General features: G+C 45.1%; 2 protein-coding genes, 3 long non-coding RNA genes and 2 pseudogenes across 10 annotated transcripts; 1 reads left to right on the top strand and 6 right to left on the bottom strand.

The window, feature by feature from the left end:
* The first annotated feature begins 9,329 nt into the window (after nt 1-9,329).
* On the top strand, nt 9,330-11,911 carry LOC118981953 (uncharacterized). Its single transcript, XR_005065441.1, has 2 exons — nt 9,330-10,431; nt 11,085-11,911. It is a non-coding gene; the product is annotated as an uncharacterized LOC118981953 (long non-coding RNA).
* Nucleotides 11,912-37,205: 25,294 nt separating this feature from the next.
* Nucleotides 37,206-54,627, bottom strand: TENT5C (terminal nucleotidyltransferase 5C). Of its 4 annotated transcripts, XM_037038703.1 has the most exons (3): nt 54,508-54,595; nt 52,794-52,917; nt 37,206-39,067 (listed from the first exon to the last, which is right to left on the bottom strand). In XM_037038703.1, the coding sequence occupies exon 3, from the start codon at nt 39,040-39,042 to the stop codon at nt 37,867-37,869; it is 1,176 nt and encodes a 391-aa protein (XP_036894598.1). In that variant the 5' UTR covers nt 39,043-39,067; nt 52,794-52,917; nt 54,508-54,595; the 3' UTR covers nt 37,206-37,866. The 4 variants fall into 4 exon arrangements, with proteins under 4 accessions (XP_036894598.1, XP_036894601.1, XP_036894599.1 ...); XM_037038706.1 differs by lacking the exon at nt 52,794-52,917 and having other exon boundaries at nt 54,508-54,627; XM_037038704.1 differs by lacking the exons at nt 52,794-52,917; nt 54,508-54,595 and adding an exon at nt 53,621-53,981.
* A 37,377-nt stretch (nt 54,628-92,004) lies between these two features.
* Nucleotides 92,005-92,960, bottom strand: LOC118981987 (chromobox protein homolog 3-like; annotated as a pseudogene).
* Nucleotides 92,961-109,614: 16,654 nt separating this feature from the next.
* On the bottom strand, nt 109,615-238,533 carry MAN1A2 (mannosidase alpha class 1A member 2). Of its 3 annotated transcripts, none has more exons than XM_037038929.1 (13): nt 237,358-237,431; nt 213,937-214,192; nt 207,862-207,958; nt 196,504-196,622; nt 189,906-189,986; nt 171,029-171,123; nt 161,551-161,674; nt 159,716-159,809; nt 142,598-142,713; nt 139,706-139,922; nt 133,838-134,010; nt 130,296-130,411; nt 109,615-115,374 (listed from the first exon to the last, which is right to left on the bottom strand). In XM_037038929.1, the coding sequence occupies exons 1-13, from the start codon at nt 237,426-237,428 to the stop codon at nt 115,242-115,244; spliced, it is 1,692 nt and encodes a 563-aa protein (XP_036894824.1). In that variant the 5' UTR covers nt 237,429-237,431; the 3' UTR covers nt 109,615-115,241. The 3 variants fall into 3 exon arrangements, with proteins under 3 accessions (XP_036894824.1, XP_036894822.1, XP_036894823.1); XM_037038927.1 differs by having other exon boundaries at nt 110,351-115,374; nt 237,404-238,533; XM_037038928.1 differs by having other exon boundaries at nt 110,351-115,374; nt 214,066-214,192; nt 237,404-238,533.
* Nucleotides 238,534-254,619: 16,086 nt separating this feature from the next.
* On the bottom strand, nt 254,620-257,168 carry LOC118982022 (uncharacterized). The gene is made up of 2 exons (XR_005065455.1): nt 257,072-257,168; nt 254,620-255,640 (listed from the first exon to the last, which is right to left on the bottom strand). It is a non-coding gene; the product is annotated as an uncharacterized LOC118982022 (long non-coding RNA).
* Nucleotides 257,169-259,574: 2,406 nt separating this feature from the next.
* Nucleotides 259,575-261,726, bottom strand: LOC118981926 (10 kDa heat shock protein, mitochondrial-like; annotated as a pseudogene).
* A 358-nt stretch (nt 261,727-262,084) lies between these two features.
* On the bottom strand, nt 262,085-278,459 carry LOC118982021 (uncharacterized). Its single transcript, XR_005065454.1, has 3 exons — nt 278,330-278,459; nt 263,575-263,579; nt 262,085-262,094 (listed from the first exon to the last, which is right to left on the bottom strand). It is a non-coding gene; the product is annotated as an uncharacterized LOC118982021 (long non-coding RNA).
* Nucleotides 278,460-288,358: the final 9,899 nt, after the last annotated feature.

Genomic DNA, 288,358 nt, shown 5'->3' with positions numbered 1-288,358 from the left:
TACAAGCTGATTATGTCAAAATAACCACAGCGCGTGAAATGGATGAAAATTGGGTAAGTCCCATGGACGCGAGCCCACGTGCACTTCCCGGCTTTGACCTTGCACTAGACACTGGGAGACACTGCCGTTGGGGGAACCGGTGGAAGAGAACATGGGACCGCTCCGTTCTACCTTTCTGCCTCCTGTTAATTTATAATTGCTTCAAAACAAGAAGTTTTTTAAAGCCCCCAAACTTACTCAGAAACAAAAAGCCAGACAAATTGAAATGGCCACATTATGTGATAAAAATGGGAGTGATTTTCTTCTCTTTTTTCCCCTGAAGTTTTCACTTTTTAAGGTCAGTAAGTCAAAATGCAAGGGAAATTCCCACAATATTTTTAAGAAAAAACAGCCTAGATTCCCTCAATTGGGTCTCGCTCCCCTCAACCCCAGTGCCTCAGTGGCCTCCCATAGAGGATCTTTCTAGCACTTTCCTGAGCCATCTGCCTGCCAGACAGTACACTCCCTGAGACATCTCCTCTGCCCCCCTAGTGCCCAACCAGGGCTCCATACACATTTAGCCATCTATTAACAGCTGTGTCTGCAGGACTCTGGGCATCTGGGACCGATCACGTCCAGGTGTGTGGAAGAACACCTACCTCCAAAGGGCTCCCAGGCCCCGGACAGGTGTGTGTTTAATCCAGCACAGCGAAGCCCCCTGCAGGCACGCACAGAGGGCGGCAGGAGTCACCTGTACGTCAGGTTACAAGATGGCCTCACCGAGACGCTGACACCTGGGCTGGGCCGGGGGTTAGAAGGAGGAGGTGGCCGACTCAGGGGGGTATTTTCCAGGAGAAGGACAACGCTGGACAAGGACATGGAGAAGCAGAAGAGCGTGGTGGCGCACAGAGCATTTCAAACCTGTCCTTGTCATCCTGCAGATGTTTAAAATACAAATATTGCAATGAATTTTGGTTAAGAAAATATTTTCCAGCAGGAAATCTGTTGAGTCCATTTATTTCACTTGTCAATTTTTCTGTGCAATGCAGTTAAATCATTTCTTTTTTTCCCCTTACTTTGGTGTGACCAGAATTATTCTTGCCATCTATTTCTTTTTATTTCACAGTGCACCGCGAAGGTTTCATTCATCGACCTGCTTATTCAGTTCACATCCAGTCGTGCTGATTCAAGCTCTGCTGACTGGAGGCACATGCCCTTATTTTCCCACCTTGACTTTCCTAGGTCAAATTTTATGTAAATTAACATGCTCTAGGAGATCTTATTATTTTGTTAATTTGGGGATTAAGAAACAACTTTCCCAAAGAGGATTTTTGCCCTGGTCACTTTTATTCTGCTTTGATTTTTTTTCTACCAGGAATATAAATGGAGTCAACCACTGAGTACTTTTGTTTCTTAGAGTACCTTAGATTTTTTTCCTTTTTTTTTTGCTCCTTAGAGAATACTGAGTGAATTTGTGAGATACTCAGAGAGACAGATGGAGAGGAAAGACGCCCAAGAGGTGGCACTCAGAGAGACGTGCCTGCCAAGCCCACGTCCAAGTCTGTCTCCTCCTGTATGGAGAAGAAAACTCGCGGAGATTTAGAGGAAGACAAGACAATCCCGGATCCCTGTAAAGTATCACTCACAAAGTCCAATGCACAGCAGAAAATTACCAGACATGTGAAGAAGCAGAAAATTGCAAACTGTAGCCAAGAGGAAAAGCAGTTAAGTTTCCAATGGAAACTTTTAAACAGGCGGTGGGGGGTGGTATCCGCTGTGCACTTCAGAAGGACCACTCAGGTAGCCAGTGACCTGAGGACCCCTGACTAAGGCCTAAGAAGGGATAATGTATCCCGTTAGCAGAATCTTCGGCTCCAAGGGAAGGTAATAAAGAAAAACCCCAAGATCTGCAGATGTGTAGGTTTTGTGGTTAGACCAAGATCACAAAATGTCAGAGCTGAAAAAAATCTTAGCGAGCACCCTATCCACCTCCTCTCACCATGTAGGAAGGCACTAGGACCCCGAGAGGACACGTACATCTCCTAAGATCCCACAGACATTTCCAAGATGAGCCAGGAGCAGAGGCCAGGCCTCCTAACTGTCCTGTATCACATGGCTCCCTACGACTGCCTCGTGCTATGACAGGTTCTCTGGTATAACTAGCCATAAGCGTTGTTACAGGGGGAAATCCCAACCATCGTTTCCAAGACAACACCGAAGTATCATTTCTTCTTTCCTGACTCACGTATAACGAGGAGGTTTCCAGGAAGCTGTCACAGGGTGACAGACAGTTGTCACACACCAGGCTCTAATGCCCACATACATGGGAGGCTTCTGAGACTGGATTTCTAGAAATGTGTTTGAAATTCGCATCTGAAACTCTTTAGCTCTGGCCCGGAAGCAACACGCCAAGGTTGTGGCTTCGGGTCCATGGTAGTGCTTCGTGAACGTCATGCAGGGGATGAGGAAACTGCATTCCATGACCTCACTTAGCACGTGGGAATGAGGTTGTCGGCACCACACGACACCAAGTGAAGGATTGCTGTGGGTGGACCATGCCCTCTTCCTGATCCTGGGACAAACACAAGGGGCCAACAGTGGTTCTGCAGGACTGTCCCTCCCGAGACAGCCGCCACCCCCACCCTCAACCCATTCCTGGTGGCCCTGGCCCAGTCTCTCAGGAAGTTTCAAAGGGCTTAACATGTCTGACAACAAAATGGACTCTTTCCTACAAAAGTCAGTCCCTTCTGAGTCCTTACCACTGCTCAAGCCTGGTGTCTCCAGGGCCAGATGACCAGGGGATTAAATCCCATTGGGTCTCACGACCCTTCCCTGAGGGCCTGCCACTGGCTGGGACTTGGTCCTGGTGCTCCGGGCAGGCTGCTTAAGGGGGCCAGACGGAGCCGGGAGGGGGTCGTCCGTGACCCCTCAGGCTCCTCCGCACTCAACCACGGATGGCATTCCCCTATTGGTTGCAGAGGGAACGATGCTCACCTTTACTAAGCAGCCCCCATGGGCCAGGGAGGTAGAATTGGTTTCACACACGTCTCAGTATTTAATCCCAAACACAGCCCCGTGAAGCAACCTTCCTCCTGTCCCCTGTTTTTGCTAATCAGGAGCCTCCAGATGTTAGTGTAGGCAGCTAGTCAGGTATTAACAAAAGAGAAGGGAGAAAGCTGGCTAAGCCTGATTAAGCCTGGAAGTTTCCAGGCACCCCGGGGGACAGCTGCATCCCCTGCCAAAGCAAGCAGGAAGAAGTGGCTTTCTAATCTCCCTGAGGGACAACCAGTCCAGGTCCCCAGATTACCAGCGGGAAGGTGGACCAGTGGAGAGGGGGAAACCCCTCTGCTGACTCATGCGCAGTGGATGCCAAGGGGGGGGGGGGGGTGGTAGGAAAGGGCGGAGTCTAGTCTGGGAAAATCGGGGGAAGGATCAGCCAGGAGAGGGGTATGGAAGGGGAAGATCCAAGAAAGGGACTGGATAGAGGGAGGGCCTGGCCCAAGCTGGAAGGATTAGAAGAAAGGACATGTAGGGAAAGCTTGATCAAGGCCCAAGGTCCGGTTTTGTTCGTTCGTGTGTCATGTCCTCCATCAGCATCTTGGGGCCTGCAGCGCAGCGCGAGTCCTGGCCGCTGCACCGTCGAGCCTGGCGGTGGATGTGCAGATGCGGAGACGAGACACGGAGAAGTCCTGCCTCTCGGGGTCCTGGGCTTCCTGGGCTTGGCGAGGGCAAGCGCAGGTCTGAGGCCCCAGGGGATGGGCTTCTTCGGCAGCCAGACAGAGCTGAGCCACCTTAGTCGTGGATGAGACGTGGGGCTCGGGGGGCAGTCCTTTGTTTTCGCTTCAGTAAACCTTGCCCCAGTTGCTCACGTGGTTCTATGCTCGCGCCCCCAAGATGCTCTCCTTGTGGCTCCATGGAAGAATCCCGTTTCCACGGGCAACATGGAGATCGAGTGTTGGCCTAAGGTCTTGTGTCTCAAGACCAGATCCCTCGACTTCAAAGGCCTGCTCCTGCTGCCACATCACGGAAGTACAAGGGGGACAAGACCCTGGGGAAGCTTCCAGGCCCTTGTGAATTTGTAATTGAATGTATTCCTGGCCTGTACCTGGTGCGGGCATAGTGGGGGAAGACTTGAAAAACAAAAACGTGTCAATAAGAAGTAGCAGCTACTTGTGTGTTTCCCACCCACATGTTGTGGGTGATTGAAATGTTTACAAACCAACCATGGCAGAAGGTCAGAAATCAGGACGGCAGCCTAGAGTATGTGCGTGTGAGTGTGTGTGTGTGAGTGTGCAAGTGTGTCCACTCAGATATGGACAGGAGCCTGTGTGAGGATGGTCTCTCCACATACAAGGGGTGTGAGTGTGTGTGTGTGTGTTCAGGCAAGCATGCTTGACAGGTCAACAATTTATTTCACTTGCCAGAGCACAAAAAAACCAAAACAAAAACTCCTGTTTTTAGTCACAAAGATCTGTGTGTCTGGCAGTGTTAACTTTTCCTGGGGTCTCAAACCATTGATCTAACCCTGTAGAAGAGCCCACATGCAGTGGCAGACTTGGAACTTCACGAATCAAGCTCAAGGAAGCACGCATCATGACTTACCTAAATGAGTAGAAATGCTTGCTAGTTCGCCTCTCTGGAAATTCTTATCTAGGGATTGCACGTGTTGGGGCCACGACACCCAGGCCTGCCCAGTGGGCTCGGGGCGGGGCTGGCGGAGCAGGGAGGCAGACCAGCGGGTGGATTTCAAGCCAGAGCGTCTTCTGCTTTCTTTATCTGCTCCTTCTGGAATGGCCAGAATTTAGTAAGACCCAGAGGGCAACCGGCTCATTTTAGAAAGTGCTGCAAGTCCTCCACCGGAGTACACAGGAGTGAAGAGAAGGGCTTATTGGCCCATCCAAGTTGCCGGTATCCCCAGAGGGAACCAAGTGGCCCGAGGTACAGTGCAGAGAAGGGTCCCTTGTCAGGACTCACGGCCTGGAGTAAGGGTTTTTGCAAAGGGCTAAGCAAGAAGGCCCTGGCTGAGGGTTTCCTTAGCTGACCCCTGGAAGCATGCTGGTGACCTGTGGCAGGACTTCTCTGGCTCCCCTGAGTAGGGAGGCACCTTGGTGGCCCTCAACCTGGACAGAGAACAGGCCTCCATGTGTCCTCAGGACACAGCACACTGCTCAGCCCACAGAACAGGCCCAACAAACAGTTCAATGAATGAAGGCATCTCAACCCCCTACTCCTTGCTTTGCTCTACAGTAAGATTTCCTGGGGTAACTCAACAGACAATTGTCCCTTTTGACCTGCCAAGCCATCAAAGGAAGTGTGGGTTCTACTGGACAGTCAAGAGGAGAGAAGTTGTAGGTGGATTACACTGAACTTCACAAACATTTATTGAGCACCCACAGCACTGCGTGTGGGGAGCCGCGTAGCAGGGAAACACCAGTGAGTGTAGAGATTGTGAGTCGGTGGCACGTCCAGGACAGTCACCCATAATTGATTGCAGCCTCTTTCAAGTGGGACCAGAGGAGGCCTGAGGACCGTCCCAGCAAAGCCACCCAAGCCACCAGTACCGGGGACCGAGACTGGCACTCAGACGGAAGCTGCTCACTGTGCTGGTGGTGGCTGTGTGCCCAGGCCATGTTTCTGTACCAAGGTCAGTAAATAAAGTGCACACAGAAAGCTCCTGAACTGGGAAACCTGTAACTGGGCTGAAAGCAAACACCTGGGAGGATGAGGGGCCCCTTCCTTCCTGCCCCCCTGTCCTGGGCCACCTGTCGCATGGTGTGGAGAGCAAGGTGCTTTTCAGCTCAGGAAACCCCAGTCCTGCCCACAGAACCACAAGAAACACCGAGGTTCTAATCTAGCAACACCCCCACCCGCCCCCCCCCCACACACTGCACAGTAAGATTCAGCTCCTTCAAGGCCAGCTTCCCTCTTCCTCCTGTCAGGGCCCTGAGTCTCCTCTCCCAAGCCTTCCATTCTAGACTGAAGCCCATGCACCTCCCCATTCCCCTACGCCTCCAGCAGCCCCCCACCAGCCCACCCTCTCCAGCCTCACTCTACAGGCGGCCCAGCTCCAGTGACCATCCTGAAAGCTGCTGGGTGTGAGATGGGGAAACTCCACACCAAGCCGCCCCGGGGACTCATTTCCAGCCATTCTTCTCCTGGCAAAGCTCCGCGTCCCCAGAGACAGTCTGGTTGGGAACACAAGCCCTGGGCAGTGAGTGTCTTCAGTTCCTGGAGTGTGCGTGGCAGGGCTCCGGGGAGCCCGGGACGCTCACCAAGAGCATCCTCCTAGGGGGTCTGGCATTACCAACAGGGAGCCCGGAGGAAGCACCAGTGCATCACCACCACCCCAAACACTCACTGTATCTTCCCCAAATGTGCAGTGAGCCCCTGCCTGGGGCCCACGGCTCATGTTTTGCAGCAGGGACAGTCCTGCCGGGGAAGGAGGCTGTCCACATAAAGGGATAAATCCAGGCCAACAGCTCCCGTGCTCCGAGCTGAACCAACAGCACGCGCACTCCCCAGTTGACCCAAGTTCTGGAAGCCCGTGAAAAAATAAAAGTTAAATTAGTGTCTGAATCGAGTCTCAGTTCAATTGACTCATACAGTTGGTACGTGTTATGCTCTCCTTGAGAAGCTAAATTGAGGAAAGGTTTTTCAATTTTGTCTTTTAAAAGGCAGTAAAACCTTCTATGTTCTAAATGAAGGTTCCATTCCACGGGTCACATGTTCGAGCGTTCGCCTGAACAGTAACACTCGGACCACCGGCATGTGAGACCCGGATTCTTTGGAATGATGTCAGACTCAGCAGAGGCAGCACTGCAGAAACGTGTGGGGATTTTGCACAGTTTCGTCCACGCCTGAGCCAAGGTGCCAACTCACACGAGCTTCAGCTGCTCCCCTCCGGCTCCCAGCACGGACACTGGGCCGCTGGGATGACGGGACAGGATGGACAAACAGCCAGGTCCATATGCCCGTGGGGAAACCAGACGTTCCTGTCATCTGAAAGCGCTCCATCCCCCCAGGGGTCGGTCCAGCAGGGCACTTAGGCTGTACGACTGGCCCGAAAAGCCTGTCGCTGGAGGTTTGTCTCCCTGTGTTGACAGGGTCCTGCTGCGCTCCTGCCATCGCTCGGATAATCCCAGCCATATTTCTGGTCTGAGGTTAAAGTCGCTTCTTCCGGGTGGTCCTCCTGGGCCCCATCACTCATCACATTGGGAAGCCCAGGCTCACATGAGAGCAGGGACTCGTCTGTCTACCTTGCCAAGGCTCAGCACAGGGTCTGCCACATGGCAGGGGCTGAAAACACATCCTGTGAGTGAGTGAGTGAGTGAGTGAGTGAATGAACAAATGAGCAAGCGAACAGCTCAGTCCCCGAGCACAAGGCACTCTCCTGAGTTTTCAGGCATAAGATTCCCAGGGGCCGGACAGTGGGGGCTCCTCGTGAACACAGGACTTCCCGCACACGTCTTCTCTCCCATGCAGAGCAAACACGAATGAAAATCTGCTCAGAGAGGCAGGCCCCGGGTTCTTCTAGAACAGAGGTGGGCCAGCTACAGCCGACAAAATGCAGCCTTATGGAGCCCCGCTCAGCCATTCACATGCGTCTGGCTCCTTCCGCACCCTATCAGCAGAGTTAAGTCTGGCCGGCACAACCTTAAATATTGACTATCCGGCCCTTCACAGAAAGGGTGCGAGCCCCACCTTAGAGCCTCGGAGCAGGTGAGCACCAGAAGATGCCTCAGGGACACGCAGAAGTGGAGGAGCAGGGTCACTGGGGTGGCGGAGGGGCGGTGGCACGGAGACACTGGGGACGGGGGGTGGTGAAAGGGCCGCAGGGCAGTGGGGCTGGGAGGTCAGAAGAGGGGCTCTGAGCCCAGGAGGGGCCCCTGAAGCCCCACCTGGGCCAGGAAGTGTGGGGGCTTTGGTCTAAGACACACCTGGCTGTGCCCTGCCCCCAGGGGATAGACAGGGGGCCTCAAGGCCCCGAGCTTTGGCCTCTTCACCTTTCAAAGAGAAACTGCCCACAGCATGAGGGTTTTGTGAGAATTAGATGCAACGACAGGCGAAGCAGCCCTCAGCGCTCATTCGGTACACAGTTGTCAAGCTGATTTTTCCCGGATCCATGTTCAAACCCACACTCTGCCTCTTACTGCCCCTGGGGCCTTGGAGCCTCGGTACTCAGCCCCATGAGCCTGTGTCCTCGCCTCTTCCCGAAGGAAGGACAATCCCAGTGATCGGCTCTGTTGTAAGTAGCTACGTGCCCAGCACAGAACCTGGCACCCCGGAGGTTCGCTTTGCTGTCACTGGGAGAGGGGGGACACAGACCCCCACCTGTGGCAGGTGCTCAGCAACCAATTCCTTCCCTCTTTCCTCCCGCCCGTGCTCAGGACCTGGCACCGGGAGCTCCCACGCTGGCCCTGCCAACAGCTGGCTGTGTGGTGCTGGGCTGCCCAAAGGGCCTCTCAATGCCCACTACAATTGGCTGATCCATTGAAGGGGGGGCGTCGAGGTGGAGTATTTCCAAACCCTCCCGGCGAGAAAAGTGTCTTGGGAGCCTCCTCACCCACCCAGCCTCCCCGGCCTCTCCCTCGGGGACTCTGGCCCTGGAGGACTGCAGTGGGGCCCAGGCTGGACTTTGTTACTTAAGTAAGTGTCCCAGGTCATTCAGGTCATTCTTGACATGCAGCTGGTTTGGGCCATTGGGCTCTGTTAGATTGTGAGAGTCCTGCACACTTCGGTCCCACAACCCATGATGTGTGTGTGTGTGTGTGTGTGTGAGAGAGAGAGAGAACGCATATCTTCAGGGCTCATGGCACTATCAGCGGGGCATTCCACTTCAAAAAAATATCAGGTTCCTCAGCTTTTGAGAATTAGTTGCCATGTGATCATTTTGACGCCCAGGCAGCCAGCGCACAGATGTGACCTGTTTGTCACTGTCCTGGGCTCACGTTTGCTTTCCTCCAGTCCTCTGCCCCTTCTGAGAGGCTCCTTCTGCCCCTTCTGAGAGGGGCAGTAGGCCCGTGCCTGCCGCTGGGGCGGGGCCCCGTCAGCCACCCTCCAAAGGTGCACTTTCATGAGTTTCTAGAAAACTTGCCCGCCATTCCCCCAGCCCCCTCCTCACAGGCCAGGGCTCCAGAAGGCCAAGTTTGAGGGTGGCGAGTAGGCAGCCTCCAGTGACCCAGAGGCAGAACTGAGGGGGCGGCGAAGAGAACGTGCCTTTGACGTCAGACTGCCTGCAGCCTGCACCTGAGTCCAGATCTGTCCCTGACGGTCTCATGCCTTGGCGAGAGTCACTTTGCATGGCTGTGTCTCAGCTGCCTCATCTGCAAATCCCTCCCGCACACGGCTGTAGTGAGGGTCAAATGAGACCATGAGTGAGCTATTTGGTAAGCGACAAAACTGTCCCCCCCACCCCGGGCCACCTCCACACGTCACTATTTTCCAGTTCCCCTGAAACCTGCACCTGCAGACCCCACGTTTGTAGTGACTGGATCTAGGTTTTCTCAGCCCCTTGGGCTGTGCGGATGCAAATAGCGGCACACCTGGAGAGCTATTTGCGTTATTTTCATTTTCCAGCCCCGCGTTCAACCTCAGCAGGAAGGCATCGATTTCCCAGGCCCAAGTGCACAGCCCATGGGGCTGCCGAGACAGGGGAGGCCCAGAGGGTGACGGAGCCCCCGGGACCAGGGAGACGGGAGTGCATGGCCCGGGCTGTGCTCTGTGTGCTGATAGAAGTCTGTATGCATTTGTGTTTGTTTGTGAGTGTGAACCTGAATCTGCACTCGGCGGGGGGGGGTGGGGGGGTGCCTGTACGTGTGTGTGTGTTGTGCCCACGGTGTCTGTGTCCATGTGGGAGCTCCTGCAGGGCAGGGAAAAGAGGTCAGGTGTTGCAGGTTTTAAAGATCCTCGCGGCACACCCGTTGAAAATGCTGCTGAGGAGTATTCATGCTCCAGAAGCAGACTCCCCATGGCTGTAACCATGGGGTTGGACTCACCGCTCATTGCACTGAAGCCCAAGCACTGAAAATGCAAGGCTGTGGTTTTCATTCCGACTGTCCCCCCCCCACCCAGCTCCTGCCTATTAGGTCACAAGTGGGGGCTGTGGGTCCTCTGGGCGTGTGGGCCTCCCTGTGGGTGCTCCCTTCCTCCACAGCCCCCACCTCCTCCAAGTCCCCTTCACTGTCCCAAGGCTTCCCACGAGCACCATCCAGTGAATCCTTCCCATGAACTTGGACAAACCCTGGAGTAGGCGTGAAAATTGCCAGAACTGGAGGAGATCTTAGATGTGAGGTTCGCCTTCCACACTGCAGATGAGACAACTCTGAAACCCAGAGAGGTCAAGGGACCAATCCCAGGTCACACAGCCAGTTGTAGGTCCTTATTTCTCACTTATTCGTGGATACACCATTCATCAAGTTTCTACTATGTGCCTAGAGCTGGATGACTAGGGAGGTAAGGCCAAGGGGTCACTGGAGACTTCAGGAAGTAACGTTTAAGCTGGGGGGTGTTGGGGGGATGAGGGGGACTCAGCCAGATGATGGGTCAGTGGGCAGAGCGTCCCAAGGAGGGGAAACGCCATATGGACCAGCCCTGTGGTTGGAAGGGGCTTCGCATGTTCAGGGGCATGAGAGGCACTCAGCGAGGGTGGACCGGGAAGGGGAAGCCTGTGCCCCCTCATCACGGGCTGCAGCCTAGCTTACAGGCATCAGGCCTCTTCCCAGAGACAGGATGTCACCGTGGTGCAGGGGTGGACAAGAGAAGGCCAGCCTCTCTGACCTGCATGTGAGACAGAGCGGGGCACGTGCAGGCCTCTCCCGGGGAGGGCTTCCCACCCTCTCTCTCCCCTGATAGGTACTTCCTTCTTCTGCAAAGGGAGGGAACTCCACAGCCTCTGTACCACCCCGCTACCCCACCAACCAGTACACACAGGGTTTCCCATGACCCTGCCTCATGGCCTTCCTGCCCTTGTTTCATCCTCTTCTCTGAGTGCGGGTGGGACACACAATTTCCTTCTAACCAACAGAACACTGCAACGGTGATGGGAAGCCATCACTACGATTAGATCGCATAAACTCACTTTGTCCTTGCTACAGGATTCCTTCTAGTGTCTCCCTGGCTTTCATGCTTCTGTGAAGCGAGTGGCAATGGCAGGGGGTTCCACGTTCAAGGAACTGAGGGTGGTCTCCAGCTGACCGGCCGTGAGAAGCCAAGGTCCTCTGTCCCCCGACCCGCAAGGAACTGAATTCTACCAGCAACCAGAAAGTGAACTCGGAAACGGGTCCCTCTCCAGTCGGGCCTCAGATGAGACCGCAGTCCCAGTCAAAGGCTTCACTGCCGCCCGGGAAGGGACCCTGAAGCACAGGCCCTGGCTGTGCTGTGCTCTGACCCCTGAGCCCCAGAAGCTGTGAGGTAACCTGTGTTGTGTTCAGGTGCCAAATTTGCGCTAATTTATTCCACGGCAGTGGGAAAGGAGTACATCTACATTCTCTTCTCCCACGTGAGCAAATGGAGGAGAGCACCCCTTGCTGTAAGCGGGGCGCACAACAAACAGGGGTGCACCCACCCCCACCGGACCGCCTGTCTTACCCACCTCTCCTGCATATCTTCCCTCAAACCACCTATTCCGTCATTCCCTGAACCTACGTGTTCCCTGCCTAGAATATCACCCCCTCCTCTCGACCCATGAACTCCCCTTTTAGCCATTTTCTCACTGTAGAAACTTATTCTGGACTAGCTAAATGACACCTCCTCCATGAAACCCTCCGAGATTGGTCCCTGTCATGGGATTTCACATCTCACTATCTGTCCCTCCACCCTGCACCACCTACCACACCCTGTGGTTGCCTGCCCACAGCCACCCACACCTCACCTTCTCATTTTACACCCAGGGCATATTAAGCCACAGGGATGCAATAAATGTGTGCTGGATTTAGGAATAGGAACTATTTTCAGCCTTGCACATGTCTGCCACCAGGAGCAGCATGGCCAGTGAGGGGGGCTCTGGGACCATCCTGATCAGAGGACAAGGCTTTGCTGTCACCATGGCGGCCCACTTGAAAAGGGTTATCGTGTGGCATTTATGGCTGTGGGGACAACTACCTCACGGGAGAGCAGGTCTGGGTGAACAAAAGGCTCTTTTGTTGTGTCAGAGCCAGGATGCTTTGGGATACGCCAGTCGGCCTGCAGGAGAGCAAAGGGTGGGGGCAGGGATGGTGGGGAGCAGGGGCCACAGAGGAGGCAGGCACCGCACTGTGAGAAACCCCAGTGGGGCGAAGGCCAGGGACAGAATGTCTGGTGTTCAGTCTGAAGTTGTTGGCATCGCTGTTAGAGCTGCTAGGCTTGTTTTTCTTTAATTGGGGGACATAACATGAAAAAAACAATTGTTCATTTGGAATTAACATTGAATGGGGTGTTCTGGATACGTGTCTGCTATGATAGAACTCTCTCCTCCCATAGACTCCCAGCTGAGGTGACAACTCACATTGCTCTGTGCAGCTTGGGTGTTTTGTGGAATCGTGTGAGAGGCCAGATTTGGGCTCTGGGACCGGCCGGGGGACATAGGACAGGGACAGCACCGGATGCGGGGCGATCCACGTACCAAATGCGTTCATTGGAATCAGGGTCTGACAGTCAGAGGTGACCCCAAAGGGCCTTCTTGGGGAATCCTAAGAGGGGCTTACAGCTTGTCTCAGGCAGAGAGAGCCCTGTCCAGGAGACCCTTAGGACTCAAGGGAGGGCGTGACCCCCTGACACCTGTGTGTTTGGGGGTCCCTGGAGAGCCCTGAGTGGAGTCAGAGGAGATTCATTGTCTTCCCATCCATCCCTCTCTTCCACTGGGAGAATTTCAGATTCNACAGCTTTGGGGCGATCCACGTACCAAATGCGTTCATTGGAATCAGGGTCTGACAGTCAGAGGTGACCCCAAAGGGCCTTCCTGGGGAATCCTAAGAGGGGCTTACAGCTTGTCTCAGGCAGAGAGAGCCCTGTCCAGGAGACCCTTAGGACTCAAGGGAGGGCGTGACCCCCTGACACCTACGTGTTTGGGGGTCCCTGGAGAGCCCTGAGTGGAGTCAGAGGAGATTCATTGTCTTCCCATCCATCCCTCTCTTCCACTGGGAGAATTTCAGATTCCAGACCCACAACAAAGCAGCAATATTTTTATTTTTTGAGATGTTATTTATTTAATTTTAGACAGAGGGGAATGGATGGAGAAAGAGAGGAAGAGAAATATCTGTGTGTGGTTACCTTTCACGCACCCCTCACTGGGGACCCAGCTGGCAGCCCAGGCACGAGAGGTGGGGAAGTGCAGAAGTGTGTGTGGGGGTCACTGGAGGTGGGGGAGGTGGGAGGGGTTGGGGAGGAGGTATTGACAGCTTCAAAGGCCTTCCGAAAGCCCCAACAGGCTTTAACACAGGAGCAAGAGTGGCTTGGGTTTCACCAGGTTCATGAGATTCCCTGATGTGAAGGAGGGGGGAGGGGCTCAGCTCAGCACTCCCCTCTGGCTGTAAGTAGGCGTGGCCAGGGCCGCAGGACCCCAGAGCCCCAGAGCCCCTCCACACCCCAGCGCCCGACTGGAGACCTCTCCCAGGGTGGAACCCATCGGGAAGCCGCTGCGTGGCACCCTCACTATGATCTGTGGTCAATATGTCCAGTCTTGGCTCTGGGCTCCCAGAGAAGTACCAAGGGCACCCAGCAAGAGGCCTGGCATCCCCGGCCCTGGGGCCCTGTGAAGCTGAGGGCTCTGGGGAGAGAGACAAGCTATAGCCCCAACTCTGCAGCCTGGAGTGTGAGGTCCAGCTCTGAGTTCAAGCCTCACCTCCAGGCACCCACTTACTCCCCCTACCCCACCCCTACTCACAATGGCCATCTCACTCTCCTCCCACAACCAGCACTAGCCTCACCTCACGGTTTCTGCAGCGCAGTAGAGTTGGGACGAGGCGGTGCACTTTCCAGTGCTCCTCTCTTCAAGAGGTGGAGCCTGAGACCCCGTCCCTTCCACGCAGGCTGGACTGACACAGGTGACTCCAGAGACTAGGTCCTAAAATGCACTGTGGCTTTCTGTGTGTTCTCGTTGTCATCACTCACTGTCAAAGATGCCCGATAGGTCCCGGAAACAGTCAAGATGCTGATGGAGAGGCCCATGGGCGAGGACCTGAGCCCTCCAGCCAACAGCCCTGGAGATGTGAAGGCTCCCGCCTGCCGCCCGGTGGGACCACGTGGAAGCAGTTGTCTGGCCTTGGTGAAGCCTCCAGATGACCGCAGACCCAGAGGGCGTCCTGACAGGGGTCTCAGGAGAGACTCCAGGCCAGACCCACCCAGCTAATCCATCCGGCCAAGGCACTTCCGAATTCCCATCCCACAGACTGTGTAAGATGGTGAACGTTGTTCTGAGCTGTTAAGTTCAGTGCGTTACGTGGCAATAGGTAACGTGTGTACCTGCTTTTTCTGGGACTTAGCTATAGCTCCCTTCTCCACCTGGCAAGTGTTTCCTCCTTCTTCCAAACGCTGTGTAAATGCCCCTCTCTCTGCACGAGGCCCCGGGCACCGCTGATTCTCCTGGACTCACGTGCGTGTCCATTTCAGCCCTTACTGTATTGAATTACAATGATCTGCTTATTGTCTCTCTCTCCTTGGAATCAGAGTTCCTTGAGGGATTACGTTTTGTTCATATTTAGTTCACTAATGCCTACTAAAATAGTAACACTCATTATCCAATGGCTTAATTTAAGCAATTAATGCAAGCACAAGCTGCATAGCACTGCACCCTCTTCTTTTTCTAAATGTATGAAAAAAATTAATCTGAGAAACAGAATGGATTTGCTATACTATTTACTAATTGATGGTGTTGCTAATGTCTCTACATGGCTTTCAGATTTTACGTGTCATTCCTAGCTTAGTCAACAGGGATCTGTTGGTTGTCTCTTTGGTCCGGGGACCAGGAGGAGGGACACTGTGACAGGGAGGTCATGTAGACCTGAGCTGTCCACTCACTACATGGGTCACTAGCCTCGTGTGACTGTTAAACTGAAATCAGTTTCTAAGTCGCACCAGCCCCATGTTAAGGCTCAGGAGGCACAGGTGACTAGTGGTTACCACATCGGGCAGTGCAGGCACCGAAGTGTCTGTGACTTTGTAAGTGCTACGGGTGGGGCCACTGTGGAAGGCTGCAGAGGTGAGTTGCCGATGGCGGAAGTGAGGAGGGTCGGAGCTGAAGCGATGGCAGTGAGATGGGGGGGCCACGTCTCTCTGAGACACAGTGGGACTCGACATGATCAGAGGGGGCGCGTTTAGGAGGCTTCGGCTTTCTCCTCCAAATGGGCGCGTGGTAAACCCACTCACCATTATAGTACATATGGGAAAGAGGCAGGATTTGGGGGAAATGGAATACATCGGGTTTGGACCCAGTTAAAGAGAGAGGGAGGTGAAACCGGACAGGCCAGCGGCACCTAGAAGGCCTCTGGGTGTTGAACTGTGCCCTGGGCGTCCGTGTGGAGAGAGCTCCCAGAAGGAGTGGGTGGTAGCCCCGAGCGGGGCCAGAGCTGGGCACGGGGTGAGGGCACTCGGGAGAGCAGGCAGCAGGAGACGCCACGGGCAGCATCGGAGCCCGGGGAGCCCCGGCATCAGAGCAGGGTTGTCAAACTGTGGATGAGTCAGACACAGAGTACGTGCCCACCAGCATGGAAAGTGGTCCTGGAAATACGAGTGAGCTGTGCATCAGTAAGCGTCTTTCCCCGCAGCTTCGTTGTGAACGTGTTCCTCTGTGCGCATGCGTACAAAGTTTCGAGGTAAACTGTGTATCCGGGCTGTGGTCCAACTAGTTTGAATGTCACCGCTTTCTGACAATGAGCCCCACAGACCGTCACACGGCACATCGGACCTGGGACAGTGTCTTTTTGCTAACTGTCACCCCAAATCCTGGCCTATAGGCGTCACTCCGTCAGATACTTTGCAGAGGAATGATGCTAAAGGGTAGAAGATGGGAGGGGAATAACCTGGCGTCAGATGTCAGTGGTTTGGCGACACCGAGATCACGTGTGGCCCCCGCTCAGCGATCCCTGTGCGCTGGCGAAGGGGAGGCCAGGCTGCACGAGTAAATGGGGGCGGGGAAGTGAGATGGGACGAAGGACAGAAGAGACTGAGGGGCGTTTGTTCTGTTGGTTTTGCACTGAAGACAGAAAAGTCTAATCCGCACAAAGGAGTTATACAGGAAAGGCACCCTCTAGGACTGCGTTGTCCAGGAACAGCATCACTAGCCACAGGTAGCTGGTTAATGAGTTACTTACATTAAAATGCCACCCCTGGATCACAGTAGCTAAGTGACTGCTGCAGTAAGTGGTGACCAGGTGCCTGACGGCTACTATATTGCACACAGAACACACCCATCATTGCAAAAGTGCCCATGGGCCAGTGCTGGGCTGGAGAGAAGTTTTAATCCTTCATGTCTGCGGGGGGCTCAGTGAGACGAGCGTAGGTTAAGCCAGTGCCCTGCGCCCCTCACCTCCTACCCAGACTTGCTCCAGATCTAGCAGAAAAAAACCTGTGGGGGACGCTGTCACCATCTACACAATAGGGTCACACGCGGTCTCAGTGAGGGGTAGATAGCCCTGGGAGAGGTCGGCGGGGGCTTCAGGGAGGCTGCTGGCCCTCAGGATGTGGTCAAGGGCTGGCTGGGCCTCCTGTGTTTTCGTGGTGCTTACTTGCCAAGTCCTACAGAGGTCTGTGACAAGTAGAAGCTCTCAGGACCGCCTGCTTGACCTCACAAGTGGACGGAGCTGTGGGCCTGGGGGCGGTGACTGAGGGTGTTGGTGTGTCATCTGAACCTGAAAGGCTGGGGCGTCCGGGCTGGGGGAGACAGAAGACCGTGAGCAAAATTCCAGTTCTGCCAGATGCAAGTGACTGGTAAAGGGCCAGTAAATGATGTTTGTGATTTCGGTATGTAAGTTTCATGGGTTTGATAGGGCTCCCTAATAATAAAAAGGAATGTGGTAGAAGCCAGAGATGTTGTCATCCATCAGAGCCATCCCCTCAGTGAAGTGAGTCAGACACCGAGAGGCAAATGCTGTGTGATCTCACTTATATGTGGAATCTGAAAAACAAAATACTGAATACGGGAACAAACAAAACAGAAACAAAGTCACAGATAAAGAGAAGTTGGTGTTCGCCCAGACGGGAGGGGACTTGAGGGTGTGGGGGAAAAGGTGAAGGGGTTAAGAAGGACAAGCTGCCAGTTATAAAAGCAGTCACAGGACTGCAGAGTACGGCACAGGGAAGACAGTCAATAATACTGGAAGGGCTACGCGTGCTGTCAGACTGGTACTAGACTTACCAGGGAATCACTTCGTAAGGTACAGAAAGGTCTTATCACTATGCTGTACACCTGAAACTAATAATATGGAATGGCAACTGTAACTGAAAAATACATTTAAAAATATGTTAATGCCTGAAAAAAAAAAAGAGAGTGTCCACTTAGGCTCTGTTACTAAAGGTCCTGCTAACTCCCTGAAGCGAGAAAGTCACTTCTGGAATTTTAAAAATAAAATGTCCAAACTTATGAAAAAATCTCTTTCTTTTCTCAATCACCTTGTTCCCAAAGGTATGTTTATTCCTCTCTTCCATGAAAAGTAGTTATTCCTCATGAAAACTCATTGACTCCTCTTTTCTCCTGTCCCCACTCGTGATCCGTGACCCTGTGTCATATTTGTCTTGTCCATACTCCAATGAGACGGGACTTTGGAGCCGGCTCCGGACCCATTTCTACCTAAACCAGTTCCTGATGAGGCGACTGAGGCGAAATGACTTGCCCAAACACAGGAAAACGACGCCTCCAAAATCCATTGCAAAGGAAAATATTCCATTCACCCTCACAGTTGGACCTCGCAAACATGCTGAATGAAAGAAGCATGAATTCATGTCTGATGAGTTCGAAAACAGGCAGAACGAAACCAGGGCAGAACGAAAGGTGCACACAGGTGCCCAGACCACAGAGGAAAGGGGCAAAAGGAGAGAACCCCAGAGGTTAAGAGGCAAAGCCAGGCTCTGGGGAAGAGTGAAGTGCCAATCTCCTCATTCCATGGATTCCAAAATGACTTTAAAAAGCTCCACCCTGTGGACCCACCAGTCCCGCATCAGGGGCACCCATAGATGGAGCCTGTGATTTTTCTGAGTATTGACTCCTCGGGCTGTGGGCTGGGAGGCGCTCCTGCCCACGGGGCGCGGTGGGCCGTGGGCCGTCCTGTGGCTCTGCTCCTGGGGTCGCCGCCTTGGTTTAGCTTTCTCTTAGTTTGCAGGGGTTTCAGAGCACAGTCCCTGGGGCTCCGTGGCCGTGGGTCAAGAGCTCCCTGAGCTCCCTGAGGGGCAGGAAGCCACCGAGCAGGACCTGCAGCCCCACCTCCGGCAGCACGGCCACTCGGCTTCCAGCTGCTGTACACACTGGGCACCCGCAGGGCTTCCTTCGGCCTTGATGCTAAAAGAAAAATGTAGAAAGCCCCAGTGGTATCAATTCTCCCCATTACTAAGTGCTAGACATAGCCTTTAGAAATACTAGAGGTACTTTTCTCTAGTGTTTATCTAGAATACTTTTAAATCTCTATCCCAGAGACTGTTCCTTAAGACAACTGCCTCTGGACCCTGGGCCCTGAGGCCTTGGGTTTTGCTCCCCAACTCCCCTGCCTCACCCCTTCCAACGACACCACCCCCGCTTCTGTGCCAAGGAACCAGCTGCTTTCTAGGGGCGCGTGAACCAACCCCAGCCACAGCTGGCTCACCCAGGGCTCTGCTTCTGGGAGGCGTGGCTTCTGAAAGACGGAGTCCTCCAGTCGGTGCAGGGCAGGGTGCACAGCTGGGCGGTGGGAGAAAGGAGTTGGGGACCCACGCAGCCACTACAGTCTGGGTCCCACAGGGCTGCCAGACCTGGTGTCCTCCTCATTCCAGACTTGTCTGCCACTGGGCGCCCCAGCGCTCCGGACCTCTGGCGGCCTGTCTGACCTGCCGCCTTCTAGAGCTGCTGACACAGGAGCCCTTGGCTGTGCAGGCTGCCTGATCCCTGCTCCAGAGAGCCGGGCACAGGGAGAAGCAGTCGCCTAGCAGCCGGGAGCCAAGTGGCCGGGAGCTGAGGTCAAGGCCACCCGAGTGCGGTGCAAGGGACACGCTCACTGCCCAGGACAGTGGGAATGTGCTTCCGGCAGCATGCTGGACCCCAGCGCTCGAGCTTGAGAGAACAAGCAGCCTCCAGAGAAGTTCGCCCATGGCGTCTCTGGGACTAAGTTCAAAGTCGTAGCCAGCATGTAGTATTAACCAAAGGCAACTGTGCCTCTCGGCCTCAGTCCAGAACTTTGTTATTAAAAACAGCTAAGACCATTTACTGACTTCTTACCACATTCCAGACATTCTGCTGAGTGCTTTATGTACATATCCGGGTCAATCCGAGTCAAAACCCTACCTACATTTTAACTATTTTTCCCATTTTATTGAAGAGGAAACATACACAGAGAGCTTCGGTAGCCGCCAGCATTACTGTATGAGTACAGTAATGGGAACAGTACAAGGGAACTCAGATCCAAAGGTCCCATCCAGCCCACCGACTTACCACAGGAGCTGTGCTGCTTCACACTCAGGGCAAGTCCCCCAGACGCCCCCTGTGCCCGTCAACACCCCCCACAGCCCACCATGCTCCCCTGCAACCCACCATTCCCTGCTCTCTGAGCTCCCCACCCTCACCAACCTCCCCAGGTTTCCTTCTCCAGGGCACGCCCGTGGCTTGTCCCTTTGTAGACTCTTGTGTAGAGCAAACGCTAGAACCCAGGGTCCTCCATGAGTCCCCAAGCAGAGTTCTAGTCTGGGGGGACCCCAGGACCGTTCTCACACTTCAAGGACCTTCTACACGTGCATCTAAATTCATGGCTACAGTCCAATATTTGATGATCCGAGAGATACCCCTGAGTTATCAAGAACTGGTAGAATTATGCTCAGGGGTCTGTGTGCCTTGGGCAAACACTTCCTCTCCCTGTAGGTTCTCATCTGTGAAACGCTGGCGTTGCTTGTGCACACCTTTCACAGGGCTGCTGTGGGGATTAGATTAATTAATCCGTGCAAAGCGCTTAAAACTGGGCCAAATTCATTGCATTGTTACTCTGATTGGTGTTGTCACTTTATTGCTCTTACTAAGGCAGGAAAATATGCAATGCATTTTAGAAGTAAGTCTATCAAGAAGGCGAACCTTTGGAAGTGCTGGCATTTGAGGGCTAATCTGGTCTGTGAGAAGCAGGCTGGCCCAGGACCTCTGCGCCTGAGCCGCCCGGATAACCCGAGGGCGCAGCACCGTGAGGCCGCCAGAGATAAGAGATAAAGGACCCAGGAGTCACTCCAGTCAGCCTCTTTCTTGATTTGCCAAACATCTCCCTCAATTAGCAATACCCTCCGCCCCCCACCTCCAGGGTCTTAAAGAGACTGAGTAAAGAACCGGCGAAGTTTTTTAGTTAGAAAAACAGCATTGGTATTATACTCTTTTCATCTAATAACTTCTTTGCCCCCCAACCCCACTCCTGCTCTGGCTTCAGATGCAGCCTCCATCCCAGGCGTTGTCACTGCAGGTCCCGTTCTGGGGAGCAAGTGGGGGGAGGCCAGGGACCCCTGGGCGGCTGCATCACAACCAGAGACCACAGAGTCTCACTCTGTAGATTTTCTTTCTTTCCCAACCCTGAGTGTTGTGAGCTCTACCCATTCTGAACACGGCATGAGTAGAGATGTGTCTTTATTAATTTGGTTTAAGTCAAAAGAAACCTTTGAACCCACGCAATGGGATGGGGAGCACTGGAAATGACCATCGTGTGGCTAAATAAAGATGTTCTCTTATTATTTAAATCTCTTCAAAATAAATCTTTGGGGTCTATACCAAAGGGAGGTTGGACATGGCAGACAAAACAGGACCATGCTTCTCTGCCTTCAGGTCCATCCCAATGGAAATGGCAGGAAAAGAATAAGAAAGGCAAATATTCATAATGTCAGTGAGAACAGAAGAAGAACGGACAGCTGGTGAGAGGGATCCACACACTGTTGGAAGTCAGGAAGCCATTAGGTGAGTAGTGACTGAGCTAGCAGACTTGAGAAAGTTAAAATCAAAGCCTCAGAAAGGCTTAAAATCAGAGGCACCCGATGTCTTTGAAAGTCAGAGTGAGGGCTGGACCGAAAGCCAGGGGGTCTGTGAAAAGTCTCCATGAAGAACTGTTATCCCCCCTAACTCCTTCCCAAGCCCATGCTGGCTGGCAATGGCTCCTGCCTCTCCCGCTGGGAGATGGGAGGCGACCCTGCAAGGCTCTGGATTTGGGGCTATCGACCACGGCCGAGGGGATGCCTGAGACACCCTTCTGAAAGTGGAGATTAAGTGCAAATCCACCCACTTTACTGTGATCCAGGCTGGTACCTCCAGACACACGTGTGGCTGAAAGATTCCTTTTGGGAAAACCGACCAGCCCAAGAGAAAATACCTGCAGATATCCACAGGGCGGGGGGTCTGCCAGCAAAGCAGAGCTGAGGATCTTCTCTGCCTAATCCCCCGGAGAGGAGGCTGGGAGGCTGGGAGTGAGCCTGCCCCGACTAGAGATTCTCAAGAATATTTAAGTGTCTCCTTCCAAAATGAGGGTGGCAGCCAAGAGCCGAGTACCTTCTGCAGAAAGCCTCTGACCTCTAGAATGAAAGATGGGGCGAATTGCGTGACCAGAGATAAGGGACCGGGAGAAAGAGTGTACAAGGAGCATGAGAAAAGGTCAGCAAAACGGCGAAACCACATTCTGGAGTGGTAGAAGAGATCGCATCGGAGATAGGAAGGGGGAGCCGAGAAACGGGTCTTTTAAAAAGAACTTTTAAAAGTTAAAAGAACTTGACAGCAAAAGTTAAAAACTCAATGGAAAGTTTAAAGAGTATGTTCAGGATGTCATTCAGAAAGTTAAAGAAACAGAGACATGGAGGGCCGGGAAGAGGAAAAGGAGGCAGGGAGGCAGGGAGGCAGGGAGGGAGATTTTGACATTGATTTTGACTAAAAACCAGAGAGAAACAATAACGTTAGAGGCCCTGAAGGTCCGATATCTGAGTAGTAAACATCTAGGGAGAGAAAAGGCAGAAAACATTTTAAAGGAACAATAAAGGAAAGGACCTAAGGAAGGACATGGTTTGTAGATGAAAATGACCCACACATGCCCAGCACAGTGAGTGTAAACACACACACACACACACACACACACACACACAGAGGCAGAGAATTGCAGAAACCCAGAAGCAAAGAGAGGACCTAAAGGGGTCAGGAAGGGGAGCACACAAAGGACAAGCAGCTAGTGTGGCATCAGCCTTCTCAACAGCAACACTGGAAGTTAAGGAACGATGAAAAGTACCTCATCACCATAAAGGAAGTTGACTGCCAGCCCAGAAGTTTATGTCCAGGTAACCCAACTGCATGAGGGGGCAGCAGAGCTGCCACAGGCGTACACGCACCCTATTCTCTTAGCCCACCCAGATTTGCGGGGCCGGCGTGGCTGGCGGCATGTCTCTGGATGCTGGTCTTCCAGGTGACGGCAGACATCCTTGAGAAACACGGGGTTAGACATTGGCATTGGCTCCAAGGGAGCTTGCACGTGAAGCGGGGCTGCGAGTGTGTGGAGCACTTTGGGGGTGCGTCTGGTGAGGGAGCGAGGAGAGCTGAACCGGAAGGGATGGAGGAGACAGAATGTTCCAGGGCGCATGCCACAGCCTCAGGAGTCTACTAACCAATCTGTAAAGTGATTCTGGGCGAGGCTCACATTTGCAAAGGGCTCTGCGATGCTTCTGTGCCCAAGTTCAGGTCTACACCCCGTCACCGCGTGTCGTCCGGGCCACTGCGGCAGCCTCCCCGTGGGTCTCCCTGATGCCAGGCTCACCCCTTCCCCCCACCCACACACAGTGACTACAGGGATCTTTCTCCAACCCAAACCTGGGGCTGTCACTCACCTGCTCAGGAGTCTTCAATGGTTCCCCGTTGCCCTCCCCCACTCCCAAGAGCTCAGGCAGCCAAACTGACTCACCCCACTCCAAGGTACCTCTGTTGTGGGCTCTTCCCAGTCACTCTCTCCTAGTGGGACCCTAATACTGTCCTCCTCTGTTTCAGTATCATCCACAGTGTGACATTCGTGTGTTTATACAGCATTTCCTAGGGGTTCATGAGCCCCTCACGGGCAGGGATGGCTTCTGGTCCGTCGCNAGGCTCACATTTGCAAAGGGCTCTGCGATGCTTCTGTGCCCAAGTTCAGGTCTACACCCCGTCACCGCGTGTCGTCCGGGCCACTGCGGCAGCCTCCCCGTGGGTCTCCCTGATGCCAGGCTCACCCTTCCCCCCCACCCACACACAGTGACTACAGGGATCTTTCTCCAACCCAAACCTGGGGCTGTCACTCACCTGCTCAGGAGTCTTCAATGGCTCCCTGTTGCCCTTCCCCACTCCCGAGAGCTCAGGCAGCCAAGCTGACTCACCCCACTCCAAGGTACCTCTGTTGTGGGCTCTTCCCAGTCACTCTCTCCTAGTGGGACCCTAATACTGTCCTCCTCTGTTTCAGTATCATCCGCAGTGTGACATTCGTGTGTTTATACAGCATTTCCTAGGGGTTCACGAGCCCCTCACGGGCAGGGATGGCTTCTGGTCCGTCGCTGACTCTTGAGGCCCCAGCACAGAGCCTGGCCCTCGGCAGGCCCCCCTCCTCCTGCCCTTCCTGCAGAGCGTTCCCTGTTTCTCCCTCGTGAGCGGGCTGAGCTCAGAGGAAGGCCCCAGGCGCCCTCCCGTGACCCACCTGAGCAAGGGTCCCACGTCTCGGCTGGGTACCGAGTCCTTCACAGCTTTTCTGCACCAGAGAGGTCATTGTGGCATCAGGCTCTGCATGGAGCTCTGGGCTAAGACCCCTCCAGATGGGCTAGGCCAGCGCCTGCACTTTGCAGATGAGGAGACTGAGCTGAGCAAGTGCCAGGGTCTTGCCTAGAGCTACATCGCAGAGCAGAATACGGTCTCCTTGGCCTCCGGGCCCAGGCCCCACTGGCCCTCACCCCGAGTGTAATGGGACCAGTGGGAAAGGGCTGACGGCTCTACAGATAAGGGGGGTGCTTCACCCCTCTGTCTTCCCCACTCACCACCGTGGAAATTTTAGCGGGGGCTGCGGGGGTAGGGGCAGGGGAAGCAGGCGGGCACGGTGACTCAGGGCTGAAGGCGAGGGCCTGAGAGGGATTCTGAGAAAAGACTGGTTCGACTGGAGCAGGGCTCAGACTGCAGAGGGGAGACACAGGCCGCGGGGACCTCAGGGAGCAGTGTCCCTGCCGCCACAGGGGTCTGTCCTGGGCTTATGAGCGCCTGAGCCGGTGGTGTTCGGGTGTGTCTCATCTACATGGGGAACTGTCTCAGAAGATGTAAAAATAAAAGGGGAAGGTCCTGGATAACGGGCAGCAGGGAATCGGTCCTTGAACTCTGTGATCTGCCCCCAGGAAGGGTCAAGAGGTCAGGGAGGGAGCCTTGGAGTAGTGGTGGCAGTAACCACAAGTCCCACGAGTGGAGGTTGAGGTGTGGAGCCAGGCTGGCGTGCACTGGACCCCCTGGGCCCAGGCCACCTAGCGGGGGCGTCAGGAGCCAGGGCTCTGGACATTGTTCTTGGTCACAACTCTCGTTCTTTCTGTAGTTATTTTCCTTTTGTTCTCCTTTAACATTTACTAAATTGTCTTTTTAAAAATCCACCTTGTCTCAGATGGCTCCGGGGAACCGGAGGTGTGCCATGATGCCCCTTCGGGGGGTTCTGGGGGCCATCAGCAAAGGAGGGGCAGCCCCGGGCCAGTGGCGTAGCTGGGTCCCAGAGTGAGGGCCCAGAGGCACAGGGACAGCTGCTGGGCCACTTACCCTCCCCACTGGAAGGGTCTCCTTTCATGATCAGTCCCCTCCAGGGCAGGGGACTTTACTGTGGGGGTGGGGAATGTCCTACCAGCGCCGCTGAGCCAACTCCGACTCTTGGACTTGGTTTTGCTCTGCAAACCACAAACCCCCTTGGTTTTAGGGCCATTCAGTACACAGTCCCTCCCAGGCATAAGGATTTCTTTTTTCAAAATCTGAAGTAAAAATGCAATGGTTTAACAAGTTAAACCACAAAAACCAACGTAGCCAAGTTAAACCACAAAAACCAAAGCATCCTTCTGCCCTCTGATCTCATAGTCTAAGAAAACGACAGGCAGGTGGACTTCTTTCATTGAATCTGTCTGGGCAACCTTTAAAAATTCAAGTCTGTTCTAAGTGGACACATTCAGCTGATTGGTCTGATGCTTCTGGTCACCTTTTCTTCTTGCTGAAAACTGTGACACGTGACCCCAGATTCCAGTACTTCCAAGTTTTCTGACACCCCCTGGGGTGTCGTCTTCTGAGACTGGGCCCCCATTTTCCGGCTCAAGGGCCCTCCGTGGGCCCTTACTCCCGTGGGACATCTCCTTAACTCAATGGCTGTGGTGTCCAGAGTCTAGGCAATGATTTGGGAATGAGTCCCTGGCCCTACCCCAGATACGAGGATGAGAATGTTAGGGTGAGATCCTGCGACTCTGGGTGTTTAACTAGCACCGCTGGTGATTTCCATCAGGCAACCGAAGGCCCAAAGGAAGGATCACTGTTTACTGGTCTGTTCTCTCTCTCTCTCTCTCTCTCTCTCACACACACACACACACACACACACACACCTATACCCCTACACACAGGCCATCATTTATTAGCCATCCACTCAGGACGAGGGTCTTAACTACTGTTTTCTCCGTCAATCCTTACCCCAGCCAGAGCAGACAGCATCCCCATTTTCATGGCCCAGGGAACAGGAGAGGTTAGATTGCTTACCCCAGGCCACGGAGTCAGGACGTGGCGGTGCAGTCCACCGGACTCCTCCGCCCTCACCCACTTCCCTTCCCACCACCCGTCCCTCCCACAAGGAAGCTCAGTGCCCTCCACACACTTTCTTCATGGCTCGGGCCTTCTTGGCTGATGCTTGCTACGGTTGGACCTCTCTCATTAGGGCCCCCCGTCGCCTTGTCCCCTGAAGGCCTGAATGGCCGGCAGAGGTACACTGGTTTTGTTGGCGCCTGCCTATCCCCTTCTAGACTCATGAGGGAGAACATCCACAGTTTTCATATTTAGAGCCTCCATCGGGCTGGAACGTCTGCTAGGTCAGGCCATTGTTTCTCCAAACCTCTGCCGGCCTGCGTGCCTGCTATATGGGACAGACACTGAGCTCTGGGCAAGGAGGGGTGGGCCAGGTGGGCAGACCCTGCTGGACAGGCCCAGCCAGGGGGAACAGTCACTGACTTTCAAACAGCCCCAGGCCCCCTACAAGAAGTGGTAGAGGCCTCTGGCGTCTGGGAGTCAGCCCCCAGGACACCCATGTAGGCAGCAGGCTTGCTTGGGCCACAGTGGAGGGCTAGGTGTCGAGGGCTGGAGGAGGGGTGCATTGGACACAATGCTGAGGATCCCGACTTGCAAGTCCCAAGCAGAGTGTCCCAAGTTCTTTGGGAAGAGCCTTAAAGGGCAGAGCCAACCTGCCTAGGAGGAGGTGTAATATTTGGAGGCACTATAAAGAACAGGGACCGGGAGTCTGCCCTTGCTGGGGACATAGCAGAAATGGTGATGGGAAGAGGAGCTTCCCCAGGTGCCAAGAGGAATGGTGGGAGGTAGATGGAGAGGACTGTCCAGGCCGAGGGCTGTGATGCCCAGGCTGGAGCCTCCAGGCCCGGATCCAGAGTCCTGCTGGTGGGTGCAACAAACAGCCACACCCAGACCCTGCAGACTCAGGGCGGAGGCACTAGGACGGGCAGTCAGTCCCGCTGGCTGAGGGACAGGGTGGGGGAGGGGCAGGCAAGAAAGAGGAAGGCCTCTCCGTGAAATGACTGTCTCCCAGATGAGGACTGGCAGACCTGTCCCGTGCCTTTTCATGTGCTCCTGGCAAGTGGCATTAGATTGTCTTTCAATGGTTGGAAAAGTCAAAATAATCTATTTTACAATACCTGAAAATGACAACGTTTAAATTTTAGTATCTCTAAATAAAGTTTGTTGGGACACAACCGTGCCAATTTACAGACGTATCGTAGTACCTACGGCTGTTTTTGTGAGAGCAGCCAGGTCCCAGCCAGGACACAGACCGCACAGCCAGTGCAGCCTGAACCACTGGCTCTTTGGTCCTCCCAAAAAGAGATCGCTGACTCTTGAGCTAGAAGAACCCCTAACGTGTCCCCAGTAAGCTATGTATCAGATTGGCCTCTGCGGTGACTGGATCTGAAACTCGCCCAAGCTGACCCTGCGTGGCTGCGCAGCGTCCGCCTGCCTTGGCTGCAGGTCCTGGTGCTGACGCTGCTGGAAGTCACTTGAATACTCTTCGGGCCAGGGAGGCACTTCTCTGGCCCAGAAACACGGTCGTGGGGCAATGTGAACGAATGTGTCAACCCCCAGGCAGGCAAAGCCTCGGCTCCAGGGACTCTAGGTCCCCCTGGGTGAGGTGTGGGTGGGGGGGGGCCCTGGTGAGGGACTGGGTGGGGGCTGGCCCCGGGCCTCAGGCTGGGGAAGAACGTCTGAAACAGCAGCTTTGGAGAGAGAAATGCCCCTTCCCTGCAAAGCCCTCTCTGTTTATCAACACTGTGGTGAGAAATGTGCACATCCCAGCAAAACCCGCAGGTCACACATTCGCAAAGAGCCCGCTGCACTGGTGCAGGAGGGTTCTGGGCCTTTTCAGCCCAGAGGTTCTGATTCCGGGGACAGGGAAGTTGTTTGGTGAGAGAACAGAGTGACTTCATTGCACAGTGAGTGTCCTGTCGCCCTCCAGAATGGTGTCTGTCCGTCTCGGCTTCCCCGCCCCCAGCACCACGTGGGGGAGGGGAGTCGTCTCAGTTTCGGGGGAGGCTAATTGGTTTCGGTGGGAATTGTGAAGACATTGCAACCCATAGGCCAACGGGCAATGGGGTGGGCCGCCAGCACAGAGTGCTGGCCAGAGCCGCAGCCAGCCACCTGGCGTGGTCCACAGCATCTCGACTCCAGGTAGGGCATTGTGCAGCCCAGGCTGTGTGGGCCACAGCATGTCGCTTAACCTCTCTGAGCCTCCAATCCTTGCCTGTTACGTGGGAGGGGATGGGGGAGAAACTGCTCCCTCGTAACCTGGCAATGCTGTCGGGAGCACTGGCGATAGTTCAGGTGACACCCTCAACTGACCTCGCGGGTTCCGATAAACTATAGCCAGGGCTACTGGGAGCTTCCCGATGTGTAACAGAGCAGAACCACCCGAGGCCCACGTGTGTTAGTGCTTTTAGCACCGCTGAGTCCCCTTAGCTTCCCAAGCAGGTTGTAAACTCCTGGAGGGCAGAGGACATCCAGGTTAGATACCATCTATGAGCACCTGGTTTGGGGCTTGGAGACAAATACCTCATCTCTTGGATCCTCAGCAGCCCAGAGCTGATGGACAATGGGCACGCAGGGAGTGCGGCGGGGGGGGGGGGGGGGNCTCCAGGTAGGGCATTGTGCAGCCCAGGCTGTGTGGGCCACAGCATGTCGCTTAACCTCTCTGAGCCTCCAATCCTTGCCTGTTACGTGGGAGGGGATGGGGGAGAAACTGCTCCCTCGTAACCTGGCAATGCTGTCGGGAGCACTGGCGATAGTTCAGGTGACACCCTCAACTGACCTCGCGGGTTCCGATAAACTATAGCCAGGGCTACTGGGAGCTTCCCGATGTGTAACAGAGCAGAACCACCCGAGGCCCACGTGTGTTAGTGCTTTTAGCACCGCTGAGTCCCCTTAGCTTCCCAAGCAGGTTGTAAACTCCTGGAGGGCAGAGGACATCCAGGTTAGATGTCATCTATGAGCACCTGGTTTGGGGCTTGGAGACAAATACCTCATCTCTTGGATCCTCAGCAGCCCAGAGCTGATGGACAATGGGCACGCAGGGAGTGGTGGCGGGGGGCTGCATTTGGATGTCTGGCTCCAAAGCGCCTGCTGCCCTCGCTGTCTCAGGCACTCTGCCCCCTGGAGCCCTCCTCCCCTCCGACCCTCGTGCCCTGCTGGGTACCAAACTGGCACTCAGGCAACAGGCTGGAAGCATAACCCATGGGGCCTCAGAGCCCAGAAATGCAGCATCCAGTTGAACTCTGGCTTGCCACTTCCCAAAACAGGGGCTTTGCCTGACTCAGCAGCAGCCACACGTCAAGAGGCAAAGACTCATTTTTCTTCTCATAGTATCTAAAGCAGGATGGAAAATACGCCTGCTGCAACGCTGCCTCTGCTACCAGGGCTGGAGAGAGGGGCTTTCCCCTGCCCCCCTGATCCTGGGAAGGCCAAGGAAACGGAGCCCTCAAGGCGGGGGAGGGGCAAAAGGCACGGGAGGGGCACGGCTCGGACCTGAGAGGAGGGCAGAACCGGGGACCACAGGCCGAAGTTTGCACGGATCCTGAAATAGCTGGGCGGCCCAGGACAGAGGCTGCCAGGAGGCACTGCTGGGCACCCAAACGTGCCTCCTCCCAGCCTCCGCTCGCAAGGGCCAATATAAAGATAATTTTTTTAAAAGCCTTTGCCTGGCCGTTGTGTTTATTTAAGGATAAGATGACCCAACTTTCACTATATTTAGCGCATGAAAACCTGCAGGTGTTTGACTCTAGGAATGGCTTCGGGTTTTGCTATTAGTTTTGGCTCCCTCCCTTCTGGGTTTCGTTGTCCCGTGGCTGGGGCAGCTGGCCCGACCCCCCACAGGCCTCCCCAACTCTCTTGGCCTGCAGGGAGGGTCAGCACCCCCCTGTTACACACCTCTGGTTTTAGCGGGGTGGAGAGGGGGGAAGGAAGGCTGTTCCCATTTCTATCCTAATTTAAAATTGCATGCCAACCTCAGTCCGGTAGAGGCGCCCTATGTGAGCTTAGTCAGTTGACTAAAGCTTTCTCTTCAACTAACTGGTCGACTCAGTCCCCTTGGCCTCCATTTCAACCCCTGTTTCCTAACCAGAGATCGGGAATTGTGACCATTCCCCTTCAGAGACTCCTGTCGGACGCTGCAGGGTTGTCCTTCAGTGCCCCACCCACGTGCCACCCTGTAAAATGCATGTGGAAGGGAGGAGAACACGTGTGGCTGAGGAGCTGAAGGCCTGAGCCCCAGGGTCAGACACCCTCAGCCGGTCCTGGTTCGGCAGCGGCAGGACGTTTGGGTTTCCTCTGGACCCTGGAGGGCCCCGCCTGCACATTGCTGTGAGATTAAAGGCTGGTGCCCGGCACAGGACCTGGAGCTGGGCGACACTCCCCAGTCACAGCAGCAGGCCTGCAGAAGGGGCCCCACCCGCAGCCCCCACCCACAGGCCCCACCTGAGTCACAAAGGGAAGGTTGTCCGAGAAAAGCTGCTGGCCTGTCCAAGGAATTCCTTTCCTGTATAAGGGCAGCGGATCTATTACCAGGCAACTCAACACCCCTCCGGCCCTTGAGAGGGGCTGGCGCAACAATGGACGTTTATTTGTGGGAGTTAGGGTTGCCGTAGTGGGAGGAACAGACCTTGAGTCAGGTCATTGTGCACAGGTCTGCCTCTCAAAAGATACATGACCTTGGGAGGCTCCAGAGGAGTGCTCAGAGCTTCTGGCCCCTCGTCTGTGAAGAGGGGTACCGCCACCCTCCACCCAGGTTTCTGAGGCCCACGAGCTACACACACGTAGCGTGCAGTTGTTAAACCCGAAAGCCTCAGTCAAATGTGAGCGATTGTCCTTCCACTTTCTCACGGCTCAGCTTCCACAGGCCCCTGAGCAAACGCTCGCACACACCCGTGTTGGATGCATTAAAACTGGTCAGGGGAGTCTGGCCCAAGTCTCTGCCGTTCTCTCCCTCCCTCCCGCTCACGCACACCGCAGCTCCGGATCCCTTTCCCTGGTGAGCACCTGAGAGGAGGAGACTTGCTTCTCACGCCTTCTCCCAGGACCACTTTTAAGGAACTGCCGACAGTACACGGCAGCCTGAGTGGGGACCTGCTTTGATGAAAAGCCCTGGAGCTGATAGGCCTGAGAGGCAGTCGCGGCGAGAACAGGCAGGCCGAGTGGCTGGGACCTGGGCGAGGAATGGCCCACCTGGGCGTGACTCTGGGCCTCCCGACATGCCCCGCCTCCCTGGCCCTCTGACAGCACTCACAGAAATCTGCTCTATGAGAGAAGATGCCACTCAAGTGTCGGAGAGACCTCTGGTTCATCTGCCAAACCGGCACATTCTTCCAGATGGCCTTTTCCCCGGAAGAGGGACACAGGCCTGTGGTGGAGAAGAGAGCACGGGACCGGGAGGCTGGAAGCCAGGACAGTGGCCCCAGCTCTGCTGTTGCCACCTGGGGCAGGCGGTCACTTGATCTCGCCAATGTCCCCTTCAGCTTTTGAGCAGGTGTGGCAGGTGAACCAGACATTGATTGTGATGCCATCCAACTTCTTACTCTACGGCAGACTGGGCTGCACCCTTGGCTTATTTCTCCTTGGCCTTGCTCCCCGCCCCCCCCCCACTCCCCCTCTGTGGGTTGCTTGGTAAACCCTCTGAGGGCCTGTCAATACTCTTAGCATCTTCCAGCAGATAAGAATCCCAAATAACAACCAAGTACATTACTATCCTACCCGAGTTGCTACTTGAACAGTGAAGAAGAAAAAATGGCCTAGTAATTGAAAAAAATCGATCCTTCCAGAATTCTGGAGATACTAGTGCTGATGGGCATACTGCTCCAATGCCGAGGCATTAATAATTGAAGGTGACTTGGGAGAAGTTCCACTAAACACCCAACGAGAAAGTCTACTGTGGGTATTAGGTGGGTGGGGAATTAGGAGGGTGAGGGCCACAGCTGTGATGACCTTGTTCCGGAGGCCAAGGGTGCTCGTGGCCAACAGTGTCAGTGCCCAGGTGGTGATGCCTCATTCTGGGGAACTGGGAAGTTACACGCACATTGATCTGCACGTGAATATTGGCCTGGACAAGCCTGGACTAAAATGATCGCTGGCACGGTGATGGGCATAGAGCACATCCAGGTTACTCTCCAGGATCCGGCCTTCTAGTTGCCAGTGGCCCTGGTCCAAGTCCTCCATGGACAAAAACACCGAGTTCAGCATCTGAAGCGCCAGATCGCTCCAGCTGGGTCGGGGAGGGCAGGCAGGGGAAAACGAAACACACAGGTGTGCCCAACCTAAGTTGAGAACTGATACTGCCCAGCGAGTGCGCTGACGGAAATGGCTGGAGGTGTGGCAGCTCAGCTGGGTCTGGGGTGGCTCTCTGCGGGGCGGGGTGCATGGACGGAGCGGTGCGCTCCGGAATGGGAGGGAAGCCCGCTTAGAAAAGGAGGTGGACGGCTGGGAAGGTAGATGGGAGGCGTCTGGGAAGGACCCCTCACACTTCTGAGTCCGACACCTGCCCTTGCAGAGTAAGGTATGTACGAGTGCACACAGGCACACCTGTTTCAGAAAGAGCCCTTGATGAATCAAGGAAAACGAGGGGAGGTGAGCGAGGAGACTCAGGACACGGCCCACGGAAGCACTGAAGGCCACACCCAAGAGGCGGAGTCGAGGATCACAGCGGCAGGAACCTGCAGCTGGCTCCTGGGCAAACATAACAGCATCGTAAAATCCCTCTTCGATTGGGGCCCAATTGTGTGATGGAAGGAAGTCACTCCAACCTCCGCGAGCTGTTCCGGATCCCAAGCAGAGCCAGTGTGAGGAGATGCTGACACCGGAGGCGGCCGGAGGGGCCGGCTGCGGGAAGGGCCTGGGGGAGGCAGGAAGGGTCAGTGAACACACTACAGGGTGGTCTGGAAGAGGGCTCCACGCCCACCGCGTTCCGGAGACGTCCTCCTCACACGGACACGTTTGAGGAGCAGCAGCAGGCAGGGTGAAGACAAAGGGGTGAAGAGTTTCTATGCAAAGACACACGCTTTTTGATGACCGCTACAGAAAATACCACAGGAGCAAAAGCGCAGAACTGAGGCCCTGCACAGGGCAGGGCTGGGGGAGGGGGGGGGAGGGGGTGCGAATTGGACCAAAGGAATCAGGAAGCAAGCTGGTCACCAGGCAGGATCTACAGTCTCTCTTTATGCCCCCCAAATGTCATCTACCAACTACTCAAATGTCACCTGTTCACGTCTAGCCTAGTTTAAAATGTGAAGAAACCACAGTAGCAATTCTCTTATGGAAGGGGTTTGGGGCCAAGGTCAAGCTGATGAGAACCTTGCTTTTAGCACTGAATCACACAAGACTACCCCCCTGAACGTGGGCATTAGCTGGAGGCTGCGGTCAGTAACAAAGCTCGGTTTAAATTAACGGGGCCCCTTGGGGAGGAGTCCAGATAGTACGGGAATGATGAGCCCCGAGGTGACCCCACCCCCCCCCAGAGAAAGCACCGGCTTCGGGGGCGTGTCCAAGTGTGGTTTTGATAACTACCCACCACCGTGGAGCATTTTCCCTGAAATATAAAGTAACTTCACCATGGAAGCCACACACAAAGAAATGAACACAGTAAGGTCTCATAACGGACAAGGTGTTTTTTTTTTAAATATATCTTTATTTGTCAAACTCAAAGCTCTATTTCATCAAGTTCTAATACATTTTGCATTGATAAATGATTTTACCTGCTTCACGTAGGAAGGTCAGTGACCGTCACACCAAAGAGGAACCCTCATGCATCCTAGTAAATTACTATTTCAAAGGCTATGTGCACCTAGCATAACAAAAGCTTCCAATTTAGTTTAACCTAACAAGTATCTTATTTTTGAACTGTATTAATTTGGAAGTTAATGGATAAAAAAATCTTAATTTTCCTAAAGCAGCTATTTTTTTCATTCATTTAAAAAAAAAAAAACAACAAAACCAGATGGCTTGAGCTTTCAAACACCCACAGATCCGCGTTATTGAATGACTTCCTCTTTAGTGGACGGTCTTCTCACCTTCCTGGGCAAACACACACAGCAGTTTGCACCGACTCGCACTAACCCAGGCAAAACTCCAAGCATTTTCTTTTGCTGACACTTAGCCGTTTTTTTTTTAATTTTATTTTTATAAAGTGATAGGTCAATAAGATTTAGAACTTGAACTCACAAAAAAAGCATTTTCTTTCCTGATCCTCACCTTGAAGTCTCCACAAATAATCCTGAAAATTTGTCAGGTCTTTTTAAATATACCACCTTCCTCCAAAACACACACACACACACACACACACACACCACCCCCCCACCCCCACCCCGGTCCTCTGAACGTAACTGGCGGTAGGTATTGGAGTATGTTCCAAGGTCAGCTGTGAGATTCTGGTCTCTGCCAGATTAAGGGTATGAATTGAACCTTGGCCACTGAAGTTCTCTCACCTTACAGAATCCCCCCCAAAGGCTTCTCTTTCATGGGGAGCCCCAGACAGACAACCCACGAGTCACAGCCCTGGTGGGCATTGGGGTCTCTTCTCACAACTGGGTAACTATCATTTAGTCTCTAGAAGAGGACATTTGAGCTCGAATCCAGCTGTACCCTAAAACAAGGCAGTGGCCCCAAAAAGTTAACAAGAAGGGAGGTATTCTGAAAGTTAGGAAGTTGCTTTTGAGTGGCACCACTTCCCAAAGTTAAGAAAGCAGCACTAGCTCCAATCCTCACCTACCAGGAAGGTAAGGGGCCAGTGCTGGAGGGGAGGCTGAAGAACAAGCAGATTTGGGCTTCAGCCATTCGCTTACTAATGCATCACCCAAAAACACACACAAAGAACTCCACAGGTTCACACACAGCTCACCATCTCCAGAGAAAAATCAAACTCGGGGGAGCGGGGGGACTTAAATGTCAAACCACGATAGTTGCCAAAAAGCAGAAACCCAGCGGCTTTCCTCCCAGACTCCCCCACCCGCCAGTCCTCCAGGGTGTGGCTCATGCCGTATCCCACAAGTGGTCAGCAGGAACCCTGATTTGAAGGTGTTGGTGACACGGAGTTTGGTTTCAGAGTTGCAGTTACTGAGTGAGGAATAGCGTCTCACTGCCAAGGTGAGGTTTAAGGCTGAGACTGGAGCTCAGGGCCAGGAACTGAGTGCGCACCCTCTGCCAAGACAAGGGAAAAGGTACTGTTTGAATCTCACTGCTGTTGCCCTGGTTCCAAGACGCAGGCTGGGGTAACGAGCTGCACACTCGCAGAAAGCATCAGAAAACTGTTCAGAGCCCCGAAGCAAATGAGACTGCTTACATGTATGCGAGAACTTGCACTTGAACTTTAGTGCCCTTGGCCACTGCCAAGTTTCATGTTACTCAACACACAGAAAAGAACCATCACAGGACTCAGCACAGCTTCGGAGTACCTGGTGCTTGTGAGCTGCATGAAAGGCAGGTTTCAGCTAGAATTTCCAGACACCTGAAATTCAAGGTTACCTGGTCTAGTCTGAGGCAGGCAAAAAGCTCACAGAGCAGGTGGAGACGCCACTAGCCCTGGGTGATATTCCACAAGTACAGCTTTGGTCAGTGTGGCTTTGTACCCTGATGGTTCTAGAACCATGCCTGCTCTCAGGCTCCAGAACAGCTGGGCTGCCTAAGGGCTTTAGGTGAAGAGACCGCCAAGCTGGTCATCTTGCAATGGTGGGAAAGGACTGGAGGCTGGGGACTCCTAGCATTTTCCATGCTTCCCTCCACTCTTGAAGGACTAGTTCCAGCTAGGGGGGTGGGAAGAAAACAAGCAGAAAGAACTCCAAGGAGAAACTGACATTTAATGGCCTGATGCGGTTCTGGTCCCTTCTTCGTTGGAGCCTCGCTGCCCAGTCCCCCACGCCTCCCGGTGGGTGCAGTCCCGACGGCCGGTGGCGAGAGCTTTTGTTGGAGGCTCCATCACATTTCAAAGCTTTGGTTACACAGATCTGTCATTTTTGAGCAAACATGTGGCCATCTGACCACAATGGCAGTCTATTCAGGTCATGGATGGTCATGTCGTTTTCGAAGTTGGGATTCATTCTTCTTTCACTGCCCCCCTTCTAACACCCAAGCACCCCGCCCCTCCCCTCCCCCGTCAAACTGGCCTTGACTCAAAGCCAGTGCATTCAGACATGACTGGCTCCCAGAGGAACAGGAGCTGGTTACACTCAGAAGTGGCTTCTCTTCACCCCATACAGCACAACCTGGAAACCAGCTAAGCCTCGGGGTCCGGCCAGGCCCCATCTGCTTTTTAAGAGGACCAAGACACCACATTCTAGAAAAAAACCTGAAAATATAATCTTCAAATAAGGTAAAGCACTCGCTTCCTATTCAGCATTTCTGTAAGAAGGCAACTTCATGGCTTTATTAGGGCAGGAGGAAGCACTCACTCGGGGCCGGGGTTTGCGCGGCCGTGGGACAGATCTAAACTCAGGAGCCGCGCGATGGCACCACCGCCCAAACCAGGCTGGCTGGCAAGATGGGGTTTCTTCGCCCTGGACACCCTGCAGTGATGCTCGCCAAGAGATCACACAAAAAGTCTCAAAACACAACATCCCTTAACTCAATCTACTGGGAAAGCAGCAGCCTAGAGCGCTCCGGTTTGCTAAGCTTGCTTTCGACTAGAGGTTAGTTAATACTGTTCTCCTTCTAAAGTGCAGAATATAAACAGGTGTGGCCAAATCTACCGGCATCAGGAGGATTATTCTCCGTTCACACCACTGACCCCCAAACACGCCAGGACTGATCGCCGCAAGGCGGCCGTCACACGCAGGCCCACCTGGACGCCAGCCCTGGACGCGCGGGGGCAGCGGGTCCCATTCTAAAGCAAAGTGAAGCCAAAGATATCTGCCCACCAGGGCAGATCACTCCACAGGCTGCCCAGTTTTATTGAAATTCCTGAATTCATTTGCTGTCAAAAAACAAAAAACAAACAAAAAAAAACAGAGAAGGAAATGACTACTTTTGAACAAAAAAAAACCAAAAAAATCAGCCCAAGTACTCCAGAAAAACAGCTTGTCATACTTGGAATGCGACCAGAACGGGTTTCCAGTGAACACACACGAGACCCTCACGCGTCAGTTCCTCAAGTGACCCCAGACTGGGCACAACCCTTAGTCTGAGGAAGAGCAAGACAAAAGTGACCAGCCGCTGAGGGAAAAAGAAATGTCAGTCGTAAAAACTCCTTAAAGAAAAAGTGGACATCCAGGTTTCCTATGCACACCCACTCCTACCCCCACAATTCTGGTTTAACATTGTGTTCCACGCTTTATTTTTTTCAAGTGACGTTTCACGCAGAGGTCTTTTTTCTTTTTTCCTCTCGGCAATCTCACACAGTTCCTCACAGGAGCACGGCATCTAAACCGTGGGGCACCCCGGCCAGACCGGCTTCGGTTCACCGGTGAGAGGAGTCCTTGGCTCCGCAGACACGGAGCAGCAGCACACGCAGCGCCGTCCTGGGGACGCACCTGAAGTCACACGGGAGACCCTCACGGTTGCCATTTTCTGCCTGACTACAACTGATGCAGGGAAACAGACCATCGGCACAACTTTCACGTAACGGAGAGTCCCCTGCGGGCGCCCACGGAGCCTTCTCCAGGCCCCAGTGAGAAGGCAGGCGGCTCCATACTTCTCACACCCCGCCCGGGCGGGTCCCCAACCTGGGTCACCGCACAGAGCTCGGACCTCCCCGCGCTCACGCGGGGGGGTCAGGATGGGGTAGTGTCTGTCTCGGAAAGATGTGGATAAGGCCGTACTTCCTACAGCTTTTTCCAAAGTGGCACCGGAACAGTGGGTCCCTTTAGGGTTGGCTCATGACACACGGCAGACCCATTCCAATGGGCAAAGAAAACAAAGAAGAATCAGAGCTGAGTTCCCCTTTAAGAGGCAAACACCTACATCTAGAAGGAGGCTCCCCTACCTGAGAGCCCCTGCCCTACGGGGGTCCCCGCTGCAGGAACCCTCAGGTCTCAGCGTTAGTTACAAGGCAGCCAGGTGGGGTAGGGCTGGCTGTAGGTCACTGGAGGCTGGGCGATGTAGTAGTTGTTGAAGTTGCCATCACTGACGTAGGGAGCCGGCTGGTAGTAGCAGGTGACGTTGGTGGCGCTGGGGATGATGTTCTGCTCGGCCAGCACGCGCAAGGCCAGGAGGGAGATGAGGTTCAGGGTCTGCCTCCGCTCGTGCCCCATGAGGCACACGGTGCTCTCGTTCACGACCCTGCGCAGGATCATGAGGTAGTCGTACTTGCTCCTCTCTCCTTCGGCGAAGTGGTTCTGCAGGTAGGTCTCCAGCTTCCTCTGCTGCTCCAGGATGTCCGGGAAGTCGATGAAGAACCTGGAGCACATGTAACGCTCCAGGGTTTTGATTTCCTCCTGGTCTGCGGGCTTGAAGTCCCGCACGAGGAGGTTGCTGTACTTGAGGAGCCCCCCGCCCCGGATCTCCTCGGGGTTCTTGGTGGCGATCAGTCTGTTCTGCAGGTGGTGGAAGGCCTCCTCGAAGTCCCCGTACATACTCTCCCCGATCACCGTGGGGTGGAGCTGCTCGGAGATGGGGTGGCTGGAGCAGTCGTAGAAAAAGAGCAGAGAGTCCAGGGTGATCTGGAAGGAGTCCACGCTGAACTCGAACTGGCGCCGGATGGAGTCGACGAACTTCAGCTCCACGTTCCTGCCGTTCTTGTTGGAGAGGGAGATGAGGCTCCAGCGGTCGGGGTCTGCGCACACCTTCACCAGCTTCTGCACGTAGGCCTCCTTCAGGGTCATCGGGCTGATCTTGAGCTTGTTCACGCCCTCCGGCAGGAAGTTCAGGAGGGAGCACAGCACCACATCCTTGACCAGCTGGAACTCGACCTCGGTGGGAAGGGCCACGTGGAAGATGAGGTCCAGGTCTTTGCACCCCAAGCCGTTGTCTTTGACCAAGACGTGGCCTGCGGCGGAGCCGTTCAGCCGGACGTCCTGCACTCTGATGCCTGCCTCTTCCAGCTGGCTGCGGACGGTCTGGACGATGTCCCTCAGGGTCATCTCCAAGGTTGGAAAGTTGCCTCGCCCGTGGATGGGTACGACCTCGGTCAGGACTTCATGCAGCCGGCTAACCTGGTCCCAGTTGAGCACGCTGAAGGACACGCAGTCCCTGGTGCTGCTGCTGTCCTCTGCCATCTTGGGGGAGTTCTGGCCAGGGAAACTGAAAGTGAGGGGTGAGAAACAGAGTTAGGGTTCACTGCCACTGGCAAAGCAGCTCGGGGGACTCAGGGACGATGCTGATTTTTCTTTGAACCTGTTCCCGTAAACAGTGGTGAGCGGATCTACCGCTGGGTGTTGCTGTGAGGGTTAAGTGAGTCAAATACGTAAACACCAGTGCCTTCGTGAAGTAAGGCCAAGATCCACACTTTTCTATACCAAATTGGGCAACTTCATCATCTTGTTTTATGTGCTTGTTTTGTTTCCCTTGTTTGGCCCATGGCGGGGGTGGGGTCAGGTTGGGCCAGTTTGTGCGAAGGGAAGGAGACAAACTCATTACACCAAGTAACCTGGACACAGCCTTAGCCAACAGAAGGCCTATGGGCTTTGCTAAGTTTCCTTGGTTTCTGTGAAAACCACCTCTCTTGCCCTTGGCTCCCTCCCTGCATCTTGAACTGGCTGACACCTAGGCCACATGCAGAACATAGGAGCCCCAAGAAGGGACTTCCCTCACTCTGTGACGAGATGAGTTCACAGCTCTGGGCCACAGCCACCGAGAAGAGGGAGTCGGGTCAGCACTGCGCACACAGACATCCTGTTAGCAAGAACCCACGTCCTTCTCCGGTATGGGAGTGGCCCGCCCTCTGAGAGGCACTCCCGTTACCCAGGGCGGGACCCAGGAGCTGCGTGAATGACGAGATTCCTGGGTTCCGAGGGGTCAGGTCGGCTCTGCAATGGAAGGACTCTGCCCAGCAAGGAGGCCTGCACAGCACGCAGGAAACTTCCTCAGGGGAGTCAACTTTCAACTGCATTTTGAAAACTACCTAGTCCCTTGAAACTACCCAAGGAGCCAAAAGCCGGCACTCAGGAGTAAGAGAAAAACATCACTGCTCACACTTGACCTATCAGAGCCACAAAGTCACCAAAGTCATTTTCAACTAAGGTATGCTTTGCAGAAAATGAAATGCAACAGATTCCCAGATGTCGAAATAGCATGTTAAAAAACGCTGATGTGGTAAGGGCAAGGTGCCTGTGGACCCACGGGGGTCAAACATTAGCTAGGGATGGAGGGGCTACAACACAAGGTCAAGGTGCTGTCCTCAGATGGCACGATGAAAGGTTCTCCCTCCCCCTTCACCCTTCTGGCTTCCTAGACAAATGCCAAGTCCGCCCAATGACCTCTGCCATTGCCCATCTGGAAGCTGCTGCTTCTGAATGAGCATCCAGCACAGGCTGACCTGAGGTTCAACCTGGAGTGTCAGTCTTACCCTGGGGCTGGGGATCCCTGCTTCCCCTACCCGCTCCCATCGATGGGTGGTTGTCAGGGTCAGGGTCCCCTGGATGCAGTGAGCTGAGCTTTCCCGGAGCTGCCCACTGAGGAGGTAGGTAAGAACACACCCAGGCGGTGTGTGGCAGAGAGAACATGTGACGTGAAGGTGGACTCCAGAAGTGTCCTCTGACTGGGGTGAAGGGGAAGCCCTCTTATGAGGACGGGACACTGCAAGGCAACATGAGCTCATGGCTGGAACTGAGGGGCCAAGGCAGCTCACGGCCAAGACCTGGCAGTGTCCAGTCTGGCCCTCGGCGCCCTCCTCAGGCCGATCACAGGCTCCCACCCAGGTTAAGGGACTGAATTGGCTTGGTCGGAGCTGGGAAGGTTGAGCTCCAGGAGGACCAGTCTGAAGGTGATGCTCCTCTGGTTTCATGGCAGAAAAGTCATGCCAATGGGGGGGGGGGGGTAAAGTTTCCCCTCAAACCTGTTTGGATGGCATTAAAAAGCTCTCAGCTATCTGGACCGTCTTCCCACAGCACTAAGCTCAGGAGACCAGGCAGAATTTGTGAGGAAATACTTAATGCTCATTGTAGCTGGCGTTAAGGGTCAGATTGGAGGCGGCGGTTTTCCTTCCTAATGTGCTTTGTGGGCACCGTTCTCTCCGCCCTTTTCGTGATGAGCATCCCGTGCACTCGCGCCTGTTATGTAGGGCACGACCCAACCCAGTGCGAAGAACCACAGAAAGGTGTGGCGGGGGCTGTGCTTGGAGCCACTGCTAAGCTAGCCGTGATTTGGTGACACAGGTGTCAGTCAGGTGTGCTGATCTACCTGTAAAAATATAAGTGGGGAGCCGCAATCCAACCTAACACTTGGAGTAGAAGGAACAATTAATTTTAAGAAGATCACCATGAAGAACCTTAGTCACGGTCCAGAGAATAACTGTGGGAATGGCTCTTGACTCATGCCTTTCTTTCTGAGTCATTAAAAAAAGGAGTCGTGGAGAGCTAAAGGCAGGAACACCCCACATCTGGAACAGGGGTTCTTAACTTCAGAGGAGGGGCGCTGAGACCAGGGAGCGCCTGAAGAAAGCTATCACGCCTCCTCCCAGGGGAGAGAAAGGCACAGACAGGAGAGGTTTCGTGTATTTTTAAACCTCTGAACTTGCAGTAGGTTCAATGTTAGAAGCTGTTTTAGGCTGAGTGTTAGTAAGGTTCTCCTGGGAGGAGGGGCGGGAACAGCCAGAAAGGTCACGGGAAACAGAAATGATGTGCGTGAGCCCCATTGGAGGGATCGCAAAGCCACCCCCACTGGGATACTGCATGAAAAGCAGACAAATCGGTGGGAGAGAGTTTTTAAATCGAGGAATAGAATCTATTAATAAGGGGAGTCAGTATATAATAAAGTAGCCACTTACGAATAATAAAGAGAAAAAATCGTGGGACATCTGGATAGTTAATTAAATTTTAAAAAATAAGTTGGCTCCTTACTGTGTGCCAAACTAAGATCTAGATGGATGAATCAAAAACTTCAGTATAAAATATGAAACCCTATGAGTATTAGGAAAAAACCATGGAATTTATAGATTTACATAGAGTAGGTATTCCTCCTACCTAAAAGTCCCCCCAAATTGATACATTTGCCTATAGCAAAATTAAAATGTCTGCATGGTAAAAATGCTATGAAGAAGTTAGAAGACAAAGAAAAATATTTGTAACATGAGGCAAAGTATTCGTTTCTTCCATGAATAGTGAGCTCCCACAGATCAGAAACACTAGAACCCTAATAGAAGAAGGGGCCCTGGCTGGTGTAGCTGAGTGGATTGAGCGCAGGCCTGAGAACCACACGACCATGGTTCGATTCCCAGTCAGGGCACATGCCTGGGTTGCAGGCCAGTTCCCAACAGGGGACTCTTGAGAGGCAACCATACATTGATGTTTCTCTCCTTCCCTCCTCCCCTTCCCCTCTAAAGATAAATAAATAAAAACTTTAAAAAAAAAAAGAAGGGTCATAGGACACGAACAGAGGCTCAGGTGTGTAACACACCCAACCTCACCCTAAAGGGACAGGCAAGTTAAAACTTCAGTGTGGCCTTGTCACCCATCGGACTGGCAGACAACCAGCAGCAGTCACTTTGGGTACAGTGCCCGGGGGGTTCTCTCTGGAGAACAATGTGGCACCCTCGGTTTTCAGCGGCTGTACCCGTGGACAGGGCAACGCTACTTCTGGGCTGTCTGCAGCGGGTTTTACCCCACGGGCACCCTTGCAGCTGTGCACAAGACTATTCATCACAGACATATTCATAAAGCCCCAGGCACACATTTGTCCAAAAGAAGGGTGATGGCTCTGTGTGAGTGAGTGTGAAATGCTCATCAAGATTGGGTAATGGAAAAGCAAGTGCAAAGATGTGTGCAAAAGTACAAGCCTGCACTTACACACCCACACTGTCTCTGGAAGGACACACAGCAGTCCGGCCTGCACCAAGGAGCACTTCTCCGTCAGGAGATGGGGGACAAAGGACGATTTATTTTATCCCTTTTGAACTTAGAGCCGACACACGTTGAGAAAAGTGTGTCGGAAAAGTTGAGAAAAGTTGAAATCATATTCTCTGTGTTCTGAAGTCTTTCCCTGTGAGCCTCCAACTTAATTCTTTCTGTTCCTTTCTTAGCCCTCCCTGCCACCCCCATAACCACGGGATGCAACCACACACACTTAGAAGCTTCCCCTCCAAGCCTTACCTACTGACTTCCCGAGGGGCCAGCAGGGGAGGCGGGACTAGTTTCCTATAGAATGGCTTTCGGTCAAGTTTCTACTTATGTGCTGTATAAAAGATGTCTACTGTTTACACCCCCAAAAAATAAATATATAAAAAAACCCCAAACTTTAAAAATAATGGATAAGCCATGCCATCTAGTCCCACTCCATGTTTGTTATCTGAAAATCAGTGGTTTTGTAAGAATTGCTATTTCTCATTTCAGACGTAGTACAGCCACCCTCAAAGGACACTGTTATGCTGGTGATTAGCTACAGCTGCAAGAATCTTAATAAATGCAGTAAGACACCTGTGGTTGGCTTCCTCCCTGTCACCTTCTGACACGTGCACCCCAATGGAGTTAACGTAATCTTCAGAAAAGAGCAGTGTGTGTACCAGCACAGTGCAGGGCTTGGCCAAGCCCACGGTGGGGTTTTCCCCCATTCACCACGATTGAGACACGACAGAGCTCAAGCTCCTGAAGGCGTGCATTCAGGCTGAGCTCCTGTTTGGTCCTTAGCTCGTTAGGAGAACCCAAAACGAGTTATGGAAGCCTAGTATGAAGGAATCCTGTTTTCCCCCACCCACCCAGTTTCAAACATCAGAAGCACATCTTCCAGTTCCTCAGACACACACACTGGCATTGCCAGTGAATCCAAGTTACAGGCCTTCTGCGCTCAGAGAACACACCAGAGAGCTGAGTGGCACAAGCTGAGTTTAATTAGCCGCTCAAAGTCCACATTGACTTAATCCTCACTCATTCCCAGCTCATGAAAGGCCCTGGTTAGAGGCAAATTCTAGATAAAAAATTCACAAACTAGTGACTAGGAAAAAAATCAGTGTGATGCCTGGTAAATTCAAACTAAAGTGTTTGATTTTCCCTCTTGCTGCCTGAGAAACAGAGTCATTCTATTTTGCACAGAGAACACTGGGAAGGGTAAGGACAGTAATTTCCCATTGACCTGAACATCCGGGCACCTTTTTACGAGGGAGGATGACCAGCTTCCCACCCAGTTCGAGCTGTTTAATCTTCTAAAACATTCGACTCATGATGAATGACTGTACCTTGGGTAGTCCCAACTTCCTCTTCTTCTATTACCTGACCGTCCCAGAAGGGTGGGACACACTCATGAAAAGAACACAGGTTTGCAGAGATAGCCACCAAAGCAAGAAAGCAAGCCAAGGGAGGCTGGGAGATTAAACCAAGCTCCCGGAAGATGAGCTGATGCCTAACTTATCTCCGTCCCCCACTCCCCACCTGGGACAGAACCGCTCAGTGCAGAATGGTCTGCAAACCTGTCTGTGTGGGAGCCCATCTAGGGGAGGAGAAGTCATTTCTGGTCCTGCTTCACTGTTTGTCTAGATCCCAGAAACAGGAGTGACAGTGGCCAGGGAAGCACGAGGGGACGCCAGTCTGGCGAGCAGGGCAGGCAGAGGCGATGAGAGTGCCGAGAGTATTAGAACCACACCCAGGTCTCATGGGCAGATCAACACCGGTCCCTCCTGGTGTCTGGTATGAGACCAGAGGCCGCCCAGAGTTGCTGGTGTATGTGCGGCTGGACCTCCGAGAAGTAAAAGATGGCAGGTACATATTTAAATCCAGGTGTGGGATCTTTAGCATGAAAGCTCTGGAAGCTCTCCATGCAGAGGTTTCATGGAAGCACTGCAGTTCTCTCTGCTACGGCAGCCCCCCATCCCGCCCAGAGACCTGTGGGCAGTATCCTTGTCCTCCCACCCGCTGTGGGTTTAAGACTACAGAGAAAACTCAAACCCATGTCGGCATTCCTTTGATGGTAAACTTCCCTTTCGCGCTTATTAGATGTTTACCCCAACAGCCTGGACCTTCCTGTTGGCACTTTCAAGCTCAGGGTGAAACACCCAGTCGTGGGCAACAGACCGAGCCTGGTGACAGACCCCAAGGAAGGCGTGGATGCAGAGCAAAGACACCTGCTGTCCCTGGCTCCTGGCTGAGAGGCGACCAGTGCACTTGTAGCTGGCATCTCCCACATAAACTCTGCTCCTCTGTCTACAACACAGGACACTTTGAGAAAAAGCTCCCTTGCATAGAAAAGCAGATGGCAATACCCATCACTAAAGCCCACCCCGCCTCCTCCCTTAGCTGGCTGAGTGAATGAGAGCCTCAGTCGGGGTCTGTTTCTTTGCTTCCTGGAAAAGGAAGGTGTAGAAAGGCGCATGGAAAAGCAAAGGAGAGGGCACTTAGCGTGAGCTACTGCACATCAGTTCCCATCTCACTCGCGCTCCAGCCATCCTCTTCCCTCCACTAAGCCATTAGGACCAGGAATGATTAAGTGAACTGTCTCCAGATCCCCAGTGTCTTGGAATTGGACCACTTCCACCAGTTCTTGCTGCTAATAAAGTGATCTTTCCTAAAACAGAGGTTTGATCGGTCCTGTCCAAAAAAAAAAAAAGAACCAAAAGGAGAACCGTCTGTTAACCACGCAGCTGTGCAAAGCTCGAGCAGCTGCCCTTCGGTGCCTGTGCAGTGCAGACGCCGGCTGGGCCAAGGGCAGTGGTCATCCTCAAGGACGCCGAGGTGGCTCTGAGGGCAGAGAGGCCCGGAAGAAGATAACTCATTGCCCACCGTGTGGTGCGGGAAATCCCATTTCTCAGTGGGGATGCACATCAGTTGTTTCATCACTGAACGTCTTACCAACAATCCTACCCACATCCCTTCCCCACAGGCTGACTGTACCACTTCCTCAGACTACAGCCTTCCCACCAGATGCAGAGCCCCCCAGGGGCTCTCTGTGCGGACAGAGCCATGGCCAGGGGACGGCCAATGGGACGGATATTTAGCCAGGTGTTCAGATAGGAGCCACCAAATTCTACTCGACAACATCCCAAATGCAAAGGGGCCTTGTGCGGATTAATGCGCTGACCCCCCTCAGCATCCCTGGCACGAGATGCCGCCGTGTCTCCTTTATAGAGAAGAAAGCGCAGAACTAGAAGAGACCTGCCAAACGACTGCTCAGGGACTTGCCACGGGGAAGGGGCGGAAATGGAGGTTCAAAGACCCCCTGGAGGTGGATACGTGAGTGTGTGTGGAGGAGTGGGGGGCAGGTAGGGCTTTGAAGACAAGCTAGTCGCTCAGGTCATTGTAGGAAAAAGACGGTAGCAAGAGGAAGGAAAGGCTTAGAAGGTGTAAAGGTTTTTATAAGATGGAGGAAAGATGTGCTGAGTCCACCCGAGAAAGGTCAGATGACAAGTGCTGAGTGCAAGGCAGAAGCATTTAGAATGGAAGTGACAAGTTCAGAAGCTCTCACCCTCAAACCCATTCTGGATTTGGGGGTGTCTGCAGTTTAGCGAGCCACTAGAACGGAAGGTAATTAAGTCTAGAGATTCTAGTGCTTAGGTTAATGTTTGCATTAAAGGCGTAGTGGCCGGGCGATGAAGGTCTAGGGCCCTCTCCTGAGGGCCCTCCACGGTGCCGGCAAGGCGGCAAGGCAGTGGTGATTTCGGAGAAAGCAAGTCCAGGAGGGGGACCCAGGAGTGGAAGGAGCTGGGACAGTCGGCTTGCTAGGCAAGCATTAAGAAGAAAAAATGAAGGCACAAGAGGAAGATTTTAGGGATGGCTGACCCTTACTTATCTGGGCAACTGAGGCATACTGATCCGCTCCCAGAACAATGCCAGCCAGGACTGGTGCCGGTGGCTGGATGGTCGGGAGAGTCCATCGGCTGACACAGCACCAGAACAGGACACTCCCGCAGACAAGAGGGTCACTACCAGATCCAGGAAACAGATAACCCAACAGAGCTGCAGAGACAAGGTAATTCTGTCTGCAAGGAGTGACCAGGACCCCACGGGTGAGCGCACACAGGGGAGCTGGAGCAGCAGCGAGAGCAGGAGCGGCCTGCCACGGGCCAGCCCACAAGTGCACGGTGACCCTGGGGCTAGACACCTGCTGCTTTTCCACCTGCGTATGGTTCAGCCCTTGAGAATCCCTCATCCTCGAGAAAAGAGCTTTGAATGGCCATGGCTTGATATATGCAGCCCCAGACAATGGGATGGGAAGGAGAAACACCAGGGTCAAGGAAGCTTTGGCTTTCTAAAGAGAAAACCTCCCTTACTCCCTGAATTCCTAGAGGGGTGAAGGCCAGAAGTTATCCAGGACCAGGGGGAAGCCTGAGCAAGCCCTTTGTCCGCGGGCTGCCAGCCCTGCCACCAGGGAGGAGGGGATGTTCCAGAGACTTCTCCACTGCCCTCAAATAGGTGAAAAAGTCACAGATAGCTGAGACACACACCTGTACATGGAATGAAGAAGTTTATGTTGAATGACAGTCCAAAGCAGCAGAACCAGATAAAATAATGCCTTGTTTAAGAAAAGGACAATGAAATACATTGTGTGCATTTCCCCGAAAGCTACGTTTACAGTTGCCCACACAAACACTCACAGACACATTCTACCTCGGCTCAAATAACCGCCCCGTGCTGTAAAGCTGTGCCCTGAGAAAACATTCCTCAGTCAGCGACACAACAACCCACAGATGGTCTTTTCTCTCTCTCAGCTCCTGATCTTGTCCAGGTCTCCTCAATCTGTTTTCTCAGGGTTATCAGCATCCTCCCAGCCACTCGGCACTGCTGTTTACCAGAGCTGAAAGAGTCGGTCTGCCTCCCACGGCAACAGGGGTGCTGCCTGAGCTACCTGAACGGAGAGGTAGCTCCGTTCAGAACCTGGGGCCCCTTTGCTGTGCACAGGCTTTCTGAGTCTGAGGGGCCCTCAAGAGTGCTTCCTCCCCACGGTGGACAACATACAGTCTTCATGGTTATCAGCAACCCGGCTCTGTCCACAGACACCGCCCTGAGCAGGTTCCAAACAGAAAGCTCGCCCCGTCCGTCAAAATAGGATGCTTCAGCAAGTGTGGCTGGAGAGATAAGGACGCTACAAAACGGCGTGAGCAGGACGAAAACACTGGCCCCCACAGACCAGGGACAGTGCAGATGCTGCCGAGCCTAACGGGATATGCTGAAAAGGGCGCCAATGTAGCCGCTCACAAGGTCAGAACACAGACATCTTTAGGTGGGAGCCAAGCAGAGAAGCCTTGATTTTCCCAAGGTGTCAGCATTAATTGCAAACTGCTCAACTTGAATCAGAAATAATCTTTGTTGCTACTGGGTAGTTCACTCCCTCCTACCAAACGCCTCTTTCTTAAAACCAGAGATGTTACTGGTCTGAATTCATTTAGAGAGATCCCCAGAGCTGGTCTTGCTGTTTTACAGATTGACTAGACTGGGAAAATAAGATGATTTCTAGAAGGGCATCGTTTACTATAAGGATGACCAAGGTTACACGCAATCCAGTGCTTAAGGGCTGACAGCCTCCCGGTTTCCCCAAGGGCGGCTTTACCACCGAACTCGCCAGCTTAGAGTTTGGGACAGGTGTCGGCTGTCCAAACCAGGTCCTCTGTCCTGACCGTCTACTCACTAACAGCACTCCTGGGCCTCTCGGAAAGGCACGAGCCACTCTCAGGTGCTCGAATGCCCTTCGCACACATCAGACACACATACACACCCCCACTCACATATGCCGAAGCCTGAGTGGTCCCTGCTTCAGTGAGGATGCCGGTCATGCACGTGGTTCCACCCTGGTCTTCATCCTGCACCGACCCCTCCCCGTGGAGTTGACACTCACATGGCAGGGAGCTGGCCTCTAGGTCTGAGCATGACAGCGGGCCCAGCAGGCCCTCTGATGACAGTACAAATGCTGCTAAGAGCGGAAATTTGGGCAAGCAGGCAGAGTCGGGGGTGAAGGGGTGGGATCAAAGTGAAAGGGCAAAACCACGGGGTGGCACCTATTTCTGCACCCACGCCCCCTCAGGAGGCCAAGCTGCCTTGTCTTTGAAGGTGTTCCCATAGGCGGGGAGCCACACGAGGCACACCTGCAGCTCACAGGGCCATCACCATTAAGTTGGTACTTGCTGAGTCATGCGTTCTTGCCATTAGGCATTGCAAAGATGCCTTTTACTTATTTCCTGTTACAGTTTCAAATTTTAATTGTTGGAGTTCCAGCCCCCTGCCCCTCTCATATTTTCTCTGCAGTTCTTTGATTACAATTATTCTCAACTACAAAAATAATAATAATAACGTGCATTGGACGAGGAATCAAAAATGCCCTGTGTTCTAAGACGAGGGCTGACTCCCAAGGTGAGTGATTATCAATGAGCTGGCCATGGCGACTGAAGTTCCTTTCATTCTTTCAGCTATGTGGGGGCCTGTGATGTTCCTAGTGCTGTTCTAGAAGCTTCTGAGACAAAGCAAGACACACGGATCTCTGCCCTCATAGGGATTACGTCCTAGCTGATGTTTTTCTGCCACCACTTCATGTTAACTCTTGCCTCCCATAGAGGTAGAGTCGGAACTTGAGATGCAAGCATTTTTGTAGACCGTAGAGCCCTACACGGCCCCCTCAGCTATCCACAACCTCATGTGGCTGCTGAGCACCAGAAATGGGACAAATCCAAATTCAGATGTTCTGTGCATGTAAAATACACACCAGATTTCAGGGACTCAGCACAAGAAACAAAAAGTAAAACACCTCACTAATATTTTTATATTGATCACAAATTGAAATGATTTGTGATGTGATGAATTAAAATACTTAAAATTATCTTCATCTGTTTATTTTTACTTTTTAATGTGACTACTGGAAACCTGGTCGAGGCTCTCACATTTCTATTGGACAGCGCTGGTCTATTGTCCTTCTGATGAAGAAACCGAAGCCTGAAGTGCTCAAGGTGCTGCCGGGACCAGAACCCAGGTGTCCTCACAGCTAAGGCAGCGGCAGACAGGGAGCAGAGCAGGATCAGGACCACAAAGGGCCTGGGCATGGGGAAGCCCAGGTGCTCGGTGAGTGTCCACCGACATCTCTGCTCTGGACCTGCGCCTCTGCTGTGACTACCTTACAGTCCCCCACGTGAGTGAGAGGACTGGCCACAGCCATGCAGAGTCAGCTGGCCGGGGGGTCCTCACGCCCACCTCTCCACCATCACAAGCACAGGTGGGGGATAAATAAACAGAATGTGTTCGGGTGAAGGGCTGCCCCTTCTCTGACCCTCCCGAGGGCTAAGCAAGGTGACAGCAGCTATGTCAACACGAGGGGGTAGGAGCAGTTCATGATTCATGAATAATGCTCTTCTCACAGGTGTTTCCAGGGAGCTAATAGAGAGAGAGAGAGATGGGACTTTCTGCGTTCACCCAGCTGAAGATCTGAAAGAAGTAGAAACTAAGGTATAAAGCAGAACTCCAAAGACACCCTGAAGGGGAAAGTCACAGGCAAGGGCATCCTCAGACAGGGCAGCTCGGAAGCCACTGGGAAGGGTCCAAGGCTGGACTGAAGGATGGTAAAGAAGGAGCAGCATTAATTCGATCACCAATTTGAGTACATGTTCTGCGAGGCGAGGCAGGGCAGCTGGGAAGCCTCCTTCCAGGGGAGGCTGAGAATAAGCAGAAGTCCTCAAGCAAGGCTGGGGTCCTGACACAATACTCAGCCCCTTCCAGCAGGACGGGCAGAGCCTGAAGGTGCTGTTCCAGGAGCCTGGGGCGTAGAACTGGCCCGGGCAAGGAGAGGAGCTGACTACAGCTCCCATCAAGCGGCTCTCTGTAGGGCCCTAAACCAGGGCAGGGATGGCAATGGAAAACAAAAAATCAGAAAGACAAAGACTCAGCAGAACTGGCCACCGAGTGCACGTGGAGCGGGAAAGGCTGATCAAGCCGAGTGAGGCCGGTGCTGGGTGGATGGGCAGGGTGGGAGGGGCTGGGAGGCGGCCGGGTAACAGCCTGAGGGGTTTCAGCTGGGGGCCAATTACAGCTCCCTGTCCCTGGGCTCCAAGGCCTCCACTTAGAAAAAGGCCCAGAACCCACCCTGCATTTTTGGCTAGGAGTTTTTGATCCCCAAAGCTCTGGCACTGGCGCGGTGGCCCACCAGGACCACACCTATTTAAAGGAGCCCTGCCCCCCAGAGGAAGGGCAGCAGGCCACGTCCACTTAACCTCTGTGTGACAGGCCCTGCTCTAGGCACTGGGGAGGTGGCAGTGAGTGCACCCCCCTGCTTGCGGGGCTCACATGCTGGTCGCTTAGACAAGCAGACTGTGCCCGGAAGACCCTCGGAAGCTGCCCCAGCCCCGCCTGCATCAGAGCCCTTCCCTGGGCCTCCTCAGCACCTGGCACACAAGGCTGCCTAGGAATCACTTAACCCCTCACTGACTCCATCCCTAGTATCCCAGAAAGAAACACATAAAGCAGGTCGGTGACCAAGACCCCAAAGGCTACGAACACCCTACAGGGAGTGTTAGCACCAGCAACTGCTTCTTCACACTCGTTCTTAGCATTGTCCCAGGAAGTGCTGCCGGCACTTCTACAGCAGGCCACAGGGGGCGGCTGTCCAAAACTCGATGAATGCTGAACGGTTCATCGGGCAATTTCTTACAGAGTAGGATTAGACAAAGATGCTTCCTCTAAACCATTGAAACTACAACTCGGAGCTTCCTTATAATGATGTAGGGACGGAATAAAGGAGTCTGAGTCCAGAAGTCCCAGAAGCAGCCCAAACGGTCACCCCCACTGCTCTTCCCAGGTGACCAGAAACACATGCACACATCTCTGCCCACAGGCGTCTGCTTCATCAGAATACAGTGTATGCCAATTTAACACACCACAGGCAAAGCTCCCAGATGGCAGGACACGTTCTCCTACCTGGCCTTGTTTCTTCAGTGACAACCCACAAAGAAGCAATGGCCCTTCCTAACCAGAGTAATGTTTTATCCCAACTAACAACTCAGACTCTGCATTGCTTCCCTTATTCCCTGCCCCCACCCAGCCCCCCCCCCCAACACACCTAAAAAATAACAGGCACAGCCCAGAGTCTGGTGTAAAACCAAGAAACCCAAACACAAGCTGAACTCCCCAAACCAGCCCTGGGCTTCCACAACTTCTCCCAGTAACACCCAAAAAAGGTTTTCGCGAATCCATTCAGAGCTCATGGTTGTCTTCTTTAGTGACTGGCCCCGTGCACACAACACATGGAAGAGGAAGACCAGGTACTACTTACTTGAGCAGTTAAGCAAATGTCATTTTCTAATTCAGGATGGAATGAGTCTGATCACTGGCACTGGCAGAAAGAACAAGGGCGTGACAGTCCTCTCTAAGTTATCTTTACTGCCGGGCAGTTCCTTGGACTTTCAGAAGGACGAGGACTTCTGTTCTCTGGTGGGTAGTGCAGAATGTCCACAATCTGCTCCAGCCTTGAACGCTGGGAATGCGGGCGATGGGGAGGGCTGTTGGGAGAGGGGCTGTGGGAGGAGCTTCTGTGCCTGGGGATGGGATTTCGGGAGCTACTGCTCCTCAGGCCGGAGCCGAGGAACTGAGCCGGGGGAGCCACTGGCGCTGGGCTAAATCACGTTCATCTGAAAGTTACCCCAGCGTGATCTTGCAATGCCAGGTGGGTAGGGTGGGAGAAAAGCCACACAAAGTGCGTTGATGTGAGCTCTACATTCACACACTAACGTTCCTTATGAACTTAGGGAACTTTGCTTCAGGTAACAATTTAGAAGCCTCCTGACAAAAGTTGTTGTTTTTTTTAATGGTGTGGGACTCTCCCTACAGCTACCCAAGCAATTGTATACAGTATCGTCAAAACTCCTTTCCAAAAGCCCCTTATTGAGAGTAAGTGAACTCCAAAGACACAGGTGTACCTTAAAACATAAGGTTTCAGTTATCTCAAGTAAAAGGTTGACTCCAGAGATACTAAGTTTTCCATCTTCACAAACAACAATGGCAAAGGACAGAATTCCTGCTGGTCCAGCCCAGACCGCTGCCCTGAAAGCGAAGAGAACAGTCAGCACTCTCCAGTCCCCGTCCCAGCCCGTTCAACAGCAGGGTCTCCAGGCCCGGTCTCACCGCCCCCCTCCCCCCTCCCCCAATAATCTCTGGGGATTTCAGACTCGGCACAGTCCTTGGTAAGCGCTCCTACCCCTCCCACCTCGCTTCCTTGCTCTGATCCTTGCCAAGTTACACATGTTGAAAGGTTAGTGAAGCCAGCAACGGCCACCCTTATCCCCTTGAAGGACAGCTGGGCCAAGCCCAGAGTCAGCTTCAGGAGGATTTAATCATCTTAACTTCATTTTCTGAGGAGGTTCAGGTTCCTGACCCACCTATCCTGATACCAATTGTCACAATACAAATGATTACACAGTCTCCCCAAAGCTTACAGTAGTCGGTGCACTTTAAGCACTGCGTTGTTTGCCTGTTATAATTGCCTTAAAATCAAACAAATAAAAGTTAAAAAGCAGCAGGACTCTACTTAAAAGGACGCGGGTGGCCCTGCAGAAGCCTTCCTGGAACCAGCAGCAAGCCGGCAGGCTGAGCCGATTCCTCCCGCGGCGGCCAGCCCTAACAGCCAGTCCTAGTGAGGATGGGTGAAGTTCCCCCTCGCTTCGAGGTGGCGCCGTCTAGTTTTGCCGCCCGCCGGCGTTGTGTGGAGGCCTGCAGGCTACCACCTATAGTCTGGTTTGTCACCCACCTTCGACTCCCGTCCAAACCTTCGGGATCAGAACTGCGACACCTCCTGGGGCAGCGGCGCCTCTGAGCCACCCGTGGCACCGCTAGCCGAGTCAACTGACTGTCAGGCTTTCAGTCTACTCTGTAAGCAAGTTTCATTTCTGAAAGGGGCGGAACCAGGTCGCAGACACCACAATCCCGAGAAGTTTCCGAGAGAAGCACACAAGTCACTCGCTTAGGTCACTTTGCTGCTTATGGTGTCCACAGTATGATGTGAGTCCAAGAAAAGTGAGTGATCTCCGCCCGAGCCCTGGCACGCAGCCTGAGAAGCGCCCTTCCCCTGCCCGGCCCGATATCAGCCGCGGACCGCTGCGTCTCCAACTGCGCCTCCCCGAACCGCCACATTCGAATTCGCGCTGCGCGGGCCGATGGGATGTACTTGCGGGTGGGAGCGCAGGTGCAAGCCCGAGAGGGTGCAAGCCCGAGGGGCCGCAAGCGAGGAGGGGGTGGCGGACCCCGGGAAGCAGCCGAAGACCCCCTTCGCGTACGTCTCGGCCTCCCCGCGGTGCCCGGCCAGCGCGCAGCCCGCGGGACGCGCGCATCAGGAACTTGCCGAAGTTTGCCAAGTCTGGCCGAAGTCTCTGGAAAGTTGCAGCTCCCTCTAGGAGCGTCTCGCCTGGCCCACAGGGGAAAGGAGAGTGAAGGGAGGGTGCCACTGAGGGAGCTGCTGGGAAAGGAAGCACCTGGTCCCGTCACCTGTCCGCACCACCCCTCACGCCCCCGCGCCCCCACTGGGCTCGGCTAGAACTCGAGCTGCGCTCGGCTCGGACAGACCCCCGAGGGCAGAGCGCGCGGCTCTCTGGATCCGCCGCATCCTCGGGTCTTTGAAGGAGGAGACCCTGGACTCACCTGGGCGGTGGAAGAGGAGATGACAGAGTGCGGTCCTTGGCGTGGGCAGCCCCCAGCAGGAGCGGCACAGTCACTGCAGCCCCCAAGCAGCGGCACCAAGTGAGCCGCAAGGCCACCGCCCCCCTCGTTCTTATACGGCCTGACCACGCCCCCGTCCTCCGCCCCCGCCCCCGCCCCCGCCCCTAAGCCTGCCTCTCCCGGGAGCGAGGGGCAGGGCAGGGCGGAGCCAGCGCCCGCGGGATCCTTCCGCCTGGAAGCTGACGGTGAGGGCACTGTGGAAGGTGCCCTCTGATTGGCTCCTTAGGTGAATGGTTGCCGAGAGACGGGTAAACCTTCGCGGGAGGGAAGGGGCGGGGGGTACTAAAGGAGGTAGCATTACGCAGGCGCAATAGAGAGGGGCTGTGTCGAAACCCCGTAACTTTGGAGTTACTGGGACCCCCTCGTTTTCCGCTTTTCACTACACTCTTTTCTGCCTTTCCTATCGCACAACTTACCCCCAAGCTTTCCCCATCTCTATTCCGCTCCTTCGCAGGCTTACTTTTTTTTTCCCTATTTCTCTGGAAGTTTCGCGTTGGTTCTCTACGGCAGTAAGGAGTGAAACCCCCACTCCTACCTCTGGGGTGTGTTTTGAACTCGGAAAAGTTTATGGTTTCTGAGCCGTGGGAACCTTCCTAATTCCCCAAACTGGCTGGAGGTCATTGGGAAAGGAGTCAGCCACCTGTGTGCAGTTAGTGGGACCAAGGGCCTCGAGGAATCCATCGCCAATGCTGACACCCGGGACACCTTCAGCCCTCTGTGGCACGTCACGGGGTCAACCGTGCCTGTTATATAACGTGGGGGCGGGGCTTGGACACCACCCAGTCATTCCGTAGCAAGTGGTTTAGAGTACTGTTTCTAAATTCAGATAACCTGGGCTGGGATTTCCATTCATCACCTGCCTGTCTGTAAGGCTTTGGGCGACTAACTTAACCAACCCTCCATAAATCTCCATCTCCTCACCTGTACGGTGGGACTAGAAACGGAACAGCTTTGTAGGGTTATATAAGTATTAACTAAGAAAAGGGAAAGCTATTAGGGCAGTGGCTAATATAAGGTGGGTGGTAAATGTGTCAAACAGTAACTTATTTATCAATAAACATTTATTGAGCTTGTACTGATCCTCTACTGGGTGGTGGGAGAAAAGATTACTTCCCACATGCGGTATTTCCATGCCCTGCCCCTTCCATTCTGCCTGAAATAAATGTGGCTCGGTGTCTGCCAGGATAAAAAGAGTTCTCACATGCCTTCACTGGAGAGGGGGAAGTTCCTGGAACATCACGGAGATGAAAGATGGGTAGGAGTGCTTGCAGGGAAAGCCTCAGTGATATCCTATTGTTGGACATGCGGTCAGGATATATGGTCTGATTTCTTTTGTTTTACTTTTTTTTGAGGTATAAATTCAGTAAAGTGCACAAATGTAATGTGTACAGAACAATGAATTTCTACATATGTGTACACCCATGTAACTGCCACCCAGATGGAGACATTGACAATCTCCAGCTTCCTCATGCCCCTTCCCATTCAATGTCCCAAAGGCTAACTGCTGTTCTGGCCTCTATCACCAGAGATTAGTTTTACCGATATTTGAACTTGATACGGATACATTACATAATGCGTGTATTTTTTGTGTCTGGCTTCTCTCACTCAATAGTGTGTCTATGAAGATCATCCATGTTGTTACATGAAACAGTGGTTCATTCTTTCCCTGTACTGTGTATTATTTCATTCTATAAATATTCAATAATTTATGTACTCATTCTACTGGTGGGTGTTTGGGTTGCATCAAGTGTTGGCTTATCCCAAAAGAAGCTGCTTACAAATTATCTTTTTTCCAGTTTCATTGAGGTATATTTGACAAATAAAAATCGTGTATTTTGAAAGTGTACTACAAGATGTTCTGCTACACAGAGTGAAATGATCACCACAACCTAATTCACATATGTCACTGCACAGTTACCTTTTGGGTGTCTATGTGATGAGAATGCTTAAGACCAACCCTCTCCACAGTGTACAGGGTCCGCCAGGAGCAAGGCCTGATTGCATGTAGTTGGCAGGGTAATAACACGGGTGTAATAATTTATAGTTTTAATTTGAACATGGTCCCTAAAATGTCATATGGTGTGCTTGAGTGTGATGTTGTTATGTTACAGAATCACATGGTTATGATTTTGTAATAAAAAGGGTCATTCTTTTTGCTGGGCTCTATATAACAGTGTTTTTAGCTATAACCACCATGCTCATGGTGTACTAGGTCTCCAGAACTTACTCATCCCGTGTTTATACCCAGAGTTGGAATTGCAGGATTGTAGAGCACACACATATTAAGGTCTAAAGAGACTGGCAAACAGTCTTCCAAAGTGGTATAAAAATGTATATTCTAGCCAGTGCTATGAGATTTCCAGTTGCTCCACACCTTCGCCTGTGTTGGTATTGTCAGTCTGTTTACTTTAAAAAGGGACGAGCATGGGGCGGTGGGGTGGGGGGTGCGGTATATCCCTGGCTGGTGTGGCTCAGTTGAATGGAGCATGGTCCCATAACAAAAAGGTCATGGGTTCAATCCCCAGTCAGGCACATACCAAAGGCAATCAATTGGTGTTTCTTTCTCGTATCCATCTCTCTCTCTCTCTCTAAAAAAAATTAAAAGATGTCTTTAGTGAGGACAAATAAAAATAAAAAGGGAAGTGCATATTTCATTGTGAAGTACTTACATGTACATTTCTCTAATAATCGATACTGTTAAGCAACTTTTCGTATGCTTATTGGCCACTTTGATATGTCCTTTTGGTGAAGTGGCTGTTTAAGTTGTTTGCCCATTTTCAGGGAGTTGTCTGATCTACGAGTTCTTTACACATTCTGTGCGTGAGTCCTTTACATGTATTACAAATATCTTCTCCCAGCCTGTGGCTTTCTTTTCATTCTCTTAATGTTATCTTTTGATGAACAGAAATTCTGAATTTTAAAGAAATCTAATTTATTAATCTTATTTTTATGAGCAGTGTTTTTTGTGTCCTCTTTAAGAAATCTTCGCCCAGCCTAAGGCCCTGGAGGTCATCTCCTTAGTTTTGTTCTAGCAACTCGTTTTAGCCTTTACATATAGGTCTATGAGTCATCTCAAATTAATTTTTTTGTGCAGTTTGGGGTCAAAATTTATTTTTGCCACATGGATGTACAATTAGCTCAGTACCATTAGCAAGCAGTTTTGTTGAATAAATTGCTGAAAAATTCAGTTAAGAGAGCAAAGTGACTGGTTACTTAAAACCCAGATTGTCGATAAAAATCCAACATACATGATCACATTCAAATGAATGCAAATTTTTATATTACATTGGCCCTTGAACTATTTCTACTTTTTCAGTACCTCATGGACACCATTAGTGCAGGTAGCCTCAGGCTAGAATACAGGTCAGAAATTCTTACCTAATAACTGGTCTAGCATGGTCTGGTTCTACTTTTCTTAGGTGAAATTTTGTCCAGCTTCCTGACCTGGAGATTCTGCAGTAGGTAGGAGGAGCTAGCCAAGAGCTAGACAAGAAATTCATTATTCATATGTGTGTATACCTTTTTCTTTGGGCCTCTTTTTCATTCCTGGGACCTGACTTTTCTAGAATTTCGTTGCCATTTTAAAAAATACACAATGTTCTTTCTACCTTGTAAAACTGCGGCAGCCTGGAGCCGGAAGGAGCCTCGAGAAGTCACCGTGCACTGCCCATAGGTCACAGAACCACGTATTGAAACCACCCTCCTGAGGTCAGCAGAGCCTGATGCTTGCCAAACTCCAGCCTCTGCGGGAGCACCTCCAATCAAAATGGCCTCAAGCCCATTGCATTCCGAGTGATTCTCTGCTCTGTACCTAGGGTTGCTGAAGAAGAAAAGCTGAACCAAAGGCAGGAAATAGTCTTTAAAATATAGCGTGTGCCTCGCTGTGGCCATGACCCTGAAAAAGTTCTACATCTCAATCGAATCTTATTTTGAATGGTCAGGGAAGAAAAGAAATTCTATCACTAACCATTTTTGTAAGGCAAGAAAAAAAAATCTTTTGCCTAGTGCCCATTTATCCTCCCTGACCAGTTTCTTTACATCTAGAGTTTTTGTAATAGTCTGTCTCAAGGTGGATCACCATGATTAAGCATTTATTAACATACCCTGTTCCAAATAGCTTATCTTTCTTAAAATGGCTTTTAAGCAAAGTTTTTATTGCTGCCTATTGACATACAGAGAAGGGCACACACTTCAAAAGAGCACACGGCTCAATGAGCGCTCACAAACTGAACAAACCCGTATCGCTAGCATCCAGATCCAAAAACAGAGAGGCAGCTGCGGGCCTGTTTACAGCCACCACGCTGGCACTGTCTTCGTTCTAGTGAGTCTCTGGTGGGGCCGAGGCGGGACCTGGCTTTCTGCTTCCCAGCTGGAACTCCCGCCAGTAAATCCCCGTCTCTTGTTGGGCTTCCTTCCGCCACTGGTTTTGGAGTGAAAATGTGTAAGTTTTACTTGGAGCAAAGCACAGGAAAAAAGAACCGAGGACTCAGACCTGATGGGGTGGGGAGGGGGAAGTGGGCTGCCTCTCTGGGGACAGTTTTATGGCAGCAGAGTCGCTGGGGCGCCAGGGCATGAGGAGGGGAGGGAGACTGGGGCCCAGACGGGGGATGGGGAGACGGTGCACTGCCAGAGAAAAGAGGACAGGTGCCAAAGATGGGCGTGCTGACTTCATGAGTGATGCCACTCGACCCCCTTCCTGTCTACCTCCTCCAGGGAGTTCCTGGAGGAAGCAGGTTGGGTCAGATGCCTTGTGTCCCCATCCAATGATTTCCCCAATCTGAGTCTCAGCTTCCTTATCCCGAAATGGGAATTGTCATCAGCCTTGTAGAGGTGCATGCTGGTCGAACGAGGTAGTACATTCATGAGCACGCACTGGCCCCGTGCACAAAATATCCCCCTTTGCCAACCTTGGGCCCTTTCTCACGTTACTGTCAGGACACCTTGCCAAGCCAGTCGGAGGAGAACAGAGAAGGGTGAGTTTTCCACACCTTGCTGCGGCCGCCCTCGCTTCTAGGGCCCCAGATCTCTTATCTGAGGATTAATCTTTTCAAATCTCCCTTCAGGAAAAGGGGATTCTGTGAAAGTGTAAATGTGTTAACTGATCACTTCATATCTTGTGGCCCACCCCTGAGTCTACTCTGAACCTGCCTTGCGTTCAGGCCCCAGCACGTCTCTGCCAAAATGCCGGAACCTCCCAGTACTGGAGTGCGTGCCTGCTGGAGGAGAGAGCAGCCTCCCCCCAGCTTGCCAGCGGAAGGGCTAGCTCACCCACCAGATGGGCTTCTCAGTACTCAGACGTTATCTTCCCGTCCTCCCATCAGTCCAGATAGTCAGTGGCAATCAATCAAAGATGACTCTGGATGATTTAAACGAAATGGAACTTCTTTAAAAGATAGTGGGGAGCCCACAAAATCAGCAGGATGGCTGGAGAACTTGGCCACCACCACCACCACTGCCGCCACCCATTAATAACTGACTCCTTTGTATCTCTGCTTATTCCCATCATTAGCTTCTGATGCAAAGCCTAGGTCGGGGCGGGGGAGGGGTCTGATCGGCAGAGCCCAGATTGTGCGCCCAAGCCCGAGGCCCAAAGGCGGCTCAGAAACAGATTACCCGATACTTCCAGCTCTCACTCCGGGAAGGGGGCTCTACCTCTTAAGGCAGGGGGTTCTCCAAGCAGCAGAACAGGTTCAGACCTGGCTGGCTGGAACACATACCTCCTCCTTGCAGCCTTCCCATCCACCCCCGGACAGCACTGCTTCGATGGCACCAGCATCCTTTGGTCCATCTACCTCTGGGTCACAGAGGCAGAGAGTTTCTGAGGCCTACAAATTGGAGGACAAGGAAATAAACCCCTTTAAGAAGTTTTTTGTTCATTGATTTGAGAGAGAAAGGAAGAGAAAGAGAAGGAAACATCGATTTGTTGTTCCACTTATTGATACATTCATTGTTTGCCTCTTGTATGTGCCCTCCCTGACTGGGGATCGAACCTGCATCCTTGGCCTAAGGGGATGACACTTGAGGAGCGTTGAGCCCCACCCTGCCAATACTTTCTGCTCTTGGCCAGGTGATACTTTCCCTCCAAATTCCTTAGAATAGGCACTANGGAAGAGAAAGAGAAGGAAACATCGATTTGTTGTTCCACTTATTGATACATTCATTGTTTGCCTCTTGTATGTGCCCTCCCTGACTGGGGATCGAACCTGCATCCTTGGCCTAAGGGGATGACACTTGAGGAGCGTTGAGACTCTCCAGCTGGCCCCACCCTGCCAATACTTTCTGCTCTTGGCCAGGTGATACTTTCCCTCCAAATTCCTTAGAATAGGCACTAAGTGGACGTATGGTGAAAGAAAGAGAAAAAAGAAAATAGAAAGAGGCTTTGAATAACGTCACCACTCCCTCAACCCCCTGTCTCAGGTTTCATTTCAGGCTCTGTTCTATCAGCCACTACACTGAGCCTCAGTTTCCCATCGGTTTAAAAAACAAAGGACCTGGCCTGCCCACCTCTGGCACCTACGAGCCCAGCAGTGACGTGAAGGGGGCGGAGGGTGCGTGGCTGTACAACGGGCACATTACGCGGCTGGCTGCTTGTGATGACAATGTCCCCACACTGGCACTTGTGCAACAGGCGGATATACTGAGAGGGAACGACTGTTTGCTCAGCAGTGAGAAGTCTATAATTAGACTGTCACAACATCAGCAAAAGTACAGGATCAATGTAATCAGAGAAGAAATGGAAAAGAACACAGCATCCATCAAAGCCTCCTGCGGGTCCCCGTGGTTTCCGGAGCACTAATCGCCCAGGCGGGGTCAAAGTCCCACTCGTGGGTTTCATCCTGGCGATGGCCAGGCCGGTTCAGGCCTGTTCTGGTGCCTCTCTCAGCCACCAGCTCTCCTCCTCCCCATATCTCCCCTCCTCGGCTCCTGGAGTCTCCAGGATGAGAGTCCAAAGGAGGCTGGCCTGCACCAAAACTCCGTGGCGAGGCACCTCCATCCCTCTTCTGCGCCGGCTTCCTGAGAAAGCAGATTCCAGGTTCCCACCATGGCCCTCTGGGGTAGATGCCCTGGAATCTGCGTTTCGCACACCCTCGGATGCTTCCGTGCCTGTCGAAGCTCGAGGACCACCGGGCTGAGGCGCCCCCAGTGCTGTGGAGGACTGCCCGTCCTCCACACGGCACCTGGTGTGGCCAGAACACGGGACGGCAGCACATATCGGGGCAGCCAAGGTTAGAGGGCCTTTCCAAAGCCAAGGGATGATAATGGGCCTCTTATTTTCTTTTTAATCATGTTAAGAATTCCAAGCTGCAGACATGTTTATCTCATTAATCCTCACGACACCTGATCTAGCGGGGAATGGCCAGTATCTTTAGTTTCTTTCCACTGCAGCGGGTCAGGGCCCAGCTCTGCCCCTGAAGGATCTGGCTCCCAGGGGTTCTCACCACCCCTGACCCCTGTAGATAGAAACGAATGGATTGCCCAAGTCTGTGAGCCCTCGTTTCTCATGCAGTTTTTAAACATAAATCATCCATGTGGCATTACATAAAAATCAGAGGAGCGGAAGGAAGAACTAAATCATCCCTGATCCCACAGTGTTCCGGTGCTCATCCGTCCGCACTGTGGACACGCAAACGCACACCTGTGTTCTGCTCCCACTTCGGTCCGGGGCCCAGAGCAGCCAGACGGCCCACTCCCCTGGCTAAGGGAGGAGAGCTCGAGAGGGACCATTCATCTAGTTGTGGGCAAGGTTAAGGGAAACCTTCACAAGGGACGGGGCAGCCCCGAGGGATGGACAGCAAGCAGAAGCTGTTCCCACGCCACCCCTGGAAGGGCGAGAAGAGGGAGGTCTCCAGAGCCTGGGGAGGCGGCCGCCTCACAGCAGCTGCAGCCTCTGGTTGAACAGCGAACTGCTCCGGGCAGGGAGGCAGGCAGAGGAAAACACCTGCCTGCTTGTCCCCGGACCCTCGGGTCCCTGCCTGTGCCCCGCTGTGGCCGACCACAGGCTGGCCAGTGCAACGGGAAGGCAAGTTGGTGCAGGTTCTGGAAGTCAGCTTCCCCGAGGCACAGAGCCGGGGTTAGGTGAGTGGAGAGGGTCTGGATGGGAAAATGGAGGTGGTCCAGCTCACTTTCCTGTGTGTGTTTGTGAGTGTGGCAACTGGTTTAGAATTTCCAGAATTCCAGCGGGAGAAAATGCGGTGTTCTGTCCTAATTCCTTCCTTGACGACGGCCAATGAGTGCAGGGTCGTTTCCTGGTGTTGCCTTCAGTGCAGTGAGTTAGGAGCCCCGGCTGCTAGCTCGGACCTCTGCACGTGCTCACTGGAGGCAGCGTCGGCCCTCCAGCCCTTCAATCAACCTGGCCTCCTCCCAACTCAAGATGCGGTGCTGGGCACCCAGGAGAGGCAGACAGGACGGGCCGCCAGGGCTCGCAGCCCGGAGGGGCGGGGGCAAAGCACCGATATTCCGAGGAAGGCACAGGATCTGCACGAATAATGGTGAGTGATTAATAAAAGCTCATCTTTTAGGCCAAGAGTAATTGATAATTATCAAGAGTAGGTAATGTTTAGATACTGGGGTTGCTCTAAGAGCTACGTAGGTGTTTATATTATTAATTATTTATATTATTAACTTTTTTCCCCAACTCAGCCACTGTCCGGCGGAGAAAAGGCCTGTGAGCCGCGTGTCACATCTGCACTGAAGCATGTCACCTGCACTCAAGCCGACCTTCCAAACGACGCCTTCATTGTCTCAAGGTCGCCTGCTGCACTTTACACAGGAGTGTGTTCTCTACTAGTTTGTTATTTTTTCCCCAATAAAACCTCCTTTTGCTGTTTTATTGTGCTGTGACAAGCATCAGAAACTTTAGCTTCAGCCATCGCAAGGGCCAAGGAAAAGGGAGGCCCGGAGGGCGGCACCACGCGCCTCCCGAGGGCCCAGGTCCCCGCGGCAGAGCCAGAGTGACTGGGCGAGGGGCATGGTCCGCATGATGGCTGCACGGCGGGCTCCCAGGTCAGACGTATTGGGTTCGAGTCCCAGCTCTGCCTTTCCCTCTCGGAGAATTATTTAACCTTGCTACGTCCCTCACGCCAAGGTAATAAGATGCTGGTAACAGAGAACCTCTGTCTGGTACTAGACTCACTGGGGGAATCACTTTGTCTGGTGTCCACCCTGTGCATGCCTGGCACTCACATAATGTTGTCTGTGAACAATATTATTTTAGAAAATGAATAAACTCCAATAATCTTTTTTAAAAAGAGAGGACCTCTCTCCTCTGGATGCTGTGAAGATTCACTGAGCTAATTCATGTACCGTGTGTGTAGGGCAGACAGGAAGTTTTCAAAAACTGTCAGCTAGAGACGGTCTGAGAGACCTCCCCTCCTGGGCCTCAGCCTCCTCCCCTGACAAAGGAGGGGGTGCTCCAGAGGAACTCCAGGGTCCCCCCGGGCTGGCCCGCTGCCCCGGCAGAGAGTGGGGTGGAGGGACCCTGTGCTGTAAGGTATTCTTGTTAGGGCAAGGGGCCCCGACCAGAGCTCACCTGTGCTCCGTGCCAGGTGGCCCTTCCCCCAGAAACATCACGGGGGCCGCATGTCAGCTTGTCTCCAGAGCCCTCTGGAAGGACATCAGCATTTGTTTTCTTCTTGTTTTAGTTTTCAGTGTAGCGACTGTGGCAGAGACCCACAGGCCAGGTCCATGCTGAGCCTCCTGTACATGGGGCACCGAGAGCAGGGTCAGCCACACGAAGACCGTGGGCATGCACGTGAGGTCCTGCGTGGTTCTCTGGACCCTCAGGCGACTCATCCGTAGGGAGGCACCGCCCTCTCTGGCTCTCAGAGGAACCGTGAGGATCACGTAAAATGACCCGTGTGACGTCTGAGAGGGCCTGTCACATCGTGGTGCCTCGTCAGTACCTGTTTCCTTCCTCTTTCCGGGGCCCCCAGCCGCAGTGCGGTGAGGAGCAGAGCTGAAAGGAGCCCCACCTGAGGCTGTCGCCTAATCAGCTCCGTCACGGGGCTTGCATAACGAGGTCCCTCGGCAGTCGCCGGGGAAGTGAGGAGACAGGCATCTCAGAGCGCCCGGGACCTCATCTGGAGACTGAGAGATCAGGGCAGATGTAGGGGCTGTTCTCCTCACTGTCCTCCCGGCACCATAGTGACGATCTCTGCTAATTTGTGACAATTTGTATATTCCAGCGTCTCCCCCAGCAAATCCACGACTCCTCTGCTACCTGAAATCCCAGCTCCCCAGGGGAGGGCTCACACCAGCGACTCTCTGGGGGCACGTGCTCTCTCTCAGGTGGCGTTTAGGTTGGGGTGACAGAGCACAGGCACTCACGGGACAGGACAGCAGAGGGGGCCACAAGCCTGAGGCCTCCCAGCCGCCAGGCCGCAGCTGTGCAATGATGCAGCTGTAACCGCTCGGCTCCCCCTCCCTCCTTCCTCCCCGACTTGTTTCACGCAGACGGGTCCCAGGCCCAAGACGCCTTCCTCTCGAGCTGGTGCCATCCCAGAGCACGAGGGAGGAGTGTGCCACGGGAGAGCCTAGGACACCTCAGGCCTGTCTCCCAAGGGCTTGTTTCGTGTGGGAAAGCCTAGAATAGCGACAGGCCTGTGCTTGCAGACTTCCCAGGGTTCTGTGACCACGCTGGGCCCTGTCTGTGCAGACCAGGCGCAGGGCAGGGTGCCTGCAGAGCCACGGCCTCTGGGGTACATGCAGGTCTCCTGCTGCAGGGTTTAGAAACCTGTCTCTGAGCAGTGCTGGTCACGACCACCTGGGTGAGGGGACAGGAGACACCACCCCTGGTTCTTGCTGGTGAGGGCTGGGGTATGGGTAACTGAAAGTCCCAGCAGTTGGGGGGTGACCCAACGCAACTGCGTGCCAGAGATGCTGCGGTCCTCGAACTGAATCAGCACCCAGGACTTGCACTGGGCACAAGGCTGCCCTGTGAGGATGGGGACGAGCATGTCACTGGGACCTGCAATCCTGGGGTCCGTGACCTGGGGAAGAGGTGTGTCTCTCAGGTGGAAACAGCTGAGTCCCTGGGAGGAAGCCCTGCTCTGGGGTCTTGCCCTGAAGTGCCAAGAGAGGGCTTCCCACCTGTGGGCGGTACGCTTGTTCCGTCACTGAGGACACTGTCCATGGACCTTCAAGACTGTGGGACCACCTGGGGTACTTGTTAAAAAGGTGCACCCCCGTGCCCCAACCCCAGGGCCGTATGCCAGAGCTCAGGAGAGGGAGCCGGGGGCCTTTGATTTCGACAAGCACCCCAGAAGGGACCTGGATGACCAAAGGCCACACCTAAAGACACCTTGGTCCAAGGGGAAGGTTGTGGTGTCAGGCTGGCCTGGATTCACAGCCCAGCTCTGCGACTTGCTGGCTGTGTGGCCTTTGGCAACCTCTTTAATCTCCCTGTGCCTCAGTTTCCTCTCCTGAGAAATGGGAATGATAGTATCAGCCTCATCAGGCCATTAGGAAGAATAAAGGATAGAAGGTGCTGCTCTCAATGCACGGGTGACGGAGTGTGACCAAACGCCCCCTTGCAGACCCAGGCCCGTCGAGGGGCACTTTTTGCAGGGAGGAGCATTAATTCCAACGCCCTGAAGGAACGCTAGCTCAGTCCCTCCCATTCGGAATCTGCACTGATAGACAGGTCGACCCCAAGACGCCCCCACCCCAGCCATGCACCCCTCCTCCTTCCCCTGTCAAGTGGCCAAGCCCTCTGCCTGGAAGCCCCCTGTGCTGGGTAGGCCTGTTCCACCCCCACCTCAGCCCCACCCCCAGAGAGAACACTGTCAGCAGAGCTGAGGTCACGGCTGTGCAAAGGCCTTGTGAGCCCTCTTAAATCTTAGACTTCTGGCTTGGCCGGGGGTGTCCCGAGGAGTGGTGTCCAGCGTGGGAGAACTGCAGGAGACCGTGGGGTCAGGCATCCAGGCTCACTTTGGGTGGTAACATCAGCTGGTTGGCTGGTTCTACACACACTGATATCTGAGGACGGCTACTTCCCACAAAGCATCTGGCAATGCCCACGCTCCGCTAAACATGATTTAATCTTTGAGGATTAGAAAGTTACTTCAAAATCTTATAAAGCTCTGTCGTCCTTCTCAGGAATTAATGATTAGCATTGTATCCGAGAATCCCTAAACATGGCCTTTCTACTAATTAGGATTCAGGGTAAGTAAGTCAGCTTCTACCTCGTTAAGCTTCAAGCCCTGGCAAACACCCAAGAATCAGGTCCATCCCACACACCAGCTGGGGACCTGGGCGGGAAGGGCTCAGACACCTGGGGCCAGGCGTGGCTCTCCCGGGCTTGCTGTGTGACTTTGGGTAAATCACTTCTGAGCTTCAGGGTGCCCACCACGCCTCAGGCCACTGTCCCTTGGTTCCTAGCCCTCCCACCTGTAGTCTGCTGTCTGTATGTCTGGTGCAGGGACTGGCCTGTGCGTTTCCGTAGAATGGTGCTGGGTCTCGGCTCTAGTTTACAAGCCCAAGAGCAGTCAGAGCCCGCCCTGGCTGCCAGTGATCCAATATAAAATACATTTCTATTTGTTTTGCTGAACAAATTCCTCAGGGCGGCCATCCAAGCGGAGTGGAGCTGGTGGTCATGGAGAGAGCCCAAGATGAGGACATAGCTTCCAGCGCCGAGAACATTCGCCGAGTCTTCCTGACTCCAGGACAGCGAGAGGAAGAGTGGACAGTGCCTCTGGGTGCCCCCTCGTTTGGCCCGACCTGTGCCTTCTGTCACTGCACTGACAGAGTCCCTACTTCTCTGGCATTGTGCAAGGGGACAGAGCAGCCATGTGCCCGGGGTGCGTATCTGGGACAGCAAAGTTAGCTCCTGAGTGGCTGTCCTTTCCCAGGTGGCACCTGGCCGTGTCACCCAGAGGGTGGGTCTCTGCCTGGCTGTCCCTTCATCTGGCCAGCATTCCGTGGACCCCTGGTCACCCTGCTGTGAGGAAAGGCTCCAAGGCGGGGGGAGGGTGACGGAGCTTTGCAACAAAGCTGACCAGACCTCCGCCGGGTTTGTCTCATCTCCACACGCCTCCTTGAGCCTGTCTTCCCCGCTGGGGCTGGCCCCGAGCTGCAGAGAAAGGGGCCGAGCAGGAGGAGAGGCTGCCTGAGTCAAAGGTAACCACGGTCGGAGCAGACGCTCACCATGACGGAGCGCTCACTGTATACCAAGGGCTGTTTCCTGGAGGCAGGGTTTTTAAATTTAATTCAGGAAAATGGAGGCAGAGAGACTAAAGAACTTGCCAGAGCCCCGGGGCTAGTGAGCTGGAGAGAAAGGGCTGGAGCGGAGCCGCTCTGGAAGAGCAGGATCTCTCCGGAACTTCTGAGGGCAGGGGGTGTCCTCCAGATGCCTCCTGGGCGGCTCGGGCACACTCCCTCTCCACCCCCTCCTTGGAGCCGCTGCTGTGGTCTGGAGAGGAGCCAGCCTCTCCTGTGGGAGTTCCCACTGCCCGCGCAGGGCAGCCCGCTTCGCTCCTTGTGTCCACGGGCACGTGCGTTTGGCAGCTGTGGCTCAGAGCCTCTGCCGCCTGGTCCCGCCTGGTCCCGCCTGGTCCTAAGGGCTCCTCAGCTTGTCCTCTGGGGACACTGTTACAAAGACCACTTCTTGAACCCACCTCACACCTTCCAAATTGGAATCGTAATCAGCCAGAGGGGTCCTTCGGGAACCCCGGGCGTAGAGCCCCAAATGCAGGGTGGAAAGGCCTGGGCGGAAGTGCCACTCAGCCACAGGCGTCACCTCTGTGAGCCTGTAAAATACGGATCATAATAACTGCCTGCTCAATACCACAGCTTTCTTGTGAGGGCACATGCGACCTGGCCGGTATGCGACAGCTTTCTCAGGAAAGCCCACACCAGACTGCCACGGTGCTGCGCCGACCCCACTGGTGACTGCCTGTGCTCCTGGTCTGATTATCTGCCCCCTGCTCCGGGCCCTGCCGTTTCCCTGCCCTCCTAGAAATCGGGGTGTGGCACCCACAGAGAGACCCCTGGACCCCATCTTCCCAGACCTAGTTCTACCTCCACTCGGTCAGCCTGTCCTGCCGCCCCCAACTCCCCGGGCCTTTGCACCCATTCATTCTCTTGCCCTCACCCCCGCCCCACCCCTGCCCCCGAGTCCGAGAGCCTCCTCAGCCAGCGCTCCACTATCTCCAAAGCCTCCCAATCTGTCTCCTGGCTTCCAGGTGTCTCGTGCTTCCATCCGTCCTGCGGGGGCTGCCAGAGGCCTCCTCCTGAACCATTCGTGATCTTCCCTGAGCAGGACATCCCAGGTCCTGGCCGCAGCTCCCAGCGTCAGGCCCAGACTTTGGGCCTGGCAGCCAGCTTCTCAGCCTGACCAGAGCCCCTCAGCCTGCCTCCCACCGCTGCCCCCTCAGTCTGGCCACACTGCCCCTGTGTTGCTCTCTCCATTCACACCCGTGCACAGCTTGCTCGCTTCCCCTCGAGCTCTGCAAGGATCCGAAAACCAGGCCCTGCCCATGGAGCATGTAGGTCAGCTGAGAAGATGCAGTGTGGTGTCTCTGAGGAACTGAAAAGCCTGGTGGTGTGCAGGGTGAGTTGGGGAATGTGCTTGAGAGGAGTTGATGAGGTCAGCAGGGACTGGGTCACACAGGCCCTGGCACACCACACAGAGGGCTTCATGTGACCTGTGGTACAAACAGAAAGCACTAGAAAGTTTTAAGCAAAGGAGTGAAATGCTCCAATCTCAGAAACACCACGGTGGGTGTTGAATCATTTCTGGTTCCTGTCTGATGCCTCCACCAGACGGGGGGCTTGTCTCCTTGTTCTGTGCCCACAGAGGCTGGGCTGCAGGGGGAAAGTGGGCCTGTCTGTGGGTGCCACGGTGCTGAAGGCTGACACCCCGCAGTGATCCTGAGAAGCAGAGTGACAATGACACGTGGAAGAGACTGCTGGACAAGTCACGTGCAAACACTAACCCTTATGGCAAGAAAAATAGGCCCCTGGAAGGGAAGGGTGAGTGAAGGAAACTTCGGGAAGGAGCTGGACAGGTTGAGCGGGCACTTGAGTAGCAGGCAGATGGCACTGGGCAGGGAACTCTGGACAGCGGGTGATGGGCTCCGGGGCGAGGAGCTGCCCATTCGGGGGCATGGTGAGTGCTGAGCAGCAGCAGGAGGCGGATGGTGGTAACTAGGACAGATACGAGCACCCTCAGTGCACTCCCACGGCTGGAGTCCCTGCACGCTCACCACCCCCAGCCCCCGCAGTTCCGCAGCTGCTGGTGGCCGTGCTTCGGCTCCTGTTACCATGCAGCTCACCGCATACAACCAGTGGGTCTGGGGCTCAGCACCTGACTCCAAGACCATCGATGATGTCACGGGAACACCCGAGACTGACAAGGTGGCCTGGCCTAGATGCCAGAAACTCCCACAGTGTCCTCTCTTCCCAGAGCAGCCGCACAGGGGCGGCTCCCATCAGCAGCAGCACGAGAGACCCCGAGAGGGATGGCAGGGAGCAGCCGAGCCTTGAAGCACCGGGCATCATGAGCAAGCAGGAGCAAGTGGGATGGAGAAGAGAAGAGAGGCTGGGGCGGCAGCCACAGGACCAGCAGCTGAGGAGCCGAGGGGCCAGGAGGATGGAGGCCCAGAAGCAGGCAGAGAAGAGATGATGCACCGTTGAAGGGGCCACTGACCGCTGTGCCGAAGGGAGGCAGCTCCCCAGCAGTCCCGCTGAGGCAGCCTGAGCCTCATTCCTGGTCCTTGCGCCCAAATCACCAAACACAAGGACAAGGCTGCCTTGAGCTGGGTGGGGGCTGGGTGCTGCTGGGCTACCGAGGCGGCTTCTCCAAGGCCTTTGTGATAATTACTCAGAAAGTCTTCAGTGCAGGGAGAGCCTGCAAACACTGGGTGTTAAATTACAGGACTGGAGGCCACGGAAAGCCGCAGGAAAATTCCCATCAGGGCCAGGAGCAGACACGGGGGAGAGGCTGTGAATGGCTCCCCGGACAGAAGGGAAGATACAGGCAGCCAATGCGCAGCTCGATGGGGTGGAAAGGAAATGGGGCAATGATGGAATTTGCCTGGAATCCCCAAATGGGGTGGCTTGCAGGGGCCAAGGGAACTGTGCGACCAGATGTTTGCTTTGCCTCCTGGATGGAAGGCAGTCCAAGTGGAAAACTTTCCCAGACCAGTGAGATCAGCCTCTTCGAGCAGCCCCTCTTCCCAAAATCAAGATGGCAGAGTCTGCCAGATCACCTGTGCCCACGGTGAGCCCTGCCGGAGGGCGGGCAACATGGTGGGGGTCTCAGCGTGCCCACCCTTGGTCCCTTTGCAGAAAAACCTCTGCAGGGCCAGCTAGAGTGCAGCAATAAACCATTTGCCCCCGCCCAGCGCGAAGACCTGGCCTCGGAAGGACGCCCCGCAGGAAGAGAACCACATCCCAACTGGAGGCCAGGAAATGTCTCCCGTGGTCTGTGGCAGGGGCTGGTGTTGGCATGCCTCCGTCTTGCCCGCAGCAGGATGGCACAAGTGCAAGCAAACAAAACAGAGGCCAATGCAAAGGGCCTCTGGGCATGCTCGGCAAGAACGCCCCGGAATCAAGGCCAGGAGCACGGGAGGAGCCCCTGGGGTAGGGTGTGGTGAGGGGACGCTTCGGGAAAGCCAGCTAGCTCTAGTGGCCTGCTAAGCAGTCCCATGACTCATGGAAGTAAAGGGCAGGCCGTGCTGGGAGTTCCCCGGGTTCCACATGTGTGTACATGTACATGCCTGCGTGTTTATGTGTTTCGTTCGCTTCAGTCGCCTCCTTCAAATCAGCTTCCAAGACTTGTCTCCTCTCTTCTCCAGTAGGTCATGGGGCACCTCCTTGGAGACCTTTCCTCCTAATACTATCTGTGGGGGTCATTTCGGATAGGGTAACAAGCAACCCCAAATCTCAGCAGCTCCCGACAACAAGTATTTCTTTCTCACACCATTGCAGGGGGCTGTCAGCTGGTCCCTGTGGCCCCGCCCCCTGTGGCCCCGCCCCCTTGACTTCTCACTCCGTCCCAGGCTTCAGGAGCCGCCCCTTGGGGGTCTGACAGAGGGAAACAGCAGGTGTGCTGCTGGAAACTCTTTCGATGCATTTTAAGCTCTGCTGAGACCTGAAGAACATCACCTCTTCACATTCCGTGTCACACAGTCAAGTCCAAAGTCGACGGGGTGAGATGTATGTTACTCCCAAAGGGAAGAAGGGCCCGCGTAAGAGCAAACAGTCCTACAACCTGGTCCGTTCCCACACATCGCCCTGCGGCTCCGCAGTCTCCTCTGCGTGGGCTCCTTGTCCTGACGGCCTTGTGGGAAAGAATAGCAACGGTAACCGACCTCTGCTGGCCCCTTTCTCGGCGCCCAGGCTGTCCTCAGTGTTTCATAGGGATCGTCTGAGTCAATACTCACAGTGACCCTAGAGCTGGAGACCAGTGTTACCCTCATTTCACAGGAGAAAATGAGGCGGAGAGGTTAGGTGACTTGCCCAGAGTCACACAGCTGCTAAGGGTCAAAGCCAAGGTTTGCTCCTGAGATGCCCATCACTGTACTCTGAACCCCCACACTACACTGCTTCTTTCCATGAGTCCAGGGTTGGGGGCGCGGCCCCACTTGGCACATGAGCAAATGGAGGCTCAGAAAGGGGCCCTGAGTGGCCCACAGGTTCACTGGTGCATAGAACGAAAATATCAACACCCTGGGGTCTGGGCAGAGGCTGTTTCCTGACCACCTCACTGCTTTCCCGGAGGCCTCTGACTGCCCTGGTTTTTCTGGGTGTCTCGGACTCTGTTCTACTCAGCTGGTTTGTCCCTCCACCAGGCCCTGGGCACTGTCACCCAATGGAGCCATGACCACTCCCCACGGTGGAGCTGGTGCCCTCCCGACAGCGCCTGGCACCTGGGCCAGCTTCCTGCACACTCAGTGCGCACAGCGTGGCCCGGTGCCTGTGCCTGTCCCCATCTGTCTGCAACTGGTAGCCTGGATTGCACAGAAGCCCTGGGGGTGAACAGACACTCTCGAGGCCTAGCTCGGCCACAGACGGCTCCAGGAAGGCTCCTCTGAGCTTCACCTGCCTTGTTGGTGCCGTGAAAGCCCCAGAGAGCCCGGAGTGTAGAGTCCACCGTGGAGCAGCTGGCCCTGCTGCCGTTCTCTGGCTCCTACTCTCTTGATCCCGCTGTATGTCTTCCAGTGACCATTTCTGTCCCGCTCCTTCCCTTTCCAGCTTCCCGGTCAGCCCTCCTCCTGGGGTGCGGGCTCCGCCCACTGCCGGTCAGACAGGCTCCTGCCGCGGTGCCTTCCCATCCACACTTCAGCCAAGAGCCAACGGACTGGCTCTCTGTGCTCTCCTTCTGCACACCCACTCATGAGGTGCACACAGTTGTGTATGTACACATGCTTACACACACAAGCACATCACATGCACACATGGTTGCACACACCACACGTGTGTGCACACAGACACATCACATGTGTGTGCTTGCACATGGACACACACAAAGATACGTGTGTGCATGCACACACAAACACACTCACACAGAGACATGAGATACATGTGCACATGTGTGCTGACACATGTACACACAGACACAGGCACGCGCGTGTGCACACATTTGTACACGCACATACTCCCTGCACACATAGCCACTGGGTGAGGTATGGCCTGTGCAGCGTGTCACACACTCTGTCCAGCCAGGTCCTCCCCTGGAAGTATGTGCTCTTCTGGGGGCGGGACCTGGCCCATGGCTGGAGAAAATCGCTTGAAGAAGACCCTTGGTGGTCCGATGCCACCCCCAACCTCTCCTTGCAAGGGAGAAAACTGAGGCCAAGAGAATAGTCACAGCTAATACACGGTGCCTACTGGGCAGAGCTCCTCACACGTATTAACCAACTTCGTACTCAAATCGCCCGAGGCGACTACCGTCTCCTTTTTTCCAAACGAGAAAGCTGAGGCCCAGAGGGTCACGGGTCAGTGGGCTCACAGCAGGTGATGGAGTCTGGTTCAGGCTCCCTGGCTCCAGCGCCCATGTCCCTAGATGCTAAGCCACTGACTATAACTGTGTGACCCTGGGTGAAGGGACTTGTGATGGCAGTGGAAGCCGGCTTAAACCCCAGGTCCCCTGACCCCTGGCTGCCTCCCTCAGCCACCGGGCTGAGATGCCTGTTATCTGACCACAGGTGGTTTATGAGGGACACGCCAGCCAGGTGGGGCCTGGGGCGGGGAGGACGCCTGGGAGTGCAGCCGGCACTCAGCTCTCTTCCCCTCCTGCTTTCCGGGCACTGGGCGTGAATGGCCCACGTTTCCTGAGAAGCGAGGCCAGCATCTGAGTGGGCTGGCTGCCTGGATTCTTTTGGCAAGTTGCTCACATTCTCCTGGCTGTGCTTTTTGGGCTCGATGTAAGTTTCATTGCAGCCGGAATGACTGGAAATACCAAGTATTGCACTCAGGTTAGTGCCTGGCTGTGCGAGCCAACCGCCTCAACCACAACCAGGCATGGTGGGCCTCGGAGGATCCTTAATCCCGAGGAAATCTCTCTGACTCAGGCCCTGGTGGCTCCTCAGCCCCTGGAGGACCCACCCAATGCACAGTCGCCCAGCCTCCACCTAGCTGGGCGGGCGAGGGGAGAGGGCGGAGCAGCATGGGTTCACTCAGGGCAGCGTTCCCCCACCAGACAGTGACCACGCCCACCCCTTCCCCACCAGCAATCGCTGTGGTGCAGGCTGGGGCCGGGGACCGCAGGGCAGACACAGCTGTTTCCTCAGTTCTGCCCTCTGGGGACGAGGCGGCAGGCTGTAGCAGTCCCAGGCACAGCTCCTCGCCGCAGGCTCGTGGTCTTGGCCGGGTGGTGCAACAGCCCTGTGCGTGCGTGGTGTCTCATCGCTGAGCAGGGATGCTCAGAGGGCCTCCCATGCAGATCGGGAATGGAGTTAGACCAGGCGGTTTCCAAACGCATCACAGTGCCGGTCAGAGGGAAAGCCCCAGATGACTGTGAGGTGTCAATGTGAAACACAAGGCTGGTCGCACCTGCCTAGACTTTGCCCCCGTGTGAGGAAAACAACCCAAAGTGCGAAACACCTGGTTCCCCAGGTGACTGAGCTGGTCTTCCCTCCCACCTGTCGCTCCAGCCTTAGGAAGCCTCAGCCAGCTACTCCAGAGGGGGACGGTCTGGCAACAGGGTCGCCCACCGAGCCCCCACGCGGCTGCCCCAGGGCAGCATCCCTCACGGAGGCCTCGGCCCCACCCCTGGGCTTGGCTCCATCTTCTCGGCCCAGTTCTCATGCCTGGTCCTCACCAGCTGCCCTGCTGGTACCCCAGGCGCCCTTGGAGGTGGGGTCCACCTCTGAGCCCCACTTGGTGGTCAGTGATGGGGGCAGGGGCAATTGCCCTTCCCTATGCCTAGTTTCAGAGCTGGGCTCTTGCCACCCACAGACAGATCAATAGCAGTCCCCTGGGCACCAACTGCCTCCTGGGCTCCCTGTCCTCCAAGAGCCGCTGGAGCAGTTCCAGGCCCTGCAATGTGGCTGGGAGAGTCCCACGGTGCCTTGTGTCCAGGACCAGACCATCAGAGAGGGGGCAGACTCAGAGGCAGGGGAGCGTGAGGAAAGGCAGGAGAAGGTGGTGGGGGAAGGATGGCACGATGCAGAATGCCTGGAAGTGCCCATCACACGTAGTCTGGGGCTACAGATCAGTCAGCCAAGCACTGCCCACAGTGTTCTCCAAGATGAATGCCCTGCTCCCCAGAGTCACTCTTGGTTACCCCAGCACCCCAGCAGAACCTTAGTAATGATTGCAGTTCTGTTTCCACCGTGTACCCTCAGTCCTGCAGAAGCGAGTCCTCCTGCTGGAATGCCTGGCAACTTTCCCTGCCATGTACCGTGAGCGAACTCCTATGAATCCTTCAAAACCCAGCTCGAACGTCACCTCCTCTAGGCGGCTTTCCCTGAACACTCCCTCCCTTGTCAGGCACGCCCTTGGGTGGTGGTGTCCCATGGCAGCTCTGTGTTGTGGTTTACTTGCTCACACGTCATCTTTCCTGGCTCTGCTCAGGTCAGGGAGTATGAGTGTGTATTATCCACAACCCATCCCCAGCTCCTGTCACAGAGCTTGGCACTGAGTGGATGCTCAGCTAAAATTTGCTGAAATGGAGATCAACAATATCTTTTGCCTAACCTTTCAGAGCCCTGGGCAAAGCAGATCCAAAGTCCCAGCCGAAGCCCTCTGTGGAGCTGGACACTGAGGATAAACATCAAGACAAAGCCCCAGACATCACACAGCCCCAGGAAGGCATCCTGGGAAGTGCCCTCCATCAGGACGGCTGTGTTGGAAGGAAATGTCTAGAGGGGCTTACAAGCCACCCGCTGGTTTCTGCAATGAGAAGGACATCACGACAGGTGAAGGTCTGAAAGATCAGGAGCACGAAGAAGGGAAAAACAGAGTGTGGCCCGAGCTGGGAGGTTGGTCCTTGCAGGCTGGGAGCAGCCAGAGACGCAGCCCAGGAGAACCTAAGCCGGGCACGACCCCTATCCTGTGGGTCTCCAGGGGGAACATGGCCCAGTAATGTGGCTCTCAAGCTAGGGCTCTCACCGGTGACCCCGGCCTGACTCCTTCTGTCCCCTCCTGCCATGGGCAGCACCCTCAGCAAGTGGGCAGCAGCTCTGATCTGCCAGGGCACTGCCTGCCACCCTGGCCTCCTGGACCCAGCACAGCTGGCCACCCGCACTCCGAGACCTCTCTGACCCACTGCCCCGGGCTCAGCCTCAGCCACCACGGCCTCTGACCTAGTGCCCTGGAGTCCAGCCCCTGGGACTCTGCCCTTCCAGCCTTGTCTAGAGGTGTCTCTCCAACCTCTCGCCCACCCGATTGCCCATCTCGCCACTGGAGGCTTCCTCTGACTCCAGGAGGAATGGCCCGCTGAAGGGGGTGCCACCCATACAACCCATGCGTGTGTGTGCATGTGTGCGTGTTCAGCGTGTGTATGTTTGTGGAAATCTCTGACCTTAGGTCATCAGGCTGTTTGTGACCCTCAGCAATGACCCCCAAGGCCCCAGCCTCCCTCTGGGGGTCAAGGGAGGGGTGGCTTTCTCTGGTTTTGCTGGGCACCAGTGCTGGCGCCTCTGGGCTGAGAGGGCTCTGACTGGATAAAAACTGCCTGCATTCCTGCCCCACCTGCTCCCTCCCTTAGGTTCCCTGGCAGGTGTCAAGCAGACTCGGTCCCAGGACAATGAACTTGGGGACACGGTCGGTCCGCAGGGCCTGAGGCAGGCCTCTCCCCACTCTGGGCTCAGGGAAGTCCCCCTAGCACAGCGACCGGGGCTTCCAAGTCCCTTTTTGGGTTTGTAGCACTAATCAGCCTGGGACACCAGCGGCCATGGAAGTCCCGGGAAATCCCTGGGCCAGAGATGCTCCCTGCCTGGGGCTCCCGTCTCCCACAGTGGGTCAGGGGCTCAGGCCTTTGCACGCACACCTGCACGGCTCTCAGAGCCGAAGCGCTTTTCTGTGAGAGGCGATCGTGAGTGTGCACCACGGAAAGTTTGCGGGTCCCCCATTCGACAAATATTTATTGAGCTCCTTTATTGCCTTTTCCTTTGGTAAATAATTGCTTCATAGGTGCTTTGCAGCTGGATCCACAAGAGAGGAACCTTTCCCACCAGGACCGACACATTCCTGAGCCTCAGCCCTGCCCCCACTGCCCCCTTTGTGGCACTGGAGGAAAGTTCTGGATAAGGGCTCTGGCCAAACACAGAGTGGAGCAGGATAAAGCCACAGGACAGGGAGGTGTGGGTGGGAACGGGGGCCCCTGGGAAAAAGGCCCTGTGAGGAGGGACGGGATCCCGGGGCAAATGTGGTGGGAAGGAGGCTCCGCAGGGGCCCGAGAAGGGACAGAGCTGTGTCCTAAACGTAAGGGAAGGAACTCGGGCAGCTGGGTCCGGGTTTGGGCCCCGTTCCGAGGCAGAGGGCTAAGGAAGCTGAGGTGGTTTCGGCAGGAATGGAGGAGAAGGAGCCCATGGGACAGACCACGATGGGGCAGCAGGGACTGAGACCCACACGCTGAGTCCCACGAGGACCACTAGGGCCCCTTGCTGGGGACAGCAGGTTTGATCTGTGCCAGGCCTCAGCACCCTGTGGGGTGGAACTGGGAGAGCTGCCTGGCAGAGATGAGCCTAATACAATGGATGTCAAACTGGGACTCAGCAGGAACTGGTCAGCAGTGCAGAGTCCAGGCCCCAGACCTACTGAATCTGAAACTCGGGGGTGGGCCCAGCATCGGGTTTTAACAAGTCCTGCAGGAATTCTGATGCAGGCTTGAGGGTGAGAGCCTCTGGCCTAAAGGAATCCCTGACCCTTCCCCCCCAGTCCCAAGGGCACTGGGCCCCTGAGGAGCCAGAGCCCAGGGCAGAGATGAGTCAAGCCCTGCCCTGAAGGGAAACAGGACAGATCAAAGCGGCCCTGCCTCCTGCTGCTCCCGTGCTGGGTGTGTGGCCCTGGTCATTCCCGGGAGCAGTGGCCTCAGTGCAGACCTGCCGCCTGGGAACAGCCACCCATGCAGGGACTTCCCTGGCCCTGAGACAGGACCCATGGGGCACCAAGGGCACCCTCCTTTATCCCCACACCCACCGTACCGAACTGGAAACTTTGAGTGCCTTGGTTTTACATACACAGTGTCCTAGTTTCAGAGTTCAGAAATTTGCCTGAGTCCGCTCATTCCTCAACTATAGAGGCTGAACTTGAACCCAGCTACAGGCCCACAGCCTCAGCCCCCAGTGCCCTAGGTCTTCACACTTTGGGGGAGGGGGAGGTGCCTGCTGGTGTCTCAGTGGCCCCGGGGCTCCCTCTCAGGGACCCTGCTTGCTTGGTTCACACCGCAGAGCAGGTGACTGTGTATCCAGCTTCTCGCGGGAAATTGCTTAGGGAAGGAGTCTCCTGGCTTAGTGCCTCCCAGTCGGCCTCCCCCAACCCAGACTGGCCACTGCATGTGCAGGGGTCCGCAGGCAGCATGAAGACAGAGAGGAGAAGCCCACCTGTGTCCAGGCGAGCCAGCCTGGTGGGGCCTGCCTCCCTGCTGCCCATATATCGCATGCCCACTGCACGCTCACACAGGGACCCCGCTTCCAAGGAACACAGATGCACCTGGCATGCGCACCAGAGGCCACAGGGAAGCCTCAGGCCACAGCGGCCCCCTGACTGGAGGCGGCCTCCTTAAGGGCCAGGGGGATGCTCCCTTAGCTTTGATGCTCCAGGGACCCGGCTCTGCCTGGGATGGAGGGACNGGCCTCCCCCAACCCAGACTGGCCACTGCATGTGCAGGGGTCCGCAGGCAGCATGAAGACAGAGAGGAGAAGCCCACCTGTGTCCAGGCGAGCCAGCCTGGTGGGGCCTGCCTCCCTGCTGCCCATATATCGCATGCCCACTGCACGCTCACACAGGGACCCCGCTTCTGAGGAACACAGATGCACCTGGCATGCGCACCAGAGGCCACAGGGAAGCCTCAAGCCACAGCGGCCCCCTGACTGGAGGCGGCCTCCTTAAGGGCCAGGGAGATGCTCCCTTAGCTTTGATGCTCCAGGGACCCAGCTCTGCCTGGGATGGAGGGACAGGACACCCTAAAGTGGGCGGGAAGGCTGAGCTCAAAGCTGTGCAGCTCAGCAGAACTGGGCAGAAGTGGAGGCTCTCGGGCCCCACCCCAGACCCACTGACCAGTGCAGTCTGCGCTCTCACAACCCCTCCGGGGGCTCTGCCGCACCCTGAAACGGACACTGACCGCAGGTCCCGTCCCCTCTCCAATCTCCACTCCATTACCAGCCCACACCCTATCCTTCCTCACTCTCCCCTCGGCCTGTGGGTCCTCTGGCTGTCCCCCGAGTGGGCGGGCCCTGGGTGTCCGTTTGTCACCCAGGTGGCCACACTCAGCACTTGGCCTCACTTCTCTCACTCCTGTTCTCCTCCACTTTCTCTCCCTTGGACTCTCTACCTTTTTCCTAAGTGCAGACAGCTGAATCCTCGGACCATGCTTGACCATCTTACCACACCTGCCTCCATCGACCATTTGCCAACTCCCTAGCACGTGTCATGCAGCAGAAGCCCTGGGGACAGAGCATAGGACACAGCCACGGGCCCCGCTTCCTTGAGCCTGCAGTCTGCAGGGACTTGGGGAAGACACGGTGCAAAGACCTCCACTGAGCCTCCACCCACAGCCCCCTCTATGCACCCTCAGGCACCCCCTCACTGCAGGGTCTCCCTGAGGTCCCAGGCCCTGCCCCAGGCCCTGCCCCAGGGCTGTGCCAGCAAACAGGAAGCCAGCACAGCGACCCACGTGGGCAGGAGCACCTGCATGCTGCCCTCTGCATAGCCCTGCGGGGAGAGGAGGAGCAGAACCGGCGCTGGGCAGGACCCAAGGGATTCGGGTGGCCCTGTTGGTTCTTAGTCCTGGTCACTCTCGGTGGCGCAGGGAAGAGGTGCAAGGAAGCGTCACCCTCACTGAGCACAAAAGGAATAAAAAACACTTTGCACCTATGTTTTCTGCCTTGAGTGCCCTGACGGACACCCTGCCCCATCAGATTGCCTGGGGTGCGGCAGCATTTTCTGCTGAGTGCTGCTCTCCCAAGGGCTTCCCGAAAGCCGGCCCCAGGTTTTCCTGCCTCGGCACCCTCCTAGCAGGCCCAGACTGGGTGACAAGGAGCACCTGTTGCCCACCTGCCAGATGGAACAGCATTATTGTGGTGGGCAAGGCTGTGGCCTGTGGAGTCAGAGTGACTGGAATCAAATCAAATCCGAATCCACCACCTACTTACTGTGTGACCTCAGCCGAGTTACCAACCTCTCTGCGCCTTCGCTTCCTCATCCCACTGCCAAAATGAGTACAGTAAGAAAGCCTACCTCATACCAGAATCGGATTAATCAATACACATAACGTATTGAGCACATACTTGGTAAAGGTTAGGAATTATGATGGTTGGCCGGTTTGATAACGACAAGGCCTGATTCCTCACCAAGACTGGCCTTTCCTCGAGCAGATGACACCCGAGTCCCCAGCCCAAATCTTCTGACACCAGAGAGTCAGCAGCACCCGTCACACCTTCTTGATTGATTGTCTACCCTGACAATTAGGGTCCCGTGGGAAGGCGCCCAGGGGACTTCCACAGACCTGTGGGATTGATTATCTCCAGTTACTCATTAACCTAAGTGTTAATAGCTGTGAGGCCGAGTCAGGTCAGTTTGCAGGGGACCATCCAAGTGCATGAGAGGAAGACGCAGCCCACGTTGTTTCCGGCCCACCTCCCCGCCGGGCCCGTGCTGTCCAGGGTGTGGAGGGCTCCGCCTCCCTTCTCTGGAGAGCCACCTGGCAACGCGCAGGAAGAACAGTAAATGAGTTCTCACCCTTCCCTCACCTGGTAACTCCACTTGCAGAAATCCACCTCAAGGAAACAAAATGTGCAAACGAGTGGGTCTGTCGGTCATTGCGTGGTTTGTACTTTAAGGTAAAGCAGGAGCAATGTCAACCACCAGGGCCGTGGTACGTGCCCGTGACGTGCCGTTATAATATTATACAGCCGCTATAATCTCTTCAGCGACCATTGAACTATGGGACTAAGGTTAAATGGAAACGACCAGGCTGTATATCAGCTGGCCGGTGTGTCTCCCTGGGCTCGCTGTGAAAGGGGGTGACCCCAGGTAACTCCTAGCATCCTCTGAGCCTCACGGAGGCGCTGAGTCTGGAGGGGTGCAGGCCACCTAATTCGCACTCAGTCAAGGGGCAGCAGCTGTTACTACTCGAGCCACTAGCTCCCATGATATAAGGCTTAGCTTTCCATTTTAACAAGAGGATCCCAAAGCTGAGAGCAACGAGGTTGCTGGTCAGGGGCCACAGGTTGAAAGAAAGTGCTGCTCCAGCCTCAGGGAGGCCTGGTACCGATGCGACCCGCCCCCCCAGACCACTGCTCTGCCACCGTCACTGCCTAGCAGGACCCTCCACGTTTGCACAGCACCTTCCGGCTCCCAGAGCACACGCTTGTACGCTCCTGCTGCAAACCTCAGCAACCCAGGGGCCCAGGCGGACAGAAACGGGTTCAAACCCAGCACCGCTGCTGTGTGGCTACGTGAACCAGGTTGCCCTCGTCGGAGCTCAGATTTCTGGGAGCTCAGATTTCATTTCTGTTGTTTAGCCTGTTCCTGGAGAGGCCGCAAGGAGCAAATGAGGACGTATCCTTTCCATCGCACAAACTCGTGCTCTGGGCCGTGTTTTTCAGGTGAGGAAACTGAGGCTTGACGATATTTAAATATATAATCTCAAGGTCATGGGGTTGGGCAAAGACAAAGTTGGAAAGTTCATCCAAAATCCCAACTATTTTTTTTAAAAAAACAGCATCATTTAGAATGGAAGGGCAGATAAAGTGCTTCCCAGATAAGGTCAAGTTAAAGGAGTTCATCATCACCAAGCCGTTAATACATGAAATGTTAAAGGGACTTAGCTAAGAAAAAGAAGATAAAAAATATGAACAGTAAAATGACAACAAACTCACAACTATCAATAAATGAACCTAAAAAACACAAACTAAGCAAACAGCTAGAACAGGAACCAAAACACAGAAATGGAGATCACATGGAGGGTTATCAGTGGGGATGTGGAGGGGGGATGGGAGAAAAGGTACAGGGCGTAAGGAGCATAAATGGTAGGCACAAAATAGACCGGGGGAGGTTAAGAATAGCATGGGAAATGGAGAAGCCAAAGAACTTACATGTACGACCCATGGACATGAACCAAAAGTGGAGAATGCTGGTGGGAGGGGGGTGCAGGGCAGAGTGGAATAAAGGGGGGGAGATGGGACAAATGCAATAACATAATCAATAAAAAATATACTTAAATTTTTGTAATTCACGCAAAATAAATAAAAACCGCATGATGAAATATGATTCACAAACCATAAAACTCATCCCTTTAAACTACTCAGTTCAGTCGCTGCTCACAGTTGTAACACCATCCATGCAATCTCATGGCAGACCGTTCTCATCACCCCAGAAAGGAACCCTGTTCCCATCAGCAGTCTCTCCCCAGGGCCCCCACCTCCCTCTGCTTCTCCGGGCTTCCCTAATTCGGACAGTTCATACCAGTGGAATTATATTGTGTGGTCTTTCGTGACTGGCTTCTTTCATTTCGCATCATGTTTACAAGGTTTGTTTAAGCTGAGCGTGACGCAACAGTTGGTTCCTTGTAATGACTGAACTGCGTTCTCTCATGAGGATACGTTGTTTATCCACCTGTCGGCTCACGGATGTTTGGATTGCATCCACCTCCACACTCTCACGGCCGAAGGTGCCATTAGCGCTTGCGTACAAGTGCTGCGCAGACGCAGGTGTTTCGTTCCCCGGGGCTCACCCCCGCGGGGCGGGGCTGCGGGCTCGGTCTGCTTCACTGCACAGGCTCCCAGAGCTTTTGACATAACGTGCACGCTTCAAACTTATTTGGCCAGGAGGCCATTTTCCCACAAAACAGGTTGGAAGACTTTGGGAAAGTTTGATTTAGCCCAGCTTCCTCATTTGGGAGACACAGAAGCCCAGAGGGTTCAGCAATCGGCCAACCCAGTGAGGGGGCTGGACGTGCCGTAAGAGGGGAAGCCCTGGCAGGAAACCAGAGGGAACACGCGCCTGTCTGCACGGCAAAGAACTTCTTAAACGGGACGGCTGCTGAAGAACTCACACAGAAAAAGAAGGGTGGACGCGGCTGTGCGTGTTTAACTTTCGGAACCTCAGCTATATCTAAACAAAATCAGCAAATGAGTGATGATGTTAAAATAGACCACCAGAGACGAACCCTGCTGCGTCATGGGAGTGCTAAGAATTCTCAAGCCCAGACCACAGCCACGTGATTGCTTTGAGTTTTAAAAGCTCACAGGTGATTCTAATATGTGACTGGTATTTAATATTAGAGGACTTGATGTCAATATAATGGACAGGAAAAGAGTTATTAAAGTATCAGTTGGATAAAGTTCTGTAGTCCATAGAAGAGTGGGCAAAGGGCATGTTATTTGTTGGAAGAGAAAGACAAGAAATATGAAAGTTCAGTTCCCCATTAGCCAAAGAACCGGAGACGATACATTTATTAAGTCCTTATTATGCTCCACATTACTCTTCCACAATGCACCCCCATCCTGCAGATGAAGAAACTGAGGCCAAGGAGCAGGCCCGAGGTCATACAACTGCAGGGCAGGCAGGGCTGCTGGGGGAGTGTCACATGGTCCAGCCTCTGGAAAACCATTTGGCGACACACACCAGTGAGTCTTAGAAGTGCTGCCCTTCGACCCGTGACTTCTTCTCCCAGTCACGTGCCCTGGGGGATCTCAGTTTGGAGGAGGACAGAGGACGCTCCAGGCAAGGTGGGCTCCTCACCCTGTGTCACAGGATGAGAACATGGGGGCTCTGAGGAGTCAGTTTCCCGCAGCGACTCAGTCCATGGACAATGAGGCCTGGCCACACAGGTCAGAGGCCCTGAGCCCGGTCGGGTAGTGTGGACAGGCTCGGACTCAGTGGCTGTCCTGGTGCAGATGCGGTGGGCACCCACCCCAGGACACTGCCCGGGCAGAGCTGGGCAGGGCCCCCCACACCAACCCCCTTGTCCCGGAGGACCATGGTCCAGGAGGCCCCACTGGACTCCACCTCAACCTCCCCCACACCCCCCCAGTTTAACTCCCCACCTCCAGCCCACAGGCCAAGTGAGACCAACACCCCAGAGGCTGACTAACCCTGTATCGACCTCCTCTCCCACTGTGTTTATGGAAACAACCGCCTCTCTTCCCACAGCAGCACCTGGGACACAAAACAGGCTCTCGGTAAATGCTTGACGCCTGTGAGTCCATTTAGATTTAAAACAACCACCATTCTTCCTTTTAATACTCCTTGACTTTGTAAATGAGCAGCACGGACTTTCACAGCGGTTGTCTCTGGTGAAGACCAAACTGCAGAACGATTTTGCCTCCATTGTGCCCTGCCATCGAAGTCCTGGTCCCTCCAGAAGCTGTGCACGGCCCTGGCTGACCCCGAGAGGGTGGTGGCAGGCGTGGAGGGTGCAGGTGAGGGAGAGCCCGCACGCATGGGCCAGCACATTCTCTCCCATCTAGCAGAGGCATGTGGACACCGTCATCCTCGTTAGTACTCGCCTGAGGGTGCCACTGGGGCCACCACTAGCCAGTCGCCGAGCACCGCAGGCGCCGGCGCTGAGGTCCCAGGCATTAGGGTCCATGGCTCACTGCCATCTTCAACCCCAGCACCTGAGCTGGGGTTTAAAGAAAGTTTAAACTGTTTCATAATTATTCGTCCCCGGTCCTCAGTGACCCGGGCCCCTCAAGTCTGGGCCTGCTGCAGCACGATGACATCAGCTGCTCAGGGGAACCAGCCCGCACGCACGGCAGAGGCCCGGAGGACGGAGACGCGGGCCCTGCACCGGGCTTCCTAGCTATGCGACCTTTAGAAGTCACTTAACCTTTCTGGGTCTCAGAGCCCTTGTCTAGGAAATGGCTGCAGCGACAGGTTGGGCAGCCAAGAGGTGTTCTTGGTGAGGCCGTCCTCCCGGCTTCCTCCTCACCCCGGCAGTGGAGGGTCTATGATGGGCCAGAGGGTGGGCGAGCGCGTGCACAGGCCTTCCCAGTCCCCTTGAATCACCGGCTGCCTCCCCGTTGGACCCATGTCTGGTGACCATACCTCACAGTCCAAAATTCAGATGACACTGTGTGGCCGTGAGGCCAGGCCCTGAAAATCGGGGCTCAAGCACCTCCTCCGTGAGCACTGCACGCAGCCCAAGGCCAGCGGGGCCGCAGCCCCACCCCCGCCCACCTGAACCCCAGCAGTGAGCACCTCTCTGGGGTAACCAGGCAGGTGGCAGCTCCCCCACCACCTCCCCTTTCCCACCGTCGCCAAGGTGATGCTGAGGCCAGTCTGCTGGAGTAGAAAGCAGGTTCTGACTCAGTGGGAAGTCACCCTGCAGCCTGGGGCCTGAGGTGCAGGCGTCACCCTCGGGCCCTGGGAAGGCAGCTCCCTCTGAGCACTCTTGGAGGCGCCATGTTGGCCAGCCGGTTCAGTGCCCACAGGGGGCCCAGCTGGCCCAGGTCCCAGGAAGGGTCCAGCCCGCCTGCCCCGCAGTGGGGATCTGGCTGGGAGACCCGCCCCACAATTCCTGCAGCCACCTCCAGAGGCAGGGAGCGCAGCCTTCTGTGAGGAGGTCCCACAGCCCACTGCCCATCCCTAAACGTCACCCCACTTGCCAGCCCCAGGGTCTAGCATTCGTTTCCCGAACATACACAATGCTGCAGGCACTGGGCCGTCACCCATGGCCGGAAGGCACTCAGGCCAGCTGGAGCAGGGACAAGTGGGAAGGGAATTGCAGGCAAGCACAAAAAAGCCACGACAGGAGTGTGTGCAGGTGACTTGGGAACATAACCTGGGGTTGAAGCCGGAGGCTTCCCAGAGGAGGGGGTACCCTCTTGGATTGATTGCCGGGGCTGTGTCGAGGCCGGAAGGCTGTCTCCCGGCTCCAGCAGAGAGTGTCTCGACTGAGTAGTGATGCCTGCTACCTGGCCCGGAGGGCTTGTGCCAAATCTGCGCCGACCCTGCGTGAGACCTTAGCATGAAGGAGCACGTCGGGTTCTTTCCAAGGCACTGACAGAACTCAGATTGCTCTGATTAGAGCAATCACCTGTCATTTCTCATATGTCAGGCAGAGCCCCGCACATTTCACAACAGCCCTCTGAGGTAAGAACTGTTTCAATCTCTATCTTCTAGATGGGGACATCGATACCCAGGGAGGTTAAATGACTTGTCCGTAGCCACAGATGTCAAATGTCAGTGCTGGAGGGACCTTAGTGATGCAGGGTCTGAACTCTTCCTGAAGATGAGGAAAACAACGCCCAAGGTCACTCCGAGCTGGGAGGTGGATGGTGGGGGGGTGGAGATCATACCCCCAGATCGAGCTGGCAGGGCGATTGCCCCTAGGCAGCCAGGGCCTGTTGGGGAGAACCAGGTGCTCTTCCAAGTGGGGCAGGAGTAAGTCCAAGGCTACTCAGTGTCCCCAGGATCCGTACTCACTGCTGCCCCACCGGAAACCACATTTCCCAGAGGCCTTTGTGGTAGGGGTGGCCATGTTACCAAGTTTACTCTGACAGGTGTGAGCAAAAAGGCCCCTGAGTCATCTACCTAAAGACCAGCTGCTGGTCTGCTGGCCCTCTCCCCTTCCTGCTGTCAGAGACCTGGTGACAGAGGGGACAGCTACCTTGGACACACCCAGGTATGAAGGCCTCCCATGGACACTAGCAGAGCTGCCCGCTCCTGACCCCTGGATGGCCTCGGGGCACAGAGCCGCCCATTCAGGATGAGAGTCTTTGAGGGTCTCTTGTAGGTGATGAAACACGCACTTGTGTACCCAGCTTGTGCCCTGAGCTAGTTCCCTGTCACCCCCACCACAGGGCTGGGAAGGAATCCTCCAGGCAGCGCGGAGGTGCGGTGCAACAGTGACACACACGGTGTTGTCCTCCGCAGGGTGGCCTGGGGCCAGTCATGAGAAGAGCTGCCCCAAGTCCCATGAAGCCCTGGAGCCCCAGTTCACAGAGCCCCACCCTCAGACCAGCGCGGGAGCCCAAGGCCTCTCAGGGCCCTGGGCCGTGGACCCTGGCGTGCTCCAGAAGCTCTAGACAGAATGCACGCAGAGTGCATGCTCCTTGCCTCCACCTTCTCAGCACCTGGCAGGGCCTGACTCACAACAGAAGCTCAGCCCCTAGGTGGTGAGTAGATGGAGGAAGAGAGGCTGAGGGGGCAACCTGGGAGTAAGCCTCCCTGGTGTGGTGGGCTTGCACGGCCTCCCCTCCGGTCCTGACGCAGCCCCGTGGGCCTCAGGTCTGGGATTGTTCTAATTCAACTCCACAGACACTGGCAACGTCTTCGGAACACCGGCCCGTTCCCAGGCTCTCTGGGGCAACATGAATGGGCCAGGCGCGGCTTCTGCCCTTCCTGAGGCTGTGGGTCTGGAAGGACTGGAGACGAGCACCACGGAACGACCTACCCCAGGTACAGCGGCCACCCTGCCACGAGGCAGGAAGCAAGGGGCTCTGAGCAAGGGCCATGAGTGCTGCCGCCCCGTGCTGGGGGCAGGGCACAGAGGGAGCCGGGAGGTTTCCAGAAGAGGTAAGGGGTGAGCAAGGCCCGGAATGGTGAGCAGCGTTCCAGGAGGGTTTTGGGAGGGAGAAACCCCAGGTGGAAAGAGCTGCTTGAGCGAAGGACGAGGCAGGCACGTGGATGGTGGACTTCGGGTCACACTGGCAGAGCCAAGAGCTTGGGGACAGTTGTCTGCCTGGCGACGGCCTCTCACAGCCACCAGCACGGTGAGCGCCGCCCCTGCGCTCTGGCTCGAAATAGCAGATGAGGCAGACCTCCATTCCCCGGCTGTTTGTCTCTGGGCCTCGGGCTCCTCCTTCCTCAAACTCGGGGCACTGAGCTGTGCTGAACAGCCGAAGGGCCACCCCAGGAGGAAGTGGTGTGGGGGGGTGTCTGCTGTCTTTGGGGTTCCGTGCCAGGTTCAGGGCGGCAGGCTGGTTCTCTGGGGTCCTATCCCTGCAGTGGGGGCCTCCCCCTTCTCTCTAAAGGAGAAGTGGTGACATCAGCCATGCCCCCCCGTGGACACTTCCCACCTGCTCTTCCTCCTCTTCCCAGGCACAGGTGACAGACTGTGCCCTGGCAGCTGGGGAGAGAAAGGGCCTTTGACTAAGGGGACCTGGGAGGGGCTTGGTTTGATTTGTTGACTATAAAAATGTCAGCTCCTTTGGGCAGCTTCTTGAATCAATATTTGCTGTTCTGAGGCTGAGTTCAAACGCCCGGCGATCCGCTGGGCCTGGCATCTTCCACCCTCACCTGGACTCACACGCACAGCTCTCTGGCAGGGCCCCTCACAGCCCAGGTGGGGAGCCTGCTCTGCCCTCCCACCGCTCAGAGGGGCTACCCGAATGCTCTCCTGGGAGGAAGTTTCTGGAAGGAAGTACTTCTCTGAGTTTCATTTTGCACATCTGAAAAATGGGCAGAACCACGACAACTATTTGTCAGGGTGTCGTGCGTTCATGTAGAAGAGGGATGTGCAAGGGTGCAATCAGCTGGTGAGCTGCACAGCCTGGCCACCGTGACTGCAGTGACTACAGCGGCGGTGACAGCGATGATGACAAAGCCTCGAGCTGAAGCCTTCCAGGCCTGCTGTTGGCCCAGGGCACCCCGCCAGGCTGTGGTAGTGACCTGAGAGCAGCAGACTCTGCACCCCTTTCCAGTGGGAACCTCTGCAGCAGCAGTCCGCTGGGGGAAACACAGGGCTCCGAAGGTCGATGGATCCTGCCTCCCCACTCAGCACTGCTCGCCTTTTGGCTTGTTACTTACCCTCTCTGAGCACCAGGTTCTCATCTCCGAGACAGCACAAGGCTCACACACCTTGGGGTTTAGTGACAGTGCTTGTCCAATACCCAGTAGGGCAGCTGGTGCTTAGTGGGTGCCTCACAAGCATTCACTCTCTTGTTCTGTAGGGGCCTCTTGCGGGTCTGACGCCATTCCCTCCCCACATCTGTGCGCTGGAGAACACCCTCCCAGGCACCGGCCTGGGCAGCCCCAGCTGCAGGAAACACAAGGCTTCTTTGCTGGCCCAGGAGAAGCCCCCACTGTACAGAGGGATTTCAAGGGACTGTGTCCCCTGCCTGGGCTTCTGCTGCGCCTTGGCTGCTAGAGCTGGCAAGCAGCTTGACTCCTGCGGGGTACGGGCAGAGTCTGCCCCCTGGGGCAGGTGGAACCCTCGTGTCTGGCGTTCCGAGTGGCCTCGAAGGGAGGGGCGCAGACTGGGTCTGACTCACACAGTGCAGGCAGGGGCTCGCCATCACCCCTGCAGGTGGGCACAGGACCCCCAGGCCCCTCCACCCACGGCGGATTGGAGACAAGACGGCCCCTCCTTTGCACCGGCGTCATGGGAAAAAGTCCCATGTGCTGAAGGAAACAGAAAACGGTACAATTACTTCAGAAGCCTGGACATTTCTTGAAAAGTTAAACATACATTGACCCTAATTGGATCTTAGCGTGAAGAACAATAAAACCACATTCTTGCCCTTTATCAGAACTAGCACTTGAAATGTATTTTCCAACGTAGCTTTTGAAAGTGAAGGGGTAACTGGAAATGGTGGAAGAGCCCACTAATTCAGTCAGGCTTGCAAACGAGAACTGTCTTCAGTTCACTATTCCCCTTTCCCGGGAAGGCACCTGTGTTTTGACTCTATTAGTTGTTTCTTTTAGTTTGTCTCCTTTTTGGTTTTTCAGTCCAGTTGACTTTTCACTACAGAAGATGGGAATTCGGGTCTCTTTCTCCGCCACACCTTCTTCCCCTCTCCCTCTCCTAGCTACACTGGAAAGGTCGCCAGAGCCGTCTCTCCAGCGTAGCTGGGTCTCACTTTTTGTTGGGTCATTAGTATTGGGAGGCTATGACTGAATGCTACGTACTACACTTACTATTTTTTTCTTGCCTACTTTTAGTGTTTAAGTTTCTTGCTTGTTTGTTTAGTTCTAATCTTAGCGTGGCACCTCCAAACAGCAGAGTCCGAAATACAGATGAAACCGCTTAAATTCCATCTGGGAGAAGCCAGGTTCCTGAGAACACAGGTAAAAGAAGGGAGGCAAGAGGAGGTGGGAAGCAACGCAAAGCAGCAGGTCACCGTGCCTGGGGATGGGAGAGCCACGGAGAGCCACAGCCGGTGCCTGTCACCGTTCATTTGCCCCTGTGGTTTCTCCAGGTGAGCTGCAAGGTTCAACCATGTCTCGGCGCCCTCCGTGGAAGAGGAAGAGGAAAGAGAATTCATCTGTCTGCCCCCTTCTGTCTCTGGCCTCTCGTTTGGTGACGTTTGCTCCACGTGAATGTATTCCCTTGCATTTCCAGATTGCAAAGTTGTGCTGGTTTCTCCTCGGGCTGCCCGTATGGGAGACCAGACCCCCCACTCTGTGGCACAGTGTTTGACCCAACGCTGGGTAGGAGAGGGCGTGCGCTCTGGGGTTTGCTGGGTGGCCGGCCTGCTGCAGGGACAGTGGGAAGGGGCCCGTGGGAGTTTGTGTCGGGTACGGTTCTGCACACACTGTCACTGACGTAACCTCAGCTCTCACCTACCCATCTAACCCCCCTCCACCCTTCGCGCACATCAGGTTTCCTGTCAATCTCGACTTCCGGGAGCTCTGTCCGTCTCAGGTCCTTTCGACCTGCTGGACGGGCGGCCGGCTGCACCTGCTGCATGGCTCTGTCCCCGGATCTCCTTGCACCATCGGGGACTTTCCTCGTTCTCTTCTTTCTCGGTTGACACCTTCATTTTGGTAAAGACTGCCCAAGAAATGGGGCAAGGTAGGCACAGGCTGGGTACTCGTTTTGGCCTTGGTGTTGAGCCTCAGCCTTAGGAAGGCCCGAGAGCCAAACACGTACTTTGGCATGATTTCTGGCATTCGCGAGCGTGTGGCCATTGGTAATGGTGTGACCTTGAGAATCACCACCATATACAATTAGCCAAAAAAGTCGGCAATATGAACGTCGTGCCATTCAGATGACTGTTAATATATTAGAACATTTAGCTTCACGTGTAAGCAATCATTCTAGGTGCATCTTGGAGTGAGAATGTCCTTATGCACTTTATATGTTTCAATTCCATAAATAAGTTGAATATAAATGTCTAATACTCCAGAATTGAAGTGCTACCATAATTAATGAGTTATGTACAAAACAATGAGGAAAACAACATCAGAAGAGTTGAACAGATAAGAAATAGATTATCAGTTGATCTGAATGGTGAGATAGAGTGGTTAGTTAGATAACTAAACGAAGAACTTTTTAAACTAAAAATGCTAATGAAAAGCTAAATACCACAAAATAGAATAATAGAGGTTAAATTACAACATAATTCGAATCGTTGTAGAATGGTTTGATGTACTCGCATTCAAAACACGAACAAAATAAACTTTGAGAACTAAGTTTCACTTTTTGTGTTGAACTCCATGAGGCCAAAGATATTTCAAGAAGATCCGCCAGGGCCTGCAAGGATGCGCTTGGTCCCCTCAACATCTCATAAGGAGGAAAGAACTTCCCAACCATGTACAGCATCATCTGTGATCAATCTGTGATCGATCATCTGTGACCAATCATCTTCAATCCAGACATAATAAGGGTATAAATAATGTATAAAAAAGATAGTGTTCAGGGAAACATGAGGTAAACACACACATTTCATTCCCCCTTGGCTAGTAGACCTTAAAATGTTCGTTCTGCCCTGGCTGGTGTAGCTCAGTGGATTGAGTGCGGGTCCTCGAACCGAAGAACCCCGGTTTGATTCCCAGTCAGGGCACATGCCTGGGTTGCAGGCCAGTTCCCAGCAGGGGATGCACGAGAGGCAACCATACATTGATGTTTCTCTCTCTCTCCTTCCCTTTCCCTCTAAAGATAAATAAAATCTTTAAAAAAACAACACATTGGTTCTGTCCCATTCTCTCTTCTCTGGCCCCGAGACACTGCTACATTCACATGAGACCCGTTTGCTGTCTCACGTGTATCTTCCCAGCATCTTCCATCTCTCTCTCTCTCTCTCACTCGCTCGCTCCACTTCAGGACAGGTGTGTTCTATGAACCCGTGTTCCCAGTCATGAGTTTTCTCTTCTGCTGGGTGCAGTCCGCATGCAGATCAAGCCGTCTACGTATGTACATAATGCTTAGTTTCAGTTATTTTGTTTTTGAGCCCTGTAGTTTCCCTTTGACTCCTTTATAGGTTTCAGTTCTCTGATGAAATTCTCCGTCCTGTCATCTGTCCTTAAAAGTTTGCATCCATTGTATATATAAAGCAACACAAACAATGACTGGGCTTCGTCTTCCGGACAAGAAGGCCAAGTTAGTCTCTCTTCCTAAAAAGCCATGACAATCTGATGCCGCGGATTTGCCTCTTGCACCAGCGCAGACCCGCCCCACCTGGATCTTTCCTTTTCAGGAGAAACATCACTTCCCCACTGCTGTCTGTGGCACCAGTCACCCACTCAGGATCAAGACCTCAGGCAAAGCCTCTTGGTTCACCGCGGCGTCTCATCCCTTCTTTCATTTGCCATCATTGGGTTCGCTGTCAAATGAAGACTTCCTTCTTGGACCACCTTTTTCTTTACCAGCTTTTGGAGAATGTAGAAATGCTTCAGTTAACTCTGGGCAATCCAAGTTTTCTCCAGGTCCCCAGGCACTGGCCGCATCTGAGTCCCTTCCCCTGCGGGGGGTACTCACTATGCGTCCGTCATTTTCTCCACCACAAATTCTTCAGGCTCTGCCTCGTCAACTTTTTTTATGCGTTCCATTCTGTTTCTCTCCCTTTTTTTTGCAATGTAGTTCTACTGGAGGCCATTTTCAATCACAGAGCTCCGGATCCCAAGTCCACCGCCTTGATTATGTTCAGATTCAGGTCTAACAACTGCAGTGTCAGGATCGTTTGTGAAACTGTTGATACTACAAGACTGTTTTCCTCCTGGTGTTCAGTTATGGTGTCGTATGTGGGGAAGACGACGCCGTAACTAAAGTCTCATCGATAGGTGGTGAAGGGGATGGAAACATTCATAGTCAGGAAAACCAAGCCCGAGGGTGACAATGGAAAAACCACAGTGAGGAGAATGAGTGCCTTAGGAGTCACGGGCCACCGTTTCTGTGTTCACCCTTGAGTTGTATGTTCAGAGTGAAGTCATAACGGCGTACTGGAGCAGAGTTACAGCCTGAAGCAAGGTGGTGGGCTGTTTCCTTTCTCATTCTTCTTCAGCCAAAGAGAAACCGAGGGGCTCTGGATGGTGTTGTCATTTGCATACGGGAGAGTATCAGGATGAAACAGCAGCTGCCACATTTTATAAGGTGACTGGATCTTTTTTTTTTTTTTTAAGAAAACGAGTTGACAGTGTATGTGCCTTAACACCAAGTTAGCGGGTGTTGCTGACAACACCCACGGGTTGGTTGCAGAGATTGCTTCATTGGCTAGAATCTGCTGTGGAAGCGACCGGAATGCTGAACCGTGACGGGGCGGCTTCTCTTGAGTTATGCCTGCCAGAAAGGCCCTCCTGTCCTTCTCCCGCAGGGAAAATGATGAAATTGGATGGAAATGGACAGATTTTGTTATTTTGAACCCTCGTCATGTTACGTTACGTCCACACCTGTTCATCCAAGGTTTTAAAAAATACACATTTGTGTGAGAACAAAAGTCCAGAGTTTCCTAGTGGAAATATTCCGACTCCACAAAACTTTAATTTGTGGGAAGGCTCCCGTTAAATAGCATCTTCATCAGCAACCAAATCTCTAAGTAGGAGTTGAAAACAGAATAAGCATTTCTGTGGTGATGTTAGAGAAAAGCTGACTTCCTTGGGAACACCACCAGGGTCCCCCGTCCAGGCAGGGAGACCCTGGAAATAGCTCCCTCCTGCCACACCTCAGTGGGGTGTGAGCTCCCATCCGCGTGGCAAACACGGTGCCTGCCACGGCCATCAGGCGGCTTCCAGTGCCGGCCGATACTGCTGTGGCCCTCACACACTGAACTTTAAAATCAACCTGTAAAACTTTCGATAATAAAAATATATATTCAGAAGTAAACTTCAAAAATAAAATGTCTGACTCAGTCATGTGTCATTTGGTGACAGTGACTGGGGGCTTCCACCAAACACGGAGGTCAGCCTGGCCATTCTCAGCCCCTCTCATCAGGGGACACATTTTTAAGACCATGCTTGTCTGAAAATGTCTTTATTTTAGCCCTGCACATGACAGTTTGACTAAATGTAAATTCTAGGCTGCAAATCATTTTCCCACAGAATACTGAAAGCAACGGTCCATATGTTCCAGCTTCCAAGGTTGCTGTTGAGAAAGCCAAACCCATCCTGACTCCGGCTCCTTTTTATGTGACCTTTAGCACCGCCCCACCCCCACTCTCTTTAGGAGCTTTTCAGATTTTTTTAAAAATTTATTTATTTATTTATTTTGAGAGAGAGAGGAAGGGAGGGAGAAAGAGGGAGAGAAACATCAATGTGCGGTCGCCTCGCACACCCCCTACGGGGAACCTGGCCCGCAACCCAGGCTTGTGCCCTGACTGGGAATCAAACCAGTAACCCTTTGGTTCGCAGGCCGGCACTCAACCCACTGAGCCACAGCAGCCAGGGTTTGGGTTGTTCTCTGTACCCATAGAGTTCAGAAACGTTACAGGTCCAGGCATGAAGTCTCTTTTCATTTTCTGTGGTGGTTGCTCAGAGTCCTTCCAACGTACACATTCATGTTTTTAGCTGCGGGAAATTCTCCTACAGGGATCCTCAGGTGGTATCCTTCTCTATTTTCTCTTTCAGTAACTACTGTTGTGAGAATGTTGGTCTTTTTCTCCAGAGCTGCCTTCTGACACCAGGGCTGGAGAAATCTACTGCTAAAACCTAAATGCAAGGTTTTACATTTATTTCAAGAAGTTCCTTATTTGTTGGAAAAAAACCCCAAACCCCTTTGCATGAAGAAGAAGGACGACTGGTGGGTGGGGATGGATGGAAACACAGGCTTGAGTCGTCTGGTTTCTCTTCCACTGTTAAACCCAAACAAGTTCACACCTGACAGCAGAAAGAGAAGCTGGTCCCACACCAGACAACCGGCTTCCATTCTTGGCACTGCCGGCGGCCTCGGGAGCTCTAAGATGCCGCGCGTATTTCTCTCTCCCTGACCCAGAAGGACGGGAGCTTCAGCTGATGACGGCAGAGACAGGTTTCCACGAGGGACTGGTAAGCACAGCCCACGGGGGCAGGAGGAGAAGGCCGGGAAGAGCCTAGAACGCAGACGGTGTGGCAGGGAGGCCTTGAGGCTGAGCCGGGACCCAGACCCGGTTTTGGATCAAAACCAGAGATCAGAGGCCCCTGTTTGAGGGCAGAGGGGCTGTTGACTTTACAAGCCTGGCCTCTGGGGGCTTCATCGCAGGATAACTGAGACGTCTTTTGCATCTCCCAGCCCGCCCTGGCTGTCCCTGTGGTCACTGCCCCTGCCTCCCGGCCAGGCCGTCCGCAGTCCACGCTCCACGTTACGGCCAGTGTCGCCTGTAGCACAAGCCTAATTTGTCACTGTCACGTCCAGCTCTTCAGTGTGACCTTCCCGTGTCCTTGTCAGGTAGTCCCGCCTTGCCCGGGTAGCACGCCTCTGCTTTATTCTAACCCGGCCCCTTCTGTCGTCCTCGTTCCTGCCTTCCAAATCAATTGATCGAAATATTTCCCGTGCCTCCTTTTTTCCCTCTCTACCCATTTGAAATGTGTGCGAGCTGTTTTCAGTCTTTTTGTGCTTACCTTCCGAGTCCGCCACACACATTTGACCTAGAGTCTTCAGGCTGCACGCCATCTTCCATCCTCTCCCAGCCCTCAGCTGCATTTCTCTCCCTCTGAACTCGGAGTGCTGTTCAGTAGATCTTTTCACTCCGCAAAAGACAGCTTTGAGTTTACTGATACAGTTACCATTTACTTGTTTACCATCTTTTCTTGCCTGCCACACCACCCTCTTGGCATCATTTTCTTCCTTGAGGTTTATTCTTTAGAATAGTTCCCTTGGTGGTGGGTACATGCTCTCAACTTTGCTTCCTGCACACATTTCGCTCTTAGTCACAAACCACACTTTTGCTGAGCACACAAATCTACGCGGACAGCCATTCTCGCTCAACCCTGTAGGCCCACCTTCCGGCGTCCACTGTCCATCCAGAAGTTAGCTGTCTTTCTAACCGTCCTTTTCAGCTCGTCTGTCTTTTCTTTCCGGCTGCTCTCTGTCCTCCATGTCTGGCCATTTTACAACCCTACGTCTAGGCGTGAGTTTGTTTTTATCTCCTCAGGGCAGGTTGCACTTCCCGGGCCCCGTGGGCCCATCTAAGTTCTTCTTTATTTCTGTAATCCCCTTAGCATTGCCGCCTCTCCACTCTCTCTACCTTCTCTTTTCTGAACTCCCATCAGAGAGGTATGGCCTTCTCATTCTTTCTCCGAGGTCCAACCCTCCCGTTTGGTCCACATTCTTATATTTCTTTGCTGCATTCTAAATAGATTCTCTTCCGGAGTGTCTAATCTTCTCTTTTACCCACTGAATGTGGTTTTTTCATTTCAGTGGCCACACTTGTCATTCCCAGGATCTCCATTTGTTTGCTATTGCAATCTGTCACTGTTGTTGGTTTTCTGCAGTAAAACTTCTTTTTGCAATTGCATCCTTGTTGGCAATAAAGGCAGCGGGCAGGGTCAAGGGACAATTCGGGGTGAAAATTTTAAAATGCTCAGAACTAAACAAGGGTGAAGTGGCCACATGTTTGGAAACTTGTGCAATGCAGCACACGGGGCGTTTGGAAACTACTATAAACCCCGAAACACTTCCATCAGGAAAGTAGAAAAGCTAAAAGTTAGTTAGGGAATACTCCCCCCTAAGAGTTTAAAAAAAAAGAACAGAAAACCCAAAGATAGTGGGAAGAAGTACATAAGAGCGGAAATTAATGAAATAGAAAACGAAGAAATAGATAGAGAGGGAACAAAGCCAAATGCTCGCTCTGTTGAAAGGATGGTCTATTTTCATGGTCTGCACACCCGCAGGTTGGCTTTTGCCCTCATGCCTCTCCTGAGGTTTTCTTGGAAAGGGTGTTGTACCAATGTCCTGCATTCCAGACCTCACAGGACTCTGCTAGCAAGGCCTCGGCTCAACTTCCTTCGGGGTGACGGGGGTGTTTTTGACTTCTCCCCGCCAAGAATTCCGGCTGCCTGCTCAGTGCCTCCACTCAGCCGGCTGATGAGCACGCTGAACGCCAAACTTACATCCGAGCTCAAGCCCCTGCCGTCCCCGCCCACAGCCGGACCCCCCCTTGTGATTTCCCTTCCTCGGAAAGGTCAACTCTATTTTCTCGTTTCTCAAATTAAAAATCTTACAAGTTGTCCTTGTTTCCTGTCTTGAACTTTTAAAGTGTGTTCTCAACCACACGGCCACAGTCACCTCTAAAAATACCTCTCGGATCATCCAGTGGCCTCTGCCACCCTTGACTTCAACCCCAACTCCTCACATTGGGCCCTGCTGACCCGGCCTGCCCGTCTCTGCATCCCAGGCCCTCACCAGTCTTCTGCTCGTTCACGGCGTTCCTGCCCTCTGGCCAGACACGTTCCCATCTCAGCAGCGCCTTGGTGCCTGCCTTCCCTCTGCCTGGGAAACCCTCCCCCGCCAAGCGCTCAGGCCCACTCTGCCGCTTCGCTCAGCTCTCTGCCCAGATGTCTCCACCTCAGGGGCGCTTCTATAATGCTCATTGAGAATGAAACACACGGCCTGCCCCATCCGCGTCCATATTTGTCCCCTTTGCCCTGCGTTATGTTGATTTTCACCATCACCGACATTCTATCTATTTACTCATTTGATGGTATCTGCCATCCGTCTCCACCCTCCCAGAAGGCGAGCGAATCTCTGGGACTCTATCTGGGTTACTCGTCCCGCATCCCCCCATACCCGGAACAGGACCTAGGACACCTTGGAACTTCATAAGTATTTGGCGCGTGTCTGAACGGACGACTAAATGTGTGAGTAAACTGGTGTGGGCTGGCCACACAGGAGGGGGAGGACAGACAGAGGGGGTGCGGAGTTGGGGGGCTGTTCTAACTCTACACCTTCTTCGGAAAGCATCCCAATTTCCAGCCACCCTCTGTGCCCCAGCATGTCCTGCCTTTGCTCGGCATTTGTCCCACCCTGTGTTCGGGGTACGTGTAGACCGTGATCTTGTGAACAGAGACTCGATTTCACTCACCTTGTACCCCCGATGCCCAGCCCAGAACCCGCCATATTGCAGGTGCTCATTCAGTGCTTGGTGAGATGAACTAAACCCATACTGGCTACACTAACTCTAATTAAAAATCATTTTCCCCCTCTGTAAAATGGAGACTATTAATAGCATCAATTTCATGAATTTAGTATGAGGACTAAATGGAAAAATGTTTATATATGCAAAAAAACATGTCTTTAGCCTGTTAGCTGAGTCACTTCCGCCAGCGCACACTGGATTTCAAATTTGGACGAAAAGACGGCAAGGGAGGAAGTCCTTTCTGGGACCATCTTCCTGATAGGCCCCTGGGGGCAGAGATGATACAAAATCAATCTTTGTAATAAACCTTCCATTAACCCAGCACTAAGGATTATAGAATGTGCTTTGTAAATAAACAAATGCCGCATGAATACGTTTTTAAAAAAACTTTCTTTCCCCTCTTTTTCTTTGTTTCCTAATTTGCAAATTGTCCCCAAGGATAGTCTCTAGGAACCCTTTAAGCTAGATTTAAAAAAAAGATTCTGGCTTCTTTTAAGAAGATGCTGGTGGTTTATCGGCCCAAGCTGCTGAAAGTCACGGAAGCTCCATTCTGTGGCTGAGCCACGGAAGCTCCATTCTGTGGCTGAGGTGCTTTGCCCTGTGTGCTCTCCTGATGTTGCAGAAAGCAGGTCAGCTGAGGCCTCTGACATCCACTGGCTCCTGGAGAATTCTACCAAGGCAGGCCCTTCCTCTCTGCTCTGGCTTTCTAGAAACTTTGCTGGCCCCTGAGTACAAGCTGCAGGCTCCAGCTGGCAGCTGGGTGGCACCTCTCCAGGAGACCTCTGTCCTCCCCACCAGGGGACAAAGGCCCATGAGCTGAGTGTGCACAGCTGACCTGGGCCCTGGGCCTGAGCTGGGCGGACAGAGCACATGGGTGGAGGAAGGAGGAAAGGACTAGAGTCAGCGAGGAGAACCATGTGCCCGATAAAATCGAGATGCTTGCCAAGTGGAAAAATACCCAGTCCTCAGAATGCTTCTTTTTGTGTTTCTTGGAAACGTTTCCTCAAAGGGGTAAATGAAATGCACCGCCCCTGCCTGAGCCAGGTGTTGAGTGAGCTGCTTCCTTCTCTCCTCCTCAAACAGGGCTCCCGCTTCTGGGCATTTGGCCTGAAGAGTGCTGGGCCCTGAGTTGCTAGAGGGAAGAGCCCACAACTGTGTCCCGTTGGCACCCTTTTGAGCCTGGGAGGCTTCGAGAGGTCGAGTCCTCTGCTCATTCCCAGCGCTGTGGGGATGCACCAGGGGCAGTGGGGATGCACCAGGAGGGACCACACAGCCCCTGTAGGCTGCAGCCCAGCCGAGAGCCATCAGAGTACCTTCCTGGCACTTTGTTACGAGGGTTACCCGAGAGGTCGTCTGTAGTGTGATGAGCATCGTGCCTGGTGTTCGAAAAGGTCAGGGAAATACAAGGGGGTTCTTGCTAAGCTGAAAGACAAGCACCTGAGCTGCAGAGGGTTTACAGTCTCCACACGATGCACAGCAACCACCTCCACCTGTCAGGGCCACAGTGGGCGAGGAGAAGGTGAGCCAGGCTGCAGTCCCCGTGGCCAGGCTGTGTGTGAAGCCCCGACCCTCAGTCTGGGCTCCCATCCTGTAGGACAGCTCAGGAAGCAAGGATGGTCTGGGCCTCAGCTGGTCTGCCCTCGGGATGCCATGTGGGGCTAGCCAATTAGTCCTCACAACCACCCCGGGAGAGGCGCGGTATTAGCCCATTTCTGGGATGAGAAAATTGAGGATCAGAGACTCTGGCTCCCGTCACACAGTGACTATGCACTAGACCTGGGGTTCACACCGAGTGTCTGGCTTTGCAGGGATGTCTGTCTTTCCCCTGCTGCTGCTTGCCAGCACCTAGACGGACTGCCGAGTCTTGGAGGGACCCATCACTACAACACCAGTGCCACGGAGCACGGGCTCCCTCACCCTGCTGGCCAGCGTGAGCAACTGAGCCCCTCCTCACCGCTCACCCCAAAACACAAACTTCAAATCTGCCAAGCAAGAGCCCACTAAGACCAGGCCTGACGGCCCCACAGTGGAGGCTGGGCCTGACAGCGGCCGCCTGCCCAGAGGTTTCTGTGGCCAGGCTTCCCGGAGCCCTGGTTCCTACCTATTCTGCAGGCCTGTACCCCCGGCTCTCTGCAGAGGGTCAGAGCCCTGTAAGTCCTTCTCTAAAGCCCCTCTTGCTTAAGGAGCCAGAGCTGCTTTCTGCTCCTCGAGTTGGAGAGCGCTGGCCCGAACCCTCACCGACTGCTCCTCAGTGACCCTGCCTGTCAGGCCGAGGAAAGGCAGGTGGGGCGCCCACCGTGCAGAGCGGGGGCTGACTGGTTACCCTTGGCCTCACTGGGGAGGGCGCCCTCCTGCTGGCCCCCAACGGCTGAGCTCGGCTGTGGTGGGGGGCAGCGGACCACTCCAGCGGGGAGGGTGGGGGCCAGCCCATTTATCAGCCCCACCATGTGTGACACCTCTCAGCGGTCACGGAGAGAAGCGCCTGCCTGTGCAGCCTGCCATGTGTGCAGAGCTGCCACCAGGCACCGCTCGTCCTGCACACTCAGCCGCACTGGCACGGTCCCGTCCCTCTGGCTCCTGCCGCCCAGTTACCGATTCCGCCAGCCCACAGAGCTGCCCATTGCGGGGCTAGTGGAGGGCGAGGTGTGAGGCCGGGAGTGGTGGTGCGGGGGGGTGGGAGAGGCCAGCCCACCGAGCAGAGCCGGAGCACGGAGGGCTCGCCTGTGAGGACAGGCCTCCAGGTGCGCTGCCCACCTGTGGCCTCTCCTTCCGCCACACTGCTGTCCACTTCCTGAAGTGGGTGAGAGGGACGAGGGAGCCACCTCCGGGTCCCCAGGTCGCCTGTGCTTTGACCCTTGGGTTTGAACTGCCCTGAGTCTTGTGGGTCACAGGACTGAGATCGGCTCTTAGCCCCCACCCCCCATGGTGCTCCATAGTGGGGGTGCCCAGCCGTGTCTCATTAATGCTTGGACATCAGAGGACCAGGAACCCAGGTGGGCGACCCACCTGAGGCTCCACTCGGGCACAGCCGAGGATCTCAATGTCCCAGATCTGAGTCCTTGTCATGGTGCCCTCGGGCCAAAGGTGGCGGTGAGGGCCAGCTGGGCTGACTTCTGTGGGTGTGCTCCGCCCAGATTTTGGTCTGATCAGTCCTTCATTAGCTTGCAGGTCTTAGATGCCTTAAAAAAAGATGTTTTTCTTTTGTTTTTAAAATCTAATATGGCTTTTTACATTGTCCTCCATGCAAGGGTGGAAAGAAAGGCTGCGGTTAAGGTGAGTAGCTCGGTGGACAGAGATAACCCCGGGGGCGCTCCCCAGGGCTTTACTCCTGCCGTGCTCTGGAACTGTTCCTCTTCCTGATTCTGTCCCCTCCCTCGTCCTGAGCCTCCAGGGCCACCTCCCCCACTCCCAGTCTTCTCTAACAGCTCACTTCTTATTTCCCGGGAAAACCCAGAAGCGGTCCAGAGGGAACTGCCCCGTGCCCTGCCTCCCGCTGCTCTCACCTGCCCCCTCCCCTGAGCTCTGCCTTCCCTCCTGCCTCCCTGTGCCCTGGAGTCCCGCCCACGGGGCTCCTGCAGCGCTCCTTCCTCCTCCCACAGCCAAACTTCCCTCCGCAGCATCACCCCAGCAGAGTTCGGCAGGCACGCGGCAGTATCTCTAAAACAAAATCTTTTCCTGAGGCCCTATTTTATGCGCCCCGCCCCCCCAGCAGCAAAACAGCAGAAGCCCTTTAAAGAGTTGCTGACCCTGGCCCCACCTCTTCTCCTCCTGCTGCACTACTCCCTGCCGGCCTTGGTCCCCCCCATCCCACAGAACAGTTTCCACCAAGGTCACCGAGGGTTTCCGCTGGTCAGTGGCCTCGTTAAACCGCTCTCTTTGCTGGGTTCTGGGTTCTCCCACACCTCCCAGGCTTCTCATCCCGAAGACCCCTGCTCTTCACTAAGTGACCCACGCATACATGGCTTCATGGTGACAATTGGCCCAATTTCTATCTGCAGCCCAGGCTTAGGAGCTCCAGGTTTGCTCGGCCAGCTGTTTATGCTCCATGTCCATCTAGACATCTAACAGGAATTGCAAATATGTTGAAGAACAAATGCCTAATTGCATCCCTCCTGAATCTAAGACACGATGTTTCCTTTTCCTAGAATGTCCCTGCCTTGTCTGTCACTGCCGGGTTCCTGGCGCCTCCAGCATGCCCGTCATTCCTCAAACTTCAGGCAAGTGCTTCCTCTCCAAAAGCGTGAACCGGGATGGTTTGGCTTCCTGTGCACTTGCCCTTCACCCCCAGAGCCCGCCTACTGCCCATGGTACAGCTCACCCCCAAGCCTTGTCCTCGCTTCACGGGAGGGGAGGACGAATAGGCCGGCTGGTGGTCACACTCACGGTGCCCTCACTTCCTCCCCCCCCTTCCCCCCCCCCCCCAGCAGGTGCTCTCTCAGCCTCCTTTGGCACACACCTGTACTGGAAAACCTAATTCCTGCCCTGCCAGCTTACCCTCCTCCAGCCCAGAAGACACACAGGTTAAGTATCACAGTTGCCTCCCAGGATTCTCGCCACATACATGTTCAAGCAATGTTTCAAGAAAAAATCATTCCAAAAGGGCTTACGCAGTGCTGTACAAATATGAATAACCGTGAGAGGAGCGGGAAGGAGGCTTGACGGGGGGTGGTGAACGCACGCTACAGCACACAGAGGATGTGTTATAGAACTGTACTCCTGAATGTATAAAATTACTCCTACGTCATTTTATAAACCAGTGTCACCCCAATACACTCAATTAGAAAAAAGAAAAAATTAAAAACAAACTAATTACAATTTGATTTATAAAATGTCATTAAATCTACTATGCTGCAGCATATCTACTGGCCTATGTAAGCTAAAATTATTTGTTGGGTTCAAATAAGGATTCTTCTAGGCCTAGCTTCTGACATGAGGTATTTTTCATCTTCTAGTAACTTTTACCTATTAGTTCAAAGCCTTTTTTAAAGGAAGGGAGGTCATATTGGGAAACAAGGAAGTCTTTGGGGGGCAATATTTGTCTTCTGTTTGGCAAACATTTCATCACTGACTTGATTTCAGTGAGGCACCACCTCCCCCACCGCCCCCCACAAGGGGAATCCTGAGCTGAGGCTGCTCCAGGTTCCAGCAAGTCCCGTCATAGGCTTACCTGGGCAGCCAGAACGGTGGCGCCCTCTGTTGGTCAATGTCAGAGGTTTCACTGTGTCTCTAAAATGAGACGCAGGGGGGCAAAGATTGATTCACTGATTGGTTAGCGCCCTCTGGTGCCAAAACACGGTGTCCATGCTAATTCTTTCTGACAGTCACCTGAAGTTTTGAGATGAGTATTTTTGAAAGACGTTTCCAGGGGAGTCCCTTTATCCTCTTCCAAAGTCACTTTCATTTTTCCTATCTTCCGGGCTCCTTGGCATTGGTGGGTGGCTGACCCTGGACTTGCAGAAGGAAGAGCCACTGCAGGTATCTTGGGGGTGCCCCTGGGCGTGGACAAGGCAGGCTCAGGGCCGGAAAAGGACTGCAGGACAAGGCTGTTTCCTGGGTCTCAGAGAAATGGACGTCCCTTCTCAAGTTCAAGGCGGCTCCTCCTACCTGTGCTTTGGGTCTCATTCCCACTACTTCTTCAAGTATCTTTGCCTTATCAAATAGCTCCTTTCTCCCTTTATCTTCAAACACTGCTTCCTCCTAAAACTCAGTTCAAAGGTCAGTTCCTTTCCTCAAGGGTCAGTCAGAACCTTTCTCGATCCTCTCCCCTCCCACACCTACCCTCAGCTTAATCAGAAGCCCCTCCCACTGCCCCCCTGTGATATGAAACGCACTCTGTCAGACCACATGTCCCAACATTAAGTGGGCCTGTTTGCGGGCAGAGATCTTATTTTTATTTCTGTATACTTAAGGCTTGTTAGAGCTTTTGGAAACAGTAGATAAAAGTTCAACAAATGTGTGTGGAATGTAATTTAACTATATATTAACTTTCTCATGACTCAAATTCAGATTTTCTAGTTAAGGTCCCTCATTTTATAGAAAATATACTAAGGTCCAGCCCTGGCTAGTTTGGCTCAGTGGATTGAGTGCCAGTCTGCCAACCAGAGGGTCACCAGTTCGATTCCCAGTAGGGGACATGTGAGAAGCAACCACACACTAAGGTTTCCCTCCCTCTCTTTTTCCCTCCCTTCCCCTCTCTCTAAAAATAAATAAATAAAATCTCTAAAAGAAAATAGACTGAGGTCCAGAAAACCTGAATAACTTACCCGAGGCCTCAGAATCAGTCAGGGGGAGATTAAGGGCTGCAGTTTCAGAGACACTGCTTCTTCAGAGACCCCCACCCCTCCCCCTAGACCCTCCTGACACTGTGTGTGCCAACAGCACTGTTCATGCAGTTGCAGAAGAAAGACACAATACACACCGTGTTACTTTTCTAATGTTTAAACCTTTCTTAGTGTCTATGGTTTTGATAAAGTTTTTTTAAAACAGGAAGCTCCAAATTGAAAGAAACGGACTACAGTTGCCCTTCAACAGGGCAGCCTGAGTGGTGGAGAACACAGGGTCTGAGAACTGGGTGCTTATTTAATGGCTATTTAAAACGTTAAGTGGAGTGAAAAGACGACCGGAGTGCTGTCTACGTCCTTACGTGGCTGACCGTCCAGGAGAGACAGTAAAGGTGTGTCCGCAAGTTATGTGGGGCAGAACGTGATAAACTGGGAGTACAGACCAGGAATGAAATATGTACAAATGTGGAGGAAACCACTCGAAGCTGGAGAAGCCAGAGAAAGTTTCACAGTGTGAGAACACAAAGATGAACAGGATTTTAACAGAAGCAGATAAAGACCTTCCAGGTGGAAAGAGTAAAGCTTCCAGAAGGCTAACATTTGTAGAGGAATTTATAAAAAATTTCAACAAAAATATCCATCCATCCATCTCCTATTTATTCCTGGAATGGCCAATGACAGAAAGAGGAGCAAATCCTTCCCCCCAAATGGAATAAAGTGGACAAAATTCCTAGAAATTGGGCAAAGGCCCACGACAAATCAAGAAGCATTTACTTAAGAAAAATCACTGACCCTGGGGGTAAGAACCGCACGTTGGTCTAGAGCCACTCTCCCCAGCCCCCCAGCTGGGGCAGCCAGGCAGGACAGCCTCCTCCGCAGTGCAGGCACACTCCACTCCCCGGGCTTGTTAGGAACACAGGCGATCTCAGCAGCAAACCAATGGGAAGAGTCACTGCAGCCAGCCTAAGGCTGGGGTTCCAGTGGGGACAAGCAACAGACTGGCAGAGCAGCCGGAAATCTAACAGGGAGGCTGACTCACAGCCCGAGTCAGACAAAGTGCACCTTGCCACAGAGCCCTGGTAGTTTGGAAGGCCGCATGCATGCAAGAGCATGGCAAAGGCCACATTCGGGGAGGACCTGGCTGAACGTGAGGCCCTCGACACAGGCAGAAGGCACACCCGAGGGCCGGGGATAAAGTAACTTCCCCACCACTGGAACGGCTGTGACGAGGGCAGACAGCAACAAGCGCTGACGAGGACGTGGAGAAACTGGTACTTTGTCTACTGCCTTTGTCTACTGCCGATGGGCATGTGAATACCTACAGTGTGGTGGGAGGTTAGACATGAGCAGAGCAAGGAAGCCAAGCCAGATACAGAAGGTCACCAGGGATGAAAGCCCCCCTTTGCCTCCTTGGAGATAGCATCTAGGCCTCGGCTGTGTTTCAGCTCCAGGCCCAGAAAAGCCGCAAAACATGGCAGGTGACGCTGGGACCAGCTGCAACCACTAACGAACCTCTGCTCTGGCACCGACCAGTCAGAAGAGACCACTCCCCCCAACAGACACAACTGTAAAGCTGAATAGTCTGTTGAGATCCTTGCCTGGATCCCCCCCCTAATACCTTCACTCCTAAAAGCTCTTGGCCCCTAGCTGGTGTGGCTCAGTGACTTGAGTGCTGGCCTGTGAACTAAGGGGTTGTTGGTTCGATTCTCAGTCAGGGAACCTGCCTGGGTTGCGAGCCAGGTCCCCAGTTGAGGGTGTGTGAGAGGCATCCACACATCGATGCTTCTCTCCCTCTTCCTCCCTTCCCTTCCCCTCTCTCTCAAAATTAATAAATAAAATCCAGGGGAAAAAAAGCTCGTAGGGCCGAGGGCCCAGCACTCTCTCCCTCCCAGGAGCACACCCGTGACTCTCCCCTCCCCTTCCCCCTGGTTACCCTCCTCTCTCCTAAGCTCCAAGGGCCCTTCTTTTGCCTCTGCCTCTTGTTCCCTGAGCCTAGTCCTTCTAGAGCTCACTTCCAGCTCTGTGACTTCCTAAATAAACAAGTCTCTTCCAGTTTGTGTCTTGGCTCTGAATTCTTTCCTCGCCAGATCTCAGCTACCGAGGTTGCTGACCCCACCAGCCTAACATCTGGTGCTGTTCTCGCCTCTGCCAATAACAGGATAGTAATTTCTTTAAAAGTCATACACAACTTTTATCATATGACCCAGCCATTCCACTCCTAAGTCCCTACCCAAGAGAAATGAACACATGTGTCTACACAAAGACGTGTATGCAAACATTCTTAACAGCACTATTGAGAATAGCCCCAAAGTGGAAATGATTCAATTATCTATCATTGGTGAGTGGAGAAACAAAATATGGTATACCCAGACAATGAAATGCTTTTAGCAACAAAAAGGAACAAACTCTTGATACTTGCTACAGCGTGAAGCTTCAAAACATTATGCTAGGTTAAAGCCAGAAGCAAAAGACCACGTTGATATGAAATGTCCAAAAAAGGCCAAGCTGTGAAGATCCAAAGCAGATTAGTGGTTGCCAGGGGCTGGGACAGGGGTGACCTTGGACTATGACCTTGGTAAGTGGGCGTGTTCGTGGGAGGGTGGTGCACCGGCTTACTAACATCACAAAAACTCCCACTTACAGTGGGAAGGTCTCAGTTTGTGACTTGTACCTCAATAATGTGGTTATAAAGTCATAACAAGCTTAACTTGTTATGACTTTATACTTTTTAACTTTACATTAAAAGTTAAATATATAACTCTTATTAAAAGTGAAATATATAGCTTTATATAGTTATATTTTTAACTTTACCAAAAATATAACAAGTTAGTTTTTTATAAAATTAAATAAGCAAATATTCTCTTATATCCTTACCAGAGATAACTGCTAGTTTCCAGCACATGTATTTTTGCCATGGATGGGTTTTAACAAAAAGTGACTTCTACCTAGTTTTTGAACTGCTTGGTTAAAATGAATATATTTACACGTCATTAACATTTTTTTTTTAAGATTTTTTATTTATTTATCTTTAGAGGGGAAGGGAAAGAGAGAGGGAGAGAAATATCAATGTATTGTGTGTCCCCTGCTGGGAACTGGCCCGCAACCCAGGCATGTGCCCTGACTGAGAATCGAACTGCCATCCTCTGGTTCGAAGGCCCGCGCTCAATCCACTGAGCTACACCAGCCAGGGAGGTTTTTTTTTTTTATTTCATTAAAGTTTTTTAACAACAAAACTGCGTGAGTTTTATTTCATAGAATCAAGAACGATAAAATTGGAAAACCACCTTTAAGATCATATAAGCTCCACTGACCTCCTTTGGTGTCAATCTCCTCGCATATAAAATGAGGTAGAAATGGTTTTCTTTGTTCTGGAGTTCCCTGCTGACTGAATGTCCCTCTCAGACTTTCTACTCTTAAAGGGATGATTAATCCGCTGCTAACAAAAATAATTTAAAATAGTAACTAAAATTGTGAGTTTATTTCAGGCCAGAGTACATGCATTTTTCTTATTTAAGTCTCCCCCAAATCCTTTTTAGAGGCAAAATAATTAAAATTTTCTTGGTTTAAAAAATGGAGATTTCTCTCGGGGGAGTAAGAGAATGTGAAGTTATGGCTTCATGGTAACGGAGACTGGAGTGATGACAATGTTTTGGGAATAGTGGTGATGGTCGCACAACATTGTTGATGTAATTATCAATGCCACTGACTGCACATGGAAAATGGCTAAAATGGTGTTTTGTTACATTTTATTACAGCAATTTTTTAAAAGACATCTGTGCTAGGTTAATCAACAAGGTGCAGGCAGCCTCTCGCCATCTGAACCCACACTTTTAAGAAAAGTTTGCTGAGATGTAACTGGCAACACACGGTACAAATTTAAGGTATGCGTGATTTGCCATATGTACACACCGTGTGAAGACTACCACAAAATGGCTAGTTAACACACGCATCACCTCAGAGTGTTGCTTTTTGTGTGTGTGTGGTAAGAACCAACCTACTCTCTCTCAGAAACTTTCAAGAAAACCAAGAGATTGTTAACCACTGTCCCCTGCGTTACATTACATTTGACCGATCTCTCCCTATTGGTCCCACCCCTCAGCCCTCAGCAATCACCAGCCCACTCTCATTTCCTAGGGGAACCCATATTCTTAAGACAAATGCCATCTGCATGCTGAGGACAGTCTTTTGTAACTCAATGAAAAAAAGATAGATATTTCAGTACCCGGCGGAGAGAGGCCCAGGTTTTACCGAACTAGCGTCACTCAAGAGATCCTTTCTTTTATCTGGTCCTGTTTTACCTTTGCTTCTGAAAAGGTAAATCCACAATTAATTTTGACACACCCACGTCAACTTCCTAGTTTGAAGTTTTGACGAAGCTGAAGTCCACTGTACCAGGAAGGATGAGGCCTCAAGGACGAACTGGCTGTTATTGCAGGTTTTACCCCTCATTGCTGTACCTGATGCCCCGGGAACGCAGGGGTTAAAGTACCCCCTGCATCTGCAGTATCAATAGATTAAACCACGGTGGGCCTCTATTTCACAGGCCTCTTAGGCCTATTTTTGTCCAAGAATCACTCAAAGCACAGTCAGATTTTAATGTGAACGCGATCCCGTGATTCTAGAATTTTAAAGCTTGAAAACCTCTGAGGTTGGAGTAGACCGGGTCTTAGAGAAAACAGGGACAGTAACACTGTCATTTTCTTTAAACCAGATGAAATAAAAATTACCCTTAAGCCCGCTCTTCGTCTTTCTATAACATCAAGGAACGTGCCAACTCGTTGAACCGGAGGAGGTACTCCCTGAACGCAGGGGGATGAAGATGAAGATGGTCAGGCACTGTAACAGCTGAACCTGTTCTGTAACAGGCAGCCTGGACTGTGTTGCCATGGGCAGGTACAGATGAAGGGTACACAAAGACTTCTCACTTAAAGAGCATCTTTATTTGACCTTTAATATACAATATTACCTTTGCTTTATAAAAATTACATATGGAGGACATGACTGGAAACCAGTTCAGGAGCGGCCAGCGGGTACAGATTTAAGAGGTTACACTTACCCTACTTGTTGTAAGAAAACCGTATTGGTGAATTTGAGACCAGTTCGATGGAGCAATGGCATTTCCACTTCCAAATCCAGTCACTAAAACTGGGGATGTTATTTAATTGACCCAACAAAATCTAATTTCTAAGTTTTCTAAAAAATCATTTTCCCCAAGAGAGCTAAGCTCATCTCCGTGGAGTTTCTGGTGTGCAATCTGCAGTGAATTGTCATATTGGAATAGCTGTAAGACACCTGCCATTGTTTAAGTCCTCTACGTGATAAATGCACGCGGGTTTGTGTGCTTGTATGCTCACTTTCACACTGAGCTGTAGTGATCTGCAGAGCACGCTGGGCTTAGAAAGGCAGCCCATTGCGTGTGCTCCCTGTCACTCGGAATACATGCCTCCCCTCCTCTAGAATTTTCCAAAATCGTGAAATACTTGATGAACTTTTAGCAAAACATCTATTATCTCTAAGGATGATCGGTGCACTGCAATACTAGTAATATGGAGCGGAGTCACTTCATGAGTTCTGCGGAGCTGGAACCAAGTTTAAAATGGATTACGTGTTAAACAGTGGAAGTGTAAGGTTGAGATTGTGAGAGATTTTAATGTCAATGTGATGCATACTGACACTGAAACAATGCTAGGGGGTTGTGCAGGGTTGCGGGAGTTATGCAAAGGAAGGAGGGGGGACTGCCCTTGTGCATGGGTCTTTCTCTGCAGTCCTCAGATGCAGGCGGTTCTGGAGGTGACGGACGGCGCCCCCTGCAGCCTACAGAAGGAACAGTGGCTGCCAAAGGGCACGTGACCCATTTTCCGTTGCTCGAAACTTCAAGAGGTTGGTTTCTGCCGCACAAAGGTTCAGCAATTCCATCGTGTTCCTAACAGAGGGTTCTAAGGGCACTCGAGTGGAGGAATTCTGCAGCCCCAGCACCCAGAGCCTTGGTCCAAAGGTCAACAAGCAGGCAGAATTTAGACAGAATGAGGATTTTGACACCACAGAAACACTTCGTTTTACGTGGGGACTCCGGAACTGTGGCACTCCGGAATGACAAGGCAAGGATACTGGCTGACAGTGCACCCAAGAACAAAAAATATGCCTCTTTCATGATAGTTACACCATACTGAAAGCTGGACAGACTCCAGGAGTATATCTGTTTTCGAGACAACAAAATATACAGCTTCAGGTTACACAAATACATACACTCACACACACATCATTTTGCTTTAGATGAACTGCATAACTCAAACACAGAGAAATGGTGCAGATCAAAGACTAGAGTCTTACACAAATTGAACTTTGGGATCAAGGTTAACAGCTGTGACCCATGGGCAAAACCCGGCCCTCCGTGTTTTTGTAAATGAAGTTTTACTGGGACACGTCGTTTACACACTGCCGGCACCTGCTCTCATGTCTCATGGCAACACTGAGCAGTCGAGTCCTGGAGATAGGAGGGCAGCTCACAAAGCTTAAGACATTCACCTGGACCTTCAGAGAAAACCTCGCTGAGCCATGAAAGAATGAAAAGAGCACCACCATGATCCAAGTGAGCTAAAGTAATAGAAAATCATCACCGCCAGTGTTCTTGAACCAGAATAAGTCCTTTAAAATGTCTCAAGACCATTATCTGGCTACTCAAATATTCTGCTCAGAAGCTGTGCAGCCCAAACCAGCAGCCTTCGTAGCGGACACGCCCGTGGTGGGAAAACCTCTCCGTGTAAAAGGTTCTTTGTGCATGCATCTGCATAAAGAACGGACATGAGCTCGCCGGTTTGAGGGTGAGAAAATCTCAAGAAAAATAACTATTCAAAGCACTACTACCGGGAACTACTATCTGGAACCGAGGAGCATTTTAGTTATGCTTTTCTTTACATTAACATCATGGAACCACTATTAGGACACAGCAAAACCAATATACAACTGCAAGTTTTACCCATGAATTATGAGACAAAAATTTTTAATATAAAAGAGCCAGCATTTCTAGAAAACATTAATTTTTAATTATGTGATTAAATATAGCAAAATAAGAATGTTTGCATTTATTTCTAAGTATTTTAGCCCAAGGTGCATCAGAAATCAAGTATTTCTTTGACATTTTCTGCAAGTTTAGTTATTAACTACAATTATAGCTGTTGGGATTATGCAGTAACACACTGCTAAAAGTATATTATAAACAATTTCTTTTACTCTTTAATTTTAGTGAACTATAAAATTAAGAATTTTGAAATATGACTCATACTGGGAACCATTTAAAATGGTATGAACTACTCTCATACAGAAAATGCCAGTGGAATCATGAACACCCTGATGCCCAGCCGTGCCCAGCACGATGCCTGGTGCGGGGTGGGCGCTGCGTGCTGCTCACTCATTCTCTCACTCACTCCCGCATTCATTCTGAGCAATCCAGGCTTCAGGAGAAACTGCATAATGAGAACGGCATGCACAATCTCTTATCAACACACCTGCAGTTTTGACAAAGACTCTTGGCAATGGAGAATGGAGATGAGATGATCAAAATTTCAAACTGCACAGTTAAAATCTACCCAGTGAAGCCCTAGATAACACCAAAGAAAAGCATCATCAATATCCCACAAAAGGAATACATTCCTTCCACACTCAGTTACACATAAACACCTGCTCGAAGACAGGGACAAGCTGGCATCACAGAGACATGCCACAGCACATACCCACCGGAAAGCAAGCACTCTCTGACGGGGGACTTATTTTTCGGCACCAAGAAAGACTGCTTTTTGGTTCGGGCCACATTCTGTTGGTCTTAACAATTTCATACTGGTTTGAACAAAAAGGTGTGATTCTAAAATTATAAAAGAACTAAATGTAGAAGTTAGAGGGGTATTCAACCATCCCTTTTTCTTTCACGTACCAACTGATCTATTTTGCATATTTGTGCCAAAGGCACAAAGTAAGGTGTCCACTCTAAGGAGACACCTGGAAAGGAGCATTTTTAGGCCCTTTGCAGAAGGTTTCGTGTGTGTAATAAGTTATTTAGCCTGAGTAATAGGTCTACAAAATGCAAAGGACCGTCAAGAACAGGACAGAGTAAAGGATGCTCTTGGAAACTAAGCAGAATATGGCATAAGGATTGATCTTGAAGGAAATAATTTTAAAAATCCATAACAAAAATAAAACATGACCCTGGCAAGTCATTTGTAGCTGACTTTAATTTAATTACCTTTGGTATTAAGAAGGAAAAGAATGGAAGCATTATTTGAAGCTCTGGTCTTCTCATCCTCACAAGGAAGGTAGGGGGCGGCAAGGAAGACCCCCTCCGCCCCAGTGCCCCTCTCAAATTGTGTGCCTGTTCCTGCACTGGCCAGGCTCGTGCACATGTCTGCCTTCTGCTAAGCTCCAGTCACTGGAGAAATAGAACCGAGCACTTCAGAGTGAGGGTTTTGTCTTGTTCCTTGAGAAGCGCCCGGGCAACCCAGAAGGGCTCTGTACTCGGAATTCCTCCAAACCAAGTGAGGGCGGGTTCACTGCCACCTACACAGCTGCCTGGGTCCCTGCCAACTCAAGGTTTTCACTTTTTGTTTTGAGAATCAAGTACTTTTTTTCCCCTTTCTCTTCTGAAGTTACAGTTAACTACCCTTCTCATTTAAAATTTCAATTTTCAAGTAGTAAAAGATCTTACAATTTCAAAATATGAGCTAAAACTGAGCTCTCTTTAAGACTGAAGTGACGGACTGGCCCCACACCTTGTTTTCTGTGTGCACTAAAAAATCGCGGTGGTTATCATTTTTAATCACTGGCTGACTGTGAAGATGTTTTGATTAGTCATGGGGTAAGATGATCACCCTTAATATTTAGTTATAGTAAGTTATAAATCTTTTTCCAATTTAGTCTACATGCCCATGAAAAGTCAAAAAGAAAAGCCATCAAACTCAGGAAACATGCCTGCAGAGTGCCACAGTGGGTTTCTTGCAGACAGTGTTTCATGAAATCTTCAGATTCAGAGTGAATATTGGACTTATTATACTATTCCCAACTTTCATTGTCAATGGAAGCTGTTAGTATTAAATACAAAGAAGAATATGGCATAAGGATGTACTGTACTTGTACTGTGACATAAATTCAAGGGACAGAAAATTTATAAGCATTATTTATCTTACAATATAGTTCTTGATAAAATTTAAATTCCTCCCCCCAATATAAAGTAACATTAATTTATTTAAAAAAAATATCACTGCAAAATCTACTGATGGTGTGAGGAAATCCTTTAGCTATTATACCTCAAATTCAGTGTAATATGATTAATTGCACCGCACCTTTATCACTAAAAATTATTTTGCAGCTATTTTGATTAACTCTTTGGATTTCTATAAATATTCTTGGAAAAAATAAAAGTTAAATTTATTTTTACTTAAAAATGTTTTGAAACGCTCACTCATCTGATGAGATAGTGAAGGACCCATGTCCCTATTTCAGATGACACTATTTACGGAAGTTCCACTCTGTGTGTCTTGTTTTTCACTCAGTAAGCTGGGAAGGCAATGTGGCTCTCCATGGCAAATTCAGAGCTGACAGTGGGTTTTGCCAAGCCATATACATAAAGTTGTAAGTTGAGGGATTCTACTAAGGTTATAATGAGGTTAAAATGGTTAAAATTTACTTGGTAGGTTTGCTGGTCTGGAAAAACAATCTCCTACCAACAAAACCAACACTTTCAGGGCAAAAACTGCGCATTTCCCCACTCTCTGTCACGCTGCCAACACGAGACTGAGCGACATGCACAAGACCCCGAACCCAGGCTCCTAAGCAGTGGTTATGACAACCGGTTTCGATGACTCCACGTGGACACAGACTTGAAGGACATTCTTTGTCACATTATGCCCCCAGAGAAAACTAGAGTTAACTAAGAAATTCCAATGGAATAGATTGGGATTTGAAATGGCTGCCAGTCTGGTCATCCAATGGGACTTGCAAATTCAGACAGGGGTGGGTACTTCTGTTTCTTTTCCAAGTCTTCTTGCTGCTGAACCAGTTCCACTGTCCTTTTGTTCTTGTTTATTTTACTTCACCCCATTATTAAAAATGGAGAACAAGGGGCTAAACAACGTGTACATATTCCATTTGAAAGCATCTCCCCTTTGGGAGGAGACATATAAACTGGTGACAAAGGCCATCTCTCACTCCTGCTGTGACGCTCCACACTCTTGGCTTATTCTCAGGGAGTCCGGCCTCCAGACCCCGGGACTCGAACACAGTCCCGTCCTAACTGGAACCATTTCTCGCACGGCCACCTCCGTAAGAATCGAAGCACAAGGTCTCTGTCCCGCGCACACGAGAATATGTTTTGGTCAGGTATAAAATGGAATCGTTTCAAAGTCGAGATATCTACAGGTCGACAAGTCTGTGGGGAATGAGTCGTGCTTCACCCTGTCACGCTGACGTAAGAGGTTCAGGTTTTCAGAAGTCCCCTCTCGGATTAACTTCTATAGTGGTCCATGTAAACAAAACACAGGTGAGAATGGTCTTTCTGAAGCTGCTTTCACCGAACAGCAGGGTTTCCTGAAAGAGTGGTGTTGGCTAATCGCAACACGGGCAGAGGGTGAGCCTCTGTGTTAAACACCCAGTGGTCTAACGGCAAAAGGTCATCACCGGAGAACAGCAGATACAAATACCTGAAAACCAAAGGAAGAAAAACGAGCCTCGGTTAGAGTTCAGCGAGAAGATCCAGTGACCCAGTTAGAGTGGCAGAGGACACCAAGAGCCCCTTCGAGAAGCTCTGACGGAAAGCACAGAGCACAGACCCCAGTCGCCCAATGATCTAAAACACAGCAACAGCGCGCCCCAGAGCGGAGCCAGAGTGAGCCCGGCGAGCGGCTGGAGACCTCCGAGACGAGAGAGGAGGGACGCGCTCCGCATCCCGGGCTGACGCACACAGGACAAGCTGTAAGATGGCATAAGACAAATAGCTTCATAATTTTTCAGACATTCTTTTAAAAACAGCATCTCAGTCATATGTTTTGTTATGTATAACTAGAAATTAACTGGTATCTGTTAGTGATCTAGAAATTAATTAGAAATTAATTAACCAGTATTTGTAAATAAACACTGAGGGAAAGAAGTAAAGCACATTATTTGACACAGCAGGAACTTCTGCAGGCTCCCAAAACAGCAGTTTTGCAGGTGCTGCAAAGTATTAAACAAAGGTCTCAGAAACATGGACTTACAGAAGGTTTAACAATGGTTAATTTCTCTCCATCAGAATAGCACTATTTATAACAGAAAGGCAAGGATTCCTGACTGCCCATCCCCAGGGGAAATGCAAGCCAGAGGGGTTACACAGAAATCGGAAAGGAGAGACTGAACTCACAGTGGCTGTGAGCTGCCACGGTGGGCAGATCCCGATCTGAATTCCGGAGGCGCAGGTTCTGACGGTGAGCATAAAAAACTAGCTACACAGAGTCAGGAAATCTGGGTTCTAACTCTTGACCTTGGCAACAACTAGCTGGTCCTTACTGGGCTTCACTGAAGAACTCTTCTACAGTATTGTAGCTAAAATGTATTTGCACTGTCTCTTCTGACCACTGTCACAGATCGGGATGACTGAGCACACACACAGCACTGTGGCAGGGGGAGGCTGGGCACCAACTGCCACAGCTCTAGAGGGAGAGCGGCAGGGCTCTCGGTCTCTCTCCTGGACCCCAGACCTGAGACCCCGCTCGACTGATTTATTCACCCGATTGCAGGCGGAGACGTTAGAACTGAAATGTCAGACTTCGTTGGGTCTGCTTACTACACGGAGACCAGAAGCACCAGCTCTCGGTGTTCTGGGCACGAACATGTCCAGGGAAGCTATGTTCTGCGCAAGTCCATGTCTCTTCCCGTCTCTCAGTTAACCGTGGGCTAACGGACCTTCACTTCGTGGAAGAAGAGTGTGTGAAAGAACAAAGAGAAAATACAGGCGTTCCCTGCAGAACGACTCCTTTCCATGGGAAATGCTATGGAAATACTTCATGTAAACACAGGTGTTAAAAAAAATCAGTAAGATGAATGTGACAATTTTAGATAACAAAAAAAATGCTATTTTAAAAAGGATCTTAATTAAATACTACTGTAGAGGGTTAAATAGTGCACCCCACCTTCATTTCCACCTGGAGCCCCTATCTGTGATCTTATTTGGAAACAGGGTCTCCGGGATCTTGAAGTGAAATCACTCCGGACTTAGGGTGGGCCCTGAATCCAAGCACTTGTGTCTTTACACGAGAAAGGAGGGGAAATCTGGACCCAGACACACACGGGGAAGACGGCCAGGTGAAGACAGAGGCAAAGACTGAAGTTGTGCTGCCACAGGCCACGGGACACCTTTAGAGGAAACTGGTTTCAGACCTCTGGCCTCCAGAACTGTGAGAATAACTTTCTGTCCAGCCACCAAGCAGCCCCAGGAAAACAATACAACTTCCGCCCCTACCTCTCCGTGCCTCTGGGCCTTAAGCACTGCGGCTAGGTCGAAGGGGTTTGGAGCAAGACTGACCCCTTCTGGCAGCGTCAAGCAATGCTGGAGAGCAGGGGCTGCCCCAAGGCTTGGACGATATACAGCGTACACTTAAAAATGCACTGCACAAAGTCAATGTTTAAAATTAAAGGAATTTTACAGCTCTTTTTAACTTTGGCTTATAAGTTCACAAGAGGATGTCGAGGACATGGTATACGATTACTGATATATTTTTAAAACTGGAGTTAAAAAATAGAACAATTAGAGAAGCACGATCTTTGCTGTGAAAGTTGAGAAAAGTCTACGATTTAAATTAGCTGTCAGACTACTAGATATTTTTTACTTCTAATAAATTTTTTTAAAACTATAGTTCAAGGTTAGAGATAATGCATTACAAAGGACACTGACTGAAGCCTGTAGGTACATAAAAAGGTGCTACTGAGTACTTCAGTTTTGCTGCATGTCTTGGGTACCTTTTAGAGCTATTTTTTTTTAAGATCTATTTATTTATTTATCTATCTATCTATCTATCTATCTATCTATCTATCTTTAGAGGGGAAGGAGAGAGGGAGAGAAACATCAATGTATGGTTGCCATTCGTGCATCCCCTGCTGGGAGTTGGCCTGCAGGGAACCAGCCTGCAACCCAGGCATGTGCCCTGACTGGGAATTGAACCCGGATCCTCTGGTTCACAGGCCTGTACTCAATCCACTGAGCTACACCAGCCAGGCTTTTAGAGCTATTTTTAAATGCTGTTCACAAACATCACTTTTCCTCTCACGTAAAGACAACACACTCAGAGGAGTTGGTGATGCCGGAAATCATCAGCACAATAACCGAATAGGGAACTTTTCAGAAAGAAGCCACCAGATCTGAGAAGAAACATTGAAGTGTCTCCAGAGAATAGGCGAAGCTAACGAAGTAAATGTATAATCAAGTGAATGTAGTCTTAGTCCTTTATGCTCATTTGTCCAGTGGGCCTTGATGACTTGTTTATTCTTTTTCTCAATGACCAAAGGCAATGGCAGGTGTATTATGGGTAGACAGATGTTACAACTACAAAAAGCCCTACATATGGACTACAAGGTCCTCATTAAAAAAAAAAAGATTGTTTGAAAAATAATTTATTTAAAACTTCCATTTATTTATACTTCTACTGTTTAAATAATGTCCTTGGAACTGATGGGTTAGAAATCAAATTAAGTTAAAGATAATCAGGGAAAATGATATTCCAAAAGATGATGCATTGAAACATATAATTATTAATCTCTCCAAAAGGCTGTCCTCTCTCTGCCCTTCCCCACCTCTTTTGTCAAATCTTACACTTGCTGAAGCAGTGGGGAAGAAAAAATACTGAAAGCAGCACGGGCACGTCATGGATTCAAATGGAAAATACACATGCAGTTCTCAAAGGCAACCTGAAGGCGCAGACACTCCTGGGGTGCTGTGATGGGCCAGGCTTTCTCCCGGATGTGAGGGGGAATTCATTCTGCTCTGCCTTTCGGGGTCAAAGAAGGTAGGGTGATTTTGCTTCCAGGACACAGGACACCTAAACTACACACACAACTGGGTGATCTCATACAGCAGCCCAGAGGCAGATGGTGAGAAAGGTTGGTTAAGTCAGCAGTAAAACATGGTCAGAGCTCCCAATTTTGCAAAGGTTAGTGGAAAAAAATACTAAAATTTCCCTGGTGTCCTGAGAACATTTGTAATTAGCCCTTTGATACATATACAAATCTTTTTAAAAGCAAAATCAACCTCTTGTCAGTTTTATAATCCAGCAATGTTTTCCTTTAAAGGCTAGGGTGCTCTGTCTTTGAAATATAAACATCAAGGAAGAGAACACCCCACTCTCCCTGTCAAAAAATTAAAAAACAAAAAAATGTTTAAAAAACTTTCCTCCAGTAATCAGGATCTTGGTAATATTCTTCACTTTTTCCTCAAAATTACAAGACGTTCATGCCTTACATCTTCACAAAAAGCCCGGAGTCAGAAAGTAAAAGCAAACATCCCTCAGGCGCGGGCCCACTCTGACGCTCTAACGGGTGTGGAGCCGTGGTAGCTCACCGCGGCTCTGTCTGCGCTGAGGACGCTGGGCTCATCCGTCATCCTTAGTCTTTAGTGGGACACTCAACTCTTTTCCCTGGTTTTAACTGGGGTTGCATGTTACCTTATTGTCTGCATATAGTCTAGCCACTTTTCATCACTTCATTTCATTTTCTTTCATTCTTTTACAAACATCTCTCTCAAAGAGCAGATGGTTTTAAATTTTAGACCAATTGATCAATTCATTCTTTCATGGATTATGCCTTTGGTGCAATGTCTGAAAAAACCTTTTCCCACCATAAGGTCCCCCAGTTTTCTTCTATGTTTTCTACGAAAAGCTGTTATGGGTTTTTTTTAGGTTTTCAATTTAAACCTATGATCCATTTTGATTTTTGTATATGCATATAGAAATTCAATTACTTCAGCATACTGCATGATTCCAATTATATGAAACTCTAGAAGAGGCAGCCTATAGTTACAGAGAGCTATGTGTTTGTGGCTGGGGTGAAATTCTCTGCAAGACTAGAATGAAAACATTAATCAGGGCAGTAGTTACCCAGACTTACATATTTGCCAAAACACAATAAGCTGTACACTTATAATAATTCAATACAATTGACTTCTAAAGTTGAAAAATGAAGGCTAATGGTAACGGATGGGGAAGAATAGCATTATTTGTTATTGCTACATAAGAATAATTTGGGTTGTAGCTGCCTCTACTGTAGGAAAAAACTGGCAAAAATATTTCTAAGTACATACTTCTGAAATTGGAAAAAAATACTTATATTAAGTCATGCAAATGAAATTGTGTGTGTGTGTGTGTGTTCCCTACGGTCTGCTATTTGGATGGCACTGTGATCTGTGACAGCTACTAAGAAGGATTTAAAAACTTGGAGACCATGGTTCTGGCCCTGTATACCATCTGAGGAGACTGGACCACATAAAATAGCTGAACTATGATTTGCCCACCTGACCTCACGGTGTACTAGCTGGTCTTTGTCATACAGTGCGAGTAATTCCTTCATCTCTCACTGCTTAATACTAAGTCACCAGTATCAGTGGTTCTCAAAGCGTGACCCTCCAGACCATCAGCATCACCTGGGAACTTGTTTCAAATACAAATTCTGAGGCCCCAGTCCAGAACCTTTGGTGATGGAGCCCAGCAATCTGTTTTAAGAAGCTTTCCAGGTGACTCTGATGCAGGCTCCAGCTTTGAGAACCACTGAGCTGGGTTTACCAACTTCGTGTACTTCCAACAACAGTGTGTACCGTTTCTGCTTCTCCCCTTCACACGGGTATCCGAACCTCTGACCCGACTGAAAGCAGATCCACTGCACTCACGCCCTAACTTTCCCCATCCTGCTGGGGGCCTTTTTCGCTTGCTTTATAAACTCACAGACCCACGCACTACTAGTTACGTCCCAGCACTAACTGAATTGTGAGTTCAAGCCCTGAGTCCCAACCAGGAAAGGAAGTAGATCTATTATTCTTTTCTCCTCTCCCATTTTTTGGCAAAAATCTTATACAATCACTGTTTTTCAGCTGTCTTTCTTGGAAACAAATGATTCACTCCTTTATTTAACAAATATTTAATACAGAAACATGAATGTGTGGCCTCACCATACACGCTGGGGAAACAATAGCCATTAAAACATATACAGATCACTGTCCTCATGGGGTTTGCATTCTGGCTGGGGAACACCTAAGGAAATCATGTGGCATGCTAGGAGACTGGGGTAGGCAAAAAGGTAAAGTAAAAAGGTGGAATGATAGGGAACAAGGGAGCAATGTGAAATGTTATATAAGAGGATTATGGAATGCCTTAAAACCCAACTAAGAAATTTATTAAAAAGGGGAATTAAAAGCTGTGACTTAAAAACCTAGAACTGTAAAGCTTACAGAAGCCCTGGCTGGTGTAGCTCAGTGGATTGAGCGCGGGCCTGTGAACCAGATGATCATGGTTCGAACTGGGTTGCAGGCCAGTTCCCAGCAGGGGATGCACAAGAAGCAACCATACATTGATATTTCTCTCCCTCTCTCCTTCCCTTCCCCTCTAAAGATAAATAAATAAAAAATCTTTAAAAAAAAAAGCTTACAGAAGAGAACACAGCAGAAAAGCTCCTTAACATGTGTCTTGACAACAATATTTTGGATTTAACATCAAAAACACAAGCAATGGGGCAAAAATAAATGAGACTACATCAAACTAAAAGCTTGGGTACAGTCAAAGAAACGGTAAGAAAAACAAAAAGGCAACCTATAGAAGAAAATATTTGCAAATCACATATCTGATAAGAGGTTAATATCCAAAATATATCAAGAACTCATAAAACTGGATAACAACAAAAACAATTCATTTAAAAAATGATCAGAGGAACTGAATAAACAATTTTCCAAAGAAGACATACAGATGACAACAGGTACATGCAAAGATGCTCAACATCACTAACCTTCAGGGAAATGCAAATCAAAACCACAGTGAGATGTCAGCTTACACCTATCAGAATGGCTATTATCAAAAAGCTAAGAGATAAGTATTGCACAAGACAGGGAGAAAAGGGAACCCTTGTGCACTATTGGTAGGAATATAAATGGATACAGTTGCTATAAAAACAGTATGAAGGTTCCTCAAAAAATTAAAAATAGCCCTGGCTAGGGTGGCTCAGTGGACTGAGCACCAGCCTGCGAACCAAAGAGTCGCTGATTGGATTCCCGGTCAGGCCACATGCCTGGGTTGCAGGCCAGGGCCCCGGTAAGGGGGTGCACAAGAGGCAACCACACATTGGTGTTTCCCTCCCTCTCTTTCTCCCTCCATTCCCCTCTCTAAAAATAAATAAATAACAATTTAAAATTTAAAATAGAATTTCATCTGATCCAGCAATTCCACTTCTGGGTTTATAGCCAAAGGAAACGAAAACAAGATCTCAGACATCTGCACCCCTGTGTTTGGGCAGCAGTATTCACAACAGCCAGAAGTATGGAAACAACCTAAGTGTCCGTCAACAGATGAACAGATAAAGAAAACACGATACACGAACACGCACAATGAATTATTAGTCAGCCATAAAAAAAGAAAGAAATCTTGCCACTTGGGAAAACATAGATGGCCCTTAAGGGCATTAAGTGAAATAAACCAGACAAACATTGCACACTATCTATACGTGGAATCTAAAAAAGCAGAACTCACATATAAACAGAAGAGAATGGTGACTTCCACGAGCTGGGGTGTGGGGTAAGGGGTTTAGAAAGATGTTGATCAGAGGTACCAACTTCCACTTAAGGAGTAAAGTTCAGGAGATCTAATGCACAACATTGTGATGATGGTTAACAATGTGTATTATATTCTTGAAAGTGGCTAAGAGTAGATCTTAAATGTTCTCACAACAAAAAAGAAATTGTAATTAAGCAATGTTACCTAACACTCCAGGGGTAACCATGGCAATATATAAATATATCCCATATCAGCATATTGTACACTTTAAACTTACATAATGTGAGGTATTGAGTGAATATATAAATTGGAGTCACTATAGTCAAACTGTTAAATTACTAAAATCAAGTAGGCTGAGGTATGAGGAAACTGTTCTATTCTTGTTTTAACAAGCCTAGGAACTTAAAATTGGAACTTTCCAGTTCTGCAGCAATGCCTGGATATATGTCAAACCTCCAGATAACCATCCAATTGCCCCCTGAAGGATGAAGAAAAGAATGTTCACCTACCCAGACCACCTGACATCTCACAGATAACCATCCTGAACCAATCCTAGGGCTAAGAACGCAGGACGAACTGCTTTCAAAAACTCAGTTGTCATTATAAGAATTCTTAACTTTTCTTCTTCAGAACATTTCTGGGTTTTTGCCTAGCCATGTTTCTGCTTTGCCTTAAATAAATCTTTATCATTTACTTCTAGCCAAAAACAAAAACCAAAAAACCCACTACTTAAGAGTGATCAGAGTACAGATACAAAGAGGCGATTTTTTTTTAATAGACTAAAGAGGTACACAATGAATTCAACACATATTTATTGAGTCCCTCTTACACTGTGTGCTGGGTGCCAGGGACATGAGTGTAGTTAAAAGGAAAAGTCCCTATAGTTTTGGACCTTACGTTCCACTGACAGAGAACAACAAACATACATACATGTCAGGTGGTTAGAGTGATGATATAAAGAAAAATAAGCAGGACAAAAGGAAAGAAAAATGGGGAGTACAGGTAATACAGACACGTACATAGACAGGGCATATTTTCATAGGCAGGTACACAAAGAATATAGCAGTTACAAGTTAGAGTGTGAATGTGATTTGTAAGTTCCTTGATATCAGGATGTATGCCTAAAGCAGCAATGGCGTGTATGAGGCACTTAAGTATTTATTTGATGAATCATGTCATATATTACATTGTATCATCTCTGAATTTTAATCACCATTTACTTAGTAGATTTAAAAAAGGGGGCTCAAATCTATATAATGAACAAAGAGGTAGAATTAAGGATCCCAGGAAATAATAATTTAAAAATGTGAGCAAATGCTGAAATTCTTATTCGATTAACTTCCTAAGAACCTCTGATTGTTTGGCTTACAGTGTTCTTAACCTATACATAAAAAATTTTAAGTGATTTATTCTCTTGTCTGAGTTCATTCTTAATCACTTAAAATTCAAAATAATTTCAGATGGACTTTTTAAAAAGTCTGCTCAGTCAAATCTCCCTTTAGCTATCAAATACTATTGAAATATTTCTTTACTTCTCAGAATACTCTCAATCCCAACACTTCTAAGTGGTTACTGTATTTTGCCGTGTATAATGTGCACTTTTTTGCCCAAATTTTTGAGAGAAAAATAAAGATGCACATTATACATGGATAGCACTAAAACAGGGGTGCACATTATACATGGAAATGTATCATACACAGCAAAATACAGTAACTTTCTGAAACATATTTTCCCCCCGAACTTCAAGAGCTTTCTATCTATGAGAAATTCTGAGAAGAGTTAGGCTCTCTAGACTTATTCTGTTTAATTAAAGTTATCATAATTCAAGTGTGTATGCGCTTTGACCCAGGCATTTTACTTCTATGAAATTGAACCAATATTTGTATTCACACAGGAAGCGAGACACACATACAAGGGCGCTCACTGCAACACTCGTAACGGCAAAGATCTAGACCAGCTCGGACACCAACAACCACGCAGCACTGATTCAACACGTTATGGTTTGTTACTCCTCAGTGGACCCATGTGTCCACATGCAAATGGCTTCTGCAGTAAGATGAAAAATTCAATTTCAGAACAGTAGGCATACAACAGCATATCTGTGGGGGGGGGGAATAAAGGCTATTAAAAGGATATACACCTTATAAATATATGTTTTTATATGTTGGCATATACCCAGAAATTTCTAAAAAGATTTATCAAGAACTGTTTACTAACAGTTATCTTTGGGAAGTGAGGTGGGATGTGGGGTACAGAGAAACTTTCTTTTAGTTTTTTTCTGTTCCACACTATAAATTCAGCTTGTCATACCAACACACCATATTATTGTGTAATTACTATAAGCTAAAGCAAGAAGAAAGCACCCTGCACAGCATCCTTTCATCTTTCTTGGGAAGCTAAAACACGTGGATTGTTCTCTTCAACAAATTCACAATGCATTTCAACTACCTGATAGAATACACAACTTCAATTAACAGTTACTCAGCTTCTGACAAAAGCCTATTTGAATTAATTGATATTTGAGAAAATTCTGTACAGTCAGCCTAATCTTCATTCCTCTGCAGAGTTTTAAGCTCTATCTTAATAAGAAAAATATAAACCCACAACTACATTACTCTTCACAGAATGTCTTGATTCAATTGCATTTTAATATTATGTCATCAGTTTTTAGAAAGAGTAAGTACATTAGGAGTGTTTTTGCATCTTCTATAACATCAATGTTTGAAGATATTTATCATTATGTATTAGGTTGAACCATACAAAATTGTCAGTATTCAGCTGGTTTTGACTTTCAAAAAAGCAATTTCATATGGTTCACCTAATAGTTCAATGTTCTTAAAAATAATGAACTAGCAAACTAAATCATCTTAGAATTAGCAGGAGGGAAAGTCTTTGTTTTGTGTGTCAAAGTAACATGTTCTCTCAACTCAAAAGAGATAAAAATGACACTGAGCAGGATGCTCCCTTTCTGCTTTAGCTGCCAGGAAGCTCAGTGGTGAACGCAGCACTCAGCTGTTACAATTTTCTTAGCCTAGGTTTCATTATAATTACCTGCATGATTCCTCTTGTTTGACCTTTTCCACTTTTATTCATCCAAATGCACTCACATACATGTTCCTCTGAAAGCATTTTATATACATATATATAACTGGCTACATAGAGCACTGTATCGAGAAGGATCCTCCCCAACTCAGCGGGGAAGATCACTGAGGCCGACTGGGGCTATTCCACGTACAGTGGAAAGGGAAAGCCGGCCGTGCCTCACCTTGCAGCCCTGTTCCATGTGCTAAAGTGCTCCAGTTCTGCACTGACGAGGCATTTAAAAATGAATTATGAAAGCCAATCTGCAAAAGGTGAGACTGAACTAAATTTAAAATGACAGGGGCATTAATTGACAGAAAGGGTAAAGGTATTCCTGCCAGAACCAGTAAACTATGAAACAGACAATGACATGCCCCTGAAACAAATTTCATGGTGTTTATATATATATGAATATTTGAATATAGATTAGCTTGGTTTAAGGATAGAATCCATAAGTAAGAGAAATGAGAAATGAAGCTAGAAAGGAATGAATCATTGTAGCTTCTGAGCAGGAGGAAAGTGGTATGAAGAAAATGGTACATAAATTTGGAAAATCACAATTTCTTTTTTTTTTTAAAGATTTATTTAGTTATCTTTAGAGGGGAAAGGACGGAGAGAAGGAGAGAACTATCAATGTATGGTTGCCTCTCATGAGTCCCCCGTTGGGAACTGGCCCGCAACCCAGGCATGCGCCCTGACTGGGAATCGAACCGCGATCGTGTGGTCCGCAGGCCCGAGCTCAATCCACTGAGCCACACCAGCCAGGGCCCACAATTTCTTTTTAAGGCTGAAAGGGGCACCAAAATGAGCACTTTACCACTACCATCGCAGTATCTGACTCAGGCAGGATACTAACAACATTGGGGGAGACACTGTTGGAAAAAGGACAGTCACAGTCTCAAAGTTATCACTCCACAGATCACTTATTAATTACAAAAAATGATTCTTTACATGATGTTAGAATCAAATCTAACTTTATGACCAAACTTAAAACCACCGAGTAGGTGCTAAACTGTTATCATGTGCTTCTTCAAAGAGTGCAATGAGAATCCATCATTTAGGAAGTTAGATAGTGTTTGCGTCAAAAATCTTTAAACCCAACCTTATCAGAAGGAGACAGACACACAAATACACAACTGAGAGACATGCTTCAACGCAACTAGCCTAAATACTATGTCAATGTCACAAAGCACGGAACAAAGCACGGAAACTTTGTTCCAGGTTTTTAAAGAACACAACAGAGACATGGTAACCAAACGCACCAAAGATCTCCTGGAGGTTCAAAAGGTAGTTTTAAAGTACATTACTAGGACAATTGAGATATCTGAAAATGGACTACACATTAAACAACAGTATTATATGAATGTTAAGTTTCCCAAGTGTGATAACTGTACTGTGATTACATATAATTATGCCCTTTTCTTGAAAATGCTTGTATAAGTATCAGAAATCTTCTAACTCAAATTATAGAGCAAAAATATTTTCAATACATAAGTAGTAAAACTGTATGTGTGTGTGTACACATACAAATATGCAGGGGTGGGGAATATGGCAAAAATTAACAATAGGTAAAGCTAGGTGAAAGGTACAGACATACTCATTTATTTAATTTTTACAATTTTCCTGGTCTTAAAAAAATTAAACAGCTTTTAAATAATTTGGGTCAAATTCTACAGTTTACAGACGTGATCATTGAAAGCCAAGACATTTTATTCTGGCGTGTTTGTTTAGCTAGGCTGCAGCAAGGGCACAACCAAAGCTCCTGTGGTTCAATCTGGCAGTCCAGTCTCAACCATCGCACGACCGCGGCCTAACCACGCAGGATAAACCACAGCGGCAATGCCTGTCAGAGGTCGGCAAAGGACTACCAGGCAGTGTTCCTCACCATCTCAGCACATGAGAGCGTGGCTTAGGGCCAACTGCAGGTACGGAAAGAAACGTAACAAGAATCATGAAGACAGTGATATATTAGAAGAAGAAAAAGTAAATTATACTGCACAAACTGTAAAGATGGGAAAGTCAGAGTACTAGGGATAATAATAAAAAACCTGACTTCCGCCAAGATGGAGGCATAGGTGGAAACACTGTGCCTTCTTCCACAACAAAGTTTGAATATAACAAAGGTTTGGAGAACAAAGACACAGCCAAAAAACAGAAAACTGAATTATACGGAAGTCCAACAACAACTAACCGTTCCATGGGGACGGTAAGAGGGGAAGAGCCAGTAGCAGAGCAGGGTCGGAGAGCACAGATCCCTCAACCTAGGCGTGTAAGTGGCTCGGACCCAGGGTGCAGGGCAGACTGACTGCGGTCGCACATTCTTGCACAGTGAGACGGACCACGCAGGCCCCACGGGGCGAACCCAGTGGAGGGCTGATGGCAGTGGCACACTCACATGCAGTGGGACGAAACACACGGGCCCCAGTGACGGTGGCAGCTGCCACACCTGTGGGGGCCGCGGTGGGAGGCAGCAGACGGAATGCCATTGCTCCTCATTGACCCCGCCCCCACATACAACATCACAACCCAGCGACTGAGTTGCCCTGCTCTGGTGAACACTTTAGGGCTCTGATCCTGCTATGGAACAGGCACGAACAGCCCAAAAGATGGTGCAAGAAGAACTCAAAGTCCCAGAGCCAATAACTCTAAGCGACCGAGAAATTGCCAGCCTCTCAGAAGCACAATTCAAGACACTATTTATCAGGATGCTCACAGAACTGGTAGATTATAGTCACAAATTAGAGGAACATAGTCACAAATTAGAGGAACATATGAAGGCTAAACTAATTGAAATGAAGGGAGATGCACAGGAAACCAATAGTGATGGAAAGGAAACTGGGACTCAAATCAATGGAATGGACCAGAAGGAAGAACAAAACATCCCACCAGAAAGGAATGAAGAAATGAGAATTCAAAAAAATGAGGAGAGGCTTAGGAACCTCCAGGACATCTTTAAACGTTCCAACATCCGAATTATAGGGGTACCAGAAGGGGGAAAGAAACAGCCACGAGTGGAAAACGTATTTGAACAAATAATAAAGGAGAACTTCCCCAGTCTGGCAAAGGAAATAGACTTCCAGGAAATCCAGGAAGCTCAGAGAGTCCCAAAGAAGTTGGACCCAAGAAGGAACACACCAAGGCACATCATAATTACATTACCCAAGATGAAAATGAAGGAGAGAATCCTAGAAGCATCAAGAGATAAGGGCACAATCACCTATAAAGGAGTACCCATCAGACTGTCAGCAGATTTCTCAAAAGAGACCTTCCAGGCAAGAAGGGGCTGGAAAGAAGTATTCCAAGTCATGAAATCCAAAGACCTACAGCCAAGATTGCTTTATCCAGCAAAACTTTCACTTAGAATGGAAGGGCAGATCAAGTGCTTCTCAGATAAGGTCAAGTTCAAGGAGTTCATCATCACCAAGCCCTTATTATATGAAATGCTAAAGGGACTTATCTAAGAAAAAGAAGATGAAAAATATGAACAGTGAAAGGACAGCAAACTCACGGTTATTAACAACCACACCTAAAACAAAAGCAAACCTAGAGCACAGCTAGATCAGGAGTGGAAGCATAGAAATGGAGAACACACAGAGGGTTAGCAACAGGGGAGTGGGAGGAGGAGAAGGGGGGGCGAAGGTACAGAAAATAGCATAGACGGTAGGTAGAAAATAGATAAGGGGGAGGGCAAGAATAGTGGGGGAAATATAGAATCTAAAGAACTTGAGACACGTGGTTATAAACTAAGGTGGGGGAGAATGGTGGGGGAGGGAGTGTGCGGGTGGAGGGGAATGAAGGGGGGAATAGAACAACTATAATGGTATAATCAATAAAATATATTTAAAAAATAGTAATAATAAAAAACCTGAATTAAAATGATCATTAAGATAAGAAATTTAGTTTGAGACAATTTCAATTGTTATATACCAAAATGTAAGCTAGAAGTATACTAGCATGTAAACTTCAGGAAAGTAGAAATTTTTGTACTTTGTGTCCTGATTTAACCTCAAGTAACCTGAACAATGATGGGTAAACAAACATTTTTCTGAACAAACTGACAGTTTATGAGGCATTCAGGTACAGATATACAGGAAATAGAAATATGAAGCTTAAGAGAAAATATCAAGGGATATTACTTTGCAGTCTTCCGGAAGTGGACACGATCAAGGCCTCTCGTCTCCCTGTCCGTACAGGGAGCCGTGCCAGAGGTCTGAGCATATGCCCAATAATTCCGTTGTCTTTTTTCTTTTCCATCGTCCCCTTCATGTACATCCTTACAGGAAGCTCCACTGAAAGGAGGGGTGGCTATGGTCATCTATCCTCTAGTACCAACAAAACACCGTGATTGCTCCCAACAGGTTTTATCAGCTAGAGCAGGGAGTACACATGTGGTTCCCGGACCAGCATCACCCACGGAGCCCCAGAGCTTGTCAGAAATTCGAATTCCTAGGTTACACCCTAGAGCTACTGAATCAGAAACTGCAGGGATGGCCCAGTTATCTGTGTTTTAAAAAGTCTTCCAGACGATTCTAATGCAGACTAAAGAACTCAGGACAAAATAAAAGTATTAAACTCTTATGTGACAAAGTATCTACCTCACAGTCTAAGTCATTCTTCTTGAGATGCAGCTAAAACTCTAAGACCCAATGAAATAAAAAGATATTTGTAATAAAATCTGGTGTAACACATCAGTAGCAATTCATCATGTAGTATCACACAGCAAAACCAGCCTACAACACAACACTCTTAAACAGGCTTCTACTTACTTTAATGTTTCAGCGAGAAAGAAGCTCTGCTGCACATCGTCGTGCGCGGGGGTAGAGGAATAAACATCCTTCACCCCGGAAAACCCCCCGCTGACTCGGCAGTACTTCTCAATAGCCTGTGAAGGAGGTCGGACAAAAGAATCAATTCCACAAATTTCAGGTTTTATGGCCAAGTTAAGGGACAACAGTCAAAAGTTCACAGAGCTCTCTATGAGAATTTGACAGTTTAAGAGTAAAATGTATTATCAAATGGAAATAGTTCCCTCTGCAAAAATTGAGTAAGGTATTCTATTTCCTGTGGAATTTCTCCCTCTTCAAAACTCTTTAATCTTTTTAAGACATCTTACATTTTTCTAACTTAGGAGTGAAATTTAGGCTATTCACACTGGATTCAAGACCTGTATGGCACAATAAAGTCTCATTAATTATGACAATTCAAGAGAAGTCAATTTAAATTAAAAATTTTAAATGCAATTTTATGACTTCCAAGGATAAACAATAATCCAGACATGCTTAAAAAAGCATTACGTGGGAGTTCTGCATAGTCACGGCAATAAGATACTATCTACTGCAAACATACAATATGTCAGAGATTGTATTATCGTAATTCCATGCATTAGGCATCACAGGTGGCACCAACTGGCAGGAAGTACCCACCCACAAACCTACTGCAATAATGGCAATATTAAGGGCTAACAATTATGAAGTACTGACTGTGCTGAAGGCTCTTCTAAGAGCTTTGATGCATTGACATTTAATTTCCCAACAACCCTGTGAGGTTGTGTTAGCTTTACTTTTTGGATGGAAAACTGAGTTCAAGTAATTTGCTCCACATTATTAACTACTGACTGGGAGTAAAATTCTTAATTTATATCTCTTTTTGCATCTTTGAACATGTCTAAATAAAACATACTGAATCAAATGAAATCTATTCAAACCTTTTTAATTCAAAGCAACCAAAATCCTGCTTGTGCAAGTATAATACATTCCAAAATTAAGCCTTTCATGAGAAGTTGAAAGCACAAGTGGACTCCATTTTTTCCTGACCCCAAGATACTGTGGAATAAAAGTGTGGTCATTGTTCTCCCTACTATTCTTACTCCTCTGGTCTTCCTCCTTATTAATGAAAAGCTAATTAACAATGAAAGTGTTTTCTTAATCCAACTGTTCTTTTTTATATAGTTCCATTTTGATTACAGCTGGGTTTTCAAGTCTTCTTACCAAAGGCTTTGGTACTTTCCTCTATCTAAATATTGTAAACATATTTTAAATATTTGAGTTTTTAAACACCGTGCTTTGCACAATGAGTATGTGTCTTCACTCACACAGAACTATCAGAACAGTTGGAGAATGCTGAAATAGGAGCAGGAAGGCATGTCTAGTCTTTAAGCCACTTAGAGTCACTTCTTCAAGGCTGACTTTCATGCATAATATACTCAGGTGTCTGGAAGTTCAAGCATGTACATAGAATCGCTAAAGCGACAGAAGACCCGAGATACCACTATGCTGTCTCAGCCCATCTTCCCTTTTCTTTCTTTGCACCCAACAGGTGAGGCAGGTGGTTGTCAAGCAAGCAAATTCTACTTAAGATATGAATCCTCCTCCTTCATCTCTACCTCTACTCCCTTTCTCATCACTCATACTTTTGAAACTTGAATTTAAAGCATAACTATTTCAGTCCTGTTCTTTACATGTATGAGTTTGTGTGTGTCCATATGGGCTATTAAAAACAAAATTCAAACTCCTGTTAATTCAAATTTGGACAGATGTGGATTAAAGTTTGAGTCTGTCAAACCTCTTTCGATGGATAACAGTTGGGCCATACATTAAGAAGGGGCACCAGGAAAAAAGGACCTTAGGAAAAGGAACAGGAAAAATTATCCTAGTATTTCTCAATGAGAGGAAGTTTCTGCCACCATCCCTCACCCTCAATTCAGATCCATCTCCCTTATTCCTTTAAAAAAGAATCATTCGATATAAGGGGACAGTCAAGTAGATGCACTGCAGGATTACTTTACCTATCATTGCCCCTAGAGAAAACACTGTTGGAAAGTAGCATTAGTAAGAACTGCTACCACCAGAAGTGTGCGTGTCCTGCTCCCGAGCCACTGTGGCAACAGCTGGGCTATCTCCTCAGCGGCAGCACACCATTTCCCTCGCAGCTACATTGCTGATTCTGGACCCAGTTGCAAAAGCAGCATGTACAAATGCTGCCTCAGCTCCTGTCCACGTAACCACCTTCCATTACCATTTTCTTACCACTGTTAAACTCCATAAGGACTATCCAGGTCTGAATGACAAATGACCTGTAAGTGTCCTCACCTTAGTTCAAGTCTTTATTACAGTATGCCCAGATTACTGCAGGGGTCTCCGAAACCCACCCATTTGCAGATTACAACCAGATCCTTTTGTTTTGTTACGCCCCCTAAAAATACTTTAGTAGTTCCTCCCCCTTTGAGAAATCTTTAGTAGCCCTATAGCGGATCCTTAAAGTTGGAGAGGTTTGGTGGGTAGGAGGAGGTGGTGAGGAGAAAGATCTGATGGGCTTTTAGGTCAGGGTCCTTCCATACCCATGAGAAACACCTATCCAGTAACTGAGAGAAGTGTGTGTCTGTGTGTGTGCTATTCCTCAGTCACTGAGTAAGGCACACACCCCTTCGTCTGGCACATAAGGCCACCAACACAAGGACGTCAAACTCCTCTCTCTGGCTGCCATTGTGAAACTCTTTTTACATAAACTGATCTACATGCTGACCTAGAACACACCTCATACGTTCTTGTCTGAGCAATTTACTGACATCACTTATCCCACCTAGAAGTACCTCATTCTATCCATACTATAGGCTTAAGTGAAATAATTTAAATATGAATATTCATCATTATTACTACTATTTATCATAATTAGTATATCTCGGTGAATAAAACATTCCCTCACTCTCAGGAATAAGCTATACTTTCACAAAAAGATTAATCATTTTCTTTCTCCCCAGGTACTGAGGAGAAAGAAAAGTGTAGTAAGAGTAAACTACTTGTTTTCTTTACTTACTGACCATTAAATATTACTCATTTCATATATATATGTGTGTGTGTGTGTGTGTGTGTGTGTGTGTGTAACAATTCACTGATCCTTTTCACGGTGACACACTATGAACTTACTTGGAACATAGGCTGAAATGAATACATAACCTACCCAGGCTGTGAATCTGGACAATTTTACAATTTTTTTTTAGTTTGAGCATTAATAAGGAAGTACAGAAAGTCTATAATGACAAGGAAAAAACTGCCTTTTAAATGACTATAGTTATTCAATAAGAATGAGTGAATACTAGTAGGAAAATCCTTCTAACAGAGAACTAAACTGGAATCTAAGGTTTACTTTTGCTGCTTAAGAAACTTAAATTGATTAAGAGTCTTCCATCAGATAAACGGAGACAGCCCCCCAGTTACTGAACACAAGGAAGTAACCCGGGGGAGAGAACTGCCACTAGAGAAGGGCCTGATGTCGCACTCTTGCCCAGGAAATGAAAAACAAGTTTATTTACCAGAGTTGCTTCCCAGCCCCACTGCCTGTATCTCGGATCATGGGTGAATCGCCACAGGTACCAATAGGTCTCGATGACTTCGGGACGGAGGATGTAATACTTCTCAGCCTGCCGGACTGCCACCGCCTCTACCGCACCGTCAAACTTGAAGGATTCGGGACCTAGCTTTAATGCTGTAACACGACAAAAGAAATAAATTAGCACAATCAACCACTGGGTTTGTATGTCAGAGCTTTTTTCTCCCCTGAAGGAATGGGGATGAAGTAAAGTTATTTTTGTTGTTTGCTTTATTTTTACTGTTGCTGTTTTACAAAAATCAGTGATTTTTAAAAACCCACATTTGGCTTTCTTATGGTAGACATATATATTCCTCTTATTCTGACATAAAATCTCTCTCATAAATAATATACATCAGCATACTGCCACATCTAACCATACTGACGAGAGTCTCACGATCCGGAAACAAATGCAAAGGTAAGACAGGAGCACATTGCATATGCTGTTTTAGCCCCAAATAAAATGAGACAGGTAACTGTCCTGTGCAGAATTATTTTTTTTAAAGTCAAGACAATTTTAAAGTCCTTTTAATATAACATACACATAGGAAAACATTTCAGAGTTCAAGTCTTTTTTTTCCCTGTGATAACATTTTAGAGCTCAGAGCTTAGACCTTGAATTAGATTTAGTTGTAGAGTATATACCTTTTTTAAAAGCATGTTATATAGCATATAAAAATACTATAGTACATAGTATTTTAAAGCATGTTATATAGTATATATTAAATACAAAAATATTTAAAAACTCAAATCAGTTTTAAAAATAAACTCACTCCCCTACAGTCTCAAAATATGCAGCAATGTAGAGTTGAAAATGCCAATCATGAAGAAATTTCACCAGTAATTAGCCCATTTATTCCTGAAGTTAGGAATAACCAACATATTATCAACATTTTGTTAGAAAAATTCTCTCCAGTCTGAATAAAACACAGCCATATATATATGCTCCCACATTGCATCCTATTCCTTAAACGATACGATTTCCATCCAGGCCAGAACACAGCACTACAGCAAGAGCTGTTTAAGACCCTCTTTCCAATCATACCCAGCACCCCAAACCTGGGCGATGAGGCTGTTTCACTGGGATGCTGAGGGTGCACACCGTCACCACTCTCGGCAGCCATCTTCCTTTCTTTTTACTAGGCTGCACTGGTGGCAAATACTTTCAAGGTTTCTCACCTCTTTTATGACAATATTGTACATTTTTACACTTTCTTAGAAATGAAAAGGCAGTAAAGAACTATAATGCTGGTAGGCCATAAACAAGATCACAGCCAAGTTGCTGGCATGACATGTGTTGCTGTGGACAAATTTCAGCATTACAGGGGTGACGCCATAAACTCCAAAAAATCACAATCAAAGGAGGTGAAAATAAGGCCTTTCTTACCATTGCCCCACCCCCACCAAATATGTAAAACAAAAACATTGTAGAGATGGTACACAGTTCAATTAAAAGCAAAACGCGTGACTCAGAAGAGTTAATAACCAGTTTGTCTTCTGCTAAGTCTTGGAGAGCTAACGCAGACAGACCCCAGGCAGGGGTTTTAACCGGAGGGTCACAAACTCTATAGGCTTTGGAAGAGGGAAACAGATTTCAGTCCAAGAAGCCTCTGAATTTTTATGCAAAACTTCATGCATGTACGAAAAGCACTAGCCAGTTCCTCAGTGAGATTTGAAATTAGGAATAACCAACAAATTATCAATATTTTGTAAGAAAACTTCTATCGGCTACTGAAAGGTCTGACAAGCAATATTATTTGGCATTTAATAAATGCTTTTAAAATGATGATAAAAGTCAAACATTGTAAGTACTAATATGGTAATCCAATAAAAAGGTTGGGTAAGTAAGGTACGGTAAGTTATTTTGTCTGGATTTCCTACATGTTTTCCTTAGACTAAGTGTGCTAAGAAGTGATCCCACGGAATTTTCAAATGTTGTTAAGACTAACTTTAAATTAGGTAACTTCTGCAATTACAATGATAACAGCACCTGAACTGAAGCAGACACTGATAGTCTGGAACTAATATTTTAAACTTCTCACTAAAAATTGTGTTCTATGTATTGGTCACTCAAACTTCACAAATACAGCATACAAGAAAGAGAATACATGTGTCCTGTGAAGGCCTGGTGAGTAAAACTGTAGAAACTATCACACCCATTATTTTGGCCAAACCACTGGTCTCATGTTTCTGAAGGCACTATTCTAAGGTGCTCTTTTGTTTAAGAAATGTAGAAAATAATTTCATTTAGTTTCTATTTCCTGTCTTAAATTTTCCACTTACATTTGATATTTCATTTAAAAGGAAAATAACTAATCCAACAAGTAAAACTTAAGGCAAAACCATAAATAATTTAGTGGTTGGACAAAAAGAACTCCAAAGAATACAAAAAGCATATGATATAGGTAGAGACATGAATAAAAAAATGTAAGTAAAATATCAAATGTGATAAAAGTCAGTAATAAGATAACGAAAGTTTAAAGAAGGCACAGATTAGTTTATAAAGTCACGGGGAATGCAAGTCATATGACAAGTCCAAGATAGGTAGGACCCATATAGAGAGAAAAATAAGTATACTCCAGTCAACAAAAGAAATTAAACAACAGAAAAAAGCACAAGGAATATTGTGGGATAAGCAATTTGACTACAGTTTGAAAGGGCTAATATGAAGGGAAAAATTTAAACTATTTTCCTATATCCTTCCCTCTAAGGAAAAAACAGTTGTGGAAACTCCTATAACTTTTTTTTATCCTTACCCAAGGACACTTTTTTTCAGAGAGAGGAAGGGAGAGAGAGAAACATCGATGACAGAGAGAAGCATCGACTAGTCTCCTCTCATAGGCACTGGGACTTGGGATCACACCCACAATCTAAGTTAATATGCTCCGACCAGAAATTGAACTCACAACCTTCTAGCTTTGGGACAAAGCTCCCACCAACTAAGCCATACTGGCCAGGGCTGGGAACTCTTAAAATGCATTCAGTATTCCATGTTCAGTGGATCTCTTGTCCACTGGATACGTTATATGCCCCTAAACAGATTAAATTCTCTACCACCAAATGCGGTAGCACACAGTCTAGGGAAGGCTTTGCCCAATTGCAGTATGAAATAAATCAAACTCTGTAATAGTCACTATTTTAATGATGCTTAGAAATTTTACTCCAGAAACCTAGGAAAAGAAAGTACTCTATTTTGGAAGTCTGGGCACCAGTTTTGCATTATACCTCAGAATAAACTGAAACAACGTACCATCTAGCTTCCCCTGGGGCTGTAATAGTATGAAACTACCACGAAGTTACTGTTCAGTTTCATGAACAGACTCAGCAGTGTTTTCTACAAACACAGCTAAACATTAAGCAGCAGGCCATGTTCATCGATAAGGTGGAATATATGAAGATTACCACATTGAGTTAATGTTAACTCTAACCAACAACAAATGAAAGTGAAACTCAAGGGCAACAATTGTCCTATGAATTTAGCTGGAATAACTGGTAAAGTAGTAGATGGATATTTTTAAACGAGGTGGCCAAAAATCATAGCACAGCTATAAAAAAAACACAGCAGAAGATATAAGGAACTGGTAGGAAATAAGCAAAACTAGGACCGTACTTTTTAATTAAAGCATCTCAGTTGAGATAAAAGATAAGCACAAAACAGTGAAAGATGTGAAATACGGCACACAATCCAACAGCAATCTTTTGCAGCACCCTTGCAATGTGCAGATGACCATCAGGACAGGCACGACAGCAACCACAGACAGCATGTTTAAAAAAGTCATTTGTATTCACATTATGAAGAAGTCAGGGTAGGTACTATTGTTCCAGTTTTTTTGCAGATGGAGCAACTGAGGCTTAGGACGTTCAAATCATTTGCCTCAGGCTCACAGATAGTAAACAAGGGAATTCTGAATCCCAGTGCACATGTTCTTTCCACATTCAGAGTGTTTCATGTCAGCCTCAGCAATGTCCTTATGAAATGTGAAAATGAGAAGTACAGAGAATTCTTCCGTAACTCTGGCATTCTATGAATTTTTCAAAGGCAGAAATATATCTGATTCACACATTAACCTATCAGCATCCAGCATAATGCTTGGCGTGTTACAGGTGCTCCATGTTTAATGGAGTGAACGATTAACCACAGTAACTATGGTGTATCATATCTTTAACAAGTCTGCTGTATTACGCACTCTTACTATTTCACAGCTATTACTTGATGTGTGATCAAAATCTGCATAGCAGCAAGTCTTCTCATGGGTCTTAATACAAACACTAGATATCCATTCTGTTCTCAAAGTCTTAACTAATTTGAGCTCTATCTTAAAGTAAATATTTAATACTCTGTATCATTAACATGATAACATAATTTAGCTTGTATTTGTAACTCAGATCACTGATTTTACGTGTATCACACACCAACACTTACGCTGCCCTAAAATAAGATTTGCTTCAATGTCCTCTGACTTAGTTATATTGTGTTAAGAAATGGAATCACTGATTTAGTTACTGAGTGAAATGAAGGGTCAATTTTACCACAAATTCAATTCCTTATGATATAAAAAGAACTTGACAGATTTTGAACCAGAATAAATTTTATGCCAATCGTATTTGTGTCATGGTACCTAATGATAAATTAACCCTAAAATGGAAGTTCAGTCATTTAATATATGCAACCATTCAACTCCTGAAATCACAAAGAGAAATCACTAGTTTTTAGTTTTTCAGGCAATTTAGTCTCCATTATTTCACATAGAAACATATATTTTTAAAGCCACAGAAAACCTTAAGACAGTCTAGTCAAGTTTCTCTCAACTCTGTTTTCAGGCTTTTTAAAACCTAATTGCCTTCTCTCTCCATAAGATTTTAATAATACGTACCTATAATTGTATATATATATATATATATATATGCTTTCTACATAAAAATGTATTTTCATCCCCCAGAACCATTATTGTCACCATTAAGATTCATCTCATTTTCCAAGTAAGGTCACTGAAGCCAAGAAATACTACATATCTGCCCAGTACAAGGCCGCGGGATCTTTATAGTTAAAGGTACCGACAGCCCTGGCCAGCGTGGCTAAGTTGGTTGAGCACTGTCCACAAAGCCAAAGGTGGCTGGTTCAGTTCCTGGTTGGGGCACACGCCTGTACTGCGGGCCTAGTCCCTGTACGGGTCGTGTGCAAGAGGCAAATGATTGATGTTTCTTTCATACATTGATGTTTCTCTTCCTCTCTTTTTCCCTACTTTCCCCTCTAAATAAACAAAATCTTAAAAAAAAAATAAAATAAAGGCACCAACAACTCAAAAATTATTGATGAAACAACTAAGAAAAACTACAGTAACTAGTTGTTATCTAGATACTACTAGTTACCTCGACACCAATTATACATTCAATGTAACTACTAACATTTTCTTATTTTCACAAGAGGATAGGCAAGGCATTAACCTAAGTCTATTTTGTGTCTTTTTAAGGAACTGTTTTGTAAAAACTGAAATGAATGCTAAATGGATTCTTGCTGTATTAAAATAAAGACTGTTATCCCATATATGCCCAAATGTCCTACCTCTTTGTTCTTAAGTTCTTGAAAACCTTTATTAACGAAACAGTAGCAGAATTCAGAAATAATAAAATGAAAATAATGCAGGAACAAATTTCCAGAATTAAAATTCAAGTTCTTAAGAAAATAATTTACTGTATTAGAAGAAACTATTTTGAAATAAAAATGCCTATATATTTTCCTTCTGATTCCTGAACACATTTCTAATTGGTAGGTTATTTTGGGTTAAGTGATTAGCATTATTAATATGCTCACCAGTTCTGTCATATGACTCATGACATGTGTGTGCAATTTCCGCCCCCAGCTCTAAGTAATGACCAGCTTTGTCCCTGGAACCGTCTGCTCCAAGTGCAAACATTCCCCCTGCAAAGCAGGCCAAATGCCCCATCTTCTTTTCCAGGTGCCCATTCTTCCATTCTCCAATAAAGGTAAGGCCTCCACGGGACTTCTTAATAAGATGTTTTTCTATAGCCTATAAGAAAGAATAGATATTCAAAATTTCAGAGGCGAAACGTTAGTGTTCAAATTTACTGCATCTTCCTGACAATAAAATCTTGGTAATATGATATTCCACAGAGCAGTAACTTTCCTAAGTTGGAAGGCTTAATTTGCAATAACTAAGTTTTGAATGACTAATCAAGCTGCATAAATTTGAACAAATCACTACTACAACAAAACAAGGTGGACAAGGGGAAACTAGCTTAAAGATTACTTTTCTTCTTGACCTAAAAAAATTCATAATAACCCATCAATTGAGATCATGATGACAAGTTAGAACCTGAAGACTGCCCATTTCTTTTCTATTCCACACAACAAAAGCTGAATAGAAAGAGTATCTAAGCTAATCAGATCATTTTAATTTTCATTAGTTCAAATGGCTTCTCCTTTTTTCATGTAATTATACCTTCTCTCAAAGCACTTTAAAAGGGAACCATTAGGTAAGATACCTTGTGTGTCACTAAGGCTTATGAAACCAGCCGAAGGTCCAGTTGAACCCCTCAATCCCTCACTTGGCAGCTGAAGGCCCTGGATGCCGCGCTGTGTTCCAGACAGGCCGTGCAAAAGGCAGAGTGCCCCCGCCTGCGATGTCAGCTTCACTCAAGAGACATGAGGATGGCAACAAAAGTATTTCCTTTTCGTCACTGTCAGCCTGCTTTCAATGTCAGTGTCTTTGGTTATGTTGTGCTTATTTGTTTTGTTGACTATGTTTTAACTTGAATATTACACAAAGTAGAATCCAACAATTACATTTAATTTTAAAATGAGATTTTTAAGAGCTTTGTTATTTTGGACTATGTTCTCACACTTTGCTGACAGGGTCTACGGATTCTCTACGTCTAGAGATAGTTCAGATTTTACAGAAAAGTTTAGAAACTACATGAATTCAGTTCTCTTTGATGGAAATTATATGGTTAGAGACTATACTTTTCTGACAATAAAAAGGAAATAGAATCAACCCACATTTTTATGACAGGCTGTTCTCTGACAAGCTCAGTAACAATCAGCTTTGGAAAAATTTATTCTATATTCTTTATAATAATGTTTTACAGAACTATAAGGACTATGCCTTTGCCATCATTTTATATGCCACAGGGCCTGTAAGTGTAATATGAACTCAATAAATGTTTAATTAATGCCATCTTATAAATAAATGGTAAATAACTGTATTTTACGTGGTAGGGAAATGAGGAACGAGCAAACTAAGGAACCACTGGATTGTAGGCGTTCACTGCTGTGATTTTCCTTTCACCACAGCGCACTCTGCAGCACACAGGAAGGCCTGGGTGTCCTGCGCGCAGGGCACCGTTTCTTATCTCTGTGGACCTCGTGGCCTCTAGCGTTAGCGTGCTCTCCTCACGGGAAGCACTCAATAAATGCCTAAAGAATGAGAGACTAGTCGGATCCTACACCATTGTATGATATTTTTGTCATTTTGTTATTTTTGTTCATTCATATGGATTTACTTGGATTAAAGTAAAAAGCAGGTAAAGATAGGGCTTTTTTCCCAGTAATTCACTTATAGACCCTGAAAATTTCTTGCAAGGCTCTCTCCTCTCTCTAAAAAATGGCAAATATCTGAGAGTTTAACTTACATAAAACACCAAACTGCTGAATTGTAGTTAAAAGTAATATTATTGCCCTTCTATTAAGTGTTCAATAAATCTTCACAAATATTGATATCACTTCCTTAATCAAAAGGAAGCCTTAAAAAGATATATATTTTTCTTAATTATTTTAAAATTAATGACTAAATATAAACTTGGTCAGAATATAAAACCTGTAACTGTGCATAATCATAAAAAGGAGCTAAGATGTAGAATATTAAATATATTATATTTTAAAATATTAAAGTATGATTATTTATATTTAAATATGAAATACAGATATAATTAAAAATAAGACTATATTTTAAATATGTTTATAATATTAATGAATATATTTAACACATTAAATATATTTGTTCATTTATCAAATGAACATCCATTGTTCAGAATCACCCATTGTTTCAGATATTGCACCAGGTGCCGAGAGACTGATAAGCAATTAGTCTGCCCTCAAGGAAACCAACCATAGCCTAGTGGGAATGACTGAGTGTTATATTTAATACTATGATTCTAAGAATATTATGCTCTTTCTAGATAATGACTTTCCTTAGATTGTAAAAGTTTAACAACAATAAAACTTTCAAAATGTAAGACTTCATAAAGAATTTTGGAAGTCACAAATAGTATATAGTACAAGTCCAAGTATATAGTACTTGGTAAGTACTTGGTAAGTACTTGGTAAGTACTATCTAGGTGTTTTGCCCTTATTATCTACCCAAAGGCTCTCAACAGGGAGTTTCAATGAGTCATTTGAAAGAAAAAATGTTAATGGAAATGCACGTAAAGTCAGAAGTTTTTCCTGTCTCTGTAGACAACAACTAAAATTAATTAAATGTTCATACATAAATATGCTACACTACATTCTTTCTTCAACAATTTCTTTAAAATGCCACAATAAAGGAAAACAATCTTTTACCTTAAAATACTAAGAAACTCTACAACAAATGCATATAATAAAATGCATATAAGGTGTTCATCTGTCACTATCAAATACACTGGATATTCGATATGTTCAACAGGTGAATGTCCTTGATCGTATTACCTCAATAGCATCATCATACATCTTTCTCGCCTCATGGTCTGTTCTATCTGACATCAACCATGCTTTCAGTAAGTATTCATAAAAGCTGTCTCCCAGCCCGCCAACTGATGTATGATCTGTAACCAAAAAGAGAAGAAGGGAGGTGGAGAAAAGAGAAAACAGAAGACAAGTAAGCCATGATTTTCAATTACAATGACAATAATCGGGGTTAAAATGAAAAGTCACACTGACAGCTCCAGTTACAACACACTCCAAACTCGGTCCAGTCAGAGCACACCCCACAGTACTCTCTTCTGCACATGTACCCGATTTTCCAGAAATCTCTCCCTGCTGGATATGGTACAGTATTTCACATATTTAGTCGTCTTTTCTTCCATCACTAGTTTGCATATTGTCACACATCTAAACGTTTCCAGAATCAAAAATAATTCCCTTTCACATATTAATGGTTTTAACTATATAAACTATAAGATTAAATATGAGATATACTTAAATCTGATGTTAACCAAAAAGAGCTAATTTTTCTATAGAATGATGAATAGTGATTTCAGTACTATAAAATAAACTACAAATAAAAAAGCTCAAGAATTCCTTTGTACTATTACTTCCATAATATGGTAAGTTGCTGAATTAAAGCTCCTGACTACTATTTATACAGCTCTTAGTACATACTTGTTAGTCCTAGATATATTCTTATAGATGGGATACCATCTACACTTTTAACATTATCCAATTTAACAACATTAACTCCCAAGGCAACACTTTTACCCTTGACTTTCCATAAATCCTGCCCTACATCCTTGAACTTTATTTCAAAACTCACGCCATCCCCGCATGAAGAGAAAAATATCACATATCTGATAACCCTTCAATCACTGGTCTTACAAATTAGTGAAGGACGAATAGACTATTCAGTGGTTTATGGGAACAGCAGTGTATCTGTTCTTGGGAAAATACCTATTAATATTTATATCTTTAGCTTACAAAAATTAATTTGTGTTAGATTAATGATTTAAAAGTAAACACAAAACTTAAGTATACAAGCCCTGGCTGGTGTGGCTCAGTGGATTGAGTGCTGGCCTGCAAACCAAAGGGTTGCCGGTTCGATTCCCAGTCAGGGCACATGCCTGGGTTGCGGGCCAGGTCCCCAGTAGGGGGCACACAAGAAGCAAGTACACGTTGATATTTCTCTCCCTCTCTTTCTCCCTCCCTAAAAATAAATAAATAAAATCTTAAAAAAAAAAAAACGTAAGTATACCAGAAGAAATATAAGAAAATGTCTGCTCTTCCTAAGCAGATGAACTTCTTAAAATACAAAATGAAGACTCCATAAAGAAAAAGATTTATTGTGTCATATGGTAGATACAAGCTGCCGTAGTGAATCTGTAAGACAAGAAAAAGACTGGGAGAAGATACCTGCAACATGCATAATAGAAACAAGGGTTCACGTCCTACAACAAAGAGCTCTGAAAACCAAGAAAAACTGACATGTTAAACACACACAATTAACAAAAAAAGAAATAAAAATTTATAATTAACCTAAGACAGGAAGCTCAACTACACTAATGTTCTGAGAAAAGCAAATTAAAACAATGATATTCCATTTCTGTCTATATAGTAGACAGGTTTTTTTAAATCCTCACCCAAGGACACTTTTTCCCCATTGCTTTTAGAGAGAGGAATTGGATGGAGAGAGGGAGAGAAACACTGATGTGAGAAACATCGATTAGTTGCCTTTCACACATGCCATGAGCAGGGACCAAATTCACCACCAAGGCACGTGTCCTGCCAGGAATCAAACCCAACCAACAACACCCAACCAACTGAGCCACACTGACCAGGGCTAATTGGCAAACATTTTAAAAGACTGATAACATCAGATGATCACTTAGTGGGTTATATAATATCTAATCACTGAGGTGCACACCTGAAACTAATACATCAACTATAATTAAAAAATAAAAAATGATTTAAATTTTAAAAAATCACATTATTTCCATGTCTTAAAAAAATGAAATAAACATGTTAACTTTATTTTTAAATCCCTAAAGAAAAAAGATTGGTCACAATGTTGATAAGGTTATGGCTCATAGTTGCTGGAATTGGAGTGCAATTTCGTAATAGCTATCAAAATTTAACCCAGGTTTTCTAGTTCTTCAATTATCCTATACTAATACTTGCATAAATATACAAACGCGGATCTAAATACAGCACTATTTGCATTAGTAAAATAATAAGAGACCTCATATGTCTAGGGAAGTGGCCAAATAAATTATGTATAATTTAGCCAACCATGAATTCATTAAAGAGAATCAGGCGGGTCTGTAACCTGATATTGGAGGATACAGATTAAATGCTGTTAAGTGGGTAGAAAAAAAAGCAAGCTTCAGAACAACACAGTTTGATACCATTCAAAATTTGTATGTTTAAAGAACGTGATTATACACACACAGATACGGTTCGAAAGACAACTGTCAACAGTCATTACTTCTAAGAAAGGAGCTCTTGCATTTTTATTGTATATACTTATCTTTTTATCAGAATACATGTAACTTATACAATTAAGTCATCTTTTGTTATAAAAGTAATAACTAGAGAAAAAGTGCCCTCACTTTTTCAGTATGTCTGCTGATTCTCTAATAATTCACTTGTACTTCAAACAACCTGCATCTCAAATTCTCTTATTTCTTAACTTTTTTTCTTTAACCATAAATATACATTTAAATGAATCTTTATATATGTATATACCCCAAAACAAGACTAAAAATATATAGCATTTCCATCATCCCAAAAGTTTTCCATTTTTGGCCCTCACAATCAAAACCTAAATCCCCCAAAATGACCATTTTTCTGACTTCCATCACCACAGATTAGTTTTGCCAAGTTCATATATAAACTTACATAAATGGCCATCACATAAAATGTCAATTTACTTTCAATTGTGATTTGTTGCCTTATCAATCTTCTCCACTGGTTTCCATCAGAAGGAGGAAACCTTTCTATTCAGAAGGAGGAGCCTCTGCTTATTCTGACATCTGCATCTTTAACATTAAGTGACCGGGTACACTTAGAGGAAGAGAAGACGGAGTTACGTGATCCCTCATTCTAAGCCTCAACCTGCGTGCGCGCGCGCACACACACACACACACACCACAATTAGATTTCTAATAGTGTTCAATACCATACTTACGTTTAAGAATTTTATGATGGTAATATACGATGATGTGGTTAGAGGATAAATTACATTTAGATGCTAAATTAATTCTAACAGACTTAAATATTTTATAATTATAAAAAATCATAAAAGATAACATCCTTATAAAACATTAAAACAGTATGGAATAGACAAGAAAAGTCCCTCATACTTAACAGGCATTTGGGACAGAGTAAGGATTAGGGGTGCCTACTGGGCACATTAATTGGTAATGAAAAAAGGGCAGTGGTTTTATATTTAGAGGGCAACCATTTTAAAACAGCTATATCAAAACAACTTACAGGAACTAGTATAAAGGACACATGGACAACAATTAAGGGGGGTGGAAATGGGAGGGAGGTGGGGAGACTGGGGGGGTGGGCTGGGATGGGAGTAAAAGACAGAAAACTGTACTTGAACAACAATTAAATTAAAAATAAAACAACTATGCCCAAATACCCTCATCAATACTGCTACCTCAGTTTTGTGGTTATGGCAAAATGGCCTGGCTCAATCAGGCAATGATGCTATCACTATCTGACCAGCTGCCTGGTCTTTTCTTAGACTTCATCAACTGTTTAAAATCCTGGGGTATTTTAGTTGTCCTCATATGTTAACAAGACTTTCTTGCATAGCTTTTAGTTTTTTCCCTGGATTTTTTAGTTGATTTCCTATTGTCTCCCATCCTTTTTAAAAAAAAATCATTCTTATTGTTTCCTAGCCTCTCAATCATGTTGCTTAGACTTACACTGAGTCACCCCTGACCTCCTCATTCCCCTAGAGGCCTTCCTCCCAATCCTATTTCCTAAGCACACTGCACAAGCTATCATCTTGAGACTTTTCTTGCTTTCCTGAGTTAGACCCATTATTTCCTCAAGTCTATGTCTTGGTTTACACCTGTTTTACTGATTCTTATTTTCATATAATTGCCCAAGAAAAAGTATGTGGAATGTAACCATGCTGTCCGAAAATGTCTTTATTATGCTCCCCTCTCACTTTTATTGTATATAGGTATCATATTCAAGGTTGGAAATCATCCCTCTCAGAGCTTCTTGAAGGTGCTCTCCTACATCGTAACACCACTGGTGAGAAATCTGATGTTATTTTACAGGCTCAATGTGTTTTCACTCTCTCTTCCTCACACTCAACTGGCCTGAGTTAAACCTTCATTTTGGCATTGGTTAATTTTTTTTTCTACATTCACGGTGCTGAGCACTTTTCAAAGTTGAAATTAGTATCCTTCAGCCCTGGGGAGATGCTCTTACATCACTGCTTCATTTTCCCCACTGCATCACTTGGTCCTCCCTTCTGACACTCACACTAGTGCTCTCACACTGGTTGGAAACTGCACCTCTTGGGCTGACTCTACTATTCTTTTCTCTCAAATTTAGCCTCTTAGTCATCTTTCTCTATATTCTGGAGCTTTTTAAAAAAAATCAATTCTACCTTTTAGTTCTTTCACTGAAGCTTTAATGTCAGCAATCATACTTCAATCTCTGGGCTCTTTTTTGTTCTCTAATTGCTTCTTTTTCACAGTATCCTATTCCTGTTTTAGGAACATATTATCTTTTTCAAGGTCTTAGACTGAAAGAGAGAATTAAAAATGTTTATTTGTAAAACTGATTCAATTTCCTCCAGGACCCCCTTTCTGAATTTAAATGTTTTTGCTGTGATATTTAATATTCATACAGAAAAATACGTAATACATAAGTGTTATGCTTGTTACAGAGAGTATTTGTATATTCTCTGCTCAGAACAATGCCAGTTCCCTAAAAGCCTTCCACACACCCTTTCTCAATCACAATTCCCACCTCCTAGAGATAACCAGAATCTTGACTTTTTAGGTAATTACTTTGATTTTTTTAAAAAAACTCCTTTTTTTTAATATAGTAAGGGTTGGGAAACAAGCAGGACTGTGTGTTTGTGGGTGTTTTTTTAAATATTTTATTTATTTTTAGAGAGAGTAGAAGGAAAGGAGAAAGAATGGGAGAGAAACATCAATGTGTGGTTGCCCCTCATGTGTCCCCTAGTGGGGACCTGGCCTGCAACCCAGGCACGTGCCCTGCCTGGGAATCGAACTGGCAACCCTTTGCTTCACAGGCCTGTGCTCAATCCACTGAGCTACACCAGCCAGGGCTTAAAAACTTTTAAAAAAAATATATATTTTATTGATTATACCATTACAGTTGTTCTATTCCCCTCCCTTCATTCCCCTCCACCCGCACACCCCTCCCCCACCATTCTCCCCCACCTTAGTTTATAACCACGTGTCTCAAGTTCTTTAGATTCTATATTTCCCCCACTATTCTTGCCCTCCCCCTTATCTATTTTCTACCTACTGTCTATGCTATTTTCTGTACCTTTTCTCCCTTTCTCCTCCTCCCACTCCCCTGCTGCTAACCCTCCATGTGTTCATTTCTATGGTTCCACTCCTGATCTAGCTGTCCTCTAGGTTTGCTTTTGTTTTAGGTGTGGTTGTTAATAACCGTGAGTTTGCTGTCCTTTCACTGTTCATATTTTTCATCTTCTTTTTCTTATATAAGTCCCTTTAGCATTTCATATAATAAGGGCTTGGTGATGATGAACTCCTTGAACTTGACCTTATCTGAGAAGCACTTTATCTGTCCTTCCATTCTAAATGAAAGTTTTGCTGGATAAAGCAATCTTGGCTGTAGGTCTTTGGATTTCATGACTTGGAATACTTCTTTCCAGCCCCTTCTTGCCTGTAAGGTCTCTTTTGAGAAATCCGCTGACAGTCTGATGGGTACTCCTTTGTAGGTGACTGTCCCCTTATCCCTTGCTGCTTCTAGGATTCTCTCCTTCATTTTAGTCTTGGCTAATGTAATTATGATGTGCCTTGGTGTGTTCCTTCTTGGGTCCAACTTCTTTGGGACTCTCTGAGCTTCCTGGATTTCCTGGAAGTCTATTTCCTTTGCCAGACTGGGGAAGTTCTCCTTTATTATTTGTTCAAATAAGTTTTCCACTCGTGGCTGCTTCTTTCCCCTTTCTGGTACCCCTATAATCTGGATGTTGGAACGTTTAAAGATGTCCTGGAGGTTCCTAAGCCTCTCCTCATTTTTTTGAATTCTCATTTCTTCATTCCTTTCTGGTTGGATGTTTTGTTCTTCCTTCTGGTCCATTCCATTGATTTGGATCCCAGTTTCCTTTCCATCGCTATTGGTTTCCTGGACATCTCCCTTCATTTCAATTAGTTTAGCCTTCATATGTTCCTCTAATTTGTGACTATAATCAACCAGTTCTGTGAGCATCCTGATAAACAGTGTTTTGAACTGTGCTTCTGAGAGGCTGGCAATTTCTCGGTCGCTTAGAGTTATCAGCTCTGGGACTTTGAGTTCTTCTTGCGCCATCTTTTGGGCTGTTCGTGCCTGTTAGGTAGGAGGATCGGAGCCCTAGGTGTTCACCAGAGCAGGGCAACTAAGTCGCTGGGTTGTGACGCTGTATGTGGGAGCGGGGTCAACAAGGAGCAATGGCATCCCATCTGCGCCTCCCACGTGGCCCCCACAGGTACCGCAGCTGCCACCGTCACCAGGGCCCGCGTGGTCCGTCTCACTGTGCGAGAATGTGTGACTATGGTCAGTCTGCCCCACACCCTGACTGGGGCCAGGCCACTTGTGCGCTTAGGTCGGGGGATCTGTCCTGCCTGACCCTGCTCTGCTGCTGGCTCCGCCCCTCTTACCATCCCGGTTGAATGGTTAGTTGTTGTCGGACTTCCGTATAATTCAATTTTCTGTTCTTTGGCTGTGTCTTTGTTCTCCAAACCTTTATTGTATTCAAACTTGGTTGTGGGAGAAGGCACAGTGTTTCCACCTATTCCTCCATCTTGGTGAAAGTTAAAAACTCTTTTTAAAAAGGTTATTTACTAGCCCTGGCTGGTGTAGCTCAGTGGATTGAGCACGGGCCTGTGAAGCAAAGGGTTGCCGGTTCGATTCCCAGTCAGGGCACATGTCTGGGTTGCAGGCCAGTTCCCAGCAGGGGATGCACGAGAAGCAACCATACATTGATGTTTCTCTTTCTCTCTCCTTCCCTTCCCCTCTAAAGATAAATGACTAAAATATTTTTAAAAAGATTACTTACTTATTTATCTTTAGAGGGGAAGGGAAGGAGAGAGGAAGGGAGAGAAATATCAATGTATGGTTGCCTCTCATGCATCCCCTGCTGGGAACTGGCCTGCAACCCAGGCATGTGCCCTGACTGGGAATCGAACCTCGATCCTTTGATTCGCAGGCCCGCGCTCAATCCACTGAGCTACACCAGCCAGGGCTCACTTTGATTTTTTTATATGGTTATCATCTAATACTCTCTCCCAACCATTATTGTTGCTTTGCCTATCGGTATATTTAATAAATGGAGTCACTGATTCTCTTGTGTCTGGCTTTTATACCTCAACACTGTGAGGTTCAACAATGCTGTTATATATAGCTGTGTACCACTAAAGTTCTAGGCAGCTAGAGTGGGTTTCCTCACTGACCAGACCTAATTACCACTAGGTCTTTCTCTCGAGTGGGATGCTGACGGGATGCTTTCTGTGTAGGGTAAGTTGAGGAAAGGTGAGCTAACTGGGGGCTTGGCTTTAGAGTCAGGAACAAGGTGTGTACTGTGACTGTGGATCTGCTTGAAGGTTAGAATGAAAGGAGGCATTATTCTGGGGTACCAACATCCATATGAAAAAGTATCACTGTTCTTCAAGGAAATCATTCAATTTTTTAAGGACGAGCTGCATAATACTGCCTACCAGGAGATGCCAAGAATAAAGTGGCGGAAAAGAATTTCAAGTAAAGCCCACGTTCCCTATAACGACCCTGAACCAAGCTCTCATGTATTTCACTCGTGTATTCAATTACTTGTACCTAGTGTTTGTGAATCCGACTCTCTCTGGAATTACATCAGTTACCTTTTCTGCAGTCCCCTGGTGGTATATTCTAGGTTATGGCATTCTCAGATCTATTCACCTGGTCCCAGCCACAACATGTTCTGAAAATCTGTTGAAATATCTTGACCATTATGATCTCCCACTTGGCTCCAAATCTCTCTACTATTATGGGTTTATTCCTTTCTACATTTCTGTAATTTCATTTCATTGCAGTCTCAGGAAGGAGGAAGTTAGGCCACAGGGGTGAAGTTGTAGTTCAATCTTCTACCATGAGGCAGAAGTCCTAATAAACTTTTCTTAAGTTCACTTCTTTCCGAATAACTCTGTAATTAGTTGTTACATATGTTTAATTTATCATTCCCTGTCTCCTAATCTGCTCCCATTACACGATCATGAATAAAAACCAAGCATGTGGAAGCCTAGGGAATCTTGGTTTACTCCTGTAATTCTTTCTGGTGTTGAACTTTCATACTTGCAACCACTGTGTCATTCAAGATGATTTTTGGCTGTACACAGAAAACCTTTTTTAAAAATATTGTTAATAGTTTTATTAATTAATCTTATCGAGATGATCTTTTAACGTCATGCAAAACCTTATTCCATCCCTGAAACACATACCAAAGATAAAAGATGCAACAATTATTTTAAAAACATAGCCATACTTGAAAACAAAATAAAAATTACAGTAGGGAAGAAATACCCCGGCCTTACGCTTTTTATAGATCTCACAATTCCTACTCACAGCAATGTGTGCTCAATAAGCAATTATTAAGTGAATGGATGAACTTCCACTTTCAAGTATTCACAATTATAATAACTTGTTATTAAGATATTTATTTTTTTAATAAATTGGACCATGTTTTAAAAAAATGACTCCATTTTCATAGTCACTCTCAGTTTAGGAAAATATAAGTAGTAATATCTAGCACAATACCTAAACAAGTTCAACAAAAAATGTCTGCAGAATAAATGCATTAAATATCTGAAGTACTCACTATTTCAAGTTTTAACAAAATTTCCATGTATACATTTTAAACACTTTCCTAATTCCCCCTGTACTAAGATGCTCATAATTGTAATACATTAAATTGTTTATGTGAACTACCCACTGAAAAGAGTTTTTTAAAAAAAGACTTTTAATACCTCAATAATGTGGATTATCAGAAAAATGCACAAAAATCTTGATAGTAAACTTTTCCTTTTGGAGTTTTATTAACCTTCTGTAAACACATTTTTGTACCTACAGCTTTTTAACCATCTCATAGCTCACTGTCCAGATTAAGCATTTCAGACTACTCAGGTGACTACACAGAAATGTGCTTTGTAAGGAAACCCAATTCCATTCCTCTCCTCTCTCTTAAAAGAGTATGAACTTACAGCTACTTCCTTCTCATCATCTGCTTGCTCCTCAATCCCCTACATTGTGGCTTTAGCTCACACCACAAAGCCAAACAAAATAATGTTCTATAATTTAATAGTCATGTCTCAGTCCCAACACATCAAATAAATTTTAAAGTGGGGTAAGACAACGACATCATGTGAAGTGCACTGTGAAGGATGAATCGGTAAGAGATGATACTGAACTGTGGGAGAGAACTGAAGGCCTCTTAAAAACATAATTAACTAAGGGAAAAAGAAATGGAGACCAGACTCCCAAAGGAGTTTGAATTGTGGGCATATTAAATTTAGGGTCCCAGCTGGATATCTAAATGAATATGATAAACAGGCAATCGGATATGAGAAATCCAGAGAGACAGCTAGACTGAGGGCATGCATTAGGGAGCTATCTGTACATAAAACGGGTCTGAGCCACGGGAGCTTAGAGAGAATGCATGGAGCGATTAAAGGACACAAATGGTACTCTGGAGCACAGCATGCTTACATAACATTCATTAAAATAACATACAGGGCTTTTAAAAATTCTGTACTTTGGCCACATACATATATATCTTGATATGTTGTAGATCTAAGAAAAGAACAAATGAACAAGAAAAAAACCCAAGATTTAAAAATATAACAGAATTATAGGAGGTAAAATAGGGGGAAAAGCAGGTAAAGGCAAAAGTCTCGGGCATCCTGGTTTAGGAGAAATGTTTTTTGGTCTGTGAATTACCACCAGAGTTTAGATTTAGTTGTATGTCACTTAGGTTACAGGAGGCAGTCCCAGTCCTGCTGAGAGGTTCGCGCCAGCTTTTCCAGGCTGTCGCTCCAGTGGGAGAGAGTCTATGCTTAATAAATGAATACACAGCAGAAGTCTGATATCTACGATAACTATGGAATTTATCACCCAGTAGTCTGACTTCTTACTGTAACCTCTGAAGGAACCATGCCTGCCAAGTGTCAAATTCAATGACCCAAGCCACTCCAACATCCTTTTGATATTCAGAAACTGAAAACACATTATAAAGTACTACTAAATATCAGTGATTCATATAATCTATGTCAGCATGTCACAAAGTTAATGGCAGGTTTCTAACAGAATCTATGTACTGAAATATTTTATAGAAAATTCTAAAATAAAAATATTTGTATCACGTGTTAAAGTTTATGAAACATTTTCAAATACATTATCTCAAAAGTATGACCCAAATGATCATCCTATGAAATGAGTACAATTAGAACAGATGAAGAAACAAAGGCATAGAGAAGTTAAATAATTTATCTAAATTATTAAGTGGGGAAGCCACAAATATTATATCTCTTCTTGTTTTTTCCACTATTTTTAATTTAGTAGTATAAAATTTAATAAATCACTAATGACCAATTCCCTATATTTTCCTCACTTCAGTCATTAAATGGCCCAGGCTAAGCAATGTACTTAAAAACAAGTAAAAAAAAATTAATTAAAAAAGAAGAAGAAAAATACTAATGATGTGCCTTTCAATCTAGGTTTCTTACTATATTCTTTTAATCTGCTGCCAAGAACTTTCCTGAAAAAAATTACCAGCGATTATTCTGTGATTGCTATGTGCATGTCCCAAACATTACCATTACTCTGATTACAATACAGCTAGCCAGAGCTGAATTGTTAAATTTCAGTTCCATTCACTGTTTGTTTTGCAGACTATTTATGGATATGACAGATGTATACTGCTCAAAGATAATGGAATTTGACATACTTGTCAGAAGCTGATACAAAGTATACCAGAACATTAAAAAGAACACACTGGACAATCTACTCAGGGCTGCAGCTGCTAAAGGACATCAGGGCGACTCCCCTGGGATCTGAAAGACCCCTGGCCCACCCAGTCATGGAGCAGCTTTCCACACGGCACTGTCAAGTTAATACTGCTGACAGTGAATATATTCTGAAGAAGTAATTTCAATTTATTTTGTGGGGAAAAACGAGGAAGAACGAAAGGGTTATTTTTATTACAATCCTTTATTGTGATGCAATATATACCACATAACATGTTAAGTGGCCATTTTAACCATTTTTTAAGTGTACCATTTAGTGGTGCGAATCACTACATAAATGTTGTACCACCATCACCACTATTCCCAAACTGTTCACCACCTCAAATGGAAACTCTGTACCTATTAAAATAGCAATAACTCTCCATTCCCTTCACCGAAGTCCCGTGTAACCCCTTAATCCACTTTGTGTCTCCATGAATTTGACTATTCTAGGTATTTCATATAAGTAGAATCATACAGTATTTGTCCTTTCCGTGACTGGCTTTCATTTACCATCATGTTTTCAAGGTTCATCTATGTTGTACCACATATTAGAACTTCACTCCTTTTTATGGCTGAATAATATCCCGTTATACGGATGTACTGGTTTTGTTTATCTACGCGTCTGTTAGACACTTTGAGTCTTTCTACCTTTTGGCTATTGTAAATAATGTTGCTGTGAACATCAGCATATAAGTATCTGTTGGAGTCCCTGTTTTCATATCTTTTGGGTACACACCTAGGAGCTGAACTGCTCTGTCAATTAGAGTTCAATGTTTAATTAACTTTTTGAATGCACATCAAACTGTTTTCACTGTGGCACCATTTTATATTTCCACCAGCAACGTAGAAGCTTCCAAATTCTCCATGTCCTTGCCAAGACTTATTTTCTGCCTTTTTGAACACAGCCATCCTAGCAAACTAGCGTGAAGTGGCATCTCTTTGTGCTTTTGATTTGCATTTACCTAGTGACTAATGATGTTGAGCATCCTTTTCATGTGTTTTTCCATTTCCATTTTGAAAAAATGACTCAAGTCCTTTGCTCATTTTTTTAAATTAGGTGCCGTTCTGTTGTTGAGTTGTAAAAGTTCTTTATATATAATGATATTAAGCCCCTTGTTAGATTTGCAAATATTTTCTCTCATTCTGTGGGCTGATTTTCATTCTCCTGAGTCCTTTATGTACAAGATTTTTTATTTTCATGAAATCCAATTCTATTGTTGCCTCTGCTTTTGAATAAACCATTGACAAACCTAAGGTCCTGAAGATTTTTCCCTGTTTCCTTTCAAAAGGTTTAATTTTGGATCTTAAACTTAGGGTCTCTGATGCATTTTAAGTTAATCTTTGCATATGATATAAGGGGCCAAGTGGCTCTCCATTTTTCACAACACCACTTGCTAAATAAGAAGTGTTATATTTTCATAAGTAAAATGCTATCAATGCTACACCACTGGCTATTTCAAAGGCTGACAATTATCAAAGAGTGACATATTTTTCACTAAGATTTGGGAGTAGAAGATGGCATCCTCTTTTTTATTTAAAAATGTTTTTATATTATTTCAAAAGTAACAGATGGCCCTGGCTGGTGTAGCTCAGTGGATTGAGTGCAGGCTGCGAACCAAAGGGTCACCAGTTTGATTCCCAGTCAGAGCACATGCCTGGGTTGCAGGCCAGGTCCCCAGTGGGAGCCACGTAGGAGGCAACCACACATTGATGTTTCTCTAACTCTCTCCCTCCCTTTCCCTGTCTAAAAATTAATAAAATATTTAAAAAAAAGTAACAGATGTTCATGATCAAACTTAGGTTACTGAAGGTAAACAAAAAAAACATTCAGAAAAAAACAAAGACAACACTTTGGTTTCTAGTTTTGTAGTGTTTATTTTCTCTCTCTAAATATCTTTCTACATATGTCATATTAATCTATGCTAAGTATTGCACAACATAGCCTTTAAAGACTGTAGGGTATTGGGTTGGCCGAAAAGTTTCTTTGTTTTTATTCTGTAAAATGGCTCTAGTAGTGCTTAGTTGTCTCTAAGTTCGAAACAATTTTGTTAGATTGTATGGTGACAGCTGTCATAGCAGCATGCACTAAAAAAAACTTATCAAAATTGGTGAATTTTTGTGCAGCCATTTTAATACTGAAGATGGAAGAAAATAAGCAACATTTTTGGCATATTGTGCTTTATTATTTCAAGAAAGGTAAAAATGCAACTGAAACTCAAAAAAGGATTTGTGCAGTGTATAGAGAAGGTGCTGTGACTGATCAAACACATCAAAAGTGGTTTGTGAAGTTTTGTGCTGGAGATTCCTCACTGGACGATGCTCCACAGTCTGACAGACCAATTGAAGTTGCTGGCGATCAAACTGAGACATTAACTGAGAACAACCAACATTATATCGCATAGGAGATAGCCAACATATTCGAAATATCCAAGTCAATAAAATTATTAGTGAAAATGAAAAACGACTTTTATTTTACAGATAAAACTAAGTAACTTTTTGGCCAACTCCATATATCACATCTGCAGGGACTCTAATTAATTTAACCAAATCTCTTTAGTAGGATGTTTTAAAATTGCACTGTCCAGTGCAATAGGCAATAGTCACAGTAGTTATTTAAATTAAAATTAATTAAAAGTATATAAAATTTAAAATCAGTTCCATAACTCTACTAACAACATTTCCAGTGCTGAATACACATACGTAGCTACTGACTACTGTATTAGCACCCTATGTAACATTTTCCTAGTCATAAAAAGTTCTACTGTCCTGGCCAGTGTGGCTCACTTGGTTGGAGTATCATCCCATGAACTGAAAGGTCACAGTCCAAATCCCAGTCAGGGCACATGCCTCGGTTGCAGGTTTAGTCACTGGTGGGGACACAGATGAGAGGCAGCTGATTGATGTTTCTCACTCACATGCATTTCTCTCCCCCTCTTCTCTCTCTTAAAAAAAAAGTTCTACTAAACAGTACTGCTTTAGAATGTTTCCAAAATATCCCTATTATAAAAACACTGAAGGTATGGTAAATAAACTTTCTATATTTGTGGCTCTGCAAATTTCTTTGGAGTAAATGCCTAGAAAGGAGTTGCTGGTTCAAAGGGCATACAAATTTCCACACTTTTTGAACCACTGCATACAGGGACATGTTCATTTCTTTTACCAATTTAGTATGTAAAGAACAGTGTATTCTAAAATCTGAAACACTAATTCGAAAGAATATATGCACCACTAAGTCCACTGTAGCATTATTTACAATAGCCAAGATGTGGAAACAACCCAAGTGCCCATCAATAGCTGAGTGGGTAGAAAGCTGTAGCATATTTACACAATGGAATACTACCCAGCCATAAAAAGAATGGAATCTTATCATTGGTGACAGCACGGATGGACCTAGGGATTATGTTCAGTGAAATTAACCAGTGAAAGACAAATACCATATGATTTCACTTATATGTGGGATCTAAAGAACAAAATAAATGAGCAAACAAAAATTAAAAGACACATAAATACAGAGAACAGACTGGAGGTCACCAGAGAGGAGGAGTGCTGGGGGACTGAGTAAAAAAGCTAAAGGGATTAAGAAGCACAAATTGCTGGTTGTAAGAGTAGTGATGGAGATGTGAAGTACGGAATAGAGAATTAGAGTCAATAATACTGTAAAACTAAGCATGGTGCAGGTGGGTACTAGATACATTGAGGGAAACGCTTTGTAAAGAATGTGACTGTCTAACCACTATACATACACCTAATATAAATTAACACAAACACAAAACAATACAAAGTGATATTGAATGTAAATTGTGACTGAAAAATGAAATTTAAATTAAAATTAATAAATTTAAAAATACTGCCAATGATATTGAAGGGAAGAAAACAGGGTGTTCTGTTTCAAAGCTGCACTGATTTTATGAGGGAGCTGGTGAAGTGGGAAAAGAGAGCCACGAAGGTCTCTGGTCGGTGGAGATGGCACAAACGTGGTACAGACGCCAGTCTTTATGAATTCCGCTGTAGAGACAGAGAACGCTGCCACGTTACCTCGGCCCCAGGTCCCTCTAACACCAGTGACACCACTTCCAACGTTAAATGTGAGCACGTGTCCACTGGTCATTTGTGAACTGTTGCCAAACTATTTTTTATTGGTGTTGATCATCTTTTCCTTATGTTCTTACAAAAGTTCTTGATATAAAGAGAATATAAAAACTTTGTTTTCCAAATATATTCAAATATATCTGCTTGGCTCATTACTTGACTGCTGTTATAAACTGCAGGAGAGTAACATTTAAATACAGTGAACTCTGACCCCTTCTTTATGATCTCTGCTTTATGTGCCATTTTTAGGAAAGGCTTTCCTGATTACGACCAACCATTTTTTTAGTACTTTTATGACTTCATTTGTTTACAGTTAAATAGTTACACTACATAAAACATTTACTGGCACAAGAAGAAAATGCACATAATCCCTCCCCCACCACTGTTAGAATATCCCCAAATCTTAACAAAACACTTAAGCGGGAAAAATTCACCCTAATTACTGAGTACACATCCAAACCAGTCACCCTTACTTAAAATAAGAAAAGTACATTTTTACATTTTAGAAATACTGCTCTCAGGGTTTTGTTTTTTTTAAATAAAGTATCATTTAGTCAGTCTAGGAATTAGACATAGAAAATGAATTACATTTCAAGAATTTTGGGAAAGGAAAAGAGAAGTACCTATGCACAGCCACAAGACTGAGGGTTATTCCCAGACCCTTGACAGATACACTTGCATTGACCAATCTGTTTTCCTTTCATGAAGTAGATGACAATCTCCTCGAGGGGAGCCCAAAAGACAACTCCGTGGCAAATGTTTTCCTGTTCTTGGTAGCATACGGCTGCATAATTTCCCACTGGGAGATCCGACGGAGATCCCCACACATAAAATCAGGTGATTGTTATTTCTACTTCTTTTTTACTACTTCATTTTATTATCAGTCTCAAAAATAATCCAAACATGTTACACTAGAGGCAAAGTCACAACTTTACTAGTTTAGTTTTCCAGACTTTTAAGAGAAAATACTACTGATAAACCCATAATTTACCAGAATTCTGTCAGTTCCATATAAATACTATTTTAAAAAGTTAATTTCTTCAAAGAGCAATTCTGAAGCTGCAATAAGAAAATCACCCCCTCGCCAGACAAAGTGCTTTCTGCACAGACAGAGGGAATCCCTTCCACCACAGTCTCAGGTAACGGCTGGTACCTTCTGCAGCTATAGCATTTACCACATCATATTCCAGCCACTTCTAAGTGTACCTGCCTGCCTACCCCGCTGGCCTGGGAGCTCCCTGAATTCCGACGAAGCCCTACATATTCTCCCCCATCTCCAGTTTCATCCAAGAGCCTGGCGCAGAGCCCAGTAAGTAACAGACACTGATGCCCTCCTTTAAGATGAAGGACCGGACACAGCTTGTTCAGGAGGCACAGCCCCTGTTTCTGGTTCACGATACTCCCTTGTTCCCCACATTCCTTCGGTAAACACCTATCCCTTATTTACATGAAAATATGCTTTATCAACAGGGGCTTCAGGTACAACCCTTGGCAAATGCTCCACCACATTTTAACAAAGCGCTTACATATACAAGAAATAAAATACTCTTATTAGATAGGTTGTTAATGTGTCCATTTTACAAGTAGAAAACTAAAGCTACAAGAGACTGGAAACTTGCCAAAGATAACTGTACTAGTAAAACACAGGGTTAGACACTAACTGGGGGCTGATCACGCTATAGGTAATGCACTTTTCACTATGTCAAGCAGAAGTTTCACACAAATAACCTTTTAACGAAGCATCAATTGTACTAGAAATACTTACACTGACCCCAGCGACCTGTTCTTGGATTCAAATAATTTGGATAAAGACCATTTGGACGTTCCATTTTCTGAAGCAGTTTCCGAATGTGCATGACCTAAAGAAAATAATGCAATTAACAAAAGATAACTGTCAACACTGACTTTGTGTATTTCCCTCACTCAGAACCGTTACTACCTCCTCCTCTGCCATTTCTGTGTGTGTGGTGGTCAAGAGTAGCTCCTGTTTTTAAAATGTCTCATTTTTTATGATGACATAAGATATTTAAAAATTAAGCAACAATAAAAATATAAAGCAAAAAGTTTTGATTGGCAATGAACTGATGCTAAAAATCAGTTTGGAGACAACTGAAATTCTTATCTTGTTTAACTATATAGGAACACGACACATCTCTCCATTAAGGTCCTCTTCAGTAGCATTCAATAGTTTTGAAGTTTATTTATCTTTTGGTAGATTTATCTGTAGGAAACTTACATTTTTGTTCCTATCACATAATGTATGTTTTTGTAAAGTGATACTTTCTTGCCTGGCTAGCCAATGCAGAGAAATGCTACTGATTTTTAATATCTATAGTCAAAAAATATATTAAGCTCCTATTTGTAATAATTTAAATATAGATTGTCTTAATGTTTTAGGTAATCATGTAATTTGGGATTACTTTCTCCTTCCTTTATCTTTTTTAAAAAGATTTTATTTATTTATTTTTAGAGAGGGTAAGGGAGGGAGAAAGAGAAGGAGAGAAACATCAGTGTGTGGTTGCCTCTCACGTGCCCCCCACTGGGGACCAGACCTGCAATCCAGGCATGAATTCCCATAGACTGGGAATTCAACCAGCAACCTTCGGTCCACAGGCCAGCAACAAATCCACTGAGCCATACCAGCCAGAGCTCCTTCTTCCTTTTCAAGTCAATTCAATTCTTGAACTTGTGTTCATTTTGTTTTTCTTGCCTTACCCCATGCTGGCTAGAAATTCCAGCACAATGCTAAACAGAGATGGCAATCAGTTTTTTAAAGCCTTCCAAGTGGTTAAAACTTCTCAAATAACAGTAAATATTTTAAATATGTCCTAAAAGAAAGGACATTTTTTTCTAGGTAGTTTAAAAAGAAAAAAGCAGCCCAGAGTCCTGATAAACATATTTCTGAAATAGCAATTGTTTTCTTTCTTTTTTTAAAAAGATTTTATTTATTTATTTATTTATTTAAAGGTTTTATTTATTTATTTTTAGAGGGGAAGGGAAGAAAAGAAGGGGAGGAATATCAATGTATGGTTGCCTCTCATGAGTCCCCTGCCGGGAACTGGCCTGCGACCCAGGCATGTACCCTGACTGGGAAGCAAACCACGATTGCATGGTTCGCAGGCCCATGCTCAATCCACTGAGCTACCCAAGCCAAGGCTAGATTTTATTTATTTTTAAAGAGAGTTTGGGAAAGGAGGGAAAAAAGGAGAGAAACATCAATCTGAGAGAGAAACATCAATTGGTTGCCTCTAGTACATTCCCTGACTAGAGACCAAACCTGCAACCCACGCATGTGCCCTGACCAGAAATCCAACTGGCAACTGTGCTTTGTGGAATGAGCACACATCAGTCAGGGCAAGGCCATCATTTTCTAAGCATTAGTCAAGTCTTTAGGTAAATCTTAAAGGATTCTTTTTTTAAAAAAAGATTTTATTTATTTATTTCTAGAGAGAGGGGAAGGAAGGGAAAGAGGGAGAGAATGCCCCCTACTGGGGATGGAACCGGTGACTCTTTGGTTCACAGGCTGGTACTCAATCCACTGAGCCACACCAGCCAGGACTTAAATGATACTTTAATAACAAAGAAGGCAAGAAAACTAACCTTCTTGTAGTAAACGGGGTCCCCTGTCAAGTAACTGAGGTGGACAAACTCCATGTGCAGTGTCCCAAATTCGGCGAGAATGCTGCTACCTGCAGATGCCCAGCCCCAGTTCCGCCCGACTCCGCTGAGTGAAAACAAAGGGAAAAGGAGACAGAATTGGAAAAAGACCAGAACATTTTCTAAATGAATACATAAGCTTTAAATAAATTTCTTAGACATTATTATATCTAACATAACACCTATTTATACCTAAAATTTTATTATTTAAATGTTTGAATAGGTACTATGCCCACATATTTAAGAAATTAAAACAGCATAAGAAAGTACATAGAAGTCTCATCTAGAAGTCTCATCTCTCCTCCTACCACCAAGCCTCACAGATAATCACATTAACTTATGTGTTAGTATAAATTTTTATGCATATACAAGCGATCCAAATATATATTCTTATTTTCCTCATATCTTAAGCAAAACATAGCAAAGTATACTTACTGCTCTGTACCTTGTATTTGACTCTTAAGATGTACCTCAGTGGTTTTTCCAAATTAGTTGATAAACAGCTTTCTCTTTTTTTTTACAGCTGCACATGGTAATAATGATTTGCAGTGGGACTGCCCCATCCCAGAGGCCCATGGGAACGTGGGAGAGCACCCTGCACTGTCTCAAACCTTGGAGGTACAATCTGCATTTACTGTGCTGGGGCCAAAGATGTCACACATCCTGTCACGGTCAGGACACTGTACAGTAGAGAACTGTCCAGCCCCACATGCAAAGACTGCCAGTATGAAAACCACTACATTATAGAGATAGACATAATTTCATCAACCCTACTGGTAGTCTGTTAGCATGTTTCTAATATTTTGCTATTATGAAAACTTTTCCAGTGGATAATCTCACATACATTTCTTTTGTGCAGATGCATTGCTATATTGATACCTTCCCGCCCTTTTTGATTATAGATATTGCCCTACCTTCCTGCCCCCTTTTTAGCCTGCTTTTAATTTGTTATTGAAAACCAGACAATACAAATGAAAAAGTGTCAAGGCTTTGGACATTACCTTCTTTCGAGGAAGGTTACGTTTTTTTCTGAAACACAGGTTGAGTACAGGCAGATTACCGTGGTGTTAGGCTTTTTAAAGGGCATCTATCCCAGTTGTACCTCTACTTCTAGAGAGTGGCCCCCTGAGACTCAGCTGAAAGCCTGGGGTGCTTACCAAAGGACCGCCCCTTTGGCGGCCTTAAACACTCACCTCTGTCTCCCCAGAACCATGTGACTTAACTTTTCTCCTTTGCCCTTTAGCCCCCAAATGCGGTTTTCTGCTGGATTTCCTTGAGCCTTTCCCCTTGCACATGCAATCACAGAATCAACCAATAACTTGGGAAAATTCTGTGCCTAAAATTGTGGGCTTTTCCTCTACAAGCCCCCGTCTTGAGATTTTGTGTCTCGTGTCTCACTTTGGCAGCTCCCAGACCTGACCACAGCCTCCTGGCCCTAGTCCACCACCAGGTGAGGCTTGGCCTCTACCACTCTGTAGCGTGACTTGGCAAATGCCCCTGGGGTAAAAAAAAAGTCAATGTTTATATGGCATTAACCTTCTCTTAGGAAATCTGACCTGAGTTAGCTGCTCTCCAGTGGCCCCGAACCATTTCGTCCATCCTTTATGATTGCTTTGGTGGTAGGGTCAGCCTGACAGAAGCTACTCCATGATCGGAACAGGAAGTCTAGACTAATTAACTATTCAAGTATTATTCCTACGAGAACTCTAAACCATTCCCCAGGGTCTTTTTTACTTTGAGGACAAAGTACAAATACAAGTCTTTTTCTTATTTCATATACACCTATACACTGCCAATTCCATATGTCATATTTTATTTACATGTTGTGAAAACATTAAAACAGATATCGAGGTATCCCTACCTCACTTAAAGTTTTTTAATCATTTGGTGCAGTTTTTACACTGTTTCTGAAAACATGATACCACTATCAAATTTTCTTTGAAGCTAGAAGTGAGAATCAGGGATGAAATACGGATATGTATTAGTAAGTACCTATATAGGACAGTCATCATTTCCAAACAGTAAGTGCCTACTCTGTTCCGGTAGATACAGTAGTGAACCTGACAAATAGCATTCCTGCTCCCCTAATAAATAGAAGTATTTTAAATTGTGATCATTGTTATGAAGAAAATTAAACAGAGGAGTAGAATAGTGGATACTAGTGAAGGTGAGTTAGAAGACAGGCTCTTTATGCATAATGTTCACAGAAAGTGTTTCTGCAAAGGCACAATTTGAACTGAGACCCGAACCATGTGAGAAGGAGCAAGTGACGTCTGGATCTGGAAGGAGAGAGTTCCCAGCAGAGAAACTGCAAATGCGAGGACCCCGAGGAAAAAGAAGGTGGCCAGGGCGGCTAGAACTCAGGAAGGGGAAATGAATGTTAGAGTGTAATCCAAATTATGTAAGAATTCTGGAAGGCGACAGCGAAATTTTTATTCTACGTGTGATGAAAAGTCATGAAGGATTTTACGAAATGTAACATAAGATTTAAGGAATGAAACACACCATTTAGAAAGAATACCTAGGCAGCAGCATGGCGAATGGATGACGGGGTGGCCAAGCACATAAATACAAAGTCCCCAGGAAGTCCAACAGCTCCCTCTTCCCTATAAACACCTTCTCTGGCCAAAAGTCACAAATGGAGTTTCATTCACAGTGCATTTAAATACTTCTCAGAATACTAAAAATTTTAAACAAAGTTTTTCACATATCTTATACACAGCTTCACAGGAACAATCTAAAATGTTAAATTATAACCTATATAAAGTCTAACAACTCAGAAAAATAAAAAAAAATCTCTAAAAACAAAATACTGATGAGAACAGAAAAGCTCCAAATATAAAAAAGGTGACAAGCTGCCGCAAACCAATCAGATCATAATTTCATGTAAATGCTGATTTTCAACTTCATCTTTTATATTCACTCACATATTTACTCTTTCAGCTGCTCTTCTTTATATAGATCTGCCTTTCCATTAGTGTTATTAAAAAGTTTAATATTTCTGGTAATAGAGGCATGCTCACAATAAATTCTCTAAGACCTCTGTCTAAAAATGTCAATTTCACCTTCAGTTTTGAAAAATAGTTTCAGTGGTTATAGAATCCGAGAGTGATTTTTTTTGCTTTCAGCACTTTCAAGATGCACCCCATCGTCTCCTGGCTTGCACTGCTGCAGACACAGAGCAAGCAGTGGTGCTAATCTTGTTCCCTGTGCATGACGTCTGTATTATTTAGGCAGTTTTTAACACATTTTTCCTTTTTCATTGACTTTCAGCCCTTCGTTATGTTTCTCTATGTTTATCTTGTTTGGGTTACATCCAGTGTCTGGGATCTGCAGGTTTATAGTTGTTTGTCAAATTTGGGAAATTTTTGGACATCACTTCTGCAAATCGTTTTTCTGCCACTCCTGCCGCCCCCAAAACCTCTCCATCACACGTTTGTCAGACATCTGATATTGTCCCACTGGTCACTGGCTACACTACTTTCATTTTTCTCTCTGTACTTCAGTCTGGATGGTTTCTACTGCCACGTCTGCAAGCTCACTGATCTTCCCTGACGCAGTGTTGAATATGCTGGTGAGCTCGCCAAGTGAATTCGTTTCAGGCATTTCTAAGCACCAGAAGTTCCATTTGATCCTTTTAAAAATCTCTCTTCTCATTATGTTCACATTTCCCTTTAAATCACAGAGCACTTACAACAGATATTTTAAAGTCCTTTCTTGCTATCTTCATCATCTCAGTTATTTCTGTGCATGCTTCTATTGACAGTTTGTTTTTTTCTCTCTTAATTATGGGTTACATTCTTCTGCTTCTCTGCATAAATAGTAATTTTTATTGGCTTTTGGACAGTATGAAAATATTACTGAATATTTGAATTTTTTTACTTCCTTTAAAGCACTTTCAATTTCCTTTTGACAGTTAAATAACTTTTCGGTAGCTAGGTTCTTTCAAGGATTGTTTTTAGGCTCTGCTAAGACAGTTCTATAACTGCCTTTACTTATACTAAGATATGAGCTTCTTGTAGTTTCGATTCAATATCCTTGGTGTTCAAAAGGATGTTTTAACATTTAACTGTCCAATTTGGCCAACTCTTTTATTATTCTCATGTTTTCTAGTTGACCATCTTTTTTTTTCACCAATCAAGCAATCATATGATCCATAATTATTCATAATTTTGTTCCCAGTTCATTATCTTTATTTTATTCCTTTTTCCTATTTGGTTTCACTTGTTGAAACCTACAGAAAAATGTTAAATATTGTCTTGTTCTTGATTTTAATGTGCTGACTCTAACATTTCATTAAATCGTTTGTTTAATAAGGCTCTGCTGTTAAATGAAAATGACCAGTAAATAATACATACGCACAAGGGCATTTATGCACTTATCAACAGGACTGTCAAGGAGTTTTTAGCAGTGGTATTCCTGAAAGACTAGGGGTTTGGAATCAAAAGCTTACTTTATAGTGAGTATATGCCATTTCAATACATGTATATTCATCCAAAACATGTAGTTCTTTTTCCCAATTAAATATCTAGTTATGTAAAAAAGAGAAAAGAAAGTAAAGGGGAAAAGGAGAAAGAAAAGAAGAGGGAAGGAGAGAGAAGAAGGGAGAAGCCTAAGGAGAAGGAAGACACAGTAAGAAAGTGAAATCTGCTTCCTACTCAGAAGCAAGTAGCCAGAATGATAGAGTATATTTTATTTAATTAAAAATAGGGTCATATTCTTATGTATGTTGCTTTTTCACTTGATACATCACAAGTATCATCCTTCTCCAAAAATTCACTTCCAGAACATCATTTCAAATGGCTGTTACACTCCATGGCACGGACATGCCGCCCCTTTGTGTGTACTGATCCTACTTTCATTAATATTAATATCACTGCCATGCCTCTTGCAACTAAATCTTTGTGCATACTTCCACTTCACCAAGATAAATTTCCAGAAGTGAAAGGTCAAAGGGTAGGGATATTTTAAGGCTTCTGGAACCTAATTCCCATATACCTTCCAAGTTACTCAGATTTCCAATTCCAACAATTATATGTGGTTTTCATTTCTTCACTCTGCCAACCCTAAATAATATCATTCTCTTTTTGTCAATTTTCTAGGTAAAAAAAATTGATAACTGAAGTGGCTAAAGATTTTAATGTTTATTTTTAATAGTCTTTTTTGAATCACCCAGTCATGTATTTGGCAGCTTTATAAATAATTGGTGGGCATTTTTCATAGCAGTCTCTAAAAGCTATTTATATATTAAGAAGATACTCACATGCCATCAATATCATTACTGCTACTAACATTTTTCCTAGTTTGTTATTCCCCCAAAATTTTATTCAGCTTATAATATCTTTAAGCTCAACATAATTGAAAACTTCAAGACAGGCCAGCTTATGTTTAAAATTTAAATATTTCCTAAAATAAAAGTTCATCAAATGCCTGCTTCCTCTGCTTCTTTGACTGAGTTTCCCAAATTTTAAGGTGTAACATCCTTTTAAGGTTTTAATTTTTATCTATTTACTCCTTCTTGAAGAGATCAATCCAAACTAAGCACTTATCCAAAATCGTGGCAGACAATTTCCTCTCAGAATCCGTCACTGAACCCTGAATGACAGAACCTCCTTCAGTGGTCAAGCTGGAGAAGTTCAGTGCTGTAGCAGTTAAAGGGTTATGTGGCGGATGCCCAAGCTGCTGGCTGGGTAATGCCATCTTGCCATCTGGGTAATGGTTTCTTCCGCTATTTTTAATAAAGCTTTTCAGATATGGTTTCCTGGTCCATTCAGCTTCTATTCTGCATATTTAGTTAAGCTTCATTCCTTGTGCTTTGCCAGCTATGTCAGAATCACTACTTTTCAGACTGTTATCTGGGGTAAGTTACTTGCATGCAGCCACATGTTAAGCGTTTAGAATACAGTGGTCAACAAAACAGGCTCGGTTCTGCTGGATGGATATACAAAGCAGGAGGACTGAATCCAGTGAAGGCGTTAAACATCATTGCTGTTGCGAATGTTGCTGCCTTCAGAAGGGCGAGGACTTCCAGAAAAGTGTTCCAAGTTTGTTCCATGAGTTAATTTGCCAAACTAGGGAGCATCAGTGATGACCAGGACCCTCTTCATTTATGCCCCATACATGCCTTGTTACTTTTTCAGAGAAAAGAATTTCAAATGCCCTCTTCAGATCGTCTTTAATCTCCTGGTACTGAAATACATCTCAGTAACTCCAAGGCGGGCATAAAGGTTAAGGCTCTTCACAAAAATGGCACTTTTGCCCTTCATAAATCTCCTTACTCAGAGGACTAGCTGAGGCATTTGGAGGTTCATATATATACTGGTCCCCCATATTTTATCATCAGCCATTTCTCCAAAAGTCAGTTTCTTAGCTGTATCTTCCCATTTCCACATCTCTTTTTGGCTAAATTATTCCCTCCACTCAAGATGCCCTACACCATCTATCACCTGTTAATGTGTCTCACTCCTTTACAAAAACAAATTAAAATGCTCCTGAAAACTCCCTAATCTTCTTAAATAAAAGTAAACTTCCTTTTCTCTGATGATCTCACATCGTGTTGACTGCAAACTGATGTCCTCTGTAACAGATTGGTTGGGTATCTACCATGTGTCACTCGACTGAATATCATGCAGTTCTGGCTGGTCCTTTGAAAGTGAAAAGTGTGTATTATTCACTGAAAATATCTACAGTGCCTTGGTTAGGGGTATGCAGAAAAAACTGAATGTCATTCTTTACTGACTGTATATTAGTATAAAGATGAAATTATATAACGTAATACAGTCAGTAAATAAATACAAAGATGTAATTACTATATTATGCTAGATGATCAAAGTCCTAGGAAAGTATAACTTACTAAAATTTGTTTAAAATAAACAGAAAACAAGTTATCTAATGTAATTTGTTTAAGTGATAAAATACGTAAAATCAGCAGTATTAAAACTTTCTCAAAATTCCACAGCCAAAAGGCTTTACTGGAAGCTTCTATCAAGCATAAGGATAAAAAAATAATTCCGACACAAACTCTTCCAGAGCAGAGAGGAAAGAACACTACCCAACATGCTTCACAAGAGAAGCACCACCCTGATATGAAAACTAGGCAAGAATATCAAGAGAAAAAGTACAGACCAGTTATCACATACACAAAAAAGTGCAAAGACCCTAAACAAAATATTACCAAAAACCCAGCAATATATAAAAAGAATATTTTATCACGATCAAATTGGGTTTATTCCTTGAATGCAATAATGGTTTCCCATTGGAAAATAAATCAATGTAAATGACTGTAATAAAAAGATTTAGAAATAAACCACAGAAAAATTGCTTGAAAAAGTTTCAAAAACACATAATTTTAAACCCTTTAAATATTAGAATAAATAGAATTGCCTTAAACTAATAACAATTATCTATAAAACAGTCAATGGCTAATATCATACTTACTGGTAAAAAACTCACTTTCTACTAAGACAAGAATGTCTGTGATCACCATTTCTTCAATATTGTAGCCAGTACAGTAAGGGGGGGGGGAGATTTCAGATAAATTATTGACATTACCAATAAAATGCAAATTCAGCAAGATTGAACTCCAACTAAGTTTATAAAAACAACTGTGTTCTATGTTCCAGAAGTAGAAAATTAAAAATTTTAAATACCATTTATCGGAGCATTTAAAAAAATCAAGACACCATGAATAAACCTAACAAAATTTTTCTAATTTATGCTTGCACTACAATGCTGATATCTTCTACTGATTGAACTAGTTTCTCCATGGGGGTAAAAAAAAAACTATAAACTCTGGATAAAGTACAAATGGCAATGAACTAAAGTCACTGAAGAATGAACAAAGGCAGGCAATCCTGAAGATAATGGGAACTTTGAAAAATAGGTGAGCAAGGGATATGTTTTCCTTTTTTTTAATAGCTATTAGCCTAAAGACAAAGTCCATTCTAGACAAAAGAGGTAACATCTGATGGAAGACTTGCAGTCTTTCTGTCCGGAAGAACTGGAAGCCAGTGATCTACAGTAATTGGAGCTGCTGAAAAAACAGGGAGGAAGAATCCTAGAGAGTTTAAAGTTTGAATCCAACTAAGTCAAATAACTACTTAACAGCACACAGACAACACACACACATGCCCTTAGAAAAATATGAGATTCCAGAGTCTCCACAACAAAACTTTCAGAATGTCTAGGATACATTCAAAGTGTTACCCAAACTCAGTGAAAGATAATCTACTGAAACCAACTCCAAGATGACCTAGACGTTAGGAATGCAAAGATTTTAGAAGAGCTTTTCTAACTACGCTTGATGAAATACAGGGAAATATGTTCACAGTGAAAGGAAAGACAGAAATTCTCAGCAGAAAATGAAAGTGAAAGAACAGCAAATCAAAAATCTAAAAAAAATTTGTGAGTAGGCTTATGAGCAGATTAGAGCAACCCAGGAAAGAGTCACTGAACACGATCAAAGGAAATCCTTCAATTACTGAACACAGGGAGAAAACATAAGAGAGAGAGAGAAAGAGAGAGAGAGAGAGAGAGAAACAAGACCTTCAGAGTCCTGTGGGACAGTAATAAAACATCTAAAATACAAGGAATTGGAATTGCAAAAGGAAGTAAAAAAAATGAGGCAGAAAAGACATTTGTAGAAATAATAACCAAAATTTTACCATTGTACTTAGTGAAAGACATATTCAGATTCAAGAAGCTCATCAGCAAAGGCTAAGCAGGATACAGAAAGAATAAAACAGGATAATGATCATTCAAGTTCTGACTTATCAGAAACAACGAAAACCAGATGAAAGAGAAACAACATCTTTAAAGTATAGTAAGAAAAACCATTAATCAAACATTTTACACACACTGAAAATATCCTTTAAGAATGAAAGCAAAGACTTTTTCAAACAAACAAACAAAAAAACTGCAACAGGAATTCATCCCTACAGATTAGCACTACAAGAAATGCTAAATAAAATTCTTCAGGCTGAAGTGAAGTAATACCACATTAAAACTCAGATCTTCAAAGGGAAAAGAACACTGGATATACTGCCTCATAAGTATTAGACTATTCTTCAGCAAACATGTGGGTAAATATTAGGCTATTATTCCCCTCAATTCTATAAAATGAATAGGTATATTTAATATTTTCATAATGTATTCTGAGATTAGTAGTGTGTTAAGATGTAATTCACCTGACAACACAATAAGATGGGAACAATGGTGTAAATGAAGAGGTGTGGTTGAAATGTTTCCATCTGTTACATGAAGAGTTAAAATATTGACTCTGTTAACTAAAAATCAATTATGTATAGTGTGATTCCTATAGCAACCACTAGAAAATAGCTAATGAATAAATTAAATAAAAACCCTAATAGATAAGTTAACATAGAATTCTAAAACAGGAATGCCGCATAAAAACAGACTTTACCTTTTCAGATTCACCATTGCCCAGGGAATCCCAGTAGGTGTATTAAAGGCAGGAAGGAGTTTCTCAGCCAATTGGACTGCTTTAATCTTGAATATCTGAGATGAAAACATGAATATTCATAAATTAGTCATCAATTCATAAATTATAGCCATCAGCACTTGCTGGTCTCTCATATGATGCATACCGCAATGTACTGGATAAATGGAAGAAGGAATAAGGCGAAAAATGGTATCTCTTGGTACTGTGTAGCATACAACAATTACAAAATGTAAATTGGATACCAAGGAAAGCTACCCAATGTATAATGGGCTGAAAGTACAATTAACTGAAAGTGAAGGACATAGTTTTGGTGTTGATGGTATTTGTGTTTTCAGATGGCAAAAGATCTAAGAGAAAACATTAGGCTATGAAATGTTCATCCATGGTATACAAGCTTGGTACAAACATTAAGATAAAAGAGATGCAACCCAATTTGGATAAATGCCCTTGAAGCACTATAAGCATGATTATGCCTCAATATTTTCCATCAAAGTTTATCCAAATTATTAAAGGGAAATAAAACATTTGAGTCCACATTCCAAGTTTCATTTCAGAATTATAAATGTTTCATCCTTTGGTTCCAACTGATACTTTTTGGGGTGGTGGACCTGAAACAATCAAATACCTAAATGTCAGTGTTTCCAAACTTAAAAATCATGTACTCTTACCAAGATACACATTGTAAAATGTCTAATATTCTTAGCATTTCCAAATACACAGGTTTGTGTACCCTACTTTGGAGACTATTGACTTACAGGCTTGAAACTGAGATTGGATCATAACATCTTATTGGGGCAAGTGGCATGTTCTCCTTCTTGCCTCAAGCCTATCCCTCACAAACTGACTTCAAATTGGTCGGTTATTCAAGGTTCCATCTTTTCACTGTTTTTCATAAAATATTATTGGACTCTTTAGATAGGAAGTAGTTGAGGGTCTGGAACAGATCAAAATTCTAAACCAAGATTATATTAAAGAAAGCACACCAATATTACTGGGGGTAGAAAGCATGAGAGAGAAATAAATACGTGCAGGTAGTCAAAGAAATATTATGTTGAGATGCTTTGCAAGTCTTCTTAAATAAGACAAAATACATTATCAGAACTTTTATTTTTTTAAATATTTTATTTATTTCTCTTTAGAGGGGAAGGGAAAGAGAGAGGGAGAGAAACATCAATGTACGGTTGCCCCTCGCGTCCCCTGCTGGGAACTAGCCTGCAACCCAGGCATGTGCCCTGACGAGGAATCGAACCTCGATCGTGTGGTTCGCAGGCCCGTGCTCAATCCACTGAGCTACACCAGCCAGGGCCAGAACTTTTAATTAGATAGTTTCCTGTATGAACAATTAACCATTTTCTTGAATACCTACTTTAACACAAAAATCCCAATGAAAAATACAACAATTTAAAGTAAAAGTTTTAATAATTTTCTCATATTCACTGCACTAATTCACAAAACTGAATGTAGATGACTTCTGCCAGGATGGAGGCATAGGTAGNGGTTCGCAGGCCCGTGCTCAATCCACTGAGCTACACCAGCCAGGGCCAGAACTTTTAATTAGATAGTTTCCTGTATGAACAATTAACCATTTTCTTGAATACCTACTTTAACACAAAAATCCCAATGAAAAATACAACAATTTAAAGTAAAAGTTTTAATAATTTTCTCATATTCACTGCACTAATTCACAAAACTGAATGTAGATGACTTCCGCCAGGATGGAGGCATAGGTGGAAACACTGTGCCTTCTCCCACAACCAAGTTTGAATACAACTAAGGTTTGGAGAACAAAGACACACCCAAAGACCAGAAAATTGAATTATACGGAAGTCCGACAACAAGGAACCGTTCAACGGGGACGGTAAGAGGGGCAGAGCCAGCAGCGGAGCAGGGTCGGGCAGGACAGATCCCCCGACCTAGGCGCGCAGGCAGCCCGGAACCAGTCGGGGTGTGGAGCAGAGTGACCGAGGTCGCACATTTGCGCACAGTGAGATGGACCACGCAGGCCCCAGGGGGCGAACCCAGTGGTGGAGGGCTGACAGTGGTGGCACACTAGCGTGCAGTGGAACGAAACGTGTGGGCCCGGTGACGGTGGTGGCTGCAGCGCCGGTGGGGGCTGCGGTGGCAGACTGCAGAAGGGAGAGGGGACACCATTGATCCTCTTTGACCCCGCCCCCACATACAATGTCACAACCCAGCGACTGAGTTGTCCTGCTCTAGTGAACACCTTAGGGCTCCGATCCTGCTACAGAACAGGCACGAACAGCCCAAAAGATGGCGCAAGAAGAACTCAAAGTCCCAGAGCTGATAACTCTAAGTGACCGAGAAATTGCCAGCCTCTCAGAAGCACAGTTCAAAACACTGTTTATCAGGATGCTCACAGAACTGGTTGATTATAGTCACAAATTAGAGGAACATATGAAGGCTAAACTAATTGAAATGAAGGGAGATGTCCAGGAAACCAATAGTGATGGAAAGGAAACTGGGACTCAAATCAATGGAATGGACCAGAAGGAAGAACAAAACATCCAACCAGAAAGGAATGAAGAAATGAGAATTCAAAAAAATGAGGAGAGGCTTAGGAACCTCCAGGACATCTTTAAACGTTCCAACATCCGGATTATAGGGGTACCAGAAGGGGGAAAGAAACAGCCACGAGTGGAAAACTTATTTGAACAAATAATAAAGGAGAACTTCCCCAGTCTGGCAAAGGAAATAGACTTCCAGGAAATCCAGGAAGCTCAGAGAGTCCCAAAGAAGTTGGACCCAAGAAGGAACACACCAAGGCACATCATAATTACATTAGCCAAGACTAAAATGAAGGAGAGAATCCTAGAAGCAGCAAGGGATAAGGGGACAGTCACCTACAAAGGAGTACCCATCAGACTGTCAGCGGATTTCTCAAAAGAGACCTTACAGGCAAGAAGGGGCTGGAAAGAAGTATTCCAAGTCATGAAATCCAAAGACCTACAGCCAAGATTGCTTTATCCAGCAAAACTTTCATTTAGAATGGAAGGACAGATAAAGTGCTTCTCAGATAAGGTCAAGTTCAAGGAGTTCATCATCACCAAGCCCTTATTATATGAAATGCTAAAGGGACTTATATAAGAAAAAGAAGATGAAAAATATGAACAGTGAAAGGACAGCAAACACACAGTTATTAACAACCACACCTAAAACAAAAGCAAACCAAGAGGACAGCTAGATCAGGAGTGGAACCATAGAAATGAAGAACATATGGAGGGTTAGCAACAGGGGGTTGGGAGGAGGAGAAGGGGGGAGAAGGCACAGAAAATAGCATAGACGGTAGGTAGAAAATAGATAGGGGGAGGGCGAGAATAGTGGGGGAAATAAAGAATCTAAAGAACTTGAGACATGTGGTTATAAACTAAGCGGGGGAGAATGGTGGGGGAGGGAGTGTGCGGGTGGAGGGGAATGAAGGGGGGAATAGAACAACTGTAATGGTATAATCAATAAAATATATTTAAAAAAATAAAAAAGAAAAAAAGAAAATGTGGTATATATACACAATAAACAGAGAAAGACAAAAAAACACAAAAGTGAGTGTAAGTTCTGTTCCTTTTGCAGTAACATTTATGTTAGTAAAGACACATTACATACACTTCCAGCCAAGATGGAGGTGTAGGTGGAAACCCTGTGCCCCCTCCCACAACTCCCAAAGATTCTGTTACCTAGTCATTACCCTTTAGTAAGTCACTAGGTAGAATAGATTCTGTTTTCTGCAACTAGGACACTTGACCAATAAGATGATGAAAATAAACCAATTATTTGCATGTTTAAGAGCCTCAATAGTATTTAAATGAAGAATTCTAAAACATTTCATTTATTTACAGAACAAAACCTTTTGTGTGTTCAATGTCCATTATGTACAACCTCCCAGTTATTTTTACTACAACAAATTATAGGTAATGGAATTATGCTCAAATTTGTCCTAGGATCAGAAGAACTAGGACAAGAAGAATTATTCCTAGGTCTGAAAGAACTGGAAGAAATGAGACTAAACAGAAACGATGTGGCAAGGTTACAAAGAGCTTGAAAATATAAATAATAAAACAGAGCAAGAGAGTAGATAAGAAGAACCATGGCAGATTCTAGAAAAGGAAAGTAATATTAGAATCCATGTTGTGCTTTTGTTTTCTTTATTGGATTATTTAAATTACTGTACTAAGGTAATATTCTTACACCTGTTTTCAACCTAGCAGTCAGAGTGAGAATGTTAAATAGAAGTCAAGTTTAGAATGCTGGAATGACACCCATCTCATTCAGAGTAAAAATCACAGTCCTTTAAAAGGATATAAATCTCTATAAGTAATGGACTTCTACAGCCTGGCTTCCTTGCCTCAGCTCCCCCTCCAGCAACCTACTTCTGCCCCACTAAGATCTCTTCCGCTGATCTCTGACAATGCTATGCTTTGCTTCACTGTGTTTTCATATGCTGTTCCTTTCAACTAAAGGCTCTTACAGAAAGACATCCACATGGCTCTCTCGCCTCCTTTAGATCTTCACATAAATTTTACCTTTGCACACACTCCTCTGACCACTGTATTTGAAGTTAAAATCTGTTTATCCCCTTCCATGCTTTACCTTTCTCCTTAGCACTTACCATTTTCAATGTATGTATGTGCACATACAGGTGTGTAAACACACACTCTGCCATGTTTCTATCTTGTTTATTGCCTGTTATCCCTACAGCAGGTGTCATTTGAAGTCATTTTGCAGAAATCTTTTTGTTTTATTCAGTGTTGTATAAGTCATCTTCTCTCTTCATGCCAACCCCTATCTCCCTGAGATATCCGTGTTCATATACAAAGGTCTTAAGCACTTTGTAAGATATGCTACAAAACTGTTGGGATGATGACTATGACAATAATGTCAAACAGATATATTAACTCATTTAATCCTCACAATGACCCAATGAGATGTATGGCTGTTACTCCCGCTTCACAGAATAGCAAACTGAGGTATAAACCAGATAAGGGAACTTGTCCAAGGTCATACCACTAGTTATGAGTGGTAAGCCTAATTTTAAACCCAGGTAGTCCAGCTATAGAGTCCATTTCCATGACTATTTCACTATACAGCTAACCCTTGAACATCACTTATATGGTAGACCCACAAAGTTTGCACTCGTGTTGTTCAAGAGTCAAGTATAGTATATACAGACACAGACACTAAATATCAGTATCTAGATATAGACATCAATTTGGTGTATTACATGACATCAACTAGGCTCCAACTCCTGACAACTCTACGAATGAGTGATGTCCAGTGTCCTGTCCTCAGCAGCCCTGCTCAGCTCCTATAGACTCAGGTCCACAGCATAGAGGTCGACAGACTCTATTCATTTCATATTTCGTCTGCCTCTTTTCCTGCTGCCTTCTGTTTTTCCCAGCATTACTATCTTTTTCAAAGTACCCTGCCTTCTCATGATGTGCGCAAAGAAAGCTTTCGTTTGTCATTTTTGCCTCCAGTGATGTTTCAGGCTTGCCTAGAGCCTACTCGTTCCTCTTTCTGGTGATCCAGAGTATTTGCAGAGCTCTCCTCCAACACCGTATTTCAAATGCAATGGAACTTCAGTTCTCAAGCTTCATTTATTCTGGAAAGTTGTTTAAGTAGTGACTTGTTTGAAAACTAAATTATTTTTCCCTTTATAAATAATGCCTCAAGCCCTGGCTGGTGTAGCTCAGTGGATTGAGCGCGGGCCTGCGAACCAGAGGATCGCGGTTTGATTCCCAGTCAGGGCACATGCCTGGGTTGCAGGCCGGTTCCCTGCAGGCCAACTCCCAGCAGGGGACGCACAAAAGGCAACCATACATAGATGTTTCTCTCCCTCTCTCCTTCCCCTCTAAAGGTAAATAAATAAATAAAATCTTTAAAAATAAATAAATAAAATAAATAATGCATCAGCATGAAAGGGTTGTTAGGTCAAGAACCAAAGTTTTGTTCAACAACCAAGACATTTTTTCCATGAATGACTTGGGTAAGGACTGAACTATTTGAGCCCTGGCTGGTGTAGCTCAGTGGATTGAGTGCAGGCCTGCGAACCAGAGGGTCGAGGTTCGATTCCCAGTCAGGGCACATGCCTGGGTTGCAGGCCAGTTCCCAGCGGGGGACCCAGGGGAGGCAACCATACATTGATACTTCTCTCCTTCCCTTCCCCTCTAAAGATAAATAAATAAAAAATCTTTTTAAAAAAAGGACTGAACTGTTTGAGATGGAAGACATTTGAGAACCAAGGTTTGACTGAGAATTAACGTGTTCCTTATCAGCCTTCTTCACTGTCCAACTTTTCCATCCGTACACAGTAATCAGGAATACAAGGGTGTGGATCATCTTTACAGTGGTCTCCAATGACATATCATAGCTCTTGGTAACCTTTCCTAATTCTTCCACTGCTACCTTTTTAAGTCTCAGCCTCCTCTTGATGGACTGACTATAATATCCATCTGAACTGACAACTGAACCAAGGAAAGCCAAACTACAATTTCAATGTCTTCATCATGTAAGTTAAAGTTATGCATCTCTTCTGTAATCATAACTTTTTGTCTTCTTGATGTTCAAGTGCAATCCTACTTTGGCACTTTCTTCTTTCACTTTTATCCAAAGTCATTTCAAATCATTCCTACTTTCTGGCAATAAAATGCTGGCATCTACATATCTTAAATTACTGATATTTTTCCATCAGTTTTTAGTCTTCCTTCCTCTAAGTCTAGCCCAGTTTTTCATATGATACTTTCTGTGTACAGTTTAAACAAATAGGGAAATAAAATGCACTTTTTTGACATCTATGCCTTTAGGAAACCATTCTGTCTTTCCATATACTGTCCTGAGAGTGGCTTCCTGCCCATGGAACAATTAAGTGCTGAGACACACCCATTTCTTTCAGAGCAACCCACTGCTTTTCATGATCAACTTAGTCAAAGCCTTTACTATAGTCAATAAAACACCGACTAACCTTCTTCTGAAATTCTTTGGGGCACTCCAGTATCCAACAAATGCTTGCATTAGCTCTCAAGTGCTACTTCTTTTTCTGAACCCAGCTTGAACATTCAGCATTTCTTGTTCCACCTATGGCAGATGCCGTAAGGCAGTGTGCCACCACCAGCACCCCTTTCCTTAGAAATTGGAGCAATGGTTGTATAGTTTCTGCACTTCTTGGCATCTCCTTTGTTGAAGATTGGAACATATGCTGAGTGTTTCCAGTCTGCAGGCCATTGTTTTCTCCTAACAGTTGACATATTCTTTTTAGAGTTTTGACAGACTTGGTCTCTGTGGCTTGAAATAATCTGTGGTTACCTCATCTACCTGTGGTGATTTATTTCTTCCCAATAGTTTCAGGACAGCTTTCACCTCGCTCTTCCTCATAGAAATCTTCTTCAAAAGTACCTGTCATTCTTTTGTCTCCTCTACATAGATTTTCACTATACTGTTTCCACCTTCCCTTTATTGTATCATGGTCAGATTAATTCCTAATCTAGTTTTGAATTTCCCTTTTATTTCTTCAATTTTGTGGTAGAGATCTCGTTTTCCCTTTTTTGTTTTTTGTTGTTTTCTATCCTCTTACATTGACAATTTGTAATAGTTCTCTTTATCTCTACCTGACAGTCATTGAAAACCTGCATTCAGGATTCTAATGCTGCTTTTGTCCCCTGTAGCTTTTGCCTCTTGCCCATCTCTAACAATTTTTGGTGTTTCTTCTGTCATCTAGCATTGTCTTTTCTCATAGCTTCCTAATAATATTTCTAGTTTTAGTCCACAGTTGCTCTTGTTCTCAATCAAGTTTAACAGTGCCAATATATTTTTATGTGGGCATTAAATCCATCAGGAATGTTATTTACACTGTATTTTGGCACTATGATTCTTTTAATGATCTTCAGTTTCACTCTAATGTTTGATGTTAACAGTTCATAGTTAGTACCACAATCTGTTCCTTGTCTCGTTTTGGCAGAGAAAATACAGCTTCTCCATCTTCTGCTTCCAATTATATAGTCTGTTTGATTTCTGCATTGGCCATCTACTGACATTCATGTACACAGTTATATGACTACTTGAAGCATGTGTCTGCGGTAAAGAAGGTGTTGGCTTCACAGAAATCCATGAGTCCATCTCCTTCTTCATTTCTGACCCTAGCCCAAATTTTCCAATAACATCTGATTTTGCTATATTTCCTACTTTTGTGTTCCAGTCTCCAAAAATTAACAGCATGTCTTGTTTGGGTGTATGATCAATATTTTCTTGGATACTTGCATAAAAGCTTCCCACTTCCTCTTCTTCAGCCTCTGTAGCTGCAGCACAGACTTGAATGATGGCTGTGCAAAGAGGTTTTTCTTGTCTAACTGACCCGTGCTACCCTTTCCCTCAGTATCAATGCCATTCTATTACTTCTTTGTATTTGTCATTCCAGAATGGGACTCTTTATAGTTGCCTGACTGGATTGCCCCCTTCCAGCCCATTTTAGTTCACTCATACCAAGCACAGCAATGTTTAGATTTCCCTTTTCTTGCATCACAGTTTGCAGTTTACCTTGGTTCATGCTTCTTATGTCCCGTGTTCTGATTGCGTGTGTTGGGCAAGCATCATACTTTCTTTTTACCTTTGTGCATAGCAGCCACTAGACACCCTTCAGCTTTGGCCCAGTTGCATCATTAGCAACTAGACTAGTTTCTGCCCTTTCCCAGTCAAATTCTTTGAGTGCTTTCTGATGTGGGAGTCTCATCTTTTGGCACTACCTCAGTTTTCATTTTGGACTGTCTCATCAGAGGGTTTTCAAGGTAAAACCGAAAATTAAAAAAATAAGAGAGAATAAGAAAAGAAAATGCAGCAGTGGTTTATAATTAAAGCAAGCCTATTTAACATTAACTCATCTTTGCAGGCATGACCCTGATGACCTGGGCAAGAAGCAGTCAGGGGCTTGTATTCTTGTGTGGGTCCAAACTACCTATGCTCGAGGCCATGGTGTCACAATCACCAAATGCCTATGACATGTAAACACCCCTTGGGCAGACACAGACATAGACATGTTAAGAATAAATAATGAAAGGTGTAGGGATATATTTATGTCTAGATATAGACATATAAGCATAGATGTATTCCTATACCTTGCATTATTTAATCTTAATTTTTATAGTTCATAATTAAATTCCTCAAAATATTTTATTAATTTATTGCATACCACATTGTCCTGTATCTTATATCCTCCCTCTCTTTTTAAAAAGACTTTATTTATCTTTAGAGAGAGGAGAAATGAGGGAGGAAGGAGAAGGAGAGAAATATCGATGTGAGAGAAAAGCACTGATTGATTGCCTCCCGCACGCCCACAACCGGGGACCTAGCCCACAAACCAGGCATGCGCTCTGACCAGGAATCAAACCTGCAACCTTTTGGTTTGTAGGACAACACTCAACCCACTGAGCCACACCAGTCAGGGTTTATGTCCTCCCTCTTGAATGACAAGGCAGTTATCTCAGCAGGTTAAAGATAATATTCCAATGTCTTCTAGCATCTGTTGCTACCAAGAACTCTGCTGTTAGGTGTCATTCTTTTTTTAAGTGATCGACCCACTCTGGCAGCTTTTAATATTTCTTCCTTATTCTTGATATCTTGTCAAATAGGACTATTCTCTACCTTTCTATCTTCTGTTCCATTAAACTCATCTGAACTTCCACTAAACATCCTTTGAACTTATATCTCTCAACTCTTTCTTAATTTCTCTCTTTGACTCTCTATACTGTATTTGGATGAATTTTTATTAACACCATAAATAGAGGTATCCTTAAAGGCTGCACAGCTGTTCTTAGGCCCAAAATAAAGATTACTGCAAACAGGTTGCAGTAATTACTGCAAAATAAAGAACACTGCAAACTGTGTTCCTAACACAGAGGTAGGAACACATTCAAACACACCTCCCATTCAAAGTTAGCCTGCAAGCAATATTTAAAAACTCAATCTAGAACTTTATTCAACTTGCAAGCTAACAGGTTAGCCTGCCCACAGTTTCATGAACGTTGGCAGAAGAGAGAAGACCACTGGGTCAGAGACAAAAAAAAATCCTATAATATTCATGCCAAAGTAGCAGTAGAGTTTCAAGTTCATTTACATTGGTTGCAAATGCCCACCCTCACCCCATCACCTAAACCCTACAGGGATGACAGAAAAGGCCCATTACGGATTCCTGCACACACGGTGGGTTACAGGAGAAGGACACTGAGCCTGGAGAATCTCCTTTATAATTGAAGCAAGCCTACTTAGCATTAACTCATCGGTGCAAGCATTAACCCTGATGACCTTAGTGAGGAGCCCTCAGGCCTTGTATTCTTGTTATTCCCAGCGAAAGTGTGCAAGGACACTGAGCACTGTGGCTGACAGCTTTCCTAACCCTTCACATCAGCAGCAGCAACACTTCTTTTCTGTAGCAGCAGCTGAACCCACTTTGCGGTTTCTCCAACACATGCAGAACCAGCTTCTTCACCCCCAACCCTCACTCCAAGGACAGCAGCAGGGGCACCAACCTGCGAGTGCTGTCATTACAGCTCCACTGCAGCCCGTCCTCTTAAAGTTCCTAAGATTCAGTAATGGAACCCTTTCTCCATAGTCCCTCAGCCTTGGTTGCTTCCTGTTCGAGCCACCTCCGTGATACCTTACTCTTTTTCTTTTTTTAATCCCACCGAAGGACATTTTCCCATTGCTTTTAGAGAGGGAGGAAGGGAGAGAAACATCCATGTGAAAGAGAAACATCGATTGGTTGCCTCCCATATGCACCTTGACCAGGAATCAAACCCTCAACCCCTCAGTTATAGGATGACACTCCAACTGACTGAGCCACACATTACTCTTTTTTAAAATTAAAACATAGTTGACATACAATATTACATTTGTTTCAGTTGTACAATACAGTGATTCTACATTTTATATACCTGACAATGTAATCACTTTGAGAAGTCTAGTTACCATCATATGGTATTTGTCTTTCTCTGACTTATTTCACTTGGCATAATACCCTCTAGGTATTCTTTTTAATCTAGCAATTACGGAGTTAATTTTATATCTAGTTAGTAATTGTTTTAAAATCTGTTCAAATAACTATCATGGTTTTTGTCTCCTAGCTGGACCCTGAATGATAAGTAAGTAACCCATATTTTTGTTATTATCTATTATTAAATATATGCTTATTTTTAAAACCATGAAAATACAAAATGTACAAAGAAAAAATGTTTACATCACAGTTCCTTCATTCTGAACCAAATACGACTAGTCTTTTGATATTTTTACATCTTCTTTTTTCTATACATACATATAATTCAGTAGTTGGGATTTTTATTCAATCGTTTCCTGCTAACGTAATAACACAAGTAGCACTTTTCCAACTTTTACAAAATTGCATACTTTTCTGTATCCATTTCCTCTTCTCCCATTCCCTCCTCAACCTATCTCAACACGGCTTCTGCCCCATCATGTCATTGAAATGGATTTTGCAAAGAATTAGCCACATATTTGAGCAAAAAGCATTTTCAGACATTAGTGAGCTGTTCTTCCTTAAAATACTTTCCCCCATTGTGTTCAGTAATCCTACAATCTCCCTGACTCCCTCACTGATTCATCCTCCTCATATCTGACCTTTAATGTTGTTTCTCTCCCTATCCCCTAAATTGCCTCCATGAGCAATTTCACATGTGCTTGTTTTCAATTATCATCTACACAGCAACTGACTCCCAAATTTATATCTTGAGTCAAGATTTCTCCAATAAGCACCAGATCTACTGCATCTGTCTACTCTGTTTCCATTTAAATGTCACAAAACCCCCTCAAACTCAAAATACATAAAATGAACTGATGATCTTCCTCTCCCAATCTAGTATTCTTAAAGCATTCAATATCTAATAAATTTCAGGCCATCAGTCTAGTACCAAAACCCAGATATCTGGAGACAGAACAAACTATTCCTTCTGCTTCATTCTCCCTCCAAAATATCACCAATCCTTTTTAATGTATCTCTCAAAACCCTTGGAATCATTTATGTCTCTCATCTCTACAAACTGTCTTAGCCCAAGCCGCCACATGTCTCACCCCAAATAATGCAATGGCAAACTAGTGAACAGAAAACACACACACGCAGCACAAGCCTAGTTTTCCTAGTTAAAATGTGAGGTCTGTCCAGAAGGTATCCAGCCATGTAACATGAAAAACAGAGACATTATTGGAGAAGATAAAAGGAACATTGTACATAGGACAATGATGCCTCAGCCCCCTTCAAAGTAGGCACCTTGGGACCTCACACAGTTTCCCAATCACCATCAGCTGTCACAACATATTTTCTTGAATCTCATCAACGGTCTGAAATTTCTTCCCTTTCAAAGGTGATTTTAATTTTGGGAAAAGCCAGAAGTCGCAGGACTTCTGCAGAAGTCGCAGGACTTCTGCAGAAGTCTACAGTCCAATGTGGGCTGTAGGTGGAGCTAAGCCATACGTGGGGCTAAACCACTTGGGTGATTTGATGTTTTGCCAAAAAAACTCTGCATGAGACGTGACGCATGAGCAGGTGCATTGCCAGGATGAAGCTGCCTATCACCAGTTGCCCATAGCTGTGGCCTTCTGAATCATCCGAATGGTTTCTGCAGAGGAATGTTCAAGCTTAACACAAAGTATGACACAGCTCCGTCGCTCTACTTGCTCAGTTGTTTTGAATGCTATGACTACACAGTACACATGCTCACTCAATGGCATCTACCATCCCCACTGACTAGTACAGTAAAGTCATCCTTGTTCCTGAATGTGCATTCTAGTCCACGCTCCTTGGCTGCCAGGTTATAGCAATGTCGTGCAAACTGTTCTCATTATATTAACAATATCTGGACTTTTCCCAGACAGACCTTGTCATTTATTAAACTTGCAGTATGTTCATAGTTGTATAGCATTCTGTAGTAAGAGATGTATTAATTTATTCCACCATTCCCCCCAGATGAATATTCAGGTCTTTTCAAACACTGGCCAGTACAAACGCTACTGCAACAAAATATCCTTCTAAGTACACCTTATGTATCCACACTGTTACTTTTAGAGAATATATTCCTAAAAGTAGTTACTGGGTCAAAGAGAATTTTAAACTTTAAATGTTTACTTCACACTGCCAAATTACTTTCCAAAAACTGGTACCATTTGTATTCCCCCCAACAACCTATCACACATTTGTTAAAATTCAACCTATATATTTAATTACATACCATACATTTAAAGTGGGTGCATTTTATTGTATGCAAGTTAACCTCAATAAAGTTGTTTAAAATAAATAGAATAACTTGGGCCTTGAAGTCCTTTATCAGGCAGAAAGTAGAAGGATGAGAGTTTATTTCAGGCAGAAATTATGGTATAAAAATAAAGGGAACAATGTGGTCTAAATACAAAGTCTCCTACATGCAGCATTTGGGGCTTCTCCTGTCTGGTTCACTCCTTTTGTACATCACCCCTAAATTTCTAGCTCCTGTGGCAGGTGACTCCAAACTCTATCTTCTGATTTGTCAAACCAGTAATCATATCCATAATCATAACCATGAACTGTTATTAGTACTGTGACTTTGAACATGTATGAATGCATACAAACACATAGATGAACTCTCACTTTTAAGAGGAAAATGTTGGAGAGTCTATTTTAAAATGTTATCTGAGTCGGCAAAAAATAGTGGAACTTTTTGTCCGATTACCAGTACTTCTGCAGAAAATGAAGATGTTGAATTTTCAATGACAATTGTAGCAATTTTTGGCCCTGGTTGATGTGGCTCAGCGCACTACTGAGTGCCGACCTACGAAACAGAGTCACCAGTTTGATTCCCCGTCTCGGGCACATGCCTGGGATGCAAGCCGTGTCCCCAGTTACGGGCATGCAAGAGGCAACCACACATTGATGTTTCTCTCTGTATCTTTCTCCCTCCCTTCCCCTTTCTAAAAATACACACATACATAAATAAAAATCTTTAAAACAGAAAGAAAGAAAATAGTAGCAATTTTTGGAGCAAAATCAGGTTTTTCCAAAAATAAGAATTAGTGCTGTAGGATAATAATGGCTAACATTTAAACCAGAAAAATTAATATTTTACATTCCTTTAACTTCAGAACTTTTCTTAAAGGACTTTAGGTGAAAAGGGATATTCTATTTGTCTTAAAAAATATCCAAGAACTTATTCAGAAATGATCTTACTCTATAGGCAATACAGTACCATTTGTGTTTTGGTAAAGAAAGATTTTGATGGTATTGTTTCTTTTATTTTGTTTTTATTATCTGTGAAATATGTATTAAACTCCATGTAACCATTTCTCTACTCTTTCTGACAGATTTCAGATGAAGTTATCCACATAAATTGTTATTATCTTACTCAGGAAGGGATGCCACTTTGATAACCGTTAAAAAATGAGATGAGACAATCCTGTAAAAGATGTGCCATATGTCTGAGCTTAGCAGCAAGTAAACATAATACATCATCAAGATTTTTAAACTTGTGAATATTTAACATAAATAGCCTTGTTCTAAGAAAATACAATGATAAAGTTTCACATTTATGATATTAATAAAGCAACAGAAGAGGAGGAACACTTCATTAGGATGACATATAACCCTCATTAGGTTCCCTACACCAGAACACAGAACATGTGTATAATGTAAGAGAGGCTCTTTGCCATGTTATAAATTATAGGTAATTTTCTGGCCTATGTGAGATATAGGAATTTATTGTCTGTCAGTGTTACAATAATGTCATATTCAATTTATTTTTTTATGTTTTATTTCTTTTTAGCAGACCTCAGGGACTCATTGTTGGTTTCCTAGAACACACAGATTTGAGTTTTCAATGTAAAATGATCAAGGAGAAAAGTAAAATAGTCAGTAATATTCTACTGTATTGGAAAGTCTCAAAAGTAAAACACGTTCTCTTTATTTTTGAGTAGATTCTATCCTAACAAATTAATATATCTACTTTAAATAAATTAAAGGATTCCCCGCCCATTAGAAACAAAGAATAGTCACCACATAGGAAAAAGTCGGAGGAGGAAGAAAAGTAAAGTAATACTGAGTCAGGTGTTACGTTAGGCACGGACACGTAACTTAACCTCCCAACTCTCAAGTGAACGCTCTCACATTTTCGTAGATGAATTCACGTTGTAGAAGACAAATGCCTTACCAAATACCATTATGAAAGAGAGGCAGAGGAACTCAAACATCTAACTCCACAGCATGTGTATCAATACTTTCCCCTACCTCAAAATGTTTCTTCTTAAAGTCGGAAGCATAAAAATGGCAAAAATAGCAATACTGGTAACATCATGCATTTTTCAGCATTTAGTGTTTTCCTATGACAACAGCAACCAAAACTTCAATGTTTTGCTCCAACCTTCAGGCAGGGAGCCCCGTGTGAGACAGCCATAGCTGACGCTTCTCTTTCATGAGCTCTTCATGATCAATTTTGAATCAGGCGCCTTTTGGTAGGAAAATTAATCAGGTACCCCAATTACATACAAAATATTTAGTGCCTCTTCATAATTAGATAAGCATGAAAATAAGAAGAAAAATGCTCTCCTTTCCTAAGGACATCTGCAAAAATCTAAAATTGAAGGCATCAAAATAGTTCCATTTTCTTCCTCCCTTCATTGCTTAATATTCACTCCAGAATCTCCTGAGGTCAAGGGTCTGAGCCCAGAAGGTGTGACTGGAGTGGGTAGCAATGTCCTGGGGAGGCACTGGGACCAAAGGGAGGAAAGTAAGACCAGCCAGGCAAAGGGAGTCAAGTCCCTTCACATAGCACACCGCGTGAAGAAGGTGCACCAACAGAGCAGCGGCCTGGCAAGATCGGAAAAGTGGTTTTATAGAGCAAGACTAAGCCAACACATAAATAAATAAGGGATATGAGAAGGCAGGTTTCTTAATATTAGAAAAGCAGAAATATGAAAAGGCAGAAAACGAGAATGAACTTTATTGTGTTTGGTGTGAACTCATGGCTAGACAGAGAGATACAGATAGATTGATATTGATATAGATATAGATATAGACAGATACAGACAGAAAAGAGTAGGGACACAGAGGACAGGCAGCATGGAGTGACAGCTGGGGGAGAGGCAAGGTACGCATAGAAAGAGACCCCCCTCTGAGGCACAGGCAGACCTGTGGTATAGCAAGAACATTTAGAAAAATCTGTCTGTAAAACAGGCCCACGCCAATTACAAGGCACTGATGGAGGACTTTAAACCTGGTGGTATATTGCAGGTAATCTTAGTAATAAGAAACCCACGCCTGGTTCAACTCCAGACAGCACAGGCATGTTGATCCAGGCATAAACATCTTTGACCGCAGTCTTTATTTACTGCCCCATACACAGTATCTGGCATTCAATAAAAAACTATGAAATACCTAAGAAAGCAAAAAAAAAAAAATCCACTTTCTAGAGACAAAGCAAGCAACCTACCAGACTCTGAGGCTGAAAGAGAATTTAAAATGACTATGACTTATGTTAAAAGACAGTGGATAAGGTAGAAAACATGAATGAAGACAATTAGAAATTATAATAAAGAAACTGAAACTGTAAAAGTTAAATATTACAACTAATTTTTTAAACATCAAAGTAACAGATGCCAAATGCCTTCAACAGGCTCAAAAGTAGATTGAACAGAGCTGAGAATAATGGTCAGTGAACTTAAAGGAAGGGCTAGAAAAATTAGTCAAACTGAAACACAAGGAATAAAAAAAGCAGTGAGTGGGATTAAAAAGAACAGCAAATTCAAGAGCTATGAGACAATTTCAACTTAACAATAACCCACACACAACCTTTGGACCAACTCTATGAAATAATTTCAAACAAAATAATTATGTATAAGTGAAATACCAGGATAGGAAAGAGGCAGAAGAAAATAACTTTTAAAGTAATGACTGAGAATTTTTCCAAAAAATATCAAACCATACATCTAAGAAGTTCAGAGAACCTCAACTAAGATAAATAAATCCTACCTGTCCCTCCAAAAATAAGAAAAGTAAAACCACTCAAACTCTCAAACAAAACAAAATATGAACAGATAATCTTAAAGGGAGCTAAAGCAGGGAGGGGGTGGGGGGTGAGGGAATATATTACATACAGAGGAAGTCTTTCCGGAGGAAAGAATTTTTAGACTTTCAGATTAACAGAAACTGAGAGAATTCACAACCACTTAAAGGGAGCACTTTACAGCCTCTCTTCAGCATATCCCAATTGCCAGCATCACTACTCTTGCGCTTCGAGGCCATTATTGAAACAAGGGTTACCTGGACACAAACAATGTGATATCATGATAACGGAGGCAGCTAAGTGACTTGTAGGCAGGGGGTGGGGTGACTATGAACAGAAAAAGGGAACTTTCTGGGAAGAATTCTCCTGCATCTTGATTGTACTGGTGGTTATTAGACTGTATTCACTATCAAAACTCATAGAAGAATATACTAAAATGGGTGCATTTTACTCTATGCAACAAATAGTATCTCAATAAACCTGATCTTAAAAATACTATCACCTAATTTACAATAACCTTATTTGAATAAGCTAAGGTCAAAGTTTCCCAAAGTATAGAAGCACCATTTCCAAAATCACCCTTAACAAGAAGCCTTGATAAAAGATATAAATGATGGTCTCCACACTAAATGACCTGAATCACAGTCCTGAGAGCAGGGCTTAGAATCTTCAGTTTTCAAAAATGCTCTATATGATTCTGATACACACTGAAGTTTAAAAACCTGTTGGCCAAAGTACAGATCACTTTTTGAATTTTATTAAATGTGAACTCAAGTGTTCTGGCTATAGAAAGATAGGCTGGAGGGATAATGAAGTTACATAATAAAGTCTGACGGTAAAATTACAAATGAAATAGATGTGATATATAATATTTATATTAAATACCAGCATCTTCAAATATATTACTTCTAAAAAAACTGTAGTGAAGGAATCTCTCTCTCTTACACAAGAACACAACATAGATAAAATATTTAAATATAAGCACATAAAATCATAAAAATCCAGAAGGAAAATGAGAATTTTTATTTTGTAATAACAGACATGAGGAAGGCTTTCTAATAAACAAAATCTAGAAGCCATAAAGGTTAAAAAAAAGTCCTAAAAGAAACGACTTAAGGTTAACCACAAAAAATAAAGACTAAAGACAATCCATCTTTATACCACATATAACAAAAGAGAAATTTTCTGCAATTAACGAGGAGCTCTTATAATTAGTTAGACCAACAAACCAATTAAATACTAGGGGGCAAAGCAGTTTCTCAGAAAACAAAATAGAAATATCTTGTCTGTGTGTATTACACCAAAACTTCCAGAAAGGAGAATTCAGAGCTGTATTTTGTTTTTTTAATATATAGCAAAAACAACAACAATAAAAACACAACTGTATTCAATTTCCAGACAGACAGTTTTAATAATTAATTTTTGGTCTTAGGAGGACCCATATTCAATCTCCCCGATTCATTCCTTAATGATGGTCTTATTCATTTCCCCCCTGTGTTCCAACCATGTAATTAGCTGCGGTGGCAACATCCTGGAAAAGGATCACTCCTGCAAAGGAGAACGGTGTACGGGAAACTAAGATCTGTGATGGATTTATGTATTACTGAGATTCTCAAAATGAAAAACTCACTATTCCCAAGGAACAGTCCCACTGACGGCCTCCAGTCCTTTCAGCAAACCTTAACATTAGTTCAATATTTCACAATTAAGAAAGCAATACGCTGCAGGGGGAATTTTTCATTTTATTAAATTCCACTCACAACCCCTTCCCCAAAACAAACAATGTGTTGCTTGATTTTGCTTACCTCCTCTCCTGAAAGGTAATACGCTGCGAGCAGGCCTCCAATAAATCGAATATTGACTTCAAACACAGACACTTCTGAATTCTGTGAAAACATATTGAAAATATTCACATATATTTAAAACTTTATAGTTTTCGGAATGTTTTCAATACTTCATATATTTCCTGCAAACATCCTGCGGAAAATGTTCTTCCACTCTTTACATCTTCATTTCTCATCCAACTGACTGAAATCTCCCCTCCCACTCGTTAATGCACCACACTCCTCCCTTACTGTCCCTGCCAAAAACAATGGGCCATTTTCACGTCCCTTACATATTATTGTGAAACGATCAAGATATTTGATACAACTGTACTCGAACAATAGAAAAAGTGAAGAAAAGTCAGTTTAAAAAAAAGATATTTGATACTGTTGACTACTTTCTCTCTTCATGAAAGTGTCTACTTCCTGAATTCTAGAATTAGCACTCTCTACTGGTCCTCTCCCTGTTCTAATCACTACAGCATAACATCCATTTTCACTTCTATCTCTCCTCATGAACCATAAATATTTTTCCTAATATATAATAACCATAAATGTTAAAAGAGACACTAAGAAAATAATGGTAGGATGATGCACTGTTCAATTAATAATGTTGAGAAAATATTTCCTAGGTAAGAAATTGATTTGGCCCTGGCTGGTGTGGCTCAGTGGATTGAGCACCAGCCTGCAAACCTAAAGGTCACTGGTTCAATTCCTACTCAGGGCACATGCCTGGGTTGCAGGCCAGACCCTCAGTTGGGGGGTGTGCAAAAGGCAACTGATTGAATATATATATATATCTTGCGCAATGATGTTGCCCTCCCTCTTTCTCTCCCTCTTTCACTCTCTCTGAAAATAAATGAATAAAATCTTCAAACAAAAAAGAGCCCTGGCTGGTGTGGCTCAGTGGATTGAGTGCCAGACTGTGAAGCAAAGAGTCACTGGTTTGATTCCCAGTCAGGGCACATGCCTGGGTTTCAGGCCAGGTCCCTGGTAAGGGCGCACACGAAGGACAACCACACATTGATGTTTCTCTCCCTCTCTTTCTCTCTCACCTTTCCTCTCAGTAAAAATAAATTAATAAAGTCTTTTAAAAAAATTTAATTTGGATGATGTGACAATATATAAACTTCTTGAGAAAGAAGGTTCTTTATAAGCATAAAATCAACAGCAGTGATAACAAATGATGATAGAAAGACTTGAATTTTCCCAAATGCAAATTACCTGTGAGAAAAAAATTATGAATAAAATTAAAAAGCAAATGGGAAATCTGGTATAAATACAGCAGTGTTAATAACCTTACTACATAGAGTCTGTATGTATTTAGATATAAAATACACAATGCTGAGAAAAATCCTCATACACAGAAAGAAAAGTAGAAGTGGCAAAGAACATGACCAAAGAATTCACTGCACATACACAATTGACCAATATACAGATAACATTTATCATTAAATTTTTAATAAAAATTAAAAGAAAATATATATTACCTTGAAGTCCTTCCAACATTCATGGACAGAACACATCATTTGATAACATGAACAGATTTCTCCAGTACAGAGTTTTCACAACACAATGTAATTTTAATAACATAACTGTCATCACACCACATCCTCAAAAGCAAGGTGCTTTATATTACTCCATATATTCCCAATACACAGCACACGGCAACAGACATTCACAAATACAGAGAGGAATGGAAAGAGGGAGGGGGGCCTCTATCACCTCAATAATCTTCTAGACAGTTTCCCTGATTTCATCCTTACCCTTCTGCTTACATGCTATACAGCATCCTAGAGCTGAGCGAGCCTTGTAAATCTTAACTCAGATTAGGTTACTGCTCTGTGCAGGTCCTTACAATGACTTCTGGCTACACTAGAGTAAACTGACTGATAAGACCAAACATAATCAGATTCCGCAAGGCATCTCTGATGTTATCTCCCACCAATATTCCTTTGACTCAATATTTTATTACCAAATGAGTCTACTTGCAGTTCCAGAATTGCCAAACTCCTGTGCCAATCTTTACACTGAAGATCTTTCTGACAACAATATAAAATAGTAAATTAATCCCTCATCACAAATATCCGTGACACTGCATTACCTCCCTAATTAACAGTTATCATCTGATTACTGTATAATTCATTATTTGTAAAATTCATACCTTCCCTCACTAGAAAGACAGAAGATAAGAGAAGCTCCAGATGGAGAGTAGGGAGAGAATGGGAGAAGGGCATTATTTAAAGGAGTAATGATTGAGAATCTTCTAAGGTTGATGAAAACATGAATTCTCAGCCTATCAGAACACTATGAATCTTTTACAAAATAATAGACACACAGCAATGGAATCACACTACACCAGGGCAAAATATATATATATATATATATATATATATATATATAATTAAAACAGTGGGAAAAACATTGTCTTTAAAAAATTAGATACTTTTCAACAGCCTAACAGAAACTGAAAGACAATGGAAATGTATCTTTAAAAGTTTAAGAGAAAATAATGATAAACCTCTAACTGCATACCCAGCTATAATATCTATTAGGAGAAAACCTTATATGCACGTGGTTTCCTTGGGTCCCCTCTCAGAAATGCCACCATAGCAGGGTCCTTCAATTACATCCCTTGTAAAATAGCAATCCCCAGCACTACTTACTCTTTATTGTTCTCCACAGCACTTATCACCAACCGATGTACGATATATATATATATACATAACTTGGAATCTTTGTTTACTGTGTGAGAACGTTATAAACAGAGCCATTTCAAAATGAACAGAGCCACCATCCTACAGACACTACCTGTCATGCCTCACGCCTCACACCTTTGCAATACACATTTAGACAGAAATAACCTATGAACTGGGAAAAAGCAAAATTATATCCCAAACAGCTGTTTTTAAGCTAACAGAAAAGCAGAAATCCTGAGTACACAGACTGAAAATTAAGAACATTCTTCAGAACTAGCACTACCACGTGTATAGCTAGAGAATAACTGAGCTTACTAGCAAAAACGCTCCTTCCTTCTAATCACGTAATTATTCTCCTTTCCTTTCTCATAAAAACCCCTTGCCTTCCCTCCTAATTGGAATATAACTTAGGTTTCTGCCTAAATCTATGCCCCTAGATAGCAATTCTTTTTGATACCAAATAAATGCTTGTTGCCTCTCACTTTAGCTTTTTATTTTTAGGTTAACAACTGTTTTTCTCCCAAAACTAGAATATAAAGAAAGAGATAAAACTGCTTTTTAAAAGACTTTATTTATTTTTAGAGAGAAGGGGGAGGCAGAGAGAGAGAGGGGCAGAAACATCAATGTAAGAGAGAAACAATGATCAGTTGCTTCTTGCACGCCCCAACCAGGGACCTGGCCAACAACCCAGGCATGTGACCTGACTGGAATCACACTGGTGACCTTTTGGTTCACAGGCTGGCACTCAACCCATGGAGCCACACCAGTCAAGGCAAGACTCTGTTTTGTTCACTACTTTTTTCACAAAATCTAGAACAATGCCTTTTACAAAGGAATCATTCAATAAATATATGTCTCTATTCGTTACTTTATGTGGAACCAACTAGATAAGAATTGCACATAAAACAAGAGGGAGATGAGCTGAGTTAAAGCAATCTAAGATCCTTACGTTCTCAGAAAGAGAACAGAGAGCCTGACTAATCTTAACCTTTGAGGCCCTAGCCAGGAAGTTCGGCTGGAGAGCACTGCCCTGATGTGCTAATAAGGTTGTGGGTTCCACCTCCGGTCAGGGCACATACAAGAAGCAACCAATGAATGTATAAATAAGTGGAAAAACAAATTGATGTTTCTCTCTCTCTTCTGTTCTCTCTCTCTCTCTAAAAATCAATAAATTAAAAAACATCTTTAAACTTTGATAAGAATACATATAAAATTTTAGAGCAACCCCCACTTTCATTAATGAAAGTGAAAAGTATAAAAGTCAAACTAGTACAGGGAAAAATAAACATGAAGTAGTTTAATCCAAAATAAAGACAGAAAATAAATCAAATCAAAAGTATAATATAGGTAGCCAAACAAAGATGGAAGCTCCAACTCCAAATACGACATAATAAATATAATTATTTCAAATTTAACAGTGAAAGGCCTCCAAGACTGGATAAAAGTAACAATCAAAATACTGCTATATGTATATTGTACAGCTAAACGTATGATACACAAGGTTAAAAGTAAAGGGATGGTGAATGACTGACCGTGCTGACTATTAAGCTATCTTTTCTCGGTTCAAATCCGTTACCTGTACCCTACTTTCTTAACACTGGAACTGGAGCTCCGCAAATACAGCTCTCATTTGCCAGCTGGATGTCTTACAGGCTGTGCCAACAGAGGTTTACTGAGATCGTACAAGAACAGATAGAAGAAGGAGAAGGGACTTTCTCTGTCCAATTTACCTCTAGTTGCTGACAGCGTCTTCACCCTGGGAATGGCAGTTGGTTCCAGGTTCCCAGGCACACGCACGCAATCTCCAAAGCGGCTTCACTGTGGCCCTTGGCTATACAGAGCACTAGGATAACCCCTTCTGAGGAGTCAGAGACCCCACCCTAAAAGTGCCCTTCTAAGAACTCCTAGGGAACCAGAAACAGATCCCTAGCTACTAAATTTTAATTATCCCAATCCCTCCACATTGTTCTCAAAGTCCCAGGAGTATAGTTGTTACTGTAGTTAGTACTTCCTGTGATACCACAATGTCCTCTTTCTGCTTTTTCAGTTCCCTATTATGTGGTTCACAATTTCAAACAATAAATCCTCTAATTAAAACAAATGGTATAATACTGGTTCCTGATAGAGCCAATTGATAAAAATGATATACCAGCAAATTATTAGGCATAATAAACCTACCACATTAATAAACAGGAGTATTTGAAACTGCATGGATGGCAATTCTCTCCAAATTAATCTATAAATTGAATGCAATCCTCATCAAAATTTCAACAGTATTCCAGAGCTCAAAATAACAAAGAACTGAGAATTAAGATAATTTCCCAGAGATAAAGATTCAAATATAGATATCAACCTTCTCACAAAATTATTGTAGTTAGGACAGTTTGATAATGATGTAGGGATAAAGAAAAAAGCCAACAGAGAATAACAGATTGATATGACTAATGTGGCATATATAAATACTGGGGAAATAAATGGTACTAAGATCAAATATGTAGGGCCTATCTTGCCCTACATAAAAAATCAAATCCACATAAATTAAAGACCTAAATGCAAAAGGAAATAGATCTTCATGACCCTGGAGTAGGGCTTTCTTAAACAAGATAGAAAAAGTACAACCTAATAAAGTACAGACAAACAGGGGGAAAAAAGTCTACATTTCTCAGCCTCTCTTTACAGTAAGGTTGGGCCACATAAGTAAGAGCTACTCAACAGCACACAACTAAAAGTAGGTGATCACCTCTCCAGATGTGTTCTTTACTTAAAGAACAATCGCACAGATTTCTCTATCCCTTCCTCTCTTCTGCAACTGGAAGGCTTACCCCCCACCTTTTTGGAGGAATCGCCTTGACCCAGGAGTCTGGAGTGGTACACTGAAGTTGACAGAGCAGCAAGACCTAGGCCCTTGGTGATCAAGGAGCTACCCAAATCAGCCCCAAACAGTTTATCTCTGTGCTTAATTTGAATGAAAGTGAAACAGACATCTATCTTGTTTAAGCTCTTTTATATTGGGTTTTCTGCCACTCACAGTCAAACCTAAACCTATCTAATAATAAAAATTGTTCTAATTGAGGTATATCCAAAATGCTTGAACAATATAAAAGAAAGCAATCAGTTTTACCTAGTTAGCATCAGGAAAACCATCACAGAAGAATTAATTCTGGATTTAAAGAACTGAAACAATGCAGAATCTGCCAGAGAGAAACACACACAGGAAAGGCAAGAGCTCTGACTGCAGTCGGGGGATCAGCAAGCACAAGTATCATGAGAGGTGGTAACGAAGACGTGAAACAGTCCACACAGCTTTAGGTGAAGACTGGTAATAATGAAAATAATTGCTACCATTCAATGAACACTTTATATGTACCAGATTATCTCAAATAATCCTCACAGTTTTGCACTAAGATAGTAAAATTTTATGATGGGTTTAGAAAGAATGAGAAACTTTCCAAAGTCACACAGCTAGAGTGTAGCTGTGCTGGGCCGAAAACCTAAGCAGTAGCACTTAACACCTGTGCCGAAATACTAAGACAGGCCTAGGGCTAATCAGGAAAGTTCATCAAAACTTTACTGAATAATTAAATCTTTAAAAATAATAACAAAATATTTATTGCTCACAGCTATGCTTTCCTCATGTTTCTAGCCCACGGTGTTCTCCCTCTAACTACTGCCCTAACACACTGCCTCAAATAAGGGCAAGAAAAGTAGAAGGAAGATGGTGAGAGTACGTACTTTGTGCAAAAATTAAATAACTGATAATCCCAAAAGAAAAGGGGGGGACTTAGAATATCCTTAAACTGCTGCATAATGCTCACAATTCTTACGGTTGGACACTGTGTCCTTTCATGGTCAATCAGAGAAATTATCAACTGTATACTCACCACACTGAAATCAAGGTTATCTTCAATCCACTTTTGCCCGTCTCGGAATTCATCATGGAGTCCCATGATGTAAAGGGTATCCAAAGCATCTACTATGGTAGCACCCATCTGTGAACTTCCTGTATTTGGAGAGAAAAAACTCATTAAAATGCTACCCTTCACATAAGATCTATTATAATATTTTACATATACAAGGCAAATCATAATAGGAATATAAGGAGCAAAAAGAATATCCAACATGGTTCACTTTTCCATAAAAAGAGATAATATACACTGTTTAATATATTTTCTTAAAGATGGCACATTGACAACTAATAGGATAAAGCAAAAATATAATTATAATTGTCCTTTTCTTCCTGGTCATAATGTAAGATCTATCTACTTAACTAAATGAGATTTTTTAGAAAGAGGAGAATTCAAGAAATGGGGAGGGTAGTTCAAGATGATAAGCTAAGACATAAGACAAGGATGTTCTTCTGGTACATATTTGTAGAAAAGGCAAAATACATACTTAAAAATAGCAACACAGTATGACACGGCTAGATTAACCACAGAACAGAAATAATCCTGAGCAATCAAAAAGCAGGTTGATCATAGTGAAAAAGGAAACCATAAAATAAAATGTGAGTAGTGGAAATCAAAATGATTAGATCTACCCATCTTCAAGAAAGAGATAATCCTGATCTTTAAAAAAGTGTTTCCACAAGGGAGGACCTAATTCAGAAAGCTAGCTGCCTCACCAGTGTGGCTGAGTTGGTTAGAGCACCTTTCTGCAGACAGAAAGGTCACAGGTTTGATTCCCAGTTAGGGCACATAGCCAGGTTGCAGGTTCGATCCCTGGCTGGGGGAATAAGAGACAATCAATTGATGTTTCTCTCTCACATCCATATTTCTCTTTCTCCCGCTTCCTCTCTCTCTAAAAGCAGTGGGGGGAGAGTGCCCTCAGGTGAGTATCAAAAAAAAAAAAAAAGCTAACGAATNCTCCCGCTTCCTCTCTCTCTAAAAGCAGTGGGGGGAGAGTGCCCTCAGGTGAGTATAAAAAAAAAAAAAAAAGCTAACGAATACCAAAGCTAGATACTGCAATACATGACAAGAAAATAGGCCTATTTCACTAATGAATGTAAGTGTACAACTTCTAAATAAAATATTAGCAAACAAACCTAGTAGCATAGTAAAAAGATAAATATGGGGAGCAGATGAGTCCTTCCCAACCTCGGGAATGGAATTATTATTTCTATCTTCTGAAAATGAAAATCAGTCACACAGCTTACTATCTACATTAAAATAACTTTATTATCACACTATCTTCATCAAGAGTTTACTGCTCCAGGAGTCTCTTGCTCAGAATAATAGAAGCTGCAAAATAATTTTACTGTTCATTCAGGAAGCTTCCTGAAAGACTCATGAACGCATCAAAAGAAAGCATCAAACAATGGCTTACATCCCAAAACTCTGAACTCGGCCTCTAAATACTCTGTTTATGAAGACTAAGTTATCGTGTCACGATCCTTAACTGATTATAAGCAAGCATCCTCTGATTGAAAAGCCCATCTTAAACCAATTTTTTAAAAGATTTTATTTATTTATCTTTAGAGGGGAAGGGAAGGAGCGAGGGAGAGAAATATCAATGTATGGTTGCCTCTGGTGTGTCCCCTGCCGGGAACTGGCCTGCAACCCAGGCATGTGCCCTGACTAGGAATCGTGTGGTTTGCAGGCGCTCAATCCACTGAGCTACACCAGCCAGGGCCAATTTTAAATCTCAATAAATACCTCAACCTTGTCCTTCCCCATCTGACAGGTCACCGCTCTGCTGAGGTAGTGATCTACCTTCCCAAAGTAAGCATTAAGCAAATGCAAATGCAAACACGGTTTCGTCCTATCGACAAGTTATCTTGGTGATATTTTAGGAGTCAGCATTTGACAGCACTAAAGTTATTATTCTTTCCTTTGTCCTTCCATTCTTTTCCCTACCAGGTAAATAGTATTTTCTCATTTGAAGCTATACAAGTGTGATAGAATAAAAACATTTTATAAATTAAAGTATATCTGAATATCTCAAACATGTAATAGGCTTACATTGGAAAAATTACTAATGTTTGATCTAGTAAAACAAATAAAGCTATACAAATTTGTTCTTATAATAGTTGTCTTTCAGTTACATCACATTTCCTTGTCCGTGTGCTCCTAACAATGTCTTCAGCTTATCAAGAAATGTATCTTCCCACTAACAAGATGAACACTCTACCACACTCCGCTATATTCCTTGGTCTTCTCCCAACTCAGCTCTCTTCATCTTGATATTAACTAGAATGTCTGTTCCAGGTTATTACAGACATGCTCTCCTTCTACTTTCCTTGTCCTCAGCTTTTATTCAGACAACAAAAACTTTATCAAGCCATTTAATCACCCTATCTCTTGCATAATCACCTAAATATATATTTTTCTATTTTAGTATTTTGTCCAAAATATTTATGCTTATATAAATCCTTAAGAGTACCATCTTTTGTTCTTATTGCAAAGCTTATTGGTAGTTATAGGTTTATGCCATCAGCTAAAAGACCAAGGCAGACACAGACAAAGCTGACATACTGGCTACCACTAGGACTGTTCCAACTAGACACCCCAAGATTTCAAGTGGAAAAATTAAAAGGGCTTAAACCACCCTTGGGTCAAAGAAGAAATAAAACATGACACTGCAGAATACATAAGAAATTAATAAAATTTGTTGTGAGAACACAGAAATAAATTAGAGCAATTCTAAGAGAAACACTCATAATTTGAAAATTTTATACTACCTAACAAGAACAAATGAAAATAACTGAATTCACAACATTCTACTAAGAAAGAAAGAAAAAGAATGATAAACTTGAACAACAAAGCAGATGAATCGGAAAGATAAAGGCAGAAATTAATGAATTAGAAATGAAGAAAACTGTCCAAATAATAAATTCAAGATTAGTTCTATGAAAAGACCTATACAATGAAATCTACCACTAACCATTTTTTTAAAAGTAGTCACAGGAATACAAAAAACACAAGATAAGAAATGATAGTACATCATCAACATACAGATACAGAGGAAATTATGAAAACTATAAAAAGCCAACTATAGTCATATTGGCCCAATAAATTTTTTAAAAATGAGTGGAACTGATGACTTTCTAACATATGGATATATATAATATTTTGACTTATGAAAGAAAAAACAGAAGTTCCTAACGAATAGACCAAGAAAAAGAAAAAATTCAGTTCTCAAAGGGCTACCACTCTAAGTTTCATAACATAAATTCTACTCTAATTTGAAGTATGATAACTCCTACAAAAACTTTTATAGAACACAAAGAACTAAACACTTAATTTATGAGTTCTGCATATTACTGATGCAACACTCTAACATAGTTAGAAAAATTAAACTACTACCGATCTGCAGAGTACACCACCTCATACTTCCGGCAGCTTACGTATAAGCTCTAGTTGCTCTAGCATCCTTGTCAACATTTGATATTGTCTTTTAATTTTAGTAATTTTGATGGGTGCGTAGGATGTTGAACTGTAGCTTAAATTTTAATTTCCCTGATGACTAATTTGCTTTACTGACTATATGAATTATTTACATATTCTGAATACATCTATGTATATATATATCACATACATCTCCAAGTTTTATGGCTTGCTTTTTCATTTTGTCTTTTTTTAAAGATTTTATTTATTTTTAGAGAGAGGGGAAAGGAAGGAGGAAGAGAGGGAGAGAAACATCAAATCATTCAGTTTCCTCTCGCACTTCCCAACCAGGGACCTGGCCTGCAACCCAGGCATGTGTCCTGACTGGGGATAGAACTGGCAGTCTCTCAGCTCATGGGCCGGTGCTCAACCCACTGAGCCACACCAGCCAGGCCCATTTTCTTTGCCTTTTAGAAAGCAGAAATGTTTAATTTTCATAAAGTCTAATTTATCAATTTTTTCTTTTATGGTTTATGCTTTTGTAGTCTAAAAACTCTTTGCTTACCTCAAAGTCACAAAGATTTTCTCAAACACTTTCCATTGATACTTCTGTACTTTTAGCTTTTATATTTAGATCTATGACCTATGTAAAGTTCGTTTTTGAAGCATTTTTTAAAGATTTTATTTATACTTAGAGAGAGGGGAAGGGAAGGAGAAAGAAACATCGATGTGTAAGAGATACATTGACTGGTTGCCTCTCACATACCCCCAACTGGGAACCTGGTCCACAACCCAGGCATATACCCTGACTGGGAATCGAATGGTAACTTTTTGGTTTGCAGGCCGGCACTCAATCCAATGAGCCACACCAGCCAGGGCTCAATTTTTGTGCACAATGTTGAAGAGTCAAGGTTCATTATTTTTTCTATACGATTGTGTAGTGAATCCAGCACAATCTACTGGAAAGACTAGCCTTTACCCACTGAATTACCTCACCTCGATTGCTGAAAATCAATTAACCATGCATGCGCAGTACTATTTCTATTCACTTCCGCTGACCTCTATGTCTGTCCTTACGCTAAAATCATACTGTCCTTGTTACTGCAGCTTTACACTAAACCTTAAAATCAGGTCATGTAAATCCTTCAACTTTGTTTTTTTATAAAATGTGCCATTTCACATGCTTTCTTTTGGAGTCAGTCTGTCATTTATACATTAAAATCATTTTTATTGTGTCTGAATTTTCAGAGAACTAACATTACAATATTGAGTACAGTAGCTCCCCCTTATCCACAGGGGATACAGTCCAAGACCCCCAGTGGATGCCCAAAACTGCGGATAGTATTGAACCGGATATATACAGTACTATGTTTTTCCCTATACATACATAACTATAATAAAGTTTAATTTATACGTTAGGCAGCATAAGAGATTAACAATAGTAAATAATAATGAAACAGAACAACTATAATATGCTGTAATAAAAGTTATGTGAATGGCTTTGGGGTCACTATTAAGTAAAATAAGGGTCACTCGAATACAAGCACTGCGACAGTCGGTCTAATAACCAAAATGGCTAGTAAATGACTAATGGGCAGGCAGCATGCACAGACTCCAGTCACTGCTGGAAAAATTAGTATCAGTGCCAACCTATGTCCAGCAACGTTTCCCTCTCCCCACTCACAGGCTTCAGGGGTGAGCACTAAACAAATATGGGCAAAACCAAACAAATCTGTCCCATCCCTCTGGGTATGACATTTGGTTCAAGGATGGGCGCGAAACTCAAATAGCAACAGCAAGAAACAGTGAGTCTTTCGATGAAGTTTCTAAAAATGCCAAGGGCTCTTTTCTCTGGAGTGTTCTCTTTCCTACAGCTGCAGTAGCATGAAAATAGGAAGCTTCGAGCTACTGCAACTATCCTGCTAAGAAGCCAGCCTAAACATGTCAACATACAAAGGAAAAAGAACAGAGAGAAAAGAAAGAAAAAAGAGCTTAGCTGTAATCCGATCTACTCAAGGACTTCATTAAATGGAGTAAGTTGTTTTCCATATAATCTGTAACAGAGCAAGCAAAGGTTCAGTACTCGCCTGTATGTTCCTACAGTCATAGAGGCTAGACTTCTAATGTTCCTTCCGACTCCATGACTCCAATTTTGTAAAGGCATACTGAATACGGAATGTCAAATGAGATACTCAGAACTACCACCCCTCTCTCAGATTTCTATATAAACAAAGATAAAAGATTTAAAAACTCCCAAATCATACTCACTAGCAAGAATATGAGATGAAAAGGAACAGAGTACATAGGAAATTAAGTCTTAAGTTTCATTTATTAATCCTTTAATAAATTAATTGCAGATCTAAAAATAATTGTATACAACTTAAAAATAATAATAAAAGATACAAGCACCTAATATTGACTACTAAAAATGCTTCAGACTGCCTTTTCGCTTTTTCTACCATTTCACTATAATTTTCTTTTCACTATGGAGTTTTCCTGTGTCCTGACAGTAACTTTTTCTATCTTGACGGATTCCTGAAACAGTATGCAGTAGTGGTTATAGGTGTGGATCTTGGCACTAGAATGTGTGGATTCAAATCCTGCTCTGTTATTTCCTAACTGTGTGACCTTGAGAAAGTTAGCTGACCCTACCTGTGTGTTGGCTTTCTCATCTGTGAAATGGGGACAATAATAGTACCTGCCTCATAAAATTGCTATTAGCACTAATTAAGTTCAGCTCACAATAAATCTCTGAAATAAGTCCTTGGACTATATATAGTATGTTTATTAGGCTACTGTAACAAATACCATAGACCAGGAGTGGAAATTTATCTCCTCACAGTTCTGGAGACTAGAAGACTAAGAGCAAAGCTCCAGGTTCCAGTGAAGGCCTTCTTCTCGGCTTGTAGCCATCACCTTCTCACTATGTCCTCTCGTGGCCCAGAGAGAGAGCTCTGATGTCTCTTCTCTTTCATTTAAGAGGCCCCGCACTTACTGTCTCATTTAACCTTACTTACTTCCTAAAGGCTCTCTCTTCAAAGTCACATTGGGGGTCAGAGCTTCAGCATGTGAATTTGTGAAAGACAATACAGTCTATGACAGTATGAATTACAAAAACACTGTTGATGTTTTACTATTAATGTGCATGTAATTACTGCTCTGAAGCAAAAACAGTCTTAGTCACAGACCAAATTACACAATCTCAACCAAGTAACTGACTTGATGTCAGATTCGTAAAAGAAGGTACAACTTTTTATTGGAATATATACTTAATTACTCTTCACGTACATAACCATCCCTCTGAAATGAAGGACCACTGGGAACACTGTGCTTCTACACCCAGCTAACCCAGAATGAAAGGACTTATTTTGCAAAGTCTCTCTTTCAAACTCTAACTTTCTTAACTTTTATGATCTCACGAATAACTCTTCGTGGACCCAGTAAATCAACTGAAGTGCTCCTAATGACCAACTAGCAAGAACCCACCTGACAATAATCTGAACCTGCCAGACCCCACTCATCGTTCACCAACCAAAAAGTGATCTGCAAAGCTTACAGTTGAAGAAGTCTGACAAGACTACCAAAACTTGAAACTGCCCTTCATTTTTTAATTCCATTATTTTTAAAAGAAAAAACATTAGAGAAAACTTCTCCATTAGGATCTTGACAAAATTACATTCAGTTCAGAAACATCCCTTTTGCTCACTAAAAGATTTGTATTGAACTCTAAAGAATGGACTTTTTAAGTTACATGAAAGCTCATTTATCTTCTGAATTTAAATTCAGCAAATACTCTTTCCTTACACAGTTATTACAATAATTAAATGAAATAATGTACATTATTTATCTATTACCTTGCCTAGGACGGGATAGATGTTAATACATTAAATGTCCTGAGAAATAAGTTAAAAAAAAAAAAACAAGTAGAAACCTTGGTCAGGTAGCTTTAGTTGGTTGGAGTGTCATCCCAATATTCCAAGGTTGTGGGTTTGATCCCCGGTCAGGCAACCAATGAATGCATAAATACATGGAACAACAAATCGACGCCTCCCTCTCTCTCTCCTCTCTCTACCTCTCCACTGTCTCCTCACCCCCTTCCTCTCTCTCTAAAATCAATAAATTTTTAAAAAGTAGAAAATTAATATCCAACTCTTATATTCAGTACACTTTTATACTCCAATCCTTTGCAAGGGCTCACTGTTTATCACTGAGTTTAATATAAAGAGATATTTACTTGGAGAGAGGATCTAATTTTAATTAACCATTAAATATAATGGATTTTACTGTCCTAATGTCTGACACCGTAGTATTCACAAAACAATGGAACTTTTCCATCTATGATCTCTGCTGAAGAAATACATTTTATTTCAGTGTGATCTCTGCTAAATTAAATGTCACATAATGAGATCTCTGGCATCTCATTATAATTTAAATTTTTAAATAATACTTTAAATTAAAAATTCTTCCAGCCCAACATCTTTCAAACCCAGAAAAAGTTATTTTTTCAGTAATTTTCTTTTTTATAGAAAACCCAAGCAAAAACAAATTAAAAGAGAAACACAGCATTTAAAAAATTCTTCCACAGTTTTCCTAAAGAAAAATGCTGCTACTTGAATTACTGTGCTGGTAAGTTGCAATTAGGAGACACAATTATGTTACATATGACTAGTTTGTGTGTCTTGTTATCACATAATATTTACCTCTATTAATATTTAAAAGACAACCATTGCAACCAGAAGGATTTAAAATAGTAGAAAGAAGTGAAGACTATAAAAACAACTTACTAATTCTCAAAACTTATCAGTGAGTTGAGGAAAAGATGTTAGTTAAGTAAGTTACCTATTTTAAACAGAACTTTATGTGGACTGAACTCCAAAGGTAGAAACTCAGAGAGAACTCAAGTAGAACACAGCCCTTCCCCAGACCTCCATCCACATTCCATTGCTAGTTTTTCCTTTGTGACTGTGAAATGTATACCACAGCCCACTCATCTACCCAGTAATCACCTTGGGCAAGTCAGCTTTTTATACACAGGCATACTTGGTTCTACTGCGCTTCGCGTCACTGTGCTCACAGATACCGTGCTCTTCTCAAGTGGAAGGCTGGTGGCCACCTTACTCCGAGCAAGTCTCAGTGCCGATTTTCCCAACAGCACTTGCTTACTTCATGTGTCTGTGTCACATTCTGGTAATTCTTACAATATTTTTAAGTTTTTCATTATTGTGATAGTGATCTGTGATTAGTGATCTCAGATGTTACTATTGTAATTTGAGGGGGGTGAAAAAATTTCATAGGATGAAAAAATTAATATTGTGTATATTTTGACTGTTCCATCAACCAGTTGTTCCCCCGTCTCTCTCCCTCTCCTTGGGCCTCCCTATTCCTTGAGATGCAACAAATTAAAATGAGGCTAATTAATAACCCTGTAACAGCCTTTAACTATTCAAGTGACAAGTCACATGTCTCACTCTAAATCAAAAGCTAAAAATGATAAAGCTTGGTGAGGAAGGCATGTCAAAAGCCAAGGCAGGCCGAAAGCTAGGCCTCCTGCACCAGTCAGCCAAGGTATGAATGCAAAGAAAGAGTTCCTGAAAGAAATTCAAAGTGCTTACTCCCAATACAGAGAAAGCTTTAGTGGTCTAGATAGGAGACCAAACCAGCCGCAACATTCCCTTCAGCCAAAGCCTAATCCTGAGCAAGACCCTAACTCTCTTCAATTCTGTGAAGACTGAGGGGTGAGGAAGCTGAACAAGAAAAGTTTGAAGCTAACAAAGGTTGGTTCATGAGGTTTAAGGAAAGAAACCATATCCATAAAATAAAAATGCCAGGGACACAGCAACAGCTGATGAAGAGGCTGCAGTGAGTTATCCTCCAGAACATCTAGCTAAGATAATTAATGAAGATGGCTACACTAAACAACAGATTTTCTATGTACACAGAACAGCCTTATATTGGAAAATGCCATCTAGGACTTTCACAGCTAGAGAGAAGTCAGCCCTGACTCCAAAGCTTCAAAGGACAGGCTGACTCTCTTACAAGGGGCTAATGTAGCTGGTGACTTTAAGTTGAAGCCAATGCTCACTTCTCATTCTGAAAATCCCAGGGCCCTTAAAAATTGTGCTAACTCTCCTCTGCCTGTACCCTGTAAGTGGAAAAACAAAGCCTGAAGACAGCGCATGTGCTGACAGCATGGTTTGCTGAACATTTTAATATTTGAGACCTACTACTCAGGTAAAAAGATTCCCTTCAAAATATGCTCACTGAATATGCACCTGATCACCCAAGAACTTTAATGGAAATGTACTAGGAGATTAATGTTTTCGTGCCTGCTAATACAACATCAAACCTGCAGGAGTAATTTAGACTTCCAATTCTTATTATTTAAGAAATACACTTCATAAAGCTATAGCTGCCACAGATAATGAATCCTCTGATGGATCTGGACAAAGTAAATTAAAAACTTCTGAAAAGGATTCAGCATTCCAGATGCCTTCAAGAACATTGGTGATTCACAGGAAGTGGTCAACATGTCAACAGTAACAGGAATTTAGAAGTTGACTCCAACCCTCACAGAGGGCTTTAAGGTGCTCAGATTTTGGTGGAGGAAACAACTACAGATGCGTCGGAAGTAGCAAGAGAACCAGGGTTAGAGGTAGAGCCTGAAGATGTGACTGAATGGCTGCAATCTCATGATAGACATTGAAGAGGTAAGAAGTTGCTTCTTTCTAAAAGAGCAAAAAAAGTGGTTTCCTGAGATGGAATCTATTCCTGATGAATATGCTGTGAAGACTGTTGAAATGACAACAATGATTTCAGAATATTACATAAACTTAAGTTAAGAAAGCAGCATCAGGGTTTGAAGGACCAACCCTAATTCTGAAAGAAGTTGCCCTGTGGGTAAATTCTATCAGACAGCATTGTACTCTACAGAAAAATCACTGGTCAACAACTGATGAAGCAAACTTCACTGTTGTCTCAGTTTAAGAAACTGCCACAGGCACCCCAGCCTCAGCAACCCCCACCCTGATGAGTCTGCGGCCATCAACATGGAGGCCAGACCCCCCACCAGAAAAATGCTTAGGGCTCGCTGAAGGCTCAGATGATGATTAGCAATTTTAGCAACAAAGCATTTTTTAATTAAGGTAGTATATCATTTTTCAGACATGCTATTGCACACTTAAAAGACTATAGTATAGTGTACACTTTTACATGCACTAGGAAACCAAAAAGTTCATGTGTCTTGCCTTATTGCAGTATTTACTTTATTGTAATGGTCGGTCTGGAGCCAAACCTGCAGTATCTCCAAATTATGCATGTGCACAGCACAACTGAAATTTTCTTTCCTTCCCTCCAGAGCTCTATAATGTGTGAGTATCAGAACTGGTACTGTGTTGAAGAAAAATAATTACAAATAGGTAACTAATTTCTCAGTATTAAAAAAAATCCAGCCCTGGCCAGGTGGCTCAGTTTGTTGGAGCGTCATACACCAAAAGGTTGTGGGGGCGATTCAGGTGCATACCTAGGCTGCAGGTTTGATCTCCAGTGGGAGTGTGTGTGGGAGGCAACCAATGATGTCTAGTCTGTCAGTCCGTCTGTCTGTCTGTCTCTCCCTTCCTCTCTGTAGCATCAATAAACACATCCTTGGATGAGAATTTTTTAAAAACACAGAAAAAGGTTCAAAATAGTCAGATAAATGACTAAAAGCACCTGTATGTAAACTAAAACTCTACCACCTATCCATGTATTCCAAAGCAACCATAACCAATCTTGACTGAAATTTGAGAAAAAATACATGTTGCTTCAAATAATAATCCCATTCCATAGAAATACTCAGGTTTTAGAAAGTATTTAAAAATTAGATCGTGTTTTTAAAATGGATGCAGAAAATGGAAGCAGAATTAGAAAAAGTAAACTTACCAAATATATTAGTGGAGTGGCCTTTCTTCGCAATTGGTCTGAGTTCATTATGCCCCCATCCATACATTCTATAATTATCCCAGGCATGTTTCATCATCTGAGAAAAGAGAAATTATAATCCATCCAGTTACATTACTCACACTGTGATCTCTGTATCTCGTGTAATTTAGAGATTCTATTACTAAACCCTCACACACTCTCCTATTTTTCCTACATTAATATATTATACTACTAACATCTGTACCAGTGTGAAACACAGATGTTTATTCTCAGGGTCTACACGAATTGAGTGTAACAGACAAGTCCTTTCTCTTAAGGAGGAAGGCGTCTGTTTGGCATGCTTTTCTTTTAGGAACTGCCAACCTTTTGGGTAACTGCTCCCCTTCCCCCACTGTGATTATGACAGAACTGTCAACCAAGACGTCCTAACTACACAACCAAATAACACAGCCTGGCTAGAGAACCTCTTAACCTCAGACCAACAATCAGCAAACTCCTTCTTTAACTATTTTAGGCTTTGCAGTCAATACAGGTTCTATACCAAATACTTAATTCTACTACAAAAGCAGCCCTAGACAATATATAAGCAAGTGGGCAGGCCTGTTCCAATTAAACTTTAGTTTTAAAAAATAAAGGCAGAGCCCTCGCCAGATGGCTCAGTTGGTTGGAGTGTCATCCCGTACACCAAAACGTTGCGGATTTGATCCCTAGTCGGGGCACATAAGGGAGTTAACTAATCAATGTTTCTCTCACATCAATGTTTGTTTGCTTCTTTCTTTCTTTCCTTTCCTTTTCCTTCCCTTTCCATTTGCATTTCCTTTCCCTTTTCCTTCCTTCTTCCTCTCCTTTCTTCCTTCTTCTCTTCCCCTTCCTCTTTTTCTCTCTCTTCCCCTCTTCCTCTCTCTCCAAAAAGTCAATAAACATGTCCTCAGATGAAGATTTAAAAAAGTAATATATTTTTTTACAAGTCAGAATTTGGCCCACAGGTTGCAGCTTGCCGACCTCTGACCTGGACAAAGTGACTGTATACATGTGATTCACATAGGGACAATCAAGTCCTTTTACTCGTATTAGTAATAGACAGTAGGAGACAGAGGGACTCTCTCATTTTGCAACCTCAAGGCCTAAGTAATATATAATCTTGGAATTGATGGGGGCTAACTCTCTCCCAATTTGAAGAAACTAAATAACAAAAGAAAGGGAAAGAAACAGATACATATTACTGACAATACCATCTATAGACTTGGATTCAGCCAAGCTTCAAGCCCTCAGAGCCATTACACTAATAAACACTTTTATATCAATCGGTTTGTACTGAGTTTCTTATAACCCAAGGAGTCTAAACAACACAATAGCAAAGTATTTAATTATATATCAGTTTAATTATTTAATAGTAGACTGTAGTATAGCAAAAATCTATTCATTTTATAGTACACATTAAACACTTTCCAATTGGTTTTTTTTTTTTTTTGCAACCAGACTTACTCAGATACCAAAACCAGGCAGACACATTACAAGGAAACTAAAAACCAATAAAAATACAAATGCAAAACTGCTGAACAAAAATTAGCAATAAATAAGAAGGACACAAGGACCAAATGCAGTTTAACACAGGAATTTAAGACTAACATTCAAAAAACCAATCAATATAATTCATCATGTTAACAGAATACAAGAAAAAACATCATCCAATAATCTTTATAGATGTAGACAAAGCATCTGACAAAAACTGAACACCCACTCATGATAAAAACTGCCAGTGAACTAAAAATTAACATCCTTAACTTAACGAAGAGTCTCTTCAAAACCTACTTCTAACTACACATTTAACAGTGTAAAGAGTAAATGCTTAACTCCTACAATTAACACCAAATTAAATATGTCCACTCTAGTCACTCCTTTTCAACAGTGCACTAGAAGTGCTAGAGAGTGCAATAAGAGAAGAAAAAGAACTAAAGACATAAAAATTAAAAAGGAAAAAGGTAAAAATTTCTAATCACAGAGAACATGATTCTGTACAAGAAAAATTCTAAGCAATCTAAAAAAAAGTCACTAGAACTACGTAATAAGTGACTTTAGTAAAATAACAGGATATAAGTTTAACGAACTAAAATCAAATATATTTCCATATCTAGTAATAAACAGAAATGGAAATTTTAAAATAATTCATTTATAATAGCATCAAGAAAGATGACATACATAGGAAAAATATAACAAAATATGTGTAAGGACTATATACTGGGAACTACAAACACCACTGAGAGAAATTAAAGGAAACCTAAAAAAGTGGAAGGATGTAACATGCTCATGGAATGGAAGGCTACTGTTAGAGTAATTTTTCCAAATTCATGTATAGATTCAGTAAAATCTCGGTCAAAATCCACCAACTGTTTATTTTTGTAAAAAAGTTAATTCTAGAAAGGCGGAGGACCCAGAAGAGCCAAAACAATTTACACAAAAAACAAAACTGGAGGACTCACCTAATTAAAAAACTGTAAGTTAAAGTAATCAACACAGTGTCATACTGGCATTAGGGATAATTATGGAGATTAACGGAATAGATATAAGTCCAGAAAGAGACTCAACACCTACTGATTTTGTCAACTGATTCTGTACAAAACTGCCAAGATAATTCAATCAGGAAGAGAGAATCCTTTCAACAAACGAACAGTTAGAAAGCCCTATGTAAAAAAATAAAGCAAGACCTTCAACTTCTCACAATTAAAAAAAACTGACTCACAATAGACTACAGACTAAAATGTCAAAACTAAAACTAAAACATGTACCCAAAGACTTGAACACAAATGTTCATGGCAACTTTATTCCTAACAGCCAAAAACTGGAACAAATGTTCAACAGGCAAATGAATAGACCCAATCCCGGTAGAGCCATAAAATAGAATACTACTAAGAAAAAGTTAACTTTATGTGCAACCACACAGATAAATCTCAAAAACATTATGCTGAGCAAAAGCCTAGCAACAGCCCTGGCTGGTGTAGCTCAGTGGATTGAGCGCAGGCCTGCGAACCACACGATCGCAGTTTGATTCCCAGTCAGGACACATGCCCGGGCTGCAGGCCAGTTCCCGGTTTCTGGCAGGGGACGCATGAGAGGCAACCATACGTTGGTATTTCTCTCTCTCTCTCTCTCCTTCCCTTCCCCTCTAAGATAAATAAATTTTTAAAAAATCTTTAAAAAAAAGCCTAGCAACAAAATGTCACACACTTTATTTCTCTATTACATTTGACTTAAACTCTGGAAAAGACAAATCTAATCTATAAAGACTAAAAGCAGATTTGTGGTTGCCTAGGACCAAGGAACCAGGGGGACTGACCAGAGAGGGGGCACAAGAAAACCATTTTGAGATTACAGACATAGCCACAGCTTGACTGTAACTGCTGTCACACAGATGTCAAAACCCATCAAGCAGTACTCTTAAAACAGGTACATTTTGTTGTATGTATATTGTTTCAATAAAATTAAAAATTTTTTTAAATCTAATAACCTATCATATCTTTCCCACTTGTAATTTCCACTCTCCTGAGACAATACTTAAACTTTCACCTATTTTTTCTATTTACCACTATATTTCTAAATACAGGTTATAATGCAATTTCCTGTTTTTATGTTTTAGACACTTACTATGTTCTCCTATAGCTGAGATAACTGAGCTCCCTAACACCTCTGTCCTCTCACCTCTACACACACTTCCCCACGCATATGTGTCTCCCTGACCCACATACTCCCAATGTCTTTAACATGCTTTTCTTATAATCATTACATTACTTTGTTCAACCTTTGTTTTCCCTGCTATTAGCTACTGGTCTGAGGGTTTAGTGGGGTTTTCTGTTTGTTTCCTTAGTTTGTAACATAACAGTTATGAATTTACTTCCAAATCAGACAAACTATCAGTGCTATTTTATTCTGTAACATATCCTTCCTGAAGCTCTCTATCCTACTCTACTCCGGACTTGTGTTCTCACCACACAAAGCACAGCCATTGACTGCTGATTCCCTTAGTCGCAATCCTAGGAATGCCCGTCTTTATTCTCAATCCACTGAGCTACACCAGCCAGGGCCCGTCTTTATTCTCTATAGTGACAGATACCCTGTTTCCAAAATCCTTTCTCTTCTTATTTTTAATAAGAAGATATTTAGTCTCTTCAGCACAGACTAAAATATGTGCTGAAGCATATTTTACAGTAGCAATCTGAGAAAATGTCTAAAAATATCTTTACCATCAGATCTGATTCATAATTTGATTAGACATAATTCTTTCTAGTTTGCAATATTATTGTTGAGGAATCTGGTGAGCCATTATGTACAATCCCAATTTCTGAGTGGAACCTATAAACTTTTAGGATCTTTTTTATACTACTTTTCTAAAATTTCAAGAGTCCCCCCCCCCTTTTTTTTTTGCTAATTGTGATGGATGCCTGACAGGTCCTTTCAATCTGACAACTCATTTGCTTTAAATTGGCCAATTTTCTTGAATTGTCTGACTCCTTTTCCTCCATTATCCCTGCTCTCTTCCAACCATATCTATCTAATCACTTGTCAGATGTTCTAGATTGATCTTATAATTTTTTATTTTCTCCATTTTTGTCCTGAGAGATTTGCTCAATTTTATCTTCAAAGTCTTCTTTTGAATTTTTAAATTCTATCATATTTTTAATTTCCAAAAGCTCTTTGTTACTTTATAAATGTTCCTTTTTATAACTTAACTATTCTCATTTCATGAATTCATTTTTGTCACTACAATGATGTTAATTTTTAATACATTTTTTTCTGCTCCCTGCATTATTTCTGTATCCTCTGAATTCCTTTGTTCCATCTGTTTTGTTCTGTCCTGTGAGAAACTTTCCTTAAATGTCAGGTGGCCTTTGGTTTGCTCTCCACATACAAGTGAGGCACTTACAAGACAAAGGCTGACAGTGAATGAGCAAACTATTGCAGCTGACTGAGTCTCATCTGAGAGAGATCAGGTGAAATCCAGGGGTGCTTGAGGAACAGTGTAGCTCCTTTCTCTTGGACCAGTCTCCCCCTTCTCCACAGGGAGAAGTCCTCCATTCTCTACTGGGTTGAATATAAACCGAGCTTCCAGATTTCTGAGAAGTGGGCAGGAGAAAGTGATCTCAACATTCAGAATGCATTTTTACGTAATCCCTGTACCCGCCCCCCACTCTTTCCATTTTTTAGAATGATCTCTGTGCTTTCACTCTGCCACACTCGGTATTCCCAAAATCCAAATATTCTCCAATTTATCCTTCCAAAAGGTTAACTTTTGTCTTCTGTTGGGAAAGGGAGGGCAGTGGCTGGGATGCACAGGCTACAGAATTGGGGATCTGGCGGTTAAGAGCTCCTTTTAAAACTTTCAAATAATCCTTTTCCAGCTCTATTTTTTTAATACAGCCTTAAGTAAATGGCGTCTAATCCTTGACACTTTCAGGTATTCTGCAGTTCACATCACCTTTCCTCTAGTTAGCTCATTCCCCTGCAAGCTTAGGTTTCAACTTTCTCTGCTTGCTAAGTCAGTACCATAGGTTTAACAGCAACCTACATAGGGGTCGTTATGTTTTATGCTGATTCTTTGGAAAAAATATGTGTTCTTAATCTGTTGTATAGTTATGAGGTTTCATGACATGTTCCTTAAAAGATGGCAGATTTAATACTAACTCTTCAGAAGCATGTCACTGAGGAGATATGCATAGCATCTAACAGAGTCCCTGATAACTTCTTAACACCTACGAAATTTCTTATTCAATGATAAATTATTTATAAATCTATCCTACATTATTTATAAAATGCTGAATATCAAAAGATCTCTGAACACAGACAGGGTGAGTGATGTAACCATCCAAACAATATGTCAAAATTTTAAGTGTTCAATAATTATAACCCACATTAAGAAAGAGAGAGTTCTAGTGCTTTCTACCAACTTAGAAACTGAACTACAACTATGACCCCAAAACAAACAAGGCCAAAGTATGACAACATAAACGGTGTGTGTGTGTGTGTCTCCAGTCAAATACAGATCCACAACCATCCTTATCTTAAACATCAGCTTATTATTACCTCTTTAATTTTCTCCCTTTTCTTTTTTACGTCATTATCTTCAGGCTCTCCACCACTTATTCCTAAAAGGTTTGGTATAGGGACAGGTGGCAGTGGCTTTTTCTCTTTTGTCTTCATTTCTTGGACTACCTTATTTTTCTCTGTCTGAATTTCTGCTCGAATTTCCTCTCTCGACTTTTTTAATTTTTCTTTTGCTTCTTCCAAGGCCTTCTCGTGATCAGCTCGAATTTTGTTTCTCAAATGTTCCTCTTCTTCCCTGTAAGAAAAGGAGGAAAAAAGCCTGGTTTAAATGACCCTTAAGAACTTCAAACGTTAAATGTAAAACTTCAAGTTTCCTCCACCAAACTCTAATAGCTGTTTCCTGCTCCTGCCGTTAAAAGGTAGAAATGAGGGGTGAGAGGCTCATATCTATCTGCCTGAAGAAGAGGATAAATTTAACTTGGTATGAGCTAACACGCTAACACTTTACACAATGGAGGAAGAGGGAACCAGAAAGTAAGTTACAATTTCAGGGCCAATGAGAACAGAGAAAACAGCAATCTGTGACTTACCAGTAGACACACTAAAAACAAAAAGGAATAAAAAAAAAGGAGGTGGGGAGGAGAGAGAAAGGAAGGAAGGGAGATACACCAGTGAAAAACTAGGTGGGAAAGAGAAAATAAAAAATAGAATTAAGAACTAAGTATCAAGATGAACAAAAATATAAATAGTGTCAAGGAAAGAGATAAGCGGAAAAATAAGAGGATGGGAAATTTTTTGTTATTATAATAGTACATAATGCTCTTCCAAAACTTTTGCATTTTGGATATACCACAGAGCTTACAGCACAATCATTCCCGGGTGATGCAGGTATGACTACCTAAAATTCTCTTGAACCCTTGCTACAAACACACATTCCAATTCAGCAGGCCTGTGTGACACCCATGAATCTACACTGTTAAGAGCTCCCCTGATGATTCTGGTGTACACAGACGTTTGGAAACCACTACCACAGTGAACACTGGGTTTCCTACCCAGACCCACTTTGTAAGAGCTCAATCTCCTCTCGACCTTCACCCCAATCCACGTGAATGAATGCAAGAGTGGTAGGTACAACTTTCCAAACCAGCCAACAATGATGGCTACTCCGAGGGTAAACATCTAACTCAACCGTCATCACAGTCACTTTGCAACCCCCCTTGTGGTCCTTGAAAAACTTCAACAAATAACAACAAAAAGAATCAGTGTTGTGGCTTAGATGTATGAGGCACTGGCTTAGTAAATTACATAGATTAGCTTACTAAATTCTCACACCAATTTATGAAGTACCCTCTATTAAAACTGTTCTCACCTTATTATGAAACAGTAAGGCACAAAAAGAAAAGTTAAGTAATTTGTTTAGTACCATAGAGCTAGTAAGTAGAGAACCTAGTTACAAACACATGCATTTTGACTTCTTAAACACTATGCCTTTCACATAAGGGATAAATGTTACTTAAGAATTTGTCTTTTACTATATAAATGCTAACACCTATCTTTCAATATCTTTTCTCCCTTCTTAGTCCTAGAGCCCTCAATTTTTAGATAAGCACATGATCCTGCTAAATAAAAAATCTATTTCTCAGCCTACCTTATTGAAACTGTTCCCATGGAAGTCATATGATCAGAAATGAACCTCCACCTTGCGTAAGCCACTGTTATTTTGTGATTTTTATAGCTGGTAAATAACCTAATCGTAAGTGAGCCACACTCCATCCTAGATGTTCTCTTTCCCTAGGGCTCTCATCAGTATCTGAGGGTTGATTTGCCAGAAATATATTAACCAAGTGATAGATTTCCTTCTCCAATTAGTGTATTTAAATAAATCATGTTTGGAAACATTGTGAAGGACAAACACAATCCCCAATTACATATGACTCACGTAACCAGTGTAAAAAATTACACTGAAATCTTATTTGGCAAAGATTCAGGGAAAGATACAAATTTTTCTTCCTATTCACTGTCTCCTTGTCTAGTAGACCTTTACTCTTCACCTACAAACACAAAGTCTCATCCATTTATTAAAAAATCCACAAATGGATACAAACTTCCTTAAAAACTGCACCGCCTCTACCTCACTGGGGTTCCCTTCCTCCCTGAGTACTGCTGTTTCCACTTTCCTCAACCTCACACCAGTCTTCTATCCACCACAGTCAAAAACTGATACCTGAGTTTATCCTTCCTTCGAAAGTCCCTCTTCCTCAGGCCTGCCTTTACAAGTAGCTGATCATTGGCTCTATCATCAGTGTACCCCAAATATATTGTATTCCATCCTCACTTCTGTTCTTATTTTACATACTCTTCCTATTCAGTATTATCCAACTGTATTTTCTCAACTGTTACAACAAAATACATACGGTCAGCCTTCACCAGGTAGGTTACTAAGTACTCTGGATCCAAATTTCTAACACTGATAATTTGTTTCTGTGGCTGCCTAGGTTTGTTTGGTTTCTCCCTAAGACACTATCCCTTAGGCTGAATTTTTGTGTCTCTAAAAATTTATGTGTTGAAACCTTAACCCCAAATATGATGGTATTTGAACATGAGGCTTTTGGAAAGTAGTTAGCGTTAAATTAGGTCATAAGGATGAGGCCCTCGTGATGGACTTAGTGGTTTTATAAAAAGACAAGAGAGCCCTAGCCAGTGTAGCCCAGTTGGTTAGAGCAACCTCCCGTAAACCAAACAGGTGGCAGGCTTAAGTCCTGATCAGGGCATGTGCCTGGGTTATGGGTTCGGTCCCAGTTTCAGCATGTGCAAGAGGCAACCTATCGATGTTTCTCTCCCTCTCTCTCTCCTTCCCTTCCCCTCTCTCTAAAATAGAAAAGCATGTCCTCAGGTGAGGATTAAAAAAAATAAACAAAAGCTAAACTATTAAAAAGAAAAGAAGACAAAGAGAAACAAATATATCTTTGTCTTTATATACCTCTCCTCTCACCCCACCCCACCCCACCCCACCCCGCCCCGCCCCCTCCTCCTGAACGGCCCCAAGCAGCAAGAAGGCAGCTAGCTACCTGCAAGCCAGGACAAGCCAGGAAGAGAGCCTTCACCAGAAACAGGCCCTGCTAGACCTTGATCTTGGACTTTCCAGCCTCTAAAACTGTGAGATCAGGCCATCAGTCTATGGTGTTTTGTTATGGCAGGCCAAGCAGGATTCATTTTGAGTTAATTTTTATAAATGGTCCTGGAGGCAGACTTTAAATTGGAGCAGAGGGCTTGAAAAGGAACCAAGTCTCTTGAGCTGAGGAAAGGGACCAGAAACAAGAAAGTGAGAAATAATACCCGAGCTATACAGTGCAGACAGTGAAAGATGGAGGCCAGTAATAATCTCTAGCCCTTCATTTAAATGATCCTTATAACCTGGCATTTCTCAGATACACTCTGGGCATTTTAGGCAAGACGATTCAGTTCTGTTGTGCAGGACACCAGGGCACTGTGGTGGCCTGGTTAGCATTCCTGGCCCTCATCTACTAAATGCCAATGGTGTCACTTCTCTTCACTGTAACGAACAAAAAATGCTCCCATGTTTTCGAGACAACAGTCTGGCCCATTTTAAACCACTGCACAGAAAGTTCTAGAAGGGCAGAGTCTAGGAAGACTGTTTACATCTACATTTCTAAGTACCACAGAACAAGTAAGAACTTTATCCCTAACTATGTCACTATAATAAAACTTACGGTTCTTTACAGTTTATATTTAAGATGTTAATATGTAATCCTCCATCTAAATTCAGAAATTCACCAGCATATTAGTAGCAGAACCCCTCCTCTTTCTATAGAAACCAAATGGTCCTAGGTACTTTATCTTTCTATTGTAAAACACCAAGGCAAGGCCCTATGACCTACACTTAGGCAATCAGATGCTCTGCCTGAAACTACACATCTGGAATAAGTGACATAAAGAAACAAAAACTCAGTTTTAGAAATCACTGGGAAAGCAGGGGAACCCACTGTCCAGAGGCAGCACAGTTATAGCCAGTCTTAGTGACCAGCAGCACTGGCAATGGTGCTTTCCTTCTTAACCCTCGGCATGGTTCTGCACACCCATCTTTCTTAAATACCGGTCTTCTAAACCTAGTTCCACAGACCTAATATCAATTTTGAAAGCCAACCAATATCCTTCAAAAAAATACCTGTTTTACATGCATTATGGTTGGTTTTTAACACTTGTTGTATCCAAGATTCCTCTCCAAGTCTTTTTAGTGCAGATGCAAGAGGTATTCTAAGACTATGACCTAAGCACTTGCCTTGACTCACTCCCTCTCAATTCTTGCTAAGGCAGTTCAGCTAATGCAGAATGAAAACTTCTGACCCACTAACACTACTGAAAAATAAGAGTCTCACCTACATGCTTAAAACTCCAAGTTATTCAGACTATGGCATAAATGAGAACAAGATGGAATACAGGAAGGCAGGCAACCAGCCCATAATTACTATTTACTGTTACTCATTCATAAAGATGGTACTTTCAGAAATCTAGAAAGAGGCCTGGGACCTTCCAAGGCACTAACCTATCCAGACAGCTTTCCTGTAAGGCTATTCTCAGCCTAAGCTGAGAATTGCTGAGAGGGCCTGTGTCAGTCCCTGGTGGGAAGAAATCCTCCCGATCACCTACCCACCCAGTTCAAAGCCATTACCTACAACTTAAAGGCTCTCCAGAGAAAAGGCCCATCCCAACAGACACACATTTTGCCTGAAGTGAGCTGTTAGCTATTCAACTCCAGTTCCACAAAGAGGCCCCTCAGAGACTGCTCCACTCACTGCTCATCTAGACCTAATTAAAGTCCATACACTAAAAACAAGAAAGCCATACAGCACCAGCAAGTAAACCAAAATTCTCAACTCCAAATCCACTCTACTTCATGATGTTAGGGCTCAGACTCTCCAAATTACCTCCATGTATTTTTGTCAGTTGGTTTCCTATTAGGTTCAACCAACAGGGAGTACTAAGAGGAGACTAGAAAGCAGAAGGATGGGATCTTAATAACATAATTCTAAAACCGTTAGAAAAGTCAATTTAGCAAGAAGAAATAACAATTACAAATACATATACATCAAACAAACAACCCAAATATATGAGCAAGCATTGAGAGGACTGAAAGACAAAACACAATTTCACAATGGTAGTTGGAGACTTCTATACCCCACCATCAATAATGGCTAGAATATCTAGACAAAAGACCAATATGGAAAGACAAGATATGAACAACACTATAAACCCACTAAATCTAACAAACATACAGAACATTCTACCCAACCACAGAACCCACATTCTTCTCAAGCACATATGGAATATTCTCTAAAATAGAAAGCATGTCAGGTCACAAAATAACCCTCAATAAACATAAAAAGATTAGTCATACAAAATATCTTCACTGACCACAATGAAATAAAGGTAAAAATCAGTAACTGAGCCCTGACCAGTGTGGCTAAGTTGGTAGGGCACCATTCTACAAAGCCACAGGTCGCTGTTTAGATTCTAGGTGAGGGCACTTGCCTGGGATGCAAGTTGCCAACAGGAGACAACCAGTAGATATTTCTCTCTTACACTGATTTTTCCCCCCTCTCTCCCTCCCTTCTCCTCTCTATAAAAATAAAATAAAAAAGAAAAATAAAAATTCAAAAGTATGTATATATTAAACAACACATTCATTTAAGCACCAAGAGGTCAAAAAAGAAATTACATGGTATACTTCCGGTCAAGATGGAGGTGTAGGTAAACACGGCTCACCCCCTCACATAACCATAGCAAAAAGTACAACTAAATTATGAAACAACTATCACCCAGAATTGTCAGAAAATCAAGCTATATGGAGGTCCAACAACCAAGGAACTAAAGAAGTCATGTTCGCCCAGAAAGGTGGGAGGGGCAGAGACACAGAGACGCAGAACAGGTAGTCCCAAACCCATGTGTGGTAGATGAAAATGAGGAGGGACACCTCTGGAGCCAGGGATAACTGTAGAACAAGGGATCCCAGCCCCAGACCAGACCACCCAGCTCAGAGTCCCACTGCCAGGAAGATAAATCCCCACAACTTCTGGCTGTAAAACCCAGTGGAGGTTGGGGCAGCAGAACAAACTGCGGGGTTCTCACATGTCTCCATTTAAAGGGCCTACAATGACGGACTTAGGGCTTACACAGACTCACTCCCTCTGGGCTCCAGCACCAGGGCAACTGCTAGAAGGGCACCAGTGGCATACGGGGAGAAAATGAAGGGTCTGGCATCAGGGCAAGTGCTAGGGAACGGCTTCCTCTAACACAAAACTTCAGAGGCCAGGCAGCAGCACTGTCCGCTTTCTGAGTCCTCCCCCACACAGAGCCACAGAGCACTGATACCACATCAGAGACCTCATCTCCCTCGTTCACAGGAGTTGCCCCACCCTGGTGATTAGTTAAGGCTCTGCCCCATCCAACTTACTGGTGCACTTATCTACAACAGGCCACGCTACTAAGATAGGGAGACAAAGCATCTCTACCTAATACAGAGAAACAAACACAGGGAGGCTGCCAAAATGAGACAAAGAAACATGGACCAAATTAAAGAATAGAATAAAACTCTGAAAAAAGAACTAAAGAGAATGGAGACAAGTAACTTATTAGATGCACAGTTCAAAATACTGGTTATTAGGATGCTCAAGGAACTCATTGGGTACTTCAATGGCATAAAAAAGACCCAGGCAGCAGATTACACTAAGTGAGGTAAAGAAAAATTTATAGAGAAACAAAGTGGACTGGAGGAAGCTGAGAATCAAATCAATGATTTGGAGTATAAGGAAGAAAAGAAGCATTCAATCAGAACAGCAAGAAGAAAAAAGAATCCAAAAAAAAAACAAGAATAGGTGAAGAAGCCTCTGAAACAACTTCAAACATACCAACATTTGAATCACAGGGGTGCCATAAGGGGAAGAGGAAGAGGAAGAAATTGAAAACTTACTTGAAAAAATAATGAAAGAAGCCCTGGCTGGTGTAGCTCAGTGGATTGAGCACGGGCCTGCGAACCAGAGGATCATGGTTCCATTCCCAGTCAGGGCACATGCCTGGGTTGCAGGCCAGTTCCCAGCAGGGGACACATGAGAGGCAACCATGCATTGATATTTCTCTCCCTCTCTCCTTCTCTTCCCCTCTAAAGACAAATAAATAAAATCTCAAAAGAAATAAAAATAATGAAAGAAAACTTTCCCAATTTGGTGAAGGAAACAGACATGCAAGTTCAGGAGGTGCAGAGTCCCAAACATGATGGACTCAAAGAGAACCACACCAAGACACATAATAATTAAAATGTCAAAGGTTAAAGATAAAGAGAATCTTAAAAATAGCAAGGGAAAAGCAGATAGTTAGTTACCTACAAAGGAGTTCCCGAAAAATATCAGCTGATTTCTCAAAAGAAACCTTAATGGCAAGAAGGGACTGACAAGAAATATTCAAAGTGATGAAAAGCAAGTACTTATAATTTAAGATTACTCTACCCAATAAAGCTATCATTTAGAATTGAAGGGCAGATAAAGTGCTTCCCAGACAAAGTAAAGCTAAAGGAGTTTATCATCACCAAGCCATTATTATATGAAATGTTAAAGGGACTCATTTAAGAAAAAGAAGAAGATGAAAACTATGAACATTAAAATGGCAATAAATTCACAACTATCAACAACTGATTCTAAAAACTAAACTAAGCAAACAAGCAAAACAGAATCACAGACATGGAGATCATTTGGAGGGTTATCGGTTGGGTGGGAGAAGGGGGAGAATGGGGGAAAAGGTACAGGGATTAAGGAGTACAAACTGGTAGGTACAGAATAGACAGGGGGAATTTAGGAAGAGCACAGGAAATGGAGTAGCCAAAGAAGTTATATGCATGATATATGCATGACCCATCGACATCAACTAAGTGGGGGGATTGCCAGAGGGAATATGAGGTACCGGGTGGAGGGAGACAAAGGGGGGAAAACTAGGACAACTGTAATAGCATAATTCATAAAACACATTAAAAAGAAATCACATGGCAAATTAGAAAATACAAGACTATTAACAACAAAACTACAATCTATCAAAAGTTATGGGATGCAACAAAAGCAGGGCTCAGAGGTAAATTCATAGCAGCAATTGCTTACATTTTAAAAGAATCTCAAATTAATGTAGCCCTGGCTGGTGTAGCTCAGTGGATTGAGCATGGGACTGCAAACCAGAGTATCATGGTTCGATTCCCAGTCAGGGCACATGCCTGGGTTGCAGGCCAGTTCCCAGCAGGGGACGCATGAGAGGCAACCATACATTGATATTTCTCTCCCTCTCTTCTTTCCTTCCCCTCTAAAAATAAATAAATGAAATCTTAAAAAAATTAATGTAACTTTAAAACTTAAGGAACTAGAAAAAGAAGAGAAAAAAATCCCAAAACTAGTGGTAGATTAGACTAGAGATAAACAAAACTGAGAACAAAAAACAATAGAGAAAAATCAACAAAACCAAAAATTTGACCTTTAAAAAAAAAGCAACAAATTTGACAAAACTTTAGGTAAATGGTAAAAAGCAAAACAGAGATGATGCAAATAACTAAAACAGAAATAAGAATGAGGACATTACCACTGACATTATAGAAATAGAAAAGATTAAAAATGAATAGTATACTGTGAATAACTGTACAACACATTAGATAACCTAGATAAATTCAACACATTCCTAGAAACAAACTATGAAAACTGAATCAAGAAGAAATAGAGATCTGAAAAGACCTATAACAAGTAAGGAACTTGAATAAGAAATCAAGAGCCTCCCAACAAAGAAAAGCCCAGGACCTGATGGTTTCCCAGGTAAATTCTACCACATTTAAAGGATCAACACCAATCCTACTCAAATGCTTCCAAAATACAGAAGAGGAGGTAACACTTCTTAACTCATTCTAAGAAGCCAGTATTGCCCTCATATTAAGGTCAGACTAAAACATCACATGAAAATAAAACTACAGATTAATATCCTTTACAAATATAGCTGCAAAAATCCCCAACAAATACTAGCAAACTGATTCCAACAGCATTATTAAAATGATTATACACTACACACACAGTGGTTCAACATAAGAAAATCAATCAATGTAGTACACCACATTAAAAAAACAAAGGGAATAAAATACATAACATTTCACCCAATGGAGAAAAAGCATGTAACAAAATCCAACACCCTTTCATAATAAACATACTTAGCAAACTACGAATAGAAAGGAATTTCCTCAATATGATAAAGAGCATTTATGAAAAACCCAGAGCTAACATCATACTCAAAGGTGAAAGACTGAAAGTTTCCCTCCTAAGGTCAAGAATAAGGCAGCCCTGGATGGGCAGCTCAGTTGGTTGGAGCACCATCCTGCACACCAAAAGGTGCGGGTTCAATTTCCAGTCATGGCACATTCAGGGGACAACCAATCAGTGTCTCTCTCACACACTGGTGTCTGTCTGTCTGTCTGTCTGTCTGTCTTTTTCCCCCTCTTCTCTCTAAAATCAGTACACATATCCTGAGATGAGTATTAAAAACAAAGACTAAGGCGAATATGACACTTTAAGCACTGCCGTTCAACACTGCACTGTTGACTTCTATCTAGCCAGTGCAATTAGGCATGAAAAGGAAGTAAAAGGCATCCAAATTGAAAACAGAAAAGTGAAAGTATCTCTATTTACAGATGACATTATTCTAAATATATAGAAAATCCCAAACAATCCACAAAAATGACTACTAGAACTAATAAATGAATTCAGTAAAGGTGAGGTCACAAGATTAACATGCAAAAATCATGTGTGTTTCCATAAATGAAAAATGAAAAGTAAAAGAAAGAAAATTAAGAAACAATTCCTAGGGTAACTTTAAGGAGGTGAAACACCTGTACCGTAAAAACTACAAACACTGCTGAAATAAATTACAGAAGGCTTAAATAATGGAAAGACCATGTGCTTATGGATTGTAAGACTTCTTATTGTTAAGATGACAATGCTACCCAAAGTAATTTACAGGTTCAATGCAATCCCTATCAAAACTCAAACAGCTGTTTTTGCAGAAATTGAAAAGCTGATCCTCAAATTCCTAAGAAATAGCAAGTGGCCTCATATAGTCCAAATGGTACCTAAAAAGAACAACAATGTTGGAGCACTCACACTTCCCAATTTCTAAACTTGCTACAAAACTACAGTAATCAAGACAATGTGTACTGACATAAAGATAAACATATATAGATGAATGAAACAGAACTAAGAATCCAGAAATAAACTCATACATGTACAGTCAATACATTTTCAACAAAGATGTCGATATTATTCAATGGGGAAAAGTCTCTTCAACAGATGGTGCTGGGACAGCCAGAGGGCCACACACAGAGTAATGGAGTTAGACTCCTTCCTCATACACAAAAGCTCAAAATGGCTCTACAACAGAAATATAAAGTTACAATCATAGAACTCTTTTAAAAAACAGGAGTAAATCTTCATGACCTTGGTTTGGCAATGGATTCCTAAATATGACATCAAAAGGATAAGCAACAAAAGAAAATAAATTGGGCTTCATCAAAATTAAAAACTTTTTGTATCAAAGGACATTATCAAAAAGTGAAAGATAACTTACAGAAAAGGAGAAAATATTTGCAAACCATGTATCTGATAAGGGTCTAGTATTCAAAAGATATAAAGAACTCCTACAAGTCAACAACAAAAATACAACCATCCAATTTTAAAACTGGACAAAGAACTTGGATGGCCATTTATCCAAAACAGATACACAAATGGCCAATAAATACACAAAAAGATTTTCAACATCATTAGTCATTAGGGAAATGCAAATCAAAATCATAAGATACTACACCCCACATACACTAGAATAGTGTATATAATTTTTATACTGTTGACAAGGACGTAGAGAAAGTGGAACCTTTAGACACTGCTGATGAAAATATAAAATGATTCAGCAATCTAAGAGAGCTGATAACAGGTATTCAAACAAATACATTCACACACATGCTCAAGCTACACTATTAACAATAGCCAAAAAATGGGAACAATCCAAATGTCCACCACCAGATGAATGCATGAACAAATTGTGTATGTGCAAACAATATTATTCAGCCATAAAAAAGAATAATGTACATATGAGTCTCCAAAAAATTATGCTAAGGGAAAAAGCCAGAGACAAAAGGTCTTACATAGCACGATTCCCTTTATGTGAAATATTTACCACACAGGTAATAATATTTACCAGAAAATGTAAATCCTTAAGAGACCAAAAACAGACTGGTGGTTTGCTAGGGGCTGACAGGGAAGAGGGGGTGGTACTGCTGAGTGGGTATGGAGTTTCCTTTTGGGATAGGAAAATGTCATGGAACTACCCACCTGACAGACATGGTGGTTGCACAACATTGTACTATATTAAATGCCATGAAATTGTTCACTTTAAAGTGGTTAATTTTATGTTAGACAAATTTTACCTCAATTTAAAAAAATACTTATGGAAGAGCTTAGAATCAAGAAGGACAAAAACAATTTTAAAAACAAAGTAGAAGAATCCCCTCTACCTGACTTAGTCACTTTGTACTACCATAATAAAGTACCATACAGAGTGGCTTATAAACAATAAAGATTTAGTTCCCACAGATCTGGAGGCTGGAATTCTGAGATCAGGGTGCCAGTATGGTTAGGTTCTGGTGAGAACCCTCTCCTGGGTTGCAGACTGTCAACTTCTCACATGGAGGAAAGAGCAGAGAGAAAGCAAAGTCTCCCATGTCTTTTTATAAGGGCAATAATCCCATTCCTAAATATAGAAATGCTACCTCCCAAAGGCCCCACCTCTCAATACCATGACATTGGGGACCAGTATTTCCACACACTTGGGAGGACATAAACATTCAGTCCACAGCATTACCTAAAGCTGTACTTATCACTACACTTATTAAAACAGCATGCTACGCTAAGCCTAACAGAAACATACAAAAGGACACAAAGAAGCCATGACCAAACCTATGAAAACAAGAAAAATTGTTATATGGCAGAAACAGCATTACAAAGTAATGGGAAAAGACAGGCTCTTCAATGAGTAGCATGCGAACAACTGGACACCCATATGGAAAAATATAAATTCAATCCTAACCTCATCATGGACAAAACTCAAAACCAAGCTGATTAAATCCCTAGATGTGAAAAACAAAACTTCTAAACTACCAAAATTGAAAACAAGGAGAATATAACTCCAGAGTAGAAAAGCAAAATCCAAAAACCAATACCATAAAAGAAAATATTGACAATTTCAATTACATTAAAATTTAATACTTCTGTAAAACTAAATACACCATAAACAAAGTATAAAATAAAATATCCATTACAAGAAGATACATGTAATGCATCTACCTAAGAATTCATCAGGATGTATAAATAACTGCAACAAATGGATAAGAAAAAGGAGAACACTCCATTAGAAAAATTGGCAAAAAAAAAAGTGAGTAACTCAAAGACCAGGAAACCAAACCAACCAATAAATACGTTTTTAAAAACATTCCACCTCACTAGTAATGAGAGGAATAAAAACTAAAACTGGCATCACACTGGTCAAGATTTGTTAAATGCACAATACCATGCTTCCCAAAGATGCAGGTGTGAGTGTAAACTGATACAACCACTGTAGAGGCTAATTAAGCAACAAAACTTACATGACTCAAATACTTTACAACTTAACAGTTCTATTACTAAGCTTTTACCTCGGAGAAAAAACACAGGTGGCCAAGAACACATGTGCAAGAATGTTTCTGTAGCAAAAATATGGAATTAACCAAAAAATCTATCAGTAAGAGAATGCATAAATAATTTGAGGTTTAATCACATCTAAGTGGATAAAATAACTGAACCAAAGCCCAATTTATCAACATACGTAAGTCATTTAAAAAATGTTGAGCAAAAAGAAAAACTTGCAGAATGATATGTATATATGTTTAAGAACATGTAAAATATATTTATTAATAATCTATATCAATGTATATGTTGCAGAAGTATAAAACTATGTACTGACAAAGAGAATGTCAAGCTCAGAGGTTTACCTCAACAAGGATAATACTCAGCTAAAATGTTAAGATTTGAAATATGGATACAGTGACATTAATATTATCTGTTAAGACTTTTATATATGCTCATAACTTCTTAAAAAAAAAGAATGATACAGAGAATATGCACCAGATATCAAAACGCACTACTATAAAACTATGAAACTAAAATAGTATGGTGCTTTTTAGAACAACCAGACAAACCTGTAGAGTGGTCAAAAAAGAATACATATAGTGAGTGATATGCTGTCATTTACTTAACTAATCCCCTGTTGACAGACATTTGGTTCATTTACAGTATGTCATGTTTTGGCTTCAGGGGACATTCTTGAACATTACTTTGGGCACTGATGTGAAGATTCACCAAGAATAAGTTTTTTAGAAGAATTGCTAGATCAAAGAGTATGTACTTTCACTTAGTTGCTATTACTAAATTGTTCTTCACAAAAACTCTATTATTTACACTCTCACAGACAGTATAAGCACAAGAAAAACCAGCTGTTCAATATTCTCCACACCCTCAGTATTACCAATCTTTTTAAGTACAGGGGAAAAATCTAGGTCATGAAAAAAAGAAATGTTTTACAATGACATCACAAACTGACAGAAAAATAATTCACATTTATTATTATACACAGAGCAAATATACACCAAAGAGACACAAATTTCCTACCAGATCCCACTTTACTGCCACGCAATTGAAATAGTCATGTATGCACATATGACCTTATAAACTAACCAAACATAACCATATAGCTATACACAAATAGTTTTAGATACATGAATATATACAATCATGCCAGATCTCAATTTGGTGCAACAATTAGCACATTTTTTTCAGATGCTAGGGCCTAGTTCTTTATTGAAAAAAGCTGCAGGAATATTGCACTTTACATCCAGATAACCTAGTCCATTTGCCAGAAATGCCGAAGTTAATGACATAAATGCCTACACAGAAAAAAACTAAAAGGATGAAATATAAAGTAATAATTTATCTGAACTCTCAAAAAATGTCAACAACCTAAATGCATGCAGCAGAGCCTCACCCAGGTGAAAAATATCTCTAAGAACCCCTAGAATCTGACTCCAAAGATGACAATATATGCTTTAAAATGGTAAGATTTGAATCTAAGATTTAAATTTTCAGTAGTGTCTGAGTCAAAATTAATCATTATACTATTCTACAATAACTCCTAATACTACTATAATGCTGAGTATATAATAACTACTCAAAAAACGTTTGCTGAATAGAGGTGACTAATATTTTTTAAATGGTAACAACAGTATCACTAAGGAGCTGTCAAGATACTGCATAAGTAACAGAGATCGATTTTATAACTATGTAAATGTCAAAAATATAAAAAGAAAACAATACATATTGGTCTTTATAGTCTTCAGATTACCTCATATCCTTTTTTCTAACTATATAACTTGTCCCTAAAGTGCTTATTAAGATATGGAAAACAAAAGAAGAGCCATTTTCAAAGGCATTTTTCAATATTAATGTTAGGAAATTACAGCCTTAAATGAAATAAAATTTCACAAGATCTGAGGCCTGAATTACTAAATGACTCTTGTTTCCCACAAACTCTATCCTAAAGTCTTACATAAGTGAAGAGCTGTAATTGTTAATGGGGCACAAAAATGACACTTGGAAATACTTTTGAAAATACACCTATTACCTTCAGTCTGGTATATAAAATGTTCAACAAATTTTACCTTTAAACTTATGAAAAACAGGATGAAAAATGTCCAGGACAGCATTTCATCCATTTACTTTCTAAGTTGGTACAGATTCCATTATGCAAATAACCATACATGGTAGTCTCCCCTTATCCACAGGAGACATATTCCAAGACCCCCAGTGGATGCCCGAGACTGCAGAGAGTAGCAAACTCTGCAAAGACTATGATTTTTCCTATACGCACATACCTTTTCACCTAGAGAAGGCGTGCAGTGGCTTCAATTTGGCATAACTGAATTGTCAGCATCACTACTCTTTCGCTTTGGGGCATTATGTAAAATAAGGGTGACTTGAACATAAACATCACAATACCTGGACTATTTGGTAACTGTAGGAGCTACTGACTAACATACAGGTAGTGTGTATAAAGCGTGGACACATGGGACAAAGGGATGAGTCACTTCCCAGAAGATACAGAGTAAGACGGAATGGGATTTCATCACACTACTCAGAATGGCAAACAATTTAAAACTTATGAATTGCTTATTTCTGAAATTTCCCATTTAATACTTTTGACTATGGTTGGCCACAGGTAACTGAAACCACAAATGGCAAATCCATGTACAAGTGGGGAAAGGGTTTACTGTAATATATATAAATGAATTATACTCATTTATAAAATTATTTTTTAAATCTTAATTTATATATATAAAAATAACCCTGGCTGGGTTGCTCAGTTGGTGTGTCAGCCTGTAACCAAAAAGCTGCGGGTTCAATACCCAGTCAGGACACATACTAGGATTCAGGTTTGATCCCAATGCGGGGTCCGGGGGCCTCCTGGGAGGCAACCAACTGATCAGTGTTTCTCTTTCTCTCTTGCCCCTCCTTCCCTTTCCTCCCCTTCTCCTTCCTCTTCTCCCTTTCTCTTTAAAATCAATTAACATATACTCGCGTGGGGATTCTTTTTTAAGGCACTGCTAATTCTATTTAGAATACATTTTATTTTCCTAGTATTTGCGATGTCTTGACTAAATTACTGTGCATTCTTCAGTTTCCTATTTCATAAAATTACTCGTTCATATGTATGAGCTGGAAGGAATCTTTAAAGATGCATTCAATTTCCTCATTTCATAAATAAGGCACAGGGAGGTTAACAGCTTATCTAAATGGACTCCGACAAGTACGGACAATGCTGAGACTAGAGCTCTATTTCTTAACACTGAGTCCAATGTACTTTTAAATACACGATGGTGCTTTCCTTCCGGACTATATAAAATTTCAAGGTAGATCACTGGAATGAGGCCCTTTGAAGATTTTTCTTTATCATAAATTCTAAAACCCAATATTCAAATAAATCTCCAGTACGTTCTTCATGATAACTATGTTCTAGAAGAAAAAAGTTCCAGTAAAAAAATCAATGGCAATCGACATACACTTTTATGACTGAATTATGACAATTATGGAAAATAAAAGTAGCAAAATGATTGTCCTAGCCAATAAATATGTAGCGTCAGTCCAAACATTTTTATAATTTTCAGACAATAGTAAACATAACGTTTGCCCAATTGATCAATTACATTAATGTTTACCACGCACTACTGAAAAAGATGTTTGGCTTCTGTGGTGCCAACTTTCCAACTTCCGTATGGTCTACATTTGAGGTACCCATACTGTAAAAATGAGATTAGTAATACCAAAGTTTCAGATCTGATGTGAAGACTAACGGTTAAATATGTGAAAAACACTCATCACATGCTCTTTGTTTTCTTCCTTTTTTCCTAAACAAGGAGAAATTCAATGTGAGGGTATGCAAAATACCTTAGATACATTTACAGGAATAAGTATGCTCTAGATAGGGTCAAAACAAATTATTCCCTAACTTTTAAAATTGTTTGTTATAAAGGGCCTTTATTAAAACTGTGTCCTTCTCACTTTCAGACGTCATCCCTCCTACTCCCACACTCTTCTCCCAGTCCTTCCTTGCACTCTGCTAATACTTTCTCTTACGGAAATTGTCACCTCGCCATGGACATCATTTACGCAATAGGTATTCACTTTTACTAAGGACATTTCAAGCACTGGAGATATAAAATAAGAAAGACGGTCATTTGTCCTCAAGGAGCTCATCATGTTCTATTGGAAGAAACAGATAAGTATACAAAAATAACCATAAATCTGTAATCACAGACGATACATGAGAAAGATAAAAGTACCTAGGAAAAAGGCTACCTAGAGGCAGGAGAGGTAAAAGGATAAATCTATATGCGAATTTGGGCAATCCCAACTGTTAATGGATGAATTAATATTAGCAAGAACCATGTAGATCAGAGAACACTATTAGGAAATATGATTAAATGCATATCGCTCAAAGTAACTTCAAGCGTGGTTTTACAACAAATAATTATGATAAAAATAACATCTAATTTTAAACAACATGTCATAGGGGCTTACATAATTAACGTAAGTCTATATTAATAATCTGGGAGGAATATTCTGAGACTGTGTGTTTGATCCTTTAATAAGAAAAGTCCAAAAGAAGTATTAATAAGTAAGAGTAAATAAACATTCCGTAGCCCTAGAACACTTCTTATAAGGCCCCAGAGAAACTCTGAAAAGGCTAATAGAGCTTTTAAAGCAAGTAAATTAACGCTTGAATAAATTTTATTTCCTTAAAACATTTAACTTCATCCAATAAACACTGTTCATCTATTAACATTCAACTTGTGAGGCATTTTACCATATGTCATTTCCTAGAACTTCCAACACTTACTGATCGACATAAAAATCAGGACTTTTACCTTGGCATTCTGCATTTTGACCATACCATACAAATGCTTTATTCATTTCTGAGAAGACTGGAAAACATTCTGATGATCAGTGATTCTATACTGCTGAACTAAAAATAGAAGCAAAGCCACTGTCACTTCGCTTAGGATCAAAATTAGGTTTTAAAGAGTATATACAACATCATCTGGTGAGCAGCCCCAAAATACAGCCTCTTCCAAATAACTATTAATACTCTAGAAAGATGATGAAAATAATAAAAACTCAGCCTATCAAAGAAGTAAGAGACATCATGTCAGGGTCTGAAAGAACTGTTTACTAACTTATAAACATACCTAAAATACACAGAACACCAAGCCTTACCTCACCAAACAAAAAATGCCCCCAATACTACTACCCTACCCCAATTGTAATTTATCTCAGAGACCAAGGGTCTCTTGGGATGAGAAAATGGGACAGAGACTCACTCCATGCAGTCAGAGCACCGTTCAACCTGCCTTTCCCCACAGTCTCTTCCTAGTTCTTGACTTACTATCTAACCAGCTGGCTCTTGTGAAAGCAGCTCCTGGAGCACAGGGAAATAAAGTGCATGGGAATGAAAAATTGCATCCCAGGTGGTAAGGGGCGAGACAAAAAAATCTCACAGTAGTTGCCCATGCTGCCAATTAATTGTACTCTGAATTCGGGAATGACATGAAACCTACTCCAACACCAAAACAACTGAGAGGACGAAAGACTGTACTATCATAGTAGAATAGAAAACACAGACTGAGAGCTGCACAAATCAACTGACCAAATCCACAGCTGAAAAAGGTATTCACTCAATATATAAGTAGACCAAAAAAAAAACAATAAAGGCATCTATATCACAGACCTACCTAGTCACATCTGAATAAAAAGAACTAGGAAAAATAGCCATAAGCCAATGAGGAGAAATATACTACAAGGCCAAGTTCAGCAGACTTACAGGATAAAATGATGTAACCTCCCCAAAACAGGAACAAAAAGCATTAAGTATAAGAACAGGATAGGGAGAAAAAGAATGGAAGAGGGATGAGATAAGAAAAGAAAAAAATTTAAATCACAACAGTGAGATTTTATATCTCTAATTTTGCAACAAAAAGCAAAACTGAATCAAGCAAAAAATACAAATCATGACATGAAAAACTCGAGTAGCTCTCACTAAAGCATGCTGCAATTTGAACTAGCCACATTTCAATGTTAATAGTCACATATCACTAATGACTACCATACTGGCCAACACAGGTTCAAAGTGATTACGCCTAGTTCAATGTCACACAGATACTTAGTAGAAGCAAGGGGCAACTTTAGGCCCTTCTAACTCCTAAGCCTATGTTCTTTCTGTTTGAGTAAACAACCAGAAATTAACATATGCCTAACCCTCAAGTATTCAATTCACACTAACAAAATCCTGACTAATGGATGAAACTTGCTGACAATTCACATAAATATTTAAAACACAAAACAAAACTACAAAGCCCATTTATATTAATGTCATTACATAAAACGAGTATTAATTTTTTAAAAAATGAAAGAAATCAATAAGTAAAATTTTAATTAGGTCCATTATACACAGAAATTATGAACATGATAATTCATGTGTATCCATATGTATTTTTAACAACATTCATGTGTATCATAACATGTTTTGGTTACTTTAAAATCACATATACTAAAAACGACTATCATCAACACCAAACTACACACTTCATGATTATCATCTAGAAGGTATGAACTAAATTATTTATGAACCACTAAACAGAAGAGAACATACAGGTTTTCTGATAAAAATATTTTATCTGAAATTCATGTGACATCAATTACATAAATCTAATCTTTAGTGTATTTTTCCATTACCATTTAGTCCCCTTATACCCCCTCCCCCCAGCAATCACAAGTACATATATCTAAATAGAATTAAATATTATATATTTCTTAGTAACCCACAGCCATGACACCCAGAAACTAGTTATCCTGGACTCCTTCTACCATAGCCCCCATATTCAATGAACCACCAACTCTGTGAACCAATAGTTGAACAGCTCTTGAATCAACCACTTTCTTCCACTAATTTTTTTCCTTTACTATCACCACTGTGGTCTAAGTCAATAATATTCTGTGACCCAGAACCTCCTAACTGATTTCACTGCATCTCCTGCTCCTCTCCAATCTGGTGTTTACACTGCAACCCAAGTAATTCATTTTTTAAAATTTCTCAATAATTAAGTCATTCCCTTGCTTTAATGAAAACTCTTCAATGACTTCCCATAGAAACACTGAAGTACAAACTCTCCAGGATACCACCTAGAGATTCCGAACTCAACAACACCCAGGGTAAATATTGATTCATTAGCCCTGACCAGTGTGGCCGGGTTGGTTGGGCATCGATCCCGCAAAGTGAAAGGTTGCCCATGGATTCCTGGTCAGGGCACATGCTTGGGTTGTTGGTTGGGCCAAGGGTCAGGGGCATCAGAGAGAGGCAACTGATCCAAGTTTCTCTCACTCTCTTTCTCCTTCCCTTCCCCTCTCCCTAATAAACAAATAAATAAATATATAAATAAAATATTTTTAAAATATATTGATTCATTAGATTTACTTCTCTGGCAACTTAATCAAGTGGCATAAAGTGAGGAGCACACGTCCCTGCAGAGACAGTAGCTGCTACCCAGATTCAGCCAAGTGCTATGCTCTGAAAACGCAAACTTGGGTGTCACCATAACCTCTAGTTTTTCAGGAGAAATCAGAATTCCAGACTTTTACATGAAATCTTCTGATATGTGAATGCTGGCAGCTAACTCAAACTTCTCAAACAATAAGGAGGCCGAATCTGATCTCCTTTCTAATCTCTTTACCTAGCACCCCTCTCCAATCTCTACATCAGCCATACTGAATAATTCTCAAGTTCTCCACGATGCCAAGTTTTTTTTAACCTAAAGGCTCACACACATTGGTGTCCTTTTCCCTCACCTCCACTTCACTCAGAGATCTACTTGTTCTCAATGTCTGAGCCACTGCTTCCTCAAGGAGGTCTTCCCTATTCCAATGCCGCCCAATCCCCAACCCCCACGCGGGGGCCTCCACAGGCTAAATCACACCATGTGTGCTCTGACAGCACCGGGAATGACTTCCTAAGGCTCATCACACCTCAAAAATAAATGTGTTCATTTAATGCACATCACCCCCTAGATGGTCCATCAAAGCAGGGTCTGACACACAATACACACTTGTTGCTAACTAGTTTGGTTATACAGTGTTCCTTTGGACAATAAGGTTCTGACGTGCTTTTAAAATATTCATCTGTACCCAACTTTTCACAAACATGTACAGCATTTAAAGGTAAGAAGACCAGAATTAAAATACTCAATTAAAACTATAATCATTGATAATAATAATAGCTTTTACTGAGCATTTACTAAATGTTAGGAACTATGTTAAGAACTTTGCATGAACTATCTCATTCAGTATAACAATCTGTAAAGTATCAATGGATGCCATTGTCATCCAGAGGAAGCAACTTAGGTATAAAGTTTAAAAATTTGCTCAAGAGCACAATTCTAATCAGTAACAAAGTAGGGTATGAATCTAGATAGCCTAACTCCAGAGCTTAAGCACTTAACTAATATAACAAACTAATTCACTAATAAAGAAAAGCCAATTCAAAAAATATCCCTTAAATACCATGAATAAGAAATAATGGGTCCTGACTTGTGGACTCAATGCTGGCCTGTGAACCAAAGGGTCCCAGGTTCGATACCCAGTCCTGGCACATGCCTGAGTTGTGGGCCAGCTTCTTGGCTGAGGGTGTGTGAGAGGCAACCAATTAATGTTTCTCTCACATATCACTGTTTCTGTCTCCTTTTCTCCCTCCCTTTCTCTCTCTAAAAATAAATAAATAAAATATTTTTTAAAAAGAATGGCCATGATTTAACTTACCCTCATCCCTCTATCCTGCACTTTTCTCCATACATACAAAATTAAATTATCAATTTATATTTTCCAAATTAAGAAAGTTTTTTTGACCCACACCCAAATGAGGTATGATCTTAGTACCAACTATTTGTTAAAATGCTACTTTCTTAATTATTTTTAAGTAAGTTAATGTTTAACTGGATTTGATGTTTTATGCCTTATGTTTGAACTTACTGTTTGAATGATCTATAATTTGAAGTGCACTTCATTGCTCAAATTAGAAGAATTCTTATCACTATAGCCTATGTTTTCAGATATGGCTAAGAAACAACTGATAACATACTAAGCAAATATAAAAATAACTGATAAAACCCAGAAATTTGTGTTCAGAGATCCCTCACTACCTGAACTCTATTTGAATTCTTGCTTTCCAGAACTCGGGAACCAATAAATGAGAATTTATTGAAATCTCTTATATCACTTGCTACTCAGACCCTCACTACCTAAAACTCAGGATTTGGCTCACTTATTACCCTTTGCCATCCAAATTCAATAGTCAATCTCTCACTGCAAACTCAGGAACCCAATAGTTCTGGATAGCAATACACAAGCACAGGTGCTCACAGGCTATATAAATTTCAGAACTCTTATTTAAGAGATTTGAGTAGCTTTTAAAAACGTGCATTTTAAAAATGTGATATTTTAAAAATATCTGTATTTTCATTCAAGTTTTAAATCTTAATTCCACTTAACTGAGAATATTTCTATGTCACTGTTTTTAAACTAGAAGGTTAAATATATATAAACCATATATATTTTTAACTTTTAGCCCACACTTAAAATATAGGGGAAACTGCTTAGCATTGGGCAGACAGAGTTAAATAATATTAATGCACATCCATCAAAGACCTCAAAAATTTTTTTCAACTACTTATCATAGCTTATATAAATGCCATGGGAAATAAGATTTTCAAGGAAAACAAGTTCTTTCAGTGTTAATTTTCAGCAACATATTTCACAGACCACATCAGATTTTTCTTGAAGTAACAAAGAGGAAAGGGCAAAATAAAAGAAACAAATACAAAAGAGTATAGAAGTTAAAAATGATTGTAAAAATTCCAAAATAATTTAGTTACAAAAGAATGGCATGAAACAACGTTAGAACGATTTCATAAGGTTTAGTCAAAAGTAAAAGAACCGGCAAGGAAATAATAAATTAACAAGACTGAAGAAAAAAGAAAAAACCAGCTCTCGCTACAACAGTGCATTTTCCCAAGTATTTAACTTAGGCTCACATTTGAACCTAAGCTTTCTCCAAAACCTCCTGCTTGATAATAAATTAGAACTAATGTCAATTGAAAACAATTCAAGTATATGATTTTTAATCATAAACTCAAAATTAAGAAAACAGAGAAAAGAGGGAAAAGATTTAGCAGGTTTTAAAAAGTGCAGGTTTAAGAAAAGTAAACTACTTTCCCAAACTCTTCTTTTGATACTAATTACATAAATGACTTAAAAAGATCGTGACCAGAGCTCCCAGTTTATCCTAATTTGGCAAAACTCTCCCTAGAACTAGCGCACTTCAGACTTGATGATTTGAAAGAATGTGAACCCTTTAACAGACTACCTTCTAATACTTACTTGACAAACCCACAGGAGCTGTCAGGATTCAATATACCTATTTCACTGGGTGGCACAAGGACTGAACGCAACACCTTCTTAATAAATGAAAGCACAACAATATGACACTCTTTCTTTAGGTCACCTCCGGACACAAATGTTTCTCCCATATAAAACGAAGCAGCTGGACTGTAGATAGGGCTCCAGGGACCCCTTCAGTCTATGGTTCTACTAAACCAGTTTTGAAATGTCTCAGGACTCGGAAAATTACATTTTACTGCAGGGGGTGGGGAAGGGGGGCAAAAGAGATATCTGATGCAATGAACCATACCTTGCTCTGCCAAATGTTAATATCAGAACTTCTGAAATAAACAAACCTGTGTCTATGTTCATCGGGTCCATGAATCAGGAAGGCTCCGGGGTTTTTAGCCCCTTTGTTGGCATCTACGTGAGGAATTAACACATCTTCCAAACCCAGATCAAAGCGTTTGTGTTTTGAAGAGTCTGGAAGGAAGAAGAATGCCCCAAAACACAGGGTGATGAAGGCACTTAGAATAAGGAGGAGGATAAACTTCTCGGAAAGTCTCAGGGTAGCCCTGTGATGTGGGAAGGAAGGCGGCCCCAAGTTCAGGGGTGGTATCCTTCGTCCAGACAGGGGCAGCAGGGCTGGGGTAGTCATCGTTTACGCTCTTGGACAGAATATTTTATAAAGTTGTCATCTTACATCAAATGTACAATACATTGAACAGCCTTCAAAATCCTGGCAAAAACGGGGAAATTCAATTTTTCTCCTCGTAAAGGATTGCTGTGCTTTTTAATAGGGCACCTCTTCCATGCTTGTCCAATTACACTCAGAAACGCGTGTGGCCCCCCAGACGATCACTAGTGTCTGCCCTGTGGTATCTTCTTTGCCATTTGGCTTTCAGGACTCCACCGAGGTTCTTGAAAGTGTCCTTCTCATCCCTAAGGGTGGATCAGGCAACACCGCGGAAAGGATGCAAGGTGGGTCCCTCCATTCCTGCACCCCGGTGGATGCTCCGGCGTGGTCTCCCGCCCCCGAAGGGGGGCTAGCCAGATCCGAGGAGTTGCAGAAGGTTCCCTCCACCTCCTCTTCTGCTCCAATTCCAGAGCCACCCGACCGCAGTGATGGGAAAATCAGGGGCTCCTCGGAAGCCGGCCAACAGGGAGGGCGGTCTCCCACCTCCTCGGGAAGACCGAGCAGCGGCGCCGGGCGAAGGGGCGGAAGGTCCCGGACGCTCGCGCCTCCCGACGCGGCCCCCTGGCTCCCGGCTCCGGCCAGAGCTCCCGCGCTGCCCAGTGGACGGCTGGCGCGAAGGGCATCCGCGTCCCAAGTACCAGCGCCCTCCCAGCCGCCGCCGCCGCGGCCGCCGTTGCTACCGCACGGCTCTGTCAGGGAGCGGAACTTCCTCCTCGGGCGGCCACTGAGAAGCCCCGGCGTGTGAGGGGGAGGGAGCGCGGGGCCGCCCCCGCCGGCTCCTCCTCCTCCCCTCCTCGCGGCCGGTGAAGTTAACCCCGGCGCCTGCCCCCCGAGCGAGGCCGCCGCTGCCCGCGCCGCGCCCGCTCGCGGTGACCGAGCCCCCGCGGCTCCTCGGCGTGGGGAGAAGCCGAGCCGCGGCCCCTCGGTCCAGGAGCCCGGGGCCGGCGCCTGCTCATTCCTCGCTCAGCTCTGGGGAGGAGGCTGCCCCGGGCGCGCGCGAGCAGCCGCGCCTCGGCGGGCGGAGGTCGGCCTGGTCGCCGACCGCCGTCAGGCCCGCCCCGTGCAGCCTCCGGTCCCTCGCAGCGGATCGCTCTGACGGCAGCTGCGGGAGAGGCGGCGCGTCCGCGCGGTGCGGGGCTGGGACCTGGTCCTCGCCCCTGCCGCCTAAGGCCCGGAGAGCGCCGCCCACCGGGGGACCGACACCCGTTAGGCACAAGCCGGAGAGGGAGCCTGGGGACGGGGGGGAGGGGGCGGCAGGGCGCGGGCTGGCCTGACGGCCGGGACTCGCGAGTGGGCGTCCCCGGGCGGTGGAGTGTGAGGTGCGCGCGCACGCTCCCGGCCCCGCCGCCGCCCCTCCCCCGCCCCGCCGGGCCGCGCTCCGGCCTCGCGCGGCTGCGAGCTCCAGCGCCCGCGCGCCCCCGGAAGCGCCTGGCCGCCACCGTCTGGGCGCGCCTGGGGAGAGACGGTTGCCCATCTGCGCTACGCTGGTAACTTCGCCGGTGCCAAGCGCCCTGCTATCGCCAGCTGGAGGGATGGACCCGGCGTTTGGGCTACAGGGTGGAGGCTCGGGTGGCGGAGCTTCCCCTGCAATTAAGGGTAACTGGAATTAAGGGGTCTGACAGCTGAGGTTTACCTTTAATCTTCCTGTGTGGAAGTCTTGTCTTAATGATAGACCAGTGTTCTCTGGGCCCAACGACATGGTCTCAAACTTCTTCCACGCAGCCCATGTGCACATAGTTGGGCACCAGAAGCTCTCGAGCCATCGGTATTGAGCCCCAACTGCGAGCCAGGCTCTGTTAAAAATAAAATTGGGCCGCGGCCGGGTGGCTCAGTGGGTTGGAGCGTGGTCCCCACCGCCAGGGTTACGGATTCCATCTCCTGTCAGGACACATGTGACTAATGAATGCATAAATAAGTGGAACAACAAATCTGATCTCTCTCTCCCGCTCCCTCCCTCCTTCCTCCCTATCTAAAATCAATAACTAAATAACATGTTTAAAATAAATAAAAATAAAATGGCAACCTTGCCCCTTTCATTGGATTTCCTTTCTGGGGCATCTGACAGCAGCCTTCTCCTGGTGCTGTGTCTGGAAGACATCTTCTTGTCACCTTCACACTCCTCACCACCATGAAAGAGATATTAAGTATTCATGAGCAGCTGAAACTCGAAAACACAACAGTGTTGTTTGAAATCAGGATTAAAAGCAGTCTGGGTGGATTTTGTTATCCATAGTATTGAGAAGAACCACATTGCGATTAAGTGGAAAACATTTTTCTACGTTATATATGTATTTTTTCTTCTAGATCGTGTTTTGTTCTGATATTATGATAAATTGTCATCCCTTCTGCATATCCTTACTGATGATTGGGAATTGGAGAGGGGCCCCTTAAGTGGCAGGGAGGAGGGGGAGGGGAGGTTGGTCAGCCATGGGTTAAAAACAAGCAAAGTATCTTCATGTTGATTGGCCCGATCCAAAGTACATTCCAGTCTGCACTATTTCCAGAAGCTCTGCATATCTACCTACCATGTGACAAAAGAAGTCATTGTCATGGGCCCTGCTTTACCAAATCAAAGACGTACAAGTGTCAAGAGCCAACAGTCAAGTTCACCCACTCTGCTGGTGGTAGAGTGCCCGATCCAAAGTCAGACTTCTGTTGGCGCTTGTGAAGAGTGCGTGTAATAACTCCCTGCCTTCCCAATGTGTCTTTAATAAACTGTGTCAGTTATATCAGTAGGTGTCTAATGCTGAGCCTCTCTGAAAGGAAAACACTTTGGAAAATAAATATTGACCTCTGAAGGAAATAGCAAGTTATATGAGTCTTGAAAAGTCAATATTATCTAGGTTAACACCGAACCACAAGGATACATGAAAGCTGCCATCACCTGGTTGAGCGTGACTTACACAGTCTCAGCCTTTTAGCCCCTGGAGAGGGTTTCTATGGGCCCTTCCATTTCCTCGTCCTTGCCTGTTTGGCAAAATGCATTTTCCCTTCAGAAGGGTAAAAACATCATTATTTATATTTGGGGTGACTGCAGGATGTCCAAATGCAGTCCACAGTGTAAGGCCATTGATGATGTTCTTAGTTACCGTATTATAGTCCTACGCCAGCATCAAAAAGTGTGTGTGGGGGGGGTGTTGTCTTTTTAGAGACTCAGTCTCTAAAAAGGCAACAGTCTGAGACAAAGTCTCAGTCTGAGTCAAGTGTTTTAGAAGAATCAGTACTTTTTTAAGGAAATTGCAAATACTCATAAATTATGATTTACAAGGATATAAAAATGTGCATGTAAAAAGATCGAAAGAAACATTTGCAAAAATATTGTAACTGTTATGTTAAGATAATTGCATATGATTTTTTCCCATGGGTTCTGTTTGTTATTTTTTTTTAAAGATTTTATTTATTTATTTATCTTTAGGGGGGAAGGAGAGAAGGAGAGAAACATCAATGTATGGTTGCCTTTCGTGCATCCCCTGCTGGGAACTGGCCTGCAGGGAACCGGCCTGCAACCCAGGCATGTGCCCTGACTGGGAATCAAACCAGGATCCTCTGGTTTGCAGGCCTGTGCTCAATCCACTGAGCTACACCAGCCAGGGCTGTTATTTTTATAATTAAATGAATTTTGAAGAAACTGATACTTGAGAAAGTTAGGGTCAGATTTCAAATAGGTGGGCTCAGTTCTATCAAGCTGAACACATGAATGGGTCTCCCTGAGGGTCGTCAACAGAAATCAGTCCACGTGAAATAAATCAATATCCAGGGTCCTGCAGAAGGAAGGCCTGCTTGACTGTGGTTGGGAGGGTGGTAACACAGGTGTAATAATTTATAGTTTCCATTTGAACATTTCACCCAAAATGTCACATAGTGTGCTTGAATGTGATATTGTTATGGCACAGAATTACATGCTTATGATTTTGTAACAAAAAGGGACGTTATTTGTGCTTGACCCTGTATGTCCAACAGGGAAAGATCTCATTCTGGATGGTCTGAAGAAAATATGTCATCTTCCAAGGGTAGTTATGCTTTGATCAAAGGTGTAGACAAGATTCCAAAGTGGCCACAAAGTGGTGATTTCCCTTTTATAAATCTATATGAATTAAACAGTATTTTAGGAAATTAAAATTATTAAGTTCCTGACAACAAAATTGACCCTTACAGATTTCAGATTTATAGGACCATTCCTGAGACCCGTGCATGTATTGCAACATAAAAGTTACTTGTGGTTGTTCAATCATATGTTTACTTTTCCATTATTGAAACAGTTTTAACACCCATTACACACACACACACACACACACACACACACACACACTTCTAGCTCTGTTAATGAAACTGGAGTCATATGCCAGAGGTGGGAAAAATACAGTTGGTATGCAAAAATAGGCTTTTTATTTACTTCTATAACCTGTTCCTTTTTACTTTAAACTAGTTTCTAAAGTACCCAAGAAAGATGTTAAAGAAGAAATTACCGGATGTGATCGTGTGTAGAGAAATGTAGGAATATAAAAGATACGCAGGGACAAAAACGACCAGGCATTAGCCTTGCTCTTCCTGCTCTTGCATTCGTCTGTGCAGCAATGTTCATCCGGTGTGCTACAAGAATTTTTAAAGCATGCCATCCCTGACTATTTAGTCAGGGGAGCCGACCTTTTCCCCTTACATTGTGAAATTAGAAAAATGACAACAGCCAACACAACAATAGCCACCCAGTGCAAATGAATCAAAAACATACCTATTTTTGTCAGATAGGCAAATATATATATATATTGGTGTGCTGCAGAATTTTAGTAATTAGTTGATGTGTACCGTGAAATTAAAAAAAGTTCAAAAGTTTCTGTTCTGTGAAGCTCTTTTCCTCAGAGGTCAGGAGTAAGCTGAAGTTCAATGTTATTAAACCCTCAGTTTAGCTCCATGAAAGTTAGCAAGGCCCAAAAAAGCTTCAGCTGCCTCTGAGCCAAAATGAGGCTTATTTGCTTATTTGCTTATGAAAGTTCTTTGTTGAAGGGCTATTGTGTGACAAACCTTCTATTAGATGCTAGAGACTGGAGAACCAAGTCAGATTTCCTATTTCAATGAGGTCACGGTTGGGCGTGGGGATACAGATGAGCGCTGACAATTACAAGACAGGGAGAACAGCATTTACTGGTAGAGGAGAGCCCCAGAGGCTTCTGGGAACACTGCAAGAGCACCAGAGTGAGGGGCAGAGGGTTGGGAGTGCGTCAGGGAAGGCTCCTAGATCGAGTGCCACCTGAGCTGAGTCTTTCATTCCTCAGGAGGAGAGGAGGGTCGTCTTCCAGCCTGGGGAGCAGAACAGCCATGGGCACCCATGGCCGCTTTTCCCCGCCACTTAGCCAGAACCCTCCCTGACTTTACTCTTCCTGTAAATCAGCTTTCCTGGCCCTAATCCCCCAACACTCTTGGATTAGGGAAGTGAAATTTACAACTTTTAGAAAAACATATGACGGTGTGGACTTTGTCAGTATATTGCTAGGGCCTCTCCTGATGCCTGGTCAGCCAAGCAATGAGGAACCCAGAAAGTGGCTCCACTGGGCCCGTGGTAAATCTATTTCTACTCCGAATCCAGCCATGTTTAAGGATACTTCATCTTGTGAACGTCTCATTTGCACAAACCTATAAATTCCTTTTTTAGTACATTAGTTTCTGTGGTTTGCTGCGCAAAGAGGCCTGGCTAACACACAGCGTGTCTTTGCACACGGGTGCCGTGACTGCCAGTGGGACATGACTGTGAATCACCAGTGGTCCGACAAGTAGAAAGGACCAGAGTCCGGAGGAACCCACTCTTTAAGGTGGCCAGCAGGCTTGGGCCAGGGACCAAAGTGGGGGAGAGCAGAGAGAGAGCAACTGTCTTCCTGGGTAGCCCAGAGGAGAAGCCCTAAAATTGAAAGGGCTGGACGGAGGTGACGGCGGAGGCAGCCCTTACACATAACTCCGAAACCGGAAGCTCGTGTCCACCTTTATAAAGAGCAATCTGCTGCCGAAGGAGGTTCAGCATTCTTCGTAAATCCTCACACCAAAGTTATTTTTAATCCACTCAAGGCAGTGAGCTTGAGAATATGTTTCAGTGATCTACATATTCATTCATTAAATATTATTGAGCTTGTCCAAAGATGTATAAAATGTGGGAGGCGGCTGGATACAATGAAGAGAATATAAGCTGTGAAACTAGAGAACCCTGGGCCTAGCCCTCGCTCTGTGTCACCTGTGTGATGGTGACACAGAGGTGACACTGGAAACCTTCCTCATGCTTGGTTTCTCCACCCCTAAGATTAGAACGAAAACCCATACCTCATAGGGTTGCTATGAGACTTCAACGAGGTAACATATGTGATAGTGCTTCCCCATAGCCGAGAGTCAGTAAATAGTAACTGCTTTTTTTTTATGACCACCATCAGGGTGAGTAAGGAGTTGGCAGAGAAAGAGGTGGGAAGAACCTGTAGAGAGATTCAGATGAAGGAGAAAGAGCATGGCATGTGTGCGGGAACTTCCTTTCCCCTGGCCCGATTTTCCCATGGGAAGGGGTGGGGGGGGTGTTGGAAGGGTATTCCATGAGAAAGAAGATAACTTCTGGCCCCCATACCATATGACTATGTAAATAAATGCCTCACATTCAGAGGAGAGTTACTTGATTGGTAAGTATCATTACACCAATTGGCTCATAGTTTTTGACTGGGTGGAGCTAACCCATTAAAAGGAACCCCCTAAACTGTCACGGTTGCCAACTTTTTTAGCCATTGAGGCACATAAAAAATTAAAATAGTAGTAAAAATAAAAAGCCCCTCAATTACTGAGGATGCTTTTCTTGTTCCCTTTCTGCCCCAGACCGGGGCAAATAATGATCTTGGGTAAGGGCGTCTGCCCTGCAGATGTGACCTCCCTCTTTGGTCAGCTCTTCCGAAGCCACATTCTGTGATGGCTGAGAGTTGCAGAGTGTTAGCAAGCTGTATTGGATGACACATCTAGAGCTTTGTTCTTCATTCATTTATCTATAATAGAGCTGGCATTCAAAAAATCTTGACGATTCTCTTTGTATTACTTCATCCAAACTTTTTGCAGGAGGAGGGGGAAGGACATGGAACTTACTGGTCTTCTAAAGAAATTACCTACAGTTAGAACATAGATTGTAGACTAAGGGATGGTGAGAGATAAAGCCGGAGAGGTAAACACCAAAGATTTCTGCTCGAGTTGGTGCAGTAAGGTCATGCTTTGATCTGCTCCCTTTACGCCACACAAATAATAATGATAGCTAAAATGTAGAAAGGGAAAACCAAAAACACATAGCCAGGCTCAAAAACAAATCTTTTTATAGATCAGAAGTGGAACCAAAGCAGCACTTGGCAAGTCTGAAGCCACAGGGCTCCCGTGGGCCTATTTTGAAAGCCAGGATTTTTGTCTCCTGCAGCGGGGCGGGGACTAAAGGCACCCTCCCAACAAGTTGGAGGAGAGGAGCCGCGCTTAGGTCTTGAAGTTGGGAGCTCATGAAAGGAGGCTGCAAATGAACAGTCGCCAACCCACTGCCTGGGGAAGTGGAGGGACAGAGACACAGCCTCTTAGTCAGGAACCAAGCCAAGCAGCCGGCCATGTGATGGGTTCTGCAACATCGTTGCATCGCTCTGGGGTCGGAGCATCAGAATGCCAACTTTACATCCTATTCTAGAACAGAGGTCCAGGGAGGCAGGGGGAGGCAAAAATCTCTCAACATTGAGGGGTGAGCACAGAGGGAGCAAGAGGAAAAGAACAACATTAAACCAACCAAAGCAGAAAAAAGCAACTTAAGACTTCCCATTTGATCCCCAACATGAGTGCTGGAAGACTTCCCAACATGAGTGTGACCAGCAAGTTCCAAACACACAGAAATATCTGATGTTAAGAGAGAGGGCCAACAGAATGAACAATCAGAACATGAATTTACTCCGGATAAAATTAACTCTGTGGAATCTTTGACATAAATCTTTTTTTAAAAAAAGATGTTATTTATTTATTTTTAGAGATAGGGGAAGGGAGGGAGAAAGAAAGGGAGAGAGACATGGATGGGCAATCTATTCAAATCAGAGGATGGGGCCTGCAACCCAGGTATGTGCCCTGACGGGGATTTGAACTAGCAACCTTTTGCTCTGCGGCTCGACACTCAACCAACTGAGCCACACCAGTCAGGGCTAACAGAGATTTTTTTAAATTAATGTTTTTACATTTTCAAAGTCACAAATGAAGGCATAGCACTCATTTTAAAAGGACAAGAAATTGAGAAACAGATACAAGCTGAACTTAGAGCAGGTAAATATGAAAAAGAACTAACAGAAATCTTGAAAATAAGAATGTGATCATTGGTATGAAAAAGTCAATAGCTAGAGTTAACTAGGGAGCCAGCCAAAGTTGAAGAGAAAAAGTAATGAATTAGAGAGATACACTGAAGAATTCACTCAGGACACAGTAGAGAACAATAGAGATTTTAAGATGTGGAAAAGGTTGAGATTCGCGGGGTTCTGTTGAGGGGCACCAACATACGTCTCACAGGAGTTCCAGAAGGAAAAACTGCAAACTCAAGGGAAGAGTGGAGAAGCGATACTTTAAAACAGGAAGAAATGACAAAGGTTTTCTAATCCAAGTATCAGAACACCATGTGTAATGAACAAGATAAATAAAAGTAAACTGACGCTTTTGTCACATTATAGTGAAACCACAGAGCAATAAGGAAAAAGATAAAATCTCAGGTTACCAAAAAGGAAAACACTGATTATCTACAAAAGGACTACGAGGAAGGCGCTGAAAAGCAACAACAGAAACAAGACAATTAAATATCTTGGAAGTATTGAACAGAGCACTCTCAACCGAGAATTTGATTCCCAGATAAACAGGTCATTTAAGGGAGAGGGCAAAACAAAGACATTTCAATCCTAAAAGACTAAGAGAGTGTAACACTCACAACCCTACACCAAAGGAATTCCTGAAAAATGTACTTCCCCTAAAAAAAAAATGAGCCCAGAGGGAAAGCATAGGGTGCAAGAGGTACTGATGAGGGGATAAATTAATAAAATATGATGGTAGAACTAAAAATAACTCCTCTAATTTTAAAAAATAACAAGAAGGAAGAAAATAAATAATGGGTAGTTAAAGCCAAATAATGACTTTGTCTGAATACTTTATACAAAATTTTATGTTAATAAAAAGCTGATCTAGAGCTTCCAAATGAAGCGAGAAAAATGTGGCCAACGGTTAGGAAGATTTGATATTAAAAAAACCTGATGATTCAGTAGAAGGCAGAAAAGGAGAAAAAGAAAAAAGAAAAGCATGTCAAACACAATACACACGCAAGAGAATAGCAGAATTAAGTCCAAATATACCAGCAAACACAAAACTGAACAAATTTAAAGTACTTATTTATGAACGACAGATTATCAGGTTGGTGTGAAATAATACTCAGGTCTATAATGCTAGCACGAGACACACAACACTGAACTACAGAAATACTGGACATAAAGGTATAAAAAAATTACCAAAATATCACCAGAAAGGAAACGGATGAAGCATTGTTATCAGACAAAAAAAAATCTCTTTAAACAAATTTGTTAATAGAAATTAACAGGTTATTACCAAGAAATTAAATGTTCCTAATATCATTGCTTCCAGTTTACAGAAAGCAAACCGAGCAGAATTACAGACAGAAACTGACAAGCCCACCATCTGAGTGGGAGAATCTAACAATCTATCAGACACAGCTAGCTCAAGTGGCCAAAAAACAGAGCTAATAGAGATCAGATCATGGAGGGCCTCTAAGGAGGCCACATTAAGTAAGGAGTCGAGTTTTATTCTGAGAGCAACCGGAAGCCATTACAGGGTTTTAAGCAGAGGCATGATTAGATCAGACATGCATTTTTAGAAGGATCACTCTGGCTCTGAAACGGAGAATGGACTTCAGGGAGGTCAGACTACATGGAGGCGGGACACCAGTTTGAAAACTCTACCATCTAGCCAAGAGCTACGAATCGCAGGAACTATAGCGTTGGTGGAGAAGAGTAGGCATTTCAAGAGCCATTCAGATAGAACAGTTGGATGGATGGCAGGGGACAGGATCGAAGATAGTACCCATGTTCCTGTCCCAGAAGACTCTATGCATGGCAATGAACAGGAAGAGCAGGCCTTCGGGGAAAAAGATGATATTGTTTCCTTGTTTCTGATTTTACTTCTCTCTTAGTCCCTCCATTTTGACATTCAAGCTGGTTCATCAAAAAGTTAAATTATATTCAATATACAATATAAATCAATTTAAAAAGATGTCTCCCCAAAGTTCAACAAAACGAACACTCAAAAATTCTATTTTAGCCCTGGCTGGTGTGGCATAGTGGATTGAACACTGGCCTGCAGACTGAAAGTTCGCCGGTTCGATTCCCAGTCAGGGCACATGCCTGGTTTGCAGGCCAGATCCCCAGCTGGGGGCATGAGACAGGCAACCGATTGCTGTTTCTCTCACACATCATGTTCTCTGCCTCTCTTTCTTCCTCCTCCCCTCTCTCTCTAAAAAGAAATAAATAAAATCTTTTTTTAATTCTATTTTAAACTTTTAGTGCTTAGCAGATGTTTCAGTAATCTCATGGAATATTATACCTTAAAAATACCCCCCAAAATGTCTATCTATTTTAAATAATCATTTCCACTTAATAATAATAGTCCTTTGAGATTACTTCTATTTTATGACATATTTTTATACTTTTCTATACAGAATGCATTTTCAAATCCACCGACATGCCTAATTACCGAAGCAATGCAGTGGTCATGGCTTTCCTGAGGGAACAGCTCATATTAAGAACATGTAGATTCAGCCCTGGCTGGTATAGCTCAGTGGATTGAGCGTGGGCCTGCGAACCACACGATCGCAGTTTGATTCCCAGTCAAGGCACATGCCTGGGATGCAGGCCAGTTCCCGGTTCCCGGCAGGGGACACATGAGAGGCAACCATACACTAATATTTCTCTCTCTCTCTCTCCTTCCCTTCCCCTCTAAGACAAATAAATAAAATCTTGAAAAAAAAGAAAAAAAAGAATAGGTAGATTCAATGTGACCTGTGAACTCTTACACAGTCATAGACTTTGTGGCGCGTAACTTTTCTTTCCTTGCTTGTTATTAATCACCTTCAACTATTGTTTGAATTTCCAATGTGTGTTTATCCTTCAACAATGATTTTTGCATTGACTGAAGTTGCCAGCGATGCATGTACTTTACAACCCAGCTGAAGGTCACTTATAAGTGCTGAAAATTAAGGAGCTATTTTTTCCAAGAGCCCTTTATTTAGTAGCTTCGAGCATGAAAAAGGGGGAAAGGGATTACAGATTTCCAATTATGAATTTTCAGTTCTTGTGTTTATTTTATAGCTATTCCAAAATGCAGACGAGATTTAGTTCTAAAGTCCGGACAGTCAGCGCAATTTCAGCCGAATATTCTGCCGCATCTAATAGAGTTCGAGCCTGGAGCCCAGGACGGGCCTGACAGCCAAGAAACCCCTGGGAACCTCAGAGGGCATCCGACTGGGAGTCTGCAGGTCGAAAGTTTCCCGGCAGGCACAGAATCACAATGAAATGTGCGACTCTAGCACTGCCTCTTAAATAATGGCAAGGATGTGTTTTGGAAAGACACAGTCATTTTTTTTCTGTCTGATTTTTAAGGTTAACACTTATTTGAGAATTAATATTGCATTAAATTTCACACATGGAGGCTGTCGTTTATTACAAGCCATTATTGTATAATTTCACTTCAGACCATCTTGCTTCTTCAATTGCAGCCCCCTACATTCATTCAGGCAGGGGCAGTACAAGCACAATAGTGAGTGGGCTTCTCCTTTCGGGCCAGCTGCTACGTCACTCAACCTAACGTGTGATCTAGGTGCTACCGCTCTCTACAGACATCGCCCTGTCAATGGAGAGATGCTCAAGTCACAGGCCTTGCTATTGAGATGTTGTAGGGTGCGTCTTCCCTCCAATGTAAGATGAGAGAACTGATGCACTGTGCTTTTCTGATATTTTTCAAAATTATAATTTGTTAGTTTTAAACAGCATGAACAAAATTAGGCCATGGCAATAAAATTCCAGTTCCTTATATTTCCAGTTGAACCACATATATCTTAAACTTGAAGCTTTTCTGTGTTTGGTGGTAACTTTTTTCTTTGAAACTCTGTACTTTCTGAAAATATATATGCATAGAAGGAACGAAGGAAGGAAGGCAGGAAGGAAGGAAGGAAGGAAAGAACTGATACACCAGCAAATGTGAACAATGCTCAAGATTTATTCCCACTGCACAGAAAGATTCATCACAATTTTGGAGATAGAATCAGCACCCATCAGGAAAAAAGTTAATTGTATCATTTCCACAGTAACAGTGTTAATCATTATGATAATGCAGTAATAAGGAACCTGGAGAGGTCTTTAGTGCCGTGTTTTATTTTTCAGAAAAGTGTCCCCATGAGACGCTGGCTATATTATTTTTATGACTTTGGGGAAAATGAACAGAGCTGGTCTCTGCATCTCCTGGACTTCTTTCCTTCTCCACCAGTGATTCTCATAGCCCTCGAGCAAAAGGGTAGTCACAGCATCTCCTGAGCGTCAGGTCCACACAGGCTAACGTAACAAGAGAAGCAGAAATCCCTATACAGATAAAAGCAGAGCTGGGGAGTGACCACAGACCTCAAGGCAAGCACGCAAACTCACCACTGCATGAACACAGGAAAAGGAACCCCGGGGAGCAACCTGGATAAAACCTGGAGGGAAGATGGACCAAGAGGCACAGAGTTGTTGCATGTTGGTGATGGGAAAGGAGGTCACCAGTTGTAGCTTTCCGTAAAAGAGATGGCTCTTTTGACAAGACTGGGACACAGCAAAGCCAGGGAACTCTGTTTATTTCTAATGAAATAGCCAGTCTGGGATCATTAAAATCCCAAGGTTTCATGGAAGCATTACTTCATTAATTCAGTCATCATCGTCATCATCGTGGGTGTCAGCCATTCTTAAGCAGACATATTAATGACCCCTCTGATTGACCAGTTCCAATGGTTCTCAGTTAGTTTCATCATTATATCATAATTACCCATGGAGTTTACTTTTTTTAATCTGCATAACCCAGCCCATCCCCTGAGCCACTAAATCAGACTCTCCTGGAGTGGGACCCGATCCTGTCACAAACCCTGAGGTGCTTCTCTAGGTACAAAAGACTGCTGCCCTGTCACTGCCGCCATGTCACTGCCACCTACCTGCAGCAGAGCCTTTCTGGGACAATCTGAGGAGGAGCCAGAATTTGGAAAAAACACCCACCTACAGGCGGTGGCTCCACTTCCATGGAGCCAAGGTCTGCACAGGATGCCATTGCTCGCTGTGTCACTAAAAGGAAGGAGGCAACATCTGACTGTCTGGCGAAGGAGTGGTGGTGAGTCGAAAGCATGAGGGCGAGCGTGGGAGGTGGTAGATTTACCCACAAGATTGCCTGTAAGTGGTTTTCATGCATGTACTGCCGGGGAGTGGAACTCTGGCTCATCTCTCACCATTTACATAGATGATTTCATGAACCTTTAGCAATTTGAATATTTCTGACACGCTGCCCTGGGCTTAAGTACTGGTTCTGGCACCTATTTGTGTGAAAGCATCAGTGTCCTACTTATTTAAGCTCTCCGTGCCTCAGTTTCCCCATCTGAAGCATTAGGAATAATTCCTCCATCTCAGAAGGTTACGATTGATGACTTAATGAGTCGGTGCCTGTTCAGTGTGAGAACACAGCCTGGCACACCATGACCTTAGGAGGTCAAGGTCAAGTGATGCTGTGCAGAGGAATGCCTGCCCCTCTGGGACAGGGGGACCATGCACATGCTGTGTCTTGTTTTGGCTACTTCCTGGTGAATCTGAGGGACTGTGACCCAGTCAGGACTGCCCCTCTCCCCCATAGAGGTGCAGGAGCATGGAACAACCCTGGAGAAACCTTGGGTCCCGATCGTTTTGGCGATGGTGGTCAGAGCAGTAGTCATCTTCAGAGACCATATTACTGTTTTGGAAAACATCACAGAGTCAGAAGGTACAATGTGTCGGATAAACTGAAAGCCAGCCAGCCTCTCCTCAAGCGGAGACGGCAGCCCCTTCCCTGGGAGCCCACAGCCTGTGCCGTTATTTATATGACACCGAACACCTCAGTGGATTCTTCGAACTTCCCCAAAGCGCCTTGTTCGTTTGGCCTCTGGACCTTGGCGCAGGCCATTTGTCCTGCCTGGAATGTCTCTACCACCCCCCACTCTCTGTGTTGTAACAAATCACCTCTTTATTTGTCCACTGTCCTCAGGAGGCCGTGAGGACCAAGACCGGGCCTATCTGGCTCCCCATTATGTCCCCCACACCTAGAACAGTAACACGTAGCAGGCACTCGGAAAATATTTAACGAGCAGATGAGTAGTTAGATGCAGCTCCTGATGGGTTAGGATTCTGCCACTGCCACTGTGTAACCCGGAGCAGGTCACTTGACTTCTCTGATCCTCAGGAAAGCCGAGTTGCAATGACTTCCACGTGGCTCTTGCAGTGACTGAAGGGCAGAGCACAAGGAGAGTGGCTGGCGCGGTGCCCGGAACAAAGTTAATGTTAATAGTTAATGCACATTTTTTAAAAAGCACCACAGCCAACTGCACCCAAGCCTTTCATTTTCATAATTTCATCTCTTCCCTTATTTAATAAAAATTGATGTTACTGGCGTAATTGTCACTCTCAAAATCCCAGCAAACTGGGGAGACAGGATGAAGGGTCAGAGGTGGTTACCACGCTGCAATTCTCTCAGGTAGACATTCATTAATACTGCTTCATTAATATTCGTTGGACGGCTTGTAGAGACCAGGTAGAGCAGAAAGGGAAAATGGCCAACTGAGAGCTCAGCCTCCGTTCGCGCCAGCTCCTCTGCACAGAAATCAGTCCCACACAAAACCAACCTCTGTGGGCCTGAAGGGGAAGGGCCAGTTTAAAGCCCAGCTGCAGGTGCCCCCGGCTTGCCCATCGGAAAACCCAGGCTCAGGGACAAAAGAACCATCAGTCACACATCAGATACCACTGGAAAAATCTGTGTCTGTTTACTCTTTTTAAAACGATGACTATATTGTTATTATTTTTGTATTTGTTTTATGCAATGTTTCCAGTTTTACTGAGATAAATTGATACGCATTGCTATATCAGCTTAAGATATACAGCATAATGGTGTGACTTACATATATTGTGAATCTGTTTTGGTTTTGGTGACAAAAATCTAACATTTGTTGGCTGCTTGCTACATGCCGGGCAATTTGCACATTATCTCCTGCAATTATCAGAACAGAGTTTTTCCATTTTTGAAAATAGGAAACTCGATGCTGCCTCTGAAACTGTAGATTTAGAGATGTGCCCGATTGGTTAGGAGGACTCAGACTGCCTGACCCCACAGCCTGGACTCACACCCACGGCACTGAGCTGCCTCCTCAGGTGCCAGCCAGCCTCCCGCCCTGCGGCCAGGTGGGCCTGCTCCCAGGTGGGCCTGCTCCCCATCCTGACTTCTGTCTCATCCTGAAGTCTGGTCCTCCGAGGCTGAGCTCTTCCGGTCCCTGAGCTGAGCAGCATCTGTCTTAGTGTGATGAAGCTGGGTGGTAGTGCTCGTTCACGTGACATCTGAACTGTAGGGAGCCTGGCCCTGGCCTCCCTGGCAGGGAAGAGAACCATCTGACTTAATGGCAGGAGCACACCAGGGGACTCCTCTCTGCTCCTCTAAGCAAGCCAGCCCCAGCGAGCTCCCCCACTGAGGGGACACGGCCACTAGACAGATGCAAGAGACCATTAACCGAGAGCAGAGTTTTGGGGGAAAAGAGCCAGGAATGAGGCAGGTGATTGGAGACATGTATTTACTGTGTCAGAGCCGAGGCATACGAGTCACATCTGGTGGCACGCTGTCACTTCTATTCCACTGTGCCTGGTGTCTTCCTCGCTTTGAGGCCTGGCCCCTCCTGATCTCCCTCCCTAGGAGCGAAGGTGCCCTGGGCTTCGTAGTGCAGGCAGAGGACGCCCTATGTGCAGAAGACCCCAGGAGCCTTCATTTTAGCATGCTGAAAGGACACTTCTCTTTGTGGTGACGAACTTACTTGCAAAGCTTACGTGCCCTTGAAGGCTACTTTCAAAAGCAAGAATCATGAGGCCTATTCTCTAAACAGCAATCATTTTTGAGCCCCGCTCCCCAGCCCCAGCCGCCCTCCCTGATAGGAAGATGAAGAATGGCCACCGAACGTTTTCTTCAAAATACTCTCCAAACCACATTTTGTACTGATTCTGTATGTGGAATGTTTCTTGGCTAAGAATAACCTTGTTTTGTTCTAATCATATGTTGCCTTGGTTCTATTTTCTAGAATGAGGAGCAGCAAATGGAATAAAATATCACTGTATTTCCCTTTTCCAGGTTTCTGCATGACGTGAATGGTGGCCGGAGAAGCGGCTTCTCAGAGCAGTCGCCTCCGAGGCCCCCAGCCAGGGTCCAAGCCTGCGGGCCCCCAGCCAGCCTCCCGGTGGTCCCGGTCATGGCATTTTCCTGACATCGCTGTTATTCTGGAGAGAAAGCCCCCGACAAGAAACAAACATAACAAAGGCACTGGCAACAGATTTTTTTGAGGGAAGAGGACAGTGGGTGTGGACTAGAGATGTAGAGATTGAGAATTTTAATTGCAGATTTTTTTTTCTCAAGAATTTCACAGCAGCGAAGTGGGCTAGAAGCTGGGTTGCTGCTGTCACTAAATCTCAGAGGCAAGAGAAGAGGGACCCACACCCTCTCCCACACGTGGCCCCCCTCCTTCCAACACGCAGCTATTTCTGTCCCAGATTTTTGCTTTCATTTTTGGTATCGTATTTCCATATGTCAGGTGCATAAAGGCAATTATGAAAAGCTGCCTGCTTCTTGGGTCCCACCGGGGAGCTACCTTCTCACAGAAACAAAAGAAAACCTGGTGGATGTGTTTGTTTCCCCTGCAGGTAGATTAAAATGAGTTGCTGAATTTACTATTCTCAGAGTTGTTTAAGGGCAGTGTTTTTTGAAATCTTCAACCCCATTTAGTGAGGATGCAGCCTCTAACTAAAGTAAATCCTAACTTGCCTAAAGTGATTAAAGATAAGTGAGTTCATAGTTCGACTCACCCTACTTGAAATTCTTCTCTGTCCACGAAGTATACATAAATCTTTATGGAATGACCTATTAACTGCGGGCTGCTGGGCCCAAGCTTTGAGCTTTGTTTCAATGATAAAATAAGGTCACTCTGCGTTTGGTGATAACTGATAGAGCTGCTTTGAGAATTAAAATCTACAGGGTCCTAAAGAGATGATACCTTTAACCCTCTAAAAAATCACGTGGAAGCTATAAAATTAGAGGAGAGGGGATTAGGGCCCCCTATTACTGCTCGTCAAATTACATGTCAGTAACAAGGTATTTACGACACTCTTCAAAAAAGAATTTGGAGGTGTTTGAAAACTTCCAGTCCAAGACCTGCATCACGGCTTGTCTGGCAGGCCTCTCCATCGTGCAAGGCACCTCTAGAGAGCGTGACCTTTGGTGGGAAAGCCCTGGTGCATCCCCAGCCCCGTGTGAAGCACTTTGCCGATGTAAATACACTCACTGAAGCTGCCAGTCCAGGGGCTTTCCATCCGGCCCTTCAGGGGGCTTTCCATCCGCGCACAGGTCCGCTCCTCTCCAGCTTGTCACCCCGACCTACATGGAGAAGCTGTCCCCACTTGCCCTCTTGCTGCTCCAATTCAGAGCAACGGACTTCCTCCGGCTCCAGTGTGAGAACACCCTCTGGGGAGGCGCTGCCTAGAAATGAGATCAAACAGATGCTTTTCCTCCTCAGGAGCTTCCACTGGTCCCAGGACTAGGATTTTTTTTAAAAAAGTTACTCTTGGAGTCAAAAAGCTTTTTTTAAAAAGGGAGTTTTTAAAACTTTTTAAATCCTTGAGATTTTTATAACAAAAGTATCCTAAGACCACCTTGGGCAAGATGCTTAGTCTTGCTGGGCCTCATTTTAAATCATTTATAAAATAAGTATAACCATAATTTATTTGATGAATCACAAGATTGTTATAAGTATTAAAAACAATGATGTCACCCTGGCTGAATGGCTCAGTGGATTGGGTGCCGGTCTTCAAATTGAAAGGTCACTGGTTCGATTCCCAGTCAGGACACACACCTGGGTTGAGGGCCGGGTTCCCATCAACTGATCAATATATCTCTTGCACATCGATGTTTCTCTCCCTCTCTTTCTCCCTCCCTTCCCCCTCTCTAAAAATATATGAGTAAATAAAAATTAAAAAGAAAAACAGTGGTGCCTAGAGAGAGAGCACTGTGCGTAGTGCGGGCACCTGGTAAACGCTTCACAAATAGTAGCTATTTTAAGGAAAGTAGAGCAGTAGTTTCAGTTCCATTTTGCAAATGGGGGAGATTGAGGCCCAGAGAGTCTAGCTGATGATGTGTTTAAGTTAGAAAAGCACCAGCGGGCCCAGGACCCCAAGGTAGTGGTCTAGTGACACAGTACAGTCACTTGGGAGTGGCACGGGCTAGAATTTGCTTCCTGTAATGGGTCGCCGGACAAATCCCCACATGGTAGATTAGCCAGTGGGAAGAAGGTCAGCACGCAGGCACTAGCTGGGCTACAATGCCTGCCTGGGTCTCCCCCTCCCCTCCCCTCCCTCCACCTCCGCCCTTAGAAGGATAAATAGCCTTGCCCCCCAGGGCAGCGCAGACTGGGCAGGGCAGTGTCACCACCGGCACTGCCATTTGCTCGAATTTGAGTTTCTGTGAAGAGCCCTAGGAAGTGTGGAGGTTTGTTTCCGTCAGAGGCTACAGCCCGCCCCCCTCCTCTCCGGCTCTTCCCCTCCCTTATCCCTTTCTTTCCAGATGGAGCCCCTCCCTCTCTCTCTTCCTTCTTAGTCCCACTTCTCCAGTTCCCCCTCTCCCTCCCCGTCACCTTCGCCTTCCTCCATCTCCTGTCCTCTCCTGCCTCTTCCCCGCCCCCCCCCCCCCCATCAGCATCATCCCATACAATCGCTACTCATTGCCTCCCAGAAGTTCCAAGAGCCTTAAAAGCATAGACCTGCGTTTGAAGGCTGCCTCCCACACTAGTTGTGTGACCCTCGGCAGGTTGATTGATCTCTTCGTGACTAAACTTCCTCCCTCCTGGGACGGGCCAGGGGATGATGACGGCGTCTGCCCCCTCGTGCCAGTCTCCTGTCGACTGTAACTGGTCATCCCGCGTGCTTCTGCCCACAGAGGGGAGTGCGGGGCTGTGCCAGCAACTGCATCCTACCTGGTCCACGTGGTAGTGACATTTCTCACTAGAAAGAAACCAGCCTTGTGGTGTAGACTTCGGTCGCTTATGGGCTTGGTTTGGGTGCTCCAGTTGACTTTGAGAGCAAAATTCTGGGCCATTTACAAGCTAAGGACAGATCTTGTGACCTGAGGACTCAACGGAGTAGGGCTGCCTGTGAGGTCTCCGAGGAGACGGCCAGCCTCTCCTCCCCGAGACACATCAGCTTCAACCGGTGCTCCTGCCCCACCCCCCCAACACCCCCACCCCCCACCCCCCACCCCCCAACCCCGCCGCGAGATCCCAGCTTCGTTTCCGGCTGTGCAGGCTTGGGCAAGCCCTTTAATCTTGCTGAATTAGTTAGCTCCTCTGTAAACTTGACCTGCTTCACGGGGTTGTGTTGAAGATGGGTGGGGTAAGTTATGGATCAGAAGTACTCCACAGACTGCAATGCACTATGTAAATGTAATCTATTATTTTTTAAAACCTTACGTTAAAATCTGGGAAGTTTATCATTCTGCTTTGTTCTGTCAATGGGAAGACACCCCCAAATTGGAAGGGTCTTTGAAAATTCAGAAAAATCACATTTGAAACAGCACTCGGGAAACACCATTTTGAAGCTTAAATATACAGGGTCTGGCACAAATAATGAAATATTTTATTATCAAATCGTAAGCATGTAATTCTCTGATATAACAGTATCACACTCCAGCACACCATGTGACGTTTTAGGCGAAATGTTCAAATTAGAACTATAAATCTCTCACCCACATCATCACCCTACCCACCACACTCAAGCAGGCCTCACTTCTGCTCGACCCTGTATAAATGTACGTATCTGTCTATTGTGTACAAATGAAGGGTACCACTGCGTGTTTATGTTCGTCGTGTTGAGTCACTGTTATGACCCAGATGTGGAACTTTTAAAGCAACTAAACACAGTTTCCTTTGTTAACAGATGCGTAGCTTCCAGCATGATCCACACATAGCTTTTACCTTGAGCCAGGTGTCTCCCCCGCCCGCATCACTAGAAATTATTTTCGGAGGTAGGAATGGTAACGGTAGGAGCCCCAAAGCCCCAAGCGACCCCTCTTTGCTTTGCTGTAAACTAGATGAGATAGCAGAACGGCTGGAGTCACTGAGTACCAATGCTTTGGGTTGGGAATGTCATCATTCTCACTGGCCACGGAACCTACGTAAATCACCTTTTATTTCCTTCTAGAAAAACAAATTAAGCGATGGGCCGTTCACATCCTACATGCAAAGCAGCTGTCTGAGAAAGCAAAACTCAGCTAGACAAAGTCCCATTTTTTTCCTGGGCGGGTGGGTGGGGAAGAAGGGAGAGGGAGGAAGAGTGCGTGTGTCCAAGGAGCTGAAATACCTGACTCAGCAACAGATCCTGCTCCTGCAGCCAACTGGGTCTATCACGTGATGAGCCAGCCGTGGGCCCCCAGAGAGGGGTCTGCCGGCCCTCTCTCAGCCACCTCTCTCCCCCATTTCCCCTCTGTGCATAACAGTGGCCACCGCCTGCAGTTTGCCCACATGCTTATTCGGACAACTTTCCGCGTTTCTGCTCATGCCGACCCTCATTGGCAGTGACTTCACTTCGTGGCCACTTCAGTCTCTAAAGAGCTTTGCTTCTTCCTTTTATCAGTGTTCTGTGTTTACATTCAGACATCCACTCCTCCTCTCAGCTCCTCTTATGTTTTGCTCCCACTTTGTTTCTGCTTCATAATCTTTCCAATCTGCTTTTTTACACATTTTTGAATGTTCCCTTTCCCCACCTCACGTCTACTCCATTCAGGGTGGGTGAGGTTGACATCACCTTAGGCGGGTCAGAAACTGTGCTTCCCCAAAGTGTACAGCGTACAAAGCGCGACTGGAGCGTCAGCGGAACTGGAGATGGTTCTCGTCACAGGTGCCGAGACCCTGACTTTACACGGCACTGAGTCACGCAGTGAGGAAGTCGTCCGCTTTCCAATTCACTCTCAGGTCTACCCCTTGCTAACCCCCTTTTTTTAACGGAGAGAGCTGGTCTCAGGCTGAAAGACTTTGGCATACAATAGTATCTAGCTAATGTTTTACAACATTATTTTGGATTCTATTACACAAATACTTGTTTTTATTGTTACCTCCTATTAATGCCAAGTAATATAGTTTTTATTTTTAGAGTTGCGATACAAAGGCTTCTTCTCTAAAAGGGTGTGTGGAAGCGCAACGTGCATATCAGCTTAAAGAAAAACATTGAGTGCAAAGAAAGGGTCCAAATGTCCAAGGTGATGGCACGGGAAGGATGGAAGTTAAGGAAATGTCAGCCTAGATACACAGCATCAAACTCTGATATTTTCTTTTTCTTGTTTCTCTTTTCTTTTCTTTCTTTTTTTTAAAAAAATACCATTTGTTTGTCATAAAAAAGACATGGGAATTATTTCCATGATGAGAGATTTCAGAACTTCAGTGGAATGGACAGTCTCACGTGATGCCATTTCAATAGGGATTTGCTTCAGTCTACATACTTCCCCAAAATGTCCCCATCTCTAAATAAGAAAGAATCCCTGTCGTCCAGAACCACTCGGGTGTCTCCCTATTCTGGAAGAAAAACTTCATCTCCAACGTTCACGCCAACCGGTTGAATCTTTCCACCGGGTCCAACAGCTACACTCTTGCTTGCAGTACTCCTTGAGATTTTTCTGGAAGCATAATGCCTCCTTTGGTTACAGTTTCTTATCTCTCCTTTGAACTGACGCTTGGTCAAAGAGAGGAAAAAACTTTCTAAGTGCCTGCCCTGCCACGATTCTGGCCGACCCGGCTTGTACGCTGCTCTGGCACCTGGGCCGCGAGGAGAGTTTGCAGTGAGCCCACAAGACACCTGAACTTGGGAAAAGGCTCCCAGTGTGCAGGCAGGCTTGGAGGAGGAGGGGAGGGTGAGTGGGTGCCCCCTCTCAACTTGTCCCTCTCCCTGAGAAAGAGCAGCTGTGGTCGAGAGTCTTCCAAGGACTCTACGCGACCATTCCCTTGGTTATTCTCTTATTGCTTTACAACATCATATGTTAGTTTTGAAAGTATGCTTGTTAATAGCATCTAAGCCTAGACACAAGCCATTCAGACACAAGTCATTCTTCTCCGAAATTTCACAGATCATTTCATGGTCTCACTCCCTTCCTTTCAATCACAGTGTTTGGACAATGCTCTCCTCAGAACCTCAGACAGATTCAGCAAGTCCTGAATGTCCCAGCAGGCCGGCGGGGCAGGTGTTGCAAACAGTGTTCTGGGGTAATTAGTCTATTCAGAGAGCTAAAATCTACACCTTTTGTTACACCCATTTTCCATGCCTCCGCCATGAGGAAGTGTACAAGCCGTGGGACCCCCAAGACTTTGACATTTATTAATTCGGCTTTCTTCAAGATCATCTCATGAATACCAGGACAATCTTTGCAAATGTCCCCCTAAAGGTTTGCAGCTCTCTTCCGCGCTGTTTTCCCTGAAGACTACACAGGCCCACACACAGGAAAGGGGAAACTCGGTCCTGGGAAATGACGTGCTCTGCAGTCTCTCTTCTCACCTGACACCCTCTAAGACTGTTCAGTTTATTCTCGGGGATCCAGGTGGAACATCCTCAGGAGTAAGAAGCCTTTGGCTCCTTCCCACATCTATCTTCTAGGCTTCCTGCATAAGGTGAGGCTGCAGGAAAATTCTAGGTCTCTGTCCCAGCCTGCAGCCCACAGTAGGAACCAAGTACTTCGAATAAACAAGAGCAGATTCTTCCCCATGCAGCCTCTCTTCGTTCCCGCCTGTCTGGTTCGGGCACACAGCTACCGCCACCCATCTCCACCTCTTCCTTTCCTTCAGAAAAATTCCAGCCTGGCACTCACGGTTCCACTGTGGGAAGGGGTAAAGCCTTTATGCTAAAACCACATAATCCTCTCCACTCTTGTGAAAGGAGGTGGTGGAGCGGAGTAGGTCACGGAGAGATTGGGAGTAGTAATTGCATGTGACCCGCTGGCCTGCGCCACTCTGGTATCCTCAAATCTCTGCATGCCTCGTGACGGCTATTGTGAGAGACAGAGCCAATTTATGTCCTGGGCCACATGGCCAGGCCTGACTCTCTGCGCTGTGCCTTGGGAATACTAAGCACGCGTTTTCTTCCTCATCGCCATCGTTTTGCATGCAGCCTTGATAACCCATTAAAGGGCAGGTTTGTTTCACAGTGTTCTGGGCACTGCTCTGCACACTGTTTCTTGGAAGTCAGCCTTGGGACTGGGAAGAGGCCACCTGTGGGTTTTCCCAGAAGCCCTGGATCTGAGGTGAGGCCCTTGCCTTCCTAGCAGGTCAGTGGCTGTCCCCGTGGTTTGAGCGACTCCAGCTTCCCGGCCCTCATGTAGTGAGCAGCTGGAAGGAATTAGGAGCCTGTTCTTAGACTGGCAGCTGGAGTTTTAATTGAAGTGTTCTGCTCAAGGCAGCCTGTTGTCAGCGAGCCTGACCTATATTTTCCTCTCTACCATCCTAGGGTCTGCAGTTTTAATAAGTAAGCTTCTTGATTTATTTTTCAGCCCGCTGACGACTCAGCAGTTTTGCCGGTATGGGCTGCAGTTGATAACACTCCGAAATATCTGCTCCAGAGTCCTCAGTTGGCCGCTCTCGCTGAAGCACCCCATGATGTAGGGCACAGATGACCTCAAATGGCAAGCCTCTAAGGCTCTCCCTTCATCTCCTTCAACTTCCCAAATGAGACGATGTTTGTAAAATGCTTTGCACAATGCCTGACTCCGAGCGAGCAATCAGGAAATGTGAGCTGCCGTCACCGCTGTGTGTGGTGCTGTTGTTGCCCTACTTCTGGTACCTGCTACTTTTGCAGTGTTTTCCTCAGCCGGAGTCCCAGTGTGTTTTCCCCAGTGCTATGGTCGTGTTCCCATGAACACATCAGCTTTTGCCCCCAACCCCCATGGTTTCCACTGCTCTGTCCCAGAATGTGAGCTCGCGTGCACGCAGTGAGCTGCTTGCAGAGGTGTGAACCCACTGGTCACTGACCCAGGGGCGATGTCTTGTGGGTGTTCATTGCCTGTCTTAATATGGGACGAGGCTTCAGTCTCTACAGAGGTTCAGTGTTTGAAGGGGTGGGGCAGGGATGAAAAACTCCTTTCCCGACATTTATTTCACCAGGGGATGCAAAGTAATTAAGTTTCTGCAAGGCGACATTCGCTTTGTCTTCCTTTCAGAAAAACTTGCCAAGCATGTTATCCTTTTCCAGGCCTTTAAAGAAGCCTATCGGGTGTTTCCACCTCCAGGTTCTTCACTGTTCACTGGCACTCACCAACCAACCAGGATCCACACCCATTTGTAAATGTTTTAGGCCTCCTACAATGTCACTGCCATTTCCAAATTCCATCGACTCTAACTCTCAGAATAGTAGTCCGTGCTACATACGAGTATGTCTATGTGACCAGGATTCACAAAAATCCTGGAAGGAACCCTAAAATGTAACACTATTCAGACTTCACTAGCCCGTGAGGCCTCATGGACATTTATACCCAGATTGCAGTGTCTCCGAGCGCACCCTCTGCCCTCGCCCCCTCCTTCCCTCCTAACTGACACGCCATGGCGTCCAGTCTTCCCTGGGTTTCTCTCTTTAACTGATGCCACGAATGTCTGTGAATGTTTGCGCACAAGCTCTCCAGCTTGCTAATGAAGCTGGCTCTCCGGAACTGCCCACCTTGGGACTCTCTCTCCCCACCTTGATCTCAATGTCCCCTCCTTGTCTCCTGTCTCATTCTCCAGGCTCTGTGAGGCTCCGTGACAGCTCAGTAATCTTTTCTGAACCAGGAAGGAGATTTCCTCAACTACCTTTCCAGGGTCACAACAAGCTGTCTGGGCCCCGAAGTTCTATAGCTCTTTCCTTGTGCTGCTCCTTCAATTGTCGTACAAATACCACCCCCCAAACACTGAGGTTCCATTACAAAGCAGAATGATTAGTCTGGGAGGGTCAGTCACCTACCTCAATGCCTATCTTCCTATTGTAGAGCTTTGGCACTTTTCAAAGTCACTGGAAAATAACTGAAACAACTGTGGAAAATAAAAACACAGCTACACAGAAAAAAAAAAGTCTATTATTCATCCCCAATGAGCTCAGGTTTGTCATATCTAACAAATAGCTTCATGGAAGATATACACACTTAGCAAATTTAAATGTAACACAAATCCGGCTCCTAATGTTTTCTAAACTAGTACATTCCATAATTTTTCTAAGGGAAGTCACATAAACTCAGTCACGGCTTCCCTTTAACTAAATTTATTTTCTCTCTCTCTTTTTTTTATCCTCACCTGAGGACATTTTCATTTGTTTGTTTGTTTGTTTGTTTGTTTCAGAGAGTGAGAGAGAGGAGGGAGAGAGAGAAACATCAGTGTGAGAGAAACATTGATTGGTTGCATTTGTCTGTACCCAGACCAGGCATCCGTGCTGGGACCGGGATCGTACACATCTGGACCGGACCCGGGGTTGCATGCACCTGGACTGGGGGTGAACTGGAACCCAGGCACGTGTCCTGACTGGGAATTGAACCGGTGACCTTTTGCTTTGCAGAAGGACACCCAACCAACTGAGCCACAAGGGTCAGGATCTTTTCATGTTTGCTTTTCTTTCTTCTTCTACAACTGAGACCCAGCTTCAGGGAGTGACAGGGATTCTGGGGGTTCGGTCACTCGGATCCATCAAATCAGCCCTGACTGCCAAACAGACCACGTGTGTCCATTTCACATTGATTCCTTTCATTCTGAAACTTCAAAGAGCACATCATATATTTTTCTACATTAAGGTCCCCAGCTACTGATTCGTGAATTATAGTTGAGTGTAATTCAGACTTTTTCAATTGACCTGTGCAGTTCAGACCTATGTTGTTCAAGCACCAACTGCACTTGTAATTTGAGACTTGGAGAAAACAAATAGTCCAGGATATAGATTACAGACCCTAATCCTGCTTTTGATTGGCTGTCTGCTAACACAGAGTTGTCAAGCAAAATCTGCGTGCAGGCCACGCAGTCCTACGTTACACACAGGGATTTAACTCCAAACCCCAGGGCAATCATTCGGTGAGGTCTACATTTTATCTTCTTAGACTTTATTTTTTATTTTTTAGAGAGGGGGAAGAGAGGAAGAAAAAGAGAGAGAGAAACATCAATGTGAGAGAGAATGATCACACCCCAAACTTGCCTCTCTCACACCCCAAACTGGGGACCTGGCCCTTAACCCAGGTGTGTGCCCTGACTGGGAATCGAACCAGCGACCTTTCAGTTCACTGGCCTGTGCTCAGTCCACTTGAGCCACACCAGTCAGGACTATCTTTTATTTTTTAAGAGATTGAAGTTTGCCATATAAAACTAAATTTTATGTGATCAACTTTATCAATCTTTTCCTTCATGACTTTTGGATTTTGTGTTATATTGAAGCAAGATAGGAAGAAGCTAGGGAAATTCCTCGACCAGCGGAATAAGGGAGGCTGAAAGAAAATAATTACACACCGCCATACAGTTCAAGCAATTTATAGCCAGCGAATGAATCGCAGGGCTTTCTTTTCACTAACCGAGGACACTGCGGGGCAAACGGTTTACACATTCCAGGATACTGTGGGAGCGACCAGCCTAGGTCCTGGGCCCTCTTCAGGAATGTTCTTTAAAAATAAAACCAACCAGAAAAGAACCCTGACCCCTCTATACACACAGTTCCACGAGTCAGCATATCAAAGGACACACCTGGGAAGCTAATGAATATTCTGTTAAGGCTCTGCCCTGAGACTGCCCCTAGGATCCTCAGCAGCCAGAGAAAGATAAAAAGCCTCAAGGCAAAGGACCCATGGTGAGCTCTCACCTTGTATCTCAGCTCTCTTCCTCCTGAACTCCAAGTGTCCCTACAAGGCTGGCAACCACGGGACCAGAGGGCAGCGGCAGCTCATCCTCCTTGACTCTGTCTCCAAGGCCCCCTTTTTATTTTTTTATTTTTTTCCTCACCAAGAACAGGCTCATTGATTTTGGAGAAAGGGGGAGGGAGGGAGAGAGAGAGAGGGAGAGAAACATAGATGTGAGACAGAAACATTGACAGGTTGTCTCTGGCACATGCCCCCACCAGAGCCGAATCTGCAACCCAGGAAGGTTCCTTGACCAGGAATCAATCCCATGACGCTCCCACCTGCAGAACAACACTCTAGCGGACTGAGCCGCACTAGCCAGGGCTCCAAGACACCCTTTCTCTCTGACTTCCCAGTGAGCCAAGCAGCCCTGCCTTGGCTCACTTCTGTCACTGTGACGTTTGTTTCTCAGTGAGCCAAAGCAGCCCCACCTAGGCTCTCTCCTGGTGCTTCTTATACCTTAAACCCTTCCTTTGTTTCACTGGCCCCAGATTTAATGAACATGTTCTTAAAATACCCTGGACTCGTGTTGTGAAATCGTTCCTGAACAAAATCAGGACCCCACGCACTGTCCTGGCTGGTGTGGCTCCATGGATTGAGTGCTGGCCTGTGAACCAAAAGGTTGCTGGTTCAATTCTAAGTTAGGGCATGTGCCTGGGTGGTAGAACAGGTCCCCAAGTGAAAGGCAACCAAGCGATGTTTCTCTCACATATCAAAGTTTCTCTTCCTCTCTTTCTCCTTCCCTTTCACTCTCTCTAAAACTAAATAAAATCTTAAAAAAAAAAAATAGAACCCACACACTACAGGCCAGTCCAAGGCAGATCTGCTCTGGGCTCAGTCCCATTTGGTAAAAATATTTTTCAAAGTCTTGCCATTCTAAGATTATAAATATATACATCCATGGGTTCTTCAAGGATGTTTGTGATGTCATGTTTTGTATGAAAATCTTCATGCACCTGGAATTACTTTGGCATAAGAAGTGATATCTGAATCCAGTTTACTTGTCTTTTTCATCCAAAATAGCAAATCAGTGAATCCAATTACCATTTATTAAATAATCTACCTTTTATAGGAGTCCTTTTAATAGCAACTTCCCCATGTACATTTTAAATATAATTTAATGTAAGTTCTATATATGTGCTGATCAAAGTTCTATTTAGAATATAATGGGATAATTGTGTGATTGTGGACAGTGTTTGAACGAACCCTCTTCCGAGTCTGTTTCTCTACCTACAGAGACGGAGTCAACAGTATATACCTCCCAGTGTTCTTTTTTCTTTGCATATTTTATTATTACTTTTATTGTAGTTTTTCCTTTCAGTGTTCTTGTGAAGATATGAAAAAGTAAACTATGTAGATATGTCTGCCTTAATAAATGCAAGGTTCTTTCTGTTCGATATTCTGTAATAAAGCAATGTGGGCCCACAGAGTAAAGGTCCAACTTGGGTGTGAGACTCGGTTTCTCTAATTGGTTCCTGAGCACGCAGAGATAGCAAAGTGGGCGTGGCTTCTTCAATAGTGACATGTAATTGTTTTTCTCTCTCCTTTTCAGTTTCACAAATATTTCTTCAAGGCACAGTGTTGCTGGTATCACACGAATCTGAATTCCAGGGCCACCACTTATCCAACACATGGCCCTTCTTGAGGGATAACTGAAAGGGAGAGGGGAACAGCCTCTATGTCAGAGAGTCTTAGTGAGATGAAATAAGACTCCTCAAGGAACACAAGAAACTTGTCTTGCTCATCACAATGTCCCCAGTGTTAGAATAGTGCCTAGCGTAGTTGCCATTCAGTAGATAAGGTAGGAAGGAAGGAATAAAGGAAGGAAGGAAAAGAGGGAGGGAGGGAAGGGAGGGAGGGAGGGAGGGAGGAAGCAAGGAAGGAAGGAAACCACTTAGTGAGCTGCTGAAGTGAGTGGGCTAAAACTGTTAGCCACAAGCAGAGGTCAGCCGTAACCAAGACATGGTCCTGCCTTCAGGGGTCAGAATCCAGACCTGAAAGCTCAGGTGTATACACGTACACACAAGGCACCACGAAATGTGTAGAACAGGGGTGTGGAATTCATTTTCACTGGGGGCCACATCAGCCTCACAGTTGCCAATTACAAAGAGCCAAATGTAACTTTAGGACTGTAGAAATGTAACTACTCCTTAACTAGGGGCAAGGAGCTTGGTGCTGCCGCCGGGTAGAAACGAGGTGCCGGGCTGGATAAAACAGGGTAGAGGGCCGGATTCGGCCCACAGGCCTTGTGTTTGCCACCCGTGGTGTCGTATAAGACACAAGGAACTTTAGGGACAAGTGGGAAGCAATACATACATTCTAACTGGAGGATTAGGGAAACATTTCATGGAAGGGGGCTGTGTTAAAGCTGGACCTCAAAAGAATAGATGTTCTTAAAATAAAGAATAGATTTTCCAGGCTGGACAAAAAAAAGAACAAAATTGGGGAGCATCTGGCATATTCCAGGTCTGGAGCTGAGTAGGAGGGAGAGGAAAGGTATAAAAACAGCAGCTGCAAGGTCAATGACAGTGACCTTGAGTGTTCTGCTGTGCTGTTCAAGACAGGGTACAAACTGGAGAGTTTCTGAATCATAGTCAAAGGGCCAGGCTCAGATTATTATTGATATCATGTATTATTTATTTATTAGTTACATGCATTATTCAGAGATCAGTATGAAGGATGAATGAGAAGGAGAGAGCATTAAAAAGCTGGTGCAACCGTGCAGGGGAAAAGCCACGGCAGCCTGAACGGAAGAGGAGGGAGGGACTTCCCAGGGAGAGTGAAGTGCAAGGGCAGGCGCAGTGGAACCTGCTGCTGGGCTGCCGGGCTGGTGCTGATGTTCCCTGAGGTTGGGAGTACATGGGGACACACAGGGGCAGGTCGGTGTAGGAAGAGGTGAGCTTAAGGATGCTTTAGGGAAACAGTTGGAAACAGGCTGCGGATGCCCAGCAAGATGTCAGAGGAGAAGCAGCAAAGATAGTCAGCATCTCCCCGTCATTAATGAGACAATCAGACAATCAAGGTTGCTTTTCTAAGGTGTTTGCAGTCAACATAATATATGGAAATGGAAGCATCTCAGATCAATGGGGAGAGAGAAATTATTTGATAAACAGTGTTGGGGTAATTGGCTAGCGATTTAGTCAAAAAAATACGTGGTGTCTCTTCTCATACTGAACACGAAAGCACAGGCCAGATGAGGTAAATGTGGAATTGAAAATATTAAAAAGTCAGAGAAATATTTAGGGAAAGCATACACATGTATGTAAGTACACACCCATGCATATATGTAGACATCTACGTAGACAGAGATATACATAAACATATTTACATGAACTAGGCAAAAATAGCTCTCTCTCCTAGTCTTGGAAAAGCAGGCTTATGTAGAAGAATCTCTGTACAGCCTGTGTGCTGGGTGGTTTTGACCAGCCATTAGCAGTTGAACAGTTGCCTAAGATACCCAGTGCACTGGCCTCCCCACTTGGAATTGCTCCAGGTAGGGAGGCCAGGTGTGTGTCCTGCTGAACCTGTTTGCTCTCCTTGTTTAGAGCCAGGCTAAATTCATATATATATACACACACACACACATACCTGTAAGCTTACACTGGGACCGCCAATATCAATTTAACACCACAGTGTTCATTCTCATTCCCCTCCTTGCCTTATTTCTAACTCTCTTGTACAACAGTGAGAAATTGGGATCTCATTATTTTTAATACATTTATTTATTCAACCGAGTCCCCTGTGTGCAGCCTGTTTCCTAGCAATGCCACGGCCCCTGTCCCTGAAGAGAGCCGTGGCCACGCTCATCCTGCTTGGGCTCTGTTGCCGCATTGTAGCCTGCCTCTCTGAGGAGAGGTGCACCTTGCTCTGACCCGTATAATGGCTCTAGGGCTGAACTGTTCAGAAAGCAGAAGGAAAGAGGAAGAAAGGGGCGGGAACAGAAGGAGAAGACTGCTCTGTTCTTGGTTTATTGAGCATACATCAGTGGGGTCCAGCTTTGTGCTGTGGGTTCTCACTGCAGTATGACCGAGCATAACCCAGGCAGTCCAACTGGGCCCTTGGATGTCGTTTTTTCAGAACATATTATCGAAGCGATCTTTTTTCAATGGGACGCTACCTTGACATGATGGATTTAATTACCCATGTGCTGCACGTTGGTCAAAAACAGAAAATACATAATCCTCATTGCCGAAATTTACCATTACATGCAAACCTGATTCCATTCTATTCGGCTACCAGTCCTCACACACTCTCTGTGCCCAGTGCATGCTGGGAGATGTAAGAAAGCACTTCCCAGAGTGTCAGTGCCATCCAGGAGTTTACAGCCTCACTGGGATAATTAAACAGAGAGACTTGAAGCAGAGAAGTAACACAAATTGACATCAACCAGTCCAATAAATACCGGCACAATCTGGTGCCAGATCTTTGATTCCGGTGGAGCCAAGTGAACGATTTCTACAATGCTGGCTTATCTGGGGCAGGGCACAAATGACCTGGTAGGACAGGTTGAAGATTAACCCTTAGCAAAAGGGAGGCACTCTGTAAGGGCAAGGGTTCTTCCCAAGGACATTTTATTGTAACCATTTCTTCCCTCCAGCTGAAATGGTCCTGTCTCACGTCATATAACCAAATCGTCTCTGAATCCCAGTAGATCACTGCCCCGTTCCGAAACGGAGCAGGGTCTCTGGTCCTGGAGGCCTCTCCGACTCCAAATCAGACCCTTCTCAGGAAAAATGAGCGTGGAGACTCTGACCAGCCTCTCCTTTCATTGTGTTACCTAAGTTAAAAAAAAAATCTCTTTTTTAGAAATTACACACAGGCAAAAGAACAAACATCACCCCATAGTCTTTTAGAACAAAAACTTTTGAAGCAAATACTGCCAGAAATTTCTTTTTGTACATTTGTATAACCTCAGATAAGTTATGAAATTAATTATTGTGCACCCACTTCCTCATCTGTAAAAGGAAGATAAATAATAACATCTACCTCATAGAGTGATTAGGGGCAAATGTAAGTTAATACACACAAATTCCATCAAATAGTAATGGTACATAGTAAGATCTATAAAAGTAATATTATCTATATCTATCTAGCATTACTCTATCTAGACCCAGATATATATATATATATATATATATATATATATATATATATATATATATATATATATAGTGGGAGGAAGCATGCATACTTCTTTGTAGCCTGTTTTTTAAAATTTATTAATATAGCATGAACTTCTTCCCTTGTGTGACAGTCTGAAAAGTGCAAAGGGACCATTAGATCCTTCAAGTGATTTTTCTAGAGTGGAAAGTAGTGTGGGGAATGGATCTTGGTCCTTGGAGGGTAGTAGTTCAAGGTGATGAGCTAGGTTAGGGCAAGGCCTGGGTCTGATCGTTCCACGACTGAGAGGCTTGGGAACGCCGCTGGTACGCCATCTCAGAGTCGGAGGCTGAGCACAACCTCGAACCGCCTTCAGCTCATCAGTCCTCAAACTCTTTATTGTTGTCATTGTTTTAGCAGTAAAATTGTGTCCACCCCCATCCCAAGAAAATCTTAAATGGAGCTCTACCCAATGAGCAAAACATCAGAGTGAATTTATTTTATAAGATCAAATGTATAATATTTGCATGCTATAAAACTTGACATGATGATTAAGGCTGTTTGATTAAGACACCTTGAACTCTGAGGAGACGGATGGTAATTGCACTCTTGCATCAATATCCACTTTCACGACACGGGGTAAAACGTTTGTGAAACCCTGCAACTCCACCGCCATAGAAAGAGTATTGGAACCAGCATTCCAACACCCGTATTGTACAGATGAGGAAATGAAGGCCCCGAAGGGTTGCGTGCTGTTTGGGCTTTTAACATTAAAATCTCAATAATAATAATATAGTAACAGGATGAAAATATATGTTACCTCAAAAGATATCTGGTCTGGTTCAATGTGTCATCCACAAAATACAGTTCTTTCTAATTTAAGTGATTGCCATATAGTTCTCCAATTAATAAAACTGGGAATGGTCAGTTAGCTGTTGTTCTTTATTGTTTTACATTATCGTCATAGCTGGTATGCTCTGAATTGTGCTGGCTATGTAATTTGTATTTTATTCCATTAGTGTATATAAAGATTTACTGATTACTGCTAATAAATTAAATTATGTATTTCAACTTATGAATCGGCATCCCATTTTTGACACACTGGCCCTTCTTATCTACTAAGCATTCAACCCATCATGTCCGATTTCAGTTGTTTTTCCATTGGGAGGCTTGCCTGTAAAACTCAGGAAACCACTATTGACAAACAGTGTCCTTCTTTAATTAAACAAGGCCAGACTTTACTGGCAGAAACTGAAAAGGCTGATTCACCCTGCCACCGCCTTCTACACACTGGGCGTGTGACACACTGTAGTGCAGGTTTAGTTATTCTACTCTCTCTGGATCGGGACCGACAACCCCCTGACCTCCTTTATGCAGAACTTTGTGTGCACTTTATCTTTTTAAAAGCTACAGAAAGGCTGTCTTTGCAAATAATCCAAAGTCATGTTTTCAAAAAATGACATTGTAAAATACATCATATATGCAAAAATGTGTGTAAGGTACTCATAGTAAAGCAAAGTCATGTGTTCTTTTTAAAATTAATGGTATCATAAAATCATACTCATTGTAGATGGTTTAGAAAATATTTTCAAAGTATGAAAACATCTGATAACATAATTGACAATTATTCATAAATAAAACTACCTTTGGTTGTTCTCTCTCTTTGTGTATATAATATATATTATATATATATATATTTGTTTGTCCTTCATTATTCACTCAATAATATAGCAGAATTATGTTAAAGAATAATGATTTTTATTTTTATTTTTATTTTTTTATCCTCAGCAAGGACATGTTTATTGATTTTAGAAAAATGGGAAGAGAGGGAGAGAGAGGATGCGAGAAACATCAATGTGAGAGAGAAACATCAATCTCTCTATGCACCCTGACTGGGGACCAAACCCACAGCCTAGGTATGTGCCCAGACTGGGAATTGAACCTGTAACCTTTTGGTTTACAGGACAACATTCCAACCAACTGACCCACACTGGCCAAGGTAACAATAATGATTTTTAAAAGTATATTTATTTTTTCTCCTTTTATTGAACACTGGCTTTCTCACAAGTGCTTTCTTACTGTGAATAAAACCCTGATAAAGAACTTTAGACACAAGTACTTGCCCATGTCTCTGACTTTTTCTTTGTGTTAAGTTAATATGTCTGATATCAGATTTTGTGAATAGATTGATACTTCCTTAGAAATACTCCAACCTCTATTCTAGTCAGTATATAAATTAGTTAGATGCTAAAGTTCCTGGAAAAGAATCTTTATAGGCTATGCCAATAATGCTAGTGAATTCTGACTTCTACTCTTGGTTGGTTAATTAGCTTTGGTTTCCATAAATCTTATGGCTTCTAGAAGTTTCTTTCTGGCTATGGTCACACGATCATCAATATGCAAACAAAACACACTGAGATTTGATGGACATCGGGATTAATGGGAAAAGAAGAGCTGGCAAAGAAGAGATGAGGAAGAGAAGAAGAGGTAGGAAGGGGAAGAAAGGTAACAGAATTGAGGAACTTGAAATTAGAAAGAGAAAAATCAAGTGAGTAGTTGGGTGATAGAGCCAAAGGCAGCAGGAAGGTCAAGATAAAGCGAATCAAGGAGACATTATTCGATTTGGCCAGAAAGTGGACATCATTTACTTCTGAGCAGTTTAAGTGGAGCAGAAATGAGGATAGAAGACAGATGGATTGCACCAATGAAATTAAGTTAAACATCACACAAAGCCTGAACCTCCTCTTTTGCCCCAAGTTTATTCTGCTGATTAGAGGAGAACAATAAATTTAATTGTGTGCATTTTCTCGTTCCACGGGTACTTATTTAGCACTATTTATTACGAGCACCGTGCCAGGGCAGGGGAACATAGCAGTGAGTGAGAGACACGGTCCCAGCTCTGATCACGCTTATACTCTAGAAGAAAGATACAGCCAACTAACAAGAAAACAAATCATTGGGAGGTCCGAGATGGCGGTGCAGAGGAGGATGCTGAACCTGTTCTCTCTTTGAGAAAACTCAAACATACACACATACAGAGAGCAGTTGCTCCTGCCAGACTACTGAGGGCTGGATGAGTGGTTTCTGAATAACAAACAAGAAAAAGAGACTAAGTAGAGGAGGCTGGGAAGCCAGGGAGCCCTCTGGGAGCTGTGGGAATACTCTGGGCTAGAGAAGCCAGCGATTGCCATTGTTTACATCCCCCTCCATTTCAATAGGGCAGTGGGAGCTCTATTTCGGTGCTTTGGCCTACGTGCAAGATCACAGCAGTGCATTCACAGCCACATTGCCTGAACCTTTTGTCTCTGAACAAAGGGAGCAGGAACAACAGGCTGTTACCACCTGCACCTGACTGCCCTGCCAGAGTCACTCCAGCCAAGCCAGTGCCCCAGGTGCCACAGGCACCTGCCTGGCTCCAACTAGCTTCCCACAACTACCTGGCACGTAAAGCCAACTCAGAGGTTGCTTCCATGAAAGATCCCTTTTTATATAACAAACAAGAGAAAGACTGTATAGAGAAATCCAGGAGCCATAGGAGCTCTCAGGGGGCCATGGGATTTCTTGGGGGTCTGCAAGGCCAGTGAGTAAGACTATTTACATCCCCCTCCACCTCCATGTGGTGGGTGGGAGCTCAGGCCATACACTCCAGCTTACCTGTAAGGTCTTTCCAGTACCTTCCCAGATACATCACCTGAGCCTGGCTCTAAACAAGGAGAGCAAACAGGTTCAGCAGGACACACACCTGGCCTCCCTACCTGGAGCAATTCCAAGTGGGGAGGCCAATGCACTGGGTATCTTAGGCAACTGTTCAACTGCTAATGGCTGGTCAAAACCACCCAGTACACAGGCTGTACAGAGATTCTTCTACATAAGCCTGCTTTTCCAAGACTAGGAGAGAGAGCTATTTTTGCCTAGTTCATGTAAACAAACATAGAAAGTCAAACAAAATAAAAAGACAGAAAAATATCTCTCAAATGAAAGAACAAAAAAAAATCCTCAGAAAAAAAACCCCTAAGGAAATAGAGATAAATAATTTGCCTTATAAAGAATTCAAAGAATGGTCATAAGAATGCTCACCAAACTTGCGAGAGTAATAAAAGAACTTAAGGACAACTTTAACAAAGAGAAAGTATAATAAAGAACCAAGCAGACCTAAAAAATACACCAACTGAAGTGGAAACACATTAGAAGGAATCAACAGCAGATTAGCTAAGACAAAAGAATGAATCAATGACCTGAAGACAGACTAGTAGAAATGAACCAATCAGAACAGCAAAAGGAAAAAAAGAATTTTAAAAAACGAGGACAGCTTAAGGTACTTGTGGAATAACAGCAAGTACTCAAACATTCACATTATAGAGATCCCAGAAGGAGAAGAAAGAGAGAAAGGGACAGAAACTTCATTTAAAGCAATAATGGCTGAAAACTTTCCTAACCTGGGAAAGGAAACAGACGTCTTGGTCCAGGAAGCACAGAGAGGTTCAGACAAGATGAACCCAAAGAGAGCCACACCAAGAGATACTGTAATCAAAGGGGCAAAAGTCAAAGAGACCATTTTGAAGAAAGCAAGAAGAAAACAATGAACTGCATACAAAAAAATCCCATAAGCCTATCAGCTGATTTCTTATCAGCAACTTTATGGGCCAGAGGGAGTCTCAGGACAACTTTAAAGAGCTGAAAGGAAGGTATCTACAACCTAGAATAATTTATCCAGCAAGTTTACTATTCAGAATTGCAGGAGAAAAAGCTTCCTGGACAAACAAAAACTAAAGGAATTCATCACTATTAAGCTAGTTTTATAAGAATTATTCATGTCTTTTTTTTTTTAAGCAGAAAAGGAAATCCCATCACCAGAAGTAAGAAAATATGGGAAGGAAAAACTCTCATAGGTAAAGGCAAATATCTAATAAATACAGCTAACCAGACACTTAAAGAGCTACTATGAGAGCCAAAGGAAAAGAGTATCAAACTCAACTCGAACTACAATAAGTAGTTAGGAGAAGTACAACACAAAAAGATCTAAAATATGACATCAATAACATAAAGCATTGAGGGGAGAGTAAAAATATAGTCCCTATAGAATATATTTAACCTTAAAGGCCAATTAGCTTAAAATAGACTGCTATAGATGTAGAATGAGATCTATAAACCTCACAGTAGTCACAAACCAAAACCCTACAAAAGATACAAAAAACAAAGAGAAAGGAACTTAAACAAAACACTAAATAAAAAGAGCAAACCACAAGCAAAGAGATCAAGGCAAGAAGAAATGAACAGAGAACTATAAAAACCACCAAGAATCAATGAACAAAAATGGCAATAAGTACAAACTTTTCCATAATTTCTTTCCATGTAAATGGACTAAATGTTCCAATCGAAAGGCACAGAGTGGCAGAATAGACCTAAAAACATGATCCATCCATACACTGCTTATGGGAGACTCACTTCAAATTGGAAGACACATACAGATTGAAAGTGGATGGAAGAAAAAAGATATGCCATGCAGATAGAAACAAAAAAGGTGGGGAAGCAATTCTCACATCAGACAAAACAGACTTTAAAATGAAAATATGTAAAAAAAAGACAAAGAAGGACATTACATAATTACAAAGGGTTCAGTTTACGACGAGGATATAACAATTGTGAATATCTATACACCCAACGAGGGGAGAAATCCACAGTAATACAGTAGCAGTAGGGGAGTTTAATGTCCCACTCATATGAATGGGTAGATCATCCAGCAAAAGATTAATAAGGAAATAAAGGCCTTAAATGTCACATTAGATCAGATCTACTTAATAGACATTTATAGAATATTTCATCCCCAAACTGCAAAATGCACATTTTTTTCAAGTGCATATGGAACATTCTTCAGGATAGACCACATATTAGCCCACAAAACAAGCCTCAGTAAAGTCAAGAAGACTGAAATCACACACAGCCTCTTTCTCAACCACAGTGGCATAAAACCTGAAATCTACAGGAAGAAAACTGGAAAAAAAGAAAAAACCCAAATACATGGAAACTAAACAACCATTACTAAAGAACCAATGGATCAAAGAGGAAAATAAACAAGGAATCAAAAACTATCTTACAACAAATAAATATAAAAATACAACTTTTCACAATTTGTGGGATGCAGCCCTGGCTGGTGTAGCTTAGTGGATTAAGCGTGGGCCTGAGAACCAAAGGATCGCTGTTTGATTCCCAGCCAGGGCACATGACTGGGTTGCAGGCCAGTTCCCAGCAGGGGACACACGAGAGGCAACCATACATTGATATTTCTCTCCCTCTCTCCTTCCCTTCCCCTCTAATGATAAATAAATAAAATCTTTTTTAAAAAAGTGGGTGTATCAATTAAAAAAAATTGTGAGATGCAGCAAAAGCAATTCTAGGAAGGAAAGTTGGTAGCTTTACAGGCTTACTTCAAGAAATAAGAAAAATCCCAAATAAACCATCTAATTCTACACCTTAAGGAACTAGAAAAAGAAGAACAAAAATACCCAAAGTAAACAGAAGGAAGAAAATAGGTAAGATCAGAGAAGAAAAACAAAATACAAATTTAAAAAACAATAGGAAAGATCAATAAGACTAAGAGCATGTTCTCTGAAAAGACAAACAAAATTGCTAAAACATTAGCCAAATTCATCAAGAAAGAAAAGAGCAAGCCCCTCCCCCAAATAAAACCATAAATAAAAGAGAAGATACAATGAAACACCACAGAAATACAAGGAATCATTAAAGAATACTGTGACAAATATATGCCAACAAATTCAACAACCTAGAAGAAATGAATACAGAGAGAAAGGAAACTTCATACACTATTGATGGGATTGTGAATTAGTGCAGCCACTGTGAAAAACAGTAGGAAGATTCCTCAGAAAATTAAAAGTAGAGCTGCTCTACAATCCAGCAAGTCCACTTCTGGCTGTTCATTCAAACAAAACAAAAGCACTATTTCAAAAAAGATATATGTACCCTGTGTTTATCGCAGCATTACTAGTGACAGCCAAGGTATGGAGGCAACCTAGATGTCTATCAAGAGATGAATGGATAAAAAAGACGCGATATCATATTACTAATGTTGCAATATTATTAAGCAGTAAAAAGAACAAAATCTTGCCAGATGCAGACACATGCATGGACCTAAAGGGCATCATGCTAAGTGAAACAAATCAGATAGAGAAAGACAAATACTGTATTATTTCACTTATATTCCAAATCTACAGATACAAAAGAAATGAATAAACAAACAAAAAGGAAACAGACCTACACGTATAGAAAACAAGCTGATGGTTTGTCAAAGATCAGGGATAGAGGGGGATAGGAATAAAAATAATAAATGAATAAAAAGGTGAATGTCAGTGAACGTCCTTTGCCCTGAGGATGTCGGTGTCTGTTGGGGAAGAGAGATGTGTCATTGTGTGGACAGAGGTTAAAAATTAGCTGAGAAGACTGGAGAGGATTTTCAGAAATTCACCCATTCATTTACAGCACATTATCGAGCACTTAACAACACGCATGGCACTGTGTTAAGTCCTTAAAAATTTTTTTTAAACTTCCAAATTAAAATGCCCTGTGCAGAGGGGCATTGATACCTGAGTGCATTTCTTTCTGCAAAGGAGAAGAAGAGAAATTAATCCATGTCTCCACTGTAGGGTCAGCCAGGACAATGACAATTGTTAAAAACCATCAAGGGGAAAGCAAATATGAAATGATGGTAGATGCAAGTGAAACACGCCAGTGGTGAGACAGAAGTTGTTTAGAGTTGGGAGAAAAGCTAGTTTGTCATAGTAAGGGAGGGCCTTCTGAAAGGGGATGTGCAAGGTGAGTTACCAGAAGGAGTCAGTCATGGGAGTACCCAGGGAATAAGCATTTCTGGCAGAGAGCACAGTGATTGGAGAGCCAGAAGATGGGAATGAACTTGACCTCCTCTAGACACAGAAAGGAAGCCAGTGTGACTAGAGTGGAGTGAATGAAGGGAAAACTAGGTAGTTAGGGAGTGATAGGGAAAGAAATTAGAGAATTGGATGTAGGCAGGGGGTCAGATCACATAGAGCCTTACAAGGATTTTAAATTTTACTCTAAGTGCAGTGAAAAGTCAACTTGGTAGGGAAATAATCCTGAAGTCGAATGACTGTGTCCTTGTCCCAGGTAGCTTAAGTGCCTTATTTAAATAATCTAAAGATCCAGGATGTTAATGCTTCTGAAAATAAGATTTGCAGATACAGGGGGTACCTTTGGTTTGGTTCACTTAATTTACCTTTCCCATTTCTTCTGGTACCCACTTGTCCTACTCCAAACCACATGTGTCAGCCCAACAGAACCTTGCTCTTCCTGACCCTCGGGGTATACACATCACCTAGGTTTAGGAAGGCAGAATATCCCATTCTTCTGGCTATAGCGATTGGCCCAGACAGGGGCATAGGACTAAAGCCAGAACTGTCACAGTTGTTCCCTAGGACAGAGTTGGATACCGAAAAGGAGAAGCCGTCTCTTCTGGAGGCACCGCAAAGATACAGCTGGACACTATCTGTGGCTGTTTCCTCCCTTTCCCGCTGTAGGTTCGCCTACTTCCACCTCCTCTGCACAGAAACCTTCTGTGCAACTGGAAAGAATAGGCAAACACCCGAAACAAGTTGAAAAACAAATAGGGAGGAGAGATCCGAGCTGGCAACCGACAGCACTTTCTGACTCTCGGGATCCCTGAGGCCAACTCCTTCCTACAACTTCCTGCTTAGAGTGCCTAATCAAACAAATGCCCCTTTTGCTCCAGGGAGTTTGAGTTTGGTGTCTGTCACTAGCAATCCGAAATCCAAAGAAGTCTGACTGTGACAGCATGTGACAAAGAGGGAAAGAAACACCAGTTAATGCTGACACGCGCAGAACTCCCCTTTACCACGAGAAACGGAGGTATGGGAATGGATGGGGTGCGCGTCTCTGAGACTTGGGACTCCCACCCCCCGACAACCACCACAAAGAAATGTATTATTTGTAAATGCTTCGCTGACCATCCACACTCTCCCTGGTGACCTGGCTTTTTTTTTTCCTAGGAGGTTGGAGTGCTGATCTGCAACATTTAGCGGTTTCTGTTCTATAAATTCTTTCACCGCGGCAGGTTTCACTACTAACGATCTGAAAACCAGCTAGAAAATCCCCAGATCTGGGGGAGAGTAAGGGCAGTTTTTCCGCACACTGTTGCTTCCCTCTCTGTTTCTCCATAGGATTTCCAACCTATGACCCTTTCTCCTTTCCTCTGACTCTTGCCAGCCTTATCTTCCTGTCCAATGCCAACAGCCCAAGGTTACTGGAAAAAACAGAGGCTCTGCAGTCAGTTAGATTCGGTCACTCGTGACCTTGAGTCATTTATTCAATTACGTTGAGCCCTGGTTTCCTAATCTATAGAGTGGTAAAAATAATGCCTCCCTCCTAAGGGATAGCATGGAGTCCATATGAGACAATGGATATAAAGGATGTAAGAAATGCCAAGTTAAAGCTTTTTTCTTTCCTGTGGCCCTCAGAGAGAGTGACGCACCCTCATCTGTGACCCCAGGACCTTGCCCAAGTGAGCTCCACAGCACAGCTTTCCCAATACTCCTCCAGGGCCGGGCTTTTGTCTTCTCTTCCCATCTAGATCCTAGCTTGGTCCTTGGAACCTGGCGGATGCCGTCTTTCTCACCCACTTTCTATTTAACCATGAGGAGGGCTGGGACAGAAAGAACTGGGCCACAGGAAAAAAAATGGTAGGAAGGGGTTTGGGGCTGGGGAGACCAGCTGGGAAAGATGTGGGCTGTCAGCACAGCAGTTGGGCAGGGGTGGGAAGGACTGCGTGGAAAGCTGATCTGTTAGCATATGGATCATTGAGTTCTCCCACTGGCTGGGCTCATTAGTGTACTTGGTACACAGAGCTAAACGGAGCCCAGGGGAAAGATAACTCACTCACCATCGTTCACTTCTTTTTCCCCTCTTGTTTGCCTTAGTTGCTGTGACTCATGTCATATCTTGAAGTTGCTTTCACTGAATGCCTTTTTGGTTTAAATCTTTTAGTGACTTTTCCCCCCTTCTCGTCCTGGAGATAGACGGATGGGAGCCAGTAAAATAAGAGCTCTCTTTTTCCTTCACAGCTCCGAAAGCTTTACGTAAGTGTTTCTTCACGTCTATTTTATGGCCAGAACCAGATGCAGACGTGCTAAAATATTTTGATAAGAGCTGTCCTGGCAGTAGTTCTCGCCTTTACAGCTACCCAGAGGGAGAGAATTAGCTAGGAAGTCAGCCCACAGAGAGGAGGCAGAGAAGCTATGAAATCTCTCCACTGACCAAGATTCGCAATTAGTTTTAAAGCCCGTTGGATGGAGAGAAAAAGGAAGTGTTTGGGCCATATCACTCCCTAAATGAAAAATGCTAAATAAACTTGGCATGCCATATAATAATCCCTAATATTTATGGGGGTGAGTTCTTTTGAAATTTATAACATGCTTTAACATGCAAACTGATATCCTGAGACCGCTTGATTCAAACATGTACACCCTGACCTCATGGTACCAACTAGGTTGGAACTATTAGTATCCCCATGGGACATTTGAAACTAAGGCTCAGAGAGGTTAGGTGACTTGCTCAAGGTCACACAGCTAATGGGGGAAAGAGGTGAAAAGTGACTTAAAGTCCCATCCTGAATCATTTATTTAGTGGCAGCTGCCTGTCATTTGGGCCTTGAATGTATCTATATGTGTCCTTCAGGATACATTCATACCTAGGTTTGCGTGGACAAAGATGCCCTGGATGTCATTGTTTTCTAATCCTTTGAATCTACATGTCATATAAAAGAGTGTGAGCTGGGACCCTGGGAAGTGGCTTTGGGGGCTGTCCAACCTGTGGCCTGTGGGCCACATGTGGCCCAGGATGGCTATGAATGTGGCCCAACACGAAATTGTAAATTTACTTAAAGTCTCTTTTTTGCTCATCAGTTTTTCTTAGTGTTTGTGTATTTAATGCATGGCCCAAGACAACGCTTCTTCCCCTGTGGCCCAGAGATGCCAAAAGGTTGGACATCCCTAATGACTGATAAAATTAAAATTCGGGTTTTCTGAGTCTCAGTCTAGGATTCTATTTATTCATCGGTTCATTCATTTAATAGTCTGATTTTTCCTGCTATATGGTTAAGAAGTAGCAGGAATAAAAAACCCTAAACGAGGAAGTTTCTTAAAGGATTGGTCCATAATGGCAATATAAACTGTTTATTGAAGGGGCCATGATATGTTGGCAACTACAGGAAACATGTTGTTTTCCAAAGGGAAAGAGGAATTTAGCTTGACAGAAGGGAGGATAACCAACATGGGAATGGTAATGAAATAAAAATTCTGAATCCAATTTCCTTTAGTGAGATGTATTAGATTTTAATTATCTACACCAAATGGCTGAAACCTATTTGAAACCAGATTAGCTAAATGTTGCTGTGTACTTGCTTATGTAATATCTTCCTTCATTTGGCACCGAACTAAAAATTCCTTTATAGGAAACTGAAGGTTACTCATCTTGGTCTCCTTCAAAGTGCCAGGCGCGGTGCCTGACACATACGAAACACTCGATAAATGCTTATTGAATTAAACTAAAAAGAAACATACACTGCTCCTCAATTCTACCCTCATCCCAGGAGAGCAAAGCAGGAGTGTGATGCCATGCTCTAAACGTGCAAAAATGAGAACAAATGCCATCTCTAGGTTGGCAATTTAAGAATATGGGGACATCATAATAGTGTCAACAACAACAACAGAGAACGTGGGAACACCAGAACAAATTCTCTCCACGATGGAGAATTGTTTGCAAAGCGTTCTCTGTATCACCGTTTACGATAACAATACCATAGAATAGCCCAAAGCCTTTTTGTTTGAATTCCAACTTTTCCAAGATCAAAGAATAAAAAAACGCTCTGAAAACACACAAATAGTCACTCATGATATTTGATTTCAATGTAAAGTTCCTATAGTTGATGTAGAAGAACTTGGGAATTAAAAGCAGGCTTCTTAAATTTTCTGGATCTGTTCATGGTTTTGTAGGGGGCAGAGAATGGGGGGCAGGCAGTATATCATATCCTTGTCCTTCCCACCGACAGAACCAAGCACGTGAGGCGCACAGAGGTCAGGCAGACCTAAAGCAAAAACGTAGTGTTTATTGCTCATTAAGAAGGTGTTCAGAGAAGGTGGTTTAGATCTGTGGGCGAGTGTGCTTGCTAGCAGCCTGGCCCAGATTCGCTTCCCCGCCACCCGGCTCTGGCAGCCTGAGTCAGAGCTGAGCAGGCTCAGGCCTGACCGGGGCAGGGTAGAGGAGGCGGCGCGTGTGCCCCCTGCAGGCATGGAGATCTCAAGGGAAGAGTGAAGGGGGCTGACGCAAGCACACGCAGTTGGGTCTTTCGGGCAGAAAGTCACGCCTCTTTTCCCGGAAGTGGGAGGGAAAGGGTCTCGGAATGTTATTCTAAGGGTGCTCCCTCCACACAGAACAATGGGGAGTGGAGACTAATTGTTCTCTTCAGTATATGACATATTTTACAATAGATGTTATCTATTGCCAGTACCTTGTAAGTAATTTAAATTTTATCATTTAGCAATGATTTATTAAGTCTTTTGTGCCAGGTACCTTATTAAAAGCTTTCCGCGTGTTAGCTCATTTGATCCTGAAATAACCTGAAGAGGGAAAACAGTCAGGCGTTTCCTCATCATGTTAAACTTGGAATTACCATCTGACCCAGCCATTCCACTCCCAGGTATATGCACAAAAGACCTGGAAACAGGTGTTGAAACAAAAACTTGTACATTGACGTTCATAGCAACACTGTTTACAATAGGTAAATGATGGAAACAACCCAAATGTACACCAACAAATGAACAGGCAAATAAAACATGGTGTAATACAATGTCATTTCACTCAGCCGTAGGAAGGGAGAGGTACTGGCTCATGCCACAACGTGGGCAAATCTTGAAATCGCTGTGCCAAGTGAAAGGAGTCAGACTCAAATGGCCATAGATACAGGATTCTATTTATATAAAATATCCAGAACAGATGAGCAAATTCACCAAGTCAGAAAGCTGATTTGTGGTTGTCAGCGGCTGGGGGAGGGGAGAATAAGGAGCAATTGCTTAATAGGCACAGGGTTTCCTTCTGGAGTAATAGAGTCCTGGAACTAGATGGAGGTGATGGTCGCACAATATTGTGTGCCAATAGCACACTGAATCGTGCACTTTCAAATGATGACAATGGTAAATTTTGTCATGTGTATTTCATCACAGTAAAAATTTAATCCCAGGAGGTAGGTATTATGATCCCAACTTTACAAAGAAAAATACTGAGGCTCTAAGAGAGATCAAGAACATTACTATCAGATGGATGGATGTAAATTTTGTGTAGCCTGAATTTTTTACAATTCAGGGAAACCAGTTTAAGAGACACAATATAAAATCATGATAGCTAAAACTGCTAGGGTACTTCCAAAGGTCTTGCAAAGGGTCTTTGCAAAGGAAGACTCTGAAACTTAGGCCTTACTAACTCCAGTTGCTGTTAGTAGATAGAATTGGAAAAGAACATTAATCTTTAAAATTTTAATTCCACTTCAACAACAGCAAAACATGCAATACTCAGGAGTAAATTTAACAGAATATGTGCAAGACCTCACCACTGGAAAACATTCCTAAGAGAAAATTTAAAAGACCTAAATAAATGCATAGATAAACCTTGTTTATAAATGGGAAGACTCAATATTCTTAAGAAATAAATTCTCCTCATAGCAACCTATACATTCAAAGCAATTCTACTCATAATCCCACCACGTTTTCATAGAAATTCTCGAGGTGAACCTCACATTTCTACGCAAAGAACTTAGATTGCACAAAGAAATGCTGAAAAAGACCAGGGTTGGAGGACTTCAGTTGTCTTCAAGACTTCCTATGAAGTTCCACTAATCAAGACAGCGTGGTGTTAGGAGAAACAAATAAGTAAGTTGATGAGACTGAATACAGTGCCCAAGAATAGACCATTAACACATGCAGGCAACTGACTTTCCACCAAGGCACTAAAATTATCCAATGGGGAAAGAAAAGTGTTTCCCACAAATGGTGCTAGAACAACCGGCTACCTCGATGGAAGAGTAAGTCGGCAGGACTAGATTTGACCCCGGGTTTGTCTGCTTCTTCCCGCTCCCCTCCATCACCTCTCTGTTCCCACCCCTGCCTTGTCCTTGCCCTACCTTCCCTCTCTGGCTTCAGTCTTCAGAAAAATGAACCTGAAGCTTGAGACAACGGAGCAGCCACATCCATCAGAGTGTTAACTGTGGGTAGGAAGATTGAGGGAGTGGAGGTATGACTCAAGTTTACCTGCCTTAGGTCTTAAGCAGCCTGGGACCCTGTTGAGATGCCTGGGCCTGGAGCTGCCTGGGACCCTGCTGCCTATTGTCAGACAGGCAGTTGAGAAGCCTGTGCAGAGGGTCAAACAGGGACATTGCAGTGTGGAGCATCTTCTCACTGCCAGTGGAATGATCGAAACCTCCCACCAGAGGTCCCCTGGTGGAGCGGAAGGAATGCCGAACTGACCCTCAGAATGCTGGGGGTCCACCTCCGCCTGCGTGACTTCCGTGGGGGCTCTTTAACCTCCGCAACCCTGAGCTGCCTCACCTGAAAACTGGGAATAACAAATATCTCCTCTACCTTACCCCACTGGGCTGCTGCGAAGTTCAAAGGAAATGGAGTACATAAGTGTGCTTTGGAAACCATGAAACACTATGTAAATATAATTTATCTCAGCTCTGTGTGTACTTTCTGAAAACTGAAATGAGTAACATTACTTCTGTTCTAAATTCAAATTTTATATACCAAGTTTATTCTATAATTACTTTTCTTGTTCCTTTTACATTTACAACAGAAATCTTAACGTTCTAGCAATGATTCAAGATTCTTTTATTAGTGTAGCTTGAGTCAGATGCCTTTTTTTGAAATTTCACGTATTCATTTCTTTCATTCAATGAGTTTTTAAAAATGGCACTCAATTAATTCACTGACTTTATTCAACAAATTCTTATTGAGCCCCTCCTGTGGGCCACACAGTGTGCTACGCCGGAGGGGTAAAGGGGTAAAAGAGACACGGTTCCTGGCCAGAGAAAGCTGGGTCTGGTGAGGATACACATACACCTTTAAAGAGCCAATGCGGATGTAAAGTCCTCACTGCTCTAAAGCAGGGTCCCCAGCGCCTGGGCCCAGACTGGTGGTGGTCTGCAGCCGGTTAGGAACTGGGCTGCAAGCAAAGACCGCCTGAACTCCGCCTCCCGTTACTTCCCCACCCACCTCCCCCAACCCCCTCTTCCACGGAACAGGTTAGTGGTGCCAAAAACGTTGGGACCACGCTCTCCAGGACCTGTTCCCAGGGCACTGCCTTGGGCGTGGAGCTCCCAAGCCTGCAAGACTCAGAGCAAGCTCCACAGAGAAGGTGCTGTTCTGAGTCGGGATGTAAAGGAGAGTGACGTCCTCACCAGGACAGTCCAGAGTGGGCAGCAGGGGCATCACCGTCCAGGGAACCCTCTGTACCCAGGCATGAAACAGCATGGCAGGTTGGAGAGGTGCAAGAGAGCACAGCATGCATATTGGAATCGATGTGGCCAACGAAGAGACCGGAGAGGCTGGCGGAACCAGGCCACGGAGGGCCTCAGCAGCACGGAGGAGCTCAGTCTTTGTCCTGCGAATGTCAGAGTCATGAAAGGCGTCTAAGCAGGAGAGTAATAAAAGCGGCCATACCACTCATGTGCTGTTCTGAATTATGGAGACTTCACTGTTAGAGATACTCCTGCTAGATGCTAAGAACATTTGGGTTTGGGGAGCAGCATGCCCTCCCCTAAGACAGTTCCAGAGTTGTCGTGATAAAGCAACTTCTGGGCTGGGCAGATCACATTTGGGGGGCACGGGGCCATTCTTATGTTCTTAAACTCTCTGCAGAAGCAACTACGGGCTTCTAGTGAGGTTCTGAAAGTTTCCAAAATGAGGGCCGCCAGTATGAACCACGTTCTTTGGGCCTGCCCTTCAGCGTGCAGTGTCCTCCGTCTGAACCTCTGTGGTGTCAGCTGATGGGAGCCTGGACCCCATGGCTCTCCTTGGAGGAGACTTGGGGGAGACTTGGAGGAGACTTCTAGACTCCCCTGACAAATGAAGGAGTCTAGAATTTCCCTTTGGTCCCTACAAAAGACCTTGCTGCTTTCTATTTAGAGACCCCCCAACTTTTCTCATTTTCCTACCATGACAGAGGTCACCTAGGCCTTAACCATGACTTTAAGAAACAGCAGTCCAATCCTCCCTTTGCCCTGATTGAGTTGAAATGAAAAAAATCAGCAATGTTTCCTCCCAGTGTCCTGGGTGGGTGGCCGGGTGGCATCAAAGAGAACAATGTTTGAAGAGAGATAGGCTGCTGTGTGTCACAGAGAAGGTGCAAGCAGACTTCAGAAAAAGCAAGTTGACTCCAGAAGCTGCTGCCTGGAGAGACGCTGATGGAAAGGCCTGCGGTTGTGAGAGGCGAAGACAATTAAGAATTTGAGATTTTTGTTCAATTGAATGTTTGCTTTATTTCTGACTGGCATTTCTTGGGTGCTACTGCTGAAAAGGAGGAACTTACGGCTAACCCATGGTATTCTTCCCCACGAATGATAATTAACTACCTCTGGCTCCCATGGTTACTACACCTGATAGGATTTATCCCAACCGGGGCAGGTCTGAAGTGCTTCCTTTGTTCACCCATCTCCCTTTGCTCAGAAGACTGGCACTACGGACCACTCAAATCCCAAGCTCCTGGGAATCCCGTTATGACCAGAGCCAGGTTGTTAGTGACCTGCCATCAGAATTCTGAGCCCTGCCTCTCAGCCCCAGGATGGTCCTCGGTGAGAGGGCCTTGTCTAGTGGTGAGACCACATGCGGAAGCCGGGAAGGAAGGTGAATGCTCCCACGGGGGCTCTCGGGGCTGAGGGGCTCTTCACCCCCTGATGGGGTCTCTGCAGTGGGGACCACCTGCCCCCCGCCCCCCGCCCCGTCCAACTACTTCCCTGGGCCCAGGGTGGGAAATTGTGCTTAAAAAGCGGACTGGCCACGGGCTGCTCAGCCCCCAGCCCTTGGGTGTACCCCAGTAAGTCTGTGGATTTACATCCAGGAGGAGATCATAATTCGGCACAGTACTTGGAGCCGAGTTATAATTATCACCATAGAAATTCGCATACAATGAATTCTTAATTAGCTGATAACGAAGTTCAAGAGAGGACACCAGAAACAGCAGAGCACAGATAATCCAAAAAGCTCATTTCAGATGTATATTCCTTTCCATCCAACATTTACCCAGGGCAGGGAACTTATTCTCTGGTGATAATACTGATTATTGCTTGTTATCACAAGAACAAAAAATGTTGGTAACGCTGCATGGCGACAGGCGGTAACTAGACCTGTTGGGGTGACTCTTTCACAGTGTATGCGAATGTCAAACCATCGTGCCGCACCCCTGAAACTGGTAAAATGCTAAATACGTCCATGGCACCTCGGTAATGCATACGCATGGGCCTTTCACACACATCAGTGGTTTTCAACAGCAGACACGTGGTTTCGAACAAAACGTCCTTTGGGACTTCAGTACATAAGGCAGATAAAATGGTGCTGTGTGGGGGGAGCAGAGCCCCCGGTTGCTCCGACCCTTCTTCTCCCTTGTAGCTGCGGCTCCTGAGGAACCACTGTGAAAATCTGGAGCCCAGGGAACACAACTAGAAAACCCCTGACATCCCCGAGCTCTGACTCTCACGTACCCCACGAGGCAGAGGGGTCAGGGACCTACTGCCTCACTTTTCAGATACGAGCAGGTTCGGGGAGGCTGTGTCACACAGGCTGTAACCAGTAGGGCTGGGACTTGAACTCGCTTTTCTGATGCTAGACAAATGTTCTTTTAACTCTGTGTAAACCCTGACCTTCGCGCATGCCCCCAGTCTGCTCTCTCGAGGTGGAATGCCATGAGAAGAAAATCCCCCAAAGGACAGTTCAGGGGTCAGGGACGCAGGCAGTTACCTAGAGAAGGCACCTTCCACATTTACTGAGCTGCCCTGTTCCAGAAGATACAATCAGCCCGGTCTGATGATGCTGGTGACAGCCAGGGCACAACAAGAGCTGTACTCTCTGACGGATCACCTATAGTGACTGGAATTCCAACTTCCCCTTAATGTCTGTCACTGCTTGGTTATGTCTAAATATTTAGGCAGATCTGTACAGAGTGGATTTGTCTGTTTGAAGCGTCACAT

Source organism: Sturnira hondurensis, unplaced genomic scaffold, assembly GCF_014824575.4.
Source record: "Sturnira hondurensis isolate 20B ecotype Veracruz unplaced genomic scaffold, ASM1482457v3 Scaffold0024822, whole genome shotgun sequence".
Classification (NCBI taxonomy): domain Eukaryota; kingdom Metazoa; phylum Chordata; class Mammalia; order Chiroptera; family Phyllostomidae; genus Sturnira; species Sturnira hondurensis.
The sequence above is the reverse complement of the archived record's forward strand: the minus strand, read 5'-3'. Positions and strand labels throughout refer to the sequence as shown.

What these genes read in the sequence shown, in the direction of transcription:
- TENT5C (XM_037038706.1), bottom strand. Translation starts at nt 39,042, where the DNA reads ATGGCAGAGGACAGCAGCAGCACCAGGGACTGCGTGTCCTTCAGCGTG.
- MAN1A2 (XM_037038927.1), bottom strand. Translation starts at nt 237,705, where the DNA reads ATGACTACCCCAGCCCTGCTGCCCCTGTCTGGACGAAGGATACCACCC. An exon ending in ATAACCTTGATTTCAGTGTG is followed by an intron (nt 189,987 to 196,503) that starts GTGAGTATACAG and finishes ATGTTTTCACAG; the next exon opens with AATTCAGAAGTGTCTGTGTT. An exon ending in GCAATGGTGAATCTGAAAAG is followed by an intron (nt 161,675 to 171,028) that starts GTAAAGTCTGTT and finishes GTTTTCACTCAG; the next exon opens with CGGAGTCGGGCGGAACTGGG.